The following is a 229104-nucleotide window of genomic DNA, read 5'->3' as shown; positions in this document are numbered from 1 at the left end:
GTCATTACCACAAACGTTGAACAAACGCAGGTCCTGGATCAGGAATCCGAGGCATGGGGCAGAGGCTGGAATCTCCAGGATGAGGTAGAGAGCCAGGAGCCCCACAAGGAACACGGGATGGCAAATTGGGAGTGCCCCGCAGGGGACTGGTGCAGAGCCAGGTGAGACGGACGGCGTGAGGGGCAGGCTGGGGAGCCCTGGTGCTGCCCACACCTTCCGCACTCCAGGACCACTCTCTCCTGCCCCCAAACAGTTCCAGTTCACAGGGCAGTGAAGGGAGCATGATGGACAACTAGGCCCTTCTGGGGCTGTTCTGTCTGGTCCCATGAATTCAATGCAGTTCTTAAGGTTTAAATCCTGGGGCCTTTCCTCTGCTCAGCTGGTCCCATGTGCTCGAAGAACTAACCAGCCCATCCCTCCTCTGAGCGGCCCCTCTGGACTCCCACCTGGAGCTGATCCTCCCTGGACTGACTGCAGCAGAGGACCACCGCTCTGCTCCTTCTCTGTGCCCTTTCACGTCTCCCCCATTTTACGGCCAGTCACTCCAAGGAAATGGGGGGGTGACAATAAGCAGATGCAAGCAGGTGTGGAGCGTTGTATGGTCCCTGATCGCCACCAGAACGCTGCACGGAGCTTCAAAGCAGGGCTGAGGGTCACAGACCTGCGTTGATGTCCAGCTCTGCCCAACAAGCCGGCTGATCTTGGGCAGGCTACTTCACCTTTCCTGGGCACAGATCTTCACCTAGGGGGCAGGGACAGTGGCACCAAGAGTAGCTCTGAGTCTTCGAGGGGACAATCCTAAATGCTAACCTCAAGGCATGGCCCTTGGTGGTGTTCTCATTAAGTTAGCCTCTCCAGACCCCCTTTCCAACCGGCCATTCTCACTCTGGGCCTCTTTTTGCTCACTCATCCGTCCTCTTGACAAATATGTATTGAGCACCTACTGTGCACTACGTGCTAGGGATGTTGCAGCAAGCAAAACAGAGCCGACTTCTGCCCTCTCAGAGCTGGGTTTCTTGAGAAGACACAATGTAGCAAGGGCGTGCAGGTTGTAAGTGGGCAGCACAGGGTATTACAGAAGGAAACGTGGTGTGAGCAGGGCTTTCCCAGGTGAGAAGTGCTGGTGATCAGTGCCAGCCAGGGGAACCCCTGGGGCCTCCTCTAACCCCCAGGCTGCATCTCAGGGGAAAGGGCACCCCTGCTTATTCCCTGACACCCTTCCCAGCATGTGCTTCCTCCGCACTTGTCCCTTTCCCTGTTCTCTGCCCCTCACACCCATAGGCCTCATGCTGCTCTCTCGGCCCTGGCTTCCTCTAAGCCTCTGGCCCACGAAGTGGACACAGGGCAGGGTGAAGGGGGGCGGGATGCTTGGGGGTCTGAGGAGGCTCATTGCAGCCCCTCACCTGGGGAGACACTGAATCCATCAGAAGAACTCCAATCTGCTGCCCTGGACCAGTCAACTATGGCCAGGGAAGTTGGGTCACATTGTATTAAAGGCCACAGGGCTGATCCTGCAATTGTAAAGATGAAGAGAGTGTGGGGAGAGCTGGGCCCCTGTTGGCTGCCACCTCCTAGCCTCCCTCAGGAGTTTCTTTTCCTCCACCCAACGGGGCCCGTTGTACACTTTGTAGATGAGGAAACCGAGGCTTAGGGGGGTTGGATTAGTTTCCTGGGGCTGTAACACATTAATAGAAACTTGGTGGCTTAGAACAACAGAAGCTTATTCTCTCCCAGCCTTGGAGACCAGAAGTCTGAAATCAAGGTGACGGTAGGGCCACCCTTCCTCCAGAGGCTCTGGGGGAGAATCCGCCCCTCGCCTCGCCCAGCGTCTGGTGGCTGCCAGCTTTCCTCAACTTGTGGCTGCATCACTGCAGTTTTCAAGGCCAGCATCTTCAAAGCTCTCCCTGCTCCATCTCCACAGCGCCTCCTTCTCTGCATGTGTGTCCGATCTCCCTCTGCCTCTCTCTTAGAAGGACATTTGTGATTCCTTCAGGCCACCCACATAATCCAGGATAGTCTCTCCATGTCAAGATCCTTAACTTAATCACATCTGCAAAGACCTTTCTCCAAATAAGGTAACATTTACGGGTTCCAGTGATTAGGACCTGATATCTTTGGGGGTGATTATCAGCCTACCAAGGGACATAGGTACCTTGCTCAATGTCACACAGCTGATTAAGTGGTGAAGTTGATATATGAACTATATATATATATGAAATACATAACTATATATATATGAACTATATATATATGAAATACATAACTATATATATATGAACTATATATATATGAACTATATATATATATGAACTATATATATATATGAACTATATATATATATATATATATATGAAGTGGTGAAGTTGACATATGAACCCAGGTCTGCCAGACTGAAAAACCCATGCTCTTACTCAACACATCCTTATTCCCTTGTGCCCCAGAAGTCCCTATTCAGAGGCGACCATCAGAATAATTTGTCCCCTCCTTGGCTTTCATCATCAAGCAGTCACACGAGTTGAGGGATACTGAGAAAGCTTCCCTGCCATAAGGCATTTCGCCTCCTGGGACGTCCCAGCACCCAAACCAGTAATCTAAACCCCCCAAATCAGCAATGGGAGCCATTATCACCTTCATTTACATTTTCCTCATTCCATAGGCGTTTATTGACTAGGTATCTGGAGTGTTAGGATTGACCGGAACCCCACGGGGGGCAGGTCTGGGGAAACCACGGTGAAGTTTTGGGAGAGGGAAGTACCAGGACACTGAGGCCCCAGTCTCTTCCTTCTCCTGGGTCTTTAAAACCAGAACCAGAAAAAGGAAGCAGTGTAGGATCAAATACTGAACTAATGAGTCTATTGTTGATCATCAGTTGCGGTTAGTGTCACCAAAAGAGACAACCAGACAGTGTGCGCCCCTGATGGACGAGCACAGCACCACATCACAGCCGTGCAGCCAGCAGGATCCAGGCTGCGGGAAAGCGTAAAGGGCAACTAACCTGGTTCCTTCACACATGCATGCACACGCACACAAGCACACACGCACAGAGCCGAGAAACCTGTGGGGCAGAGGAGATTTAACAGATACATCAAGCAATCTCAGCATGAACCTTATTTGAATCCTGACCCAGACAAACAAGATGTTTTTAAAAGACTTTTATGAGACAATTGGATTTTCAAACACTGGATCTTTGATGAAATTAAGAAGGTGGTGTTAATTTTCTAGATGTGATGATGGTATTATGGTTATATATTTTTAAATAAAAAGTTATATTTTTTTTACATTTAAAATATTTTTATATATTTAATATTTTATCTTTATATTATTTTTAAATATTTAAAATATTTTTATAATTTTAATACTAATATTGAATATTTAAAATATTTTATATTTATAATTTTTTCTATTTTTCATAAAAATATTTATATATTTTATTTAAAATATAGCAATATAAAAAGAAGTCAATCTTTTAGAGGTACACACTGAAATATTTACAAATGAAATAATACGATGTCAGGGATTTTCTTTAAGATAATTCAGGACAGGGGGAGTGGGTAGGAGGATAGATAAGACAGGACTGGCTGTGAGTTGAAGCAGGGTGATGGGTGCAGGGGGGTTCATCAGACTAGCCAGTCTGCTCATACATATGTTTAAACTTTTTCATGAGAAAAAGTTAAACATTTTAAAAAGACAAACGACATGGGGCCCAGTCGAGGCTATTAACCAACCACCTAAGTGAGATATTTCCTGTTCCTTTCTCTTCCTGGACCTTGCCTGCTCCCGCCAGCTCCCCACAGAGGAGCGCAGGGTCATCTTCCCACAGGGGCCGCTGGGGGGCGCTCGTCCCTTGAGCAAGGCTTGCTGAGGCAGAGCTGCAAGTAAACCCCAATCGCGAGGCCCAGGGGGTCGCTGTTCCACTTACTGAAAGGATCGCTCTAGACCGAAGGGGCCGGGAGGGCGATCAAGTCCCGCAGGCACTATCCTTCCACCAGCACACTTCGCGCCTCCCTCCCCAGCCCCCTTTGGCACCTCCGCGGTAGGATTCTTACTGTTGGAAGGGCAAGGAGCACCGGACATGAGCAGGACTCACCCTTCCCACTTCTCCCCGTCTGCGTGGACCCCCGAGACTCCAGTGGGCGCCAGCCCCCCTCCACAGATGCTTCCGAGCTTAGAAGAGGGGCCTTCCACAGATTCACCAGGAGCTTCTAAAACTGCAGAGGTTCCAGGCTCAGGAGGGAAGGTTGTGGTATCCTTAGGATGCGGGAACTGAGATGGGGGCCCTGGCTTATGGCCACACCCGGGATGGCACTTCCTCAGTCTCCTAAGCCTTCTAGAACAAGACGATGAGAAATTAAACAGAAAGCATCTGTTTGGAGACTTAAAAGCAGTCATTTCAGCAGTCCCAACGTCTAGGGAGATAGAGTATGGAGTTCAGTGCCCAGCAAGACAGAGAGAAGAAGGAAACACCCCAGGCTTCCAGCTGAGGATGCCCAAGGCCTGTGCTGCAGGAGCTGGGACAAACCAGAAACAGGCCAGCCTACACAAAGCCAGAAGCCCTTCCTTGATTGGAGGAAAGCAATTTGCCTATATTCCATCTGCCTGCCAGTAGGAAACTGGAACATAATATTATCTACAACCTCTTTTTCAAATACAGTGTCCAGAATTCAATAAAAATTACCAGGCATGTACTCAAAAAAAAAAAAAAAGAGTAAAACGTTTGAACAAACACTTGACCAAAGAAGATATATAAATGGCAAATAGCAAATAAAAAGGTGCTCATCATTAATAGTCACTAAAAAAATGCAAATTAAAATGAGATTTCTGGGCCGGCCCCGTGGCTCAGCGGTTAAGTGTGCGTGCTCTGCTGCTGGTGGCCTGAGTTCGGATCCCGGGCGCGCACCAACGCGCCGCTTCTCCGGCCATGCTGAGGCCGCGTCCCACATACAGCAACTGGAAGGACGTGCAGCTATGACATACAACTATCTACTGGGGCTTTGGGGGGAAAAAATAAATAAATAAAATTATAAAAAAAATAAATAAATAAAATAAAATGAGATTTCACTACATACCCACTGAAATAGCCAAAATCAAAAAGACTGACTGCACCGAGTGTTGGAGAAGATGTAGAGCAATTGGAGCTCTCATATGCTGCGGGTAGGGTAGCCTCTGGAACACAGCTTGGTAGTTTATTTAAAAATGAAACATACATCTACAATATGACCCATCCAGTCCTCATTTAGGTATTTGCCCAAGAGAAATGAGAAAATATGTCCATAAAAAAGACTTGTACAAGAATGTTCGTGGCAGTTTTTTTTGTGTGTGTGAGGAAGATCAGCCCTGAGCTAACATCCATGCTAATCCTCCTCTTTTTGCTGAGGAAGACCGGCTCTGAGCTAACATCTATTGCCAATCCTCCTCCTTTGTTTTCCCCAAAGCCCCAGTAGATAGTTGTATGTCATAGTTGCACATCCTTCTAGTTGCTGTATGTGGGACATGGCCTCAGCATGGCTGGAGAAGCAGTGCCTCGGTGCGCACCCGGGATCCGAACCGGGGCCGCCAGTAGAGGAGCGTACACACTTAACCACTAAGCCACGGGGCCAGCCCATAGCAGTTTTAAAAAAATAGCCCCAAACTGGAAACAACTCAAACGTTCATCAACAGGTATATGTCCACACCATGGAATACTATTCAGCAATAAAAAGGAACAAGCTATCGATACATGCAACTACATGGGTAACTCTCAAAGTATGCTGAGTAAAGAAGCCAGACCAAGAAAGAATACACACCATATGGTTTGATTTACATAAAATTCTAGAAAATGCAAACTAAAGTGGTAGATTAGTAGTTGCCTGGGGATGGGGAGAGGAGATAGGGAGGGATGGATTATCAAGAGACACAAGGAAACTTTTAGAGGTGCATTAGTCAGGGTTTTCCGGAGAAATAGAACCAATAGAATATATATATATTCTACAGTTGACAAGCTGGAGATCCAGGAGAGCCAGTGGTGCAATTCCAGTCTGAGTCCAAAGCCCTGAGAACCGGGAGAGTCTATGGTGTAAGTTCCAGTTCAAGAGCAGGAAAAGATTGATGTCCCAGCTCATACAATCAGGCAGAGAGCAAATTCTCCATTATCTTGCCTTTTGTTCTATTCAAGGCTCCAATAGTTTGGATGAGGTCCACTCACACTGGGGAGGGTGATCTGCTTTACTCAGTCTACTGGTTCAAATATTAATCTCATCCAACATGACCCTTACAGACACAGCCAGAGTAATGTTTAACCAAATATCTGGATGCCCTGAGGCCCAGTCAAGTTGACACATACAATTAACCATCAGAAGGGATGATAGATACATACATTGATTATCTTGATTGTGGTGATGGTTTCACAATAAATATACGAGTCAAAACTCATCAAATTGTATATCTTAAATGTGTGCAGTTTGTTGTATGTCAGTCATATCGCAATAAAGCTGTAATAAAATGCCAAAAACCAAGACCAAATGACAGAAAACCAAGGGAAAAAAAATAGAAAACAAAAACAAAATAACAGGTTACCTAGATATTGGAATTATTAGATGCAGACTTTAAAATAAATATGTTCAAGATGACAGAGGAAAATAAAGTAACTCTAAACAAACATTTTTAAAAAAATTAAAAAATCATATTTCAAGAAAATAGAAGGGAAAAGATGGAGAATTTTATTAGAAACCTGGGATCTAAAAAAAGAGAATTTAATAAATTCATAAATTGAAAAAAAGAATAACTGAAATTAAGAATCCATTAGATGGATTCAACAGTAGAGTACACACAGCAGATAAGTGGCTTCATTAACTAATGAAGTTAGGTCAGTAGAAAATTGAGATTGCAGGACACAGACGAGACAAATATAAGATACAGATGAGAACATGAGGGACATATGGGACCCAGTAAAACAGCTTAATATACGTGCTACTGGTGTCCCAGAAAGAGGGGAAGTAAAATGAGGCAGGAACAATATATGAGGAGATAGTGGGCAAGAATTTTCAAAAATATGATGAAATATCAATCCACAGATTTAGGAAGCCCCATGACCTCTAGTCCAAATAAGTACAAAGAAAACCATACCTAGTCCCACATAGGGAAACTGCTAAAAACTAAAGTCAAAGAGCAAATCTTAAAAACAACCCCCAAAAAAAGATATATTACCTTAAAGGCAAAATAAAGATTAAAAATAAAAAAAATAGAATTTTCACCAGCAGGCCTGCGCTAAAGAAAATAGTAAAGTGATTTGTTTGGGAAGAAGGAAAATGATACCAGATGGAAGCAGAGTAATGCAGTAAAGAGTAATGAGCCCTGGAAAGAGAAAATAGGGAGCAAAATCTAAATCCAGACCCTGTAAAGACTAGGTGCCTGTCATTGGGTTACCAAGTGACAACGGGGCATGAGCTCTTCCTCATGGACGGAGTTTATCTGATCCACCAAATCAAAATGTTGAGTGTGTGCAGCTAGCATTACATTAGTAAAAGACGATTGCATCTACAAGAATAAGCCCAAGCAGATCCAGAAGGCACAAATCAAGAGTAAGGGTCAGTGGCTCTGACTCTCATGGTACCTGTTCTGACTGCTTTGCTATCTCACCCTCAGCTCACATCTGTGGCTTCATGGGGAGCTCCCTAGCCTACTTAAGAGATAAGGAAAAATCAGTCTATCGTTTACAGAAAGCTTTCTGCAATACACTGTCATCAAACGGAGGTGCGTGACCACAGCAGCAAGTTCCACTCAGGAACGGTCCTGAAAGACAGCGGTGAAGGGGACGCCTCCCAGGTGACAAAGTTGGCCAGCCAGTGTGGTTGTCTGCTTTGCTTTGGAGGAGAGGTGGCTTGGGGGGTATGGATCTACACTGACTAACGAGTGATGGGTAATAGATTAGCTAGCTGGTCAGGAACCTTGAATGGTCAAGATCAGAAGTCTGGTGAACCGGAAGTCTGGGACAGAGATATGCAGATGGAAGTCCCAGAATGAGCACCATGTGAAGATACTAATGTATCATGTAAGTTCCTGTCAGGGGTACCCACTGCAGAGGAGGCTCCTGATAATCAGACTGATGAAATGATCACTCTGTCCTGTGAATGTGGGTCAGCCTCTTTCTCCTCTCACCTCAGTGCTTCCTCAGTAGGTACCCTTCACTAGAGCTAATATGGACATCATCTTCATTGAGTTCCCAAACTATTAAATGCTAGCAAAGACCAACACTGAATCCTTGATATTGCACTTTCTGCTGGGGGACCAGGTCCATAACTTGTACTGCTCCTTCATGGAGGGAGCCAGAAATTTGCTCTCTTAGGAATGGAGTCCTGTTCCAGATACAGACTTGCTTTCCCTACTTGCAGTGCTTCTGCCAGCATCACCACTTGAAGATTTTCATAATGCCCTATTCATTGTCATGGTAACCCACACAACATCATCTCCAACCAAGGAATTCGTTATATAGCAAACGGCGTGTGACACTAAGTTCATGCCCATGGGATTCACTGGTCTGTGCACAGTTACTGAGATGCTCAGTTGCAGCTGTTTGGATGAACTGGGCAACCGCCTACTGAAGGCTCAGTTATGGCACCAACTGGAGGACAGCACCCTGCAAGGCTGGGGTCCTCTCCTAGAGCATACATATATTACTGTTTCCCTGTAGCCAGAATACATAGGTCCTATTCTTTGACAGGGAATCCCTAGAAACTTGAATTAGTCTGGAGTGTAGCCTGGAGAGGAGATGTTTGAGATTTGAAGAGAGAGGAGAAGGCGTGACATAATCATTTAGGTTTGTGGGTGTGCAAAAGGACTAGAGTGGAGGTGGAAATGGCCTCTCTCACTATTTCATCAAACAGCTCTCTTACAGAAGGTTGGCTTCCCCCCATAACCTTGGGCTCAGTAGGTTTGGAGGTCTTAGCACACAAAATGAACAGTTTCCCCCGAAAACACAATCTTGATCCCATTAAATTGGAAACTCAAGTTTACACGTGACCACTTTGGGGCTTCTTGTGCTGCTGAACCAACAGGCATCGAAGGGGCTCACTGTCCTGGTCGGGTTGATGGATCATGGTTACCGGGAGAAATTGGGCTGCTGTGACAGAATAGGGTCAAGGAGGACTGTGTCTGAACCAAAGGATTTGCTGGAGTGCCTCACACACAGTCTTCCTCATCCAACAATAATGGCCAATGGGAAACTGTGGTGACTCAAGAAAGATGGGACCACTGAGAACTTAGATCCTGTAGGAATGAAGATTTGGGCTACACCGTGGGAAAACCCAAAGCAGTGGAAGTGCTGCCAAAAAGTAAGGGAACTCTGGACCGGGCAGCGGAATAAGGGAGCTAGGTGTATCAACTTAAATCTTGTGATCAGCAACAAGTGGGCTTTTTTTTCTTCTTTTTTTCCTGTTACTTTGAATGAAGAGCAGTGCCGGTCACTAACGCTATTCTCTTGGTTCCTATTGGAAATCTGACTGACTGACATCACCCACTGTGATCAATGGCAGATGGGACTTCGTGTTCCTCCTGGGTGGGGATTTATTCCTCTAACTAAAGGACAAAAACTCTCTCTGCCTTTCCTGATCCATTCTCCATCCTGTTCCTGCCTACTTTGTGCCCCAGGAGGCTAACCTCAACGGACTGCCTCATCCAGGCTCCCTCATCTTCTGGCTTCTAATCAGATTTGGCCAGTGGAGGCACCAGCAGGAGACTGGTGGTTTGGAGGAGAGGTAGGTCAGGGGATTTATCACGATTTTGGCAGTAGATGTGTGCCCCTACAGCCCCTGCTGGGCAGACCCTCTTCCATGGCCTTGACCCCACATGGTTCTGATGGCACCATCCCCTCTCCTTGCCTCCTGGTCTCCCTTTGGTGCTAGTGTCTGTGTGCCTTATCATCATTATTGGTTCCCTTAGCCCTGCCCACATCTTGTAAAGACGCCCTTCATCAACTTTCTTCAATTAAACCTTCTTTTTGTGCCAGGTTCCTGCTGGGAGCCTGACTGATCCTGGGACCTTTAAGTAATTCACCTTTATTGAAGCATGAAGTTCAAGGTGGGAGGAAATGGTAAGAAATGACGTTGTACAGGGAGGGTGATCAATCATGAGAAGTTTTGTACCCTGTGATAATGTCAGCTTGATGCGGCACTGGGCAAGCTCTCTAACCTCTCTGTGCCTCAGTTTCCTCATCTATAAAAGAAGGATAATGGAGTGTCACTCCAAACTTTTGGAGTGACTTCGAGGGTTAAATTGAAGAATGCATGTGAAGCACTTAAAACAGTGCCTGGCACAGCAAGTGATCAACGTTGTGAGGGACAGTGAGTCATGGCAAGGTTTCAAGCAAGGAAGTGACCAGGTCAGATTTGATAGTTCAAAAAATCATTCTGGAGCCAGCCCTGATGACCTAGAGGTTCAAGTTCGGTGCTTTCACCACTTCCGCGGCCTGGGTTCGCATCACAGTCATGGAACTACACCATCTGTCTGTCAGTTGCTATGCTGTGGCGGCGGATCACATAGAAGAACTAGAAGGACTTAAAACTAGGATATACAGCTATGCATTGGGGCTTTGGGGAGGGAAAAAAAAAAAAGGAAGACTGGCAACAGATGTTGGCTCAGGGCAAATCTTTTCCTGCAAAAAAAAAAAAAAGAAAAAAAAGTCATTCTGGAGGAAATGTGGAGAAGATGTGGGATTTGTCAGTGACCAAGTGGAGTGGAACAAGACTAGAGGCAGGAACACCAATAAGGAGACTACTACAATAGTCTTAGCAAAAAATAAATAAATAAATACATCATAAAATTATGAAGACCTACCACCCAAACAAGGAATTAAACTAAGAAAGAGTAAGATACAGGATACAAGAAACAGGAGTTCCAACACAATATCTGGGACCTTTAGGTAGTTCAGTTTTGCTGAAGCATAAAGTTCCAGGTGAGGGTGACGGTAGAGCTGCCCCTCCCCCAGCTCCACGCCTACAATGAGTGGGGTCAAGAGAGAATCCTCCCAGCTGGCTGTCACTCTCCATCACCACCTCCATCTTAATTCTTGATAACTTGAATATCCACGTACCCCGGCCACAGTTTCTTAACCTCCTCTCCTCCGATGATCCTGTCCTGCACCCTCCTCCAGCCGCTCGCTTCCATAGTTTTGCCCTAGACCTTGTCATTACCAGTGACTGCAACCCTCCCATGCCTAAATCATCATCCACACCTTCTCCTCTCCTCAAACCTCCAAGCTCTCCTCCCCCATCCTCACACTCAGTTGTGAATTTGCTCCCTATTTTCTGGGGGAAGTAGCAGCAGTCAGAAGAGAGCTTCCACAATCTCCCACAGCTACTGGGCCCACCTCCCTGCTTCTGTGCCCAAGTCCTCTTCCTTCCCACCTTTTCTCTCCCAGGTCATTCCCAGAGACCCTGACTTGAAGGGTCTGGGGTGTGGCCTGGGCATGAGGGTATTTAGATGCTCCCGATGATTCGAACAGACGTCCAGAGCTGAAAACGCTGCTGCAGATGAATGATCCATGCTCTTGCCCCTTACCTACTCAAGGAGATTGTTCCAGAAATTGTCTTCTCCCTCCCCAGCATCATCAATGTTCCCCTCTACTGGCTCGCTCTTATCAGCTTACTGGAATCCTGTTAATTCCTCCAATTAATTGTTTTTTTTGAGGAAGATTGGCCCTGAGCTAACATCTGTTGCCAATCTTCCTCCTTTTTTTCCCCTTTTTTTCTCCCCAAAGCCCCAGTAGACAGTTGTATGTCATAGTTGTACATCCTTTTAGTTGCTCTGTGTGGGAAGCCACCTCAGCATGGCTTGATGAGCCGTGCATATGTCTGTGCCCAGGATCCCACCCGGCGAACCCTGGGTCACTGAAGCAGAGCGTGTGAACCTAACTGCTAAGGAACGGGGCTGGCCCCAAGATATTCCCCCAATTAAAAGAAATTTTTTCCACCTCATTTCTCCCTCCAACTACCACCCCACTTTTCTGCTCCCCTTCACGGCAAGACTTCTCTCAAGGGCTGTCTGTACTTGCATCTGTAATTCCTCTCCTCCCACTGCTCTTCAGGGTTTGCCCCACGGACCCACCAAACTGTTGTTATCAAGTTCACCAGTGGCCTCCTCCTTGCTATAGCCCATGGCCGCTTCTCGGTCTTCAACGTTAGTGGCCATCGGCAACATCTGACACAGTCGATCACCCCCTTCTCCCAAGAACAGTTTCTCGAATTAGCTTCCAGGATACCACATTCTTCTGGTCTTCCTCCTAATTCATGATGGATCCTTCTCAGCTTCCTTTCCTGGCTTCTCCTTATATCTGACTGCTTAACACTGGAATGCCCCAGGGCTCAGGTTTTGGACCTCTTCCCTATCAGTGTTCATTACCTCGGGGCATTCATCCAGTCTCATGGCATTAATCCTATCTAAATGTTGACTCCTAAATGTATATTTCCAGCCTAAACTCCAGACTGCTACATCCTAAGGCCAACTTGATATCTCTTCTTGAATGTCTAACAAGCCTCTCAAACTTATCATGTCCAAAATGGAGCTCCTGCTCTCTTCCTCAACCATGTTCCTCCCAACATTCCCCAGGTGAGTAAAAGGCAGCTCCACCCTTCCAGCTGGGATCAGGCTCATTCCCTGTAACCACCATGACTCCTGTCTTTCTTTCACACTCATGGTCAATCTGAGAGCAAATCCCATTGGCTCTGCTTTCAAAATATACTCAGAATGCAACCATCTCTCACATCTCTATTACTATCTGTTATTTGAACCCACCACAGTCTATCTTTCACCTGAATGATGTGATAGCCCCCTCTCTACCTCCCTTACAGTCTTTCCCTTACAGTCTATGCTCAGCATGCGGCCATATTGGTCCAGTTCCACGTCAGGCAGATCATGTCTGTCCTTGCTCGAATCCCCCATCTCCTTAGAGTAAATAGCTTCCCATCTCATTCAGAGTAAAAGACATAGTCCTTACAATAGTCTCCGAGGCCCTGTGTGGTGCCTCTTCCTCGCCCCCCCACCACAAAGCAGAGGCCATTATCTCTGACCTCAGAGCCCCCAGCTACCTTGCACTCCTCCAACATACCAGGCCTGTAAACCCAGGGACTTTGCACTGGGTGTCCCCACCTCCCCCGATTAGCAACCATCTCATTTCGCTTCTCTGTGTTTTTATTATTATTATTATTAAACTTTTTATTTGTGGATAATTGTAGATTCACATGCAGTTGTAAGGAATAATACAAAGACACCCAGTACATCCTTCACCCAGTTTTCCCCAATGGCAACATCTTGCAAAACTATAGTACAGCATACAGTTGTGTTAGTTACCCGTGGCTACTGTAACAAATTATCACCAACTGGCTGGCTTAAAACAACAGAAATTCGTTCTCATGGTTCTGGAGGCCAGAAGTCCTAAAGCAAGGTGTCCGCAGGGCCGTGCTCCCTTCAGAGGCTCTAGGGGAGGACCTCTTCCTTGCCTCTTCCAGTTTCTGGTGGCTGATCCACCGCATCTTTCTCTGCTCTGTCTTCACATCACCTTCTCCTCTGTGTGTGTGCGTGTGTGTAATCTCCTTCTGCCTCTGACGCTTGTGGTGACATTTAGAGCCCACATGGATAATCCAGGATAATATCCTCATCTCAAGATCTTAATTTAATTACATCTGCAAGGACTTTTTTCCAGAGGAGGCAACATAGACAGGTTCTGGGTGTTAGGATGTGGACATATCTTTGGGAGCCATCATCAGCCTAGCACAATGGTGAAGGTGCGGAACATTTCCATCCCCACAGAATTCCTCAAGTTGCCCTTTTATAGCCATACCCACTTCCCTCCCATCCCCACCCGCTGGTTAACTCCTGGCAACCACTAATTTGTTCTCCATCTCTATAATTTTGTCATTTCAAGAATATTATACGAATGGAATCACATGGTATGTAACATTTTGAGACTGGCTTTTTTCACTCAGCATAATTATTTTGAAAGTCACCTGTGTGGTTGTGTGTATCAATACTGTGTTCCTTTTTATTGCTGAGTTGTATTCCATGGTATCGACGTACCACAGTTTGCTTAACCATTCACCCATCGAAGGACACTTGCGTTGCTTCCAGTTTTGGGCTATTATGAATAAAGCTGCTATGAACATTCGTATGCAGGTTTGGGGATGAACGTAAGTTTTCGTTTTTCTGGGATAAATGCCCAAGAGTGCAATTACTGGGTTAAGTGCATTTAGTTTTATAAGAAACTGCCAAACTGTTTTCCAGAGTGTCTGATCCAGTTTGCATTCCCACCAGCAATGGACGAATGATTCAGTTTGTCCACATCCTCACCAGCATTCCATGTTGTCACTAGTTTCTATTTCAGCCATTCCTATAGGTTTATAGTCTAATGGCTACTGATGGTGAACACCCTTTCATGGGCTCATTTGCCATCCCTGTCCCCTCTTTGGCAAAGTGTCTGTGTCTTTTCTCTTTTTTTTTTTAAATCTTGATACTCTTTTTTTTTTTCCCTAGGAGGATTGGCCCTGCACTAACATCTGTTGCCAAACCTTCCTCTTTTTCTTTTTTCTCCCCAAAGCCCAAGTACATAGTTTTATATCATAGTTGTCAAGTTGTAGCACTTCTATGTGGGATGCCACCTCAGCATGGCCTGATGAGCGGTGAGTAGGTCCGTGCCCAGGATCCGAACTGGCGAACCCCAGGCCGATGAAGCGGAATGCGCAAACTTAACTGCTACACCACCCGGCTGGCCCCTCTTTTGCTCATTTTATAATTGGATTGTTTGTTTTCTTACCTCTGAGTTTTAAGTGTTCATTGTATATTCCAAATACTAGTCATTTGTCTGATACATGGTTTACACATATTTTCTCCTATTCTGTAGCTTTAATTGTCATCCTCTTAACAGAGTCTTTCACAGAACAAATTTTTTAAAATTTTGATAAAGTCCAATTTATCAATTTTTCCTTTTATGGATTGTGCTTTTGAACTCTTCACCTACCCCTGGGTCCCAAAGATTTTCTCTTACTTTTTTCTAAGAGTTTCATAGTTTTATATTTTACATTTAAGTCTGTGATCCATTTTGAGTTAATTTTTATAAGGTGTGAGAGTTAGGTGGAGTTCATTATTTTGTTTTGTCTTTGGATGTCCGGTTGTTCCATCTGGTGAAAGGCTATCTTTCCTCCATTGAATTGCTTTTGCACTTTAGTCAAAAAAAGCTGGACATATTTGCAGGGGTCTACTGCTGGGTTCTCTGTTCTGTTCCGTTGATCGGTGTCTACCCCTCCACCAAGACCTCATTGTCTTGATGACTACAGATATATAATAAATCTTAACATGGGGGAGAGTGATTTCTCCCATTTTATTCTTTTTTTTTTCAAAAATACATTAGGTATTCTAGTTCCTTTGCCTTTCCATATACATTTCAGAACAATCTTCTCTTTGTCTACAAACATTCTTGCTGGGATTTTGGTAGGAATTGAGTTAAACCTGTATATCAATTTTGGGAAAATTGACACCTTTACTACATTGAATCTCCCAAACCATCAATATGCTATGTCTCTCCATTTATTTAGATTTTCTTTGGTTTCTTTCATCATCGTTGTGTAGTTTTCAGTGTACAAGTCCTGTACATGTTTTATTATATTTATATTAAGTATTTCCATTTTTTGAGCAATTGTAAATGGTATTATATTTTTTAATTTCACTGTACACATAGTTATTGCTAGTATGTAGGAATGCAATTGATTTTTATATCCTTTTATATCCCGTGGCCTCTCTGAACTCACTTATTAGTTCCAGGACGTTTCTTTGTAGATTTATTGGGATTTTCTATGTAGACAATCATGTCATTTGCAATTAGGGACACTTTTATTTCTTCTTCATGATCTCTATGTGTTGTCTTTCCTTGCCTTGCCTTGTTGCACTAGAATTGTTGGCTAGAAATTCCAGCAATATGTTGGATAAGAGTGGTGAGAGTGGACATCCTCGCCTGGTTCTCGATCTTAGGGGGAAAGCATTCAGTCTTTCACCATTCAGTGTGATGTTAGCTCAAGATGTTTGTAGATGCCCTTTATCAAGTTGAGGACATTTCTTCTATTCCTATTTTTCTGAGAAGTTTTTTTTTTAAAGAACATTTTTTTTTTTGCTAAGGAAGATTCACCCTGATCTAACATCTATTGCCAATCTTCCTCTTTTTTTTTGGTGAGGAAGATTAGCCCTGAGCTAACATCTGTTGCCAATCCTCCTCTTTTTGCTGAGTAAGATTGGCCCTGGGCTAACATCTGTGCCCATCTTCCTCTACTTTCTATGTGGGACACCCGCCACAGCATGGCTTGATAAGGAGTGCGTATGCCTGCACCCGGGATCTGAACCTGCAAACTCTGGGCCACCTAAGTGGAGCACACAAACTTAACCACTATGCCACCGGGCTGGCTTCTCAATCTTCCTTTTTTTTTTTTAGCTTGAGGAAGATTCGCCCTGAGCTAACATCTGTGCCAATCTTCCTCTATTTTGTATGTGCGTCACCACTACAGCATGGTTGACAAGTGGTATAGGTCTGCGCCGAGATCCTAACCTGTGAACCCCGGGCCGCCAAAGTGGAGCGTGCTGAACTTAACCACTATGCCATGGGGCCAGCTCCTCTGAGAGTTTTTTTAAAACCATGAATGGGTTTGAATTTTGTCAAATGCTTTTTCTTCATTGATTGATGTGATCATGTGATACTTCTTCTTTAGCCTGTTAATATGGCAGATTACATTATTGATTTTTAAACATTGAACCAGCCTTGCATGCCTGGAATGAACATCCCATGTGTTTTTCTTTCTTATTTTATGTCTCTCCCGTCTGAAGATAAGTTCTAAGTGGACAGAAACTTTTTGGTTCATTTTGTTCACTGCTGTAACCCAGTGTCTCAAGCAATGCCAGGCATATAGTAAGCCCTCCACACCTATTTGTTGAACGAATGAAAGAACAGTGAAGCAGTGGAGGAAATTCCAAGGTGATGGTGAAGGGAGATTCTAGGATGACAGCCGTGGGCAACCAGTCCAGACTGGAACAGATCAGACGGCTCCAGGAAAGCCTGTAGAGTCTGAAGGCCCTGAGAGGAGATTTAGATAGCTGGCAGAGACTTGGGGTTGATTTGATGATAAATACATAGAAAACTAAACAAACAAGCACTTAAAAAAAAAAGATTATCACTGTGGTACATTCATACAATGGAATATTGTTCTTAAAAGAAATGAGCTATCAAGCCACGAAAAGACACGGATAGAGGAACCTTAAATGCATATTACTAAGTGAAAGAAGCCAATCTGAAAAGGCTACATACTATATGGTTCCAACTCTATGACATTCTGGAAAAGGCAAAACTATACAGACAGTAAAAAGATCAGTGGTTTCCACAGTGTTGTGGGAGGGAGAGAGAATAGAGCACAGAGGATTTTTACGGCAGTAAAATTATTCTGGACGATACTAAAATGGTGGATATGTGTCATTATACATTTGTCCAAATCCACAGAATGTACACCACCAAGAGTGAACTGTAATGTAAACTATGGACTTTGGGTGATTACAGTGTGTCATGTAGGTTCATGGATTGTAAAAATGTACCACTCTAGTGCAGGATGTTGATAATGGGGGAGAGTGTGTGTGTGGAGGCAAGGGGTATGGGAACTCTGTCCTTTCCACTCAATTTTACTGTGAACCTAAAATTGCTCTAAAAAATAAAGTCTATTTAAAAAAAAAAAACAACTAACTATGACCTCAAAAGAAAACAAAAGTTGCACTCGCAGTTCACTATATGGCTTAGCCAGGGCCAGATCCAGGTTTTGTGGGGCCTGAAGCTTATACAATCGGGGTAGGGATGGAGGGAAGGGCTTCTTTAAGAAAAGAAAAACACTAAATCAGAAATAAATCTGATTAAATCTCAGAGCAATTTCTGGAATCTTTGTAGCTTCCCTGTCCTGATCTGTGGGCATGTTTAGGGGACAGTGAAGGGGGAGGGGGACTGATGGATCCTTAAAACCTGCAAGAACAGCCCAGGAGCCCCAGAAGGTACAGCGGCCCTTTGCTGGCGCCCACCCGGCTCAGGATGAAGCCCTAACTCCTGAGCAAGTGTTCGAGCCCGCCACACCACGCCTGCTCCTTCAGTCCACCAGGCGCCTGGTTGGTCCACGGGCAGCCTCACACGTTGACCTGCCAGGCTGCTGCTCAGGCTGCTCCTTGCCTGGTGGCCCTGTCCTCCCTTGCTGTTCACTGGTACTAGATGGCCCTGCAAGACTCAGCAGCAAGGCTGCCTCTTCCATGAAAGAGGCAGGGCAGGGAGGCCCCTGCCCTCCAGCTCCCACCCGCTTCCCCAGAGTTGCCTGCGGGGGTGGGAAGAAGCCCAGTGGAGGTGGATTTGAATTCCAGCTCTGCCACGTGCTAGTTACATGGTCTCAGACACGTCATTTAACCTCCCTGAGCTTCGTTTTTTATCTTCTGCAAATGTGAATAATAAAGTCCACCCTGCAGGGTTGTTGGGAATACCAAACACCAAATATAGTGCTGGACAGGGGGTGAGGGTGAGGAAACACTTCTTTACTTCTTTCTGCCAGCATTTAATTTTTTTTTAATTGTAGTAATAGAAATAACATAAAATTTACCATCTAAACCATTTTTAAGTACAATTCTGTGGCATTAAGTACATTCATTCACATTGCTGTGCAACCATCACCACCATCCATCTTCATCTTGCAAAACAGAAACTGCCCCCACTGAGCACTAACTCCCCATTCCTCCTCCCCCAGCCCCTGGCACCCTGCATTCTGCTTTCTGTCCCCACCAGCTTTCGCATTGGCCTCTGTGACTGCACTTCATCTCTTCCACCTGGCGTAGTGGGTTACTCACGTGTATTAATCCCCCACCCGGTCAGAGGCGTCTCATTCATCCCTGTCCCACAGAGCTGAGTACAGCGCTGGGCACCCAGTAACACAGGCTCAAGGAAGAAATGGAAAGCAAGCGAGGGAATTGAACAAAGTGTGCAGTGTGGGTTCATGGTCAAAGGCACATAGATCTGTGGTCTGATTTTACATAGTGGGTGCTCAGAATATATTGAAAGTCTAAATGTTGATATAGATGATTTTTGTAAACTTTTACTTATTTTTTGAATGGGTAAAATATTCTAAATTCAAGAGCTAGAAAAGAATACACAGTGGAAAGTAAGTCTCCCTCCACCCACTCCTGTCCTCCAGCCCCTCACCAGAGGCAACCACTGAGGCCAGTTTCCTTCTTATGCTTCCGGAAGATTGTGTGTGTGTGTGTATATGTACACACACATTAGTATGCTTTACTCACTGTTCTGCACATCTTGCTTTTTTTCACTCACCTTATCTTTGAGATCTTTCTCTATCAGTACGTAGAGAGCCTCCCCACTGTTTTTGATCAATTCGTTGAATGATGTATTTATCTTTTCACCTATTTATCCTGTCTCCTATCAGCTGTTTGCACCTCTCACACCTGTTTATTCAACCTATCACCTGTTGATGAACATCTAGGCATTTCCAAATTCTTGCTATACAAGCTGTGCTGCAGTGAACAACCTCCGGCCTCACAAATGACTACATTTCGCCCCTTACCTCCAGCCCAGTCTAACCCAGCCTCTGGCTCAGCGAAACCCCAGCGCTCCCGGGCCCCTCTGCAGCCACTGCCTGTCTGCCTGAATCCTCCTCCAAACATTTACTGAGCCTGCTCTGTGCCAGGCTTGTGCTGGCCTCTGGGGTGTCCAGGCCAACAAGCCCCAGTGCCACCATCCTGGAGCTCACAGTCCAGAGGGAGAGCTGGACAAGAGAACGGTGACTTCAAGTCAAGGCGTTACATGCTGGGATTGAGGTCTGCTGCTCCCCTTTCCCTCCCACCTGGGAAGTCGTGGAGAAGGGCTGTGGGCTTGATCTTTGATAACTTTATTCCTGATCAACTGACTGTGAGTGGGAGGAGGAGAAAGGGGGCTTCAGGGTGTGGGCACAGGGCCAGAGGAGGTGGGACTGTCCATCTGGCTCCTCTGCCTGCCCTGTCTGGGCCAGGCCTAGGCCAGCGCTGGGCCTGCCTGTCTGATGCTGCCCCGCCTTGTGTCCTGGCTGCCTGCTCTCCCTCTGGGGGCCTCATCTGACAACCCTCCCAACACACCCCGCCTCATGTCAGGACCCGGTCACTCCTCACTTTCAAAACTACTGACCTGTCCCTTCGGAAGGGCTCAATCTGCAATAGCTGGCGATGGTGGAGGGGAGAGGATAGAGGGGTAGGAGGGTGGGTACCGCCTCTACATAGACTCCTCTCGGCCCAGAGGACTGAGGCTCCAGCACTGACCTTCGGGCACCCGGGTCCAGGCCATGGGAAGCCCTTCCAGCCCCCTGAAGCCCTGTGATCTGGGCGGCTCTCCATCGCTCCCCAGGCCACTGAGCAAAGCCTTTCCCACCTCACAATATCCACTTGGCCTCTCCCTTCCCGGCATTTCCAGGAGTCCCTTGTTAAAACGTAAATGTTGCTAGGAAGGGCAGCACTAAGCTCATGAGAAGGAGCACAGGAATAAGTTTGAGTAAGGGCATTAAGTAAGCAAATTTGGGTAAAAAGGCCACAGTGGGTCCTCTGAGTAGCCAGGGTATGAGGGCGGGCTGGGGGAGGAGCTGAGCGAGTCTTCCCAGGGCTGAGAGGGAGTGAGTTTCCGTCCAGTTTAGCATCAATATGTTTTAAAAGGGTGTAAAAGCAGCATTATTCACAGCTGCCAAAAGGTGGAAGCAACCCAGTTGTCCATGGACAGATGTGCGGATAAACAAAATGTGGTATATATACATATACACGTTGTATATATACATACAATGGAATCTTATTCAGCCTTGAAAGGAAGGAGCTTCTGACACCTGCTACAGCATGGATGAACCTTGAGGACGTTATGCTGAGTGAAATAAGCCAGTCACGAAAGGGCAAATACTGTGTGATTCCATTTATATGAGGCACTAGTGTAGTCAAATTCACAGAAACAGAAAGTAGAATGGTGGATGCCAGGGGCTGGGGGAGGGGAGATATCAGGGAGTAATTGTTTAATGGGAAGTTTCAGTTTTGCAAGATGAAAAAGTTGTGGAGATTGGCTGCACAACAGTGTGAATATACTTTACAATATTGAACTGTACACTTAAAAATGGTTAAGATGGTAAATTTTATGTTATGTGTGTTTTACCACAATTAAAAATTGTTTTAAGTAAAAAAAAAAACCAACAACCAAAAAAAAGTGGGGGTGAAAAAGCCTCCGTGTCTGCCTGTGAGCCCCACTCATCTCAGGGACAGTGCAGGCCCAGGCAGCACTTGGAGCCCAGGACCCCAAAATATCCATAATGTAAGGAGAGAGGCCCCAGAAGGGAGTGGCGGGGCCTGGGGCAAAGGCGGGAACCTGAGGGGGCAGGACTCGACCTTGACCTGGGCCTCTGCCACAGCTCCCGGCTATCTGCCTGCCTCCTCCTGGGGGTGCGGGTTGGGGAGCTGCCGAGCCCCCTGACCCCAAAGCCTCTGCCTGCTGGCTCCTCCAGGTGGAAGGCTTCCATCGCTCTGGCCCCTGCCTAAGGCTCTCTGAGGCTCATCCCTTCCGGCACGTAGGAGTTGAGCCCCTACTGTGTGCCAAGCACTGAGCAACCTGTGTCTGGTGGTTTGAGGCAAAACTCCTGGGAGATCTCACCGACTGACCACAGCCAGTTCGTCTGCCTAGACATCGAGAAAGGGCTTCTCTTGCTGCCAGGGTCCTTGCTGAGACGTGAGTAAAGCTGGCTAGGGACCCAGATTAGACCACGAGTGTGCGAGTGCATAAAGGGGGGGAGGTGTCATCAGTCAGAGCCCGGCCCTGAACCTGGAATGGAACTGAAGCCCCCCAACCCTCACCCCAAGGCGTGTGTGTGTGTGTGCGCGCGCGCGCGCGTATGTGTGCGTGTGCGGTCCTGGAGTAGGTAATGTCTGCGGTCCCACAGGATGCTCTGACGGTCTGTGTGAACCTGTGGGCTCGTAGGTGCATCGACAGACCTAAGGCGCATCTGTGCACAGGCTGAAGATCACAATGGGCCTGGCCGGGCCCGCCGGGATGCTCCGAGCATGGCGATCACACATGCGGATGGATGGGGCTGCCTGCTCTGATCCCTAACTCCTTATTAAGCTCCTCGCTCTTTGCAGACGCTCCCTGCGCCTCCCCCGCTCCGGGCTGCAGCGGCGCAGGCGCCGGGCCGAGCCGAGCGCCGAGCGGTGAGCGGGCGGCCGCGCTCCGGGCCGGGGCCCCGGGGGAGCAGGTGAGCGACCCGGGCCGTGCGGCCCCCAGGCCCTTGGCAGAGACGCCGCCCGGCCGCGCTGCGCCGGCGCCCCCGCCTTCCCTGCCTGGCAGTACCCATCTTGCCTCTGTTGGCATCACCCCTCCTTCCCTTGCCTGGCAGCTCTCCTCCCCCCTGCCTGGTATCTCCTCTCCTCCCGCCTGCCTGGCATCTTCTCCTCCTTGCCTGGCAGCCCTCCTCCCCCTCCCCTGTCTGGCATCTCCCCTCCGCCCCCTGCCTGGCATTTCCTTCCTATCCCCTGTCCAGCACGTTCCTCTTACCTGGCACCCCCTTCTCCCTGCCTGGCATCTTTCTCCCCTCCTCCTTTCCTGATCTCTCCCCCACTCTTGACTCTTTCTCCCCTTCCTGGCACCTCCCCACTCTCCAGCCTGGCACCTTTTCCTCCTAGCCTCTCTCTTGCACCTCTTCCGTGACTGGCAAACTCCCATCCCACCTCCTCTCTGATACTTTCCCCTCCTCATCCTGGCCTAGCACCTCCCTTCCTTCTGTAACTGGTACCTTCTCGTCCTCCCTCCACCTGCATTTCACTCCTTCCCTTTGCCTGGCACCCTTCTGCCTGGTACCTTCCTGTCCTCCCTCATGTCTGGCACCTACTCCTCCTCCCCATTGCCTGACACCTCCCCTCTGCCTGGTACTTTCCCATCGTGCTCCTGCCTGGCATCCTCTCCCTCCTACCTACCGCTTTGACTGGCACCTCCCTTCTCCCTCTGCCTGGCATCTCCATTCCTCCCATCCTGCCTGGCACCTTCCCCCCCGACCTCTCCTCCTCTCATCCTGCCTGGCACCTCCCCTCCTTCCCCTCTGCCTGGCACCTTCTCTCCCCCACCCATACCTCCCCTCCTCCCTCTGCCTGGCATCTCCATTCCTCTCATCCTGCCTAGCACCTCCCTCCTCCCATCCTGCCTGGCATCCCCTCCTCCCACCCCCACACACCTCCTCCTCCTTTCCCCTTGCCTGGCACCTTCTCTTTCCCCATACTTCCCCTCCTCCCATCCTGCCTGGCATCTCCCCTCCTCCCTCTGCCTGGCATCTCCATTCCTGCCATCCTGCCTGGCACCTCCCCTCCTCCCATCCTGCCTGGTATCTCCCTCCCTCCCCAGCACCTGCCCTTCTTTCCCTCTGCCTGGCACCTCCCTCCCCCCACCCCTGTACCTTCCCTCCTCCCATCCTGCCTGGCATCTCCCCTCCTTCCCCCACCTGGCACCTCCCCTGTCTCCGCTTGGCATCCTCCTGCCTGGACACCCCTCTCCCATTCAGGTTGTCCTTCTGTCTCCCACCTTCCTGCAGGCACCTCCCCCCAACCCTGGGCTGGCAACCTCTCCCCTGTTGGCATCTTCCTCCTCTCATTGCCCCCCTCTCCTCCTCACCCTTCTCAGAGTCACCCCCTGGCCAACACCACCTACGTCTGACCCTGAACCGCTCTCAAGCTCTCCCATTGCTGCAGCACTGCCCTCTCCTCATTCCCCACCCCCACCTTCTGCCCAGGGACTTCAGTTCACAAGTTGGGTTCTGACCCCAGCCCACAGCCTTCCTGCTCTTGAGTGAGATGCAAGTGGGGAGTGCCAGGTGGGCTCTGGGGCAGGGGGTGAAGCCAGGAAGGCTGTGCACACAGGGAGGGGCCAGGAGATTACAGAGCAGGCTGACTCTACCTGCCTGCCACCGCTAGGATTCCCTTGGGATGCCTCTTGTCTCCAGAAGTCATCCAGGTCCCATCCCGGCCTGACGGTCATGCCCTTCCCCTCCAATGCCCAGCTCTCTCCTCCACCTATTGTCAGGTCCCCCAAACTTGCCTCCCCTGGCAGGCCCTGGGCTCTGCCTGGATCCTCTGCTCTCGTCCTTCTAGCTCTGCCTTGCAGGACTTGGTCTCCGACTGCTTCCTGCCCTCACACTGCTCCCGCCCCATGTTCTCTCTCGTGCCGCCCAGCCCAGGCTGGCCCTCGCCCGCCGCCTCAGTCCCGGTCCCTTCCTGCACACCTCCTCTCTTCCTCTGACCTCCTTGTTGGGGGGTTGGCCCACACAGCCAACGCCCTCAGGCTTCTTCACCAGCTTCCTGAGACCCATTGTGAATCTGCCTTTGGGGCTCAGGGTCTGGCTCTCCCCTCCTACTGCCCTCTCCTTTCAGATCTTCCTCAGAATGGCTCTTGGTGCTGCAGGTGCGGTGGGCTCTGGGCCCAGGCACCGAGGGGGCACTGGATGACTCCCTTGCTGCAGGACCCTGCCACCTATGACTCCAGGCCTTCAGCACCCCCCCACCGTGGTACAGGTAGGTGCTACCTCCCCTCACTGGCCCAGGAGCAGGAGCCCTGGGGCCTTACTGCAAGCTGCTGGCCCTTGGTCTCTGGTCACACCACACAGCCCCCTCTTGGCACCTCTGCCCCAGCTGGATCCATGGCACTGCCTCTTCTCATCCCCTCCCACTGCTGGAGCCTCCACCCAGACCCTGCAGACATCTCCCTCCTCCCTGGCACTACCTCTTGCTGAGTGCCCCCTCACCTCCTGGCATCCCTGGGTCCTGTCTCTCAGGCCAGGCTGAGGCAGGGACAGGCGAACCTGAAGCCAAGTTTTTGGTTCCGGTGAAAATGGTCTGGGGCTCTGGCTTATTCCACTTCCTCCCACCCACAGACACTCAAACACACACCTCCTCTCCCCTCAGCTGTGCATGTGTGCATGCACACACACACACACACACACACACCCATACGCACATGCTCTCTGCTGGCTGGGAGGAAGCTGCTGATCCCTGGCACAACTTGGGCTCTAGAAACCTAACCCCAAACATGCTGTGGCAAACCTCTAAAAGCCTTCTAGGACTGAGGCGGGGGTTTGTCCTTGGCAGGAGAGGGTGGTGGCAGCCTGTTGCATGGCCTCTGGTGGGAGCCAGCCCTGCGCTGCCACTGGGCAGGCCCTGAGCCCAGAGGTGCTCTCAGACCCATTGCACGTGAGTTGGATCCTCTTGAGCCTCCTCTTGGTAGAGTGAGAGGAGGCCAGCCTGGCTAGTCCCATCAGTCCCTCTGGTCCAGAAGGAAACACTGAGGCCCTGGCTGGAAAGGCTGCCTGCCCGAGAGCCCCACTCATCAGTGGGAAGGGGTCTCAAGCCTGCAGTCTGGTCTGAGCTCTGCCTGCCCAGCCCCTCCTGTCACTGTTCAGTGGTGGGAGTCGCCCGTCAATGGGCTGGCTGCTGTTGGGCCTTGAGGTGGGAGGGACCCAGTCCCCGCCCTCAGGACCCGCAGTCCAGTTGGGGGAGCAGATTCAGGCAATCCCACAGAAAGTGCCACAGCAAGTGACTCAGGCCTCAGGGCTCTGAGGAGGGAGACATCGGGAAAGCCCTGGACGGGGGCATTTTGCAGTGGGCTTTCGGAGAACAGGAGGGCAGGGTCGGCTGGTGCCACGGGGGCAAGGGGTGAGCAGAATGAGAGTGCCTTTCTCAGCTTCTCCTTCCTCAGAAGCAGCGGAGGAACTTGTCCTCCTGCCTGGGCTGCTCTGAAGCCCGGGGCAGCCTTGCCCCCTCTCTGCCCCCAACCCCTCTGGCTGGGTTGTACCCAGGGCAAAATGGTGCTGGCGCTGGCTGCTGGGGGTGCCTGGGGCCAGAGGAAGGAGCAGCACTGGGTGGCAGCCACAGTGAGTACAGTCACCTGGTACTGGTCACCACAGAAACAAACCAGAGAAAGTCAAGGCCCCCAAGCAAAGGTCCGCCCACTGCCCCACGACCTAACCACTGCCGTAGGTTAAGCAGGGACCTGTTCCTCAGCTTGTGGAGGGCTTGGGTTTTTAATGCAGAATCCTAAAGACAAGCTGTGAGCTAGTGTGCTAAGCACATTCTTCCTGCGTGGCTCTAAGGGTCTGGGGTATCTGAGGGTGGGGTCCAAGTCAAAGGAGGGGGCTGATGGGGAGGCAGCTGAGGTCTCTGGGAGGAGGTATGCCAGAGATGGGCCCCCACATGGTAAGTGCTCATAAATTGCGGCTGATGTGCACTGAGCTAAGCCCTAAGGGGCTCCCCAGGAGCAGTAAGGGGTGCCCTTGGCTGTAGACCTTACCTGAAGGAGGTGCTCACCCTGAAGGGGTGGGCAGTGGGGGAGGGGAGGCTTGAGAAGCTAGGGGCTGGGAGGCTCTGGGGGCAGTAGGTGCCTGCTAGCGACACCTGGTCCCCGAGTAGCTCTGGTCACAGGTGAATCAAGGGTTCATCCTGGGGTTCCTGGGGAGTCAGGAGCTCCATCCTCTCTGTGTGATGATGGTGGTGAGGGGTGAGGTGCTGGGGGAAGTTTCTGGCATTTTATTTTGGAGTCACATTAACATAAAATTGGCCTTCACTCAGCATGTGCCGTTGCTGCCGTGCAGCCGGCTCTGATGCTTGGCGGCCTGGGCACGTGCCGTCATTTGGATGCTGACAGGCCCTGTGCTAGCGTCTAGACAGCGCAGCCCGGGTGCAGCAGCTGGAGGCTGTCTTCACCGAAGCGCTGGCAGTGTGATTACAAGTGCGAGCTCATTGTTAGTGAGTGTTAAGTGGCGGAGGTAATGAGCTGGAGGTGTCACCGGAGGAGGTGTCACGGGAGGAGGCTGAGCTGCAGACACGCAGGATGAGCGAGTGGCCCTCTGTTTTGGCTGGATTCTGAGCCCTTCAAATTGCTGCACCAGAGAGGTCAGCCTGCTTCCGGTGAGCGCTTTGTGGGGGCCATGGCTGTGTCCCCTGGTGTCCCATGCTAGTGGGGGATGTGCGGACCCTCGGCAACTTATAAGGGACCCTATGGGAGAGTAGTCGCCCACTTCAGCCTGGCCCTTCTCTTGATTTGCATCCCAAGCTGTGAAACCGATTTCTTTGTGACCTGAACTTACTTCTGGGAAATTTGAGAAAATGTCTCAAGAGCACGTGCCCCAGTCATGCCTTTACTGGAATTTACAAACTTGGACCATCTCCCATGTCAACCTTCTTTCCAGACTGAAGACTATTCTGGGGTCTGCAGTGAGGAACAGAATGCTGTGAGGAAAGGGGAGAGAAGCAGAGATGAGAAGAAGCAGGAGGATGTACTTACGCTGCACCTCATTCCAAAGAGGGTTTGAGGTGGTTTGCAAAGACACAGTATAGTGAGGAGCTGGGGCCATGGGGAGCGCAGGGTAGGGAGAGTCTGCTGTAGCCAAGGATGACATTAGTGCACAAACGCCCACCCCGAGGCCTGAGGCCCCGCACCCAGCGGGGAAACAGGAGCGGTTCCGTGGTTCACACTGCCTGTAAGACAGAAATCAAACCATTGGCTCAAAAACACGATGATTTCTGACCCTGAGACCCCGAGAAGTCTCTCCCGTGTGATGACATAAAGGGGATACTGTGTGACAAAGGTAAGGAATGTCCTCAACAACACCCCAGCAGTTCCCTGGGGCTAAGGCAAGGACCAGCACAATGCTGGGCAGCCATATAAATATTGCTGATTGTGCTCAATCAAAAGATAAAATTTAGAACAACTGGAGGAATGCTTGCCTGCCTGCAGGAAATACTCTCTATGTTAATATTTACAACAACGTTTCCCCTAAATATCAGGCAGCAGGAAGGTCTATTTAAAATCAGGGATCAAGTCCAGAGTCACATTCTTGGGGTGGGGTAATATCCTCCTATGACAATAAAGACCTCGGTCAGCACGTATGCCCAACAGGTGAGTTTGGGTACAGGGAGGGACCATCACACGCCTTACCCCCAGCTCCTGAACCCACTGAGAAACAGGCTCGGATGTCAGGGATATATCAACTCTATTGTAGGGAAAGTTGGACTGAAGAAAGAGGCTTGAACCTGAGGCCAGCTGTAGAAGGCAGACCCTGCACCCTAACCTGGGTTTGCTTACCTGGGGCCTGGGAACAGGAGGAGATGTTCCCTCCTGTCAGCAGACTGCCCAAAGGGAAGGGCAAACTGTGGAGACTGAGGAGAGGAACTTGTCCAGTAGGTATCAGACCCTCACCCCCTCATCAGACCAAGCCCCTCCCAAGGGGAAGTGGGATGGGGAGAGGTGGCAGGATTATTCCTGAGTCTTCTCTCTGGGGGTATAGAGTAGAAGTTTCCTTGTGAACACATGAAGACAGAGAGCAGGGTCCCCTATGCAGTGGGGGTAGGGCCGGCCACATCACTGACAGTGACATTGAGGCTCAAGTACAGACCTGGCAGTGACCTTTGACCCTATCCCTTTCTTCTCTCTCCATCGGAACAATCACCTCATCCTTTCGTTTGATTTTTTTGTGTGTGTGAGGACGATTAGCCCTGAGCTAACATCTGTTGCCAATCCTCCTCTTTTTGCTGAGGAAGATTGGCCCTGTGCTAACATCCGTGCCCATCTTACTCTACTTTATGTGGGACGCCTGCCACATCATGGCTTGATAAGCAGTGCGTAGGTCCGCACCCAGGATCCGAACCTGTGAACCCCAGGCTGCCAAAGTGGAGTGCGTGAACTTAATCACTACACCACCAGGTCAGCCCCTCATTTGATTTTACTTCCTAGATAAATCTCAGTTACATCTGCGTATTTCCCATGTCTCTACCCTAGTCCATGCCGCTGTTGTCTTCTGCCTGGACCACTGAAGTAGCCACGTAACAGTTGGCCACACTCCATCTGGCCCCCTCCCCAAACCCCAACCCACCAGGGTAGCCAGGGTTTCCTGCAACACAGACCTGAGCCATTCTATCTTCCGTTTCCTCTTGGGCTTCGAGCTGCTGCCCTCACTCAGGGCCTTCACATATGCTGTTCCCTTTGCCTGCAACACCCTTCCAACTCCCTTCACCTCTCTGAGTACCCTCATCACTCAAGTCTTGACTTAAATGCTACTTCTTCCAGAGACACTTTCTCCACCCCATTAGGTGTAAAGTCCTACCTTCTTGTTTGTAGCATATGCCAAAAATTTAAATATTTCCTCGTAGTGCTCCTTAAAGGCACACACTCATCTGTCTTGTTCAGCACAGTACAGAAGGAACGAGCAAATGAAGGAGGCAATGAGGGGAGAAGGAGGTGGCTCTGCCAGCTGACCCTAAAATGAGCCTGGGATCCCTTTGCACTGTGGGCCCCGCCCTCTCTACAGCCCCACGACCCGAGGGTGGGCCTTCCTTGCCTGCCCACCCTGACCCGCTGACACCTGAGCTGCGCCACACAGGTGCTCTTGCCCACGCCGGGCAGTCCCTCTCCAACAGGATCTGTTCACTGTGCTCCCAGAGGCTCGTTCCACCTGCAGTGGTTCTTGTGGTGAGGGAGGCTCTTCCTCCCTGTGACCTTGGTCTTGCCCTTTGGAGTTACGAGAATAAACTTTCTGCTTCTCTCACATCTGCCCACCCGCGGACCTTTGCAGGCAGTTCTCTACATCCCTCGTGTCTGCTCTCGGGAATATCCAGCTCTGGCTTGTTCAGGTGCCCCTTAACTGGGGGCATGTGCAGGCCACTCACCACCACCTGCCCACCGGGAGAGTCGGGGGGGCGGGGCCCCCTAGTGGGGTCAGACAGGCTTTGAGCCACCCAAGCTCCATTAACAGATGAGCTCTGCCCCTTACCAGTTAGGCCGACTTGGGAAGTGGGACTTAGTTCTCTGAGCCTCAGTGTCTCATCTGTAAGATAGGGCCTGATGTCCCTTCTATGAAGATGCAGTGGGACGCTGAGTACTGAGTGCTCTGCACAAGGCCCGGAACACAGTGAATGCCGAGAACACCCCACATGGGTTAAAATGCGATGCTCAGGGGCCGGCCCCGTGGCTTAGCGGTTAAGTGCGCGCGCTCCGCTATTGGCGGCCCGGGTTCGGATCCCGGGTACGCACTGACGCACCGCTTCTCCCGCCATGCTGAGGCCGCGTCCCACATACAGCAACTAGAAGGCTGTGCAACTATGACATACAACTATCTACTGGGGCTTTGGGGGAAAAAAACAAATAAATAAAAAATTAAAAAAAAAAATGCGATGCTCAGCACTGCCCCCACTCCAGGTGGCATCTGTAGACCCTGTGACCAGGATTTCCCTTGGTTCCAGGCCCAGCTTGCTATTCTCGCTGCCATGACACCATTGGCTCATACAGGCCTGGAGTCAGGAAGAAGCCGGGGGCTTTCCTCCCACCAGCCAGGGAGTCTCGAATCTGTGAACTCGCCTTGTCAGTTTGAGCCCATCTCTCCATCCAGCCTGATGCAATCTGCATATTTGAGAGGCCTGCCTTCTTTGCCTTTAATAAAGTTTTTAGTTGGGAAAAATAAAGTGAGCCAGTGGGGCCCCGGGGAGGGCCCTGTGGTCCTCTGGCTCTGCTGGGCTGTGAACAGATTTGGTCGGGTTTCAGCAGCTGAATCAACAGCAGGCGCCCAGGTGGGTGGGCTTGAGGAGGTGCTGCGGGAGGGGGAGGGGTCTCAGTAGAGGAGGACAAGCTGGGCCCCAGCTTCAATTACAATCCCACTCCACCCTGCCCCCACCCAGCAGGACGCATCATTTTGCTTTTGCCTTTTCTTGCCTCACTTTCCCCTTTGGCCCCCTACTTTACCACCCTCACCCTCATCTTACCCTGGCCTCTTCCTTCAGGAGAAAACCCTGTCTTAGAAACCCTTTCAAAAAATGCCTGTTGGGTGGATGACAGCCCTAACTGGCAGGACTGCCCCCACCCCACCCCCACAGCGCCCTCAGCCCCACCTCACTTCCTCAGCAGCGCCTGAGACTCTAGACCAGCTACAGTGGGAAGGGAAGGAGCCAAGTAGGCCAGAGTCAGGGTAATAGCAGCCGGTGTTGATTGAGGCTTATTGTGAGTTTTAAGGACTGTTTTAAGACCTTTTCATGGTTTAGCTGATTTATCCTCACCCCAACACTATGAGGTAAATGCTGTTATTATTGTCATCACTTTAAGATGAGACACTGAGGCACAGGGAGGTTAAGTAACTTCCCAGTGGTTATAAGAGCAAGAGTCCCAGCTGGGGTCTCTCCACCACACCCTCAGAGGTGTGCAGGACCCAACCACAGTGGCCTGAAAGGGCAAAGCAGCTCCCCCTTCACCAGGTCCCAGCCATCCTCCTTTACCCCAGCACTGAGGCCCAAGGTCAAAGCCTAGTTGTCATCGTGCGCCAAGCCCACGCCACTCGTTTACATTAATAGCTGGGTCTCTGGGGCATTAGAGTTTGCAACCCTAAATAGAGAATGGGAGGCGTGGTGAATTGGAGAGCTCATGCCCCTTCAAAAAAGGACAGCCCCTCCTCAACTCCATCTGATTGTTTCCAAGTGTATTGGTGGGCTTGTGTTGCCAGATTTCCAGTTTTTTAAGAGATTCTGGAAATTTGGTTTTTTATGTGAAATCTCCCAATTTTTAAGATTTTTTAAAAACGTTTAAGACAGTGTGGGCTAAGCGAAACCTGTCCGCCTTGCCTGGTTTGCAACATGCACCTGAGCTTTCCTTACCCCATCACCCATCACCTGTCATCTTGTCTATCTCTCAGGCCCAGAACCCTAAATCAGCATGTCTCACCCCAAGAACTCGAGGGCCCCCAGGCGTCAGTGGGCCCCAGTTTGAGAAACATTGCGTTAAGAGTTGCTGTCACTTTAGGTAGTCTCTTGTCATCAATGAGTTATAGACAAAGTGCAAAGAGTATTGGCAAAAACTTGAGGATCCTTTCCCAAGTAGAGATCAAGGACCCCACTTTGAGAAGCATTGTTCATTAATCCTCAATGATGTGCTGCTAATGGGAAGGCCAGGGGCTCTCGTAGAATCCCCCTGTCGGCTTTTCTGTGTTTTAACCCAGAGCAGTGACTGCTCAGGGGGTCGGGGCACCTTGACTACCAGCGGGTAAGGGTGCAGTTGGATGAAGGGCTGAAAAGCACATTGACCTTAAAATCAGAATATGGAAGTCAGAACCCCACCTTCGACACTAGTTCACTTTCTGGCTCTGAGTCGATCATTAACCTTGTGTCCCTCGTCTTTAAAATGGGTGTAGTAACATCCAGCCCTTCAGCTTCCTGGGATGTTAAAGAACCAAATTAAATAATGCATATTGAACTGTTTTGTAGGCTACTAAGCTCCATAAAGATATATGTGTTCATTTGGAGGTGTTTGACAGAGGCTCTCCCAGTATCTTGAGAATGACACATAAATGTGGGCTGGATGCAGAGGTGTGCTGGTAAATATTTAACAACTGGCTCTTGACAGGGTGGGAAGGGAGAGCTGAAATCTAATTTGGATCATTTGCCAATTTCCATGGTATAAATACTCCTATCATGGCTGATTTTAGACTACCCACGTGACATTCCAGCACATCACTGGATGTTACTAGGATTGAGTAAATTTGCTGCCTGTTGAGGACGAAGCCCAAAGAGTGTAAATTGTCTGGAGACAGGGCTTTGTCCTGGTGCCTGTCCTTTTTCAATACGTTCAGCAAAGACTTGGATGAAGAGAGAAGGTCATGCTCACTGGATTTATGAATGATGCACAGCTGGAAAGGATGGTAAATATATTGGATAACAGAATTGAGATTCAAAAGCTCTCAAGCTAGAATAATGGGCCGGTTCTTATAAGATGAATATTAATGGGAATAAATATAAGTGTTTGTTCCTGAGTGCAGAAAGGCAACTTTATAAGTATGGCATGGGGAGACATGTTTTGGCACAATCAGAGTAGAAAGAGAATTAAGGTTTTAATTGACAGTGAGTTCCTTACAGGTCCAAAGTGGGATGCGTGGTTACCAACGAGCGGTGCCTTGATAACAGTGATGATTTTATTCAGTCCTTTGTGACTTAAAGAGAATTTTCACATATGTCCTCTCATTACTGTTTTGCTATTCACAGTAACCCAGTGAGAGGTGAGATGATGGGATACCCATTTTAAAGATGAAGAGACTGAGGCTCAGAGAGGATGACATGACTTGGCACTTTTGTGCTCCTGTCAATAGGTGGTGGAATAAAGACTCACACTCAGGTCTTCCGGCCCCAGGTTCTGCTCTGCGTTGTGCTAGTAGAGCACATTGTTCTGAGCGCCATGCTTTCAGTGGCTTCAGGCAAACCAGAGGGTGTGAGGGGAGAGGCCCGGGTGGCACACGGACTGTCAGGCAGGTCTCATGGAGACCCACATAGGAACAGTGAAGAGCGGTGTTGGGGGTGGATTCCTTTTCCTGCTGTAACAAAGTACCAGACAGGGCAGCTTAAACAACGGAAGTACACTGTCTCACAGTTCTGGAGGCTGGAAGTCCCAGATCAAGGTGTTGGGAGGACTGGTGCCTTCTGAGTGCTGTGAGGGAAGGATCTGTTCCAGCCTCTCTCCTTGGCTTGTAGATGGCCGTCATCCCCCTGTGTCTCTTCGCATCATATTCCCTCTATGCGTGTCTGTCTCTGTGTCCTAATTTGCCCTTTTTATAAGGACATCAGTCTTATTGGATTAGGGTCATCCTAATGCCCTCACTTTAACTTGATCACCTCTGTAAAGATCCTGTCTCCAAATAAGGTCACATTCTGAGGTGCTGGGGGTTAGGACTTGAACATATGAATTTGGTGGGGGTGGGGATGACACAGTTTAACTCAGAACAGAAGGACTTTGATAGCTGCCTTCAGAATTTGGAGCATGTCTTATGCAGGAGGGAGAAGATGAGCTCTAGGTGGCCAGAAGCTTCAGGAGGTGACCCTGGGTCATACCTGCCACAGGGAGAACCAAGGGCCCGAGGGACAATTTGACTCGCTGCCACTGTGGAATCCCTGGGGCCCCTTGGCTGCTGGAGCATTGGCTCCTCACCTAGCTCCAACCTTCCTCACATGGGAATGTGCAGAGCCAGAGGGAGGCCTCCAGCCCTTCTGTTCCCACGGATGTGCTGGGCATCCAGTGTGCCACTGGTGCAGCGGCTAGCCCACAGCCCGCCCCACAGCCAGCCCCACAGCCGGCTCCACTGCTGCTGCTGCTGCTCGGCCCTGGCCGGCCCCGCTGCCTCCCAGGTACTTGGGGCCCAGTTCCTAGGAACTCATGGATTGCACCATCACCCCCAGGCACAGCTGCAGCTGCTGGCTTCTCCACCACTGCCACCAAGGTGAGACACCCCACCAAGCCACAGCATCTCTGCAGAGGCAGCTGGTAGGGGGTGATTGCCTTTCTTCTCCATAAGGAAGCCCAGAGCTCTGGAATGGGATGCACTGGTCCTTCACTCTTCCCTACCTCGTGCCAGAGCTGCCGCCATCCTGGGGCAGGAGCTGACGTGAGCTTCTCACATCTCCCACCCTGTTGGTGCCTTCAACCCCATCAGTCCCTCTCTGGTCCTCAAGCTCATCGAGTCCCGAGGGCTGAGGGTGTGTCTAGCATGTGAATCAGCAGCACTTCACACAAGACAGTCACATAGTAGGTGCCCACTAAATCTGGGGAGGGGATGGGTATGGGAGGAGGCCCTGCTTCTCCTTCAGATGCCTCAGCAGCAGCTCCCAAACCTCAGCTTCCCTAGACCCAACAGGTGGCCTCACGAATTCTTAGGTTTAAGTTCAGTTGATTTGCTACTTGTGGTGGCTCCTGAGTGTCTCCCTCTCCCTCCTTTCCTGCAGCCCCTACCAAGTTTCTGGGCTGCTTGCACAGGCTTCCCACATAAGACCCACCCTGCATACTAATGCCACTGGTGGTCATTCTCTGCTCAAGGAAGCTTCCAGTGGTTTGGGTAGAACTCAGACTCCCCACGGGCTCCAGAGCCCCCATAATTAGCCGCTATGAATAATCGCCTGGCCAACCCCTCATAGGTACCCTCCATGGCATTTGGGACAGCCCCGCAGCTGAAGGCCTCTAGGGAAGTCCTATTTTCACTGCTCACCTCGCTGGGGGTTGGTTGGCAGCAGGACCACCAGGACCCAGAGGCAGGGCAGAGCAGCTGCCACCAAGCCCACAGGGTGAGGCAGCCTTAGCATCAGGAAGCTAGTGATAGCAGCAACTATTCGGTAAGTGTTTACTCTGTGCTGAATTCTGCACACACACGACCTCATCTTGATCCCCACATCCACCTGTGAGTCAGGTGTGGGGGTCCCTGTCTTGCAGATGAGGAAAATGAGGCTCAGACAGGTCAAGTAACTTGTACAAGATTATGGTCACTCAGTGGCTAAGCCGGGTGTGAACCTAAGACTGTCTGACTCTAGAGCAGTGATTCTGAACCCTGGGGCAGTTTCACCCTCCAGGGACAAAGCACAATGTCGGAAGATATTTTTGTTTGTCACGCTGGAGTTGGGGGGAGGGTGCTGGTAGAATTTTCTGGATAGAGGCCAGAGATGCTTCTAACATCATAAGGTACATGAGACAGCCCCCACAATGAAGAATGATCCAGCCCAAAATGTCAACATTGCCAAGGTTGAGAAGCCCTGTTCTGGAGTCCAAGCTCAGAGCCATCACATGATGGAGCCTGCAGAGACCTCACCCAGTGGGTTCAGGGCTGGGAGGAGTACAGGACCCCAGAAGAACTGGAGCAATGGGCAGGGCAGTCAGGCCCCATTATCATAGCCCTGGCCCAAGACAGACTCGGTTCTGATGGCCAAGGCAAGAGCCCAGATGTGGGAGCAAGGCCGTGGAGTCAGGGCAGGCTGAGGGGCTACCCAGAGGGGGCTCGTTATACAGGTGGGCGGGGGGCACCAGCCGGACTTAGTTACAAAGGTTTGCAGAATCCAGGGGCGATGCGCCCAGCAAGTCCAGGCCCTGAGACCACCCCTCCTCCCATTCCCTATCCTGCTCCACCGGGAGTCTTCATGAGGCCTCTTGGCTGTCACTGCAGTTCTTTCAGCCCAAGAGTAAAGCATGGTCTGACTTCAGGGTGTGCTGTGTGGGGACACAAGAGAGGCTGAGCTGGCTTTGACTGTGAAATCCCTGGTTATAGACGGGCCTCGCAGATCATCCTCTCTCAATCCCGCTGCTTTTGCCTGGTTCCCTGAGAAAGCTGCGGTCCTCTGGGCACAGACGGAGCCTTTTGTCTTTTGCTCAGATCATTTCTCCTACCCCTCTTAGGCCAGGTTGGACCCTCTGAGTTCTCCAGACCTATGGCTACCAAGTGGCACCAGGAAGGCAGGACAAGGTAGCACTGGGACTGCCCCAGGGCACTGTCTGCCTATGCCCTATGGCCGGGTAGCCACATGTTCCCAAAGGAAGCACGTACTGAGGTGGCTGGTGGGCGGACAGGGAGGCGTGTTGACATGGCGATCTGTGTGCCTGTTTCCCACCCAGGAGTTACAGGGACGCACAAGTGTCTGTCCACCCATAAAGCCAGGAGAAGCCACGGAACCACCCGCTGCCCCACCCACAAGAGCGAGGGGCTTGTTCAGAGTTTAACTAGGATTCATTTTTGGCTAAAGGTAATTCTTACACAGGAACTAAAGGTTCTTCCTCAAACGCACTCAAATTTATTTTAGACAAGTAGATGGCAAATTTTCTAGAATTTATATTCCCAGTGTTTGAAGCAATCTGCTTGAGTTTTTTGGGGTGTATTTTAAAAGATAATTGAAGGTAATTCAGTTTAAATGTATAGGTCTCTGGGGATCTTGATTTCCTTCTTTAAAAAGCAGGTGTTTGGGGAAGATGGAGGGGCCTGTGTGTGTGTGTGACTATTCCCAGCAGGCAGGCACTACACAAGGGGACGTCAAGAGGCAGCTTGGGGTGAAGGAGGGAACCCAGGGACCTTGAGGTTGGGAGACCCAAGTTGCAGTCCCAGCCCCACCCCATAATAGAACTTTGACTTTTGGCAAGTCACATGGTTTTTTTAGACTCTCCTTTTCCTTATCTTCAGAATGGGAATCCTAATACCCACCTGATAGGGTCTCTGTCAGGATTAGACAGGTTAATGTGCATGAAAGTGCTTGGTCAACAGTCAAGTCCAGTACGGACCTAATATGATATTATTATTAATTCTGTGATAACATGAGCTCAGACTGGAACATCCTCCAGCATTTGGCAGCCTGCTGGAAATCCTGAGTTGACTTAGAGTGGCCTCTTTCTACCTACACCTTTGAGATATTAGGGTCTCTACCACGTGCCAGATACTTGGGATTTATCTGCAAACAAGACATAAAGACCCCTGCCTTCTTGGAGCTTACATTCTAACGGGGGAAGGAGAAGTTAAACACTAACATCAGGGGCTGGCCCCATGGCACAACGGTTAAGTTTGGGACACTCCGCTTCAGCGGCCCAGGTTCATGGGTTCAGATCCCAGGCACAGACCTACACCATCATCAGCCATGCTGAGGCAGCAACCCACATACAAAATAGAGGAAGATTGGCACAGATGTTAGCTCAGGGCGAATCTTCCTCAACAACAACAAAAAAGATTAAAAAAAAAACACCAGCATCACAAGTAAGTAGATTATGTAGAATGGTGGAAGATGTGCAGTACTATGGGAGGAAATTGAGCAGAGCAAAAGAGATAAGGAGGGTGGAGGGGAGGGAGAAGGCTGCAGTTTTTATTGGGTGGATAGATTGTGCCCAGTTGAGAAGGGGACATTTGAACAAAGACTTTAGGAGGTAAGAGAGTTAGCTATGCAGACAGCTGGAGGAAGAGTCTTCCAGGTAGAGGGAACAGCAGGCTTAAAGCCCCAAGGCTGGCGAATGCCTGGAATTTCTGAAGAACCACAAGGAGGCCAGAGGCTGGGGCAGAGAGAAGAGTGAGGGAATGGCAGGAAGTGAGGGCACAGAGGGAGCAGGGAGTAGTGACGGGCCTGGGTCCTGGGACCTGTAGGACCTTGGCCCTCACTCGGAATAAGATGGGGGCATTAGGAGGGTTTTGAGCAGAGAAGTGATGTGATCTGACACCTTTTTTAAAGAACCACCCTGGGAGCCAGCCCAGTGGCGCAAGCGGTTAAGTGCGTGCGCTTCGCTGCGGCAGCCCGGGGTTCACCAGTTCAGATCCCGGGTGCACACCGCTGCACTGCTTGTGGAGCCATGCTGGGGCAGTGTCCCATATAAAGTAGAGGAAGTTGCACGGATGTTAGCCTAGGGCCAGTCTTCCTCAGAAAAAAAAAAAAACGAGGAGCACTGGCATCAGATGTTAGCTCAGGGCTGATGTGCCTCACAAAAATAAATAAAAGTAAATAAATAAAAAATAAAAAAATAAAGAACCACCTTGGTTGCCGTGTTGAGAATAGACTGTTGGGGGAAGGTTGGAAGCAAGCTATTCAGTATTCATGGATTGGACTAGGGTGGTCGCAGTGGAGAGGTGAGAAGGGGCTGGATTCTGGATCCAGAGCCAACAGGACTTGCCTGCAGATTGGATGTGGGATGTGAGAGAAACACAGGATTCTAGGATCATTCCAAGGTTGTGGGCTTGAGCAATTGGAAGGAGGGCGAAGACTGTGGGTAGAGAGCCAAGTATGAGGTGGCAGAGGAGGAGCTTCACTGGGGGCATATTAAGTTTGAGCTATCTATTAAAGATCAAAGATCCAGGTGGAAATGTTGAGTAGACAATTGGATATATGAGTCTAAGGATTAGGAGAGAAGACTGGGCCGGAGGAAAACTTCAGGAGTTGCCAACACATAGATGGTATTTAAAGCTATGAGATTGGATGATGGATGAGATCGCCAAGGAAGCAACTGTGGAGAAGTGAAGAGGACCAAGGACTGAGTCCTGAGGCGCTCCAGCACTGAGAGGGAAGGAGAGCTGAACAGCCAAGGAGACTGAGAAGGGGTAGCCAGGGATGCAAGAGGAAAACCAAGAGAGAGAGAAGTGTCCTACGAGCCAAGGGTAGAAGGTATTTCAAAGAGGAGAGGGTGAGAAACTGTGTCGAATGCTGGAGTTGGTTAAGCAAGATGATGCCCGAGAACTGATGGCTGCATTTGGCAACAGGGAGGTCACTGGTGGCCCTGACAAGAGGATTTTCAGTGGAGTAGTGGGATGTGCACCTGAAGGGACTGGGATTCAGGGAGAACTGCAGACAGCAAATGTAGACAACTCTTTTGAGAAGTTTTGTTGCAGCTGGGCAGTAACCAATGGGATAGGCGGGTTGTGAGAGTTTTTCTGAGATGGGAAAATGACAGTACTTCTTGTGCTGACGGGAGTAATCCAGTAGAGAGGGGAGAGCTGATGACTCGATGGTGTGGGAGAGAACTGCTGGAGCAATAATGTCCTTGAGGGTGTGAGAGGGGCGGGGAGCTAGTACACAAGGGGATGGCCAGCTTTAGACGGGAGCACAGATAACTCAGCTGTAGGAACCGGGAGAGGGTTGCCGGGAGGTGGGAGGATGTGATGGGAGTCTCTGGAAGTTCTTCAGAAGCTTCTGTTTTCTCAGGGAAGCGAGAAGCAAGGGCATCAGCTGGGAGTGAGGAGGGGGGAGGAAGAGTTGGAGGCTGGAGGAGGGAGAAGATGTGAAAAACTCCTGGGGAGCGAGAGCAGGAAAGGACGTCAATGGATTAGGGAAAGAATGGGACGGCTGGGCAGCTGGGGTGGGTGATGACCGTGCTCCTGAGATGGCAGTGAGACCAGCTCAGGGCGGTAGTGTGTCTTTCTCCAGCCACGTTCAGTATGGGGTGCAGGGGAGGAGTTGGCGAAGCTGGATTTAACTCTTAAGTAAGAGAGTCAAGAGTATATGCAAGAGAGGTTAAAATGGTAAATTTTATGTGATGTATAGTTTACCATAATTAAAAAAAAGAGTATATGTAAGGGTGTGGTTGTGATGAGGGGTACGGGTCAGAGAAGTGGACCAGAGGTTCCAGTGGAGTCACGGGCTTTGGAGGTCAGGGAGCTGGACAGAGTGAGCTGCAAAGAAAGAAGATGGTGGTCAGAGAGTGGGGTGCTCAAGGCTGATACTGGGAGTGGGGGCTGCAGCTGCTGGAATGACAAGGTCCAAGAGATGACCCTAGAGTGAGTGGCTGAGGGAGGGTGGAGGATCACTAGAGGAGAGGTGGCTAAGGAACCAAGAGACCAGAGGTGTGGGAAGGACTGGCCACGAGGATCCTGAAAAGCAGCAACAAGAGGACAGGAGTCGTGCTAGAGGGAGAGACATTGAGGCAGGAGCTAGAACCCTCAAGAAATGAGGTGCTGTACGTGGGGGAAGATGCAAAGCCAGGGGTCTGGAAGCAGCAGGGAGGGGCAAGGAGGGTCCCTACCCCACCTCAAGGCTCTGGGAAAAACACTGCTACCGCATGGAAGGTTTCAGGGGAAGCAGTTCCTCAGGGGGGAGCCTGGCTTCTGTGGCAAGAAGGCCAAAGGGATGTTCACAGAAGTGGCCGAGTGTACTGGCAATTTTACCTATGACAGACCACACTGTAGAAGGGTTCAGGTTGGTGGGAGATGGGAGCAGAAGAGGGGTATGCAGAGGTTTATGGAGCTGAGGCTGCAGGAGTTGAGGGGAGTCTGGGTCTTTCTGTGGCGCCTGACACAGGGAGGAAGGGCATGATGACAGTAAAGCAGGGGCACTCAAGGCAGACCTGGGCGGAGAGGCCGAGTGTCAGGTTAGGAGGGGAGAGGGTCAATGCAGAGTAGAAAGTGCCCTTTCAGATCTGTGACCAGGACTCACCCTTGACTCCTAATGGAGTTGAAGACATCTGGGAGACCAGGTCCATGTGTTGCTTCCGTGGATGTTTTATCTATACATTCTACTGCCCGCTGCCATTTGGTTTAATTTTCCAAAAAAATTCTTTAAGGAAATGCAGATGAAATTTTTCTCTATTCAATTTTCTTCACTCAGGTGACATCCTAGACCTCAGAATGTAGTGGTTGGCAGAAATCCCTCTGACCACCTGATCAGAGCAGTAACTGAAAGCTCAGAAGCTTCCTGGGCTGAGGGGCAGGACCTTAGGTCACCAGGAGATTGTCCTGACACTGGTCATGAGGGAGCACTGAGCTGTGGGAGAGAGAGGAGAGGAATCAGAGGTGTTGGGATGGGGCTCCTGTCTGCCAAGATAGAGGAAAGCCAGGGCCTGGGAGCTGTGGGGCGTGAGCAGGGCAGGAGTGATGGGTTCGGCCAGACAGGGTGTGTGGGGATAGGTGGGTTTCCCAGCCCTGGTGCCGGGCAACTAGCAGGCCATGGGGCAAGGTAGGCGCCTATGCTCTGGAAGGAGAGAGAGGCTCGCTGTGGCTTGGAATCTTGACAGCCTGTGAGTCCAGAGGCCCCAGATCCCTTTGGCTTTTGCCCCTGAATCTAGCCCCACAAGCCAGTTGGTCCAAAGGGAGATGGGTGGTAGGGGAGCAAGGATGGTTCTGTGGGACACCTACCTGCCACCCCAGCAGGCAGAGCCACACCCTGTGTTCCACCCCTAGGCCACAGGAGGGGGGCTGGGGCAGTTATAGCACCCTTCAGGATTCCCCACAAACACTGCCCCACAGACCAACCCCATCCTCCCCAAATGGGGACCAGGCCAGTGTGGCTGCTTTTTGCACAGCGCCACAAGCTGTTGGGTGTAAACTGCTACACGAGACTTAATTAGTGGCGGCCATGAGGAGAGTGAGAGAAAACTCTCTGTGAATCCCAAATGTGCCTTCCCTCTGGGCATACAGATGCTCAGAGCCCAAGGCCCAGCTCTTCCCTCTTCCTGCCACCAGCACGTTCAGCAGCCTGATGTTTGCAGTGATCATGTGTGAGGAGTATGTGAGGGGCCAGGACGGGGGTCACAGAGCGCCCGTTAGACTGAGGAAACACACGCAGGCAACGAGAGGAAGGACTGACTCATTCAGCTAACCTTTATCATGCACCTGCTTATCCTGCAGGCCTCTGGACCCCAAGGCAAGGCCCTGCCCTGCTGGCAGGAGGCTGACCGCATGGTGGTGTGGGTGACAGGGTCCAGGCTTCATTGCGGGTTGACAGCACCCCTTACTTGGTGTGGGCCTGTTTCTCTGTGTCTCTGTCTCTCTCTCCTTCCTGCCTCGTCTGTCTTGGTTCCTGTCTCTGTCTTATGGAATCTTTGGATTTCAAGGCAGGAAGGCCCTAGGAATCCTCTGACTACACCCCTCCTTTTACTCTGAGGAAGCTGAGGGGCAGGGAGGTCCAGCGAGGTGCCCAAGGTCACACAACTGTTTAGGTGTCCTACTTTTTCTTTGTTTTTTGCTTCTTTCTATCCTATTTGTCTCTCTTGTGTGCCTTTGCAAAACTGACACAGAAAGGTGAAGTCACAGAGAGACAGACCGCCCCCTCGATAGTAGCAGAGGGTGTCCCGGGCTCGGAAACATTCTTGCACAAAGAGGGAGGTACGCAGCGCTACTCTGGCCTGGGAAGAGTAGTGAGGGTAGCCAGGAGGAGGAGGAGGACTGTGCCACAAAGCCCTTGGTCTGGGCTGCCAATGTCCTGTCTGCTGGCTGGAGGAAGCCCCTCACTAGAGGTGGGGGTTAAGGTGCAGACTCCCCTCCACCCATCTCTGGTCTAGCCAGGGTTCCCTGGGGGCCTGGGACTTAGGCCAGGCAGGTAGGCTGGGTCAGAGCTGCCTCTGTGGCCCCTGGCATGCCCTGGGGTTTAGTGACCAAAGGAGAAGGTGGGGGCTGGGTTTAGGGATGGGCCAGAACATAGAAATCACTGGGTCCTCAGCCTGAGAGCTCCAGGTGGCCTCACTTGCTCTCTCTCTCTCCCTCTCTCTCTCACATACACACACACTCACACGCGATGTCTTTCTGCTAAGGAAGGCTTTATTGCTAGGGGTGTAGGGTGTAGGGAAAAGGGGCAGCGGGAAGAGGTCTCTCCCTTCAGTCTGGTTTCCTTTGTTCCTCCCTTGCCTTCCTCCCTCTCCCCTTCCAGCTTCCCTCCTCTCCTCCTAGCCGCCTTCTTCCATTCTCCCTCCCCCTCCTCCCCCCTCCCCCTGAGCCGGTCCCCGTAATGGGACCTCCACAGAAGGCGGGGAGGGTGGGACTCCGGGCTCCGGCCCCAGCCTCGGTGGCCGTCTTCCCGCAGGGAAGGAGTTAAGTCTCTTCGCTGCATCCCTCCTCCCTCCTCTGCCTCTCCCCGCCGCCTCTGAGTCCTGCAGCTAGGCCCTGGGCTGACCTTCACCGGGAGGGAGGCCGCAGTGCGCATGCCTGGGCCGGCTCGGGGCCGGCTCCCGCCGCTGTCCCGGGCCCCCGCGGGCGAGGGTGAGGGCGGGCGGTCGCGGGCCGGGACGTGCCCCCAGCGCTCGGGCGCGGTGATGGTGGGGGGAGGGGGCGCCGAGCCCATCCCGCCGGCCGCGGCTCATCTCTCCCTGCGCGGGGAGAGGCGCTTTGCCATTTGGTGCTGGTGGTGCTTCGGCGAGGGAAGAAGAGATGGGGGGACGGCAGGGGGGACTCCGGCTCCGGGCCTCCGGGCGGCCGCCCTGTGCCCGGACACGCGCACGGCCTGCCCGGAGCTCGACCTGGGCCAGTTGGCCGCGGCTAAGGGCCCGGTCTGGCCTGGAGGACAGCCCCTTGCCTGCTGGAATCGGGCTTTCCCTGGGCCTCCTTCCCACCGGCAGGAGCCAGCGGCATGGCACTGCTGAGCGCCCTTCTGGGGCTGAGACTTCGGGGTTCCTGGCCTGTGTGAGGTGGGAGTCCTGGCTGGGACATCCACACTGGCGCCTCTGCTTTCTAGTCTGAAGGGTCCCCTGTGTCCTTACACTTAGGGTTGCCCCCGTAAAAGCAGCATGCAAACCTGTCTGTTGGCGGGTGCCTTGTGAATTGGGCCTTGCAAGTGGGATGTGGAGGTGATCAGGGTGTGCCTGTGTGTGAAAATCTATGTGGCTCCTTGTCCCTTTGGCGTTTGCATTGGTGTGTGCCTCGGGGCATGTATGCACTATATATCTGTTGTCTGTGCACACATAAGAATGTCTCCCAGAAAGGGGGCTGCAGGGGTAGGCCCTGGTCTTGGGGTGGCCCTGGAGGGGGTTATCTATAGATTTGAATGACTTGTGGGCTCCTCCTCAGGTACCACCAGAGCCTTTGGTCTAACCACCTCCTGCAATCTCCTCCACCACCAAGACCAGCCCCTCACAAATGCTGGGTGTTCCCACTGCCCTTCGTGCCCTTCCCTCAAACTTTTCAGCTGCCCAGTCTGGGGTGCCCATCCACCTCCTCTGCTGTCTTCTTTTCCCAAAAGGCCTCTCCAAGAGTTGAGAACTCTGAGCTTTACACAAAGCCTAGAGGTGACTGCCCCTGCCCAGTCCCCCAGAACCTCCAAGGCCTGTGGGTTCATGTGTTCATGCTAGAAGCACCCATGGGGGGTGGGGTGCCCATGGTGACTCACATGTCCAGGTAAGTGTCAGAGCATGAGCTCGGTCCACTGGCCCACTGAGCTTTGGGTGGTTGCAAGCGTTAGCAGGCATTTGGTCATGTCAAGTCCCTGTGTCCAGGCATGAGGGGAGAGTGGGACTTAAAGACCGGTCTCTGACTTCAGGGAGCTGCAGCCTATTTGGGAAACCAAATCTAATACACATGAACCACAGGGCACATCAGACATTAGTCAGTCAAGTGCCAATTCATGGTGCAGGGTGGATGGCAATGGGCATTCGGAGAAGAGAAAGACCTGTGCATAGGAGTGGGACCAGGAAGGCTTCCTGGGGGAGGTGGGGCGAGACATGGGCTTTAAAGGATGAATGTGATCTGGACAGGCAGAGGAGCAGTAGAGGGATTCCAGGCAAAAGAATAGCTGGAGCAGAGGCTTAGAAATGGGAATGAGTGACAGGTTTTAGAGGTTAGTGGACAGACTAGAGAGATTACCTCTCCAGGTTACCAGTAGCCACCTTCATGGCCTATGGCAACTGCCCACCCATCCCCACCCCACCAGGGCCCAGTCTCGGTATGTGTGGCTCTAGGGGGAAGCCTGGGTAGAGATTTAATAGGAATGGGATCTCTAGGTCCCCTGCTAAGCCGGCCGTAGAGGAGGGGTGTCCTCGACACACGTCCTCTCTGGCCTTTCAGGGGATTGACAGTGGGCACCTAAACGGACAATGACAGCCAGGTGCACAACCAGGGCCCAAGGGAATCAGGCCGCAGGCAAGGAAGGATCCTGGAGCAGAACACTCCCTTGGTTCTTTGTCCCAACCTCTGAAGGCATTCTGAAACATTGAGGGTCAGGACTCCCCAGTGTAATGCTGGGTCTGCAGGGTTTAACTTCAAATAAGTTTTCCAACACATTCCCCCAGGCATCGCCCCATCCTCACCTAGATTCTGACAGTGCAGCCCCAGGAGGCCCATAAAGTTGACCCACTGTTGTCCCAAAGCCATGGGCCTCTCCTCCAGGAGGAGAGAGGGGTGTGGCCTTTGGAGGCATGGGCGGGGCCAGGGCTCCCAGCCTGGGGATCTCAGGATTTGCTCCTCCTGTTTCCTGTCCCTCCTGTACCCCAGGGACTGCCAGCTTCCTCTGCATTGCCCCTTCTGGGGCTCCCTCATAACCCCATAACCCTGCTTTCTTTGGGGTTTTGAGGCTGGCCCTACCATACTCAGCGGGCCCAGCTCCTCTGGTCTCCCACCACCAGCCCATTCCAAAGCCATCAGGGCCTGCTTGCCTCACTTCCTCCACCCATCCACCCAGGCACCCACCCCAGCTCCTTGTCTCCCCCATGTTTCTCTTCCTGCTCTTGCCAGCCCAATCCACCTCCCTCTTTCTGAAATACTTCCCCTGTTGCCCTCACTTTCTCACATAGAGACAAACAAAGACACATACCCAGAAATAGACTCACACGGCGCTGGAAGACACAGGCCATGTCCTGCCACACACGCACCCGCACGCGCGCGCACGCACTAGAGGCTCTCGTGGAGGGAGGCACACAGAGAAGGCATTTGTCTGTGCACGCACATAAACATCCACACCCACAGCCACCGCGCCGTGCCCACACAAGGGTGCAGACACACACGGCGGGCGAGACAAGGGCGCACACATCTGTGGACGCAGGGGGACACCGCCTCGCTGGGCACACCCACCACTGCCGGCCTGGTGCAGGAGGAAGGCCTCCTCTGGGCTCTGGCTCCCCCCGGATTCCTTCCAGAGAATGTTTCCCTACTTGGCCTGCCAGGTCTCTGGGGAAAGGGCCTCAGAAATGCAGCAGGAGCCACTTGGGGGGAAAGTTGGAACTGACTGTTCCCTGCCTGGCCCTGCCGGCGAATTCTCTAACCGAGAAACTATTTGTGGCGAGAGCCCGGGTGGCCGGCGAGCCCCCCGCCACCTCCCCTCGCGTCCCCTCCCCGCGCCGCCTCCCCGCGGCCCTCGGGCAGCCTCGGGCTGCAGTGGCGCTGCCCAGCGCCCAGGAGCCGGGCTTGCCGGCGTGCCTCGCTGCTTATCTGCGCTGTTTGGACAGCGAGGGTTGGAAAGGCAGGCTTTTCTGTCCCCGCCGAGTCAACAGGCAGACCCCGGGCCGCCGGACTATTTCTGTCTTATCAGTGCAGGAATGCGGCAGCCGCGGCGGCGGCGGCGGCGGCGGCGGCGGCGGGCGGGCGGCGGCGGCGGCGTGGGCCGTGGGCCGTCAGGGCAGCCCTGAAGGGGCCCCCTCCCCACTCCGCTCGAGTAGAAGTGTGAGAGAGCCCAGCAGGACTCAGAGGGGAGAGTTGGAGGAAAAAAAAGGCAGAAAAGGGAAAGAAAGAGGAAGAGAGAGAGAGAGTGAGAGGAGCCGCTGAGCCCACCCCGATGGCCGCGGACGAAGTTGCCGGAGGGGCGCGCAAAGCCACGAAAAGCAAACTTTTTGAGTTTCTGGTCCATGGGGTGGTGAGTGGGGGAAAGTTAGCGGGGGAGGGTGAAGAGCTGGCTCGGGCTGAATGGAGGGATGATCGGGAGGGACCGGGAGGGGGGTCCCGCTCTCCCACCCCTCTAGCTGGGGGCGCCAGGGCCCGCGGCCCAGCGCCACCACCGTGCCGGCGCCCTGGCACCCGAACACGTCGTCAGGCGGCCGGCCAGGGATGGGTGTCCGGGCAGGGAAGGGAGGCGTTTGCATGGGTTCTTGTCAGGGGATGGGGGTGGGACTTGGGGACTGCCCCCCCAAGTGGGGGTCCCCTCGGTACCAGACATGTTGTCTTCCGTTCTTTTCCTTGTGGGCCCAGGTGTTACCCTTGCCCTAGGGTGGGGGTGGGGGACATGGCATCGGCTGGGCTGGGCTGTCTGTTCATCCATTGGGACAGTGTCTCTCTGATGGTGTCTCGGGAGCAAGGAGCAGGTGACCCTGGAGGCACTGTGAGTGGGAAGCTTTCTGGCTGAACAACCTCTGCATCCTGGCAGGAGGGCTCTGGGGCTTCACTGGTGGCCTCTGCCATCAGGGTCAGAGAGAGGCCTTCTCTAGGGACAGACCCCAAGTTAAGGGATCTGAGGATCCCCTTGGCAGACTCTGCCACCAGAAGCTGATGTCCTTAATGCCTCAAAGGTGTGAAGGAAGGGCTGGAGTCAGGTACACAAGGCCTAGAGACCAAAGGGGCAGGGCAGCACGTCCTGCCATGAGCAGACTTGGAAGGCATGCAGAGAGCCGAGGGAGCCCAGGACAACCTGCGGGGATGGGAGCTTCAAGCTGAGGCAACAGGGGCCAGGTTGGCAGGGATGTGGGGGGCAGTGGAATGGGAGAGGCAGGGGCTTCGGGACTTGGGATGGGTGCTGGGGTTGGAGCCGGGTATAGAGGAAGCAGTCAGGTTTACTATGGCCAAATTTGGTTGTGACCCCAAGGAAGGCATGTTCTCAGTGAGGGAGGCCAGAGTCCCTAGAATCTTGGCCCTTCGTTGGTGGCTGGCACAGCTCTCTGGGGGCTCTGGGAGCCTCCCTCTCAGGGCCTCTTGTGCAGATCAGTGAGTATCTGTTCTTGATAAGTGGGAGAGCAGCTGGTAGGGAAAAGGGGCTTCCCTGGGGCGGCCTGTCCTCCAGCCCCGGGGATCTCTGGGGTAACTTCCCAGGGGTGCCTGTGTCGGTCAGCCAAGTTTCCAGTCCTAACCTTGCTGCTTGGGGAAGTCCCTTTAAAAAGGCCCATCTAGGAGGGAGAGCGGCTATGCACATGGATTTTTTTATTTGGCCAACTTAGAGCTTCAGTTCTTGGGTGGCTGTGAGCCCCACTGCCCCACTCCCCGTGCCCCATATGTGCTCATAGGGAGTGGCAGTGCCTGGGCTCCATTCTGGAGTGTGAGTGACAAGGTCAGGTGGGGTGGGGGAGGCCAACACGTGGGCAGGCAGGTTTCACTGTGGGAGAGATGGGCAGAGACAGCTGGCTGGCGGGGGGCGTGGGGGGGGGATTGGTTAGGGTTAGACATAGTGCAGGGCAGGAGGGACAGGAGGGAGAGTTGGCAGTTAGAAGGGATTCACCAAGCTCAGGCTCCTCCTTGTGCCTGGGGGCAGCTGCACTTCTGGGGGTGCAGTGGGTGGTGTTTAAATGATAACAGGGTTACAGGGTCTGCATCCTTTGCTCCCTAATCTCCTTCCTGCTCTCCTGTCCCAGTCCCCATCTCACCCACCCTCCACTTTATAGCCCTCTGTCCTTCCCCAATCCCTCTTCTGGAATCTGGACAAGTAAGGTTTAAGAAGGCTATGGAACACTTCACTCAATGAACTTGCATCCCAGTGGCTAGGGACTACACCTGCTTGTCTCCCTCTCCATGGCCCCCTTTGGGCCCTGCCTGGGGTGGGGGTGGGAAGTAGAGAAAGTCTGTAGGATGGGACCATCTCTGGTGATCCAGGCAGACAGGAAGAGAGAGATGGATGTAAGAGAAAATGCTGCTGCCTTTGACCTACACAAGCCCTCTGGGCAGCCCACCCCCAGCCCAGCTGTCCCTTGCCCTCCCAATCAGAGAATCCTGGCAGGGTCTGGCCTCAGCTCACTCAGGTTGCTGCCAGCCCTGCCTCCAGCCTTTACCTTGGGAACAAATTATGGGAGTGGGCTAAGTCAGCAAAGCATCTAGGTATGGAGACTTGGAATCAGCCAAAGGGGGTGGGGGTTGGGACTAAGAGGGCAAAAGCTGGGGCCCAGGGAGAAGAGTAGGTTAAGATGGGAAGGGCGAGTGCAAGGCAGGACAGTCCAGGAAGTGGACTGGGAAGCAGGGAATGGGAAGAGGGGCGGCAGGAGTCGCAACAGGGACCTCAGCCCCTAACCTAGAGGAAGCAGCGGAGGGCAAGAACCCTTGGCCCCTCGGGAAACGACTGCTCAGTGGCTGCTTTTGCCAGGAGGAGCGGTGTGACCTTGGCTAGGTCGCTTTTCTCCTTGAGCCACAGTTGCCTCATCTGTCAAGTGGAGATGGAAGGACCCACTCAGTCTGTCTTGCAGAGGAGCATGTGAATGTGCACATTCTTTGAAAAGGTTGAAAAGGCGCCGTTAAATATTCATTTTCATGGTACCTTCCTCAAATCCGAGGCTGGCAATGCCCTGTGCAGTTGCCTGGCTTCAGTTAGCTTTCTGCAGCCAGACGCAAAGCCCCCTCCGCCAAAGCTGCGCGGTTCCGGCGCTCCTGCCCCTCCCACCCCTCGCTCACGCCGGCGGCATCAGGGTCACTGGCCGGGGGGCTTGGGGTGGGGGAGACGCGGCTCGCTGCTCCTGGAGCCGGGGCCCGTGGTCTGACCCGCGGGCGCCTGTTTCTGCTTCACTCCCGCCCCCCACCCAGCGCCCCGGGATGCCGTCTGGAGCCCGGATGCCCCACCAGGGGGCGCCCATGGGCCCCCCGGGCTCCCCGTACATGGGCAGCCCCGCCGTGCGACCTGGCCTGGCCCCCGCGGGCATGGAGCCCGCCCGCAAGCGAGCAGCGCCCCCGCCCGGCCAGAGCCAGGCCCAGAGCCAGGGCCAGCCGGTGCCCACCGCCCCCGCGAGGAGCCGCAGGTGAGTGGGGCCCAGCGCGGAGGGGGCGGGCCGAAGGACCCGCAGGGACAGGGTGGGCGAGGACCGAGATTGGAAAGGGCGAGGAAGAATGATCAGCAGGGAAGAAGTCGTCCTGGGTGGGATGGGCTCTGGGGCTGTGGGTTGAGAGGGCACTGGTCTGTTTCCTTTGTGTGCCCACCATAGGGACTGAAGGCTGCGGCCGTCGCGCCCTTCTCCTGGTCACCTGCTCCGTTCCTCTCCCCACCCCTTGTCCCCAGGTTCTGGGTGATGCTTCAGGCTTTGGCGTGGGGACAGGGCTGGTAATAGGACTGAGGGCAGAGCTTTAGGACTGTGTTTCTCAAAGTGTGGTAGTCCGGTGTGCCTTCCTCAGAATCCCCCGGCTTGCCTGTTTAAAAGCCCCACTCCAGACCTAGATCCGGATCTCTGGCCAGAGGGGTGGAGCCTGGGAATTCGCCCTGTGGGTGGGTGGTCTCTGCCCCGTCATGCTCTCAGGTGATTCTTAGGCACTCAGAGGTTGAAGAGCGGCCATAATCTGTCCTCCGGACCAGGTCTGCCCCCAAGCTAACAGGAGCCAGCCCGTTTCCTTGTCAGAGCCAGCTGGTGGCACCCCAAAACCCCCTGCTGGTGCCTGGCAAGAGGGATGCCCCTCTGGGTTTCAGTATTTAGCCAAACACACAGGCTTTCCTTTGCATACCAGATGGAGTCCTATAAAAGGTGTAATATGGACTTTACCTCATTATTAAATATTTTTTACACATCAAGGAAAATTCACCATTTATAGGAATCCCATGAAAAATTCTTTTGCAAAGTGAATTGTCCATTTATACAGTATACAAGTCCCTGATTTATCTTGTATAAATGGAGAGTTTCACATAGATAATTTGTTCAAAACAAATCAGACCCTGGGCCGGCGCCATGGTTTAGCGGTTAAGTGCGTGCGCTCTGCTGCTGGCTGCTGGGGCCCAGATCCCGGGCGCACACCGACGTGCCGCTTCTCTGGCCATGCTGAGGCCGCGCCCCACATACAGCAAGGATGTGCAGCTGTGACATACAACTATCTGCTGGGGCTTTGGGGGGAAAAATAAATAAATAAATAAAATCTTAAAAAAAAAAACAAAAAACAAAAAACAAATCAGACCTTTAATGAAAACTGCTTGCCTAGCTTTAGGATCGATTTTTGGACAGGGAGAGGGCAGTGGTTGAGAACACCACACGGGGGCGGTATGGAGCCATCCTCTAGGCTGGGTTCTGATCTCAATTTGCCAAGGATTTTCTGGGGTGCTTTTGGGATAAGAAGCAGCTAGTGAGTTCAGAAGAGTCCAAGTCTCAGCTGCCAGCCCACATCCAGCCTGCAGTCATGTCCCACAGGAGAACGCACACACACACACACACACACACTCTCTCTGGATCCCTGTGGGTGTGTCCCTGGGCCATGTTGCCAGGTGGTCCAAGGGCATGAGCATCCCCTGCTTGACAGATGCCCTGTCAGCATCTCCTTCAAGCCCAGGGTGGCAGAGTGCAACCCTCACCAGCTTCACACCATCGCCTCCTGCTCCAGGGATGTGAGGGGGGTCAGCTCCCCTCCCTTTGAGCTCAGGCCACCTTGGACTGTGCATCCCTGCTTAGCAGAAAAGGAAAGTCCTCAGAATCCGTCCTCCCTCTCCTCTGTCCTCCCTTCCCCTCAGCTTTCCTCAAACCCTTCTGCAGCTCCCCCACCGCCAACCCCTCCTAAGTCTAAATTTCTCTGACCCTGAGGATGTGGTAGAGTGGAAGGGGGATCCCAGGCCAGAGAAAGACAGGGTCACCTCTGCTCCCCGCGAGAGGACAGAGTGCTGATGCCATACACCACCCCACGTAGCCCCTTGGGCAGGCAGATGAGCGGGCTGTGGGAACCCCAGCCAGGCGGGCGGAGATGTCGGGATAATTTAGCAGGTGGCCTCGTTACTCCCAGATCTGTCGCCATGGTAACCTGGTTTTTTCTTTAAAAAATGTACAGTGCCAAGAGAAGGAAGATGGCTGACAAAATCCTCCCTCAAAGGGTGAGTGTCTTTCACAGCAGCCCCCAGCCCACCCCCACCCTTTGCTGCTCCGCCCTCCTCTCCCCTCACCCCACCACCCCGTGCCGCCTCCTTTCCCCCCTCAGGATCAGAGCTTCAGCATCACAGTCACTTTCACTTTTTGTTTAAAAAGCTAATTAAGAAGTGAGGCTCCCCAGGCCAGAGGGAGGGGCTGGGGCAGAGGGAAAGAGCAGAGCCATAAGGGATAGGATACTGGGCCTGGGGTGCAGTGGACTGAATTCCAATGGTCTGAAGACATAAAGGCGTGGGACAAAGAGGGGATAAGAGTTAGGGGCCCAGAGGCTGGCAGGGAGAGTGAAGGAAACAGAAGCCGGCCAGAACACCTGGGCATCACAGTGTTACCCAGGCCGAGCTGGGTACGAGGGTAGCACCATTAAGACGTCAGTTGGAGTGACTGGGTGAGGTGCCGGGGTAGAGGCAAGCACCAACATCCTCGAACTGTTTCAGGGACCCCAGGGTCCTAGCCACTTTGCAGACATCCAAGGCAAGCCCAGAGGCCGTGTGACAAGGGAAAGGACAAGATAAAGAGGTGAAGCCCTAGCGCTTGCTGGGCTTCAGTGTTGTTATGGCCTCCCCTAGTGATGAAATGCATGGATCTCCTTAGAGGGAGAAGCGATTTTTATCCCTACACATGGAGGCTGCTACTGCGGGATACAGAGGCCTGGGGAGAGGTCCCATTTGCACACTCCGAGTCCCAGAACCTCCATGCTCTTTGTACCCTGGGACCTCGTGACATGCGTACATTCCACCTACAAGATTAGCTAAGCCCCTGGTTCGCTGCCTTGCTCCTCCTCTTCCAGATCCGGGAGCTGGTCCCTGAGTCCCAGGCTTACATGGACCTCCTAGCGTTTGAGAGGAAACTGGATCAAACCATCATGCGGAAGCGGGTGGACATCCAGGAGGCTCTGAAGAGGCCAATGAAGGTGGGGGCCAGGAAGAGGGCTCTAAGTCCTGTTCCCAGAGTGGAGAAGCAGAGTGCCTGGGTGGGAGCACAGTGTTCACTCTGTACTACACTTTTTTTTTTTTTTTTAAATTTTTTGTTTATTGCAGTAACATTGGTTTATAACATTGTAAAAATTTCAGGTTGTACTACACTCTTTATTTCTACAGCAAAAGCGGAAGCTGCGTCTTTATATCTCCAATACTTTTAACCCTGCGAAGCCTGATGCTGAGGATTCTGATGGCAGCATCGCCTCCTGGGAGCTGCGGGTGGAGGGGAAGCTCCTGGATGACGTACGTCCTGGCCCAGGTCTCTCCAGGTGTCCTGGGGTGGGTATGGGGCTGAGCTGAGGACAGAACTAGACATTTGCACTAAGGGTTAGGGAGTCAGCCCTGGCCAGGGGTGGGTGCCCTAGAAAGACATTCTGGGTGCAGAGGCCTGCTTCTAACCATGCTGTCCTACCCAACCAGCCCCACCCATTCCCAATTCATTCTGCCCCCATGGTCCCTGTTCTGCCCCCACGGTCCCTGTTCCTCTCCCACAGCCCAGCAAACAGAAGCGGAAGTTCTCTTCCTTCTTCAAGAGTTTGGTCATTGAGCTGGACAAAGACCTTTATGGCCCTGACAACCACCTAGTTGAGGTAAGACCCAGACCCCTTCTGCCCTTGAATTGCCACTCTTCCACAGACCACAGTCCCTGAAGAATCTACACCACAGTCGTTTCAGCTGCACAGATTTGGATCAGGGACCACCCTAGAGCCCCAGGCCCCACCAGCCCAGATGGGCCTGTGAGGTGACCCAGCTCTTCTCCCCTGGACAGTGGCACCGGACGCCCACAACCCAGGAGACAGATGGGTTCCAGGTGAAGAGGCCAGGGGACCTGAGTGTGCGCTGCACACTGCTCCTCATGCTGGATTACCAGGTCTGTGCTGGCCCCCTGCCCCAGAGACACCACACGAGGCCCCTGACCCCCCCACACCCTTTCTCTTAGATAGGGTGGGCCTAAGCCTCAGAGGTGCACACCCTGAGACCCCATTCTCCTCCCTACCCACCCCTTCTCCAGAAGCATGTTTCTGAGGAGCCCAATCACCGTGTCCCCCAGCCCCAAGCTGCCTGGCCCTGAGCTCTTTCCACTCCCTCTTTTATCTAATTTTCATGGTCAACTTTTCCCAGCCGCCCCAGTTCAAACTGGATCCCCGCCTAGCCCGGCTGCTGGGGTTGCACACACAGAGCCGCTCAGCCATCGTCCAGGCCCTGTGGCAGTATGTGAAGACCAATAGGCTGCAGGACTCACATGACAAGGAATACATCAATGGGGACAAATATTTCCAGCAGGTACCCTCTCTCCTGAACCCAGGGATGTGGGGAGCAGGCAGAATTACTGGTAAGGGAAGTGCCTCTACTATGGTAACACCACCTCTCCCTTCTAGATTCTCGGGTATTAGAAATGGCACAGGGGCTGGCCCCATGGCGTAGCGGTTAAGTGCACGCACTCCGCTGCTGGCAGCCTGGGTTCAGATCCCGGGCACGCACCGATGCACCGCTTGTCGGGCCATGCTGTGGCGGCGTCCCACATAAAGTGGAGGAAGATGGGCACAGATGTTAGCCCAGGGCCAGTCTTCCTCAGCAAAAAGAGGAGGATTGGCATGGATGTTAGCTCAGGGCTGATCTTCTTCACAAAAAAAAAAAAAAAAAAGAAATGGCGCATAGTCATGGTCTTGGAGCCAGAGACCAGGGTCCTAGGCTAGGCCCTTCCATGGTGTGGCTCTGTGCTGCAGCCCATCCATTTCAGCCACCCCAGGTTAGAAAGCTCTGGAACCCTACAAGGCCAACAGCTTTCAGGAGTTAGGATCCCTGGGTTCTAGTCGTGGGTCCAGACTCTGAGTAAGTTACTTAGCTGTTTTTGTGCCTTGTTCCTTATCTTTGCAATGGGGTGATAACACCTGTCCCATCTAACCCACTGGGCAGTTAGGAAAATCAAACTGCTGTGAAAGTGACTTGATAAAATTCTACCAAAGTAGAGATTATTAATAATTTTTAAATACACACAGTAGATAAACCTGAGGAGTAAAAACAACAGTTGATGTTTATTTTGAGCACTCACCATGTGCCAGGCATTGTTCCAAGCACTTTATGTGTACTGATCCATTTAATTCTCACAACAGCCCTGTGAGATAGGTACTGTTATTATCCCCATCCTAGGGATGAAGAAACTGAGGCCTGCTTGCTCAAGGTTGCATAGGAAGTGGTGAAAGCAGGATCTATTCCTAGGCCAGCCCACCCAGGGCCATGCTCTCAACTCCGGCACTGCCCCACCTCCTTGTTGGCACTCCACCACCCACAGCCTCCCCACTCCCAGCCCCATGAGCACTGAGGAATTAGACTTGCTCCTGGCTTCTTGGGGCCTTTCCAGAATAGAAGAATCCAGAACTTTAGTTATGTTCTTTTCAAGCACAGAAGAGTGATCTCTCTCTCCTACTTCAGATTTTTGATTGTCCCCGGCTGAAGTTTTCTGAGATTCCCCAGCGCCTCACAGCTCTGTTGTTGCCCCCTGACCCAATTGTCATCAACCATGTCATCAGGTGAGGCCCCAGCTTGCTCCTCAGACCAGGGAATCACTGGGGTCCTGCCCTCCCTGTCCCTCCCTCTTCCTCCCATCCCCATGCCCCCTCCCTCCCCAGGGCATCTGCCCACGGGGCCCTTGGCCTCTGCGAGGGCAGCATGGACACCAAGGTCTGGACTTCCCTGGCAGCGTGGACCCGTCGGACCAGAAGAAGACAGCATGCTATGACATTGATGTGGAGGTAGAGGAGCCACTGAAGGGGCAGATGAGCAGCTTCCTCCTGTCCACAGCCAATCAGCAGGAGATCAGCGCTCTGGACAGTAAGGTGGGGCCAGAGCCCAGAGCTGGAGTGGGACAGTAACCCAGAAATGACAAAGTACAGACACAATAGACAACAGCATGGGCCTATGGAGAGATAAAGAGGACAGGTGGCCCTTCCCTTGCTACGTGGAGCTCTGCCCATCCCCCCCTTCCCTGGGACTGCAGAGGCATCAGGGACCTGAGGAATTGCCCTTCAAAGGAACAGCAGCAAATCCCCCCCTCTACTTGCCCCCCTCCTCCTTCCCCTCCCCTCCCACATCACCGCGGCCAGGTGAAAGTGTCTGTCTTTCTACCTGTAGATCCATGAGACGATTGAGTCCATAAACCAGCTCAAGATCCAGAGGGACTTCATGCTAAGCTTCTCCAGAGACCCCAAAGGCTATATCCAAGACCTGCTCCGCTCCCAGAGCCGGGACCTCAAGGTGAAGGGGACTCAGGGAGCACTGGATGGAAGAGAAGCATATGGGGAAGACAGTAAACGTGTACACAGGGGCTGGAGGAGTCCGGGCTCAGGGCTGACCCCACTGCTCCCTCCCAGGTGATGACAGATGTGGCAGGCAACCCCGAGGAGGAGCGCCGGGCTGAGTTCTACCATCAGCCCTGGTCCCAGGAAGCCGTCAGCCGCTACTTCTACTGCAAGGTGTGGAGGGGCCCATGCACCTCAGGCCTCCCCCCTCACTCCAAGAGAAACCTCCCTTCTCAGCCTGGTCAGCAGCCCTTGCCACTCCACCATCCCCTGCACCATGTGTAGCCCTCCCTGCTCCCAGCCGCTCTTCCAGGCCGGCCGGCGGTAGGGTTGTCCTGTCACTCACCAGCAAGACCATAACCCTGCTCCTGCACTTATTTCTCTACAGATCCAGCAGCGCAGGCAGGAGCTGGAGCAGTCGCTGGTTGTGCGCAACACCTAGGAGCCCCTATGGATGAGCACCACTGTGGGCCTCTGGGCCCGCACCCTGTCCCCCAGGGCTCTGCTGTCACTCTTCTGACACCTTCTGGGTGAGGCGGGGGACTGGATTAAAAGTCATTCATCTGAGAGCAGCTGTGTGGTCACTGGCAACTGGGGAGGGAGGGAAGGGCAGGGGAAGGCAGTGGGTCCCTCTGGGAAAACTCCCACCCCCTTCCTCAGATTCTTCTCACTCCATTTTCTCTAGACCTAAAAACAGTTTGGCAGAAGACACTTTTAATAACATTTTCTTATTAAAAAAAATACAGCAACAAGCTTTCCATCTGTCCATCCATCTTGCCTTGCCTTTCCCAGGGCTGAGACAGAAAAGGGAAATATGCACCGATGCACGGCCCCGGTTGTGCTAGGTGCTGTTGGCCTGCTCCTGTTCAAACAGAGCCATGGCTAGCTGGGCGCGGCCCCCCAGCCCCTCCAGGTTGCTCAGGCGGCAGCGGTGGTAGAGTTCTTCGCTGAGCCGAGGGCTGCAGTCGCGCAGGGAGAACTTCTGCACCAGCCCTGGCTCCACGGCCCGGAAGAGGTGGAGCCCTGAGAACCGGAGGAAAACATCCATCACCTCCAGCCCCTCCAGGGCTTCCTCCTCTTCCTGGCCTGCCAGTTCACCAGCCAGCCGGGCTCGGGCCGCCAGGTAGTCAGCATTGTAGAAGCAGCCCTCCGCAGAAGCCTGTCGGTCAAACCTGCCTCCTACAGGAGCCCCCCGGGATGGGTCAGCACCAGGAGGGGACGGAGGGTCAGGGCCAGCCCCAGGGGGGCCTGGGGGAGATCTCTGTGGTGCCAGGGCAGGATTGAATTCCTGGAAATGGACTGGGAAGAAGGCCTGCCAGCCAGAGATGGCATTCATGCGGCAGCGGTTAAGGACTTCGGGTCCAGGCCTGGTCCACACGGTGGTGAGAAAGAAGAGTGTGTCCACGGGGTGCTTCTTAGAGACCACGTCCATGAGCCGCACCTGGGAAGGGGCCTCTGCTCGCACAGCGAGCCAGGCCAGTCTCGTCCCAGGGTACCGTCGCTCTAACTCAGCCGCTGCAGCCTTTACCCCAAGAAATGGGTCTGGGGCCCCTCGGCCACCTTCCCGTGGCCCATAGACCAGCAACAGGGTGAGCAACGCGTGCTCTCGTGGCTCTAGAACAGTGGCTGCAAAGGCCTCGAGGAAAGCAGGGGCCGCAGCAGCTTCGGCCACCAGGAGTGGCAGCACCAGCTGCACACGCGTGGCCTCAGTAACATAGGGCATAGGCAAGATTTCCACCCGGCTCAGCGGCCGCAGCAGGCTGACCCTGCGGGCCAGGGCCCGCCGGTGCCCACGCTGCGTCACAGCTTCCAGCAGCAGGTCTAGGGTGTACTCCATGCCCCGCGCTGGGTCAAAGCGCCGGTAGCCATTGAGCAGCCGCTGCTTCTGGAAACGCAGGCGGGGCTGATAGCGCCGATTCAGCTGCTCCAAAGCGGTCTCCACAGCGTCACCCACATCCGCCCTGCTAGCCCCTTGCAGTGGGCACTTGGGAGCCCCATCTGCACAGGAGAAGGTGTGCTGCTCTGTGAAGTAATCCCAGCCCAGCACCTCAAAACGAGAGTGTGGTGTGAAAGGGGCCGGGAGCCCAACAGGCCAGCTCAGCCCTGCCTCCCCCTCGGGGGTCAGCACGGTCAGGTTCCGGATCTGTGCCTGGGGTAGGAGGGACACACAGTTAGTGCCCATCTAGGCAGTCAGAACGTCCTGGGTTCTGAGCTGCCCTGACTCTGTCAATACTTAGTGAGGTGCCCCTTGGCTAATCATGTACTTCCCCGTGCTTTACTTTCTTTGTCTGTACAATGCAGAAGGCATATGAAGCATACCCACCCTACACAACTGCCATGAGGAGGAGGCGGCAGCGGTTAGAGCATCCTGCAACAGAGAGCTCTCCCGACCCAAAGCGCTCACACCCTCTTGGTGATGAGCCTTTGTTTTCACCTGTATCCCACCTCTGACAACCTCCACAATCCACAAGAGAATTCTTCTACCTCCTACCCTCGGGCTTTTGAAAGCCAGTGCTAGGAGGCCAGGCATTGCTGAGTTTTTGCCTCCTCAGTAGAGAGGCACTACTGGAGAGGAGCTATAACTATCCTGCCTAAGCACCCTACCGAGCCACGATCCTCTCAGTTCACCTGCAAACCCTTTTACTGCATCCAAGTCCTGCTAGGAGCTTACTGTATGATTGACCTGGACCACCAAGAGCCCCTTCTCCCAGAATTGTTTTAAATTTAGGTACAGTCAGCCTCTTTCTAAGCCGCCCAGCTTCCCCTCACTCAGCTGCCCCTCACTGTGAGCCTGGACACCCGACGCTCCCTCTACCTCCCGCCGTGGTCCCCTGGCTCACCTGCAGTTGCTCTATTTCACTGTACGCCCTCTCCAGCTCCAGAGCACTGAAGCGTTTGTGGAGCCGGTACATGAGGGTTCCCTCGGAGACAGGGTGCACTGCGAAGGCACTCAGGAAAGCCGAGCTCACCTCCTTCTCGGGGTCCCTATTTTTGGCCAGTTCAAATGAGCGATACTGCTGCCCCTACAGGGACCAATCAGACCAATCAATCCACATATGGAGGGCTGCCTGTCCCAACCACCCTTAGCCAAACTCAGCATTCACACCTAGTACTGCTGCTGCTGCAGGAGGGAGGAGGGAGTGGGAGCTCACTCCAGTCCCCTTAACCTTGGCCTTACTCTCACCACCGGATTGTGGAAAAAAGAATGTTAAGTAGGCATCTAAGGATGTCCTCTTCCCCCAAAGAACTCCACTGTCTCTCAAGGGAATGAGAGCCACGAGCCAGCAAACACTCCCAGTACTCTGGTTTGAGAGGATGAGCCCCTTCTGGGATCGTCCCCTCTTCCCCAACAAACAGGGTGGCTCTCAGGGCTAGAAAAGTGATTACCTTACTCCTCAGGGAGAATGGACATCTCTAGGACATTCCCAGTTCGTTCATGACTGTGCATGTTGGGGGAGGGGGCAGGGGGCAGATGGGAGGAGGACGGGTGAGTGAGTAGGGGCACCTTTCTGTCTTGCTCAGAGGGTCCCTGAGGAGATGCCACTTTTGACAGAAGACTGCCAGAAGTGAGCAAGGGAGAGCCAGAGGGGTGGTCAGTGGCTGGGAAGGGCAGAACGATGGCCCCAACATGCTGCTAGGAAGGAGCCAGCAGCATCCAGCCTGGAGACCAATCACTCAGTCACTACTAACTTGTTGGAGACTGAGACTGACTTGAAAGGGCTGTCACCTGGTGCTGCGAGACACAGCCGACGCCCAGCGAGTCGATGAGGCAGCGGCCAAGCCACTCATCAGGACGAGCACTGAGAATATCTCCTCGGCAGCCATCCAGATGTGGCCGCAATCGAAGCAGGAGACTCCGTGACAACAGGTAGCCAAAGCCCCCGTGGCAGTACCGGGCCTGCTCGCCTGCGCCAATGAACTCCTCTGCCCGGCCCAAGTACAGGTCTTGGTTGATGCTGAGGTGGCCAGTAAGTGCTGCCAGACGGGGGGCCTGCACATACGTGTCATCCTGCATGATGAAGAACCAGTCGTAGTCGGCCCCAAAGTGTGTATGAAGATAGCGCAGGGTTTCTGACATGAGCCAGGCCGGCCGCTCGTCCCCATGAGATACCACCTGCATCCCTGCTGGAGTCCGGGCCCCTCGCTGCCCAGTGAAGTACAGTAACCGAGGGAAGTGGTGGGCCACTGTGCGGTTCACAGCCACAGCAAGAGTGGACAGCGTGGCCCGGGAAGTCAAGACAGCCACCAGCAACCGCTCACGAGAGCCCAGCTCTGTCTGGATGTACCGAGTCCTGTGGAAAGACCAGCATGCCAGGGGTCAACCCCTTAATCTTTAGGAACCCAACTTGTCCAGCATATACATTCCCCTAGGAATATGTGAGTTGTGGTTGAGAAAAGAGAAGCGAGAGACCTTCTCATCAATATTAATGAGCTACTGGACTGAGCATCCACTGAGTAGCTGACACTGGATTGATTTGGGGAGGGGTCTACTAAGGATGGATTAGATGGGTTAGATGCAATTCTTGCCCTGTTCAAGAACATCCAACACTATCTTAACACCAATGGATGAGAATTTTTCATACCTGAGAGGGGGAAAAAATAGGGAAAAATCTGTGATGAACAACAATGCAAAGAATTGCTCTAAGGAGCCTACCACTGATTACCAGAGAAGGCAGAGGCAAGGACCTAGAGTAAACTGGATTCTGGGGACCCCACATACATAGCTCTCACCTGAGCACCTTCTTATAGGGTTTGTTTGGATCCCTGTAGTAGGGGATAATCCGGGGTTTGAAGTCTTCATCAATTTGGTCAAGCTGATTTCTTGAGTCTGGATTCTGTGGCCCTCCTGGTTCCCCCACAGCCTCTACACAGGGATCTTCTCCCTCACCTTGGATCCAGGAAACCCGCAAGAGGCTCAGGCTGCATCCCAGAGACAGCCCTAGGATGAGGGGCAGTGCTGGTCGCAGCAGAGCCAACAGGGAACTCAGTCGCATGATGGTAGGCCCTGCCATGTGCGTGTCCCAGAGGGCACAGCCTCAAGGATTGATCAGTGGGTTGATGGGCACCAGGCCAGTAGTAGGCCTGCAGCTTTAACAGGGAACCTGGGGTTAATGAGCTCAATAACAGGGCAAGGTGTGTTTGCTTCCAGGCCCAGCATCCCCAGAAGGCATCTACCCCGTCTTCAGTCACCAAGGAGTCGGATCTAACCCTTAGGCCAAACGGTAATAAATATTAGAACCCATTTCACCCACTAATGGGATTATGGTCTGTCTGCCAGTAGAAAGGGGAGGAAACAAAACTCAATCTTGCCAAACCTAACCCCAAAAGAAGGTTTACACACATCTGTAGACTGGATCTGAGTCAAGAGACAGCAAGAACTGATAAAGAAGAGGCTGGGGCAAAGCACATGCTCCACCCAAACGACAGCCCCGACTGGAGGAGCCTGCCTCAGTAGGCCTTTCCCAAAGAGTGCCTGGCTCGGGCACGTTTCTGTGCCTCGGGGCCTCTATTTCAATTTACTGAAGGGGCTGCTGACTAGCTGCTGAAGGCAGGCACAAGGGAAGAGGTCAGGGCCTCTTTCTACTCTACCCCTGGGGTGTTAAGGAAACACACAGCTAGAGTAACCCCTCCTCCTAGTCAGGAGTGGTCAGGAGCCACTGGCATGGCGCACAGAAGTTCTGCCCACCCAAATGAGGTGGACAGATATGGTGAGTCAGCACCGAGAGCCTCTCAGAGGAGCACAATGGCTGATGGAGCCACTTCGCAGGGCATTTTTCTTTGAATCCCAGCTGCTGAGAGGCTGGCGCTGCCCACCTTCCTCTGAGAAGAGACAGGAGGCAAATGACAGTAATTCGGACAGTGTAAGAGCGATTCGGCGTCTGATTTTACCAGGGACCAAGGTACCCAAACCAAACCAAACCGAGAGGGCGAGTAGCTAGAGACAACGCAGGGATCCCGGGAAGGCAAACGGAGGCTCGGCTGGTGTGACCGTTGCCAGGCCCGGCGCCCCTGCTCTACCTCTCGGCGATCAAAGATCAATTCTAGTCCTAGAAAGAAGGCCCAAAGAGAGTTTTAGCCGTTAGTCTCAAAACAGAAATAAAACCGGCTGCGTCACGGAGCTGTCGAGGAGGGTCAGGGGCCTCAGCTCGGTTTGTTCGGCTCGGGGAGCGGAGGTCGCGGCTGGGAGAGGAGGGCAAAGACCCCGTTCTCTGGCCCGTCCGCAGGGGCAAAAGCCCCGCTGGCGCCAGCGGGCGAAGACCCGAGGCCCACGGGGGTGGCCTCTGCAGAAGGGACAGGGGCGGCGGCGGCCAGATAACGGGCGGCTGGGTGCGGGAGACGCGGCCAGCGCGGTCCCGGGAAGCGGGGGCGAGGGCGTGGGGGTGGGACCTGCTCCTGTCCCCTGGAGCGGCGCCCCTGTCACCCTTGCAGGGGGAAGTTGGGGGGAAGGGAAACAGACCCCAGTGACCGGCCGAGGCGCCGGCTCCGCCGCTGCAGCCACTGCCACCTCACAGCCCAGCCCGCTCCTTCCTCTTCCGCTCGCTGTCAGTCCCCGTCTCTATGGTGACCGCATCCGGCCGCTCGCTCTGCCACCGCCCTCTCTATGGTCGCCCCGCCCCTTCTCTGCAGGGCTGACCGGCTGCGAGGTGACAAGTTCGGCCGGGCCACCCCCCTGGCCCCCAAGAACACAAGCGCATTCCACAGACGCTAATCCGAGTGGACCCACACTGGACCCAAAGGTGCCCCAAATCTGCAACCTGAACTCCATCTGCTTTGGGAAAAAATACCCTCCCCCTCAATGAATGTGCTTGTGCCTCCTAGATGACTTCTCCCAGTGGGCCTCGGAACCGTGTCCTCCATTCACTTGTTTCAGAAGTGTTTGTTGTTTGCCTACTCAGTTCTAGGCCATCGTAATGACTACTGAGTAAGCAAGCGGTAGACGAGATGGGAGCTGCGAGTTGAGGGTGATAGGCATTAAACACACACTTGTAACCCCAGGACCAGAACAGAATTTGTCACCCCAAAATATGCCTCTTTGGCATAAGCATTATTCTAGGCTGATTATTTTTAAGAAACAGCAGACACAGGGAAAAGCTCTGAAAACCTAGTAGAACTTACCCACTTATAAGGGAAATTTACATTTATAAGAGAAATCTCCATTTGCAAGAATGCCTTCCTCTCTGAGCAAGGAACGAGAGCACGACTAAATCTCTAGAAACTCTTATCAATAGAGAAGGGAATGACAAATCTACACAACAACTTTACCCTTGTTTACTGTGTTGACCTCATCTTAACAACAGAATGTTAAGGCTATTTTTTCAGGGGCAGTGAGCCAGCCAGGAGTATGGGCAGAAGAGAAAATTTTGATCTGCCAATCAAAACCCATCCTGCCAGCGCTTCGACATACCAGCCTGCCCTCCCTGATCCCTTAAACCTTACCCTATACCCTGGATTGGGGAGACAGATTTGAGAGCCCTTCTGTTTGCTTGCCAATCAACTGCGTAATAAACTCTGTTCCCTCAAAGACTGGCACACGCGTGGAGACAGCCCTCGCTTGGTATCACACTGACATAACAAAAATATAAACTTAGGTAGAAATCACAAACGGGGCCGGCCCCGTGGCTTAGCAGTTAAGTGCGCGCGCTCCGCTGCCGGTGGCCCGGGTTCGGATCCCAGGCGCACACCGACGCACCACTTCTCCTGCCATGCTGAGGCCGCGTCCCACGTACAGCAGCTAGAAGGATGTGCAACTACGACATACAACTATCTACGGGGGCTTTGGGGGGCAAAAAAAAAAGGACGAGGATTGGCAACAGATGTTAGCTCAGAGCTGGTCTTCCTCAGCAAAAAAAGAGGAGGATTAGCACGGATGTTAGCTTAGGGCTGATCTTCCCCAGAAGAAATCACAAACAGTGGTAAGTACCATTGTAGAAAAGTAGAGTCCAGTGGGAAAACATGACAGGAAGAATTAAATTAGATTGGGAATTTGAGAATGCTGAGATCCAAAGTTTCAGTAAGTTATCCAAACAAAAAGTGGAGAGTTTTCCAGGCAAAGAGCAGAGCACAGAAGGCCTGGAAGGAGGAAAGAGACTGGCCTAGAGAAGAACTAGGAAGGTGGGGTGGCTAAAGACCAGCGAGTGAGGAGAAAACAGCCCAAGGGGAGGCTGAAGGGCAGGCAGAGCCTTCTAACACCACAGCCCACAGCAGGTTCCCAACCAGCATGGCACTTCTTGAGGGCGCAATTTGGAAGTGTACGGGGCAATTTTGTTGTCAAATGGTTGAGGGAAGGAGCCAAGATGCTAGATGTCTTGCACATTGCAAGACAGTATCACAGAAGAAAAAACTGTCTGGGGGACAACCCGGTGGCGCAAGCGGTTAAATGCGCGCGCTCCGCTGCGGCGGCCCAGGGTTCACTGGTTCGGATCCCGGGCGCGCACCGACGCACTGCTTGGCAAGTCATGCTGTGGCGGCGTCCCATATAACGTGGAGGAAGATGGGCACGGATGTTAGCCCAGGGCCAGTCTTCCTCAGCAAAAAAGAGGAGGTTTGGCAGATGTTAGCCCAGGGCTGATCTCCTCACACACAAAAAAAGAAAGAACTGTCTGTCCCACATGGCTTTCAAATGTCCTACTGAACATTCACGTACGTGAAAAAATGGTTATAATCATCTGATCCTTGAGCCTATTCTGTGTTTTATATACAAAAACGAAGTAATCTTGCAGGGTTGTAATATATGCTGAATTTGCAAGGAATGTAACTATCATGTAAATGGAAGGAAGACTGTACTTTGTTTCGTTCAAGAATTTACTAAGAATTACCATTTTGAAGAACTATATGACAGACAGCAATGTCACTCATGGTGTTCTGCCTGCATTTGTATTGTCACATTCAAGGTGATCCTACACAGAGGTACAAGCAGTGGACCTATTATGTTTTCTAGCATACTGAAATAACACTTCATTAGAAAGGATTTCCTTTTCTTTCCTCTGTTATTAAGACACTATAGGGGCTGGCCCAGTGGCATAGTGGTTAAGTTTGCATGCTCTGCTTTGGCGACCCAGGGTTCACAGGTTCGGATCCCAGGCGCGGACCTACGCACCACTTATCAAGCCATGCTGTGGCAGGCGTCGCACATATGAAATAGAGGAAGATGGGCATGGATGTTAGCTCAGGGCCAATCTTCTTCAGGAAAAAAGAGGAGGATTGGCAATGGAGGTTAACTTAGGGCTAATCTTCCTCACACACACACACACAAAAGACACTATAACTTTTTGAAATTTAAGTGTGTAGTTACGTTATATCATCTATGAACTTTATTTCAAAATAGTAAAGGGGGTGTCATAAAAAAAAGTTTGTTATTAAAAGGGAACATTGGTGGGGCCAGCCAGGTGGCATAATGGTTAAGTTCACGCACTCTGCTTCAGTGGCTTGGAGTTCATGGGTTTGGATCCCAGGCATGGGCCTACACACTGCTCATCAAGCTATGCTGTGGCAGCATCCCACATACAAAACAGAGGAAGATTGGCACAGGTGTTAGCTCAGCAACAATCTTCCTCAAGCAAAAAGAGGAAGATTGGCAACAGATGTTAGCTCAGGGCCAATCTTCCTCACCAGAAAAACAAAAAGGAACATTGGGGCTGACAGAGGTAAGAACCACAGTTCTAGGAAGTATATGAGATAGAATTCACCAGCACTGTTATCCTTCACTGTGTTTTGGTCTTATCCTCAGACTGCAATTTGATCACCCCTCAGCAACTGGCACAGAATAGGTGGTAAATGAAATGACTTGTTAGAAGAGACTCTGGGAGGCAGAGTAGGGACACTCACCTGGAGGTTGGAAGATAAGGTTCCAGACCAGCATTGTCAAACAGAAATATAATGTGAGCCAGAAATGTGAGCCATATATGTAACAAAATTTTCCAGTAGCCACATTTTTTAGAAAGCAAAAATAAACAGGTGAAATTAATGTTAATATTTTATTATATTATTAAATATATCCAAAATATTATCATTTCAACACATAATCAATATAAAAATTTGATATATTTTACATTCTTTTTTTTCCACACACAATCTTTGAAATCCGATGCGTATTTTACACTCACAGCATACTTGAATTCTGACTAGCCACATTTCAAGTGCTCCATGGCCACATGCGGCTAGAGACTACTACAATGAACAGCACTGTTCCAGACCCTTCTGTTACTAAATTTCTAGGTAATTCTGGATGAGACATTTCATTCCTTGTTTCTCAGTTTCTTCATATTTTAAATGAAGAGTCTAACCCAAAAGTTCTTGCTTCCAGCACCGACCTGTGATTTTTCCTATTTAGCTCGGCTTTTCTCTCTACCCACATCTCTCTCTCCTTCACATTTCCCCATTTCTTCTCCCCTCATCCCCAGGTCTGTTCCCTGCAAAACATCTAAAGCCTGGGTGGGAACCGCAGAACTTCGAAACAGCCCACAAGTTTTCTAAGCCACTCTTGTGCTGAGGGAAACTCTGCCCAGCAACTGTTGATTCACCGGGAACTGTTGATTCCTGGAGGTGATTGGTTGCTATGCAGGTGGATTCAGAGAAGTAACTGGTTAGTCTTTCTTTCACCATGCAGGGCCATTTTACAGAGCTGGAGTTCTGAAACCAGAAGATTCCAGCCTCAAATCCTGGCACTCTCTCCTACCAGCAGTGTTGTTTTATTAACAACTCTGTGCCTTCATTTTCAACCTGTAAAATAGTACTAATGCCCACCTCAGAGTTTCTTGGGGGATTAAATGGGATGGCATAAATGAAAGAGCATAATAAATGTTAGTTCTCTGTAACGTGTAACCTGCCTGTAACTGTGCCTTTTAATGAGAGTGGGAGAGGGATGCATATTATAGACAGTGCTCTCAGGAAGCCAACTGCTTGGATGAGTGATTTTATGTGACACACAACCATATATAACTTCTTTGCTTCATAAAGAAAGGCTTTGCAGTCACTTAACTATTGTCTATGTATATTCTTTACCTAAAACAATGCTTTTGCCCATAGTAATGCTTAATATTTGTCAGATGTATTAAATTAAATATCTAGTGTATACTTACACAAGGATTCTACTAGTAGCAGAGAAGGCAAGAAGGAAGCCTAGCAGAACTCTGGCTAAGTAATAATCAGCCAATTAACAAGAACTAAACTCTAATCTTTCTAACAATCATATGAGGTAAGTACTATCATCATTCTCGTTTTACAGAGAAGAGTATGTATTTTGCTGAGGTCACACACTGTAAATGGTAGAGCTGGGGTTTGAATGCAGGCACTCTGCCCCCAGAATTCATGCTCTTAGTTATGCTATGCCAAGTGAGGTCCCCGCCTAGGTACTCCAGCAGTACACAGAAGTCACTTCTTTCATGGCACTTATCACCTGCATGTCATGGTCTGTTTACTTTTTAAATGTTTCTTCTTAATTGTGAGTTTCCTGAGGTCAGAGAATGACTTGTCACCATTGCAACTCCATCAACTAGCTCTGAGCCTAACATATAGTGGGCACTTACTTGGTGGGAGGATATTCTAGAAAAAGTTATGCTCAAAGGTATGAAGGTGTGAAATAGCGTCGCTTACTTGAAATGCAAGTAGTTAGATTCTACTGGAGCACCGTTTGAGGAGGAAAACTAGTTCTAGGAGGAGAAGAGTGAGCTTATTTTTCAAAAGTGAGGGGCACTTTTGAAGAATGTTCTCAGAGGGAGTAACAGCTTCCTTTGCTTCCCTCCAGCTGGGTCACTGACGGTGAGGCACCGCTGCTCAGGAGCCCGGAGAAATAACAGGGATCACGAAGGACCTGCTTTGTATTTAAGGCTACAGATTTGGGATTTACAATGCAGGCAATGAGAAGTCTGTTGAGAGATTTCAAACAGCAAAACTCAAAGGAAAAGAAAAGGGGAAAGTCACACAGCTAACTGATGATACAGCTAAACTCAGAAAAGGGGTTTATTTTTTATTTCAGGGATCTTCCCACCAAACTTATATGGCTAACAATTCTGGAGTGGGTAGGCTAAGCGGCCAAGGTTCAGGAATAACGTTCGACACCTTCTAAAAGTTTGGCTAACACTAGACCAGCCTCTAAAATCTCAGTTTCATGAACAAGGACGCCTTTCTTTCATGGAGGAATTCTCTTCTTCGCATCATCTTCGCAGTGATGCGCCTCTTCCCTGGCCCTCTCTCACCAGCCGCCTCACTCTTCCTCCTTCTTCTCCCTCCACCTCCCTTCTCTTCTCACCCCATTGTTTCGACCCATTACCGCCTGATGCATGTTGGGAAGTGTAGTCACTCACCCTGCCGCCAGAGCCGGTTGGTCGGCCCTGTAAACTCGGTATCTCCACATAACTCAACATATTTTCGAGAGGTCTAGTAAGGCCTGGGAGGCCCAGCCTGTTTATCCGAAGAGTAATCTAAGATTTGCAGTTTCCAGTGCCCAAAGCGGGCTGGCTAGCAGAAAGTTCTTGGACTCTAGCATCCCCAGCCTCGCGCATCCTGATGACGTCACACGGGCCCGGGAGGTCCCTGGGATACGCGGTAGTTCTCTATGAGAGGTCTCAGCCCTGCCCGCCGCGACTCGAGGACGACACTTCCCAGGAGTCTGCGCGGCGGCGCGCCGAGAGCCGCGCGAGGCCGTGATTGGCTGGTGAGCCGGCCGCACGCGGAGGAGCCCAAGGAGCAGCTCTGTTGCGACAGAGGCCGAACGGCGAGGCCCAGTGAGTTGGGGGAAGGGGCGCTGAGGGGAGGGTGCTGGCCGGTGAGGGGAGGGAGGATGACAAGAGGAAGGAGGGAGGGGGTCGGGAGGGAGGAGGAGGCGAGGGAGAAGAAAAGGCGAAGGGAGAGATGTGACGGCTTGGGGGCTGGGGGAGGTTTCAGGTGTGGCGAGTGAGGAGACCCTGAGGGGACTCACCGGGGGGAGGAGGAGGAGTGCGTCCCGGGAAGAAGCTGGGTCGTGTGGCGGGGGGCGACGGACAGGAGGCCGGAGGCAGACGGCAGGAGGAAGCCCGGGGAAGCGAGGCGGCCGGCTAGAGTGCGGAGCGCCAAGTTGTGGGGAAACCGGAGACGGGGACTTCTGCCGAGGGGCAGAACCTGGTCCCTAACTGGAGGCCCTGAAAGGAGGAGCGTCTCCAGAGTGAGGCAGTCTGTGGGGATTGGTGGACAAAGCCTGAGGGAAGAGATGTTAAGATTAGAAGAGCGGCGGAGGATCAGAATTGGCTTGAGAGACCCTGGCAAAGTTGGGAGCGACCGGGCAGGGGCGGAGCTAGGTATCGGAGGCTTGATAGGAAAATTCCGGAGCCGGATGGAGCGGGGCCCTGGCACTCTTACCGTTAAGTTTAGAATTTTGGGGTGTTTGCCTTCCTTCAGGCTCCTGGAAAGAACAGTAACCTACTCCTGTGGTTCATCACCATGCCTTCTGACCTGGCCAAGAAGAAGGCGGCCAAAAAGAAGGAAGCTGCCAAAGCACGACAGCGGCCCAGAAAGGGACATGAAGAAAACGGAGATGCTGTCACAGAACCACAGGTGGCAGAGGAGAAAAATGAGGAGGCCAATGGCCGAGAGACCACAGGTGAATTGAGGGAGAGGTGGGTTCCTGGGATGGTTGCTACGACCTAATGAATGCCCCAGCTGGAGTCAGAATCCTGCTGCTGGGGGCACTGGAGAATATATCTGGTGCCAGAAGCTTTTCATGATGAATCAAATCAGTAGAGTTGGAGCTTGTGCCATCCTGTTATTGATCAAGGAAACTGAACACGAGGTTCTCACACACTCAGTGGCAAGCAGATGTGGGAGTTGTGCTGCCTTGCTGCTCTGTCTACTAGACTTTAAGGAGGAGGTCAGTTCCCTGCCCGTTTCTTCATTTCCGTTTCTACACATGGTGGTCAGTGTGCCAGGCTCTTGACCACATTATATCCTTGTCCCCCCAAGGGTAGTGACTATACCAACAAGAGAGAAACCTATGACTTGTTTTATGGCTTTTTCCTGGGAAAGAGGTGCTTTTCTGTTACTTGTATTTGGGGAAATATTTATTGAGCACTTCTCAAGTGCTAGACAGTGGCTACATACTGAGGCACTATAAACGTAGTCTGCCCTCTGATAACTTACAGTCTAGATAGGGAAACATGGCACTGTGTGATAAAGAATATTCCAGGCCCTTGGCAGTCTATTCCCAGCCACCTTTCCCTGCCCCCTGAAAACTCCCTAAACAGGCCTTCTGCTCCATCCAGACTATTATTGTCCCTGGAATAGTCACCACGTTTCTGTCCTTTTACACGCTAAGTTCTAACACCACAATTTTTGTGCTAGCTATATTCGACATTTCTCTTAGGGCTCAGCTCAAGATAGTAAAGCCTTTCTCAGTGAAACCTGACCTCCGTAATATTTCCATTCACGATACCTCTATGCTATCTTACAGCATTACCTGTTTATGTTCTATCTTCTGTTTCTTCATCTAAATTGTTTGATCTTTGAGTGCAGGGCCTATGTCTTGGGTATTACTTTTTTGTATGACCAGCCTTGCAGATAGATACTAAGTAAATATTTGAAAAGGAGATGAGAATTACTAATGCGAATTGTGAAAGATAGGAATTCAGAGAAATGGAAGTTAAAAATGATTGAGAGGAGAGAGTTGAGTGGTAGGAATTGTCTCCAAAATAAGAATTATGAGAGAAAGCTAGTGCAATAAAGTCAGGCTGTGGGGAAGTTTTATTCCTGGCCAGAATCATGGAGGGATGGGAAGTTAAGAGTGATGGGAGTGAACAAGCAAGCACAGCTGTGATCTCTAAAGTAGAGAGATGGGGTCCCTTCTAGGCCCTCAGGAACCATGGTTAAGCAATATCTATCATCAGCTCTGTAGGTACTTTCTAGATGAATTGGGAAGGTAGAAAACTGAATCCTGCTTTGTCCACTGTTCCCATTATAAATTTCTTGTTCACCTTTCCTCCTAGGAAAATAGAATTTCCCGGGGAACCCAGCTGTAGTATCCTCATCTCAGTGATGGAGCTTTGGTTTTCACCCTGCTTCCTCAGGGAGCTGCTGTTCTGAAATGTGAAATCTGTTTTCTTTCTAACTCTGCTACAACATTTCTTAATGCCAGGGACCAGGGTCATGTCTGCTTCCTAATTAACGGAGCATCTGCTTCCTCTCCCAAGACTGGTTCCTCTCTCCTCTCTGAGTTTTGGATTACTTGATGCCGCAGGTCACCATTCTCCAACCTTTACCAATTGCCACATGGCCTTCCTTAGGTAGTAAGGTATGGAAAGATCAAGATAAATACCAAAGAAAGTGGTCTCTGACAGTCAGTTCAACCTTGTTTAGAATGTGGGACTGTTAAAGATAGGCAGTGGAGTTCAGCTGGTCCCCTTGTTTGGGGAATGAATGGAAAGGGACTTCTTATGAGGTCTACGTTATTTATTCTCTCTAATGAAATTTATTCCAGAATCCCTTTTCCATTTATTCAATGTTATTCACTTGTCTTTTGAGCCTGTTTTCCTGGATGCTGTAGGCTAGGACAGTGAGTCTGTTTAAGTCTCTTATGTTTGAAGCTCAGGAGATGACTTAGGTCATAGATTCTGTAAACTGGAAGAGATCAAGAGAAAATGATATATAGCCTTCCCTTAATTTTGATTTACCCCTTGCCTGAGCAGATGGAGATCTAGCCCGGGGATTGGCAAACTTTTTCTGTAAAGATCCAGATGGTAAATGTTTGTAGCTTTGTGGTCCATATGATCTCTGTTGCAGCTGTTCAGCTCTGCCATTGTAGTGGAAAGCAGCAATAGACAATACGTAAATGATGAGTGTGGCTGTGTTCCAATAAAACTTTATTTACAAAAATAGGCAGTTGGCCAAATCTGGCCAGCCTTTTTTTAAGCTCTCCTCCTCTTAAGCTAAGAATGGTTTTTACATATTTAAGTGGTTACATTTTAAACAGTAGTACATATACCTTTACTTACATAATAGTCTCAATTTTGCCACTTGGCCTGTAAGCCTTAAAATATTTACCATCTGTTCCTTTAAGAAAAAGTGTACCAGCTCTTGATCTAGATCATAAGCTTCTCCCTACTCCATCTTCTCAGCATCTAGGTCAAGGATTGGCACAAAGTAGGGCTGTGGGAAGCCTGGTAACTCAACCATATTGAAAGAGTCTTTTTAGATTCTTCCTTTCAGTCAAAACAAAAAATCTGATCTCCATTCAAAAAGTATACATTAAGCACTTATGTATAACATAACTGTACTGGGAGCTGAGGTAGATACGGAGATACTGCCATCCCCTGGTGGGGTGGCACCAGCACTGGTAATCTCCTGACAGGATGGTGTGTTCAGAGAGTGACCTAAGACTAACCATACCACACACCTTCTCCCCTGGAGTTGCTCTCCCCAAGCCTTCCTGTCTGAGAAGGGTACCGAGCTTTCTTCCCTCCTCTCCCCCATCTTTACTCTTCTTGAGGACAAGCACGTAGGCTTTTCTCATTTCAGGGGTTCTACTGTAAAATCACCAGGGGAACTCTGGTAAGGGTGACAAAGACTAAGAAATTAGAAAATTCTCACAATGGTGGAACCTCATGTGTGGTTTCTAACTCCTTCCTGAAAAGGTAGATAGATCATCTTATTCTCTTTTGGAAGAAGCTTACCAAGATTCCCTCCACCCCCATTTCTGTCCCACTTTCAACAATAGTTTGTGGGCACTTTCCTTTATGGAAAGGTGGTATAGTGAAATGATAAGTTCATGGGCTTTGGGGTCAGACAAACCCGGGTTCAGATTCTGGTTCTGTCACTTACTAGCCTTTTTGACCTTGGCTATGTTATTTAACCTCTTCATCTATAAAATAGAGATTGTAAGTATATATGTCATAAGGGTTATGTGGATTAAATTAGATGGGGAATGATGATGTAGGACAGTTCCAGGCACAGAGTAAACTTAATTATTAGCCAGTTTTAGTGTTAGCCATTAATATTAATAGTTCTTCCCAGCCTAATGATCTCGTCATATCTGAAAAACCACAAAGGCAGAACAGTTAGTCTCTTGTCTCATGTCAGTTTGCATCTCTGAAACCCTGCAGGCTTGGGAGCTTTTGGTTTTCCCAGCCTTGTCCCTGCCTCATCAATCCCTCTGCATTTTCTCACACTGGTCCCTTCTGGGCAGTGTAGCTTCTTGTAAGCACTGTCTAGAAGTTCTTTAAGTCATGGGATAGAAGAATTGCACCTCTCTAGTAACTACTGTCTTTTGGGCATTAGGACTAGTTCTTTTACACATACTCATGGAGGACAATTTGAAGTTCTAGCTGTGGGGGGGCCACGCATTTATGTTATTTAAGAACAAGAGAAGTTAGAATTAAAAGGACAAGTTGTGAAATAAAAAGTGTCCAAGAAAGCAGAGTATTAGGGCAGATCTGTATGCGATGTACGTGCTGTTTAAAGCTACTGAAACATCTGAGTCTGCTCAACTTGATCTTGAGCCCAGGTCCTTCAGGACATGGCTTTTCCAGCATTTGGTTCTTCGTATGATAATTGGTAACCTAAGTGGTAAAAGCCACAGGTGCCTGAACAGGTCCTTGAACGCTGGACCTTTCGGTTAAAAGTCTGATGCACTACTAACCGGGCTACACAGGGGCTCTAATACATGCCTTTTTGTGTGAGCGCTGAGTCTTACAGCCCTCTTCCCAAACTTCTTTGCTTTTCTGTCCCCAGAAGTGGATTTGCTGACCAAGGAGCTAGAGGACTTTGAGATGAAGAAAGCTGCTGCTCGAGCTGTCACTGGTGTCCTTGCCTCTCACCCCAATAGTACTGATGCCCACATTATCAACCTCTCCCTCACCTTTCATGGTCAAGAGCTGCTCAGTGACACCAAACTGGAATTAAACTCAGGCCGTCGTTATGGCCTCATTGGCTTAAATGGAATTGGTGAGGCCCTTGGAAGGCGAGGTGGGAGGTATCTCTCCTTGGTTCATCTGTCACTCAGCAAGTATTTACTTAGCATCAGCTATGTACAAAGCAAGGAGTTTACAGTATGGGTGGGAGAGCAGATATGCTCAGGGAAAAGGAACTAGCAAAACAGAGCAGTATGTGGTAAGTACCACATGAGTAGTTTCAGACACCGGGTGCTGGAGAAGTGGGCGGGAGGGGTGGAAGGTGGTGGTGCGTGAGCCCCATTGTAAATGAACAGACTTCACAAAGGAGGTGTGGGACAAGAATTGGAGGAAAGTTGGAAAGGCATTCCAAGGACGGGTAGGGGGACTAATAGCAGGATTTGAATGAATGCAAGGAAGAAAGGTACTCAAAAAAATGGTGACGTCATGGTTTGGCTGGAGTAGAGGAACCTGGTGTAGGAGAATGACAGGCAGAACTGTGCTGAGTGTCCACTTCTCCTCACCTTCTCTGCTTGCCCCTCAGGAAAGTCCATGCTGCTGTCTGCTATTGGGAAACGTGAAGTGCCCATCCCTGAGCATATCGACATCTACCACCTGACTCGGGAGATGCCCCCTAGTGATAAGACACCCTTGCAATGTGTGATGGAGGTCGACACAGAGCGAGCCATGCTGGAGAGGGAGGCTGAGCGGCTGGCTCACGAGGATGGTAGGGCTCCACACCCAGGGGCATGGGGGTGGGCTTCTTCCCAGGAAAGGCCCAGGGAGCCTCACAGGCCATGCACTGCCCACAGCGGAGTGTGAGAAGCTCTTGGAGCTCTATGAGCGACTGGAGGAGCTGGATGCTGACAAGGCAGAGATGAGAGCCTCACGGATCTTGCATGGACTGGGTTTCACACCTGCCATGCAGCGCAAGAAACTAAAAGACTTCAGTGGGGGCTGGAGAATGAGGGTTGCCCTCGCCAGGTGAGTCCCTCCCTCCTTCTCCACCTTCTGTACTCCCCATCTTTCTCAGGGTTGAATGCTCACTCCAGTGGAACTGTTTAGAACCGGGATCAGAGGTCAGTAAGGGCTAACAGGACACAGACATCGACGACAGTGTGGAAGGGGGTGGTATATGTGGGCTAAGGAGTGAGCTTCCTGACTGAAGTGATCATTGTTGGATTGCCAGCACAGAATTTAGGAATCCTAGGACCAGCCCAAGGTAAAATGGTGGAATAAGTCTGTTTCTTTTCTTTCCTCCTGACTCCCCTCCCACCCTTTTATGTGCTTCAGTCCTAAGTCTGGCTATAAAGATAAAACAGTAGATAGCTATTAGGATATCTGTCCTTCTTACCCTCTTGTGAATTGGACCCAAAACAAGTTTCTGTAGACCATCATCGTTCCCCCGGCAGTCCCTCCAGAAAGTCCCCAGTTAAATAGGTGGTTCCTTACCTCACCGTTCTCTGTCAGGTGCATTGATGAGGCTTGATATACTGCTTTAGCAAGGCTGCTTGTGTGTGTCTTAGAACATGACAGCAGTGGTTCCACATGCTAGCAAGATTTAGCCTCAGCTTCACCTAGAGAGCTTTTAAAAAAATAAATTTTTTAGGGGCCGGCCCCGTGGCTTAGCAGTTAAGTGCGCGCGCTCTGCTACTGGCGGCCCGGGTTCGGATTCCAGGCACGCACTGACGCACCGCTTCTCTGGCCGTGCTGAGGCCGTGTCCCACATACAGCAACTAGAAGGATGTGCAACTACGACATACAACTATCTATTGGGGCTTTGGGGGAAAAAATAAATAAATAAATAAATAAAATAAATTTTCTAGCCTCTCCTTCAGATCTATGCAGTCGGAATGCTAGAGTTTGATACCCAGAAATCTTAACTTCTAAAGAAGCTTTGCAGGTGTGGGAACCAGCACTACCCTTGCTTCTCCTGTCTTGAGATTCCATCTAAGAAAAAGAATATTCTAAAAAATATATATATATATTCTTTTGCCTTCTTGCCGGAATCTGACAACCCCACCAGATAGGTTTAAGCTGAATACTTTTTGCTTTAGCAATTTGTTTCCTCTGTATCCTTTTGTCTTCCCACTGGTCACCAATCTCAGTGTAAAAGACTTTTAGACTCATAAGGACTTTTACAACCTTATTTCCAAACTACATCATCCCTTTGCTTCCCAGCCCTGTTTCTGCCCTTCAATCTCTGCTCTTCAGCTCTGGTTTCTCTTGTAGTTCTCCCCTTTCCTCTAAGGTGTAGGACCTAGAATTGATTTCAGTACTCAAGCCAGACCTGACCAGAAGTGCAGGTAGCAGGCAAGGCTGTCCCCTCTTGTGTAGCACCTGTTAGACTGAAGTGGCTCTGTGTCCTGTCCTGTCCCTCAGAGCCCTCTTCATTCGGCCCTTCATGCTGCTCCTGGACGAGCCCACCAACCACCTGGACCTCGATGCTTGTGTGTGGTTGGAAGAAGAACTAAAGACGTAAGAGGGTGGGGAGAGGGGTGGGGAGTGGGCGGGCCCTGAAGAGGATGTTGAGTGAGTCCATAGGAAATGGATGCCCAGAAACCACACTGATGCTAGAGCAGTAAGGAAATGAGCTGAAGTGAGGCCAGAGTGAAGGCCAGATTGAAAAAGTGGTGAGCATCTTTAGGGCTGGCCTTTTTGTTTGATTGTTTTTGTTTAGTCTGAAATGTGTGACTTTTTTTGGTTTGTGTTTTTTTTAAACTTTTTTGGTTTTTCCCGTTATTTATTTATTTTTGTGAGGAAGATCAGCCCTGTGCTAACATCTGCCAATCCTCCTCTTTTTTTTGCTGAGGAAGACTGGCCCTGGGCTAACATACATGCCCATCTTCCTCCACTTTACATGGGACGCCGCTACAGCATGGCTTGCCAAGCGGTGCGTCGGTGTGCGCCGGGGATCCGAACCAGCGAACCCCGGGCCGCCGCAGCGGAGCGCACGTGCTTAACCGCTTGCGCCACTGGGCCGGCCCCTTTCCCGTTATTTAAAATGTAACATTTTAAAGACAATATTTTTTTCTTAACTGTATTTATATACATCGTATAAAGGGGGACTCCCATCTACAATCATGATGTAGTGACAAAGGAAAAAATAACCAATATGGCAGTGGTCTTTCTATGGCTAAAAAGCTGAATAACCTGGAATATTGTGCCAACTTTGAAAGAAGGCTTTCTGTGGTCTCTGCAGTGACTTGGGTACCTTCATTAAAAAAAAGAGCCTGGTGGTTTTTATTGCACTTGTTCCAGTTCTTCCCACCCACAGTTTTAGACACATTTATGGGTGTGTTTGTGTACATACACTTTTGTTTTTGCCATCACTGTACCATCTCCACTCCATTCTGTTGAAAATTAGAACAGAAGATTGAGGTGACTGTCTCACTACACTTGGAAAGGCATCAAAGTGTCCTTACAGGGAGATTGTGCACTGGTAGCTTAGATGCTTGCTGAGAGCGGGAACTGGCCAGTAAATCTAAAGGGTGCTCAGGTGTGAGGATGGGAAAGAATGGAGGTTTTCTGGGCCTGACTCGCAGCTCACCTGTTGTAGACTGTCTTCCATTTTGAGCACCTCCATGACTAGTTCTTTGGCTTTGCAGTTTTAAGCGCATCCTGGTCCTCGTCTCCCATTCCCAGGACTTTCTGAATGGTGTCTGTACTAACATCATTCACATGCACAACAAGAAACTGAAGTATTATACGGTGAGTGGGCCTTGGCTTCTCCACAGTAACCTCTGTGCTTACCACTTCCCTGAAGTTCTCCTTTAAAAAAAAATGACTTAGCAGCCCTTTTCTACCTATTGCTATAAAAAGATATGGACAAGGAGTCCTGCAGCCTGTTTTATTTTCGTCCCAAAGTAATTGCTTTTACGCCATAGGCCATGGATTGGCAGCCTGTGCACATGGTATATGTTTGCTGTACGGCAAAGAGGTTGACTTTTTATGGTGCCGAAGCAGGCCCTGCTGCCCGCCACCTTCTTAAATGGCTGTTTAACTCTGCTTCATGACAGTCAACACATTTACTCCTCCTTTCACGAAAAATGAGAGTCAGGATCTCAACAGCCTGCTTTTGAACCTTACCTTTTCATATTCTGTATTTCAGAAAATACATCAAATAAAAAGTGAGAAGTAGAAGTCCTCTTCATTTGTAGTTATGCTCACCAGGGCAATATTAATTGTTTCTTATTTAGCCTTCCAGAAATTTTCTGTATACTTGCAAGCATTTGTAGAAAATTTCATGTATACATATCACAGTTACAGTCTTAATAATCATTCTCTTCTATAGTTGCTTTTAAAATTTAATATTCCTTGGACTGCTTTCCATATGAATATATATGAATCAACCTTATTTTTTCAGTGACTGCATATTATTTCATTGTGCGGCTATCTTATATATTGTCAGACCCTTTTTGCTGGATATTTAGGTTGAGTCCAGTATTTTGCAGATAGAAACCTTGGCAGTCTAATTGTGCAGAGTTTTCCAGGTCCTAAATCTGATTGGTCTAATGTCTTCTCTCCTGGGGGCAGTTCTTGTAGTCAGCGTAGGGCTTCAGCCTCTATGGGTAGGGAGTAGTGGGAGGTGCTCTTGGAAGGCTGTGAGCCTCGTGATATCCCTCTGACAGTAGTTTTCAGGGCTACTCCCAATGCTGTGGATGTCTTTATGGCTAACCTGAGGATTTGATCTGGAACCCTGCTCTGGCCAGGCTAACAGTGAGAGACACAATTTGAAAGACCTCAGATTCTAGGTTAGGATATGCTTTTTCAGTGCACTTCCTCTTTCCCTACTGCACAATCTTATAGCCAGGGCCAAGTCAGATGCCATCCTGCATCCCTCTATACCCCAAATGAGAACCCAGGGCCGAGGCTAAAGCTGCCTGCCTCATCTGGTGCATTTTCTTGCAGGGTAATTATGATCAGTATGTGAAGACACGGCTGGAGCTGGAGGAGAACCAGATGAAGAGATTTCACTGGGAGCAAGATCAGATTGCACACATGAAGGTAGGGCAGTTGTAGAGCTGAGCTCACATTCTCCAGGAGAAATGGATAAGGGTATTTCGGGAGTTTGGGAGTGCTGAAGGAGGTCAGGAAGAAGTTGTCATCAGTTTTTACCCTGCATTTAAGATGAATCGTTTGGTGCCTGCCCATACTCCAAGCCCCCTTTCTGGCCTCTTTTAGAACTACATTGCTAGGTTTGGTCATGGCAGTGCCAAGCTGGCCCGGCAAGCCCAGAGCAAAGAGAAGACGCTACAGAAAATGATGGCGTCAGGACTGACAGAGAGGGTCGTGAGCGACAAGGTAGGGGTCTGATTGGGTGGAATTAGGTGACCTAAGGTGAGGTGGGTAAGAAAGGACCTAACTTGATAAATGCTCTCTCTTCTTCCTAGACACTGTCATTTTATTTTCCACCGTGTGGCAAGATCCCCCCACCTGTCATTATGGTACAAAACGTGAGCTTCAAGTATACAAAAGATGGGGTGAGTACTCATGTGGTTGGGTTGCTGGGGTGCATTTTACGAGGTGAGTGTCCACTGGGTTGGGGAGAGTCCCCTGTTTTTTGCTGACCACACCTACTAACCCATGTGGTGTGGGGGATTTTTCAGGCATGGCAGCTGAGATCCCCCAAGGACTCACTGTGGCCCCTCTTCAAGTACTTAGCGGGTCGAGGCAGTGGTTTGGGGTCTGCCGTGAGAGCAGCCTCCCTCCTCTACACTCCCACCTCTCCCAGTGGTCACTGAGACTTAGTAGGGTTGGTCTGCCAACCAGATTGATCAGTACTTTAGCCTTGTATCCATGTCTCTCTCGCACCCACCTCAGCCTTGCATCTACAACAATCTAGAATTTGGTATCGATCTTGACACACGAGTGGCTCTGGTGGGGCCCAATGGAGCAGGGAAGTCAACTCTTCTGAAGCTGCTAACTGGAGAGGTATGGTACCACGTTGGGGCTGGGGACTTCCAACAGTAGTGCTTGCTGTGTCTGAGGAAGAGGGAAGGGCTCTTGGAAGGCCTGGATGCCCTGGTGATGAGTGAGCCATCTTTTGGGATTGGGGGTGTTGTCATTGGGCAGTGCTGAGGATTGGGGCTATTTTCTCAGAGAAGAAGGGAAGGAGGAGGAGACTGTGGGTGTGTGAGTGTGAGAGAGAGAGAGTACTTGCATGTGTCTCAACACTTTTCTGTTTTCAATTAGAGCATTTAGAATATATGAACATGAGGGCATTTAGAGATGTTTTTATTTTAGAAAATGTTTGTTGTACCTATATCTGAGTCGTTTGTTATTCAGTAAAGTGCATTCTGTTGTAGACATGTAATACGTACTGAATAGATTATATTATATCTTTGCCTTCCTAAATTTTTTTTTTGTATGTGTGAGATCAGCCCTGTGCTAACATCTGCCAATCCTCCTCTTTTTTCGCTGAGGAAGACTGGCCCTGGGCTAACATCCATGCCCATCTTCTTCCACTTTATATGGGACGCCGCCACAGCATGGCTTGCCAAGCAGTGCGTTGGTGCACGCCCGGGATCCGAACCTGCAAATCCCGGGCCGCTGCGGCAGAGTGTGCGCACTTAACCACTTGCACCACTGGGTCGGCCCCCTAAGTATTTTTAAAGTGGCCAGAATAGCAGTCTGGGAGGTGGTGATGTAGATTCTGTTTAGGAAGTTGTATGAATCTTGTTCAGTGTAAACATATGTTTGTTTCCGTGCTCTGCCTTTGTCTGCTTCTGACCTGGTTTTCTTTTTTTATATGCTTATCTTTCCACTTACTACTCGTTTCTCTCTAGCTACTACCCACAGACGGGATGATCCGAAAACACTCTCATGTCAAGATAGGGCGTTACCATCAGGTACAGGCCTGGAGTTGGGGTGGACAGAGTTGCCCAAGGTGTGGGAAGGGGGCTGCATGTGACCAAATCAGCTCCTACCTGTTTCTCTTGGGATCTTGAATAGGTGCCTGGGTAAAGGTAGAGAGTTACTCAGCAGGTAACGCAGGAGGGTTCCTTTTGAAGCGGGACACCAGTCCCACCTGGGTGGGTTTTTTTCCTGTAGCATTTACAAGAGCAGCTGGACTTAGACCTCTCGCCTTTGGAGTACATGATGAAGTGCTACCCAGAGATCAAGGAGAAGGAAGAAATGAGGAAGATCATTGGGCGATACGGTCTCACTGGGAAACAGCAGGTCAGTGGAGGGGGATGTGGGAAAGAACCCCAGATAACTAGGAGACTAGCTGGATGGTTAGGGGACACTGTCCTGGCGATCCAGGTTTGAAAGCTATCCCCAAAGTCTCCTTTGATTCTAGCTCCTAAGAGAGCCACTACCTTTCCTTTATCCTAGGGTGTTATGTATTGGAGCATTCAGGTCTTTTTATGAGGGAGAAGCAGGGAGAGCATGCCAGTGTCTGCCATGCCCTTGCCTCCAGACTAGGAGGATGAGCCATAGTGTTTGAGGGCAAGAGAAACTGAAACCTAAAAAACAGGTTCCTGGATTCAGGTCTGGACTGAGGGTCTACTGGATTGCTCCAATTCATTAAGATTTAAGTGCTGCAAGAGAGTGAGAGGTATGGCCGTGGTAATGGCGAGGGCTTCAGGCTTCCAAATGTATCCCTCTCAGGCCTCGAGAGACTGGTGACCGTGCCACCATCTTGCTCTGTGATCTTGGGTCTTCTTGAGCCCCGCTTTTTGTAAAATGGCAATAATATTAATGGAGGAGCCGGGGAGACAGGTAAGTCGTGCTGTATGGAGGGGATGACACCAAGTTATATAAATGTCATGGTTCCATTCAGGTGAGCCCAATCCGGAACCTGTCTGATGGGCAGAAGTGCCGAGTGTGTCTGGCCTGGCTGGCCTGGCAGAACCCCCACATGCTCTTCCTGGATGAGCCCACCAATCACCTGGATATTGAGACCATTGATGCCCTGGCAGATGCCATCAATGAGTTTGAGGGTGGTATGATGCTGGTCAGCCATGATTTCAGACTCATTCAGCAGGTGAGGCTCCCAGCTGGGGTGGGAGGCCTGGTAGATGGCATCTAGGAGAAGGTTAGGTGGAACACAGTTGTGGCACCTGGAGGGCCCAGTCCCGTTGACGGGATTTGGTAAAATGGCTCAGGGCCTCACAGGGTGATGACCTTATAGCTCTTTGGGAAACTTAGAAAGGCTTAACAGAAATACTTCATTTCTTCATTAGCTATTTGGGGATGTTAGCCAACTTGGCATTGTTGGCCAAAATCGGGGAAGGAGTTGGGTAGAGAATGGGGTGCTTTTACTGCTGTCCCAAGATTCTTCAGCCTAGAAATTGTATTATACTAAGGAGGATTTGGATTAGACAGAGGGCTACCACCAGTCATTGGTGGAAAAGCCGCTGGTCATTTCTCTGAAGCTTTGGGGAAGCGATGAGGTGGAGAAAAGGAAGCTGAGAGTGAAGCCTCTGAATAGATCTAGGCCCTGCCAGGGAACTGGAAATAGGAATGACACGGTAGATCCCTGCTTGGAAGGCTCTGAACCTGCTGATTATGGTACACTAGAGTTAGGCCATTAGACCATCCCAAAGAACGTAGAAGATATAACCGTGAGCTGGATATGGGACAGGGTGGGCTGGGGCGGGGAGGGACGGGGAGGTTGTCAAGTTTTCTTCCTGGAATTCCCTAAGAACAGTCTTCTGGGCAGGGATGGGGAGAGTGCTGGCCAGGATTATTAAGTCTAGAATTGGCTTTCTAGGTTGCACAAGAAATCTGGGTCTGTGAGAAGCAGACAATCACCAGGTGGCCTGGAGACATCCTGGCCTATAAGGAGCACCTCAAGTCCAAGTTGGTGGGCGAGGAGCCCCAGCTCACCAGGAGGACCCACAACGTGTGAGCCCTCGCCCAGGCCTGGCCCCTGGGGCCACACTCCTGCATTGCTGCAATACTGCTCCCCAGCCCCTCCCCTGCCCCCACCTGCCTTAGCTGCACTCTGTGATCTTATCTACAGCTGGACAGTACCTGTCCGTTTCTTGTCCTTCCAGTTACTTTTGTCCATGTCTGGACTCGGCTGGCTGTTCCCGCCAGCCCCTTGCTGGTTACTGACCCTGATAGTGATGCAGCCAGAGGCACCCGAGGGTTAGCCCAAGGGCCCACACCTAGGGTTGACCCGTCAAGGAGCTTAGGATCCTCATTTTCTGGGTTTTGGTGATGTTGGAGGAATACCCCCCAGCCCACCGCCCCCATTCCTTGCCGCTTCTGGTTTGGAGCTCTGGACCAGGGCCTTGGTCCTGGTCGGTTTTTAAATAATTATTTAACTGTAACTTTTAGACCTGCGTGACATCTACAAAGCGTCCAATAAAGAAATAAGAAGCCATGGTCCCTACCTTCTTTCTCAGGTCTCTCTGGGCCCTTTGCTCCCCTCCTGCTTGCAGTGCCAACATTCACTTCCCCTCAGCAAGAGCTGGGGCGGGTTCGGTGGGATGGATGCGGACTGAAGACTAGTCTATAGGAGCTGGAAGAACTCTCTGATTTGAAATTTTGCCTTGTCTTAGGCCAGTGGTTCACAAACTTTAACATGTATCAGAATCACTTGGAGGACTCGTTAGGTCACATTGCTGGGTCTTGCCTCAGAGTTTCTGGTTCAGTAGGTCTCGGGGGAGACCAAGAAATAACATTTCTAACAAGTTTCCAGGTGATGCTGATGCTCCTGGGGTGGGGCCGCACTTTGAGAACCACTCTCCTGGAGCATGTTTTTCAGAGTGGTCTAAGGCTATCCTGCTGCCACCTGCACCACAACACTTGGGAAGCTTGTTAAAAATGCAGATTCCTGGGCTCCAGACCTATTGATTCCATTTGGTGAGATGGGAGAGATGCAGAAATGGTCAGGAGTCTGCGTTTTCATACTGAAGTTTGTGAACCACTGTTGCTAGTGGGATACAGGAAATTTTATTATTTTACCTGTCCAAAACCTTAATTAGCACTAATTTACTTCCAATCCAGGTCTCTGCATAGCCTGTCTGAACTTGAACAGCACTTCCAGCCTTTGTGCCACCAGGCACACCAGTGGCCATCCTTACCGATGTGGATTCATCACTCCACTTCTGAAACCTCAGCAGCCATCCCTGTGGGAAAACATACACAGCCATGATTTTTCAGTGTTCATTATGGTACATCTAAGACTACGTAAAACAAAAATGTCCCGGATGGTGTCTAAACCCCCAAGGAGCTCACGATCTAACAGAAAAGCTGACAAGACTAGAGAACAAGACAGAAGGGGCATATAGATCAGATGCTAAATTGTGACTTAGGTAGCAGGATACACAGCAGGATTCAAAGGGGAAGGAAGTCTCTAGTGGGTAGCTGCCCAGAAAGGTGGGGTTGGTGCTCTAACTTGAAAGATGAGTAGGATCTTCTCGGATGGCTGTAAAGTCCAAGAGCTTCCTTGGGCAGAGGGAACAGTAAGAGCATAAGGTGAGAAGCTACAGCTGAGCCTGAGCTGCCGAGGCTGGACGAGGGGCTGCGGCTCCTCTGCGCGCCAGCCACATGGGGCCTGGCTTTGCTGCTTTGTGCCTTAAGTGGGTCCCGGAGCAAAATGGCCTGTCAGTCCTGAGTATCCAGAGACTTGGTTGTGGGGAGAATGGGAACAGAGGAGAGCTCCTGCTACTTCAGCCAAGGGAGGGCCTGGGTATATTGTTAAGAACTCCCATTCAAGTCGGTTGGGGTCTCCAGGGTAGTGTGCCTGAGGTGCTAAGGGATGGGAGAGCTTCAGAACCTGGGGAATGGAAGTAAGCTAGTCAGCCTGTCCAAAAAAAAAGCCAATCAGAAATTTTAGGAATGCTTAAAAAGCCCACAAAATATGTATTGCTACAAATGCCTAAAATTAGCAGTGCCTTATTTTGGGTTAAGAACTGCCCTCCAGGTTCTCTTAAACCCAGCACGTAAGATGTGGCCAATGTTGAGAACTGGGTGGAGAGGTGAGTTGAGTGAGGTGGTTGCTCAGGCTCACTTTCCCCCAGTGACAGGTGGTGCTTGTCTTCAGTCCTCTTCCCCAGCTCTTCCTGACTGGGAAAACGCACTTTCCGCCAGCCTGTACTTTCCATGTTGCTCCAGGTTTCTTTAATCATAGCATTCAAGAACCTGAAATACTTGCTGACACATAGGTGCAAAGGGAGACAACTAACTTTCTCCATTTAACAGCTGCCTTTTTCTTCCCTTTGCTGCTGACTTCCACAGGACCCCGCGTCATCTGCTTTTATGGAGGGCATGTGTTTCTCTCCTCTGGCTTCCTCTGGTCTGCCCAAAGCCCTTCCCTATTAGACCCTCCCCCTGTGGTTTCCTGCCACCGACACTCGTCTAGGCTCAGCCTTCTGCTCCATCTTCTGCCTTCAGTCCAAGCCTCACTACTCTGCACCTGTTGATTCCACTCTGCTTTTCACACCGTTTATCTTTCTCCCATTCTTCCCAATTAAATTTTCCTCCCTTCTCCCCACTTAAATTGTACCCATCCTACAAGACCAGCTTCAAATCCCCATCTGTCCCATGAAGCCTCCTCTGGCTACTGCAGCCCTCAGTGATTTTTCTTTTGTCAACTCTGTCCCTACCACATGCTTTAGCCCTTTTACTCTGCCTTAATTGTTTGATGTGAACCAGTCTTGTCTCTTCAGCTGTATTGTAGGGCTCTGTGGGGGAAGCGTGCCTTGTGTTCCTCCTGACGCTCCCCAGCACTTTGAGCCATGCCTTGTCGAGCTGAGCCATGCTGACTGATTGCATGGCATGATTTGGTGGTGTGTGAACTCTAACAAGTGTGTAATACATTGGGAGACGATCCGGTGAAGGACGGGGCTGCTGTAGGGTTTCTTATTCCAAGACGGGAAATCACGAGGGGGAGAGGAGGGAGCAATTAGTCTCTCAAGCTTAACCCAGAGCATGTTCTGGATAGGGTTGGGCCAAGCCCCACCCCTCCTACCCCTCCATCCCAGGTGCTGGCTCCCAGCCCCACCTGGTGGGCAGCTGACTTCATAAAAGCAGCCCCAAGGAGGAGAAGGCGGCTGTTAGGAGGAGCAGGAGGATGAGCACTGAGCATGGACAGCAGCATCACCCTGGGGGCCGAAGGGGCTGTAGTCCTGGAGACAAGAAGTTCAAAAAGCGTAGCCGGCGCAAAGAAACCTACTCAATGTATATCTACAAGGTGCTGAAGCAGGTGAGCGTGGGGAGCTAGCATGTGTGTGTGTGGAATGTACTGGCAAAAGAGCCTTGAAAGAGTGCTGGACTGAGAGTTGGGATTCAGTTTAGTCCTGGCGCTGAGGCGAGTGGCCTCAGGTATGCCGTGTCCCTCTTAAGGTGGTCACACTTGATCTTGGAGGTCCCTACACCTCTCGGTATCTGTCTTGCACCTGTGACGTGCAGGAGACGTTTAAAGCATGCTCCCACAGTCCAGAGGCTTACAGGGTTTTGGACAGAAAGATGGTCATGTGGAATGCCAAGTGGGACATAATTAAGACAAGGAGGACCACAAGAAAGTGCTGGGCTGAAGGTGATCAGGTGCCAAACACATTATGGTACAAACAAGATAGTACTAGCTGGTGGCTAGAGTGAGGAGCAATTCTTGTAAACTGAAGTCTTGGGAAAGGCCTTCCAGACGAGTGGCACCCAGTCTTTCAGGAGCTAAGGGGTTGGTCTCCCTTATAGATGAAGGACCTGAAGCTCAATTATCTTGAGTTGACTGAGTCACATGACCTGACAGCAGCAGAGGTCAGGCCCCCCTCGCTGTGGGCAACCCCCTCGCAATCTTCCACCCCTGAACCCACAGGTGCTCTCTGTTCATGCAGCCTACCAGAGCACCTGTGGGAAGCATCTACTCCTGGGACTCGCACACTGACGTTTTTGGGCACTGATGGGTACCCAAAAACCAGTGTGTCTGGAGGATCCAAGGCAACCTGGCCTCAAAGTCTGTGCCCTGTCAGCAGAGCCAGGGTCAGGAGGAGGCTGGGTAGCTATGTTGCCTGCCCTGGGTCTCTCTAACCTGCCTCAGATTCTTACCCCTCCATTAGATTAGATCTCAGAGGTGGAACCTGTCTCCAGTCTGAATCCTATTAGCAGTTTTAGTGACCTGACAACGTGGGTCTCGGGAATGCATGGGTGAGGAGGGATGGATTGGCCGAAATGGCAGCACCAGAGGACAGACTCCAGTGTCCTGAAGAAAGTGGGGTGGGAGCGGGTATTAGTGAGCCCTGCAGCTTAGCCTAACTTTGGGGCTCAAAACTTGTGAGGGAAGGGTTGGACGGGACTGGACTCACAGAGGAGAGCTGCTGAGCAAGTTACCCATGCACTGCAAAACTTACTGTTTTCACCCCAACCTGAGGAGACCAGAATGCGATGACAACACAAGTTTAGGCTAAATCAGCCTCATACTGGCTCAAATTTCTTGCTGTCAGTGGTGTCCAGAGGTGGTGGGGAGAGCGTGTGGCTGGGCAGGAGGAGCCTGAGTTCTAGTTCTGTCTCCAACATTGGCTTGATATACATTGTTGGGCAGTCACTTATCTCCCACTTTACAGAGAAACAATGTCTGCCTACTCACAGTTTAGGATTGTTATCAGGTGCCTACCATTTGTTTTACTAGAGATCACCTAGTTCAAAAGCTTGTGGGCCAGAAGAGGAAACTGAGGCCCAGAGGAAAGTGCCTTATTCGAGGTCATACAGTGATTCACAGTACAGCCACAGAACCCAGGTCTCCTAACTCTTAGTCTGGTGTTGAGGTTGTGTGATATAAGTGTGCTCTCTGGAAAGAAATTTGGTAATAATCTACTAAGTTAAGTGCACAAACCCTTGACCCCTGCAGTCCCACCTCTAGGAAGAACCTTCATCATGCTTGTACAAATGTTCAAAGACGTGTATTTACTATAACACAATCTAATAGCAAAAAAACAAGCAAAAGCCGTAAATGTCCATTAAGAGAGGAATGGTGGTATACACTGATTCATCTATACAACGGAGTACTATGCAAATAAATTAAATGAAAAAGGCAAAATGCTGTGTAACTGATTCCATTTGTCAAAGATAGATGTTTATCTGTGCTTATACAAGGAACGTAATAGCATTTAGTTATTTTTTGTGGTTGGGAGAAACTTTAATTTGGATATAGTAGAAAAAACAAATCCCTCTTGCTGTCTCTTGGCCTCTGGGAAGATGCTAGTGAGGCGGCCTAGCAGTTCTGCCTCCAGCTTCCTGAAGTCCCCAACTTGGGGCTGGGGCTTGCGGCGCCAGACAGAGCCTCCTGGTTAACAGAGTGGTTCTGCTGCTTCTCCAGGTGCACCCAGACATCGGCATCTCTTCCAAGGCCATGAGTATCATGAACTCATTTGTGAATGATGTGTTTGAGCGGCTGGCCGGTGAGGCTGCCCGGCTGGCCCAGTACTCGGGCCGAACCACACTGACATCCCGGGAAGTCCAGACGGCTGTGCGTCTGCTGCTGCCTGGGGAGCTGGCCAAGCACGCCGTGTCTGAGGGCACCAAGGCCGTCACCAAGTACACCAGCTCCAAGTGACCCAGGGCCTAACATTAATAAAGGGTGAACTGCTCCCGTGCACTGTGGTGATTTGCAAAAGGGATATGTGAAGGCCAGGTGTGATGTGGGGCAAGGATATCGTCACCTTTTATGGCTACCAAGGTGGAATAATAACACATTCATACTTTTTAAAAACTGCTTTCTAGGTGTACCCCATGAAGGATACTGATAGTGCTTTGTAAACGTACAGATGTCTAATTGGTAGTGAGCTGAAGTAGGACTTGGGATCTGGGTTAGAATCTTGCATCTGCTGCCAGCTGTTTCCATCCCAGCCTCTCTGGGCCAGAAATTCCTCACGTGTGTTACTCTTCCAGCCCATGGTTTTGTGATACCATTTCTGGCAAACTATCATTTTTGTCCTGTGCTGGGCGCAGGGGCTACACAGATCTATTCTTCAAGATACAAAACGGGAAGCCCAAACCAGCTTCTAAATAACCTGCGGGGATCTAGAAGATGTTTTTATTTTCCGCCAACATTTTCTTCCCCTTAATTTCAGAACAAACTGGTGGGAATGTTTTTTAGACCTAACTTTTCTTCCCCAATTTGATTTTGAAAAATCTCAAAAACCCTCAGAAAAATTGCAAGAAAGTACAGTGACCACTTGCATGTCTTTCACCTAGATTCACCACTTAACGTTCAGCCACATTTGCGTTTTCTCTCTCATTCGGCCTCTGTTCTATCTCGTGAGCATATGACCCATAAATTCTCTCCCATGCTCTTTGAGGGTGGGGTGAAGGGGTGGGATTTAGTGAACAAATCCAGAATCCTTTATGTTCCCTTCGTAACTGCATAGACTCAGCTTGTCGCCTTCAACTTCGTGTACTGAAAAGGCTCACTGTAATAACGGCTCACACTGGGATGCAGTCCCACATACTTCCCATGCATTTTCTCATACGTCAAGCCTAACGTGGACATGCCATGAGATGAGTACTGATTATCCACGTTTTGGTCCCACAACTGGAAGGAGATCTGCCCCTGAGCCTCGGCTCTTCCCCACTCCCACTGTGTTTCATACTTGCTACTCAAGATGTGATTTGGAGACCAGCAGCATCTATATGCCTGGGAGCTTGTTAGAAATGCAAAGTCTTGGGCCCCACCTCAGACTGTGGAATCAGAATCTGCATTTTGACAAGATCCTCAGGTAATTTGCATGCACACTAAAATGCAAGAACGCCTCGTCTCTCGCTCCGCTTTGCTGCTGCCTCCCTTCTTCCGCTTTTCCTTCACCCTGTGCCTTATATATTTATTTATTCATAAGTCCTACTTAACACTGAGCCAAAAGGGTCACCCCCAGCTGACCAGAGTCAGGATGTGATGTTTTGTATTTTCTGAAGAATGGTCTCCTGAGCCTGTAGCAGTGATGGGGAAACCCACAGAAGGCTTGCAATGAGCCCCAATCACCACTGAGTCCTGTCCATTACACTCTCAAGTCATTCCTTACATGGTATAGTTCACACGAACCATGTGAACTGCCATCAGGCCCAGGGATTCAGGTCTGCTTATGCTCACTTCAAGGAATAAGTTGTGACCTCAGAGTGTGAGCCCAGGCCTTCCCACCCCAACTCCAGGCCCTTCTCCCCTCGCATCACAGCTGCCTCCAGGACAGTCGTATACAAGAGTAAAGGAGGCTGGGTCTGAATTAAGGAATACAGCATTCCTCCCACTGAGAAGTGCAGTCAGAGTAACGCCTTTAGGACCCGTGTTCACCCAGAGCCTCACAGTTACAGGGTGACTTCAGACAGAGACCATGCTTTCATTTGATCCTCACCAGAAAAGTAGCCACAGCTGACACCACACCCTGCCCTAACCTTCCAAGGCTTCCACCCTCCCTCCAGCTTGCTGCCTCCAGGATGTCCTCTGAGATGTGTCCCCAATCCTGCACCTGCAGCCCCCTCCCCTCACTGCCTTAGAACATTGGGACAAAGGGACAGAACTCTTAAAAGAGGGCTGTTCTGGATTTGGGGGGTGGAGTCAGGGTGGAATCACAGAGGTTCTGTGGAATCCACCACCAGCTCACAAAGGGCAGCGTGAGGAGTGGGCACCATGTCTGAGCGGTGAGTGAGGGGCTGGAGCGGAAACCCCAGGTCAGGGACAGCAAAGAGCAAAGTGCTTCCCTGGTGCTGTCAGGCTGGGGCCGAAGGAGGGGGAGAAGGACTGGTGGGGAGAGGGAGGTTCTGTGCTGGGCCCCAGCCATTCACACAGCCACCATGGCTGCTCCTGCCTGTGGTCAGCTTTCGCTCTTCCGACTTCCCCAGGACTATTCATTCCAGAACCAGGGCTTTGCTCTGGGGAAGGGACCTTTCTCTACAGTCATCCCTCACCCCCACTTCCCATCCACCATCCCAGACCATTGCAGCACCCCTGGGCTGCACCCTCACCCTAAAGGACCGACTGTCTGCTAACTCCAAAAGCCCTCCTTAGAGGGAGCCCCTAAAGGCCATGCCCACTCTTCATTCTTCTTGCCAATCCATCAGCAGACTACCTCCCGCCAGTGACCCCAGTCTCACACCTTCTCTAAGCCCCAGTGTGCACACTGTGACTACCATCTCATTCCCCGCCGAGGACTCCTCACTTCACTGAACTTCACTTTGACACCATGAGTAACCTTAACGTTACACTTTCTGGAACCCCAAGTTCACACTCCTCAAAAGATCAGCGTCCATCTCCCCTGTCGACTGTCCCCCCTCCTCCCAGCCTCAGAGCACCCTGGTGCACACTGCCTCTTCTCCAGGGCTTATCAACGCCTCTGGGACTCCTCCCATGTGACCCTGCAAGAGCTGCTGGACCGAGAGCAGCCCCTGCTCGACCCCGTGCCTGACCGGGAGCGGCAGTCCTTCCAGTACAGGCTCTCAGTGCTCTACCTGTACTACCTGGGGCTGCTGCGCCAGTTCGATACCCTCTACGACCAGGTGTTGCAGCCACAGAAGCGGCGGCTGCTGCGGCGCCTGCTGGACAGTGTGGCGGGCCGCGTGCTGGAGCTCAAGGATGATCTGGTGCGCGCCGACCTGTGTGAGAGCCACTGTCTGGACCACGTGCTGCAGGACCTCAAACTCACACCGGTGCGCAGGCCATGGCGTGGGGCCAAGCCCACGCCAGCTGGGGGTGGGGGTTGGCCTTGACCTCCTGTTGACACGGAGCCACGCCCCTGACAGCTGATGGAGGATGAGGGCTGACTTGGACCTCCCACCGACACCTCTGGCGTTGGGACATCTGCAAAGGAAGGAGGCCAGGGCAGATCAGGGGATGGGATTTGGTCTCAGGAGAAGGGCTTCAGGAACCTGGCGGTGCAGGCAAGTAGTTAGGAGGTGGCTGGCGAGACGCAGGAATGACTGGGGATTGGTGAAGAGAGTCCTCTATATGTTTGCTCCTCAGTGTGGTCTGTGGACCAGCAGCATCAGCATCACCTAGGAGTTGTTAGAAATGCAGAATCTCTGGCTGCACCTGAAACCCACTAATCTGCATCTGTGTTTTAACAAGACTCTCAGGTGATCTGTATGCACTGGGAAGTTCCAGAGCACAGAGCTTCTGCACTGGCCTCTACTCTGCCCTGAGGTCATGGTTCACTGCTCCATGTCCAAGACAGTCTCAAAGTTCTCCAGACCAGCTGCATCAGACTCAGCTGTAGACTTGAAAAAACAAACAGATTCTCCAGCCTCTGCCATTCTGATGTGGTAGTCTGGGGAGGGCCTAGGAGTCTGCATTTTAAGACTTCCCAGTTGACTCTGATGCACAGCCAGGTTTCAGACCACTGCCCTTTACCTACCATGATCCTCCAGAATTCAACTCTGGCCACATGGTGAGGGCAGGAGAAGAGAGGGATAGCCCTTTGGGTGATCTGCCCATAACCTGTAAATTTCCCACCCCAGGGCTCTAGGATGGAGGAAAACAGCACCAGGGTCTGCGTGAGCAGCTGAAAATGGTAATGGATCAGTCCGATGGCCCAGCTTTTGATTCCTGACCCTCCTTCCCCCATATTTCCCCAAAGGCAGACCTGGAGGTTCCAATCCCCAAATACTTCCTGCTGGAGCAGTCCAGCATTCTGAGGGAGCGAGGGCTGATGCTGGCAGAGATCCTGTCCAGAATGGAGCCAGTGTCCTCCGAGGAAGTAAGTCCAGGAGATACCTTCCCAGACTCCTCTCAGACTCTGGCTCCCAGAACAGAGTTGCCACCCTCCAGGATGCAGAGAGGCCCTGCGTTGCCCTAGACCCACCTCCGAGTGCTCTGTGGGTAATCCCTGGCCCCCTTCAAGGCTGCTCTTGTGCTCCTTTAGCCTTCCAACACCAAGGTAGGGGGACAGAGGTCGGCACCTAGATGCCCCGGGAGGATCAAGCCCCCAGCACGTCCTTTCGCGGCTGGTATCCCAGCTGCCTGCTAGGACGCAAGCCCCCTCTCATCTCCTCCTGCTCCTTTGCCCCTGCTCTGGCCAGAGATTTCCAGAAATGCACCGGACTGAGGCCGTAACCCTACTGCAAAGGGCCGAGCGGGCCAGGCAAGGCCGGCTCCGAGCCACCTTTATGCGAGAGATTCGGAGAGAGGAGGAGCGGGATCGGAAGATTTGGGAGGAGGGACGGCACAAGTTCAGTCAGGACCAAGCAGCTATCACTATACAGAAGGTAACCCCTGGCACCTAGGAGGAAGGTCAGGGTAGAGTCCCCTCCTCCGGGAAGAATGCCCAGCTCAGCAATTGACGACAGAGATGCACGTGCTTGGATTCTGTTGCCCCACAACTAGATCCTAAACTAGGGACCTTAATCAGTCAATAACCATGTGTCTTATTTGTTATTATTTATTCTACATTGCTACCCCCAAAAGGACTTGAAGTGGGATACCATAAAAACCCTAGAAACAGAAAGATCATTAAAATTAGGGGAGAAAGATCCATAATAAGGTAGCAGAACAGAGTAGATGATCATTCCAGAAACTCTTAAGACTTATTTTAACTCATGTTAAAAATGAGTCACTAAAATGGGTCCCGAGCCTCCTGACAGCTGAGGCAGAAGGAAACATGATGAACAAATAAGAGTTTGAGAACTGATGTGATCCAAGTGTCCTCAAGGTCTGTGCCATCTGGGGACATGCTTTACTTTAACGTGGAAATAACACAATCACACCCCATCCTGCCTCACTGCTCAAAACACAGCCCCATCCTGAGGTTTCCCTGTGCTTCATACTGTTCTGGTGGTCATGCCTCTTCTCTGCTCTGAACTGCCATTCCATGCCTCTGAGCCCTTCCTGGCCTCCCCAGTGTGTGGTGTGGCCTCTCTGTCACTCCCCAAGATGCTGCTAACACAGGCCCACTCCAGGCGGTAGTGGTTACCAGCTGGGTGAGACTGGAGGGTTTCTAGGAAAATTTCAGTGCAGAAAGGGAACGCTCTCCTCCTGTGACCCAATGGCCCTGCCCTGTCACAGGAAGTCTCTTGCCACCTTTTCTTTCCAGAAACAGGCCCAGAACTGCTGACATGGGGCTAAATCTTTCTTGAATCAGTCTTCTCTCCCATCTTCTCTCTCTCAAGTCCCAGTGTCTCAAAAACTTGTCTGCTAGCCCAATACAGGAAACTTAGAACCACTTCCTACCAAAAACAAAAAGCAAACCAACCAACTAACAATCATCAAGCCTGAGAAGATATATCCTCTCCAAATGGGATAGATTTTTAGATTATTAATTAGTACGCAGAGCATCCCGATCGGAGCCTCTGCATTTGGGTGACCATACCGATGTCTGGCTGCCCCACAGATGAGGAGGAGGTCCTCACCTGCAGGGCTTGCAAAAGCAAGCCTTTTGAGAAGGAAGGTTGGACCCAAAGATAGCGCCCCTCTTCCCCGTGAGAGCCAAAGCAAGTTATTTTGTCCCTGTTGCCAGACATCAAGGGTATGGAAATACTGCTGTGCAGTCTTTGAGTTCTCTGGTAGGCTAATCAAAGGAAAGAATGTGTTAACTTAGTCATTGTGTGCGTTTCCTGTGCTAGTCACAGGAGCAGGAGGACGAAGTCAGGACAAGAGGGGGGGTGGGGGGGTGCGGGTCCAGAGCCTGCTTACTGAGGCATTGTTAGGGAATGGAAAGGACCGCATAGGGTACCGGCCCTGCCTCCCTCTGCCAGAGCCCTGCTCTCCACCCCACTAATACTAGGTTGTCCACGGGCCTGAGAGTGGCCAGCCTGAGAGGGGCCTGGGAGAAGAGCACTCGGCGAGGAGTCAGGAGACCTGGCCCTTGGTCTCAGCTCTGCACTGACCAGCTCTTGGGCCTGGAAGAGGCCATGTCTTGTCGCTGGCCCAAGTTTCCTTGTGTCGAAAATGTAGGAATTAATTAGGGGAGCTCCATGGTCCTTATAGAGCTGATGTATATGTGCCTGGGTGGGATCAAGTACTTACTTACTCCAAATGCTATGGGAATTCTGAGCCACGGGAGTGGGGAGCGCCACTTGGAGAAGGTGGTACTTCCACTCTGATCTGTGCCTCCAAAGACACAGCAGGTGAGAGGGTGGAGATGAAGAGGAATTCCTGGGGGGCCCTGAGGGAACGAAGCCTGGGAACTGGACAGCTTGGGTGCTTCCCCACCCCCACTCTGTTCTGGGCTCTTCCTGCTCAGGTTGGCAGTTGCCCATGAGCTGCCCTCCTGGAGGTGCGCTCCCCAGCACTCCTCCCCCACCTCCCACCCCAAATCTCCCCTAGCCAGACCTTCCTGGCAAGAGAGGCTACTGCTCCCCCTGGGGCTGAGCCTGAGAACCACATCCCTACAAAAATGCAGTGTGGGGAGTGTCTGGGCCCATCTGTCCCCCCAGGTGTGGAAAGGTTACCTGCAGAGGAAGCGCACTCAGCAGGACCGGCAAACGGAGATGGAGTTCATTGGCATGGTGAGTCCCTTTCTGGCCACAGGTGGGGCACCAGGCTGGCCAGGGCATGAGGCCACTCCCCTCTTCTTCATCCCTCTACCCCCTCCCCAGAGTGCAGCCCTGTACAGCCCCTCACTGCCCATACTTCCCTCCACTCAGGACTGTGGTAGGCATGAGTGGAGGGGGCAAGGCCGGGGCTGGGGGACCCTGGTTGAGGGATCCTTCAGGGTTTGGTTGAGAAAGAGGGGAAAGGACCAGAAAGCCACAGCCAACTACGTCCCTTTCCACCCCTCCATCTCATAGGGCCCTTGAACGGATCGCAAATGTGGGGCGGGGTGAGGAATAGTAGCACAGAGCATCCCGGGCCCCATGTCTGTGCCCCTAGCTGGAAGGAGAGGCTGCACAGGTGGGCGCAGCAGAGGGAGGAGGCCATAAGGCCAGTGGGAGCCACCCACCCCCACCACATCAGAGCATTTTGGGCCACAGGCTCCCCAATTGCTCTGGGGGCCCCAGACTGGCTTCTCCTCTGCTGCGCAGGGAGGAGGGCTAAGTGTGAACTACATAACCTGAGTGTGAGTGTGCTCGTTGGGGAGTGTGGGTGGTAAGAGGGGCAGAGCCCCCGGAGTGTGTTTACAGGCGGGGTGAACAGGCCGGCTCCCTGCTTCTTGTCTGCCCTATACTCTCTGATGGCTCTTTCATCCCGCTAGTCTCCGCTGACTTAGGAAAGGAAGACCATGGCGGAGGGGTCAGGGTCATGATCCCTGAGAGGGCTTTGCAGTGGGGCAGAGCCTGTGGAGGCCTGGCTGATAAAGGGAAGGGGCTGGGCTGGGGGACCAGAGGGATTGGAGACAAGGGCTAGGATGGCTATACCAGAAGGCTTGGGGGGTTCAGAAGCAGGGAGTGGCCAGGGACCACTGCATGGGAGTTGGGGGCTGGAGACCTGGACCCCCAGGAGGCAAGAGCAGGCAGAGGGAGGTGGGGTCGGGCCTTGGTGGGGTGGAGGCAGGGGGGCATGGCATGGCGGTGGGTGAGGAATGAGCCTGGCCGCCCGGGCCCATCAACAGTGTGAGCTCAGCGTTTTCAGTAATTGTCTCTGCGCAGAGTGATATTTAAAATACATTTGGGAGCCAATGAGGCGGGAAAGTGGCTGCAAGAGCGGCTGCCAACACGGGCCGCCGGGGTGGGGGTGTGTGTGGGGGCTGGGGCTGGAGGCTCACAGGGGAGGGTGTGCTGGGAGGGGCGGGCAGGGGGGCCAGCCCGGATGCATCTAGCAAACTCATTATCAGAGTAATTTACACAGATGAGTTTCGGCTCCAAACACAATTTCTCCTGATGCAGGCATGCCCGCTGTTCCGTGTGGGTATGTATGTGAGGCCTCGCGTGTGCGGGTGTGTTGGGGAATGAGTGGGGGCAGGTGTGTGTGACTGAGGCCTGGGGCTGGATCCTCCCGACTCCCACTCTTGAGTCCTTCGACTTCCTCCCACTTCCCCAGCTCCCCTCGCCCAACCAGGTGGAGCGCTTGGGCATCATGTCCCAGGCCTGCCTCTGGGAGGATGTCCGGAGGCTCCGCCAGCTGGAGAAGGAGGAGGAGTTCCAGTTGGCGATGGTGAAGGCCCACGATTCTCTCAAAGAGACAGAGGGGCCCGACATGCAGGAGAAAATGAAGGAGCAAATCCGACAGTGGTTTATCGAGTGCCAGTTAGTGTCCCCAGCCTCAGCTGACCAAACCCTCAATTCCTTTCCCTCCTCACCCCAGGGTCCCCCACACCTGTTCTGTCTTCTGGTCCAGATTGGGCCCTTTTCTCCATCTACCTCCATTCCCCTGACACACAACTTAAATCTGGGGTCCCCAATCTATAGGACCATCTCCACACATGACTTCCCATTTCGCTGGCTGGAAGAGAAAATGCCAGAATAAGATGGGAAAAGCATCCGCGAATGCCCCCTGAGTAATCTGTCCTTTCTCTTCTGTAACTATCCGTTCTTTCCCTCTCTTCTTCTATCTCCCCGGCCCTTCATCTTTCCCCATTCTTCCCTCTATCCATCTATCCATCCATCTACCCATCCATCCACCCATCTGTCCATCCCTCTGTCCAGCCACCCACCTGTCCATCTATCTGATCATCTTATGTTCACTTAGTGCCCTTACTGGCCGATTCCCTGATTATCCAGATGAGTCTTTAGGTGGATCCTACCTGATCTTTGCAGACAAGACTCCAGAAGAGGTACCTTGGAGGTGGGGACAGGAGATTTTCTGTGGCAGGTGGAGTCTAAGGTTACAGAGAATATTGAGTATAAACTGAGGGTGGCATTGGGGTACAGGGAGAGGTCAGCCTCAATGGAGGCAGATGTGGCCAGAGAAATTATACATAGCTAGCAAGACTACAGGGGGAGGAGGGATACCTGTGGCTGGAGAAGGCACCCTTGGCCAGGGAAAGGAAACCTGTCTGGTGAGACTACCGTCCAGATCCCCATGGGCCAGGAGAGAGCAGCAGCTCTGATCAGAACACTCCTTCACCTGGTGTGCCTTTCTTCTTGGACCCCAGTGGGGTCTCTGGACTCTCAGCCATCTGGATCCCACTAGTGACCCTAGGCCTTGGGAGTCCTGGGTCCACCCCAGCCTCAGGCCCTGGGTTCTCTTGCTCCTATAAAATCCCCTTGATCTTCTCTAAAATGTCTTTCATCCTTGGTCACAGGTGAAAATAGAACTGGAGGCACAGGTCCAGGAGAGCAAAAAAAATGACCAAGAGAAAAATAAAGAAAAAGAAAAGGAGCAAAAAGAGAAGAAGAAAGAGAAGGAAGACAAGACCAGGAAGGGGGTAAGGCACATGTGGACCAAGTGGGCAGGGACAAAGTCTGAGGGAATTCATGCAGGAGGGCTGATCAGGTGAGAATTAGGGCCAGAGTCTGTGATAGGTGGAGGTGAGGGGGTGAAGGTCAAAGGCTGTTTCTATTCTAGGAAGCAGATACAATGCTGAAAGTGTTGCCATCCAAATTTATACCTGTGATTAACGCCGGACACGAGGAGTACATAAGTAAGAGGCGAGAAGGTTGGGAGAGAGTGTCTGGGCCTTGCAGGGGTTTGGGGTGACCCTTGGTCATGGGGAAAGTGGACATAGGCTATGTGGATCATGAGGCGGCAGTGTGGGTGTGTAAGCCAAGGGGATAATGCCAAAGGGGGAGAGGGGTGTGGGGTATGATTCTCTGGATGGGGGGCATTATGAGTTTGGGTCTGAATCCTGCAGTCACAGGCCTTGGGATCAGGCCTCTGTCTGCAGTCTGGGTAGGAGCAGTGCCAGGCAACCAGGTGAGGAGAGGGGAACCAGCCTGGGTCAGGTTCCTGGTCCACGTGCATGTGTATGCACGTGTGTGTACGAGTGTGTATGCATACACCTGGGACTCTGACCTCCACTCGTCTGTCCATCTCTCATGGTCAGATCTGTGGAAGAACAGGTCTGACAGCGTACACCCCAATCAGAGTTTTGACGCTGAGACCCTTCGGGCAGAGAAGAGGAAGGAAGTGGAGCAGGAGATCCGGATACAGGTGAGCATGCTGGCTCAGGGCTTTCCTGAAGGCTTCTTCCTCCCACCAGGGCCTCCAGCTGCTTCAGGCTCTGTCCCCTCTGTCCTCTCTCTCGTCCTCAAGCCCTCAGCCTGCCCATCCACTGTAGCATCCTCTAGGCACTGCCTTCCGTGCATAGTCCTAGCTCTGTCTCAGTCCATCTGGTCCCTGCTGTCCTCTGCATCCCCCTCTGTCTCCCTTGTCTCCCTTTCCCCTGGAGTGTGGATGCAGCCTGGTGTGAGGGAAAGGGAGGGGTGCTGAGCTGAGGTCACACCCACCATCATCCCCCGCAACCTTAAAGAGCTCCTGCAGCGTGCCCACACCCTGCTGTGCACTTTAGAAGCATTAGATCATGTGATATTTCCAACAACCCCTGAGGTAGGCAACATGATTTTCTCAATGTTACACACAAGAAAAACTGAGGCTGAGAGGTCATACAACTGCTCAAGGTCCCATAGACTTTAAAGGGTGGGTCTGGAGCTTGAACAGAAAGCCAATCGAGTCCATCCTGGGAGCCTCTCCCCACATCGAAGCCAGTTGAGGGCAAGGCTAATTCATGAGCAGGATACAGATTAGGATTGAGTGCGGCAGGGTACGGGGATGGGGGTGGGGGTGGGTGAGGAGTGGGGGGGGCAGTGGGGGGGGTGAGAGATGCAAAAGCTGAGGGTTCCAAAACAGCATGTAGGAAGGTTGGTGGCCACCCGTGCTGCCTTCACTGGGCTTGGCTCGTTCTTCTCTGATGCTCCTCTCCTCTTCTCCACCTCTGCCTTCATCCTCACCTCTCCCACCTGTCCTCCCCAGCCACTGGCTGCCCCCCACACTCCCTGTTGTCCCCCCAGGTGGATGAGCTGATGCGTCAAGAGCTGAAGAACCTGCGCCTGGCTGTGGACAGGGAGGAGGGGAGACCCTGGAAGGCTCCAAAGGCAAGATGAGGGGCTAGGGCTGGGACAGGGGAGGACACAGAGTAGGGAGGTAAGGAACAGAAGACAATTGTCTACGTGCTTGTTTTCGACCAGAAAAAGACTGGGAACAAAACTGGGAAGAAGAAGAAGGAAAAAGATCTGACCTCAAACAGGTAGCAGACCCTCCACTTTACTGAGGTGGTGGAGTAAGCGCTTGTCCAGGATAGATCTGACTTCTGGTCCTGGTTCTGTTGCTGTATATGACCTTGGGAAAGTCACTTAACCTCCCCGACTCCCTGTCCTCGTTAACCAAGTACCTGTCCTGCCAAACTCACAATATAGCTGTGAGGGTCAAATAGAAGCATATGAAAGTGCTTTGAACATGATGATGCAGAATAAGATGTGAGTGGAGTATTGTCCTCAAGGCTCCCTCCTTCCTGTTTCTCCCTCCAGCCTTTACCTTAAGCAGCTCTGTCCCCACCAAAGCCCTCTCCCCCTGGACTTTCCACTCTGGGGCATTGCAGAACTTGTCAGTGGTCCTTTTCTACTCAATTCTCTGGTGAAGCAAGTCACGATCACACTGATTTTAGCTGTGTTAATGGCCATCCCTCCCGGTAGCGTGAACATGTGAAGTGTGGTTTCTAGGACGAGGGCAATGCGTCACCTACACCACTGGGTTTCCGATGGAACTTTGGACCCTGAGCAGACTGATGGAGGGGGTGTCGCAGAGGATGCTGGTCCTTCTCACAGCCCTCCCAACCCACAGAGCACCTGCTGTGGGCAGACTGCCCTCTGGGGGCAGTGTGATGCTGGCCGTCCAGTGGCACTATCGATAATTTTGACCACAGGATGTTGAGAAAGAGGGCCCCTTATCCCCTGCTCCTTGTGCTCCTAGTGCTGCCTCACTCATCTCTGTCTCCATTTCCCTTTCTCCTTGGGGGCCCCTCTGTGCCACCCTCTGCCAGGTCCGTGGAATCTCTGTTTGAAGAGCTCATCATCTCTGGCTTTCTGAAGAAGAGCGAGACAGTGGCATTGAAAGACTATGTTGGTGAGACTCCTCCCCAGAGCCTGCTCCCAGAATGAGAAACAGTGCCCAAGGCCCTCCAGCCATAGCCTTTCCCGTGGCTGACTACCACTCTTGGCCGTGAACCTTCTCCTCAAGGGCTTCCCTCTCTTGGCCCTGCCCAAGTGGGTGCCACTCACCAGGTGGCCACCTGTCCCCCCAGGTGACTACCTCTATCTTGGATCCACTCTGAGTTTGGCCAACAAGTTGCCCGTGCCTTCCCTGTTTGACATACGACAGAACGTGGCCTTGTACGGGGTCCTCCGGCTTGGTGAGGGGCCCTGGGGAAAGGGAAGAGTGCTGGACAGGTGGCTCTTGGGAGCCTGGGTGCAGGGTAGGGTGGCTGAGGCAGGCATGTCCAGCCTGGGTCCACCCGTGGAGCCATGGACCCATATTGGACTCCTCCTGCCTTCCCCCGGCTCTGCAGGAGGTCTCACTCAGACTGGGCGACCCCAGAAGACATGTGGGCCCTTGACCTGCTGAGGAGCCCACAATTCTAGCCCCTTACTCAATCCCAAGTGACATCCCATAGTCTGTCCCGTTCCCAGAAGACAGGAATCTTTCTGAAGCGGTTGGTCACACGCCCTTTAATTCTACCCCTTCATGATCCAGGGGTGGAAGCAGATGGCATGGCAAACAGGAAGGGCGTTGGAAGGAGGTAGAAGGCTCCCTCCTCACACCCACACATGGCTCTCCATAACTGTGATTGCTAAGCCTCTCCAAGTCCTCTAGGCTGCCCCTCTCAGCAGGCAGGCCTGGGGCATTGCTCAGACAGCGGGGGAAGGCAGCGCAGCCAGGATCTGAACCTCATCCTGCCCAGCCTGGGCCTTTGGCCTCACCTTATACAACGTCTCCCCCACGGGCCTCCTGCTGGCCTACCGCCTGCCTCTGGCCCCTGTTTTCTCTCTCAGGCTCCCCAGATATACACTCCATGGCTCCCCTCATCCGTTCTATCCTCCTGGTGGGCCCTTCTGGCATGGGGAAGAAGATGCTGGTCAAGGCTGTGTGTACAGAAACCGGTGCAAATCTGTTTGACCTGTCACCTGGCAACCTGCAGGGCAAATATCCTGGCAAGACCGGGGTGCAGATGATAGTGCATATAGTCTTTAAGGTCTGGGTCCCCTGACTTTGGCATTTCTAGTTCTCAGACTGACAACAGAGCAGGGTGGGCTTTGTGCTTAGGAGGTCGCCCATCTGCCTATTTGGTGTGATTTCAGGAGCTGCTAGGTCTCCCTACCAACCCCTGCCAGGAGCTTGTGGATACCTGAAGCCCTGGTGATGGGGGAGGTGGAGGAAGTGGGGAGCATAGCAGTTTCTTTTCATGGTAGAGATGAAGCTTAACACGCAGCCCCACTGCCCAGGGAGAGCAGAGACTCTGTTCACACTGAGGTGTGATGGGTGTGCAAAGGACTGGGAGGTGGAATTGGCAGGATGTGGGAAGTGGAGGCTGGAGCTCCACAGTCCACCATTGCCCGAGGCTGGCCCTGACCCTGGGTTGGACCAGACGGGGAGGTGACCCTTGCCCAGAGATGTCTAACGTCGGGTTTCTATTCTCTGACCTGTCCAGGTGGCTCGACTCCTACAGCCCTCTGTGATCTGGATTGGAAATGCTGAGAAGAATTTCTATAAGAGGGTCCCAAAAGAAGAGCAGGAGGTAAGGGAGTGGGCAGGAAGGATGAGCCTGTTGTGTCAAGGCCGGCAGGCTTTGGCTTGTTAAAGTCACTCCAAACCTCACCTACTGTGTGGCCTTGGACAAGTCCCCTGTTTTCCTCCTGCCTTATTTCCTTATGCTTAAAGCAGGCCTGACAGCCTCTCCAGTCTGCCTCTCAGGGTCCATGTGAGGCTGAGTGTGGGCATGTGCTCTGAGAACTTGGAAGCCCGTATGATAAGTCACCATGTCCGGATCTCACTACCCGTCCCTCCCCAGTGCAGATGGACCCAAAGCGAATAAAGAAGGACCTGGCCAAGGCCTTGCGACTGCTGAATCCCGGAGACCGTGTGATGCTGATAGGGACCACCAACCGGCCGCAGCTGGCTGAGATGAAAGGGCTGTGCAGGACCTACGAGCGAATCCTCTTCATGCCACAGCCCGATTATGCTTCTCGCTTTGGTGAGGCCCAGGGTTGTGGGTACAGGCCAGAGAAGGGATCCAGGGACCACCCCTACCAAAGCCTCCCCAGCCTTCTTCCCATACCCCACTGCTGCTCTGAGCCCTCACCTCCATGGCCAGGTGTTCCGGAAGGGCTGCTAGACAAGCAGCCCAGTGGCCTGGGTCCTGGCCTGGCTCTGTGGACATGCACAGGCCACTTAGGTCCTCGGAGTCTCATTTCCCCATGTTAAGTGGGGAGGATGGTCCTTACCTTCCTGGGAGGACAGGCGCTGTTGGATGTAGAGCCGCTCTCCAGAAGCAGAGCTCGTTCCAGATACAGGCAGAGGCGCCCACTGCCTCTCCCTGCCCCATGTCCTCCCCTCATGCCTGCAGTGCTCTGGAAGCATATGATAGAGGCCCAGGGAGTCCAGGTGGCCCAAAGCCTGGACCTCAGTGCCCTGGCCAAGGTGTCTGATGGTTACACGCCCGGTCACATTCTCCAAGCCATCCGATCGGTGCTGACCGAGCGGCGGCTCCTGCAACTGTCCAAACGGCCCCTGGTGGCCTCAGAGTTCCTGGGGCATCTGGCAAAGCTGGAGCCAGTATACAGGGAAGAGGAGGAGTCCCTGAAGGTGAGGCTTCTGTGGGGGAGGGCAGGAGGGAGGGTTGTGGGCTGACATTAGCCAGGGAGTCAGCCCTCCAAAGCCCCAGGCCCACAGCACACTTTGGACCCCTCCCTCTGTTCCACCATGGAGTTCAGCTGGGAAGGAAATAAGACATCATGGGGAAGGACTAGTGGGCAGAACCAGCTCACCTGGTTTCCTCGAGGGTGGGAACCTGAAGGGGCCACGTTGTATTAGGAGCCCATGATTGGTTCTGGCACCAGCTGCCACTCACTTCCCCTACCTCTGAGTCAGTGCCCACCCCCAGGGGTGACAGGATGGCTATGGGAGCACAGGAAGAAGGGCTTCAGGGTGGGGGCAGGAGGGCTTGCCCCTGACAATGGCTGACACTGTGGGCTGGGGTATTTGGTGGGGAGCAAGGGAAACCATGGCTCCAGCAGGATGCCTGGACCCAGGAGGAGAAAAGGCTGTTGAGGACGCCCATCCACCAAACGGGAAGGGGTGAGGTCAAGAGGCAGAGCCGAGGGTCAGTTCCAACGCACTTATCCTTCCTTCTCCTCCTCCAACCCAGGAGTGGTACTTCAAGACCCCACTGGGCAAGAAGAGGATGAAACTTAGCAAGGACCAGGACGCTGAAGAGGCCAAGCTGGCAAAGGAGAAGAAGAAAAGGAAGTGATGGCTGAGGCCAGGGTGTCCGAGATTAGCGGCAGGACTGGGCAGTGCCCCATGGGTGAAGGGATCAGGGGGCAGAGGAATAAACGCCCAGATGGCTCGGGGACCAGCTCTCTTTGTCGATCTCTGTGTTTCCCGCCCCTTGCTCTGTGCCCCCTGCCTGTGCCCAGCCTCCACTTCGCACCCCACCCTCTCCTGGGCCCCGGCCCTCACCCGCTCACAGCCATCTCCACTCTGGCTCCCAGATCCCTGTCCTCTGACCCCACCCCTGTTTTTATGTCCTGTCATTTTCCTGTCCTGGCTCCTCAGCTGTCTCCTCGAGGTATGTAAGAGAGAAAAATAGGAAGAGAAGGAGAGAGGGAGAGAGGAGAGAGGGGAGAAGGCAGGTCTACGGGAAGTAGAGAAAAAGAAAAAATCAAGAGTCTGGAGGTCACAGACCCTGGTTCTAGCCCCATCCGCACTAACTCCTAGTGTGGCCTTGGCAGTCCTTTCCTGTCTCTGGTCCTCAGTTTCCTTACCTGTAAGGTGAGAAGAGGTTGGACCAGCCAATCTCCAAGGTCCCCTCTGCTCTAGGGTTGGATTTTTTCTACAAGGTATCTGGAAGTCAGGTTGGTGAGGGCTCTTGGGCAGCGGTGGGGTGGGGTGGGAGAGAGGGCTCTAGAGAGAGAGCGTGTAGGGAAAGGGAGGATTTGTGGCCAGAGCTGGGGCTGTTGGTAGACCTAGTGCCTTCTCTGAGTGGTCTTCACCTCTTTCCTCTGGAGAACCCTGCCCCCCACCTGCTCAAGCTCTGCACTCTTTCCTCTGACCCAGAGCCTGTCCCTCAGGGGGCTGAGTGAGATGCAGCCTCCTGCTCCTGGGCGGAAGTCCATCTCTGGGTCCCCCTTGGTGGGGAGAGAAGATATGGGGGGTTGATGTCAGGGAACTTGGGGAGCAGGGGGCAACCACGCCACCGAGGGCTGGGATCCCCAGGGTTCTCCTAGAAGAAGTGGTGTAAGGAGTATGTGAATAAAGGTCAAGGTTTGTGCCGGGTTGCAAAGGCAGTAAGAGCCACATGAGGTGAGACCATCGGGCTGGAGCAAGCCCAGAGCCCCGTGGTGGGCAATGGGGGCTCCACTGAGCCCAAGGGCTGGGTTTTGAGTTTCTTTTCTCCCTTTTTTCCTTTTTATTTCCCCAAATGAAAGTAGTCTCATTATCCTAATGTGCCTGAATGGGCAGAGCCACTTCCTCCTTCTCATTCTCCAGCTGAGACCCATTCTAACCATGGCAGGTAGAGATGCCATGGGACATCCAGGGGTCATCTAGGGAGATGTGGGGGTCAGCACCTAGGACTTGGGGGTGGTCAGCACCTACCTAGGATGGGCATGGGGAGGTCAGCACCTACCTAGGCTGGGCTTGGGGGGGTCAGCACCTACCTAGGCTGGGCATGGGGGGGTCAGCACCTACCTAGGCTGGGCATGGGGGGCGTCAGCACTGAGGATGGGCGTGGAGAGTTCTGTTGCTGCCTGGATGAGCCCTATTTCCCCTGGGCAGAAGCCTGTCTTCCAGAGAACCCCTGGAGGGGATGCCTCATGGAGTGGGGCTCTCTGTCATCTGTCATTACTGTGGAACCCTCCCTTCGGATTGGGAGGGGGAAGGTGCAGGGCTAAGTGGTGACATTTGGGAGGGCAGGAAAAATTATCTGGCACCACATGCCCTCCATCTGGGCTCAGAGCCCAGGACGCTGGAGGCTGGCTTGGTGAAGTACATGACAGATGAGAAAGAGTGCAAAAATGGCAGCTTGAAAGCCCCCTACCCCCACTCCCGTTCTAGTCCCGGCTCTGCAACAAGTTGTCACATCTTGGGCAAATCACTTCCCACCTCTGGGCTCCATTTTCCTTTACCTGTGAAATTGCAGATTGAACACCAACAGCTGGGTAGTTCCTTTCAACCCTGATGTATTTAGGGTGAAGCTCACAGTTGGAGGGCTCCATCCTCACTCTATTCTCCAGGCTCCTCCCTAGTTCCTACTCCCAGCCTGAGGCCTTCCTTCCCCGGGCCTGACAGCTGACCAGTTGGGGCTATTTGTGGCCTGGCCTATGTGTGCTCCCCTGCCCCGCCCACACTGGGCCTCTGCCTGGCTCAGGCCCAGCACCCGCCCGCACAGTCCACCAGCAGCATTGCCCTGACTCCTGCCTCTTTGGCTGTCTCTCCCAGAAACTGGCCATGCCTGGGAGAAGGAGCTCCCCTCCCCACTGGAGACACCATCTGGGGTGCCTCCCCTTGGCCCCTGCCTGCCGGGTCTGGGGACCCCAGTCCCACCGAGCCTGGGAGCCCCCTCGGCCATCACCGCTGCTGTGCCATGATATGGCCTTGCAGAATGCCCTGTACACGGGAGACCTGGCGAGGTTGCAGGAGCTGTTCCCCCCGCACAGCACAGCCGACCTGCTGTTGGAGAGCCGGGCTGCCGAGCCTCGCTGGAGCAGCCACCAGAGGGGTGAGAGGCAGCTGGGAGCGGGGAGCTGGGCTGACTGCATCAGGCATAGAGGTACCAAGTGCTTGAGGAAAAGGAGAAGTCCCTGGCAGTTTCTCCCCCAACCAAAGCTTGCCTAAACCTTGGCCCAGGAGTGAAGTCATGCGGAGCCCAGAATAGCTCCTGCTGAACTGTGTGGCCGGGTCAGGCTCAGCTCAGGGACACAGAGACCCTCTCCCTCGATCTGTCAGTGTTTCCCTCCTCCTTTCCCTCTCTCTGCTTTTGGCTCCTACCTCTCCTCCCCCTTGCCCTCTTTCTCACGTGCTCACACTCTCTCCTCATGAGCTGGTCCCCAGAAGAGTGCAGGGGGCAGGGAGAGCCCCCTGGTGACAGACATGCCCTCTGTGCCAGGCTGGTGGAGAAGCCCAGCAGAGGGTCTGCAGAGCGCCCAGAGTCTGGCCAGGGACCTATCATCACCTGCACGGCCTCAGGACCTGCCCTGGCCTTCTGGCAGGCAGTGCTGGCCGGGGACGTGGGCTCTGTCTCCCGTATCCTCTCGGACTCCAGCACCGGCCTGGCTCCAGATTCCGTCTTTGATACCAGCGACCCAGAGCGATGGAGGGATTTCCGCTTCAACATCCGCGCTCTGAGTATGGGCCAGGGGCACTGGGTGTCTGAGGAGGAGAGGGGAGGCTGGGGACGGAGCTCTGGGCTCCCACTTCCCAGCCTCTGCCCACCTCCCCACTTGCCTGGAAGTTCTTTACCTCCCTCCAGGGTCTGAGGCCCATGTCCGCTCTCTCCCTAGGACTCTGGTCTCTGACATATGAAGAGGAGCTGACCACCCCACTGCACGTGGCAGCCAGCCGGGGCCACACAGAAGTTCTACGGCTGCTGCTGAGGCGGCGGGCGAGGCCCGACAGTGCCCCTGGGGGCCGCACCGCCCTGCATGATGCCTGTGCTGCCGGCCACGCTGCCTGTGTCCACATGCTGCTGGTATCAGGAGCTGACCCCAACATCCCTGACCAGGATGGGAAACGTCCCTTGCACCTCTGCCGGGGGGCTGGCACCCTTGAGTGAGTGACTCCTCTCCCCAACCTCCATTCTACTCCTAGAAGAGGCAGAGATGACCTCAGGGAGTACGGGGGAACATGTCAGGGGCTGGCATGCTTGCTGGGCTGGGATGGAGGAGTCAGGGCTCAGGTGGGGAGTCAGGATGCTACTACTCCCCAAACCATCCAACCATTGGCCCCGTGAACTTTGGAATGGCCCAGACTTGGGAGAATCTCTGCTTCCCCAGAGGTGGAGGAGGGCTGCGGCAGGGGCTCAGCTGCATGGCCTACATGGGGGCACTTGTCTGGATCCATTATATGGGAGGTGGTGTACTGTAAAGTTTTAATATTTTCTGAGCTTATCCCATGTTCCAGGTACTGTGCTAAGTACAACAGCAACTAAGGTCCTGGCCTCAGGGAGCTGACTGTCCAGTGATCCACGAGGCCGCAGTGGCCCCCGTGGGCAGGGTCTGGTTCTCAACTTGGCAGGTCTATCATTTTCATATTGGCAGGCACCCTCAGATAAATGGGCTCGGGACAGAGCCCAACTAACCAAACAAGAAACTGATGGATATAACCAAATGTGACAATGTACTATTTACCACAGGGAATATTCCTTTACAGTGACCCAAATAATTATGCCCTGTGTGTAGGGAACCTTGGATGATGTGTCTCCACTTAGAATTTTTGGATGAGCATGGAATCCTGGCAAAGGGAGCCTTGGCAAATCTATGAACTAACTGTACATATGGTGGAGGCCCTCTCTCTACTGACTGCTCACCTCCCAGATTTCACATCTTGCCCTTGAATCGTGCTGAGTTTTTGAGCTTTGGGTTCCCCTTTTGTGGACATTCTCTCTCCTGTTAACCTCATCAGCCTTTAGAGAACTCCAGACTTATCATATTATGGTTGAAGATATGTTCTACAGCAGTGTGTCCAATAGAAATACAATGTGAGCCACATATGTAATTTCAAATTTTCTAGTGGCCCTATCAAAAATGAAAAAGAAACAGGTGAAATTAATTTTTTAAACAGTGGTAAAATATACATAACATAAAATTTACCATCTTAAACCATTTCTTTTTTTTTTTCTTTTGATGAGGAAGATTGGCCCTGAGCTAACATCTGTTGCCAATCTTCCTCTCTTTTTGCTTGAGGAAGATTGGCCCTGAACTAATCTTCCTCTATTTTGTATGTGGGATGCCACCACAGCATGGCTTGATGAGCAGGGTGTAGGTCCACACCCAGGATCTGAACCTGCAAACCCCAGGCTGCTGAAGCAGAGCACGCGAACTTGACCACTATGCCACTGGGCCGGCCCAGCATCTTAACCATTTCTAAGTGTACGGTTCAGTGGCACTAAGTACATTCACGTTGCTGTGCAACCATCACCACCATCCACTTCCTAAACATTTTTAATCTTGCAAAACTGAAATTCTGTACCCATTAAACAATAATTTCCCATTCCTCCCTCCCCTCAGCCTGTGACACCCCCTATTCTACTTTCTGTGTCTGTGAATCTGACTACTCTAGGTACCTCATATGAGTGGAATCACACAGTATTTGTCCTTTTGTGACTGGCTTATTTCGCTTAACATAATGTCCTCAGGGTTCATGCATGCTGTAGCAGGTGTCAGAATTTCCTTCTTTTAAAGGCTGAATAATATTTCATTGTATGTAGATGCTATATTTCATTTATCCACTCATCTATTGATGGACACTTAGATTGCTTCCATGTTTTGGCTATTGTGAATAATGCTGCTAGGGACGTGGGTGTACAAGTATCTGTGAAACAGGTGAAATTAATTTTAATAATATATTTTAACACAATATATCCAAAATGTTATCATTTCAACATGTAATCAATACAAAAACTAATGAGATATTTTACATTCTTGTTTTGCACCAAGTGATCAGAATTGGTGGTACTTTACACTTACAGCACATCTCAATTAGGACTAGCCATATTGCAAGTGCTCAGTAGCCACATGTGGCTGGTGGCTACTGTATTGGACAACACAGTTCTATACAATCCCACATTTTTACTTCTGGCCATGTTTCAGCCCAGCCTCCCTGAGGTCACACACAGTGATAATCACTCCTTCCTTTCTTGAGTAAACAAATGTATTTTAAAAATTATGATGGAGAATTTCAAACATACAGAAAGGTGAGCAGGATAATATAAGGAGCCCCCATGATCCATCACCATCTATACCACCCACTCACCCCACCAGATACTGCTGTTACGAGCTCTAATGATAACAGCCTTTCAGGCATTTTCTCAGATGCTGCTCACAACAACTCACTAGGGCTGGGTACTGGCAATTATACCCATTCTACGGATGAGGAAACTGGAGCTCATCTTAGCAGAGAGGCTAATTCTCTGAGCCTTGGGTGCACACGTTCTTACAGGCATACACACCATTCCGTGAGGGCCATCGTGGAGCAAATCTGGCTGGCCAGTTGTGGTTGTGTTGTTTGTTGTCCCACTGCCCCCATCTCCACTTGTGCCCACTGCTAGGCCCCACTCCCCACTTCCTCCTCCAGTCCCAGCACGCAGAGTCCTCCAACTGCCCTGCTGCCCCCTGGGCCTGCATGCCAGCTTCCCTCACTAGCTGTGTGAATGTGGGCAAGGTCCTCACACCCTTGGGCCTCAGTTTCCCCATCTGAACCTGCCATAGGAACGCTGTGGGGATGAAACAGGTCGATGCATGTAAAGCCCTCAGAATGCACCTGTTCTGACTGCGTAGTGGCTACTCCTGACTTTCCTGCCACAGAGGGTTTAGTGCACTCTTTCTGCAGAGAGTATGTACACTTGAAAAGAGGGCATTGTTGACCCTGCAAGATGTTGCTGGGATGACTAGTGATGGACAGGATGGAGGTGAGGGGCAGACAGGACCAGGAGCCACCCAAGGCGCCCCCCATGTTTGCTTTGCTCAGACCAGCAGGAATGCAGGGGTGTAGGTCTGTGCCCCATTTTCCTCCCCTCTGCTGTCTCGCCCTTACTAGGTGTGCAGAGCTGCTCCTGAGGTTTGGGGCAAAAGTGGATGGTCGGTCCGAGGAGGAAGAGGAGACCCCTTTGCATGTGGCTGCCCGGCTTGGCCATGTGGAGCTGGCAGACCTGCTTCTAAGACGGGGGGCATGCCCCAATGCCCGTGATACTGAAGGCTGGACCCCACTGCTGGCTGCCTGTGACACTCGCTGCACCTCCCCTGCTGATGCTGAGGCCACCACCACCCGCTGCCTCCAGCTGTGCCGCTTGCTACTCTCGGCTGGAGCAGATGCCGATGCTGCCGACCAGGACAGGCGGCGGCCCCTGCACCTGGCCTGTCGCCGGGGCCATGGGGCTGTCGTGGAGCTGCTCCTGTCCTGTGGTGTCAGTGCCAACGCCATGGATTATGGGGGACACACGGCCCTGCACTGTGCTCTGCAGGGCCCAGCTGCAGCCCTGGCCCAGAGTCCAGAGCACGCAGTGCGGGCTCTGCTCAACCACGGCGCTGTCCGAGTCTGGCCTGGGGCCCTCCCCAAGGTACAGGGCTGGAGGCAGAGGGAGGGCAATGAAGGTGAGGGGATGGGGAGACCCTGACCTGAGCTCCCACTTGCTCTAGATGCAGCCCAGGACACTTGGACACTTGATAGGTCAGTTCTTTCTGCCTTTCATTTCACAAGCAAAGCCCAGTGGGGGCAAAGGTGAGGACACAGACCAGCAGGAGGTGTATGTGTGTGTGCACGCACACGCACGCACATGTGTATACAAGTGTGTGTGTGCACTCATGTGTACACATGCTCACATGTGTGTGTGTGCGTGCACGTGTGTGTGTGTGTGTGATGAAGGTGGACTGAGGGCAGTGGGCCAGATTATAAAGGATCAGAAAGGTGTCTTGAAGGAGGAACTAGGACTGATGTGGGCAGCAGGGAGTAGTTTCATCATCAGGAGAGCAAGCTGCAAAAGAAGCATTTAGGAAGCTCTGCCTGGCAGTGGGACCTGTTCAGTGAGACACTCTGGTTACAGGAGAGGCTCCTCCAGGCAGAGTGATGAGCCTGGGTCATGAGGTTCAAGGCCTCCTGACTATCTGCAGACAGAAGTGGTCCTGGTTTCTGAGAGCTTAGCAGGACATGCATCACCCAGTCCAGCCTGCCCTGGCACCTGAGAAAAAGGCTTTCACTGTCAATTTCCAATCTGTATCTTATTTTATGTTAATTTTCCCAAAGTGGGTTCAACTTGAAGACCTGTGCTACTGATGCCCTGGCAGGGGGTCCTGTCCCATGCTGTGTCATGTCACAAAGGGCACTGGGCCTGGGGTGTGGACCCCTGTTCTCCGAGGAGCTGGGTCAGGATGAATACGGCTATGGGCAGGTACCCCTGCCCGCCTCGGGGCTTGTCTCGCCCAGGCCCGCCCCATTCTGGATGCTCCCCTGCTGTCCCCACCTCTCTCTTTCACTCACAAACCTAGCAGCATCTGTCTTGATTCCTAAGCAAGACCAAATAATTAAACAGCCCGAGAGTTCGGCAGATTGGTCTCCCCTTTGGGAAAATACAAGAAAATCAACAATTAACACTAATTAATCTCCTATTAACACCAGATAATTAGGAGACGAGCAATTCCGAGCAATTCCCTGTAATCTGACGGCGGCTCTGACAGCTAATGATTTCCCTGTCGGGGAGGGGGTGGGAGGAGGAGGCAGAGCAGCAAATGGATTTCCTGGGACCCCACTGCCCGCCCCACATCTGGGACCAAAAAGGCCGGCAGAGCAAACTGCCCTATTTGTCCCTTTGTCTGGGCACCGTGTCCCAGGTGATCAGAAAGTGCAGGAAGGAGTCCGCATCTGTATCCCATGATCTGCTCCAGGCTTGGCAGGAGTGCCTGTCCTCCAGGGAGGAACTCCTCCCTGCAAGGAAGCCACCACGGCCCATCTGTGATCACTACCACCCCAGCCAGTTCTCCAGAAGCCACCATACTGGACTGGGCGCTCAGACCTGGATCCAGGCTCTGGCTTTGATGCTTGTTTGTGTGACTATGGGCAAGTCACTGGAATTCTCTGAACCCAATTCCCTGCATGTGACACGGTCTCCACCTAACAGTGATGAAAAGCTATAGGAGCATAGTAGGTACCACGAGGAGCAAACATAGCCCTGACCACACACCAGATGCTGTTCTAAGGTGTGTGACCTGTTACATGGGTTCCCTCAGCCCTCCAACAACCTCTGAGGTAGGTGGCAACTGTGAGTGCAGGCTCTGGAGCCAGACACACTACCTGTGTGACCCTCTGCAAGTTGCTTAATCTCTCTGGGCCTCAGTTTCTTCATCTGTAAAATAAGGATATAACACTATGCCTGCTTCTTAGGGCTAGCATGAGAACTAAATGAGTTCATGCCTATAAAGCCCTTTGGACAGGGCCTAACCTAGAGGTAGTGCTCAATACCTGTTAGCTAGTGTTGTTCTAAAGCTAAATCATGTATGTGAAAGCTCTTGGAACGCTGTTAGGCATTATCCCAATGTCGGGCATCATTAGATAAGGGAGAGAGGGATGCAGGCTGGAAGAGCTGAGGCTTCCTGGAGGGGATGGGACTTGGGATGGGCAGGGTTTGAAGAGATGGAGGAGGAAGGCGCAGGCATTCCAGGCAGTGTGCAGAGGCAAGAATCAACGTGGCCTGAGAAGCATGGAGAAGCTGGCCCGAGGAACAGGTAAGAGCAGGAAAGTCTGATGTAACCAGCCTCCTCTTTCCCACCTCTAAGGAGGAGTGTGGCAAAGAGGCCTGCCCCAGGCATACGGGCTGGGACAGCTCTGGTAAGCACTGCCCAGATACATGGCCAGAAGCAGAGGGCCTCGGGTGTATGGGGTGTGTGAGATGTTTTCTCCAGAGGCCCTGTTACCTGGACAAGGCCTTCCACCTCCTCCCACTGCCCAGCAGTGCCTCGCACATGCAGCACTCCCAGCCTACCAGGTAGAAGGGTCTCCCCTCCTTGTACAGGGGTGTTAAAGCCCCTAATGTTATATGCATGTGTGTGCGGGGCCGGGGGTGGGGGGTGGTTCTGTACAGGAATGCTGCCTGGGATACAGTACTTAGCTGTTTGAAGATTTTATAAAGGGTCTGTGGCCACCGCCTGTAGCTTAAGATACAGCAAGAGATTGAGTGGATGAAGCACGAATCTGCTTATAGGTATTACACACAGGCACGGGTGGGTGTGATGGTACCTGTGTGTGTCCAGGCAAATGTGGCTGCTTTTCTGACCATATGGATAGTCCCCTGGCATGGGCTGCTCCCCTGGCATGGCTCGCCCCTCGCTGCATCAGGCCACCTCTTCAGGCCTTTTTTGATCACCCTTCTAGGATGGTACCCTCCCACCCATGCTCAGTCCCTGAGCCTACTTATTTTTCTTTGCAGCAGCGTATCTGTTAAGTGGTGATTTATGAGTTTATTGTGTTTTCCCTCTGAAATAGAAGCTCCCAGCTGACAAGGACCTGTCTGTCCTCCTGCTGGGTCCCCAGTACTTGACCCATAGTGGCCCTCAGTACATATTTGCTGAAGGAAGAAATGAAAAAATAAATCTGGCTCCAACTTGATCCCACCCCCACTCCTACATCAGGCTTCTCCTGTTCTCATCCCTTCTTCCTGAATTCCCTCCCTAATGACCTCATTTTAACCTGATCACATCTGTAAAGACCCTATTTCTAAATAGGTCACATTTATAGGTAGTGGGATTAGGACTTCAACATATCTTTTGGGGGATACAATTCAGTCCCCAACAGCTGTGCTATTGCTGTCTGGTCATCCTGCATGTACTGACCAGAGCTCTATAGTATGTGGTAACCCCGGAGCGCTGATGCATCTCTGCCTCCTCTAGGTGCTGGAGCGCTGGTGCATGTCCCCGAGGACTATCGAGGTTTTGATGAACACCTACAGTGCCATGCAACTTCCTGAGGAGGCCATGGCTCTGGTGCCTCCTGAAATTCTGCAGGTCAGATTCCAGGACCCCCAACACACAATCGCTCAGTCTGGCCCCAAGTCTCCCACCTCCTAAAGGGAAGCCCCATCAGTATCCCCACTCTGCCCCACAGAAATTACTCAGAGACTCGCTCAGACCCCAGAAGAAAACTCACAGAGTGAACACCCGAAACACTCTAACTTCTATAAGTTCCTGTAGACACCCACTGGCCACCAGCCTCCTCGATTTAGGAGGAGTGGGTGCTACTTGTCCAAGGCTGCCTTGCTGAGCCCCTCCTTCTGTCCCCAGAAGCACCACAATTTCTACTCCTCCCTCTTCGCCTTGGTGAGGCAGCCCAGATCGCTGCAGCATCTGAGCCGCTGTGCGCTCCGCGCTCACCTGGCAGCCTGCCTGCCCCATGCCCTGCCCCGCCTTCCCCTGCCACCCCGTCTGCTCCGCTACCTGCAGCTGGATTTCGAGGATGTGCTCTACTAGGTGAGTCCTGGGTTCTGTGGACAGTCTCAGCCCACTGTTTGCTGGGAGTGGGGGTGTGGGTGGGGGAGGGGTGGGAGGCAGGAGAAGATTTGGGGGCAGGGCCCTGGCCAGAATCAGCCAGCCTCCCGGACCACTGGCCCTCTCTGAATCCATATCTCTCCTTCCAGATGTCCACTGCCTTTTGAGAGAGGCTGAAAGCAGATGCCCCAGGCCCCAGGGGGCACCAGCCCACTTCTCACAGTGCTCCAAACCCAGGACTGAGTTGAACCAACTCAGGCTGAGCTGGCCCTCTCAGCAGGAGGTCCAACTCCACAGGCAGATGTGGATGCTGCCAATCCCACCAGGGAGAGGTGGACGGACCATGCAGCCAGATGATGTCTGATGGAGAGAGAGCTAGGACTCATGGCAAGTGATACACTCCTCTTGGGGGTCTCCTGAGGCCCCCCTCCGGCCTGTCCCAACCTTATATGTGCATTAAAAATCTCCAGGCTTGTGCTGTTTGGTGCTGTCTCCAACAGGCCTTCCTCTGAGCTGCCTTACTCCCAGGGGACTCAGGATGGACAGATTTGCAGGGTCCCCCTGGATCTGCCCCACAGTGCCAGCTCTGTCACCTTCCCCCTCTTGTATCCACCAGCTGTTGAGAGATCCCAGGCAGACCTGCCCCTCTGGCACATGATGTGGCAGAATGCCACCAGGTGAGATAGTGCCAGAAAAGACCTAAAGGACAGCTGGCCAGAGGATGCACCAGCGAAGAGACGGGTAGCACAGGACTGCTATGGAATGAGGCAGTGAAGACAGTAGGGTGGGGCGATAAAGGCAGCCTTGGGGTAGGGAGGTGAGGTGAGGGGCGGGAAGGCCAACGGGAGGGTGGGTGCAGGGTCATCAAGCACGGAGGGGTAACCATGGTTCATGCGAGAGTGAAACCAGGTTTAGAGAAACCAAAACACCTCTACCTTCCGCCCGTCCTGTAGGTCAGGGAGCCCCGGATGCACACCTGCTTCTTGCCTCTCTATCCGCTCCTTCCTTCAATGCAGCTTTGTGGCAGCCTGAGCCGAGCTGAGAGTTACACTCCTGGGTTTAGGCCTAACTCTGCCATTAACTTGCGGAACATAAGTCTCTTCCTCTCTTTGGGTTCAAGTTTCTGCATCTGTAAAACAAGACAGAAGGAGAGAGTTTCTGAGGGTCTTTGCAGCACCAGAATTTTTAAGAACCTGCAGGAGACCCAGCCGCCAGGAGCGACCACAGGAGGGAGGTGGAATTGACCGGCAGAGCAGCCAATCAAGTGCACCGGGATCCGTGACGTCATGGGTCGCTGGACAGATTTCCCAGGGCCCCGGAGTGCGCACGCGCCAGAGCTCCAGACTTTCCCGCCAACTGCCGGGAGCCAGGTGGCGACGGGCGGGGCGGGGAGGGCGCGAGGCGGCGCGGGGCGGAGCCTGGAGAGCCCGAGGCGGCGGGGCGGGGCAGCGCGAAGCCGGAGAGCGTGTCCCGCCAGCAGCGGAGGAGGGGCGGGGCAGAGGTGAGTGGGCCGGACTCCCACCTGGCCTCACGGGCCTTGGGCTTCCAGGTGCCGGGCGCGGCGCAAGGACGGGACCGCCTGACCGGAGGGTATGCGCCTGGAGCCCAGGCCACAGGCGGTCGGCCGGCTGAGGCCGGGCCCCTCGGCTGTGGAGACTCCAGGCGGGTCCTGACGCCACCGGCCTCACCTCACAGGGGGCAGTCGGCGCGGGGAAAGCGAGACAGGGCGTCGGGAGTTCCCCTCGCTGTTGGGGGCCTCCCCTGAAGAGCCCCGTCCTGCCCCAGGGCGAGTCCGTCCGTTGGTTCCCCCAGGGTCTGAGTGGGGTACCTTGCAGTGGGGAGGGAGGCACAAGCAGACAGGCGGGAGTGTCCGTGGTAAGCCCTCCACGGAGGGATTCAAACGGCGTTGACAGAGGGTGACTGGGAGCTGTTTGAGAGGGGGTGACAGGGAAGCCTCCTCTTTGAGGTGACGTCTAACCTGAGGCCAGCCATGTGAGTGCAGTGGGGAAGAGCAGGGGTGTGACATGAACTGATGTAGGTTTCAAGATTGCTCTGGCTGCAGAGGGGCTTGGGGGAGGGGAGGCGAGGCGAGGGAGAAGCTGAGACCATTAGTAGGCTACTGCAGCAGTCCAGGCAGAGATGGGGAAGCAGCAGGCAAGACTTGGGACCCTTTTTTGGAGACTCGATGAGACTTACTGATGGAGTGGAGGTGGCGGGCTGAAGAGAAGTGTAATCCAGGATGACTCCCAGTGTTTTGGCTGAACACTGTTTTGGATGGATGGCGGTGCTCTTTACTAAGGTGGGGAAGATGAGAAAGGGGCAGGTGGTGGAGGAATCAGAAGGTCAGTCTGGGAAATATCAAGTTGGAGCTGCCTATTAGATATCTTGGTCATTTGGATCTATGAATCTGGAATCAGGGACGCAGGCAGGTCTGGGGATATACATGTGGGATGGTTGGCATGTGAAAGATGCTTAAAGCTCTGTCCTAAAAGAATCCTGACTCTCAAGGGGATGACTTTCCTGAGAGAGTCCTGTTTATGCACTTTGATGGAAATTCTGTTTAATCCCATCCACATCATTCATTTTGTGCTTCCTGAATTCCAGGTTGTAGGCACTAGATATACAGCTGTGAATGAGATCTGTTCCTGCCCTCAGTGAATTTTCCATCTAGTCTGAGAAACAAGTGTGCGAATAACTAGTTCAAATACAAGGGGCAATGAAGTGAAAGGAAAAGACATGTAGGAGCAGAAGCTGAGGGCATGAGGAGGAAGGCAAGCAGGAGGGGCGGGACCTGGGAAGACTTCACAGAAGTGGGGTGCCTCTCCCAAAGTGATAAGAAAGGGGAAGGATTTCTGACCATAACTGGAGAGCACTGGATCCTAGTGGGATGCCTTTTAAAGGAGGGGGGCGGGGGTAAGGGAAGAAAGGCGGTGTGGCGTGCTCAATATGAGGGGCTGCTGCCCCACTTCACACCGTCTCCCCTTAGCAGGGCACTGTTAGGAAGGTCTTTTCTGGGGTTACACATCCAGACACTCTTGCAAGCCGGGGAGCTTCCTCCCCGGCCTCCTGGCTGCAGGTCTTGCGGGCCCAGAACCTCTCCCCGGTAATTGCTTTCCGTAATGTGTTTGCTCCAAACCAATTTCACGCCTCCGTGAGGACTCCGCCCTGCACTGGAGGCGCGAACATCCCCACCACCAACCTATCCGCGTGTAACGCGTGCGCACGCACAAACAGCACACATTTAACACAACAGATACACAGGGTTCAAGTACCTGGACACAACAAACATATATGAATCTACACGCGTGCATACTAGACTTTAAAACTCTCCTGTACATTCCCCCCGCCCAACCAGTGCACTCACAGTTAACTGCCCAGCGCGCTCACCCTTTGGACGACTCACCTGGTCCAGTTCCTTTGCCCTCGGCGCGTCTCCTGGACTAACGCCAGGGGGCGCTGCAGTACTCCGCACTTCTCTCGCGGTGACGCAGTTGCGCGCTGCTGCCACCAGAGGGTGCCCGTGGACAGGGCCCGACGCTGCCCAATGTGAGTGGCCTCTCTCCCGCCAATGAGTGGGGCGGAGGTATAGATCTATTGGCTTTGACTTTCGAATACTTCGTTCTTTTAGCATCCTAGGTTCGGGTTTCAAATCCGTGAAGGGGAGGCCAGATGATGGGGTCCGACATTGGCACAAGCAGAGAGAGTAGATTCAAAATAAAATTCCTCTGTAGGAGCATTTCCTCAACAGGTGGAGTAGTGAGAGTGGGACAAGTCAGGGCAAGAGTGCAATAACGAAGCACTTTAGAATTCCATTTTAGACAATGAGGGGAGGTGCTTGCCCACGATGAGCCTGTTCAGGGATTCAGTAGGAGAACCACAGAGTTTTCTCTCGGTAAAGAAAGGAGCCAGCTCTGTTCAGATTTGATAGCCACAGCTTCTGTCCTTGGTACTGATAGGAGAGGAAGAAGCAGTTTTTGGAGAGACACTGATTTGGGAGACTTCCATTCTTGACCACTCTGCTCTTCTTTGTCCATTTAGTGCAGGAAGAACTCATTTTGAAAGATATTTCCTCATATTCACTTAATCCTTGCACCGACTTTTTGACGAGGCAGCGTAGATATTAATCACTCTCTCTCACACATGGAGAAGTTAATTCAAAGAGGGCCAGGGTCATATGGCTCAGTGAGGGGTCAGAACAGGAACTTAACTCCAGGTCTTCTTACTCCAGCCAATGCTTTTTTTCCATTTACCGTGTGGCCTCAGTTCCATGGTCCATGCAAAGGCAGGGAAAGGAAATGAGCTATTCAGTTGCCACTGTGTATGTTAGGGCTTTTATCCTAGTTTAGCTACTGAATGTCAAGGACTATGCAGAAGTCACACTTCATGACCCCAGTGTGGCAAGGAAACAGATCGAGGAAATAAATGGATTATAAAATCCAGTATCTAATAAACACACACCACACCACGGCAATACAAAGCCCCTGGGGTCTCACTTGCCTCATTTCAGAGTGGTGGACCACTGGGATTTGTTGGCAACAAGCTTTAAGCCTATAGTCTCTGTGCCAGCTTGAGCAGAGAATTCCACTTTACTGAGTATAGTTCTGGGCAATAAGCTCTTGGCTTAAGCTAGATGACATACGTCTTCAAGATCAGAGCGTCTTTCACCTTGAGTCCTTGATAAAGCATTTATTTATTAAGGGATCCATTTCGTCCCACCAGAGAGTGACAGGCTTATTAAAGTGACGTTTTACTGGGGGGACTGGTGGGAGGGAGATGTTTCAATATATATATCCTTCTGAGCTTTTGGAATTTTGTGCTAAGTGATTTTATTACCTATGCAAAAAATGAATGCAATTACTTTTTAAAATGGCTGTTCCTTCATGCTTTATTTGATTAGTGTTGTTACTGCTCATACAGCTTTAATTTCAGTGATTGTAGCCCAAAGTTCCCTCAATAATTTATCAAGTCAATAAGCCTCTATTGTGTATCCAACACTCTAAAGCCATTGAACCAAGTACTGACCTCTCACTTTTTAGGTACAAGACACTTTTGAAGTCTGGTCTTCCATATTGGTACTGTGAAGTGCCTGGTTAATTTAACAAAGGGTTCTGAAAAATATCTTTAGGAGGATGTACAAGGATTATCCTAGTACTTTAGTAGTGAGTTGAGGTTCTCAGATCTAAGTTAAGGCACCTCTCCTTTCCCCATGGTGACATCTTCCCACCAGACTCATCTTTCAGAAGTTTCACTGAGTTTAATATAGAGCCCAAGACAGATCAAGACTGCACAGAAACCACACTCTTCTCCCTTTTTCTCTCTGATGAATTGTCAATCAAGCATAACCAAAGAAATCTCCCTTCTTGGGTCCCACCCTCTTCTGTCCCACTCTGGTGACAGTGTCTTTCAGGGTGCTGATTTTTAATACATCAGCCTGATATTAGCAGTGTTCACTAGGCCAAGACAACGTTCCTGACTCGAATGAATGTCACTGAGATCCAGAGTTCCCTCCTGCCCTGCTCTGTCTTGGCTTGGAAACACTGAGACTCTCTGGCGTAGGTTTTCCTCCTCCCCTAAGCCAAGCAACTTCCCCTATCTAGACTGCATCTTCCTAAACTTGCCTGGCTTTTCTAGTTTTAATTTTAACTAGCTTGGCTCTCCCTGGCCCCCCATGAATAAGTTTCCCACTGACGAAATGATCCTCATTTTAGCTGGCCAGGCTTGCTCTATGTCCTGAGCTTGGGTCACTCTTCTTCTGTTGACTTGCCTGTCTTAAGTCTTTCTTGCCCACTGACCTGAGGCTCCTATCAAGCAAAAGTGCCCATGACTTTTGCCTCTAGATTGACAACTCTACTTCTGGGAATCAGGAGGAGGGGGAGGGTAAAAGGCGCCATCATTTCTGTGTCTGAGAATGGGGGAGGTGAGCAGAGTCATCCGCAATTAGCGGATAATTAGCGCCGCTGACCCTTGGGGCTCATCATCGCTCCTGGGGCCAGCCCCCAGCAATCAGCCAGGGCAGGTCGAGAGTGTCAGGCCCGGGAATGAATAGGGCTCATCAGCAGCGCTGGAGCCAGGGAGCCAATCAGGGAAATTAATAGCAGAAGAGAGGGAGAGAGAGTGAAGGAGAGAGACGGAGAGAGACAGAAAGACAGACAAGAGATACAAATATAGGCAAGAAATGAGGGGGGAAAATAGAATAAGATGGACTGGGATAGGAATGAGAAATAGGAATAATCAAATAGGAATAGGGATAGAAACGAAGGCAGGAAAGGGAAGAGTGGGAGGAAGGAAACGAATGTAAAAGATGGGAGAAAGATGGAGGGGGAAAGATGAGAGGAATGGTAAGTACCTGGCATAGTGTGGGCCCTCGAGGAAATTAGCCACAGAGGCCAGAGTGAGTGACTAAGGGAGTCCGCGACGGAGGAGGGAATGAGGAAGAAGGGGAAGAGCCAATGCCAGGAGAAGAGAGCCCAGGGGAGGGAGTGTGAACGGCGTCGGGAAGAAACGACCGCCGAGGAGGAAAAGGGCCCCAATACGAGTGGCCCTGAGCGGCGGCGCCGGGCGGCAGAGCGCGCCCCCTGCCGTTCCCGCCTCGCCGCTCGAGGGGGCGCGGAGGTCCTGACCCGCCCGCCAAGCCGGAGTTTGCTCTTGGGGCCGCCACGTCGTCCGCCCCAGGGGCCAGGGAAGGGGCTTCGGGGGCGGGAAGACACGCCAGGGGACTGGCCTAGGGTCCGACGGAGGGCGCAGCCCCGGGCTAGGGGCGCTGTGGTCCGGCCCCGCCGCCCATCCGCCCGCCCCTCTGGGTGCGCCCTCCTTGCCTGCCGCCCTGCGCCCCGTCCACGCCCGGGCCCACGGTCCAGTCCACGCCCGGGCCGAGTGGGCCGAGTGGGGGGCGGGCTGGGTGGAGGGAGGGGCACTGGCACAGCAGCTGCCGCCGCCTTCTCATCGGCCGCAAACTTTCACAAAGCGGCGTGTCCGGCCTCATCAATCTCCATTAATAATAGTTGGTTGGGCCGCGGGGGGTAGGCGGGGGTCCCGGGCCGGCCGGCCGGGCCGCTGGGAACCGGCTCTGCGGAGGGAGCGGGAGCCGGGCGCGGCGGCGGCGGGCGGAGGGAGGAAGTGAAGCGTAATTTGAGGAAGATGGATGAGTCCGGAGGGCGACACCCCCAGCCCGCCCGCCCGCCCCCTCCCTCCTTATGAGAGAGAAGGAGAGCAGCGCCGGAGCCACACTGCGCCGAGCCCGCGCCCCGCCGCCACCTCGGCCCGGGAGCCAAGGAGCGAGCCCTGCGTGTCCGCGCGGGGCGCCCGAGCCGCGGGGCGCACGGCGGCGCCGGGAGGGGAGCGCCCCGGGGCGGCCGCAGCTCCGGGCACGATGCAGAGAGCCGGAGCCGGAGGTGGGGGCGCCCCCGGGGGCAGCAGCGGGGGCAGTGGGGGTCCGGGCACTGCCTTTTCCATCGACTCCCTCATCGGGCCGCCGCCGCCCCGCTCCGGCCACTTGCTCTACACCGGCTACCCCATGTTCATGCCCTACCGGCCGCTCGTGCTGCCGCAGGCGCTGGCCCCTGCGCCGCTGCCCGCCGGCCTCCCGCCCCTCGCCCCGCTAGCCTCCTTTGCCGGCCGCCTTACCAACACCTTCTGCGCGGGGCTGGGCCAGGCTGTGCCCTCGATGGTGGCGCTGACCACCACGCTGCCCAGCTTCGCGGAGCCGCCCGACGCCTTCTACGGGCCCCCGGAGCTCGCCGCTGCTGCTGCCGCCGCCCGAAACAATCCCGAGCCGGGCGGCCGACGCCCAGAAAGCGGGCTGGAAGCCGAGGAGCTGCTGCCGGCCCGGGAGAAAGTGGCAGAGCCCCCACCGCCCCCGCCTCCGCACTTCTCTGAGACTTTCCCAAGTCTGCCGGGTAAGTGCTGGGGCCGACCAGGGCGCCGGGCGGGAGGCAAGTTCACCTGGAAATCCCAGACAGCAGCCTGCTCAGAATCTCGGCACCTGCCTGGAGCCCTGGAATCCCAGACCCCCAGATGGCGGGTTTTGCGGAACCACCTCCAATTCCGTTCAAAACACGGCACCTCTAGATCCTAGAACCGCCGCCCTGCTCTGTCTCCAGAGTGCCTGAAGCCTCACCAGAGACTTCCCACTACTCCCCTCCAAATTAGTTCCTTCCTCCCTGCATTCGAGTCCTCAAGCCTCGACTCCCGCGTCTCCTTTTCAGAATCCCTTCATTTTTCTCCTCTGCGGGGAATAGAGAAGCTGCAACTGTGGGATTCCTGGGGACACCAGCAAGACTGCAGGGTGAGGGTACATTGGGGCAGCTGTCAATTCAATGAGGAGAGGGCACGTTCTGGCTTCTGAGGAAAAGATTGTATTGATCCCAAATGGTCTCTGAATGCAGGGGCAAAGGGAGGGTCTTAAAGCAGTAGTGACCCTGTTGGTGACCTGTCTTCACCTTAATAGTAGAGATCACTTCTGAATTGGCAGATTTAGAGCTAAGTCTTAAAGAACTGAGTAGGGGGCCTAAGGGAATATTAGCTAGCAGGGGACCTAGCACCCACTGAACCAGGGCTGACTGGGAGGCCAAGAGAGAGGCTAAAGGCTGGGCTGGGTTGGGTGTGGCCCAAAGGCTTGGAGTCAAGAATCCAGCTGATTCTAGTACCAGTGAGATTCAATTAAGAGAGAATTCAGGAACCCTGGATCCTCCATGGGAGGATGCCCTCTCCATAGAGGCAGGGTTATTACACTGAACTCTGTTTAGATTCACTCTACTTAGAGCCCTCCTAGCCTCGCTATTGATCCTTAATCCCTAGAAGCCCGAAAAGCTTTCCACTATCCAGAGGCAGATCCAGGTGCTGAGGTCCAAAGCTTGTACAATTTGGTGGACCTTATTTAAGAAAAATGGGCTGCATGCAAGTGTGGAGTTCAGGAAGCTTAAACTTCTTTAGCATCAGGATGAATCTGCCTCTGCTTAGCCATTCATCTCATCCAGCTTAGCAGGTGGAAGTGACCCCAGGAGACCTGGGGGCTGACTCTAGCAGAGACAAGGAGGAGATCCAAGAGTCCTTTTGTCCTTTGCCAGGGGAGGGCAATTCCTGATGATAGGTTTTTTGGGGCCTTCCTTGGAATTGTCCAAAGGGCTAATCACTCCTCCAGAGCCCAAGGGCTGCTGTAGGGCCTGTCTTCCTCTTCTTTTCCTCTTTAGCCCCGGGTATTTTGGCTTTGGGAATTCAGCTGTTGTGTTTTGTACCTGGTTGGACCAGGAGGATCCAGTCACTGAAGTCTGAGCAGCATCTCCTAAGGAGGATCAAAAGGAAATGATAGAGCAGCAACTGGAAGGTGGGAGGAAATGTCCACAAGATAAAAGGAACTAGAGTAGGGGGAACAGGGGAACAGCTGTCAGGATGATCCGAAGAAGAAAGGAAGAGTAGGATTTTGGGAATAGGATAGTCCTAAGGCAGAAAAGAGAGCAAGGCAGGTCATCAGAAGGATGGATCGCTTTGGAGGCAATAGGAGCTGGAGGAAGACCTAGACACATCTGGGGCAGAGACGAACTGGGGTGGGGGAGAAGGAGACACCTCCAATGGAGGAGAACTGGGGGGAATATGCCCGGACCATGCGAGAACAAGCAACTTGTCCTGCTCTTTCACATTCCCATTAGTTCTTATTTTGACCCTTTTGTATAATGAGGGCTGTTTTCTGAAGCAGATAGAATATTGATTGTAAAACCAGACATTGAGAGAGAGAGAAAGGAATAAGCAGAGAAAAGAACAGAAAAGAAATGTTGAGGAAAGAAGAACAGAGGAAGGGACCAGCAAATGAGCTGTATACTCAGATTATCCAAAGACAGCGTATGAGAAAGGAGAGGGCTATCTATCGGAAGAGATGTGTATAAGGGATTTCTGGCCTGGGCTAAATGAAAGGGAACAATATCTCTGCACCAGAAGTGTGTGTGTATGTGAAAGAGTTCTGTCTTGAGAGGATTGGGAGGGAGCCAAATAAATTACTAGTAGGAAACAGAGAAAAGTTTCAACACTACTAATAATTTTTTAAAAAGATTTTTCAATACTGGGAGTGATGGGAAACTGGAATTTATATATATAGAATGATGAAGGAAAGATCATCGGAGGAAAATGTTGGAAGCAAAAAAAAACAGACTTGCGTGGTTCTTGGAGTAAAGACAAGGAGTTTCTTTGCTAAGAATGGTGGGAAGGAGACCTCACAGAGGAAGAATTTTGAGAGGTGCTTGAGTGAAGGTAATCTCTCATATTGGGAAGAGATACACATAAGGGGTTTATAGCGGGGTTTCTGGGGCAGAGCGGTGAGGATAGATTTCAGAAGAAATATTCCAAGAGGATAATGAGTGGGAGATCTTATCTGTGACTGCCACTTCTTATCACTCTCAGTACACACTCTCCCAACTCTTCCTCGACACACCACTCACGTCTACCCGCCGAGTCTTGATATTTTTCCTAAAATAGTTGATAAAAGGCAATTATAGAATTGTTAATTTGTTAAAATCAATTTGGGAAGTGATGACACATTGGCCCATGCTGATAATGGTGGGAAAATGAATACTCCATTTGGGGAATTTAAGTATTAGAGTATTTAGCATGAAATAAGAGAGTTCTCTGCTTAAACTTGAAACCTCAACATTAGAAGAGTTTAGAGAAAGAACACTATCTTTAAAATGACAGAGGAGGGGGCCGGCCCCGTGGCTTAGCGGTTAAGTGCGCGTGCTCCGCTGCTGGCGGCCTGGTTTGGATCCCGGGCGCGCACCGACACGCCGCTTCTCCGGCCATGCTGAGGCTGCGTCCCACGTTTAGCAACTAGAAGGATGTGCATCTATGACATACAACTATCTATTGGGGCTTTGGGGGAAAAAAATAAATAAATAAAAATAAAAAATAAATAAATAAATAAAATGACAGAGGAGGAATTGCTATCCTAGTGTGAATGGGTGGCATTGCTCTGAAATTATAAATTTACATTTGTTTAGTGTTTTATAATTACTAGCGCTTTTAGATGAAATTATGGTGTAGATAGGCCAGTTTGGAAAATAATAAGTGAAGTTCTTTTTGTTGGGAATTACAAGGACTATTTTTTAAAATTTTGCTGAGAGTTAAGACAGATTCCACCCTACTAGAATTGATGAAGAAGAAAACAGAACTTTATTATGATTTGATTGCAGAGGTAGAGGCTATGTTAGCAGGCAAAAAGAAATACTATGTACAGAAATAATGGTGTAGAAAACATATTGAGAGTGATAGAATGAAAATAGCTCTCCGTTTGGAGTGTGGGGAGCAGTGGGGATAATTGGGGAAGGTGTCTTAGTAGGAGTGATAAGAGGAGAGAATTTTGAATTAGTAGGGAAGATTTAAAAGTATGAATCAACAGAAGAGCCCAGAGTAGTGCTGTCTAGCAAGCCATTTATGTAATTTAAAAATTTTTATTAGCCACATTAAAAAGTAAAAAGAAACAGGTGAAATTAATTTTAATATATTTTGTTTAACCCAATATGTCCAAAACATTATTTTAGCATTAATCAATATAAAAAAATTTAATGAGATGTTTTATATCCTCTTTTCATACCAAGTCTTTGAAATCCAGTGTGTATTCTACACTTCTAGCACATCTCAATTCAGACTAGCTATGTGGTCAGTAGCCTCATGTAGCCAGTGGTGACCATATTCAACATAACCTATCTAGAGAGTTGTGAGAACAGAGTCATATGAAAGTGATGGGGGAAAGGAGCTTTGAATTGGGGTGGATAGTGAAGTCCTTGATGTATTAGGAATAATGGAGAGAAGAGAGCAGTAAGCTCTAAATGACAGGAAAAAAGAGAATTCTGCCTTGAGTGGGATGGGCAGAGATGATTCTGTTGTGTGTGAAGGTGTGTGTGAGCCCTGAGAGTAATCCAAGTTAACTTGAGGATGTGGTGCAAATACACATCACAGAGATGACGGGTGAAGAGGATGCTATGTGCTGGGGGGAGTGATGAAAAGAGCTGTCCGTTTGGAGAAATGCAGTAGAAAACTTTAAATTGGAGGTGTCTAGAGCAATGATTCATTCAGGGAGAAAAGATTTGGATTGCCTGAAAACAAATATTTAAGTGAGGGATGGTAGATACTCCATATATAATTGTTGGATGGATGATAAAAATATAGTGAGAGATTGATATGAAAGATAATGCCAGTATTGAGCATGATGAAGAAAAAACATTTGTAGTTGAGGTGATATAGAAACGAGAATATGATGGGACAAACCTGAGAGATGGCAGTGTAGTGAACATTATTTCAACTAAACAGAAAAAGATTTGCTAGTTTCTGAATAGAGATTGGCAATAATAATGGAAATCATGCAAGGAGACTAGGGAAACTTCCTAGGAGCATGCTATTTGAGTACTGATTGCTGTAAGCTAAGCACCTGATTGTAGCTAGAGACCATTTTAGATGACCATCAATTAATTTCTGAATAGTATCCATTATGACTGTCAAGATATATTTCCTCATGAGAGGAAAACCGGAAATGATAATGTGACATGGGATCAGAGACTTCTGTTAGCAACAAGAGGGAGATTTTTCTTGGAACTGATGGAGACCCACAGTATGTTTGCCTAGAACTCTTGAGGAAGAGCATACAGTAAGAGTGATTGCTCTATTGACATTTATAGAAAGGCAAATATTGCGTTAGCTTAATTTGATTGAAGGAACATCTACTTAGGAGTCATAACATGTGGGTTCAGGTCTCAACTTGTTACTCATTAGCTGTGCAACTTTGGCAAGTCGCTTAGTTCAATTGAGGGAAAATTTATTGTGTGTCTATTACGGGCTTAGAATGTTCAGGACACTATGGGAGATTCAAAGTCTTCTTGTAACTTCTCTAGGCTTCAGTTTCCTCATCTGTAACGTAAAAATTTTGGTTCAGGGCCGGCCCCGTGGCTTAGCGGTTAAGTGCGTGCGCTCCGCTGCCGGCGGCCCGGGTTCGGATCCCGGGTGCGCACCGAGGCACCACTCCTCCAGCCATGCTGAGGCCGCGTCCCACATACAGCAACTAGAAGGATGTGCAGCTATGACAGACAACTATGTACTGGGGCTTTGGGGGAAAAATAAATAAATAAAATCTTTAAAAAAAAAAAAAAAATTTTGGTTCAGATGAATTTTAATGCTGCTTTCAATTCCATAGAATGAAAACTTATTTTTCTAGCCTCAGTGTTTAAAGTAGGGTTCTTAACATGGATTCCATGGATCACTTGTGAGGGGATCTGTTAATTATGGGTGAGAAAAAAACTACATCTTTATTTTTACTAACTTCTAACTAAAATTTGGCACTTCCTTTAATTATGAATGGAGGCCAGAAACCGTAGTAGTTTCAGCAGTACCTGAGATTTTTGTCATCAATAGAAATCACAAATATTCATATAAATTTACAGTCTTTGGAGGCATCTTGTTTAATGAATTAATAAATAAACATATATGATTATATCACAAGTTCATTTTTAAATATTTGATAACTATATTTTTATATAATTGGCTTCTAATGTAGTCCTATGTCTTTTATGTTAGACACCTAAAAGCATTATTCTGAGGAGGGGTTCATAGGCTTTATCAGACTGCCAAGGAGTTCATGGCACAAAAAGGGTTAAGAAACCCTGGTTGAGAGAGAGAGAGAGAATCTCAGAAATGATAAGAGGAGAATCTTATTAGGAGTATTGGAATGGATACTGAGATGCATTGTACCTTAGTGAAGGTAACACTTGGGAGGGTTGGAAGAGAGAAGGGATCTCTGCAGTGGCATATGTAAATATGGAGATATATATTATAAATGATTAGGAGGATAATTCTGGTACTCAGAGTGATGTGCATGAATAGTCTATACTGGGAATAATGGGAGAGAGGCAGTAATTGGAATAATGAGGGGAAAACATTTTAATTGGAAAGAAGGAGGAACATGATATGAGCAAAGTGCTTTGCATTGAAAGTGATGTTACAGTCAGAAGCTATAGACAAGAATCTTGCCTTGGAAGTAATGGGAAAAGAAGGATCTTTGCAGTGAAACTGATTGGAAGTTAGGAAATAGAAATGAGAGAAGTAATGGAGTAGATGTACAAAAAAAAGAGAAACTTAAATAGGAATGATGGGAAGGAAAAAGTTCAGTGAGAGAGAACTTTTATCTAGGGGGAATGGGGAAATGCCCCATGCTAGGGTAGGAGAGAAGAAACTCTGTATCTGAACCGGTGAAAAGTACAGAGCTCTCTATGCAGGTGGTGGTGCCCACAGCTACAGTGGTAATGATGAGAACCAAAAAGGTCTGAATTAGGGGCCAGCCCGGTGGCGCAAGCAGTTAAGTGCATGTGCTCTACTGCGGCAGCCCAGGGTTCACGGGTTCAGATCCCAGGCGCGCACCGACGCACTGCTTGTCAAGCCATGCCGTAGTGGCGTCCCATATAAGGTGGAGGAAGATGGGCATGGATGTTAGCCCACGGCCAGTCTTCCTCAGCAAAAAGAGGAGGATTGGCAGATGTTGGCTCAGGGCTGATCTTCCTCACCAAAAAAAAAAAAAAGGTCTGAATTAGGGGTAATAGAGAAGAGGTTGGGATTTTTCACTGGAAATGTGATCATGCTGGGAGAAATCTTAGAGTAATGTGGAAGGAATATTGATGTCTTAATTGGGAGAAAGAGTGACAGGGAGAAGAGATGCTTGAATTTGGTATGATAGAAGAGTGACCTACACAAGTTGAATTAAGTTGTAGTAGGAAGAGACAGCATTGTGCTGCAAGTAGTCGTGAAGCAGTATCTTCATTCCCTTCCCATTATGGAAGGGAAAGGAATAATCTTCAAGTGATGAAATAAAAAATCTGTATTAGAAGCAGAGGGGCTGCAGGGACTAACAGAGACTAGGGTTATGAGGGAAAAGCACTGTGTGAAAATGAGGATGGGAGAAACAGGAAAATACTTCTGAACTGGGGGTAGTGGGAGATGGATTTCTTGACCGTGAATTATGGAGGAAATGGTACTATAATAGAAGTAATGGGGCTGGCCCCGTGGCTTAGCGGTTAGGTGCGCACACTCCGCTGCTGGCGCCCCAGGTTCGGATCCCGGGCCTGCACCCACGCACAGCTTGTCTGGCCATGCTGAGGCCGCGTCCCACATACAGCAACTAGAAGGATGTGCAACTGTGACATACAGCTATCTACTGGGACTTTGGGGGAAAAAAATAAATAAAATTATAGAAGTAATGGAGAAGTGGAAGTCTGTATTGGGAAGAGAAATGATGCAGAACTGTACTAGGAGGGAGGAAGATGAAATCATCCTGAGAGTGAGGGTAAGAAGCACTTTGTGCTGAAATGGATGATAAATATTCTATAAATTATGTGTAGATACTAAAAGTATGTAACTGAGTGGTCTTGGCCACATCACACCTCTGTGTCTTAGCTTCCTCATCAGTAAAATAGGGGTTTGAGTTAGGTGAACTCTAAGGTTGCTTCCAGCCCTACAATTCTGTTTTGTTTTTGTTGTTGTTGTTGTTGTTGTTTGTGAGGAAGATCAGCCCTGAGCCAACATCTGATGCCAATCCTCCTCTTTTTTCCTGAGGAAGATTGGCCCTGAGCTAATATCTGTGCCCATCTTCCTCTACTTTATATGGGATGCCGCCACAGCATGGCTCGACAAGCAGTGCATTGGTGCGCACCTGGGATCTGAACCCGCGAACCCTGGGCAGCCGCAGCTGAGCGCGTGCACTTAACCGCTTGTGCCACCAGGCCAGCCCCTACAATTCTGTTTTTATCTATAACGAAACCTTCATTAATGAATTCTTTCCTTACAAAAAAAAAAGGCATCCTGAGCAGAGGGATTGTGGGAAATTCTATACATTTTAGTGTTGAGTTGTCGTGGTAGCTGACGAGGACAAGGCAGGCTGGGATATGAACATCTTGAGGTGAAATCAGGGCTGGGCTTTAGGATAGAAAAGACTTTGTCACCTGGAATCGGGGAGGTGTTACCTGAGCTGTGGCTGTGTACAGCCATCATATTAAATGAGAGAAGGAAACATTTTATGAAGGTAGAAGTAGATCTTATCTAGGCCCAAAAGATTGGGGGTCCATTGTGACTAACTTTATTTTACCTGGTGAGGAAGGAAGCAGTGCCCGTCAGGGAGTGAGAAAAAGAAAAGCTATGTTGTGGAATCAGTTCCTGGCCTTCTATATTATTTCTCCACTTGGTACAATATTTATGATCCGGTGACGTTAGAATTCACCCTTTTTTTTCCATTCAGTGTTGACAAAGAGATATGGTGTAGCGCAGAGGAACCAGCACCGGCTTTGGATACAGATTTTGGTGCCACCCTTTCTTTGTGATCTACAGCAAAATACTAACTTCTGCAGTCTGTTTCCTCGCCAGTAAAATAAGAGCAATGATACTTATCTCACAAAGTTAAGAATTAAATGAGAAGATATTTGTCCACCACCCTAAAGTAATAAGTGTGCAAGAAATTATTGGTATTGTCCTTGTACTAGAAATGGATGGGGAGCTTTCCTGGGAATTAAGCTGGGAAAGACCTCTTTACTAGGAATTGTGTGGGAATGGGTGACACTGTCTATACTGATAAGGACAGATATTTCTGGGAGTAATGATAGAAATGGCACTGTATTCTGAGAACTGTTTATATGGGGAATGCTAATCTAATAGGGGTAGATTTCAAATTTTGTCTTTGGCTCATTCTCCCTCCTTTTGCTTTCCCTGTCTCATGTTTTGGTGTCCTCTGTAGATCCCAAGGCTGCCCAAAGTCCTTCTGCTATATCCCACTGGGGGCGCTTCTTCCTTTCTCTCCATTTAAGAAAAATACCTCTCCTTCTTTTTTCATCATCAAAATTCCTATTCCCTCATAAATCTGATCTCAACTTGATGTTAGGAACAAAGCCATTGGATTAAAATAATTCACATTCAGATGGATTAAGGAGATTTTTTAAAGTTCCAATGAATTTCAAACTGGTGGAATTTTAGGTGGTGTTATTATGAATAATTTCAGGTAATGTGGAAAAATTATTTTGGTTGGGAGAGTTGTGGGAGTGAGGTGCAGAGGCTTACTTTCCCTGGAGTCATGAGATTATTGTCACTTCTAGTTACAGCATTGTATGTAGTCAGAACTCTTTGGGTCGCTAGTGACAGTAGCTCAACTCTAATTTAAGCTAAAATGGGCATTTATTGATTCATGTGACTGTGAAGTACAGGAGTGGATCCAGAAATGCAAACAGTGTTGTTAGGTCTTTTTTTCTTGCTGTCAAGCTGGCTCTTCTCTCTGTCTTGGCCTCATCCTATTCTTAAGAGAGGTATGGGAGGGTGCAAGCATAAGAAGCTCTAAATTTTTATAATCCCAGGTTGGGACCCTAGTGGATTCGAACATATATAAAATCATACAATGACTGATTAACTAGCTTGAGTCACGTCCCTAGGGGTGGAGAAATGCGATTGACTGTCCTACTGTACTGGGTGGTAGACGAGAAGCAGTGCCCAAAGGAAGGGGGTGCTGTTAGTAAACAAAAGGGGGAAGGGATGCTGGGCAGACAAAAACAAACCCCAAACAGATGTCTGCCTCAACCAGAAAGAAAGAAAAGAATGTACCTTTAACTTTCTTTCAGTATTAGGGAGGAAAGCCTTCTCCCTGGCTAGATAAGTAGTCCTAGGAGTGATAGAAGAGGTACTAGGAGTGAAGCTCTGAAGAGAGTTCTATAATGAAGAAGGTAGAGAGAGATGGAGATGGAAGAAAAATTTCTATTCCTCAATGAGGCTGATTCCTGTCCAAGAAAGAGCTGTATTTGAGGGATGAGGGAGACAGTTGTGAACTAGAAGCTAAAGAAAATTGATATTAAAACAAAACTATTTCCATAGTTTGAAAACATTATTTTTAAAATGAGAAAATACATTTCTAAATAAAAGGAATGCTGACTGGTAAGATTACATCATACAAACCAATAATGAAAGAAAATATAGGACGTTCTGGTGGGAATTTTGTCTTGGGGAATGATGGGAAAAATAGCCTGTTAAAGGACAAAGGTGACATTTGGTGAGTGAGGCCTCTCCTAGGGCAATTGTAAGAATCTCTCTGAGAATGTTAAAGGAAGATATTAATGATTAGGCTAGAGCTCTGTAGTGGTAAGTGAAAGGGATGAGGTCTAAATAAAACTGGATTTGATAGGAAGGTTATTTATCTTATGAGGCATCTGGGGAGAGGAGTTTTACTTCAAGTGGGAGGGGAGGAGAAGCCATTTTACTAGAAAGGGTAGAAAGAGCATTGATTGGAGATTTAGGAGACCAAGATTCTAGACATGGCTCTGTCCCTAGCTGTGTGACCTAGGAAAATCATTTAATTTTTCTGAAACAGTTTTTCCACCTGAACATAAGTTTACTAACCTCCTGTTACTACTAATAATAGGTCTACTCTACTTCAGTGAGTTGCTTGAAGATAAAATATTAAGTATGAAAGTGTTTTGGAAAGTTAAAATTCATACAAAGGTGCTCTTGGCAATGACACTGTTAGTATGCCATGAAGGTTAGTAGTCTGAGCTTGGACTGGTGGTGGGGAAATTGCCCTGAACTTGTGAAGGTGGGAAGGGCTCTGGATGGTAGTGATATAGAGAAAATTCTCATGTGGATTTGGAGTAAAGAATGCTGAATAGTTGTGAGAAGAGTAGAGAGAGGAAGTGAAAATGAATTTTCCCTATTGTACCTAAAATTATAGGAAGCATGAAATTAATGGAGATGAGTGAAAAATTGAAAGTGAGCTAATTGCATACTATCTCCAAAAAGAACAGAGAAATCTGTACTGGGCATGATGATGGCATGAGGATTTAGAAATGAGAGTAGTGGCAAAAATACCTCTTTTTTGAGGAATGACCTGGGTTTCTTCCCACCGTTTGACCCCATCCAAATTGGTTCTGTAGTCAGGAAGCTGAGTAGTTGACAGGGGAGGATTAGAAGGAGACTCACTGTCCTCAGAGTGGTTGGGGGAGTGTGAGGGTAGTTGTTTTTGAAGTACAGGGAAGAGAAGTCAGAATTGAATGTAATGACTTCTCTTCCTTGAATAATAAAGACTACTGATTTTATATAAGCTAGAACAGAGCAGAGTGGATGAGGGATAGCACTGGGGCTCTGTGAGTTCCCGTAGCTGGGATCTAAAGTGGTTCTCCACTCCCTGGATGGTTTTCTGCTCCATGACCCGGGACCATCATCCTTGGTGACCACAGCTTCAGGACTCTGCCTCTAGACTGTGCGAGTCTAGTGCTGTTTATTCTTTCTACTGGAGAATACCTACCATGGATTCCTTGGCCCTTGATTTTTCCCCCAGCCTGACCTGACCCATTACCAAGATGGGGTGTCTTTGGAGCTGCTTCCCTTCCTCTCAGAAGGAAGGCTCCATGCAAGTGCATCACTGGAGCCTGAATGCTGCTCTCTGGAGCGGGATTAATGCCCCTGGCACGGACTCTACAAGTAATCGTGGTTCAAACCTTGTGATTTCTGGTTCTTAGGATAATAGCATCCACCAGAAGAAGTCACATGAACTCTGGATGTTTCCTAATAACTAATCTGTCCCACAATCATTCCCCCTGAACAAACACTAAACTTTTTTTATAGAATCTAGACTTACCCATAGGGAACAAGCGGAAAACTCAATATGCTCTTCTATTACCAGTAATATCATTTTCATACACAAAGGACAGAACCTTTCTGTTTGGCCTACCTACCTAGCACAGTCAAATCATTTCCAATTTAAAATTTTTCCTTTTGCTGAAATTATTCTCATCGGAATCATTATTTCTCATGTAAAATTTTCAATGAAATCTTGTTTTGTTGATCAAGTTTTTTCGTTCATATCAACCAGTTATAGCATCTGCAATTAGAAATTTACTTTTATGGACATTATATCTACCAAGTCCAATTATTCTAAATCAAAATTTGCAAATAGAAATTTTATCGAGAAGATTTGCTTCTGTCAATTTTTAGTCAATAACATTTTTCTATGTACAGTTTTTGTTTTATTTTGTTTGATTATATTTACCACTAATATTATAAATCAGATAAAAGAAAATAGCTTGCATTTATTTTTTAGCTAATTCACAAAAAAACAGTAAGCTGTTTCAACATTGCTGTATTGTAAAAGATTGGACTACTATATTGCTCATCCATTTCTTCTGAATATGTTTCCATCACTTTTGGGTATTGCATTCTAAAGGGCTCCATCTGTTGTTGGAGCAAAGAGCAAATGGCAGGGCCAAAATGTTTGCTTTGCTCCAAATGCATCAATGTTTTGGGTAAAAAAGGAAGAGGTGTTTAAAAAAAAAAAAAAAGCTTTTTGTGCTCTTTTTTTCCCTTGATTTTTTTTTTCCTATTTTCTCTCCTTTCTCTAAACTTTTCAGCCCTTTCAGTTTCTCTGATTCATCATTTAATTCTTCTGCCACTATGTCTACCCCACTTCTCTCTTGCCCCAGTCCTCTTTCTGCCGGCTTTGGCCTTTCCTTCGTTCTCCTACACCTCGGTCTTATTCACTCTCCCAGACACTCCTGTAGCTGTATTTTCCCCTCCCAATTTCTTTCTTCCATTGCCCCACCCCCACCTCCTTCCAGGAGTTGGTTATCAGAGCCCTCAATGTCACGATTATAAAGGCTCAGAGAGAAGCTCTTGCCTCTGCCGCTCAGCATCCCACTGGGATCAAGTAACCAAGAGAGGTTGTGAACCTGTGCTCCTTGTATGGCTTTAAAAGCAGCACTGAGGGAGGCCTGCTTACGTGGGCTTGATTTTATGGAATCTGTCTGAAGACAGAGGGATGGATGATATAATCTCAGGAGGGTCCTGCCAGATCAAGGAACCTGGGAGCCTCATCTCAATCATCATCAATTTAGATTTATTGGACACCCTCTGGGTGATTGGAGCTGTGCTAAGTGATTTCATCCTTCAAGCCCTGAAACCCAGTTTCTGCCTTTTTAGCAGCTGTTTAAAATATTGTAATATTGGGCTGAGTTTTTAAAAGCTTTTGTTATTCTTTCTGTTATTATTTACTACAAACTGTGTCTTAAAAATTATAAGTTAGAGGATTGAGTAATGATGTTGGGGATTGTCCTTCATTTCTTTTAGCATAAGATCCCATAGATGCGCTCTCCGTATGGGTTCCTCTCTAGCTACTGTGAGATGAGAGGGCATCCTGAAAAGTGGGTAGGATAATATTCATGGAGAGAGTGTCTTATGGGCACCAGAGCTGGGATGGGGTGAGGTTGTGGGGAATATTTTAGGACAGCCTTGGGAAAGGAAGGACAGAGATGGGGAGAGAGAGAGTGAGAGGGTGCTTAGGAATAGTTTATTTTATTTAGTCAACAAATATTTATTGAGTGCCTACTCTGTACACGTAATTTTCTAGATGCTGAAGATACAGTAACGAAAACATATATCAAAAATCCCAGGGCCAGCCCGGTGGCATCGTGGTGAAGTTCACGCGCTCCACTTTGGTGGCCCGGGGTTCGCATGTTCGGATCCCAGGCATGGACCTATGCACTGCTCATCAAGCCATGCTGTTGAGGAAGCATACAAAATAGAGGGAGATGGGCACAGACGTTAGCTCAGGGCGAGTCTTCCTCAGAAAAAAAAAAAATCCCTACCTTCATGGAATTTATATTTTAATAGGAAGAGACAGCCAATAAAATAAATGAGTAAAGTTGGTGACATGTACTATTGCAACAAATAAAGCAGAGAAGGGAAATAGAGAGTATTGGGAGTTTTAATTTTAAAAGGATGATCAGGGAGGGTCTCATTGATAAAGTGATGACCTAAAGGAGATAGGGAATGAGCCAATGCAAAAATCTAGGTGAAGAGTATAGTATTCCAAACAGAGAGAAGAATAATCTGGGAGAGGGGCAGGAAGGGCAGAAGCAAGGAAACCAGTTGAGAGAAAATGTCAATGAACCGGGTGAGAGATGATGGTGACTTGGACTAGTTGGATGCTGAGGAGGTGGTGAGAAGAGGTCAGGGTCCGGATGTATTTTAAAGGCAGCAGCACTGCCAGGATTTGCTGGTGGATTGGGCATGGGTTGTGAGAGAGAGTGAAGGTTTGGTTTGAACAACTGGGAGGAGGGAGTTACCTTGAACTGAGATGGGAAAGACATGGGTTCAGATGAGGAAGAGCTGGCTTGGGAGAAAGATCAGGAGTTCAGTTTAGGACATGTTAAGTTTGAGTTCTATGGAAGTGGAAAATAGTGCAGGGAAGAGCCCTTAATGAAATGAAGGAGGAAACCAAGGGTGTGAATCTTGCAGAAAATAAAATGAATTTGGCTAGGGATGAGATATGGGAGAAAGTATGGGGTGAAGAGAGGTGAGTATTGTGAGGAGCACATCATCTACAGACAGTATATTTATCTGTAGGCAGTACCTGAAGCTGGGTGCTAGTGAAGCTTGGGCAAGCTGTTAAAGAGGGAACACTTGCTTTTCACTTGCTGGTGAAAAGCAACAAATAGGAGTAGCATAGGAAGGCTGGGTGAGCCTAAAGTAGGGTATGCCACATGGGTTTTGAGGTTAGATAAAGAATGAAGTATTGCAGGAAGAAAAAGCTGGGGCCAGGGAATAAAAATACCCCTGAGGTGTGAAGAAGCTGATTGAGATGGAGGTGGGTGATCTGGACATGGGCTGAGAATTCTGGCCTCTAAGGAAAATGTAAACGTGGCTCTTGAGGAGAAGAGACAGGTGTAGATTGCATCAGTGAGGATAAAGGACAACTCTGGGGATGGGAAGGGGATTGAAAGTTACTGGGCTGGTCTTGGAGGCCCTGAGAAGTTTTTGCTCATGTGCAGGCAGATGGGGAGGGGTTAGAGAAGATGTCAGGTAAACTGAGTGCTGGAAAGTGTTCTAGCCACGTACACACGAGCATACCCTTTTTCTCTTATAAAGCATTTTATCGTTCCCTGAATTTATTTTACTTTGGGTTGTATTCCCAACCTCGGAGTGTGCTTATTAGTGTACATGTGATACGTGGTGGATAGATGCACTCTCACATTTATGAAGTCCTCACCCTTTTCACAGTGAACTCTATTGGTAAGGAGCTGACTATTCAGTATACAGATTATCCATTTTCTCTTGTTCTCTTTCCTGTTGGTTGGTTTCTTTTGACTTTTTGTTGTTTCACTGCTTATTTGTCCTTTGGGCAAAAAACAAGGGATTTCGTAAAACTCAAACACTGAAAACATTTGTAGTGCATTATTTGCAGTTCTGACAAAAACGTCAGTGGATAAGAAGATTAAAACCAATGGTTAAATTAAATTTTAGAATTATGTTTGGATTAAAATGTTTATATGCCTGTGATTACAAATAATCAGTAATACACTTAAGTCAAAATTTCTTATCATTTTCCTCTCTATATTTTCCTTTGCTGCACTTCTGTTTCTTTCTCCTCCTTCTCCCATATACCCTTCAGTTCTCCCAGCGGACATCCGGCTCAGGGTCCTCAGGATTCTGAACTTGAGCAGAAAACAACTGTGCTGCTCAGCAACCTTGGCCGGGAAAGAGGGAAGGTGGGAAAGAGATGGCATCATTTTAAAATTAAGGAGAAGGACTGAAAGGGGCCTGGGGGGCTAAGTAATTGTAAGAAAAATGTGGCCACTGATAAGGTGGCATGTGGCTGGGAGGGGTCCTCATTCTGGACTGGATGGTCTGGTTAAGCAGAATTGGGAAGGGGGGGTAAGGAAACCTTCTGACTCCCAAATCTTTGGATAACATTTCTTGGACCCAGATTTGGGGGCGAGGGGTGAGGATGGGGAATCAGATGACCCTGAAGTTTCCATCTGGAAATGAGATTCTAAGATTCTAGATCTAGGGAAGAGGGAAGGTGGGGAGACAGAATAGAGGTCAACACATAGCTCTTCCCGCCAGGCCAGGTGAGGATTCTTAGGAGAATAACAAAGGCCAACAGCCCCCACCTCCCCATCTATCCTGCAAACGTAAATTCTCCTACATTACTCATTCCTCCCTATAATAACTGAAAGGGTCCTAAGCCAGGTCCCTCATTGCTTCATTCTGGCACCAGAGGCTGTGTGGTTTGGGTTTGGAGGGGTGGCAAATGAGTGAAAATTCTTGGTCTGGGTTTGGAGAAAGCTGGGAAGGTAGTGGGTAGGGAGAATGAGGTGGGTGGTGGGAAAGTTGAGGGGTCACAGTCCTAGGAATGGTGTTCCTTTGGTAGACACTTATTGGCTCCCCCACTTTGCGTAGTGAAATCTGTGCTGGTTAATACCTTTCTTCCCATTTCTTTGTCTTCCCTGATCCTCTTCCCTCCCCCTCCCCCTGGATGTGCCATCCTTGTCTCACCTCCCTCCCCATCTCATCTCCTCCATGTCTGTATCTCTTCCTGCTGTTGTTCTGTCTATGCCTGGCCATGGTTCCATGTGCCTCCTCCAACCTATCTGCCTTTTCCTTGCCTTCTCCCTCCCCGTCCGTTGGTTTTTGCTCCCCACAGCAGAGGGGAAGGTGTACAGCTCAGATGAGGAGAAGCTGGAGGCACCAGCAGGAGACCCAGCAGGCAGCGAACAGGAGGAAGAGGGCTCAGGCGGTGACAGCGAGGACGACGGTTTCCTGGACAGTTCTGCAGGGGGCCCCGGGGCTCTCCTGGGACCTAAACTGAAGCTAAAGGGAAGCCTGGGGCCTGGAACTGAGGAAGGGGCACCAGTGGCAGCAGGAGTCACAGCTCCTGGGGGCAAAAGCCGAAGGCGCCGCACAGCATTTACTAGTGAGCAGCTTTTGGAATTGGAGAAGGAGTTTCATTGCAAGAAATACCTGAGCTTGACAGAGCGGTCCCAGATTGCCCACGCCCTCAAGCTCAGTGAGGTGCAGGTCAAGATCTGGTTTCAGAATCGGCGGGCCAAGTGGAAGCGCATCAAAGCTGGCAATGTGAGCAGCCGTTCTGGGGAGCCCGTAAGAAACCCCAAGATTGTCGTGCCCATACCTGTGCATGTCAACAGGTTTGCTGTGAGGAGCCAGCACCAACAACTGGAACAGGGGGCCCGGCCTTGAAGGGGCTCCCAAGGACTTCGGAAGGCAAAGGATCTGTTCCTGAGCCTGCTCTGAGACTGGGTTAGGGTTCTGTGGACCAAAGGGGCTACTACTGTGATTCTGCCCTAGGAGAGGGCTCAGTTGGCAATTAACTTAGCTCTAGGTGTGCTCTCCTGGCAACCTGAGATGTGGGCACTTGGCCCTGAGCCTATTCCAGAGACCCTCAGGACTGGGGGCTTCAGGGTTAAAGGGGCTTGGGTTCTCATTGCTGAGGAGCTGTTGGGACTGAGGTGGACTCCTGGGGAGGGGGTGGGTTCTAAAATGCCTAGCGCCTGAAAGGTTCCTGGCTAATGCCCTGGAATCACTTCTGACAGGAGTGGGAGCAGTCCAGGGTGATACCTAGCCAAGCTGATCACACCTCCTTATTTATTTTGTGTAAAGTGTGTATATATGGAGCTATCTGCCTCTGTCTGTCTGCACCCCTGAGAGGGATTGGGAAAGGTCTATGTCCTCGATCCTCAGCCAGAGTTTAGTTCCATCTTACTGCCCGGGGTGGGTACCGTCTTGCCTGTCTGTAGTACAAGGATATGCAAAGAAATGAAATGGAACTGTCACTTGCCTCCTTAGAAGCTCTTCAGCACTAACCATCTCCTCCCATGTAAACTACCTCCACTTCTGTCGTTTCCCACTCCGGGCACTGCCCGCCATTCGCACCTCTAGACCTCCTTCTCCTGACCTGGCACTTCTTTTCTCTTTACCCATTAAACAGGCAAGCTTCTTCCTCTCTGCTTTCTTCTCTTTGGAAGAGTTGGCAGACTTACAGGATAGAGGATTCACTCCCTTTTGCACTATGGGGGGAAATGAAGTACTTGACCCTACTTTAGCTGGGGTCTTTCCAAGCCCTATCTAACTCGGTAGAGGTTACCAGTCCTGTCAGTGACTGGGGCAGGGCAGGGGCTCACCCTTATTACCTGTGAGCTCGTTAATAAATCTTTTTCTATGTAGAGGACGTACCAGCTTAGTCCATCTCTGCCACCCTTTGATGTTCCAGACGTGAGGGCCTGCAGTAAAAGACCCACTTCCAGTTCTCTGTTCTTATGGCATTAATTGTGGTCTCTCCTTCCCATCACACTGTTTACGAAGCTTGGGATACCAAATCCTCTTTTGTTATACAACGAGATGGGTTGAGAGGGCCCACTGCAAAATGGATGAGGCAAGGAATGAATCTGCTGGTTCTGGAAGTGTGTGTTCTGTAGAGGAAGCTACGGAGATAGGAATTAGAGGCTTTGGGGTTGGAATTCTATGAGCAAATTAAGGAACAGCATTAGTGGACGAAGGGAACATAGGGATATGAGGCTTCAGGGGCACTTGCAACAGAGTATAGTGTGAGGGAAACGAAACAAACTAGAGCTGTTTGCCATTTCCCCCACCGTCACAGAAGGGCTACTATCCTGTATCAGCTGCGGAGCAGGGCTGCACAGACACGCCTGCGCAGACACTGGAGAAAGAGGATTATTACAGAAACCAGCTGAAGTTGGTATCACGGTAAATAGGGCTTCTTGGGAAGAAATATGACCTGCATTGATTTGGGAGGAGAGCTAGAGTAAAGAACAGAGCCACTGAGAAGAAAAATAGGCAGGCTATGAGTGAGGCAAGGAGACTCAGGAGATGGTGGTCAGAGAGGGGAGGAAAGTACAGCTCAGTCAAATAGGTGGCTAGCTTCCTCGCCTTCCTTAGAGGGAAAATTGCTGCTATTCCTCATTGCTGGAATGGCAAAGCAGCCAATGTCTATTCACTCAGACATCTGTTGAATGCTTCTTACAATGAAACTGAGACAATCTTTCCTTGTCAGTTCGTTTCTCCTAGTTGGTTTTGGCAACCAAATAGAAAGCAACCTGGAGCTATGACTGGTCATTAACAACAGTGTCACAGTTCCCCAGCTAGGACACATGGATCCAGGGCCAGTCTTCTCTATTTGGCTAAATTTCAGCAAGGATTGAGAATTAGGCTAAAAAAAATATAGTCCAGACCAGCCCCATTCCTGATCTAGATTGAGGCTGTCTCTCTGATACCTTAGACTCACCCACATAGGGAACCTACAGGGTTAGATTCTTTTTAGGAGAGAAGCCAGGCAAAAGTCGAAGATCACAGGAGCTGTTGTCACTCTAGCTGTCAGAAATTCATGTTGACAGGTCTAGGGCTGGAGCAGAGGCGCTCTGGCTCTGTGCCCTCAGGAGGATTGGGAGGATGGGGAGGACAACCAGCCAACACCAAGGCCCTGATTTGCCATTTTTTTCTGGATTTACCTATGATGTCTCCTAAACGCTACTAGGCAGTATTCTGCCACTCAAGCAGTTGATTTTCCTTGGGAAACCTGGAGGTGATTGACTATTGCTAGTCTTTTCTGAGCCCAGGAACCCATTCTTACACTCTTGTCTCTATTCTGCCCTTATTTTGCTTAAGGCTCTTATCAGCATTGCAAAAGGGGCTGTGGACCAAGGAAATAAAATCTGGTTTCCTCTCAATAGCATTACTTGGTTATTTACCTACATGTAGGCAAGTGTCCATGCACCGAGTGCCAGCCCACACACCCAATGTATACTCAGTGTTGCAGAAAACAAGGGCCACCAGCAAAGTGGTTCTAGGAATGGGGAAGCAACAGGCTCCTTAGAGAGCAGGACTCTAACTTACTAAGTTCTCATCCTTTAAGAACAGTACAGAGGGGCTTCCTCCAGGTCTTCTTTCTAGAATAACTAGGGGAAAGCAGGGGCTCTGAATTCTGTCCCCAGCTTGGCAAGATGTTGGTGGGAGTCAAGATGACTGTTCTGCCATCAGCAGCCTTCCCTCTCCCCTTTCCTCAAAAGCAAAGCTGAGGCATGAGTCCCAAAAGAAGTGCTGCCCTAATAAATGTCTAGCCACTTATCCTATGGCATCCTTGGAATTCTCCTGTGCATTGACTTGAGAATTTCCCTGTACATCTGGCTGTGTGGGCTAGTTCCCAGACTCTCAGAAAGGGGGACTACGCTTATGCCTCTCTTTGGGTGAACTTTGGCCAGTACAAAGTGTGGCATGAGGTTAATGGATAGAATATTGATGAAAATAGAGACCAGCTAGAAAAACTTTCTAAGGGTTGCAGGGGAGAGTGTGACTGAGAAAGGTAGCAAGAAGCTTCCAGTAAGAAGCACAGAACTCAGTATCTCCTCGTCAAGGTTCACTGCTGGTGCTGCTGGCAAACTCAGGTACACCCCTGGCAAGAGAGGGCTGAGAGAAATGCAGGTAGGAAGCTGAGGGAAGCCGACCTGACCTGAGGCTGAGAGGGGAGAAAAATCCTACAGCACAGACAGCAAAAAGAAGACAGAGACAAAGAAATAGAGATGAGGGGCATTTTTGGAAGGGCAGAGATGTAAGCCAGCCCTGGTGGTCTAGTGGTTAGGATTCGGCGTTCTCACTGCCGCGACCTGGGTTTGTTTCCCGGTCATGGAACCACACCACCCATCTGTTGGTTGTCACACTGTGGCAGCTGCGTGTTGCTGTGATGCTGAAAGCTATGCCACTGGGATTTCAAATACCAGCAGGCTCTCCCATGGTGGACAGGTTTCAGCGGAGCTTCCAGACTGAGACAGACTAGGAAGAAGGACCTGGCCACCCACTTGGGAAAAAGTTGGCCACGAAAACACTATGAATAGCAATGGAGCATTGTCTAATATAGTACTGGAAGGTGAGAGGATGGCGCAAAAAGACTGGGCAGGGTTCCACTCTGCTGTGCACAGGGTCAGAATCAACTCCACGGCACTAACAAGAGATATAAATGGGGAAAACAAGGCCACACATACAGTCTCGTTTATTGGCTCATCATACACGCACACCAAATATGTACACAAACATAAATATTCCAATGTACAAATTTACATGGGACTCACAGATCACTCCCCACCACCCAACCTGTGTCTTATCCAGACATTTTAGGATGAACACTTGCAGGGGGCTGGCACTAGAAGGTAGGAATCTGGAGGAGGGAGAGGTCCTGCTCCCCTCTCCTCACAGGTACCTCCAAAGGGTCCTGTCCCTTTTCAATGGCACCATAGGGCAGAGGGCTAAATACCTCCACTCCCTCTCTGCTGCGGCTCAAATCCCAGACGTCTCCTCTGATCCCTCTGTTTCTCCCATTTGGCTCTTCTCCTTTTTGACTGTTCCTATTTTCCTTTCCTTCTTCCTTTCTATATGTCCCTGCTTCTCAGTCTCTGTGTCTTTGTTTCCCCTAGTGCCTGTAGGGAGGAGGGTTCCCCAGGCCATGGAGTCCTTCTGGCCCCTCTGCCCCCTTCCTGGGCCTTAGAGGAGGCTAGGGCTTCGGTGCAGCTCAGCAGAGGTGTTGGTGCCATTGGCAGGCTCTCTGTTGGGGGTAGGTGCTAAGCCACAGCCCTCCGCAGGGCAGCCATGCTGGATCAAGATGTCTGCACACTCCTGGCTGCCAGCCCGGCGAGCATAGGCCAGTGGAGTCAGACCCCGGGCGTCCCGGCTCCTCACATCCACCCCATACTGCAGAAGAAAGCACATTTGCACAGCTGGCATGATAATGGCAGGAAGGGTATGGGTTCTTGGGGAGAAAAAGGAGAAGTATAAAAGGGCCCGGGTAAAAAGGATGTCAGGTAGGTCAGAGGAGCCTGCAAGAGTGAGGCTGGGAAGGCAAGGAGGGAGCCCACAACTCACCCAGATGAGCAGCTGTGTGAAGACGACGTTGGCCATGGCACTGGAGAGATGCAGAGCCGTCCGCCCATCCCCGTCCCCGTAGGTCTCATTCACCTCCTCCTTGGACCCGTGTGCCAAAAGCATCACCAGCAGCCGCAGGTCATCCTCCACCACGGCCCGGAGCAGCTGCTGCCCCAGAGGCACGTCCGAGCTCGGCAGTGGGGCCAGGAAGAGCTTCTGTTCATACTTGGCCCTTATCCAGCGCTCTTTCTCCTCTCTGCAACCACAGGTTCATCAAGGCATGAGCTTAGGAAGGACCCGAGCCAATGGGCAGGGGGCCAGGGAGGGCAGTCAGGAAATGACATGAGCACCCCCAAGGGGAATAAGGAAGAAATAGTGAGAGAATGTGTCAGAGCAGTGAAGAGACAAGCCTAAGAAATCGAGGGCATACAGAGGGACAGTGGGTAATGCAAGAGTATGGAAGAAGCTGAAAGGAAGGAACACTGAAGGGAGGCCCCTCGGGGACAGCAAGGATATGGGGGGCTGAGAGGGCAGGAAGATTCCAGGCAGGGCTCATGTGGCAGCTTATCTGGCTATGCTAGAACAAAGGGGTGGGGGCCTGCACAGGGGGCCCACGCACTACCCTATCTACCACCCATTCTCCCCATCTCAGAGCTCAGGCTAGGGCTTTTGCACCACAGAGCGATAGGGCCCTGCGCATGCGCCTCCTGCTGGCCCCCTGACCTGCTGATAACGCTCAGAAAGGGCCTGTTGTTGTGAGGCGCCTGAGTGACAGGCAGGCAGGGGGAGGGGCACCCCAAGGGGCCAACTGCCAAGCAGAGCAACAGCCAGTTTTAACCCTTCTATCACTGTCACAGCCACTCAGCACCATTTCCAGTCTTCCCCATACCAGAGCACTGACGTCCCCTCCCTTTCTGGCCAGCTTCAGGGCCCCATCCACTCACCTGCAGGCGTCAGGCCCTGGCTTTGCATAACCATCCAGGGCCCCCTCCCAGACACTATTGGCCAGGGCATTGCCCATCGCGGTCATGACAGCCAGCAGCTCAGGTGGCCAGTCATCAAGGTCAAGGGAACGGACCCGGGACAGGTGAGCCCCCAGATGTCGGTGGGTCCCTGAGCACTCGATGCACATCAGGGCGCCCAGGTTCAGGCTGGCCCAGTCTGGATCTAGGTGGTGAGAAGAAGCATGATGAAGCCCACGCGCAACCTGAGTGAGACCACCAGAAAAGTCCTCCCTCTCTCCTGGCCTACTGGAAGCCTCTTGTAGAGCTTTCGCTAAGCCGCCACCAACCCTGGCCCCGCCAGCCCTGGCACTCACTGGGGGCGTCGCAGTCGATACAGAAGCTGTTGCCACGAACAGTGCGGACGGCCTGTACAGCCAGAGCTGCATTCTGATTCCCCAGTCGAGTCTGCCATGGTGAGACAGGGGACAAGTGGTGGCTGGTTAGTCACAAGGCCACCATTGGTCCCACCCCACTCGGGCCTCCATGCCAACCTTGTCCTTGGCGCTGCGGCAGCCCTGCAGGCTGGCGAGGATCTGGGCCTGCACGCTCTGTACCCACAGCTCCCGCTCCTCTGCAGTCGAGGCCTCGAAGTGCCATGTCTGCCCAGTGAGGGACACCACCACAAACTCAAACGACTCCTCCGTCTCTGTCAGGTACGGGGGCATTTAACACCATCAGTGCAGGCGCCTTGACACGTACATCCAGGGACACGCCATTGCCACAACTCCATTCGCTCCCCTGCCTTCCTGGCACTCCTCCTCTTCCCCCCACCCCAGCCTCAAGGGCCACGCTCTCCAGGGCAGCTTGCAAGGAGGAGAGAATAAACTAGCAATAGTGTGGAGCCCTCAAACCTCCTTCCTAACCACCTGTGGAGCCTGTGTGAAAAAAGATGAGATGCAAGGTTTTAGAAGCCCTAGCCTGCCAGGAATGGGTCTGGGAATCAGAGACGGCTGCTTCCTATAGAAAGGAGAGCTGAGGATCTGGGGAAGAACGTGATGGGGGGCTAGGAGGCAATGCTGGGAGAGGGTGGGGGAAGGCGGGTGTGGGCACTATCCGTACATGTCAGCTGCAGCCGCCTCATTTTGCAGCTCATTAAACCCAATATTCCTGACAGCGTCAGCGTGGGGCTCCTGGGAGCTCGGCCCCTCCCCCACTACCATGGCACAGAGAGGCAGGCAGGGCAAGTAGATGGGGAGAAGAGGAAAGGTTTTCTCCACGAACTGGGATGTGTGAGCAGATAGGGACCTGAGACATCTGCAACGACAAGCACTGTGGGCTGGACTGTGACCCAAGCAATGTGGTGAAGCTATTCCAAGCTCTGCTCCCGCAGGACCCCAGGACCCCAGAAGACAGCCACATGAATCTCATTCCCAATGGACACCATGGGTGAACAATTCCTAACAAGCAATGTGAATGTGTCAGGGGGGCTGGAGAGACAGCTCCAGTACCTGTGGGGAGGCCCAAGGGTGAGCCAGAGGCAAAGGCCTGAGCCACACATTCTGCCCAGGGAGCCTCTCACCTCAATGACACTGACATCCCCTGGAAGTCCTCCTGCTCTAAGGGCATCTGCAACTCTTAATAGAACTGCCTTCCTAGAAAAAGAAAACTGGTACCTTTTCTTTCCCCAGGCTCCACCATCCCACCTCACCTTGCTTTCAACACAACCTTTGAACTACATAATCTTGATGATTGGTGGGGGCTCAGTTTCCCTGGTACAGGTGGACCCCATGCCATGAATGCTAAGCATAACCACATCCCAGGTTGGCTGGGAAAGGTGGCTCTTTCCCATAGAGGTGATCTCCGCTCACCTACCCACATCCCTAACCCTGACAATCAGAGCAGAAACGAGCAACTTTGCGTCAACATAAAGTAAACTTATTTGGGAGCAATGAGACTCTAACCACTGAGAAGAGGGACATTTTGTGTGTGTGTGTGTGCATGAGGAAGATTAGCCCTGAGATAACATCCGTTGCCAATCCTCCTCTTTTTGCTGAGGAAGATTGGCCCTGGGCTAACATCTGTGCCCATGAGAAGAGGGACATTTTGAAGATACTTCGGGAAAAATCAGAGAAGCAGTGCTATGATTAATAAAGGATTATGAGAAAGGACCTATGGAAAACTGTTTGAGGAGCTGGAATTCCTTAGCCTACAGACGACTAAGTAGACTCAGCCGATCGAGACACACGTATTAAGCACCTATCATGTGCCCAGCACTCATTAACCTCCATGGGTGATACAAGAGACACAGAAAACACAGATCCTGCTCAAGAGTCTTGGAAGAGCGATTGGAGTAGTAGCCTGCTGTCTTTTACCTTCTATAAGAATAAAAGAAGTAAACTCACATTTTAATAGAAAGGGCTTAAGTTAAGCAGAAAAAAGCTTTTCTAAGACACTAGGTTGAGACTACCAAAAGAACTTGTGGAACTACTTTTATTGGAAATTATTAGAAAGTGCTTAATCTAATATACAAGAAAGGGTGTTACTTTTAGGGTACTATCCCCAAGTCCCACTGCCCACCTCCTGTGCCCCGGTTTCCCTCTGGGTCCCCCTAACCTTCAGTAGCACTGCTGGGGCCGTCGGGTCGGGGGGTCCCGGTGCTCTTTTTCCGCCGGTGCTTCTTCCGGTTGGAGTGGGGAGATGGGGGAGGCTCCAGCTTGGGGCTGGAACTGAGCACCTCAGCTGGGCCACTGGCTGGTGAGGGGAGAGTTGGAGAAGTGTGGGAAGAGGGGAGGGTGGTGGGCAGAGCAGTCCTGCCTAGTGCTGCTAAGAGCTCCACCCTGAACTGCAGCTAGGCCACCCTGGGAGAGCCAGTCTCATACCCTCTCTCCCCAGGGAGGGGTCTGCCCAGCCTTGGAAGGGGAGAAGGTGGAGAGAGGAGAGTGTAGGAAACTCAGGCAGAGCACGATAAAGGCCGGGAGGAAGTGTTGGCTTCTGCAGCCTGGAGGTGTGGAAGGCGGCCCAGGGAGCTCACAGGGAGCTGAACCCCCAGCAGCTCCGCACCAAATTTATCCTCAATCACACTCCCCGCTCCTCACAATTAATAGCAGAATTAGAAACAATCAGGGAGCTGCCTAATTACTGTCAATTAGAGCGCGCTAATCAAGCTCCCGTCTCCCACACCCCACCCGGTGCTCACCACTAAATGTCAAACTTCATTAGAGGCAGACACACTCCCTCCCTCCCTGCCTTCCTCCTTCCAGACTCAACAGAGGGGCCCCACCAAGGCCAGCACAGGCCTTCAGGATGGTGACCCCAGGAAGGGCCCTTAGTTCCCCTTCTCAGGCCCTCCATACTCTCTCCTCCCAGGGGGCCTTGGACTGGGGTGCGAGGTGGGACAGATTCCCTGTGCTGCGAGTGAGCGCTCAGTTCCTTCCTGCTGTCAGAGCTCAGGCTGGGGGCCTGTGAAGGGTCTTTGGGAGGCAAATCAGGCCAGGCAGTACTGCCCAGCCAGAGGAACAGTGGGAGGAGCAGGTTTGCCTGGGCTGCCACAGCCCACCTCCTGGCTTCCCAGAAGATAGTGGGTACCCTGGGAGTCTCCTCCCTCTCTTACGCCTCACTTAGGAAAGGAGAGCAGAGTTGCGCCCATATCCCTTTTAGCCTTCCAAACTGCTGATAGGATCTGTGGTGAAAGGGTTAGGATATGGGTGAGAGGAAGGAGAGAAAGAGAGAGAATAGGGGGTGGGTGGGCAGTGTGTCTGTGTGTGTGTGCGCGCACGCTCACTGAAGAGGCAGGGAGAAGAAATAAGGGGAAAAAGGTACAAAAATGGACAAAGGAGGAAGAAAATAAAGAAGAGCCAAGAAAAGTAAGAGGTGGGTGGGATGAGAGAGAGAAGGTAGAGTTTTCAACCACCTAGACAGGGTGGGGCCTCAGCCTATCCAAGGAGGCAGCATGGGTAGGAAAACTACTTTTCTGGACCACTCCCTGGATCCTGTCTGCAGGGACCCCCCCTTCTCCATGGCAAGCTGAGTTGCCACCTTCGGAACGTGTTTAAAGCCCCAAGCCTCCGACCACCCTACTCAGCCGCTTCCCTGTCCCCTCCCACGGTGAGGCTGATGAGCTGGCTGCGCAGGGGGCTGATGGGGATGCGGGAGCCGCCACCAGCTCTGCCTGGGGACAGCGGTGGGCGGGCAGAGAAGCTGCAGAGGGAGGGTCTCTAGCGCCAGTCATCTGCGAGGGCCTGGGGAAAGCAAAGGGGGAAGGGGAAAGGAAGCCGCACGTGGTGGCTGGAGAAGGAACAGAGCTCCTGCTCCATTTCCCAGATCCCAGCACTGGCCCTGCGGCACACAGTCTCTGTGATGAGCCCTGGAGGGCTCCGCTGGGCCCTTCCCCTCAGCCTGGGCACCATCCCATCACAGCTTCCCAGGACACAAACATTGCTCGCTCAGCTGCCCTCCTCTGTTGCTTAACCCGGTCCTGCATACCTGGGGGCAGGGCAGCGGCCTCACTCCACTGGTCGGCACTGGAAACGGAGCAGGAGCGCTGGTGCAGCCCCTCGGGGTGCGGGCCAGCCCAGGCTGGGCTGCTGGCCGAGTGGGGGGCACCTGGGGGGGGAAGGGTCAGACTGGGAGGGGAGGCTGGGGAAGGGGTACACACAGACTTTCCTGAAAATAGACTACAGACTAAGGTTGAGAAATTCCAGCAGGGTACTGGCCAAAAATAAGGGGATCTTGGGTTCACCAGGTACCAGGCCAGCTTATTGGAGAACTGGAGGCCTCACATGGGCCTTAGGAGGCAGCTGGTCCCAGACTTCACACCCATCTTCATGAACATAAAGGTGCACACCTCCACCCTCTCCCTGTAACCCGGGAGCCGGAACGGGGGAGTGGTAATGACGTCTGCCTATTATCCCCAGCCCCCTTCCCCTCCTGGTCAGGCCCCTGCACCCTACATTCTAGTCCACGTATGCCATTTGCTTTGCCTCAGCGTTGCTGCCATTCTGACGAGAAATAAGTGTATCAAATTCAAGTAATTATGTCTAATTAGTATTAGTAATTATCCTGTTGGGCTAGAGAAAATTAATCTTTCGTTTCCCATCAGGGAAGAACAGTAGAGCCAAGGGGAACTGAAGGCTCCAGGAGTGCCAAGGCTGGGGTAGGCAGGGCCGGTGGTGGAGGAGGCAGGGCAGTGTGTGCCCTCAGAATTCTCCTGCCTCACTCCCCAGGCACTGAGCCACTTGTGGAGAGATCGTGGGACAGGCATGGGGCCTCAGAACCCATAACACTTAAAGGGCCTGTGCCAGGATGTGGAGAGCCTACCTACGCTGCCCTCTCACCTCAGTCCGCCTATAACAGGGTGGGGACTGAGCCAGAAGGCAATGGCTGTGGGAGGTCTGAGGACAGGTGGGCCATACTCGAGGTGTTTGAAGTTAAAGCACAGGAGTTGGCCAGGTGCTGAAGGTTAGTAAGAAGGGAGAGATGGGGCCTGAAGCTGGACAAAGCCGGAGAGAGCATGCAGCAACCACGAGGCCTCACGAGACCCTGCGAGCACATGGGTCAAGTTTCCGGAAGCCTAGGTATGAAGCTCTGAGCTGAAGCCACTAGAAGGTAAAGGAACAGGCCAGACATCCCTAATGCTCTGGGGACAGTATGACACTGAAAGGCGGAGGGCAAGTTTTGTGTTTCTCTTGTATTTATCATAACACCCAAGGCAGGACCAGACACACAGTAAGTGCTTATTAAGAGACGTGTGGCGCCGAGACTGCAGGCCAGTCTGTCCGGTTTCCAGTCCCCTCAAGGCGACATGCTGATGCTTCCTCTTCAGAATCCTGCTGTGCTCCCACTCTGGCCTCACAGGTCCCTGGAAACTTAGCCTTTCTCGGGATATCCTCCCTCCCCATCAGGAAACCCTCCAGGGGAGCATACTCAGCTCCTAACTTCTCAGATACCTTGCTTCTCCCCACCCCTCTCCTGCTTCCATCCCCTCCTGGGTTCCAAATCTTATCCCCCCCTCACCCCTAGCCCCACCTAAAGACATCACAGGCTCAACTTCCTCCCCAAACCCCCCAACCCAAAACCCTGAAGGGAGGGAAAGTGCTTTCCCTTTTCTTTGTTAATTCTCCCCTCATTACGCCTGCAATCCCACAATCAGTGTGCACTGTAATTGTCGAATTTGATGCTAATGATTAATGAATTAAACATGGAGCCATCAATTAGTCCTCGGAGGATAATTCTGCATAAAGCAGCCGATAATGTAATTACAGTAACAAAGATAATGAGATGTTAACATCGCCCGGTGAGCGGGAGACATGTGTGAGTGTGCATGAGGTCGGTGTCAGCGTGCGGCAGAGGGGACGCAGGCTTGGGTAAATGCCCGTCCATGTGTTCTGGGGATGTTGGTGAGTGTCTGTGGGTGCTGGTAATTATGTGGGTGAGTGTGGTGCCTCTCCCTTCTCCACATGCCGCTTCTGCCCCCCAGGTGGAGGCTATCAGGACCCAGGAACATGACAGGACAGAATGTCTTACTGTTTCCCTCCCTTGCTACCTGCCTTCAAGGAAAGGTTCCCCTTCAGTGCCCTTACACTTCCTCCTCCTCTGGTATGATATGAGAAACCCCAAGCCAAACCAGAGGCTGCCACTGCTGTCTGCATGCAGCTCTGAGAGAGCTCTTAGGGCCCCAGCTCATCCCCAGCCCTCTGCCCCTGCATGCCAGCCATTTCCCAACAGCCCTGATCCTGCACTGAGGGCTGCACAGAGCCTACCATCTTTGCCTTTCGAGCCAGACCACTTCCCTTGTGCACCTCCACAGGAGGCTCTCAGCACCTCACTGTAATGGGTGGTTGTCTTTCTCGTCCTTAGCGTCCTCCCTTCCCTTCGTTCACTAGAGCTCTCCCCCTGCACAATTCAAGGGCCTCTTTCTGAGCTCAGGGTGGCTTGGAAGAGAGAATATAGGTTTTCAAGTCAGGCACACTTAGGTTCAAACCCCAGCCCTACCACTTACTGTGGGATTGTACAAACTAGTTCTTTAACCTCTCTGAGCCTTTGTTTCCTCATTCATAAAATGGGGATGATAATCTCAACTTCACAGAGTTGTGAAACTGGGGCCTGACAGAGTAGATCTGCTGCACCTGGCACGCTCAATCACCATTTGTCAGTGCCCTCCCTTTGCCTCTCCCAGTGCCTCCAGACTGGTTAGCAGTGGCCAAACACTGCCACAGGGCAGGGTGCCGAGTGCTCACAGCCCTTGCCTCAAACAAGGAGCACACTCAGGAGGCCTACCTTCCCTTAATCCCAGAGCTTCTCAATGTGGGCCCTATCAGCGTTGTCAGTGGGGCAATTCTTCAGGGTCTGTCCCATCCACTCCAGGGACTTAGTACCCCAGCCTCCTGTCCACTGAATGTCCACAGCAGCCTCCTATCATTGTGATAAGCAGAAACACCCCTGTGTCTCCACGTGCACTCTGGGGAAGGCAGCATACCTGTGCTGCTAAGAGCTAACTCCTGGGGCACGGACACAGTGGCAGCACCTGGGAGGACAGGACAATGTCTTACACAGCTGTTTCTGGGCCCAAGGAAAATGAGATACAATTATCTAGGACAACATTAGGCATACTGAGGTGTTGGTAGGAAGGGTCCAGAAGTCAAGGTAGATCTGGGGTGAGGGGTCTAGGTTGTGGGAGGGGCAGCCCCCCGAAGAGCAATGTGGCTTAGGAGCTGGACAGGCCTAGGGAGGCAGACAGAGCCGGGGGCGGGAAGGAGCTTAGCATCTTTGACGTGAACTCACAGCATCATCTGGAAAGGTAAGAATTGGGCAAGCAAAAGTTGCCTCGCCTCAAACTCAGATTCTCAGGCTCTAGCTCCTCCTTCAGGACTGCTAGACACGTGGCAGAGTCTGCCTGGCCTCCAGCTTCTCTAAACTCCGTCATCTCTGAGCAAAGACCCCAACTCTCACTGCAGACCTGAGGACATCTGCCAGGTTGACCCCAGGCAGCTCTGTCCTCTTCCACTTCCCTCCCTACCCACATGGCAAGCTTGGCTGAAATGATGGTGTGCCAGAGGTCCTGCCCCCACCACCAAGAGCTTCGGCTTCAGAGGTGGAGGAGAGATGGTCCCAAGACTGCTGATGCCACCTGTCAGCATGAGGCTGTCTGGCCCCATTCTGATCTCCAAATCACCTGCCGGGCTGTATGTTAGCTGCTACCTCTACTCACTCGATAAGGGCAGCACTTTGGCAAATGTGTTCGGCTGAGCTGATCCTGAAGCAGGACTCTGGGTGACAAGCGTGTTTGGAGCTCTGAGGACCCAGGCTGAGAAGGAGCAAAGCCCCATAATGCCTACCTTCCTAGGCCCCCATCGCAGCGCTCACCACTCTTCCAGAAAAAGGAGGCGATGCTCTCCACAGCCCCCCCACCTCAGCAGCCACCTCACCTGTGCCTCCACCCAGCTGTGTGTTACTCCGCTCCAAGGCCAGCCCATTGGCCCGAGGGCTGGTGCCTGGGGCTGTGGCAGGTGTGGCTCGAGGCAGGCGCTTCCCTGGCACTTTCACTGTTGTCCGCAGGAGGTCAATCTCCTTGCCGTGGATGTTCTGCATGTAATCCTAAGGGCCACGTGGATAAGAGAGATGAAGATTCATTAGGACAGGTCACTCTTCAGCACCACTTTGTCTCTGGCACTGACCCTCTCAACTCCTAGGTCTCTCCCCACTGTGCTGCCTCGAGTGGGGGAAGGAGCGGGAAAGCTCAAGCTTTAAAAAGCAGGACTGTGGGGCCGGCCCGGTGGCTTAGCGGTTAAGTGCACGCACTCCTCTACTGGCGGCCTGGGTTCAGATCCCGGGCGCGCACCGACGCACTGCTTGTCCGGCCATGCTGAGGCGGCGTCCCACATACAGCAACTAGAAGGATGTGCACCTATGACATACAACTATCTACTGGGGCTTTGGGGAGAAAAAGGGGAAAAAAAGGAGAAGGATCGGCAATAGATGTTAGCTCAGGGCCGGTCTTCCTCAGCAAAAAGAGGAGGATTGGCAGGGATGTTAGCTCAGGGCTGATCTTCCTCACACACACAAAAAAAAGCAGGACTGTGAAGCCCACAGGATATCTCCAAGTCTAGATTATACCTAGACGAACATGCTAACCACAGGCAGCTCTGGGGGCCCTCAGCCAGGAGCGGGGCAGGGGAGACAGAAGGGTCTGGAGCTCGGGGCTCCTTTAGGGAAGTTGACTCAGGAGGCAAAGGAGGCCAAGTATTGGACCAAGATGGAATTTAGGGAGAAAGGGCCAATATGACCAAGGAGAGTAACTGACAGACTCCATGGGATACAGACAACTGGGTTGCCCCAGGCTGTGGGTGGCTGGTCACCCACACTTCAGCCCTGTTTTTAGAAGCTCCCACCACCACTTGGGGCATCGAGAACCTTTAAAGCCTAGAACAGTCTCTAATCCTTAGAACGGCACCTGACAATAAATATTTGTTGAGCAGTTAAAGGGAAGCCTTGATTCTTTTTGCTGTTCTTAGAAATATACGGACAGGTCCATAGTTTCACAGATGCCAGTGGGTATCCTCTCTATCAGCAGTAATAATAATAACCATTATCATCAACACATCACCTGCCCATTCGTGTGCCAGGTAATTCATTGTACTATAGCTATATATGGTATCTATATTTCATATATTACCTCAGGTAATCTTCATAACAACCCAGGAGGGAGGTGTTACTATACCCACTTTACAGATGAAGAAACCGAGGCTTACAAAGGTTAATCTATCCAAAGTCACACCATCAGAAGGTGGTAGAGCCAGATTCATGTCCAGGCTTTTCAGATTCCCAAGGCTGTGCACTGAAGGCAGACTTCCTCAGTCCAGGAACTCACCCTGAATTCAAGTCAGCACCCAGAGGGCCCTCGGAGTGGAGTGCGGAGGGACCCAGAGAGTGGGAGCCGCTCAGCACTTTGACCCCCACCATCCCCACCTTTGCGACATCAGCCTGGGAGCCCCACGGTGGAGTGGCAGTGTGGGGGGAGGGGGCTGCAGAGCAGAGCCCTGCCCCTGCCCTTTGGCTTCCTGTTTTAAAGCTGTGCCTGGCCAGGGCCCAGCTTTCCCCACTGCTTCTGGCCTCTCCTTCCAGACGGCTGACTCCCATTTCCACAGCCCATCACCAGTGAGCTCGTCACCGGTGAGCTCCTCAGCAGTTCCCAGATAACCTCCTCGATTAAACGTGGTAAAAACTCCTTCCTGAGAGTAGAACTGGGTGGGTGATGCCGATGTAACTTTGAACTGGAATTCCATTGATCAGCCTCAGAATCGGTGCCTCTTCTCCCCACTCAGGAGCATCTCTGGGCTGTTTTGCTTCCCAAGCGGTGCCGGCTCAGACACAGCCCACAGGTCCTCAGAGACCCAGCTCTCCTACCTTTACCAGCTTTGGGCATCAAGACTTCTTGTCACCCAGGTGTTCTCCTACCTTCTCACCTCTTAGCTTCAGGGAAAAGGGACGATGTCCTCTGCTTAAAAGAGCAGATGGGGAGTGCTGCCTGTTGGGAAGCAGGGAAAGGGTAGGGGCTGGCCAGGGCTCAGGGGCTGCCCCTCACTCAGGGAATGACCAAGAGGACATCAAGTAGAAAAGGATCACCTGGCCCCAAGAGAGCCAAGAGAGCGTGTGGGTTCCCAGTTAGGAAGAGGAGCAAGAACAAGGAAACAGAGAGAGCACCCAACGCCAGCCTCCCTCCTGCATTTCTGTCATGAGGCTGGATGTCACTATGTGATGGGTCATCAGGGGACCGACGGGAGGACTGTGGGGAGGAAGGGGCGCCACTGATGCTAGCACACTGGCCTTACTTGGAGCACAAGTCCAGCTCCAGGGAAGTTGGGCAGGGTGAGTAGTCGCCCTTTATTCTCCAAGTGGCTCTGGTACCTTCACAGGCAGATGGCCCTTCAGAAGAACCAGAGGCGCCTAGCCAGCCAGGGGAAAGAAGCAGCCCCTAGAACTGTGTGTCCAAGGAGGGGCTCCCTTCCCTGCAGCTTTGGGCTGCATCTGTGCCCTCCTGCCACCACCTAGTCCTCTGTGAGGAATGGTGCCAGGTGCCGCCTCAGGCACACCCTGCTCGAAAGGTGTTTGCTTCATGTCTCAGAACGACATCACCGAGAAGTCAACAGAGCAGTCTCCGCCCATGGCAGGACCCCTCTGACACCCTCTAACTCTGACTCTGCTGAGTGCTGCCAGGGCTCTGTCCCCAGTGCGCAGCCTCACCACAGTGGCTGGGAAGGAAACAAACCCAGGACCCCTTTCGTGCCCCACCAATGTCCCTTCTATTCATCCCTTCTCTAGCAAACTCAGCCCACCCCATCCAGTCACTGTTGGCTCCCTGGTCTTGCTTTCAAACCAGCGTCCAGTATGTGACTTCACTGTCTTGGCCCTCCCCACTCAAGCCCCAACATCCCACTAAATTGGCTTCTGCATGTACCCGTCCCAGGTCCCTGCACACACTCACATCTTGGATCAGCTGCTCCAGACAACTGTCAACAGCTGGCTGGGCCAAAGGCACAGCTGCAGTCCCTCTCCTGGGGGAGGGGCTTGGCCTGCTCTAGTTCACAAGGAGGTCACAGCAGCTGCAACAGTTTTCAGGCGCCACTACAGCCCTGGGATGCCCAGGCTGGGACATCGCAGGAGAAAGTGACCCTATGCCAGGAATGGAGCTGCATGGAGGGACTCCGTTCAGGGCCAAGAAGCCAGAAACCAACGTTAAGGGGAAAGGACTGGCCCCCTTCAGCATCTCTGACCACATCAGGTAGGCGCTCGTTGTGCTGGTGCAGGCCAGCACCCACAGCTCTCCACTCCGTGCCCTATGCCAGGCCAGCTCCAGGGCCAAGCTGAGAGATGGAGCCTGGCCCTGAGGAGTGTGGTGAGAGCTCGAGGAGCAGCAGCAGGAATAGGGACTTCAGGGGCAGAGCAACAGCGTTTCCCTCCGTCAGCAGAACGAGGAGCTCGGTGGTGGCGGTGGCAGCGGCTGCTCAGGAGAGCGGTCACCACGGCTGCCTTTATTACCCACCATCAAACAGCAATTTCTTCCCCAGCCTCCTCGCTAATTACCCAGCCAGCGTTCTCATCTCGTTTTATTACTGGAATTAACAACGAGTTCAGAGCGTGGAAAGCTATTAAGATGTGTGATTAAGCCACATTCAATTAGTTTCTACAAACAATTTAATTGATGTTGCAGATAGAATTAACAGAAGGTGATTGTGTGAATGGCTCCGCTGGCTGCAAAATGGGGGAGGCTGTGGCGGGCTCTCTTGGGCCAGGCAAGGATCGGGTGTGAGGCTTGACTCCTGCCCACCAGCCTTGCCACTGCACGCCCGTCCAATTCCTCCAGCCTGACAGGCCTCCATCAGTAGGTGAGTCACCAAGACTGCTGCCCTTGGGTCTCAGGCAAGAGCCGTCCCTGGGAGGAGAGCCAGACTAGCCCAAGAGTTCTGTGTGCACCTCTGGAGTTATCAGAGGGTCATTTCTCTGCACAGCTCCCTAACAAGAGGAAGCCTCCAAGGGAAGCAGGGTGGCTCACTCAGAAGGAGGGTGCCTGCTCACTGCTGGCAACTAAGAAGCTTGCTCAGCTTGGAAAAGATGGCAAAGTGGAGATGGAGGCAGGTAAGCTAGCAACACACTAAGTGCAGCAGCAACCAAGGAAGGAAATCAAGAAGCAAGAGGGGTAGACGGAGTGAAGCAGCCTCTGCTAGGAGTAAACTCAGACCCCTGTTCGTGCAGCTGCACACAGCAGCCCTTGGCTTGGCCTCCACTCGTACTTTCATTGTTACCACCAGTTTCCAATCTGATTCACGTCTTCCGAATGAGAAGAGAAGCGTCTACACAGCAGGGATGTTGCCATCTGCATGTGCCAGTTCCTCCTGGCGTCCAGTGTCAGGGAAGGACATGCATTTTGACCTCAGAGCCAATGGGCAGCCAATGAAGAGCTGACAAATGGGGAGCCCGTGCTCTCAAAGGCGCCGTTCACTCAACCTCTTCACGACGTCCTGCTGCAAGGAGAGCAAGAGCGGGCCTGGCAGAGGCTGGGGCCTGGTGGGGGCCAAGGCCTTGGGTGCTGGGCCAGCGGAGCTACCTGCCTCTTAGACTCACCTTACAAGAAAGCAAGGACAGGCCTCGAAGTCCCTTCCACCCAGATCCTGTCCCAGGTCCCTGAACACACTAAGCTACACACAGGTCAACATGCACAGCACTGGAAGGGACTCCGGGGGAGCTCAGACACCCAGCCTGGCCCAGCCCAGGCAGGCAGCCCATTGGCTACTTCCGCCCTCTTTTACTTGACAATATGTCAGGGAAACACCTACCCTAAGGTTAACTCTCCAGTGACTTTCTCAGCCAGCCCTGAAGGGAGGTGCTCTTGGCATGTGCAGAAAAATCTGGGTAATGCTTAGACTCAAAGTCATGGGTCCAAGTCTTAACTCAGCCACTGGCTGCGTGACTTTGATGATCCAACAAACTCCACCAAGCCTCTGCTCTCCAGTTTGTTAAGTTATGTGTAAAAAACAGCACTCCCTCACACCTTTACCTTCCCTTCCTAAACCAAAACCAAAACCAAAACCAAAATCAAACACAACACCCAACACTTTCCTCCATGTCTCGAGACCCTCCTACCATCCCTCTCCTCTACCCTGGGCTTCCCCCACTCTCTGGGGCAGGGGGACAAGCAGAGGGGACAGAGCATGGCACCCAGTTAGGGCAGCACAAAGCAGAAGGAACAGGTAAGGATGCAACAAAGGGGGAGAGCTAAGGCCACCCCCACACAGGTGGGGGAAACTGGGATGCTTGAGATAGGCTAGTTCCCAGCTCACCAGGCAAGACGGTGCCTAAGCAGAGAGCACATGCATCCTGCTGAAGTACAGGGGCTCGAAAATACAACCAGCTAGGAGTTAGGAGGTGCCAGTATGTGCTCTTGGCCTCAGCCTGTGAATGGGCATGGAGGCCCCCTGGACCCTCTCAGCTGGGAAATACTGTGGTTCTGCTGTCTCTGGTACAGAGGCTCTGCACCCACAGGGTAGTCCTTGACTTGCTAAGACACTTGTGCCTCAGTGTCAGTGCTTTTCCTAGTAGCCTTGCTGCCTCTCATCATCCCATCAACTCAGCAGTGGGACCAGGTCTGTGTGCAAGGAAGAGACCAGAGTAAGGGAGAGGATGGTGCTGAGGAGCCTTCGTACTAAATACCCAAGGTCGCCTGGGTGTGGCCCCTCCTCCAAGCCCCCAGTTTCCTGGCACCAGCTCTCACCCTCTAGAGTAAGGAGGGCAGAGTCTAACTCGTGGTTTCCCCTAAGCTAAAAGGAAAGGCCAGTGCCCGAGGACTCAGATACGGAGAAACCCAGGAGGGCCAGGCTGGGCTCTGGCCTAAGCGGAAAACAGACTGCCCGTTGCTCTTCCCAAGCCAGGCCTCCTTGTGTCTTCTCAGCAGGGCTGTCTGGGCGGTGCTCTCAGGACCACGTTATGGCCAAAACTGTGGACCTAGCACCTCTTGGGTCAGGCCTCCCTGATACCTTGCGCAGATTCAAAGGCAGGCGAGGGACCCTCTGAGGCAGGCCCTGGGCCTCTGGGTTGGGGGTGGGGCTTGCCCACGTGCTGTGCTTGAGGGGCTTCACAGGAGAACTCATTAGCCCCACAGTGGGGTGGTGACAGAGATGGATTCTGGTGACAGCTGTATGCTGAAGCCACGCAGTGAGGAGAGGAGAGGAAGGAAGGGTGGGGGAGCTGCTACAGGGGCCACTCTACAATCACTGCAACCACCCCGCTGGGGCTTTGGCCATGCACCCTCCAGACCCCTATACCCACACATAATGCCACTCCCACTCTTGTCTTCCCAAGTGGACCTGTCCAAGGCCCCGAGCCATTCTCAGCAGCCCTGGCTTAACAGCCCTCTCACTCTCCATCATCGCAGGCCTGGAGCCCAGGGATCCTCCACTGGTATGGCTCCCATAGAAACAACCAGTTGGCAACATCGGCACCTCCAACTTTAGCAACTCCATGTAAATGGGCCCAATCCAGCTCTTAAAACAACTAGAATAGAGGATGTAGAGCCTGACTGCGCGCACCAGCCTGGCTAGAGGTGACTATCACCAAGGGTGAGTTTTCTCCAAAGGGCCTGGCCACAACTCAGAGCTTTAGTGTTAAGCGATCGGCCCGGGCCTGAGTCTTGGAGTCTGTGCAGTTCCCAAACCACCCAAGTGAGATGGTTTCTCAAGGGAAAGTCCATTTGAACTCACTAAGGTCCACCTCCTTCCAGTCCTGGAGTCAGCCCCCTCCGCATTCTGTTCCTCTTCCTCTGGCCCCAGCCCTGCTCAAGGTTCAGCACTCCCCCGGACTCACGTGCAGGCTGGGGTGGTAGGTGAGCAGCCCATTGTCACAGAGTGTCACGTACTTCTTCTTCCACTCCTTGTTCAGGGACTTGCCACTCCGCTTCAGCAGGATGCCCTGAGGACAGAGGCCGCATCAGAGAACAGGAGCCAGCCACATGTCAAAAAGGCACAGGGCAGGTCACAGAGTCATTAGGTAACATCGTCCTCCACCCCCCTCCTCCTGGGCCACTGTGATTACCTAAGCAGAGACCATACAGGACTAAAGCTGAACTAGGGAGAGCCAGGTAACCGAGCCTTCCACAGAACTCAGCTATCCCTGACGGTCCTCCAGGAAGCAGCCTGGAACCCACCTCTCCAGTTACCGTGGACCCCTGTCCCAGGGGGGTCTCCTTCTCCTCAGGGTGTGGAGCTGGAGGAGCTCCTCACAACAGGAGGCAGGGGTTTAGATGGCCTCCCAGCTGTGATGCTCCTGCCCGTGTCTCTCCAGGCTGGGATGAAAACTCAGGAGGACCCTTGCCTTCAACCCCCTGTGGCAGCCCCAGAATAGGGCAGAAAATCTCCTAACCATCCCCAGAATGCCCTAGACTCCCACAAGGCAGGCAGTGGGGACACCCAGCCATAAAGTTCAGCAACCAAATTTCCCATGTAAGCCGATAAGACACTCCAAGTGTGGAGCTTAGAAGAGCCTAAGGATGAACAGAGCTCCAGGAGAGCAAGGATTTTTGTGGTTTTCTTCACTGACACACCCTCAGCACTGTGACTATGCCTGGGACATAGTAGACACTCAGGAAACAGCTGGTAGATGGGCTGGGGAAAAGCCAGCCGAGACTGTGTGGCTGTCAGTGATGCTGAAAGTGGGAGGTGGGCCCCAGCTAGGAAGACGAAACATGACCATGCCCAGGAACAGCCTTTGTTGCCTCCCTCTAAAGATAATGCTTGAAGACACTCTCACCCCTCTGGCTCTCTCCCTGGAACAAGAAACAGCACAAGAGAATGGCTGAGGATAGGAGCTGGGGTCAGGGAGAGGACAAGGACTGCCACCAACGTATACAGGTGGCAGATTCCCCAGGACCAGCATCGCATCCCCAGGGGTTTCCTCCTCCCAAACTCAGGAGGGCTGAGAAGAGGCAGCTCCCAGAGATTCTTAGACAAAATTCCTACGGGGGAGAGCCACATGGGAGAGGCAGGATGGGCACTGGCTGGGAGAGAGCGGGAGAAGCACCCTGAACCCATCCCAACGGGTGTCAGAAAGGAGGAGCTGAAGGGGCTGGCCCAGTGACAAAGCAGTTAAGTTCCCGTGTGCCGCTTCGGTGGCCGGGGGTTTGCCAGTTTGGATCCTGGGCACGGAGCTACTCACCGCTCACCAAGCCATGCTGAGGCGGCGTCCCACATAGAAGAACTAGAAGGACCTGCAACTAGGATATACAACTATCCTAGGACATACATGTACTGGGGGTTTTGGGGAGAAAAAAAGAAAAAGAGGAAGATTGGCAACAGATGTTAGCTCAGGGCCAATCTTCCTCAAAACAAAACAAAAAACACAAAATAAAAAAAATGGAGGAGCTCTGAGAAATGCAGCCCTGTAATGGATTCTCCAGCCCTGCCCTATGGCAAGCAGGAAAAGAGGGATTAAGAGACTCAGGTGTGAGAAAACGGGCAGTCTCTGTCATTAGCTATGATCCTGAGGCCCAAGGGTGGGGGATAAATCCCAACTTCATTACACCTTCCCCCTCTAAGTTCTTCTGACTAGAAGGTTCAGCCCTAGAGATGAGATTAGCAAAAACAGGTGATTTAGGATTTCTGCCTGGTATCCCCCCACTAATAGGGACTAAGGTGGAGGTAAGAGAGGGCCCTACATTCCAGTCTCCTACTTTTCAACAGATGTTTCACATTCTTACTACCCCTCCTTCCTTCCTCTGTCTTTCTCCCACCACCTCCAAAAGACCAATGCTGTTGCAGGAGGTGTGCCATGTGAGATTGCAGTTGGAGTACTTGGCCATCTGAGGACACATTCCGCTCCCTGTACCCCATCAGCGTGAGAGACCCTAGCCTCACAAGGAGCTGCTGAAGACAAGTGTTAATGGGACCTTCAGTAGACAACAGGGGGGCTGGAACATTCCAGAAGGCAACTGGGCCCCTGCCTCGTGGTCTGTGAAGGAGCCTTGGCGACCTGCCTCTGGGAGTGGCATCCATCCCCTCACAGGCCAGGAACAAGGAAACAGTACAGCTGCTCCCTCTCCCCTGACTGCAGACAATGCCCCCGAGGACCAGCGGCCAGATTCTCATCCCACTCCCTCTCAGGAAGGCCTAGGAAAGCGGCTGCCTCCACTGGCTTGCCTGCTCCTCATCTCACTCCCGCCTTTTCTGTCCCCCACCCAGCCCTCACTCTCAACAGGAGATTCCACAACGGCCTCTGTTGTCAAATGCTTCAAACCTGAGCTCAGTCCTCCCTCCCCTGTCCCTTCATCTTCATCATGTTCGAGCCCTTCCCTCCCGGGTCCAGCTCCCGGTCAAGGAAAAGGGATGCCAAGCTCTGCTCTCCCTTCTGCCACCAAGCAGCCCTTAACATCCAACAAGTCATGTAACTGCCTGGGCCCTGGTTTCCTCGGATGGACTGGGGAGTGGACTCAGGTATGGAGGTCCTCCCTCCTCCAGCATGGGGTCAGGAGCCAGATGCCAAGGAGGCCGGTCTAGGAGAGAAGCCCTTTTCTACCCAGAACTCCCTCCCCCCTTCACGTGGGCCCCTCTCAGGGAGGAAGCCGAGCCGCCCACCAGTGGTAATGACACCACCAGTGGTAATGACGCTCGTTAGCCAGGGGTGTGGGAGGAGTGCCGGGCTTGGTAGAGAGGCGAGTGCAGCTGGCCAAGGACTCGACCTGCCACCCACACCCCTCTCCAGCCCACCTCTCAGCCGCCCAGCCCTGCTCTGCCCGCACAGCACCAAGACACAGGACAAGCAAAAAGCTGGGCTAACGAGAGGCCTGCCTACCCCACGCCTCCCGTTCCCTCTCACATCTTGTGTTCCAAGGAGGGAGAAACGAGCTACAGGGGTTCCTGCTCCCCTCCCTGGCCAGCCCGGCTGCGCACGGTGGAGCAGGAAGCAATCTGGGGCGGAATGGGAGCGGTGCGGAGGCGACAGCCCCCAGAGGACCTGTTCCCGCCGCCGCCTCCCTCCCAGCTCCGCCAGCCGGCTTAATTGCGGAGTCCGGATTGATTGGGAATGCAAATGGCAACTGCAATGCAATCTCCACTCCCAGCAGGAGCAGGGGGGAGGGGGAAGGAACAGAATGGGGAGACGGGGACAGGAGGGCTGGAAAGGGGTTGGACTGGCCCTGGGCAGCGGCGAGGTATCATGGGGGCAGCGCTGGGGAGGAGTGCAAGAAACCAGAGAGTGGACAGTCCACACCCTAATGGCAGGCACACCCCCAAACACTGTGTGTGATTCTGCTGCGGCACCAAAGCACAGGCCTAGGTACCTCCCTCTAGCTGGCAGCGCAGCGGACTGCACTCGGGCTCCTTCCTGGCGATGTCCATCCTACTACAGGTCCCTGAGGTTTAGGGGCCTGTCACACCAAGCGACCTAGCTGACCCTCTGGCTGGACCAGAATCCCAGGTGCAAGTTCATAGGCTTCATCCTCCACCCCACAGCTCCCCCTGCCCCTCCATGTGAGGGATTCAGAGAACAGATAAATTAGCCTGTACCCAAGACAGGAAGAAGGGCGTTTGGGGCTACACTTATCTCAAAGCACAGGCCCCGGGGGAGAGTGTTCTCTTTTATTTATTAAGTGTTTTCATGTGTGTGTACACACTCAGACAGCACCTGCCCCCAAGCAGGGAGTGACAGTCCTCTGCCCAAAGCAAATCCGCATCACTTGGCCTGGCGAGAGGCCCTGCAAGGAGGCACTCCCAGAGACAGGTGACCACACCACCAACAGGTTTGTGAAGACTGATTTTGTGTCCAGGCACACACAGGGACAAGGGGAGGAGACCGGCTGCTGTCACTCTTCTCAGCCTCTTCACCTGTCCTCCCGGTAGGCTGACCCAACTAGGGCCGTCCGTGCCAGACATCGGGGCAATGACATTTCAGGGGAGGGCTGAAGAAGAAACACAGGACGTGGAGGGACAAAGCGTTCCCCACCCTGCCCTCTGGGGCCCTGACACACTTTTCAGGCTCTCCATTCTACAGGGACCTTCCCTGCAGGGTCAGAAACCTCCAACCTTAACACAAGAATTCTGGTCACACTGCCAATGGGCCCCAGAAGCCCCAGCCTAGAGGGCCAAACCTGACCACAGGGCCCCAGCCAGGCCGAGCTCTGGTGCTCTGGCCACACCAGACTCCTCTGTGGTCAAAACCTGACAACATGGCCCCTGTAGACACGGCGTCTCTAACCACCAGCTCCCAAGATCAGCACCAAGCTCAGTATCCTGTGGATACAGCAGACTAACCACCAGGCCACTGCCCCATCCTCATCGGCACCTCGGCTAGCAGGCTCTTGCTCGAGCTCGAGAGAGACACCTCCTCACTCTACCCCCGACCAACTCAGCAGTTCCAGAACCCTGCTCAGCACACCACCCTCTGTGCACAAAGATACCCTCCATCATTCAGTGTCTTTTTCCAGCATGGGGACCCACAACAGGTGTGGGAGGATCCAAGCTTCAGGTGGCCCAGCCCTGCCAGGGAATGACTCAGAAAGGAGATGGAAGAGAGACTAGGAGGTAGCACCTCAGCTAAGTTTTTTCTTTACAAATGAACGGAGGCTCACGTGAACAAGACTGAGCCAAGGAACCCACGGGAGGACCAGTCCTCAGTACGCCCTTCAATGAATACGCCTCAGGGTACTCTCTTGCGAATTCCCTTTTCTGGGAGGAGGGGAGGTAGGCCAGAGCCCAGACTCCGCTCCAGGTCACCCAACTCCAGAACCACTGGCTGGAGAGCAGCTGAGGACGGCAGACGGCCCTCTGCTGCCCCCCCGTGGTGGTGAGGAGGAACAGGCAGAGCCCAGGGAGGAGCAGCTCCAGCCACAGGCCCAGGCCACAGCAGCCGCTCTAGCCACTCTTTTCAGAGGTCCATCCTTCTTAGCAGACTAACCTCTTCTTGTTAAGGATTCAGGCCTGGCAGGTGGGGTGCTCGCCTGTTATACCATCTCCCAAAGGCCCTGAAAAGAACCATCCCTCAGCCTTTCCCGGGCCTCATCTCAGCTCCTTTCTGGCCACAGGGAAAAGGAGTGCTGACCTGCTTAATGGGGATGGCCCGACCACTCCCGATACTGTCCACCTTGCACTCGGCGGCTTTTTTCTCCCGGTCCAAGTCAGCACCCTTTCGAGACTAGAAGAAAAAACAAGAGGCGTGTTAAAAGGGTGAAGGTCCATGGGGGACAGCTGCCCACCTGGAATCCCCAGCCCTCCCATCCTCCCTCCTCCTGGGCAGACCCTAGCAGTGGGGCAGGGCCGGGGCGGCGGGACCGGGAAGGAACTGAGACCACGAGTATTCCAATGGGTTTATTCTTACACACGGCACCATACAGAGCAGCACAGGTCACTGAGCTGGGCCCGCCCCTTACAAAAGAGCAAGGACACGAAATACCAAGGGTGTGAGGACCGCACAGCCCAGGGGGCTGGGGCGTAAGAGAAGGGAAGGGGCGAGGAGAGGTGGACGGTGGGGCTGAGGGATGGCCGGGAGCACAGGGCACGAAAACTGGGGAGAGCAAAGTCCAGAAGTTAGCGGGCAGTGGCCCGTCTGCAGCACAGACACCACACGGCACGTTGCACCGAGCATGTCGGCGTGGCCCAAGGGGCACAGTGGATGGAGAGAGAGAGGAGAGAGGCCAGAAGAGGCCCTGAGCCCCTGCCAGGCTCCTGGGGCAGAGCCCGCCCAATGCGGATCCTAGGAAACGGGGAGGCCAAGAAAGGAGAAAGGCAAGCGCGCAGCGGTGGCTGTGGCGTCCGGAGCGGAGCAGGAACGGCAGAAGTCCATGCAGGAAGGAGCAGAGGAGGGGAGGGGCAGGAAAGCTCCCCCCAGGAGCAGCTGGGCCGGGGCGGGTGCTCGGACGCCCCCGCCCCTCTGGGCCTGTCGCGCTGGCCTGGCGCCTGGCGTGGGGCCGAGCTCCCTTCTTCTCCATGCAGCGAGCCTGGCGCAGCGCGTCCAGCCGGGCCTGGTCCCCGGCAGCCCCCAGCCGCAGGCTCCAGCGTTCCTAGCCTTCCCTGGGGGTGGGGGTTAGTTACAAAGGTTCCTGTGGGTCTCTGGAGTGGGGAGCACGGCGGCCGCTTCTCATCTGAGAGCAGTCCCAGGGCCCGGCCCGCCTCCGGCCCCGCACAGGGGAGAATGTCCAGAGGTGCTGTGTGTCACCACCTGGTCTTCTAATTTGGAAGGAGTTGGAAAGGCCTTTTTGTTGATGAAAAGTTGGAAACAGTGGCACATATCTGCAAATATCGAAAGAATAAAGATTTTGGCAAGTTATACTCAAGCCCCGCACAAGTCGGTCAGCACTGGTGAGGGCAGAAACCCAGGCACCTGGGGAGAGGCAGCAGCGGATGAAGAGGAGGAGGAGGCAGCAGCGGAGGCAGTGGCCGGGCAGTCCATCTCAGCGGGGAATGTTCGCCACACGCAGCCTGGGCCCCACATCCCTCCTGTTCTCCAGGCTGCCGGGAGCCAGGGCACAGGGAAGGGGCAAAGGACTACAGCTGCAGCACAGGGGGAGCACAGCCAAAGGAGCGGGAAGAACTGGGCCAGGGGCCGCTGCCCGCAGCTGCACCATCAGCACCTGCCCCGGGCCTCTCCCGGGCGCCACAGCCTCTGCCCCTTTGGCCCAGGAAGGAGGAAGGTGGATGGGTCCGCTGACACAGGGTCCCCAGACAGAAGAGCCGGTCGGGGGGGATGGGTGCAGCCTGCCCCAGCCAGGCTGGCGAGCCAAGAGGCCTCAACCACCAGAGGATCCCTGGAGGCCCAAGGGGCACCCCCCCAGGATGGGAACCAGGGTGCGAGCAGCAACAGAACAAGTACATGAAGTCATGGGGGGACGCGGCGGCCACAAGGGCACCAGCCACAGAGCAGGAATGCTCTGCTGAGGAGGATGATGAGGCGAGGGAGTGGCCCCAATAGCGACAATGAGGGGGAGGTCCTGAGATGCACCCCTAGAGACAGACAGGTCTTGAGGCTGCCTCAGGAACAATGGCGCAAGTGAGGTCACGATGGAAACAATGGAAAGAAAAAATAAGGTCGCCACAGTGAAGATGGAGAGAACAAAAGGGCCGGAGGGAAGGCTGTGCTGTGAGCACGCACAGCAAGGAAGGCAGGCGGAGGCAGCACAGTAGCAGGCAGCAGAGCACACAGGGCTGGAAGCACGCAGGCGAAGGCACCACGGCGAAGAGGCCGTGAGCTGGGCATGGGCACTGGACAGAGGGCAGCAGAGGGAGGAGAGCGTGCCCGGGGTGTTACAGGACTAGCAGCAGAGGAAGGTGAGAGGCTAAGAATGGTGTTGAGGATGGCGACTGAGGCAGGATGTCAGGGAGTAGGTGCCAAGGGCACAGACGGCGGTCACTGCAAACACAAGCACCCAGGGCTCTACAGTAGCAGCAGTAGCAGCGGTGGCGGCGGCAGCAGCAGCAGGTGTGGGCACAAGCAGGCAGCCTGACGCTCTGTGTGTCTCAATGGGCGTGAATAGAAACAAGAAGCTGAGTCTAGCGAGGGTCGGGGCTGCGGAAGTGTGATGCACAGCAGCAGCTTGTCAGCAGAAAGAGGGTCAGTCAGCATGGACGTGGAGGGGGCGTGTGGCAGGCAGAGGGTAGATGGAGGCAGGCAGACCGGCAGAAGTGTGCTGGCGGGCAGAGGCGAGAATGAATGAGCAAGTCCTGGGGAGCACTGGCTCTGTCTGGGCAGGGTTCCTGAGAGCCTGGCCGGGGCCCGGCCTGGCCAATGGGACACAGAGTCAAGTCCTGACGCTCAGAAAGAGGCACACGGAGTGACGCAGAAAGACAGGGCGATCTGAGAATCCACATGGGTAGCTCACCCACCTGTGTCTGACCCAAGACTCCTGGAATGGTCCAGCCAATCCCAGCTGGAGGGTGAGAGTATGGGGTGGGTGCTGTGTGTCAGATGCTGGGCATGGAGAGACAGCAGGCTCAGGGCACTAAGAGCTGAGGGGCGGGGCCCCGAGCAGTGCAGGGCACACGGGACCCCGGATGTGAGGTCTGCAGGGAGGGGGAGAGGATGGGCCTGTGGGGTACCGAGGCAGGGTGGTGAGGCACAGGCTGGGAATCAGGAGATGGAGGCCTAAGCGAGACGTCTAAGCCTTCGTTAAACCAATCACTGCAATGAGTGGGAAGTGGGGTGGGGGGTGGAAAAGAGCGGGAGTGCGGACGGGGAGGCCTGGGACCTGGCTCCAGCTCTGCCAGAACCGTTCTAGTTCTAACCCTTCACACAGCCTTGGGCAAACAACCTTGGGGCCTTGGTTCACAACTGCAGAATCAAAGGTGTCGGGTGAGTTAGAGGGCGAGGTAGAGCAGATGTGTCCAAAGATCCCTCAAGCTGAAGCCCTAAGGGATCGGGGAGAGGGAGGGTGAGTGTGTGTAGCAGGGGCAGGAAGTCTGTGCGGATATGCTGAGGGCAGCCCCCGTGGGCTCAGAAGAACAGTCTGGAGGAGTCGGTGTTGATGAGGGCACCAGGAAGGAGCCTACAGAAGCTGTGTGTCTGTGTGAATGGAGAAAGAGAGACTGCAGGCAGCAGCGTCCTGACTCGAGGCTGTCCACAGCCCCATTGTCTGCAGCTCCTGCCTGCTCCCTCCTAGCTTGGGGGTGGGGGCTCGGCCCTCCCTGTTGAGTGAAGGCAGCTGGGCAGGCGGGAGGAGGACGGGGCACGGGACACGTACCGTGAAGATGTTGGAGCGCCGCTTGGATTGCTTGCGGATGGGTGTGGGGGTGGAGGAGGCAGCGATGGTCTCGATGCGCAGCTCCCGCTGGCTGATGCTGGGGGTGGAGGGGACTGAGGATGAGTAGTCGCTGAAGGCGCTGCTGCCGCCATTCGTGGCCTAAGGACAGAGAGGGCAGCTGAGGGCGGCTCAGGCGGGGTGCAGGGACAGGCAGCAGGCAGGAGCCAAGAACCCCTGTGGTACGGGGATCTGGCTTGGGGCTCATGAGGCAGCAGAGGGGCCAGTAGCTCCTAAAGATGGTACGGAGGGGAAAGACAGCACGGCCTGAAGGCCGGCAGGATCCCGTTGTCACCGCCTGGGCTGCCCCACTAGGGCCCCAGCAGGGGCAACTGTGTGCCAACCAGGTTGCTAAATCAGAGGTAAGGCTGGCAGGTCGGAGTCATGTCAGAGCAAACAAACTGTAGAGTCTTGGCTCACAGGGGGCTCTGGTACAAGGTAGCAGGTTACCCAGGATGCACTCCCCACAGTCAGTGACATACGTCAAGGATGCAGGAGCCCAGGGTGGGGCTCAGGCTGCCAGTGAGAAGGAGGTTTGCTTCTAGGCAGTGTGTGTGATAGGGGAAGGGACACGGGAAAACCGAGGCAGAGAGCAGAGCAGAGCCAAGGCTGCTATCAAAGTGGGCAGCAGCTAAGGGACAGAGGTAGGGAAGGAAGAGAAAGACAGAAAGGACCACAGGATGGAGACAGAAAGTGCACGGCAATGTCCACTCCAGGACTCAGGAGACAGTACAACAGGCCCACTCCCTAACTGCCCACGAGATGTTCACTAAGCAGAGGACGTGGCCTGCCTAGCAGCCTCCTGGAATCCTAACCTGTACAAAGGGAGCAAAACACCCAAACTGTCGCCCTTCGGCAGTCAGAGCCCCCCTCGGGCGGGGCACGCGCACATCTGCACGTGCCCTGCATTCTGTCAGCTGAGGCACAGTTGCTCAGAGACAGTAAAGAAAGACCTATTGTTTCTCCTTTTTCCCACGTGGAAACGCTTACAGGGGAATCCCTGCGGCCTTCTAAAGTGCCAAAAGGAAGGGTCTCAGGAAAAGCAACCAGACTGTCATCAGAAAGCTGGTGGCCAGGGCCGGCCCTGTGGCTTGGTGGTTAAGTGCGCGCGCTGCGATGCTGGCAGCCCGGGTTCGGATCCCGGGTGCGCATCAAGGCACCACTTCTCCGTTCATCCTGAGGCCGAGTCCCACATACAGCAACTAGAAGGATGTGCAGCTACGACACACAACTATCCACTGGGGCTTTGGGGGGAAAAAATAAAATAAATTAAAATCTTTAAAAAAAAAAAAAAAAAAAGAAAGCTGGTGGCCAGAGTGGGCCTGGGAAAGATGACGGCCCTTGGCAGAAGGAAACCAGTGACTGTCGGCCTGACCACTCAATCGAGCGCATCTGTGATGGCCCAGGGTTTTTGAGAGAGCAGAGTGGAGAAAGGCAGTTCTGGAAGGAAACACCAGCCCATGTGCCAAGGGCCAAAAAATACACAGGCAGAAGGCCAGGAAGTGGGCGGGCATCCAAGTGGTATTATGGGAGAACACCGGCAGGACTTGGCTCAGGACACCTCAACACCCCACAGGGCATGAAAGCCTTTGGTCCCAGTGGGGCAAGTGCTGCCTTCTAAATGCAAACACTGCGAGAAAGGCCAACAGGTAAGGAGGGGAGAGGCCTGCACTGCGCCCTGGTTTTGCCAGGGCTGGTCCCGAGCAGGCCAACAGGAACTCCTCTGACCCTGTGCTCCTGAGGATGGCTCCATAGGAAGCCGTTCCCGAGACAGCTCTAACAGCACTGACTGATTACATTGCCTTAGCTGATGTGGCTGCGGAGCGAGAAGACTGGCGAGCAGGGATAGGAAACTAGAGGGAAGGCAGTCACCACAAGGGTACAGATGAGGCCAGGCCAGTCGTGCAGGCTATGGGGAACTTGAGCCAGTGCTTTCAAACTGTCCGCAAGGCGGGAGATCAGACGAGGTGGGGACACGCAAGCAGACAGCATGGTGAGGCAGGGGCGCGGTGGGACAAACGCGCAATGGGAGGCAGGGAGGCTGGCCGCACCTGGTTGATGTGCACGGCCGGGATGGAGGCGGCGGACACTGCCGAGTGGCTGGGGGAGTTGGGCAGTGACTTGCAGGGCCCGATGGCCAGCTGCTGCTTCTTCCGCAAGGCCACTACCTTCTGGGCCACTGCAGGGGACAGCAGAGTCAATTACCCCTCTGGGGAGAAGGGAGAAGCCCAGCTTAGAGCCACCCCCCAGAGCACACAGCCCCGCTGGCCACAGAGCCTTCCTGAGCCCCGCTCCAGGGGAGCCGTTCCCACCCGGCGCCCGAGTTACCGTCCTGGAAGACACGCTCCACATTGAGCCCGTAGGTCGCGCACGTCTCGTAGTAGGTGCAGCGCTTCAAGTCCGTGGAGAGCTTGCGGGCCCTGCTGTCGTCGATGACCCGGGGGTTTGCGGCACTGATGGCATCTGTTGGAGGCGGGATGGTGGGGATTTACTCGACCTGCTGAGAACCTGGGGCCACTGATGGGGAGGGCCATTTGCTCAGAGGGTTGGTGGGCAAAGAGCCTGGGGCAGCGGACGACATGGAGCACAAGAAGACAGGTGTCCGGGCCTGGTTCCAGCTCTGCCACCAACTCACTGAATGGAAATGAGCCAGCTACTCTGTTCATTCCTCACAAAATACACGGTCATCAAACGGATGGCAGGATCTAGCTGGGGAAGATCCAGCGTGTATGGAGCAAGGAGGACGCACCCGTTCTGGGGCACCACGAGGACTCAGTTAGCACCGGGAGGGGAGGGGGAGCTGGGCTTTCTCACACAGGCCACCTGGGGACCCACGGCCTGCCGCACCATCCCTGCAGGCCCGCTCACCCTGCGTGCCCACCAGCACCATGGGCACCTCGCTGGCGTTGCGGAAGCTGCAGAGCCGCAGGAAGTAGTTGTACACCGTCTGGAAGCTGATTTCATCCTCCAGGCTGAACACAAACACCACTGCGTCCACCCAGGCAGCAAACTAGGGGGGACCGAGTAGAATTACCACCCTCATCTGGTCACAGGCAAACTCCATACCCCTCTCCCCACTCACTCAACCTCACCCAGTCCCAACCAGGAAGCTCGAGAACAGGGCGCCATGGGCCAGGACTGGGGCAGAAGCATCACCTGGAGCTCAGGGGGGCCTCCTTCATCTCGAATCAGCAGCAGGTAACTCTGGCCATCCACCACAATCTCCTTCTTAAACCGACCCCCTAGGACAGAGTGCATGGTCAGGCCCAAAACGGAGAGCAAGCGCCCACGGGGGCCAATGAGAAGAAATCCACAGCTTCCAAGGGAGGAGACACGAGGACTGAGAAGGACAAGGGGCTTGAGCCCCATGCACAGATGGCGGGAAGGACAGAAAGGGGGCAGAGTGGCCAGGCTCAGAGCCCAGGCCAACCCAGGACGCTCACCTTCAGGGGACTCCTCCTGGACATACGTCCCCGTGAGATAGCGGTGCACCAGGGCCGACTTCCCACTAGACAGGTTTCCCACAATGCCCTGTGGGAGAGGAAGGGGTGAGAGCGGCGGTCAGAGGGCACAAGGGAGGAGACGGGGCAGAAGAGGCAAATACCATCAGGAAGGAGAGGGCCAGCTTGAGGACGGGAAAGGAATGAGACTCAGAGGGGGAGGGAAGAGAGCCCGGAGAAGTGAAGGGCTGCAGAGAGGGGCCAAGCTGAGACAAGAAGGGGACTGGAAGTCAAGGAAGCTACATCTGGGCCCACTACGCCAGCCGGCACCCACCCAGCCCCTGGGCTGCCTGGGCCTCCCATGGGCCTCACTCACCACTTTAAGCTCCGGCACTGAGCGGCTCAGGGTCCACTCCTGGCTGTTCACAAAGGAGTCTGCGGGAGAGAAGGCCGCCCATCAGGCCCGGGGTGGCACATATCCCTCTGCTATCTGCTACCAGCTATCTCCTGCACTGCCCCTTCCTAGGCCAAGGCCAGAACACAGTACCCAACCCTCACCCCTAGTTCCCTAGGGAGCAGCAGGAAAATTCTTTCAGAGTGGAATGCAGTGATGACAGTCCTCAGGGAGAGGACTCTGAGGGGTGTGGGCTCAGTTCCCCGGGTCTGAACCTGTGTCCCTCCTCCTAATCTTACTGCTCCAGCAAGTAAGAAGTTCCTACCTTCAGCCACACCCGGCCTGGTGCGCCCGGGGCCCAGACACCAGGCCCAGGTGAGAGGCTGCTCCAGCAGGTCTCAGCCCAGACCCAAGCCAGGCTGGGCACTTGGCAGCTGGGCAGGGGGGCCAACCTCCTGCATGGAGTAGGGACAGCTCACTCTCCTGGGGTGGGGCCACCCACCACATTCCTAGCCAGAGTAAAGAGGGAGGAGACCTTACCTGGCCTTGTTCTGTGAGGGGCAGGTCGAATGGGGAGCTATCTACCCCGCCCAACTGGCCCTCCTCCCCAAGCTCCTCCTTGATGGGGAGGCCACCACCCTTTCTCTCCCAGAGACCCGCCTCTGGGCTCCCTCCTCTTCAGTCCTTTCTTAGCTGGCGCCTGACTCTGGCAGTGTCCTGGGACAGCAGATCACTGAGCTACCCAGAGCCCTCGAACGGCCAGCCCTCATCTTTATCCTCAGGGTTGTAATGGACATCCTCCAGCCAGCTCTGGGTGGCCCTGGGGCCAGCCTCCCCGGCTGGGCCATACTTGCTTCCCCTCCCCAGGCTGCTTCAAAGAGTAGTTATCACGACCGGGTCCACAAGCAATCCCTAAACTCATCTGCAGAGGCAGCTAGAGGGGAGGGCTCAAGCCCGGCCTAGAGCCGCTGTCTCAGTGAGTCTCTGTCCCTCCTGGACCTCAATTCCGCATGTGCCAAAAGTGAGGAAGGGGCGCTTCCATCCTGGTCTCACAGTCCACAGCGCTATGGGCCAGGGCTAGCACCGGGATGCAGGCGGCCCAGCTTGGACCTCCCTGGAAGTCCTCCTTTGCCACGACCACCTTCTAGACCTGTCAGCGACCCCAGAGCCTGCCTGGGCACTGATCTCACTCGGGCCAACCCCGGCCAGCCCCGGGCCCACACGGCACACCACCTCTCCCAGGTGGGTTCAAGGCGTCACACGCGCTGTCAACACAGACTCCAACCAGAGAGGACACCCAGGCCGGGTCTCTCCTTACCGCTCGGCGCGCCCAGGAGCCCGGGGTCCGCGGCCGCCCTGCGGCTCCACAGCGGCTCGGCGGGCGCGGGCTCCGGCTCCCTCCGGCGGAAGCGGCTGGTGAGCAGCCTCCAGAGGCTGGCGGCGGCGCGGGGGCGGCCGGGCTCCGGCGCGGGGCGCGGGGCCTCGGCGCCCAGCAGCAGGTCGCGGCGGCTGGGGAAGGCGCCCAGGGAGCTGGCGTCGCCGTCGCTGCGGGTGCGCACCCGAGGCAGCAGCCCCGACTCGGCGCGCCGGATCTCCTGGCCGCGGCGCAGGCGGAAGCTGAAGCTCTTCCTCAGCGCCGACAGGCCGCGCCGGGGGCCCGGGCCGCTGCGCCCACCGCCGCCGCGCAGCACCTGCCAGCGCTGGCTGCTCCACAGCGAGGCGCCCCGCAGGAAGCCCGCGCTGCCCGCGCGGCCCAGTCCCGCGCCCTCGGCCTCGGCCGCCGCCAGCTCCAGGCGGTTCACCTCCAGGAACGTCATGCTGGTGGGCCGCGGCCGCGGCGCCTGGGCCCCCGGCGGGCAGCTGCGCCGGGCAGGCGCGGGACTGGGCGCCGGGCTGCTCGCGGCCGAGCCGGGGCGCCCCGAGGGCGCAGGCCCAGGAGCCGGCGAATGCCCGTCGGTGGGGCCGCGGCGGCCGAGGCGCGGGCGCAGGAGGCCGAGCAGCAGGCTGCGGGCGCCGGAGGGCGGCCGCCCCGAGCCGCCCGAGCACACGCTCCGCGGCCGCGCCGGCTGCTCGCGCGCGGCGCACAGGGCGGCCTGCAGGGCGGCGGCGGCACGGCCGGCCGGGGCGCCGTGCACGTCCAGCGAGTCGCAGACGCTGAGGGCGCGGCGGCAGACGGCTGGCCGCTCCGGGCTGCGGCTGTCCCCCGGCGGCCAGCCCCGCTCCATACTCAGGGCCCGCGGGCGAGCTCCAGGCCCATGGCGAGGGGCGCGGGGCTGGGCCCGGGCCGGGGCCGCGGCCGGGGCGCACGGACCTCCGGCCTCCGGGCACTGGTGTCGGCCGGCCGACCGAGTCCCTCAACGCCTCCACCTCGCAGCAGCCGGCAAGCCCAGACCTGGAGAGGCCGGGAGCCAGCCCAGCAAGGAGAGGCGGCAAGCCTGGCCTGGAACACCCCGGAACGGCGGCGGTGGTGGAGGGGGAGCCAGCCTGCTGGGGCAGCCCCCGGAGGAGCCCTCAGAAAACAGGAAATTCCAGCCCAGGGCTCCTCCTCGGATTGGGGCAGGTAGGTGAGGAGCTGTCATTAAGAGCAGGCCAAATAAATAACAGTCCTCAGCACACCACTCTCTGGGCCCCGTTTTGGAGAGGAGTGGGCCATTTGCCCTTTCTTCAAAGGAAGACCAACCAGAAGGTGATACACAGGGCTGGAATTAACAAAAGCCTAAGTCAGGAGTCAGGAGTCAAGTCATATGCCGTCTCTGGGCCTCAGTCTCCTTATCTGTAAGATGGGGGGCCAGAATCAGGTGAGCCTATCTTAGGTTTTGGCTCAGACATTCTGAGATTGGGAAGATAGAGAATCACAGTTGCTGGATGCTCATTCGACTGTTCTGCTAATGACTGAAGCTGTCTTCTTCCTTGGAGATTATAAAATCGTCCGGACTGGATTAAATGTTGTCCTGCCTAAGGGCAGCGGAAAATGAAAAGGTAACTTCTGGACCTGGACCACACAGTTCTGGACGAATGACTCACTTCTCCAGTCTCCTGTCACCGGGTCTCACCTCCTGTCCAGAGGTTGTCCAGAGGTTGGCTGGCCGGGCAGAGGCAAAGCGTTGGCCTGCAGTACTGGCTGGAGCGGGAAGCTCACTCTCTCCGAGCAGAGATGCCCTTTGAATTTCATGAGTGTGGGCTGCACCAGGCACTCATTAAGTGCAGGGCTCACCCCAGACCTGGGGGGGAGTTGCCATGCTGTGCTTTCCACTGCATTTTAAATATCAGTCCTCTCCTGAGGCCCTGGAGACCAGCCAGTTTACCATAATCCACAAGGACCACGAGCAGATCAGGAGAAACCAGTTTAGGTAGTGGCAAGGATGAGGGGGCTTGCATTTCCTTTAAAGAGATAATACTCCCAGGTTTCTTCCACCCCCAGTCCAACCCAACTCCCGACGTCCCTCTCAGCTTTAGAATTCCACAGTCCTAGTCAGAAGCAAAGTACAAGATAAAAGTGGCACATTCCTGAGGGGCTGGGGTGGGGGAATGCCTGAGGAAGGCAGGGCCTCTCCATCCTAGGTGCTCCCGCAGAAAAGAGCTGGACACTCCCAAGTCCCGGGCTGGATCGCCTGGCCCGGGGAGGCCCTGGGGGTGAATTCATATTTCCTGGGACTAGTTATTAACAACGATGAGGACGGCTTCTTCCTCTCGGGATGCATATTCCCCACATAATAGATGGTTCCACAAAGGGCCTTTCCCAGGATCCTTCGGGCATGGAGACAAGAACACAACCCAGGAATCCCGACTCACATTTCCAGGTTTAAGTATCCCACCCTCAGCTTCCCTATCTGCGTATCTGCCTGTCTGTCCTCTCTCTCACACACATATGGAATTACCACTCCCGAAAGAGTGAGGCTGCTCAGGCACAAACCTCCACCGAAGCCAACGCAAGTGCCAGCAGAGGACAGGGGCCATCAGACCCCGGCTCTGGGGACTGAGGGGAGCAGGGGACAAAAGGGGATGGCTCTCTCAGTGGGAGAGGGGCAGGATGGGTTAGGAGGGGGAAAGGCCCCCAGCTATACACACACACACAGATCCCAGGGAGGGTGGGCAGCAGTGCCCGGCCCAGAGGTGAAAGAACATCTCCCGTTCCCAGAGGACACACCAGCTCCCAGCTCCCGCTGCACCTGCAGAATCAGCCCAGGTGAAAAGCTTAGCCTGGGTCCATTCCCAAACCCAGAACGGCCTCCTCTTCCTCACTTGGCAGCCTCCTTCCTATCCCTTCTTCCCAGAACCCTTTCCTGACCCGGGGAAACTAGACAGAGAAGGGCACCTGCCTACACAAATATGTCCCAGGACATCAAGCCAATCGAAGATTTCTCCTTTCTCCCAGAAAGCAGATCAGTGCAAACACACCTCTTTTCCTCACTGGCATCAGCCCCGGTCAGGGACAAGGTCTCTGTGTTCTGACAAGATTCTGCTCCAAATAGACGTGGCAAATACAACTCCACTCAACACAGCCCAGAGGAAATTAGGACAGCCCCACAAAGCTCCAGGCTGGGGCCTTGTAAACAGTACAGAAATTCCTTAAAACCAGCTCTCCTGTCAGTTCTGGTTTTTTTTTTTTTTTTTTTGCTGAGGAAGATCTGGCCCTGGGCTATCATCTGTGCCCACCTTCCTCTATTTTTTCATATGGGACGCCGCCACAGCATGGCTTGACAAGCAGTGCACGGGATCCGAAACTGTGAACCCCGGGCCGCTGAAGTGGAGCGTGCACACTTAACCACTGCGCCACAGGGCCGGCCCCAGTTCTCTGTTTCTTAAGGTCATCAGAAACACCAGGCTAAATCTGTCACTTAAAGGTGAGAGACCCCATTGAAGTTTCTGGGGGAATTAAAGATGCAATCTCTCACGATGCCTGCCGTGTGCATTCTGGGTGAGGATGGACACATACTTTCCTGGAAGCAGAGTATGCAGAAGATAAGCTCCGAGCAGCCCCTTCTGCTCTGAGTGCCGGGAAATCAGCAGTGAGAGCTGACTTGAGACGTACCCACAGCTGGGTGAGCTGGACCGGCTCCGTAGACCGGCCCAGGCCTCAGATGTTCTGCCTGAGAGAAGAGGGTGCCTGTGCGTGCACCGTGTGCCTGGGGGTGGTGGGGATATGCTAACCCACATCAGGGGAGCTAGGGTGAAAGAGGACCCCACAAAGGCGTGACATGTGAGGCACTGCACAGAGCACTGGCCATGAGGAAGAGGAAAGGGCGGGCTCTGGCCCAGGAATCCCAGAGAACCTTGTACCTAGTCTCCGCTCAAATATTTGCCGGTTGATCCATTGATAAGTGTGGGGGTGTGCCCAGCGGAGGCCGCACAGCCACAGGGAGCCTGTGGACGTCCTTCTGAGAGATGAGGCAGAGCTAGCTTTCTGCTGAAAGCCAAAAGGTGCATGTGGGTGGCTCTGAGCGAAAGGCTTCCGCTTCTTCCCGCAGCCTGGAGTGGTCCTGGAGCCACACTGGCCCTCCAACATCGCGCGGGCTCTTCTTGCCCACAAGGTGGCAGCAAAACATCTTCCTGCAGCCGGGGCCGCCAGCTGTGCGGTAGGAAACGGTGAGACCACAGCAGCAGCCCACGGTGGCCTCGCAAGCTGGGCAAGCCTTCTGGCCAGTGAGTCCAAGGGAGGTGGCCAGTGCCACATGCAGAGCTACCCGAGGCTGGATGGTCTCTAGCAAGTTCTGTTCTCTGTGCAGGTCTCTGGGTCTGAGGAGAAGAGGGCGAGACTCTGGGCTGCCCACCCCGCCCCGCGTGCCCACAGCCTCCCCAAAGAACGACCCACCACTCGTGCCAGCCTGCGGTACACAGGCCTCTTTACAAGTTTCAGGAGTTGTCCCCCGAGACAGCTCAATGCAGCAGTGGCAACAATGAACCTCCAGGGGCCGGCTCCGTGGTTTAGCGGTTGAGTGCGCGCGCTCTGATGCTGGCGGCCCGGGTTCGGATCCCGGGCGCACCCCGAGGCACCACTTCTCCGTCCAACGTGAGGCCGAGTCCCACGTACAGCAACTAGAAGGATGTGAACCTATGACATACAACTATCTGCTGGGGCTTTGGGGGGAAAAACTGAATAAATAAAATCTTTAAAAAAAAAAAAACAATGAACCTCCAGATTCCATTCCCAAACCGCTTCACCCCCAGTGGCCACCTTAACTAATGGCACAGCTAAGAACCTTCCAGGCGTGAACTTCCGTTCCCTCCTTCTTACCATTGCCCCACATCCAATCCCTGGTCAGTCCTATTGGCTCCACCTCCTCCACTGTCCCCAATCCACTTCTCACCACCTCCTTTGTCCAGCCCAAGGCGAGCCACCACCCTCCCCGCCTAAACCCCACAGCAGCTTCCTAATCTCTCCTTTCCCCCTTCCCCGCTGCCAATCCAGAAGTGACCTGGGCACTTCCCAGCCACTGCCCCCCAGTGGCTTTCCACCTGGAGTAGAATTACACCAGCCCCCTATTCTCTTCTAATGCTCATGTGCCCCTTTGACCTCATCTCCTGTAAGTCCCCCACACCCCACGTCAGTCAGTCAGCCACACAGCCCAGAAGGGGCAGGGCCTCTGCACTTGCCTGTCCTTCAGCTCATCCGGATCTCCTTCTGAGGGAGCCTTCCCTCACCATCTGAGAGCCTAGCTGCTCTCTGTCACAACAGCCATCTCACACTCATTACTCTCAGGTATTGTTCTGGTGTGTTCGATGCTCCCCCACTAGAACCTGGCCAGGCATGTGAGGTGTGCAAGGATTCTCTGTGAATGAATGAAGGAATGAATGAGTTTGCTGAGCATGAACTGCACACCCAGGCTTCTGTTCTCCTTATGGGGAGAGAGGCAGGCTTATAAGAGACAGCCCCTGGCTGGGACAGTCTGTTGAGGAGATAAATCACAGGCCAAAGAATCAGCACAGACCCCAGGTCGAGAGGCGTGGCGGTGCACTGGCAAGACGCGTACTCTGGAGTTGAGAGAACTGGGTTCGAGTTCAGCCCCTGGCACCTACTAGCTGTGTGTCCATCAACAGTCACCCTAACCTCACCGGGTCTTGGGTTTTAGTCTGTAAACTAGGGATAATCCCACCTTTCCAGCTGAAGTTGCCATGGAAACCAATGATGTGACAGTGGACGGTCCAGCACGGTGCCTGGCACATGGCAGGTGATCAACAGAAGGAGCCAGAGAGAGAGTCCTAACGGGCACAGGATGATTTAAACCAGTGCCAGCTTTCTTCACATCAGAAACCTGGCTGGAAGCCTCAGCAGCTCCACCTCAGCTCAGGACTGTCGATTACTGGTCCCTCCATCTCTTCTTCAAGAGACTGCACAGGTGGACCTGGGAGATCCCCGAGGCCCATTTGGATCACGTCTTCCCCTGAAAATCTGAGGAAAGCTGTTATGGGCTGAACTGTGTCAACCCAAAATTCATATTTTGAAGTCCTACCACCCCAGTGGACTTTAGAATGTGACCTTATTTGGAAATAGGGTGGTTGCAAATGTAATTAGCTAAGATGAGCTCACAATGGAGTAGGGTGGGCCCCTAGTCCCATATGACTGATGTCGAATCCCCATAGAAAGGGGAAATTTGGACATAGAGACGGTCACACACAGAGGGAAGATGATGTGAAGAGACCAGGGAGAAGATGGCCATGTACAAGCCAAGGAGAGAGGCTGGAACAGATCCTTCCTAGAGCCTTCAGAGAGAGTGCGGCCCTGCCCACACCTGGATTCAGGCCTCTGGCCTCCAGAACTGTGAGAGAATAATTTCTGTGGTTTTAAGCCCCCAGTTTGTGGTGCTGTGTTACAGCAGCCCTGGGAAACGTACAGAAGCTGCAGACTCCAGGAGCTCTGGCAGGTATGGCTGCACAGAAACAAGCTCCCATCCCTGGACCCTCCCAGGGCTGTTCGGAGGAGTCAGGGAATTCTGCCCCCATCTCCCAAGTTCAGGGTGTCAGCTCCTCAGGGGCTGCGTTTCCCCAAAGGGAGGAAACTTAAGACCACCCTCTGAGGGGCAGAGTCATCCCAGCCTGGAAATGGCCTTCTAGCACCAAACTAGCTACTCAGTAGTAGTTTCTTTGTTTTTCTTTCTGTCCACAAACTCTGTGCTAGGCACAATGGTGGACAGGACAAGGGTCCTCCCCTCAAAGTCTCAGTTCCGGGGCCGGCCCAGTGGCATAGTGGTTAAGTTCACCTGCTCTGCTTCAGCGGCCTGTGGTTCGCAGGTTCAGATCCCGGGCGTGGACCTACGCACCGCTCATCAAGCCATGCTGTGGCAGCGTCCCATATAAAGTAGAGGAAGATGGGCACGGATGTTAGCCCAGGGCCAGTCTTCCTCAGCAAAAAGAGGAGGATTGGCAACAGAGGTTAGCCCAGGGTCGATCTTCCTCAGCAAAAAGAGGAGGATTGGTAACAGAGGTTAGGTTAGCCCAAGGCCAATCTTCCTGACCAAAAAAAAAAAGACTCAGTCCCTCTGTACATCCCTGACCGGCCTCTGACCTTGTTCTGCCCGGCCACATTCCAAAACCCTGAGAGGGCCCTGGACATACACTGCTCCCTGTTCAGATGGAGACACGGCCACAGGGCCGCCTGAGGACCACGGGCCCTGTGAACTCTGTGCTTGGCCAAAAACTCTGATGCTTTTCAACAGCTCCTCCCCGAAGAGCAAAGGAAACAGCGTGTGCACGTCTTGTCGCCTATCATCCTCCCGATAACCTGCAGGGCGGGCGGGAGAACGCCGCACACTACCACGCTGCAGACGGGGATTCGGACTCAGAATGTAATAGCATATGTCCTCTAATGGTATTTTGCCTTTTCATCCCAATTTCGACACATTTCCTGCATTTCATATGTTTTTAAATGTTGTTCTCTTCCTTTAAAACTGAACACACGGTCCAGCTTTAGTCCCATGGGCTAAAAATCTGCTTCTTTCAGCCCCGTGGGCTTCTAAAACGCATTCCATTTATGAGATCTTTATTCCTCCGCAGCAGTATCAGCTCTCTAGTTTGCTTCCATCTTATTTTTATAAAAGTAAAATATTTTAATAAAGGGAAGATGCAATAAAGTATTCAAATAATTGGACGAATTTTGCTCTACGATGGAGAAGCTGCAGAAAGTGCCCCATTGCTGCTGCAGGGTGGTGCCCCACTCGAGCGCTCAGGTAAGGACGTGGAAGGTCAGGGTCTCGGAGAAAGGGGCTGAGGGTCTGCGTACACTATAAAAAAACAAGACTGAGAGGTCGTGTGAGAGTCTAATGGACAAAAGTTTAAAAGTGTCTGAATTCCCTTTACAGGTTTTGAAAGTGGGGCAGGTAACTTCCTGAGGGGGTGGGGCCTCCACTGAGACCCAAGGCTTTGCCCCAGACCCTAAGCCAGGCCCACCCACTGTCCCCAGCACCCTACACGCATGCCCAGACCCTGGGGGGCCTCAGGGTGGGCTCCGCATCAGAGAAGCTGCAGGCCTCTGGGGGGCCGGGCCCAGGTCGACACCAGCAAGGCCTGGACGTGGAGGCTGCCTCCCTCCGCCCCTGCCAGCTCAGTGGCAGTCAATGCTCAGCTCACGCCTGCTGCCACCATGAAGCCTGGGGGCTTCCCAGACCTCCTGGCCTCCTCTCAGCATCCCCAGCTCCTCTTGTCCCTGCCATAGAAACTAATACCAGATCTGTTCTCACCTCACTGGGGCCTGGGCTCCTGGGCACGTGCAGCACCTGCCCCTGCATCGGAGCCCACCTCTGGCTGGGGCCCCCAGGACCAGCAGAGCCACCTTTGATGCCCTGTACACCCAAGGCAGCAGCCAGCTGGGACACCACTGGTCATGTGATAATCAGAGTCACTTATCAAACACGAGAGGCCCCACTCTGAGAACTTTCCGCATATTGACCCATTTAGCCCTCACAATAACCCTTTGAGAAAGGTACTGTTAATCTACCCATTTCATAGATGAGGAATCTGAGCCATAGACGCCAAGTAACTTGCCTAAGGTCGCTAGCTAGTAGGTGGCTGAAGCTGGCATTTCAACCCAGGCCGTCTGGCTGGCCTGAGCCCTTGGGCCTCCCTGACCTGGTGAGATTTCTGCCTACACAGGGCCGACTGGCGCCCCAAGTTCATCTTGTAGGCAGCCCCTGCCTATCGTCCTCTCCTCCCACCTGGTACCCACACCTGGGCAGCTGAGCCTTACCCTTCCTAGCAGGGGCCCTCCTTCCAAAAAGACCCCTGCCCTGGGGGTTCCTACTCACCCACCTTCCAAACAAACTCCTGCCCCCAACTCCCACTCTCCCAGCCCTGGATGAGCATGAGGGGCTGATACAGGTTCTGCAGCGACCCCTCCCGGGGATCTATGGCACTCACAAAGGGGAAAGGAGGCAAAGGGGAGCTATCTGGGGCTGACGGGCCCTTGGCTCACTTCACGTTCATGCCATGTAGAAAGAGCCACAGAGGCCAGGCCAGCCTGCCGCTCAGGGAGAAGAGGATGAGTACATGAGACCACCGTCCTGGATGAAGATCCTTTCCTTCCCTGGGAGACCACAAGCTCCCTGAGCCCTTCACGAACCCGGCAATGTGCGAGGAGCAAATTCCCTACTCCGAGACACGCTCTCCCCACCCGCCCTGCAGGGTCTCCACTGCCCAACTCTGTGTACGCCCAGCGGTGGATGCCCGAGCACTGCCCTGGCCCACAGACAGAAGGAACCAGGCAGGGGCAACCGCCTGAGCTCTCTGGGGGCACAGGGCTAGCCCCAGATGCAGCCAGTTCAACCGCCAGATTTTCCTGTTAAGCAACACTCCACGTTCCCAGCCTCGCTGGTTCTCCCGCATCACAGTGACCGAGAATCAGAATCAGGACCTCAGCGCCTTCGTAGTTGGGTTTTAGACTTTCATCGGAATCCTACTCTCATCTGTCTTCAGCCCAATGACTCGCTGCCCCAGGCAGCCCATCAGCTCTCAGGCCTAGGCCCCAGGGCCACGCCATCACTGAGAAACAGTGTCAGGTGACCCTGGTGACCTTGTGGGGGCCCACGGGAGGATGTGAGGGAAGGAGCTCCGTGGCTGACCGTGGCCTTCCCCTTGCTGGGCTGCAGGGCCCTCAGCTGCAAGATGAGAAGGGCTGGGAGGTCTCTAGGCCGTCTGCAGAGCTGTTGTCCTCTGGGAACTTAGAATGCCAGCGTCAGGAGTGACCAGGAGCCCCCTGACTGGACCCCTTCCCAGAGAGCAAGGAGATCTAGGCCCCAGGTCCATCAGCAGTAGCGCTTTGCAGGCAGTCTCAGGGCCACCAGACATGGCCGGCGCACGACACACAGCGGCAGAGGTGGAGGGGTCCCTGGTACACCGTCTGCCAACGTGACCCCAGGAAGACAGGTCTCTTCCACTCTCCTCCCTCCTCACACCCCACCCTGCCCGAAGGCGCTGCTCACTCACGCCTACCTCCTCACTGAAGTCTCAGACCTTGGCATCCAACCCCCACCCCAACCGTGCAGAGCACCAAGCAGGCCGAGCCCCAACCGAGCCAAGCCCCAACCAGGCTGAGCCAGCACAACGTGAGGCCAGGGCCTAGGGGAAGCCCTCTGGCTCCGGGGGGGGTCTGCGCAGAGCGGCAGGATGACCAGAGAGGCTGTGCTGGACTGTGGGAAAGGAGGGGGCAACATGTAGCAAGCCTCATCGGATTTAAAGACAGGAGAGAAATCAAGAGACTCAACTACATAAAAATGATAAAAAAAATCCTCAACAATAAAAAATTGCAAAATCCTTCAGAAAAATACAATTAAAAAGAAATCAACACTTGGGAAAAAAAACGTGACTATGTCAATGAGTTAATTTTAATTTATACGAAGCTCACAGACGTTGCTTAATAAAACAAACATTAAATCTGGACACGAGGGTCGGCCCCGTGGCTTAGCAGTTAAGTGTGCGCGCTCCGCTACCGGCGGCCTGGGTTCGGATCCCAGGCGCGCACCGACGCACTGCTTCTCCAGCCATGTTGAGGCCGCGTCCCACATACAGCAACTAGAAGGATGTGCAACTATGACATACAACTATCTACTGGGGCTTTGGGGGGAAAAAAAAATCTGGACACAACCAAAGACAGTACACACAGCCAATACACATGGGAACCACTCACTCTCATTTCGTCCTCAAAAAAATAGAAATTAAAAATGAAATCTACTCCTCACCGACCAAAGCCCTAACAGCCGGCTTCTGTTTTAGTGAGGCCCCTGTGCCGGCAAGCATGCGTGTGAGGATGGGTCCTCTGATCCCGCTGTCGGGGACATTGCCCACTTCACGCTCATCCGGCTGGACAGCAGCTCAGCCCAGAGCACAAAGGGGAAAAAGGCCTTTTGCCCCTCGTACTAATGCCGCAGGGGCTCCTACGGAGACCATCTGACACACAGGGAAAGATTTAGGCCCAAAGACGTCCAGCACTTCCAAAAAAGTGAAGGCAACCCCAAGTGTCCAACGACACAGAAATGAGGAAGTAAAGCACCGTGTCCCAGCAGGCGGAATGTCATGCAACCATTTATTTATTTATTTTTTGATGAGGAAGATCAGCCCTGAGCTAACATCCGTGCTAATCCTCCTCTTTTTTTTTCCCCCAAAGCCCCAGTAGATAGCTGTATGTCATAGTTGCACATCCTTCTAGTTGATGTACATGGGACGCGGCCTCAGCATGGCCCGAAAAGCGGTGCAGCAGTGCGTCGGTGTGCGCCGGGATCAGAAGCGTAGCGCGCACTCAACCGCTAAGCCATGGGGCCGGCCCTCATGCAACCACTGAAACTAACGTCCACAAGGACTCTTACCTAGTATGCAGGAACACTTACAGTCGTTTTTTCTAAAAAGCAAGATACAAAACTGTACGTAACGTGGACCCACGTAAAAAATGCAGCAAAAAAGGACGTCAAAACAAGGACAGGGCTGATGGCGACGCTCAGGACCCACAGTGATTTGTTTCTGCTTCCTCTTGCTTTTCTGTGAAATGTACATTTTCTGAAATGTTTGCAGAGAGTACATTACTTTTGTCAAAAGAAAAAGAAACAGAAGACTGTTCCACGTGCAGACGAGGGCTGGATGAGGGACAGAGAGCTTGCTCGCCAGGAAAATGAATGGGCTTGCCTCTCCTGGCCGAACCCTCGGGGCCCCGAAGCCCTCAGCATCGGCAGCCGCTCTGTGGGCACCAGACATTCTAACGAGGGCTCAGGAGAGCTTTCTGACTCTGGCTCCGGGTGGGACAGGAAAGAAGAAAGTGGGCTATGACTAATATATATAATGAATGTACACTTTGCCCATTTTCTTAAAATTTTATTTTAGGGTATAAAACCGCATTCACAACACACTCAGAAAACTGCTCTTGGCCCCCTTGCTCCCTTCTCTTTCCTTCATACGGAAACTTCCAGAATGAGTGTCCACTCCCCCCACCACCTCGACAGGACACAGCCTCTCGCATTCCACCAAACTGCCCCAGCCTGGGAAGCAAGCAGCAGCTGCTTACCAAACGCTCTTGCAGCCACTCCCAGTCCATGGGGACGGTCCAGCTCACTCTTCTCTGTTAGCTTCACCATATGCGCAGTATGTATGTTCCAGCCATTACCCAGCCCCTACTGAGGGGCATTCCAGCTGCTGCCCTTTTTTTTTTTTTTAATCACTCAAGCAAGGCTGTAATCAATACCTGTGTACCTATGAGTCTTCTTTCCATGGGATATACGCCCCAAAGTAGGGCAGTTGGGTTCAAAAGCATCTGAATTTTTCACATTAACGGATAATGCCTGATTACTTTTCCAAACAGGAGGCAGCAATTCATACCCCATTCTCCCACCAGCGATGTATGAGAACGCCCGTTCTGCCACCCTGCCCAGCATCAGAAGTCATCCGTGTACTTTCTGCCACTCACACAGGGGACCGTCTCTGCTCTTGTGATCCTCGTTTCCCTGATTACTCGAGGTGACGCATCTCTTCACAGGCATCGACAATCTGCACTTCCTCTTTTCTGAATTGTCTGCCTGGTCTTATTCTTTGCTTGTGTGTCTTTGGGGTTTTAAAAACCTTTTTCTTAACAATTGGCAGGAACTCTTTGTGTAACAGGCATCTTAAACGTTTATCTGGCATATGTACACAGCAAGCAAATTCTCCTACTCTAGTCCACAAAAATGTAATTAAATCTGTTAATTTTGTAACTGATTATATTATAACATCTGAACAATAACAACAACAAAAATCCATTAGATGAGAGTGATACTAAAAAAAGGTGGGGTGAGGAGAGGCTCTTCTTGATAGAAGAATACCAGCTAAGACTCACAGAAGGTGGGCCGGCCCCGTGGCTTGGTGGTTAAGTGCGCGCGCTCCGATGCTGGTGGCCCGGGTTCGGATCCCGGGCGCGCACCGAGGCACCACTTCTCCGTCCATCCTGAGGCCGAGTCCCACATACAGCAACTAGAAGGATGTGCAGCTATGACATACAACTATCTACTGGGGCTTTGAGGGGAAAAATAAATAAATAAAATCTTTAAAAAAAAAAAAAAAAGACTCGCAGAAGGAATGTCCTGGTGAGAAGATCACCACGTGGTAACCCCCACATAACCGAGTCAGGCATGGATCACTGATGCACAGAAAACCACTGAGTGAAAGCTTGTTGGGAATCGTTTATTTCCAGCTTTGGAAGCTTCCCCCACAGATTACTTACAAATTACAAAGGGGGAGGAAATAGCCCTTCAAGATTGGGAGATCTGGTCTTAACCTCAACATCATCACTAACAGCAGGGCCTGAGGTGACACAACAGGAGGTAATCCCGTCAACAAGGTTTAACCTGGATCTCTTCAAGACCCCAGACCTCACTTCAGGTCAGCCCTCCGGGATGGAGGAAGGAGTTCAATAACCAAATCCAGAGCACAGCCCTCCTACAAGAAAGCCCGACTCTTCAAGAAACTGTGATGGATCCTGTTCCATCCTGATCCCATCCTGAGTGGGAAAAACAAAAAGGTTATATAAGACGTTTTGGGATAATTGAGGAAATTTGGTTATGGATGAGCTCTTCAATGACGTTAGAGAATTCTTGTTCATTTTCTCAGGCGCGACACTGATATTATGTTACATATAAGAATGGGCCTGTTCTTAGAAAATGCCTGCTAAAGTGCTTGGCAGGGGGAGATGACGCGGACCATCCCGTCTACAGCCACTGACCAGGACCACCACCTAAAAGAGTGTGGGAGGGAGGGAGGGAAAGTGAGCGGAGTAAAACGTTAATCTTTCAAGGTGGTCATTTTTCAAAATAAAAAGCTGGGGGAAAATTCTGTCAGTTTAAATTCTGCATTTCCTGTCTGGCTTAAGAGGATCCATCTTATCCCAAGATTAGACAATATTCTTCTAATTTCCTCCTCTATCTTAAAAAGTTTTATCTTTTTCACGGCGCAGTCGCGCATGCCAGCTCAGAGCACAGGCTCTGAGACCAGACCACCCGGGGTTCAGGTCCTGCCTCTGCCACGGATAGTGAGCAAATTCCTTTACATCTCCGTGCCTCGGTTTCCTCGTCTGCAAAATGGGGATAACACTTACCCTGTAGGGCTGTCCCGAGAATGACAAGTAAGCCCGTACAGCAGAGCCTGGCATGTAATGAGCACTAACAGAAGTTAATCTTTTTGTACCTTTCTCTCTGAGATACCAGATCTGGTCCTGCCCCCCTTAGCTTAGAACCCCGCACCGCAGCAAGAGCTGTCAATCTTGCCACATTTGCAGCACAAACACAGAGGGCTGGAGTGTGGGGTGGCACGTTTGAATAGTTTAAAAACACACTATGCCAGCAATTTTCATAATAAAATCACGACTCTGGTGACACGGTGTCTCGCAGCGTGTATTAAAGCAGCCAGGCAGCCGCAGCCTCACTCCCCCTTCCCGCCCTGGGTGGCGACCCGATTCCAGCCCCGGCCCTCGGCACACGTGCTTGCAGTCAACACGATTTTTCTTTGGTGCCAGCTCAGTGAACAGCTGAGGCCCCTCAGATATGGGAAGGTCCCGCTCAGGGCCTCACACCCACTGTCACCCATCACTCCCCCAAGCGGCAAGGGTCACACAGTTTGGGTCAGTTCACGGCTGCCTCTCGACCAGTAACTGGCTCCTCACTCACCTCTGGGGGCCTGATGGAGGGAGGCCCACTTGCACACTTCCCAGGGAAGCTTCCTCACCAGACAGGTAACCACCTTTAAGGCCCGAGCTGTTGGCCTGTCAGAAGCAAGCACCAAAAAGCAGGACACCCATGTTTTCCATGGTGTCCCAGCTCTGACCTCGCTCTGACCCCTCGAGGAGGAACGGGAACTCTGAGAGGGTGGGCAGAGATCTCGGTGCACCGCTACCCTCTTCCTGGTCACCTCGATGCCCAGCGTGTGCTGGGCACTCAACAAGCACCAGCAGCCTGGGCCTGAGCCAGACAGTGAGCCAGGCATGTCGAAGACTCAAGTGGAAGGCCCTCCCCACCTCCCACCAGAGGGAAGACACAGCCCTCAGAAAGAGAACATCCGGCCCCCACCATACACGGCCTCCCCACTTACGGCCCACGCTCCTCCGGGGGGCGGCAAAGCTCCTCCCTCAGGCTCCTGATGTCCGCAGCCCCACCTGCCATTTGCTCCTCGGGACAGTGGGGGCCCACCTGGCTGGGAAGGGGCCCCATAGGCAACATGGTAGCCCTGGAGCAGGAAAGAGCTGTGTGATACAGACAGGGGGGTGCTCCTTGAGGACCTCTGGTGCCCAGTAGGGCTCCTGGGCTGGTACAGAGCAGGGAGGCCCCTTGGTCATTGGTCTAGGTTGGTCAAGTGTTACCTGCCAGTCTGGTACTGGGCTGGGGGCCCGAAGGCCCGCCCACCACTGGCTCAGGGCTCAGGGTCCCGAGGGGAAGCAGTGAGTGAAGCAGATACCAGCTCGGACAAATGCGCCCCCGGGGGAAGAGCACTGATGGCTCTAGGCCCCATGAGGGACCAGGCCAGGGAAGGCTGGGGAGAGGGGCAGCCAAGAGACCAGGGCCTGGAACCCAAAAGGCGGGCAGGGGAGCTGGACAGAGCCAGGTTTAGATCCCAGCTTGCCCAGTGCCTCGGTGAGACTCACTCTTCTGACGGGTAAAGGGCAGTAACACCCCCCTAGGGGCTGCCGTGCAGCTCAGGGCCCACCCACAGGGTGACAAGGATCCAGGAAGGGGTGAGAGAGCCTACTGACACAGGCTCAGCATGGCATCTCCCTCCCACAGAGTGACAAGCTCTTTGAGAGCTCTAGGAGATGACCTCTGTCTTCTCTGGGTTGGCTGGAGGGCCTCAAGACATCCCATCCAAGAGGTCACAAAGGGCATGCCAAAGGCAGAGGGCTGCCCGGCCCAGCCCATCCGCAGGTTCCCCGCTGGCTCCCTGGACAAAGGTCAACAAGAGGGGGTTAGTAAAGGGAGCTGGCGTTTATTGCTGCAATATGACCCGGATGCTCCCTCCCAGGCAGGTCGAGAATCACCCCATCTCCAAGAGGGGGCAGGGGGGCAGGTCTCCCTATTTCACGGCCAGGAAGCGGGCTGAGAGGCAGAGCAGGGAAGCCAACCTAGGGCTACTGGCTAAGAGGAGCTTTCTTTGTGCCACACGTTTTCCAAGGCATAGATATATTTACGAACTTTCAACTTTTATATGTATATATGACTTAGCATAAATTAAGAATAAAACACAAACAAAAAACCTTACAAAAACAGCCCAGGATGGGGTGAGGGGACTACCGTGACATTTGCTATTGACACACCCTGGCACCACTGCTGTGGGTAATGGGGAGGCGGCTAGCAGGATGGCCCAGCCCACCTCCCCTCTGTGAGCTGGAAGGAGGTCACCATGATGCAAGAAGGCCTGGGGGCCTGACTGGGCCCTGCTCCTAATAGTGACCTTGAATCCTGGGTGGGCCACTCCCTCCCTCTCTGGCCTGCAAAGGGAGGGCTGGGCTTGTCCTTCTCAAACTCCAGCTGCACTGCTGTCTAGGCTGTGTAATCAGCACCCAATTCCCTAATTGTCTGTGCCTCACAATCCAGCACATGATCTGATCAGTGTGTAAAGCTGGCACGCAGAAGGCCAGCCAGTCCAGTGATTGTGCTGTTCGCACAAGCCCTGTCCACCCACAGGCTCTCGAGCTGGCACGTCTGTTCCTGGGTCGGGCCCACCAATACTTGAGAACTCTGGGCTGATCTGCAGCAGATGGAAGGAGCCGAGGGAACCGCCGTGGACTTTCCCTGCCTGCCTCTCTTCCCCTCACCCCAATTCAGGATTACCCTCTAGGCTGGTGACCGAGAGGGGAGGGTGCGGAGAGGACATAAGTAGGGCAGAGAAGCAGCCACATGGGATGAAACCGCCAAACTGAAATGACGTGAGCCACACTGAGGCCTGTGGCCAACCCATCCGTAACCGAGGCGCTGACTAACAGGACTCACAACATCATCCCTCAGACGTGCACACGCTCGCGCCTCTTCCTGCAGGAGCAGGCCTGGGCTCGCTCCCCGCCTTCCTCCTGTGAGTCCTGGTTCCCAAACTCGGAGCCGGAGAACCCTTGACATCAACAGGTTTTGCGGCCGACCCCGCACACCAGTAACTGTACTTTCAGGTTTTAAGAAAATACACAGTGATGAAAAGATATGGCGAATTCAGTAACACTTTGAAATGGATTTGTCTGCCATCAATCACACGGGCCTTAGCAGGTACTCAATAAATGAGTATTTGTTGAACGACTGAATCAAAATAGCAGGACATTCATGAAAGGTACGTTATTTAAAAATTTTGAAAACTTTACAAAGGTGAATCAAAAAGGATACACTTCTATATTCAATTTTTACAACAAACTGGTATTCATTGGTTCCCTTATAGGCTAAAATTAGAGCTGTTCTTCCAATACCACAGCCACCGGCCATGTGTGGGCACTGAGCACTTGCATCGCGGCCAGTCCACGTGGAGAGGTGAGGGTGTGGGATACACAGTGGAGTTTGCAGACTTAGTATGAAAAAAAGAATGTAAAATATCTAATAATTTCTTATATTGATTACATGTTGAAATGATAATATTTCGGATATATTGGATTAAATAAAACATTAAAATTAATTTCACTTTTTTTTACCTTCTTAATATGGCTGCTTGAAAATTTAAATTTACACATGACTCACATATGTCATTGGTGCTGAATGAGGGGAAATACTTTAATCTACAGGCAAACAATCAAATTAAGGCGATGCTAGGTGCCCGTGGGCACACTCCTGTGACGAGCCACGGTCTCGGGTCTGCGCCCATCAGCTGGAACTGCAGGTAATCCTGCCCCGGGGCCTGCCGGGCTATATCCCAACTTACCCCAAGCCCTGCCACTCCAGGTTCTCCTGCCCGCTCACTCAGGTTTAGGAAGCACACGGGAGGAGCCACCGCTGCGGGTGCCGTGCGAGGCACACTCACTCTCACGCCCTCACTTAGTCCTCCCCACCACCTGGCAGAGGCAGAGACCAGCACCTAGTCTAGGAATGCTGGAACAGGAACTACGACCACAAGAGAGCACTTCCAAGGGGCTGGTGCCGGTCTAAAAACTTTGCAGGCATTAACTTACTTCATTACCACACGTACACAATGAAAGGGTGCTTGTTAACCTCTTGTTAACCTCACCGTAGCAACAAGGAAGCCAAGACACAGAGAGGTTCAGGAACCCACCCAAGGTCACACAGCTACTAAGCGGTAGGTCTGGGGTTCAAATCTAGGCAGCCTGGCTCCAGAGTGGGTTTGTAAGCACTATCCGTACAGGCTCTGACAGAGGAGGACTGACACCCAGGCTTCATTCCACCACGTCACCCAATGTAAAACAGTCTAGAACAGTCTAGGAGCAATAACCAAGCAGAGGGGGGCTTTGGAGTGACTCAAAGCCGCGAAATCTTCACAGCTCTTCTCAGGCCTTCCTTTAGGCCTGTTTAACCAAAAATCCTCTGGGCAGAGAAGCGCATCAGCCCCTCTCTGGAAGAGACTCGGCAGAGGAAGGACTGGCAGCTCCCACCAGGGGCAGAGCAGGACCCCCGCGGGGTCCAGATCTGCCGCCTTCCCCAGCCACACACGCAGACACGCACAGCGCGAGGCTGTGACCGGGCTTCAATCCCACTCGACGAGCCTAGGCTCCAGGTTTGCAAGCCATCAAAACATCTAAATAAAGGCAAAAGAGACACCGTTGCAGGCGGCACATTGACAGTGGTCAGGAGGGGCGCGGACAGAGTGGGAGAAAGAAAAACACTATAAACAGGCCCCAAACCAGCAAAGGCACATCCCGCTGAGGCCACGTGGGGTGGGGTCACTTTCCTCAGCACCCAGAGGACAGCTCGTTCATCTCAGCCCACGTGCAGCCTGAGAAAGACGGCACTTCCTTTCCGGAAAACAGAAATGTACACTTTAGAAAAATCTGTATCAAGAGATTTAACTCTCTTAGCTGCAATAAGAAAAAGAGCAACTCCAGGCTGGCCCGGTGGCTTGGCGGTTGGGTGAGCGCGCTCCGCTGCTGGCGGCCTGGGTTCGGATCCCGGGTGCGCACCAACGCACCGCTTCTCTGGCCATGCTGAGGCCGCGTCCCACATACAGCAACTAGAAGGGTGTGCAGCTGTGACATACAACTATCTACTGGGGCTTTGGGCAGAAAAAAGGAGGAGGATTGGCAATAGATGTTAGCTCAGAGCCAGTCTTCCTCAGCAAAAAGAGGAGGATGGGCATGGATGTTAGCTCAGGGCTGATCTTCCTCACAAAAAAAAAAAAAAGAAAAAGAGCAACAAACCAAGAAGAAATGCAAAAATGATATGAACAGAATTAAAATATAAATGACCAAAAAAGGTTTCCTAATGTTGACTCTCATTAGCAATCAAATAAACACAAGATAAAATCATTTCATCATTTTTTTTACCCATCAAGGGGGGAAGGGGGCCAGGGAGGTGGGGCAGGAGACAGGTACTCTCTGCCCTGGAACGGGAAGGGCCTTCCTGGAGGGCAGTGCGGCGGAGCAGAGCAAAATCCTAGAAACGGGCATACCCGACAGTCTCGCTATTTTGTCCTGGGAATTTGTCCTAACAAAATAACCAGACAAGTGGACTAAGACGTACATATGGCAGCTGCACAATAAACCGTACACCCTTACACAGGGCACCGCGCAGCCTCATAAATAAGGATGAGCCTTCACTGTGTGCCTATTCCATGCCAGGCACTGCCGTGAGCAGCTCACACGCCTGACCCTGGCACGCCTCGGCACGACCCACAGGTGGGTTTTGTTATTACCCTACAGTCTCATCTGAGGAAACTGAGACACAGAAGATCTCACTCCTCCCCACAGGACCTCTTCAATGACCAGCTCTTGAAGGCGCCCAGGCGGCACGTGTTACAGCACTGCGTGCAAGAAGCAGGCTTAGAACACTGCACTGCATGGAGCCCGCACTCCTGGCCAGGGGGGACCCCAGGACAGAGAGCCAAGACTGAGATGGTCCAAACATGCGCCAGGTCACAGCGAGCTGCACAGCCGCAATTGTAGGAAGACAGGCCAGAGGGCACGTGCACGCGTGTGTGTCTGTCTGTCCATCTTGCCTCAGTTCTCAGGGCCAGTCAGCAGCAGAGCAGGAACGATAACCCAGGTACCCTGATTCCCCGTGCGGGAGCTGCCAGACGGGCGGATGAACGCAGGGTCCTTTAGTGAATCTGAGCATCTCTGGCTTCCCTTCTCCCAGCGGAGTGTTTTCCACAAAACTCCCACCTCTGTTGTGAGACGCCAGTGACATCAAATTGATCACCGAGCAGTTGACAGCAGACATGTGCAGGACAGAAAACAGACTGGAAGGACACACATCTCATAGCCAACGGTAAGCCCCTCTTCAGAGGGAGACAGAAGAGTGCAAACACTTCTACTTCCTTCCACATTTGAATTTGTTATAACAAGCATGCATTATTTTTGTCGTTTAAACACATATTTAAATTTTTAAAATGTTTAAACATTTTGCAGTGTTTCTTGATCAAGCACCTATCTACTATATGCAATATCCACATCCATGCTGCTCACAGAAGGGAGAGACACCTCCAAGAGCCACCGCTCAGCCGGTGAGTCGAGACACTTGGAAGAAAATTACAGCAGGAGAGACGACCCTAAGTCACCCTTAAGTTACAGGCACACGCTGCACAACGACATTTCAGTCAGCCAGCGATGGGCCGCGTCGACGACAGCGGTCCCATAAGATCAGTACCACATGGCCTAGTCGTGCAGTAGGCTGTATCACCTAGGTTGTGTAAGTACACGCTGTGATGTTCACACAATGATGAAATCACCTAACGACGCATTTCTCAGAACGAGTCCTGTCGGTAGGCAGCGGGTGACTGTATTCTAAGTTTCCAAAAGTTAAACTCAAGGTCAAAAGCTTCCCTGAGAGGCACCTCAGAAGGGCTGACTGGGGTCCAGCCTGGCCCACCAAAGCTCATGGAATCCATCCGTGCAAGAGGGACCTGGAGCTGGAAAACCAGGCAAAGGCCTTGGTTCAGCAGCTCCTTGTGCAGCCTCAGGGAAGTTACTCCATCTGAGTCCGAGGCTATCTCATTTGCAAAATGGAGATGATGCCTGCAGACCTAAAAAGAACCTGTGGGAAAATGACCCTGAACTGCAGAGTTGCAAAGGCCTGATGACGGTCACCCGAGGGCAGGCAGAAGAAGTGAACTGGCAGAATACTGTACAGCCCAAGGTCTACACCCTCAAAGCCAGTGTTCCAGGTCACCTTCCTTGCCAATTCCACCACCTCGGGCTCAGCTCCCTGCTCCAAAATTAGCTGCCCCTCACCCTTTGGCCTGTGTGGTGGAAGTCAGCTAGGGGTCTGGAGGAGGCGACCTGGTTAAACTAATTTTGAGTTACCTGCATATTAAAACGAGAATGAGGGCAAGCTAAAGGTTCCTGGGTGGGCGTCGAGGAGATGCTGAACAGGGACACAGGAGTTCTCAGGGCCCCCAGTCAGCCTCCCCTGGGCCTCAGCCCCCCCAAGCCAGTCCCGCTTTTCAAGAAGGGCTTCTTCACTCCCTCCGCTCCTGAGATTCGGAGGCCAGAGACTTGCTAACAGCTGGAAGGGAGGGCTCACGGGCTAAATGCACAGCGTGGACACTAAGACCTCATTAATCCAATTCTCCTCCCGCCGGTCTCCCTGTGGCTGCTGCTCCCTCTGATCCACCCGGGATAGTGCCCATACCTCTTCTGCTCCAACCCTCCCAGGACAGCCCCTCTCCTGGAGGATTAAGCACCATCTCAAATGGTCTCCTGGAACAGGGTGAGGTGTAAATAAATTAATACAGGACAAAACACTAAAAACTCCCGAACCAGTGTCCTCCTGGCTGTCCCCCGTGGACTCAACACCCCACCATGCAGACCAGCCCGCTGCTCCTTGAACATCAAGCTATACTTCACCCTGCCTTCTGCCTTTGCAAACTGGTTCCCTCTGCATGGGAGTCTCCCGCACCCCCATGCCTGGCACACACCCTTGATTAAAGAATAAATGGCAGAGGAAAGAAAGTGGTACCAGTTACCCATGGGGTACTTAGGAGCAAGGACTGTCTTATTTGTACCGTGTCTTCTACCTGGCAGAGAGCTGGAATGCAGTGAAGGAGCACTGAATGGAAGGGGGAGGAGGGCGTTTCCATCTTGCCACCGCCTGAGGTCCCACAGCCTGAGGTCAGCCTGGGTCGGGTCTTTCCATCCCTCTCCTCTGACCTTCAGGAAAGGGGTCTTAGTGAGTCTTCCCCAGTCTCTAACCTTTGCTCTGGTTTTCTCAAAACCTGGGCTTTATTCCTGCCACTCCCAGGCTCCCCTCTGGCACCTCCCACAGGCTGATCATTCACCTTCAGGGTCCAGAGTGCTGGCTCAGCCCCTTCTCTCCCCTCCTCCCTCTGTTCTTCGTTCCTGCCTTCCATTGTGCTAGATGCAACTGGGCCACACAGTAGGAGCTAAATAAATGTATGTGGAACAAATGCAGCTTTCCCTGGCCACCAGCACCCACATGAATATCCTCTCTTTCAGAATTCCTAGAGCTCTTTTGGGCAAAGTCCTAAATAAGCAACAAGCACCCCACCAGGCACTCATTCCCTAAACAAGCTCATTACGAGAATGGCCCGGGAAAGTTACAAACGCAGATCCCGGGGCCCCCATCCCAAAACTGCCAAATCTGACCCCTTGGAGGGAGCCTCAGAAATGGATACTTTAGCAAGTCCCTTAGGCGAGTATGATCACCTGGTTGGGGAATGCCAACCCTGGGGAACAGGCAGAAGGGCAAATTAGCCCAGGGGAGAGCTTCCTATCTCCAGAATGGATACAATCCTGTCTGCATCACAGGGCTGTCGCCAGGATCTAGGGACAGGACACGGGGAAACACAGGACAAATCCTAAAGCCCAGGCGACCTGCAAGGAAGAGTGTGGCTGCTGGGCGGCACCCTCCTACCCCTGAGCCCCCTCAGCCCCAACCCGGCACGCCCAGCACAGCTCAGGACCCCCTCCTCTCTCTAGCCAAGGTCTGAACCAGAGAGGAAAACGTGCACCTCTCTGCCTCAGTCCCTTTAGAAGGTTACCCAGCCCCAGCCCACCGAGGCAGATGAAGACGAGAGTGAGAACAAGCCAGCTGGGGCCTGGAATGCTCAAAGGCATTTCACTGTTTAAAAAAAAAAACCCTGGGGGAACACAAAGGGGGACAGGAACAAGTCAGCCAGTTGACAAAGCTGGGCTCCTGCACATGGTAGTGGCATACAGCACACCTGCGGCCAAGCGCCACCTCCAGGCCCTCCCTGCTTGCCTGTGGAGCCCGCCCCTGCCTGCCCTCCCCTCGGTGGACCTCCCCAGGCACACATCTACTCAGGGACAAGCCGGCCTTTCCAGGGCCCTGCTGGGACCCCAAGGGCTGCTTCTCCCAACAACTCACCCTGGCTCCCGCTCACTTGGCCCAGCGTCCCTGGGGTCCACGTACCCAAGCTGCCCCCCATCTGGACTGAGGTCCGGTTCCTCTGCAGCCCTCTTTATAGAACACAGCCAGGAGACCCTAGCAAGTCCCAGGAGCTCCTTTTCCTGCAGGGTCCTGCCTGAGGCCCCACACAATTGGCTGTATCGCTGTGGATCCCTCCCTTCTCTGAGCCTCAGTTTCCCCAACCAGGGAGGTGAGAGTGGCTTGGAGGTTCTGCACGTGGTGAGCCTTCTATCCCTCTGTCCTAGCTCTGGTTATATTTCTTGCATTCCTTAAGACCACACGGTGGACAGGTTTTATCTTTCATTGGCCTTTGGTGGGAAGGGAACTTTTAAAAACCATCTGCCTTGCCTCAAATCCTGTCCTGAAACACAGGAAAGCTGAATGTTCCTCTGCTTCCTCCTGCCCTGGCCATGGGATCAGAGGTGACTGAGAGAAGCAAGGAAAGGACTGGAGAGCAAGGTGCCATTGGGCTTCCTCAGTCCCAAACAGATCCTGACTGCGTCTCCCCGGTCACCTTCACAAAGTATTACTGGAGTGAGGTGGAAGGTTGTTACACACTAGGAAAATGTCATCCCTTCCCACTAAGAGGCTCATCCCCAGTAAACACAGATCGGCCTCCCAGGCGACCAATGTGTTTATGTAACAGCCAGGACCCAGGTCTGCTGGGCCCTGGCAGGGGGGCTCTGTCAGGCTCAGAGCAAGCGGGGAAACACTCCAAGAAGCTGCTCCCCTCCCTCCCTGAGAAAGAAGGTGGGGACACAGCTTTGTAGGACAGCAGCAATATGGTTTGGCAGATGGAGAAAGGAAGGATATAGGGCAGAAACTGGAGAAGCAGTTTTCTGGGTTTTTTTTTTTTTTTCTTTTTTGATGCCTGCCTACGGCAGAAAAGCTGGGGCGACAGAAGTGGGAAAGCAGGGGTGAGGTGGGTAATAAAGATGGGTTCCAGGAGAGAGGCCGGAAAAAGAAGGGGAGAAGGAGGAAAGAGGTGGGAGGCCTTACCGAGAGAGAGCAGGGAAGCTGGGATGGGGAGAGCTGAGAATGGATGTGTGAGGAGCAGCTGCGCCTGGTGACAATGAGACATTGGGTCCCAGGATTCACGAGGGTGATACCAAGCTTCCAGGCTAAGCAGATGGAACATGGGGTACTTCCAAACCGCAATGGGGAAGTTGGTCACGGGGGAGGGCTCTAAGGGGGGAAATTTGGCCCGTGGTGTTGAATCGAAGACGACGTGAAAAGCCAGGTGCATCCAAGGAATCACGGCCTTCACATCACAGAAGATGCCCAGCCAGAGCCCTCCTGAGCTGGGGGGTCGCCGACAAGGAAGCTGGAGCTAGGTGTGGAAGCCAGCCAATTCCTGCCTCTCCCTGCTCTGGGAAGGACTCTGTGGCAGATGTCTGCCCTCACCCTTCTGTGGCTGTCCCTCCAAGTCTCTTCACCTTCCAAAAGGGGTGGGGCTAGAAGGATCTTGTAGTTGATTTGGAACTTCTCTTACTTCCTCCAAGGACAGAGAAACTGCAGGGAATGGCGGCTCTCCCCGCCCCACCCCCTTCCGATCTAGGAGGAAAAATTGGTCATCTCCTCTCTTTGGGGCCCTGGGCTCACACAAATGCCATTTCCTGGTCCCTAGCCACAATGGTGATTCAGGCCATTTACTCAGATCCATGATAATGAGTTTTTTCTGTCACCTAATTAGTTCACAGTGAACTCAGCCCTGAGAGGAACGAGACAGAGGGCTGGGGAGAGGACAGAAAACGTCAGGCTGAAGTGATACAACAGAAGAGCAGGACCCCAGTGCTAGAGGGGCCCTCTACTCCCAAAGGACGGAATGCCCCTTCCCCAGCTCTGGGGATCTCTGAAAGCACAAAGGGGGTGTTCAGGTGAAGGAGCCCCCAGAGCCTGACACAAGGAGATAAGGATGGCAGTAGGGCCTTAACTGTGAGGCCCGAGTAGGTGACAGGCCCCTGCTCACAACTCCATGTCATCAGCAAAAGGCCTCGCACCCTCCCTGCATTTCCTCTAAGGCCAAACCCACCACCTGCTGGTGGGCGTCCCCCTTCAAATGGAGCCGGAGGAGGAAGCAGATGGCCCAAGGCGAGGCCCATCTGCCCCAGGGGTGCTCAAAGGTCACTATGCTACTGGGGTGCCTGCGGCTGTGGCCAGACCCCACCATGCCAGAGGTCGTGAGACATCTGCCAGCAACATGCACCCACTTCCTCTGCCCCTCGGCAGCCGAAGTCCAAGACCCGAGAGCACAGGGAGAGGAACGCTGGGCAGCGCAGTGGCCCGGGTTCCGGTCCCCGACGCCCGGTGCCGTGTCCCCGGAGGTCGGTCAGCGCCCGGCGGCCCCGCGCCTGCCTCCTGAGCGGCTCCCTGGAGAGCAGTGGCGGGTGCCCCGCGCGCGTGGGACCCGGCGAAGGCGCCGATGGCCCGGTCAGTGCCTCCCACGCTGTCGCGGTGACCGAACCCCGCTCCAGGCCCGGCCCGCGTCCGCCCGGCCGCGGCAGCGTGGGGGTGTGCGTCGGAAGAGGGCGCCGCGGCGAACGCCACCCTCCCGGGCCCGCGGGCGCTGGGCCCGGGAAGGCTGCCATCCACTAACGGGAGGCTCCGATCCCTCGCCCCGCAGCGGGGCAGGCCAAGAGCAGCAGCTGAGACGCCTCGCCGGCAGCAGCCCCACCTCCCGGCCCGCCGAGGCTCTCCGCCGCGCCCACCCACCCCGGCCATGCTTGACCACATCTGGCCCCAGTGCCCCAGCACCCCTGCGGCTCCGAGCGCACCCGTTCCCGAAGCGACACCACCCTCGCGCCCTGGAGCACTAAGAGCAAAAAACGTGTCCCCTGGCACGGGACCGGTCCCCAGCCCCAAAGTGTCCCCCGACGAGATATGGCGAACCCTGGACGCTGGCTCTGCAGCGCGGGCGATAGCAAACCGCGTGGCCCGGATCTCTGGCGCGCGAGGACCCCCGACGGGGAAAGCGTGGCTGGGCCAGGCCGGGCCCGCAGAGCCTCCGGCTGTCGCCGGAGAGGCCACCGCGCCCCAGCTCCCGCAGCCCCCGGCTCCGCTCACCCTCGATGGAGATGACGTGCTCCCGGATCTGGTTCTGCAGCGCCAAGTCCTCGATGCGCTCGATCAGGTCGTAGATGGCGTAGATATTGGGATGCACGGACTCGAAACGCTGGATCTCGGCCCGGATGGCCGCGGAGTTGGAGAGCGCGAACTGCTGGGGGGGCCCGCCGGCCAGCTGCTGCGAGGGGCCGCCGCCACCCCCGGCCCCCGGCCCCGCGCCGCCGAACTGCCCACCGGCCCCCGCGCCGCCGCCACCGCCGCCGCCGCCCCCAGGCGCCGCCAGGCTCGGCTGCTGCTGCGGGCTCTGCCCCCCGCCCGCCTGGAAGTTCATGGCTCCGGAGCCGCGGGGCCCGAGGCGGGCCCGGCTGGGGCCCGAGGCGGCGCTGCGGCGGCGGCGGCGGGCGGGCGCGCGGGGCTGGCGGGGCCGGGACTACGGAGCCGGCGGCGCGGGGTTAGCGCATGGGGCCGGGGTCCGGGGGCCGAGGCCGGGAGGCGACGCCGCGCACGCTGTGGCCGCCGCTGCCGGGCACTTCCCGGCGCGGCAATCCCGCTGCCTCGGAGCAGCCTCCAGCGGCAACAACAACGGGACCGGGCGCGCGCGGCCCAGGCCCTCCCCCCGCGTCATGCGCACGCACCGCCGCCCCCGCCGGCTCCAGCACACGCAGCTCAGGCCCCCCTCCCCGCCGCCCCCGCCCCTCCTGCGCGCCAGCCCCAGCGCCCCCGCCCCTCGCTCGCTCCCTGGTTCTGCAGCCTCCACCCCCGAGCCGCGCGCTCCAGCCGTGGTGCCCCGGCCCCTCCCACCTAGCCTTGGCCCTTCCGCCTCTTCTCCAGCCCCAACCCACACCCGCCGTGAGGGCCACTTGCTCTCAGGGGACGGCTGCCCTGGCCTCCTCCTGGCCCCGGCTGTCGCTTTCGCCTCCCTGTGCTGGTCTGAGTGGGGTGTCCGATCTCTCGGCAGTGCCCGAACAGTGCCCTACGCCTGAGGGTGCTGATCAACGCGGCTAATTGGCCAAGGAGGGCCGCCAGCCCAGGACCGGCTGCGCCTCACTTACGTCGTCCTGCCTTCAGTGCAGCACAAGCTCCCCTGTCCCCGGCCCCGAGGTCAACCCTAGAGACTACCCCGTCCCCTGGGGCTCTCCCTCTAGCCCTCCCCTGGACTCTCCACTGCTGGCTGCAGCACAGACTGGAAATCTGGGCTCTTGGCTTCTATTTCCAGTTCTCCCTGAGAAAGTCATCAGTGATGTCCTTGGAAATGACACTTTGAACAACAACATCCCCACTCTTAATTTCTGCTCTCTCCTAAAAGACCTTCCTGCTGGACTGAGGAGGGTTCCGTGACCGCTGATGGAACCCAATGGTACATAGAGGAAAAAAAGAGAGGAATCAAATATTATGCCTTCTTCCCCCACTCACCCCATTCAAGACACTTACCAGAGGCTCTCTTAATTGTCCTCACCCCCTTGTGCATTCTATGTTCCTGTCCACTCCTTCTGGAGCCAGGGAGCTCCTTTCAATGTCCCAGTTCCTCTGCATCCCATTGCTAAAGCTGTCTGCAGTTCTGCTAGCCACCCCTCCCCAACCTTTCTTAAAACCCACCAGAGGTGGAATGAGCAGGGCACTGACCCAGCCAATCAGCCTGCCGTGGCTGCACCCCAATGTTCTCTGGCACAGTTAACACATATCCTTTTTACACATACTTCCACTTCCCAGGCCAAGCTGGACCTTTCCCCAGCATAAAGTTGCCCCTCATTCAGCAACCCACACAACTTTGCCCCAGTACCAACCTGGTCACCATTCCTGAGTTTCTTGTACCTTCCAAAGAACTAGATGCAAGCTAATCAACACCAGGGGCCTCCCCAGCTCCTGAGAGATATGGGTTCTATTTACCTGTTTGATCTTAAGGATGTCTTGTACCCTCACTGGGCTTCATCTACAAAACAAGTGGTTGAACACAACACCTAGCTCTGATGTTCTGTAATTCTAAAAGCAGTATCTAACATCTCTTTTAGATGCTTAATTAGAATTGATGGGGCCGGCCCCGTGGCTTAGTGGTTAAGTGCACGTGCTCCGCTACTGGCGGCCGGGTTCAGATCCCGGGCACGCACCGACGCACCGCTTGTCAGGCCATGCTGAGGCGGTGTCCCACATACAGCAACTAGAAGGATGTGTAACTATGACGTACAACTATCTACTGGGGCTTTGGGGAGAAAAAGGGAAAAAAAGGAGGAGGATTGGCAATGGAAGTTAGCTCAGGGCTGATCTTTCTCAAAAAAAAAAAAATAGAATTGACAACAGGAAGTTGCACCAGGTCCCCCCCCCCCCCCCCCCCCCGGGAGAGATGCTGAAGGTAAAGAGTTCCTCAAATGTGTTGCCCCAGCAGCCAGCACACCTGTTTTAGCGCTGGTGGGCTGTCTACCTGCCTGTCTCCTCTATTAATACATGAGCCATATAAAGGCAGGGACAGGGCCTGATTCACCATTGTATTCCCAGCATCTTGCACAGTGCCCGACATATAATACACATTTAATAAATGTTTGTGGAATAAATGAATGAATGGAAGGGAAGGAACTAGAGATAACTTAGTTCTTTTTCTTTTTTTTTTTTTTGGTGAGGAAGATTGACCCCGAGCTAACATCTGCTGCCAATCTTCCTCTTTTTTTGCTAAGGAAGATTAGCCCTGAGCTAACATCCGTGCCCATCTTCCTCTATTTTGTATATGGGACGCCGCCACAGAATGGCTTGATGAGCAGTGCGTAGGTCTGTGCCTGGGATCTGAACCAGCAAACCCCAGACCGCTGAAGCAGAGCGCCCAAACTTAACCACTATGTCACCAGGCCAGCCCGAGATAAGTTAGTTCTGTACGTTATAAATCTAAATTGACTTTCCCAAGGCAACACTTGGAGTACTTACTCCCACAAGTAGGCATGTGCTATGGGAACACTAGGGTACACAACTTTTAATCAAGACTGGCCTATAAAATCCGGGATGTGAGATCTCTGTGCCTATAGGAGCCCAGAGGAAGGAGGGAAAATCCACAGAAATTAGCTGGCCCAGGCCAGGCCGAGACTCAACATCCTCTACACAGTAGCAGGCTAACGACCCAATTTCTAGGGCCAGGTTTGGGTGGAGGGAGTGTTCTAAAACTGGGTGAGCAAATATCTACTGAATGGCAGATTCCTTACATAGTTTTTGTTTTTTCTTTTTGTGAGGAAGATCAGCCCTGAGCTAACATCCGTTGCCAATCTTCCCCTTTTTGCTGAGTAAGATTAGCCCTAAGGTAACATCTGTGCCCATCTTCCTCTATTTTGTATATGGGATACTGCCACAGCATAGCTTGATGAGCCCTGCATAAGTCCATGCCCCGGTCCGAACCTGCCAACCCTGGGCCACAGAAGCAGAGGGTATGAACTTAACCACTACACCACCGGGCCAGCCCCACCTGACATAGTTTTCACACATTTAATAAACAACCTAATTTCTTCCTTACAATTGCCTTATGAGGTATGTTTTAGAAATGAAGAAGTTTAGGGGTCAAAGAAATTCAATAACGCATCCAAGGTCATATAGTTGATAAGCACGGGACAAGGGATCAGCGTTTGTGCCAGGTTCCAAAGTCCATGCTTCTTTCACAGTCTTGCAGGGGCGAGGTGGAGGAGGGGACCAGGGCAACAGGACAGCCCAAGCCACCCTGGCCAGCCCCGGGGACTGGTATCCTCAGGCATCCTGGTGGGGCAGCCCGTGGGTACTGGGTTCTGGGCTGAAGAATCCATTTAGCGGGCCCAAGGTGCCTGCTGGCGTCCACTCTTACATAAGGGTAGGCCGGGGTAGAGGCTATCTGAGCCCCCAAGAGTCTGCATCTCGAAACGGGTGCGCTGACGTGCTCTGGCTGACGTCTGTTTCTGGAGTGACAGATGCCCTGGCTGCGGGCGGGGGAGGGGGCGGATCCTGCTGCCGCCCAAACCTCTGCGCGCTAGCACAACCCCTAAACCCGCCCCCGCCGGCCTCCCAGCTACTTGCGGGAACCAGCCCGCCGAGCCCCGCACGTGGGTCTGCATGGCGGAGGGCGGGGACTGCTCACGGAGCTACACTACAAGTCCCACAATGCGCCAGGCGGAGGCGTCGGGGGCGGGGAAGGAGGGGTGTCTTCAGGTGTCTGCGACCTCGGCGCCTCCCGCCCGGAAGTGCCCGAGGGTCCGCTATGGAGCTGGCGCAGCCGGGCGGTGAGTACCCGCGCCGTGACCGCGCCCACCCCGCTGCCCCTGGCCCCCGCTCGCCCCGCTCGGGGCTCGCCCGTGTCCTCCCGCGGCTCCGGGGGGCGGGAAGATGGGAGGGGTGATGGAGGAGTTGGGGGTGGGGAGGGCGAAGTCTTGGATTCCCGGGCGTGATCTGGGGTCTGCAGAGGCTTGGGTTTGCAGAGGCTTCCAGAGGAGGCGCAGAGTCGGTCTGCCGCGGGCTGGGGCTTGAGTGGACCAGGAGGGACCCAGTTGGGTGAGGGGTAGCAACCCTTGGAGGCTCCGGATTGCCAAAAGGCAGAGTTTGACGTTTGGTGTGGGGAAGCCGTGGGAAGCAGTCCCGTGCCGCGGGTGGGATTTGGGTACATGGTAACGGGGTGGGGGTGGGGGGCATAGAGGTCCTTTTTCTTCCCCCTTGGAGAAACTTTAGCGACGGAGTAGATAACCTTTGGGGTAGATAAACTTTGGGATGAAGTGGACGGAAGAATAGGTAAGCTTTGGGTGAAGTTTGGTGGAGGTTGAATTTAGGGGAGAGGTTACTTAAAAGGTCAAGGCCCTTACCTCGGATAGGGTTTGGGTGAATTGGGGAACTGGTTAGAGACCAAGAACTCAGATTACAAAAAGTTAGGACTTGGCATTTGGTGATGGGAGAGGGCACACGAGGCAAGTTTGGGGTGACTGGGAATCAGAGCGGTCTGTGCCCCCGGGGTGGCACTTGGTAAGGGGGCGGAGGAATGAGGGCTGCAGGAGAGTTGTGGTGGGATGGCTCAGGAGCCTGCTGAAGTTGAGACAGCTCTTGGCCAGTGAGCCAGCTCCTCATGGCTTCTTTGTGCCTCTCCAGCTTGGTAGCGTGGTGGGCAAGGCGGGTGCCATGGCCCTGATTGAAGGGGTGGGTGATGAGGTGACCATCCTTTTCGCGGTGCTTGCCTGCGTTCTGGTGCTGGCTCTCGCCTGGGTCTCAACACACACCGCCGAGGGCACCGACTCGCTGCCCCAGCCGTCAGGGACCCCAACACCAGCACAACCCAGCGAAGCTATGGCAGTCACTGACAGCATCAGAGGGGAGGCCCCAGGAGCAGAGACCCCCAGCTTGAGACACAGAGGTCAGGCTGCACAGCCACAACCTGGCACGCCGCTCCCAGCAACGCCGCCACCCCCGGACTCCCCTCAGGAGCCCCTAGTACTACGGCTGAAATTCCTCAACGATTCAGAGCAGGTGGCCAGGGCCTGGCCCCACGACACCATCGGTTCCCTGAAAAGGTAAGCTGGGATGAGGACAGGAACGAAATGCTAGAGTAGGGTGGGAGTGATCACACACCTGGAAGGGCCACCAGAGCTATCTGAGACTTCCCCCTCATTTTATAGATGAGGGAACTGAAGTTCCCAAATTGCAGACTGTGTTGTTGCCCTGTAGCAGGAGGGGACCCCCTTGGAGGCCATGACCTGGGTGGTGGGAGGAGGGCAGAGATGAGGGGTGGGAGTGTTGTTCTGGGCAAGGGACTAGGATTGCCTGAGGCCTGCTCTATTACCCAGGTCCCTCTCTCCTCAGGACCCAGTTTCCCGGCCGGGAACAGCAGGTGCGGCTCATCTACCAAGGGCAGCTGCTAGGAGACGATACCCAGACCCTGGGCAGCCTTCACCTCCCTCCCAACTGCGTTCTCCACTGCCACGTGTCCACGCGGGTCGGTCCCCCACACACCCCCTGCCCACCGGGGTCAGAACCAGGCCCCTCAGGGCTGGAAATAGGCAGCCTTCTGCTGCCCCTGCTGCTGCTGCTGCTGCTGCTGCTCTGGTACTGCCAGATCCAGTACCGGCCCTTCTTTCCTCTGACCGCCACTCTGGGTCTGGCCGGCTTCACCCTGCTCCTCAGTCTCCTGGCCTTTGCCATGTACCGTCCGTAGTGCCTCCACGGGCTCTCGGCAGTGTTGCTGGCCGCTCTGGACCTTGCTCCCCACGACACGGTGGGAGCTGCTGTCTGCCCAGGCCTGCCTCTCCGGCCTGCCTCTTCCCACTACCCTGGAGCCCAGCCGTGCGCCGCAGGGCACTCCGGGGGCCGGCAGAGGCCCCTCCCTGTGACCTCCATGGCTCTGGGCCACCTCCCGGGGCTGCTGGCCCTCAGGCCTCACTGACAGTCGGCTCCTCCTCGGCGTCAGGCAGCTGCTGTCGCTGCCTTGGCCCGGGGCAGAGCCGGGCCACGCCCCTGGGCCCGTCCTAGTGTTCTGAGGACCCAACACATAGCTTCTTGGGCTGATCTGGGGACCCAAAGACTGTGGGCGGCTGGTGAAGGGTAGCTGGGAGGAGCGGAGGGGGTTCTCCGGAACATGCGCAGATTAAATAACTGTGAAGTTTTCACTCTCGGTGTGTATCTGGGTTTGTGGGCCGTGGGGGCAGGGAGCGGGGAGCCCTCGCCGACTGGGAGAAAAGGAGTGAAGGGCTGTACGGGGCTCTCGCTCCTGCACAGGCTGCCCACACCGGCCGCTGGCTTCCCCTCTCCTCTGCGCCCCAGCTTCAGCTCCCAGCCCTCTGGCTCCGCCCCGCCGACGCGCGCGCAGCTTCCCGGAAACGGGGGGAGGGGCCTCGCGGCGCCCCGGCGCGCGGGGTCTGACGGGAGCCACGTCTTTGCTGGCGGACGACTGAGCCGGGATTGGTGTCCGGGCGGCGATCCGGGGCTGCTGGGAAGATGGCGGACTCGGGGGCCCGCCGATGAGGAGGCCGCCCGGGGAGCCCGGCTCCCGGGCCCCGAGACCGACTGAGGGAGCGACCTGCGCGGGGCCTGGGGAGTCATGTAGGGGCGGCGCCTGCGGGGCGGACGCGGGAGGGCGGCGGGAGTTGGTGTTGGCGACAGTGACGACCGTCTCCTGGCGCCCCCGGGCCGGGTGGGTGTGGGGGCCCCTGACACCGCCGACTCCGCGCCGCCGCAAAGCCGCGCTCTCAGCCCCACGGGCGCTCTGCGAGGTGGGCGCCGCGTGCTCGTTTCACGGGCGAGGAGGCTTGGGCGGAGAGACGAAGCCACTTGTCCAAGGTCACGCAGCTGGTAAGTGGGAGCGCCCAGCTTGGAACCCAGGACCGTCCGGCTGCGGAGCCCGTGTTCCACCCTCCGCGCCGCCGCCGCCGCCGCCGCCGCCGCCGCCTCCTGCGGGAGGGTGAGGTGGTCGGGAGGGCGTACGCACCGGGCGAGCTGGGCTCCAGGCTTGGCGCCACCACTAACCCGATTCGTGACCTCGGGCTTAACTTAACCCCTTCGCTTCTCTGGGCCTTGGTTTCTCCACCTGGGAAATCGAGGTAATGCCAGCCCTGCCTGTCTCCTCACAGGCGTGTAGGGAAGATCAGAGGAGATAATGCATGTGGAACTGCTTTGTAAATGTCACTGCGCTGAGCACGCTGAAGGACTGTGATTGCTGCTTCAAATGAGTGGAAGGAGGCAGAGGGGCGGGGTGGGGAAGAGGACCAGAGCGGTCACAAGGAAGGGTGAACACGAGTGTAGGTTGCTCCGACCCCAGGCCTTCTGAACGGGAAGTGAGGTGAGGAGCAGATAGCAGGTCTTTCTCCCCTTTGGAGAAAACCTCACCCCCTTTTCTGGGCCACCCCTCAGGGTCTCCATCACCCAACTCCATGCTTCGAGTCCTGCTCTCTGCCCAGGCCTCTGCTGCTCGGCTGTCTGGCCTGCTGCTGCTCCCACCAGTACAGCCCTGCTATCTGGGGCCCAGCAAGTGGGGGGACCGGCCTGCTGGAGGAGGCCCCCATGCAGGCCCTGTGCAGGGGCTGCAGCGGCTTCTGGAACAGGCGAGAAGTCCAGGGGAGCTGCTGCGCTGGCTGGGCCAGAACCCTACCAAAGTGCGTGCCCACCACTACCCTGTGGCACTCCGTCGTCTGGGCCAGCTCTTGGGGTCTCGGCCACGGCCCCCTCCCGTGGAGCAGGCCACCCTGCAGGACTTGAGTCAGCTCATCATCCGAAACTGCCCCTCCTTTGACATTCACACCATCCACGTGTGTCTGCACCTTGCAGTCTTACTTGGTGAGGAGGGGTCTGGGGGGTGGGTGTTAGTGGAAGAATAGAGAGAGCAGCAGAGGCCCTGAGATCACTGTCAGAATGCACCTCTCCGGTTTTGCCAGGAATGGCACGGGCCCCGCACACTGGCTGCTGCTCCCCGGCATCCACAGCAGACACGGGGGGTCAAGCAGCATTTGTCCAGCCTCCCTAGGGCGCCACTCCAGATCCCTTGTAATCTAGTGCTCTAGGAAGCCATGACAATGTCACCATTGGCAGGAGATGAGAACTTATTTGTCCTCTTTGTATAAGGCCTTCCCCACAGGCTGTTGTGATACCTCCTGTTCACGCAACATTTCACATTTCTTCAGTGTTCCCACTTATGCTAGAGCAAACCTTCCAGCCCAGAATGTGGAGACAAGGAAGGTTGGGAATTCACTAACTAATCCCCATGACTGGAGCGGAGCAGGGCAGCTCCCTGTTAGCAGGACTGCCTTCTCTTACCCTCTCCCTCTCAGGCTTCCCGTCAGATGGGCCCCTGGTGTGTGCCCTGGAGCGGGAGCGAAGGTTCCGCCTCCCTCCGAAGCCGCCTCCCCCTCTGCAACCTGTCCTTCATGGTGGGCAAAGGTTGGAAGCTGCTCTGAGCTGCCCCCGTTTCCTGCGGTATCCACGGCAGCACCTCATCCGCAGCCTGGCAGGTGCTGGGGGAGCTAACGGCAGGTGGGGAGGGGCTGAGGAGGAGACAGGTGATGGTGTCTGGGCTAAGGTGGAATCTAGTCTGGAGGTCTGGCCTGAGGGTCCAGCGTGATGGGCTGTTCTTCGCAGAGGCCGGGCCAGAGGAACTGACCCCGCACGTGATGGTGCTACTGGCCCAGCACCTGGCCCGGCACCGGTTGCGGGAGCCCCAGCTTCTGGAAGCCATTGCCCACTTCCTGGTGGTCCAGGAAGCCCAGCTCAACAGCAAGGTGGGATTACCTCCCAACCTCCCATGCTCCTCTCCTAGTCATCCTCAGCCACCCTGTCAGGCTCAGCTGCCTGTCCAGCTTGATTGGCTGCTTCCTGCAGCAGACAACCCAGGGAGGCTCTCTGCTCGTTCCCCCGGGACTCCATCTTACTCACACCCTCGGCTTGTCCAGCTCCCCAGCACTTATGCCTGGTTCTCTGCAGTTCTCCGGGCACTCTTAGCGCTGTCCTAGCTTCATTGATCCCACTCCTGAGCCTTCAGGGCCAGACCCACAGCGATGTCTCCTCTGCTTGTGTGGATGAATCACGTGGGGCTCAAGACTGCTCATGCTGTTGAACTTCCGGTGTGTATGTCCCGGGTAGTAGGATTGTTCGATGTTATAAGCTTGCAGGCCACGCCTCCCCGGGTCCAGCTTGTAAAGGATGTTGGAGAACCGTTCTGTGCTGTGCTGGGTGACGGGCTGCTCTTTCTCCACAGGTGGTACAGAAGTTGGTCCTGCCCTTTGGGCGGCTGAACTACTTGCCCCTGGAGCAGCAGTTTATGCCCTGCCTTGAGAGGATCCTGGCTCGGGAAGCCGGGGTGGCCCCCCTGGCCACGGTCAACATCTTAATGTCCCTGTGTCAGCTGCGGTGCCTACCCTTCCGAGTCCTGCACTTTGTCTTTTCCCCGAGTTTCATCAACCACGTCAGTGGTGCGCAGCCAGGAGGGCCGCTGGGAAGGGAAAGTGGGGTCGGGAGTCTGCAGCCCAGCAAGCTTCAGTCCACTGTCCCGCAGGCACCCCTCACGCCCTGATTGTGCGGCGCTACCTCTCCCTGCTGGACACGGCCGTGGAGCTGGAGCTCCCAGGATACCAGGGTCCCCGCCTTCCCCGAAGGCAGCAAGTGCCCATCTTCCCCCAGCCGCTCATCACTGACCGTGCCCGCTCCAAGTACAGGTGGATGGGCACCTTGGGGGAGGGGGAGACGGGAGGGGCTGGCCCGCAAGAAGCACAGAGTAGAAAAGCCAGAGGGACCGTGAACTGTCCACGCTGATGCACTCTTAGCAGTCACAAAGAAAAAAAACAGCCTTGAGGCAGCAAAGGCATTTGCCTGGGGTCACGGAGCTAGGCGGACCAAGCTAGCACGAGACTCCTGAGAGCGGTGCTCCTTCTCCCTCAGTCACAAGGACATAGTTGCTGAGGGGCTGCGCCAGCTGCTGGGGGAGGAGAAATACCGCCAGGACCTGACTGTGCCTCCTGGCTACTGCACAGGTGAGCTCCAGATGCGTGGGCGGTGGCCAGCAACATGGAGCCCTAGCTAAAAGCCAGTGGCCCTTTGTCTCCCCCCCCTCCAGACTTCCTGCTGTGTGTCAGCAGCTCTGGTGCTGTGCTTCCTGTAAGGACCCAGGACCCCTTCCTACCATATCCTCCCAGGTCCTGTCCACGGGGCCAGGCTGCCTCTCAGCCCACTACCCACGACCCTGCCCAAAGGTAAGGGAAGAGGGTAGGAGACCCTCCTAGGCCTCCGTAGAGAGCAACCCTGAGCCCCCGTCTGTTCCCTCTCCAGGGTGGTGCTGATGCTGCGGGAACGCTGGCATTTCTGCCGGGATGGCAGAGTGCTGCTGGGCTCCCGGGCTCTGCGGGAGCGGCACCTGGGCCTGATGGGCTACCAGCTCCTGCCGGTGAGAGCCTCTCTGCCTCCGTCGCTCGACTCCATGTGCATCCTCACCCCACCCCCACCTTGCAGGCCCTGTGGGTTAGTAACCTGCTGCCTTCTCCCCCACAGCTACCCTTCGAGGAACTGGAGTCACAGAGAGGCCTGCCGCAGCTCAAGAGCTACCTGAGGCAGAAGCTCCAGGCCTTGGGACTCCGCTGGGGGCCCGAAGGGGGGTGAGGGGGTGCACACGGGTTCATGATGGCCCCCCTATGGGGGGTGGACAATTTGCACTTTGGTTCCCTCTGTTTTGGTTTCTCATTAAAGTCCCTTCCCTTCCCCATTGCGCATCTCGTTTCTGGGACAGGGAGTGGGCTGGGTCCCCTCATCTCTTTTCCATTCATGCCCCCCCATACAGAGACAGAAAGCCAGGGATAGGTGGTGGCCGAAGCACTTTACTGCGGGAGGAGGGGGGGAAGGGGGAGGGAAGGGGACTTTTAAATTATTCACTTAAATAAAAATGAGGAGGGAGGGGGATGGGGAGAGCACCCCCCAGCCCCTGTTCCCTCCGTCCATCCGTCCTCAGCTGTCCATCCAGGCGGCAGCTACACAGGCATGGGCATCTCATTGTACTCGTCCACACCCTCCCGCTCATCGAACACTGGCTCCGCCTCATTCGCATCCAGCTGTGGGGGAGGACAGAGTCAGAAATGTTGACCCCGACCCACAGCAGCCTTGGCAGGGACCAAGGATGGGGCTGGCAGGGCTGGGGAGGAAGGACAGGAGGCCTTACGCATTTCATCTCTCGCTCGGTGAAGATGCGGGTGAGCACTACCATGCGGAGCGGCACCGTGAGGATGAGGATGAAGGGGAAGGCCAGGGAGGCTGCTGTGGACATGACAGCCCAGAGCAGGGCCAGGCAGAGCAGCTGCAGGGCCGTGAACAGGTGCATACGGAGGGTCCGAACCTGGGAGTGGGCAGGGCCGGAAGAGACAGGTGAGCCCAGGTTTCTCCCCAACCTGAGGGCCCCGGTCCCTGGAGGGGCATCCAGAGGACAGATAACCCCTTTCCCCTCCCTGGGGTGGGGATGGAAGTAACTTCCTGGGTGCTTACCAGAGCCGGGTCTGCACAGACTGAATGGTGGCTGGCCAAAGTGGGTAGATGGGGGGCTGGAGGGTGACCCACACAGACCAGGAGGGGGCAGAGGCATGGGGCCCTTCCGAGCAGGGTCTCACCTTCTTGACATAGGTGACATCCGGGTGGTGTTTGGGCGGCATGAGCAGCAAGTGCAGCCGCTCATAGAACTGGATCCCGTTCAGGGAGGTAACTCCCATGTACAGGAAAATTCCAAAGAGCACGGCCAGGGGTATCTGCCGGAGCAGATCCCCAATAACTATGGAGAGGCCTGGGGGAGCAGGAGGAGAAACAGTTGGCCCCAGGGCTCCCCACCCCCAGTGGCCCCAAGACCCCTCTGGGAAGGGCAGGGGCAAGAGGCAAACATACCCACAAGCAGGGCAACCAGCAGCCCCGTCACCCGCTGCTCTTTGACCTCCTGGATCTTGGGCTTGTCCCCAGGCGCCACGGCCTTGCTCATGACAGTGAGCGCGTTGGCATGAGTGACGGAGCGGACAGTGGCAGCAGCCAACCAGGGCAGGCCGAAGAGGGCACAGATGCCACCCATGGCCACGATGAGCAGCAGGTCCAGGTGGAAGCCAGAGCCCTTCTGCAGCATGCGCTCCTTCTTGGAGATGATCAGCCTGAGCAGGGACAGGCGCTCACTGAGGCCCGGGCCCAGCTGGGCAGACAACTGTGTCTTTCCAGAGTGCCCAGCCAGTGGCCTCTGTCTGTTTTTGGAACCTAGTGGTCCTTGCCCATTCTGTCAGGATGAGAGTTCCATCACAGAGCTGAGCCCTATCCGTGCTGCCCTCCCTGCCCTAAGGACAACTCCCATCCCGTTCGGTGCCCATTCCAGCAAACGTCATTGAGACTTTCTGCTGCCTACGAAACAAACTCCAGCGCCCACTCTGGCATCCTGGGCTCCCCTCACCCAATGCAGCTGCGTCCCCCAGCCTGGCTGGGCCTCTGGCCCCTCCACGTACCAGGTCGTTCCTGTCTACACAGCACGCGCCTTGGCTAGGACCACTCACGTGGTGATCTGCGTCTCCATGAAAATGAGGATGAAGACCAGGATGGCGGGCAGCAGGCTGGCAACCATCATCCACACGGGGAAGGAGCTCTTCTCCCCCAGGGGGTTGATGACCCAGCCTCGCTTTTCTGGGGCTGTCACCGAGAATCCGCTGGGCACGCTCAGCTTCTGCAGGGCAGAGAGCAGGGACAGGAGCTAGTGGGCCTTGGAGGGGGAGCCTTGAGCTGCACCGAGGGCATGTGGTGGAAAAGGCCTGGTCTTTGCCCAGTCAAGAGGCAGCTCTGGGGTGGGGGGCTGGAGGGAACAGCCAGAGGCCAGTGCCAGGCAGCACCTCCTTACTGCTGCGTGTGCTCCACCTTACCTGGGTGTAGGTGTCCTCAATACTGTAATCCACAAGCACCATGATGAGGATCGCGATGGGCACCCCAAAGTCCCCAATCACCCGCCGTACCTGTGAGCAAGCACCATGCTCAGAAGCCCCTGCCTCACTTCAGCCCTAACTCCGAGTCACCCCCTTTTTGCCCCTGGCTCCCGCCTCCCTCCAGCCTTCCAGCCCACACACCCGGCCAGGGAAGAACCGGCTGTTCTTGAATTTGCGCAGGAAGAAGGCGATGAAGAAGGTGCCAGCCATGAGCACCAGCGACAGCAGGGCCGTGTTGGGCTGGCCCCGGGGCCTCCCTTGCCCAGACGGCCCAGCCGAGCTCCCATTTCCTGGCCTCAGTGTGGCTCCTGCCCCCGCCCATGTGGCGTTCTCACTGCTGTCTGCCTCGGAGCTGTTGGAGACGGAACAGCCGTGGAGGGGGTGTTCCTGGAAGATCTGGGGAGAGGACAAAGGACTCCATCAGCTAAACTGGTGAGATTTCAGGGCTCAGCTGTATGCTGAGGGGGACAGGCAGAGTCGGGGCTGGCCAGCCTGCCCTCAAGGAGATTGTCTCGTTGATTAAGAAAATGACTGAGGCAACCAGATGTCAGCACGGGGCAACTGGGGATTAAGAGAGGGGCTGTCTAACTCCGGGCAGCGGCAGAGTGCAGCTCCAGCAGGCCTGGAGGAGCAGGATGTGGCGCACAGAGGCCAATGGGGGCATGGCTTCTTCGGAGCCTGACACAGACATGGGTCTGATGCCCGGACTGTGATGTGTCTGTCACCTCGGGGGGTCTTCCCTTTTACACTTCTGGATTGTTGGCCACTTTAACAAAGCACAGCTTACCTTTGTTATTAAAAATGTGTTTTTAAGATTGACCTGAAGCCCTGGTGTGTGTGTTGGCAACAGGGAGGGTGGGGGTGGCAGGAAGAAAAACCAGCCTGCGTGTGGGCTCCGTGGACTGTGGCCCAGGGGAGCTATGGGCCAGCCTGGCCTCACACCCAGAAGATAGAGCAAGAGAGGGGCAGGATGCCCCTGGGCTCCCTCCAGTCCTGAAGCCTCGCCCCTCCCGGCCCAGTTCTCGGGGGGCCTGCCCACCTTAACCAGCTTGTAGAAGGTCTCGTAGATGAAGATAAGGGAGATGAGGAAGGCAAAGATCTCCTGAGTGAAACGGGAGACAAAGCGCACCAGGAAGCTCCCCTCCAAGGCCACCATGAGCAGGGCCAGAAGCACCAGCCAGAAGCCGATCCACACGCGGCCCACCAGGTACTCCAGGTCGTTGCTGCTGCAGAACTGGACGGGGGTGGGGAGGTGGGGGAGCACAGTCAGGTCTAGAGCCCTGGGGCTAACAGGGCAGGAGTGTTTGGGCAAGAGGAGGGGCTGCTGGAGCTGGGCAGAAAGAGCCAGCCCCCGAGGAGCCTGTGCACCCTCACCGAGAAGAAGGCCTCCTCAAAGACCAGCAAGGGCCCTGAAAAGCCGATCACCAGCAGTGGCTGGGCGCCCAGCAGGCAGAAGACCACGCCCTGGAGCGCCGTGGACATGATCAGCTCTGACACCCCGATCAGGTCCTGCGTCTTCTCTCCTGGGGTGGCAGGAACCAGCTCAGGAGCTGGCAGTGGGGCCCCGTGCACACCCCGCCCCACCCCCACCTGAAGCCTGTCCTTACCCAGCAGCCCCCCAAAGGTGATGGCAGGAGACAGGGCCGCAAAGTAGATGAAGATGACGGCGGCCAGGCACTGGGGGTCAAGTGCGTCTCGGAAGTCACTCAGGTAGTGGGGATAGCGGCGCCGCACATCTCGGATCAGCCCCCCGAAGGGCCGGCCTGTCCGCCGAAGGGGATCATCTTCCACTGCACCTGCCGCCTCTACCATCTGCAGGAGTGCTGCAACCCAGGCCTCTATCAGGGCACCTGCCACAACCCCCTTCCTGCCCACCCCGCTCTCTTCCACATACAGACAGACCACCCCCAACCTGGCCCCCCAAGCCCCTACCCCAGGCAACCCAGTCCCGGCCCCCGGCCTGCACTGGCCCGTACCCTTATCTTGGGCCGACTTGGGCTCCAGCCCAGCCCCTGTGGGCAATAGCCGGCCCTGCTCCTCCCGCTTCTTGAGCATCTGGCGCTGGAAGTGAGCGACGGATCGCAGCAGCTCCTCGCCCTGCACTTCCGAGGGCGGCAGCACCACGCTGCAGTCCAGGAAGGCGTTGATGGCGGCCAACAGGTCCTCCCGCTCGTCTGCCAGGTACGCTGCCTCATGGAATTGCTGCCAAGGTAGGACTAGAACTGGTGAGGGCAGAGGACGAGAGCCAGGGGGCCTGGAGCAGGGCTGGGTGAGATTGGGGGTTGGGAGGGCCCAGGGGGCTCTGGGGAGGGGCCAACCTTGTCCGACATGAGGGTGGAGATGGAGCGGCCGATCTCGTGGTAGTCCATGTTGGCACTGCTTGGGCCCAGCAGCAGGAAGAGGAAGCGCACGGGCACAGGCACCTCCAGCACGGCCTCCAGCTCCACTGCCTCCCGCAGCCGCACGAAGGCCATGGTGGGGCGGGAGAGGAACTCCACGCAGCCTGGGGCGGGGGGTCATCGTGGGCAAGAGCAGGGCACAGGCCACCTCCTAGGCCCCAGCCCCCAGCCCCAGGGTAGGCCCAGCACCAGGCCCCCCGCCCCCAAGACCCACCCCACATACCCACGAGGACCACCGTGGCCTCGGCATTCTCTGGGATCTTCTCCAGCAGCTTTAGCTCATGCTTGGACTTAGAGCGGGTGATGCCAGCCGGTGGAGCCGGAGGCGGCAATTCACGCTGGGGACGCAGGAAGACGGAGCTCAGCCTGGCCAGGCCCCCACCCCTGCATGTCCATGCTGGGCTTGCTTGCAGTCCCGCACCAGCTATGGTGGCCGGGACCCGACCCAGGTAGGGCCACCATCTCCCCTCACCTCTCGCTCCACCTCCAGCCGGGTCTCGGGAACACCTCCGATGAGAGGCTCGGTGACGTGGGGATCGCTCTCGGCCCCCTGGCCATGGTGATGCCCCAGCAGGGAGCCTAGGGAGCCGGCCGAGATATTGCGAGGGAAGGAGAAGTCCTTCTCGTCACTTGGATGGCTGGAGGGGCAGAGGGCGGTAAGGTAAGGAGGGTAAGGGACAGGGCTGGGGACAGGTGGGCAGGGTGCAGTGGGTAGGGCCTCACCTGTGTTTTAGCAGCAGGGCCCGCAGCACGTTGGCTCTGTCCTCGGCCTTGATCTGGTCAGAGATGACCATCTGCTCCACCACCTGGTGGGCCACCCCAGGCAGGGTCTGCTGGTCCAGGTCCAAGAGCACGGCCCCTGGAATAAGGACGGCACAGTGGGGCCCTCATCCCCAGGCCAGAAACAAGGGCTGGGGTGGAAGGAAGGAAGAGCCAGGGACGAGGGGACAGCCAGGTAAGCACAGTCCAGGGGATGAGCACCAGCCTCCAAACGTATGAGCAGGGCTCAGGGGTGACTATGGCTTGAAGGCCAAGTCCCATCGCCTCTCTGACCTGTTCCTTCCTACTCCCTCTCCCCCCAGTAATATTGTGGGGCCCAGCAGAGGCCACCCGGGCCGGGGCCTGCCCAGATGCCCCTTCCAGGGAGCACGCAGCCTCACTGGGGTGCCCCAGGCCACCCACTTGGGCTGGACTGCTCTTCACTGTTAGAAAGTTCCTCCTCCCAGTGGGCTGCATGCTGCCTCCCCTGACGTCACTCTAGAGTCCTAGTTCTGCCCTGTGGAGCACGACATAGCTGATCTGTGGCCTTGTCCACATGGCAGCCTTGAGCCATCTGGAGCTCTCTCCTCCACCCTAGGCTCCTCAACTTCCTCAAGTCCCACAGCTGCTCACAGGACACTTTCTAGACCTCTCCCCTCCCCAACTTCGGTCACTGCTCTGGAGCTGCCATTTCATATAGAAATGAAAGTCCTTTCAAAAGTCACCAGGTCATTTTTCTGTCAAGGTCAACTTTCAGAACACAGAACTAAAGAACAAACAGAACCAAAGGCCCCTGAGCAGGCAAAACAGAGATGGTGGAGCCTGGCGGTGAAGCACTCACACTGTGGCCCCTTGCCCAAAGCCGGCCAGCCTCACTGAGAGCCTCTACTCCTAGTCGGGAACAATTGTGACAGCAGGTGACTCAGTCCTCAGCTGCTCAGAAACAAGCCTTCTGACAGCAATGGGGAGTGACTCCCCAACAGGAAGGAGGAAACAAGCAAACAGCAGAAACATCACACACACAGCTTGAGAAGCTGGTGTCCGTGGTCATTTAGTGAAGTTTGCACAGCCCTACGGGTTAGAGCACATTCCCCAGAAACTCTAGAATTTCAAGAAAGCTTTCTGTCAAAATTGGTTAAAGACATTGACGCATTCAAAACATACCAGCTTCAATGATCTGAAATGTCACTTAGAGAAGCCACTTGCTGGACAGGCCAGAGAAGAGAGTAGTGTCAATCTTGCCCTGCAGTCACCCAGAGACAGAGCCCGAGGCACGGCAGGCTGCATGACATCCCGAGAGGAGGACGCGCCCTCCTGGGCTCTGGTGACATTACACACTGTGTCACTCAAGAGAAATTTGGGGGCCGTGTGGTCCTCAGAGAACAGGCTCAGGCAAAGGGAGTTTCCCGGGGCAAGGATGGCAGGGGAGGAGGGCAGGGCGGGGTACCGTGGGCCAGGGTCCGGCGGAGCTCCAGGAGGCTGCGGAAAGACAGGGAGGCCACGTGGGGCTTCCCCCAGCGCTCTGTCTCCTCCTCCACGTCCTCCTCAAACTTGATCCAGCGCGCCGTTTCCCGCCACTGGGGCTCCTGGTTTTTGTCCAGCAGCAACTCATTCAGCTCCACAAACACCTTGGGGTAAGATGAGGAGACACAGTGGGGTCAGAGCCAGAGGGCAGCCCTTGGGGCTGCTTCAGGGCAGTGTCAGGGTGGGGCATGTGACTTGATGGCATGGGGCACAGGCTCTGAGACTCACTTTCCCTCAGCTGTAAAATGGGAGCAGTAGGAGCCACCTCAAAGGGCTGGTATGGGGAGTCAGAGAAACAGCACACCAGGCACTGAGCACAGCCCGGGCTCACAGGAGTTGCCTGACGAATGTCACTCTGTATACCCACCCTCGGCTTTTGCACGACTCCATCTCCATGCATTCAGGAACTGGCACAACCAGTTAGAATGAGAGAAGAGCGGTCACCTTGGAGGGTACCGACAGGCCGAGCCATGAAGGAACTTTCGGAGTGCGGGAAATGTCCTATATCTAGGCAGGGTAGCGGGTGTTTACGTGTGCAAAGTCATTAAGCTGTACACTTAACCGAGTGCACTGTACTGCATGTCTGTTAGACTGCAATAAAAACGTTTAAAAAGTCCAGCGGAAGGGTCAGTGTTCAGGACCAGAGCCCTGGAGTCAAAGATGGGCAGCGTCCCTAAGTAACTGAGTGACCTTGGCCAATTGCTGCCCCTCATTTATGGCTGATGCCACGTGGGCCATCATCTTCACAGGTTGTGGGAGGATCAAATGAGCACAGAGATGTCTGGATTCTGAAAAATGAAGTGCACTGCTCCACAGAGCCACCTCCAGCCCAAAGGGTCCTCAAGCCCCTCGCTACCAGCTGCCAGAAAACGGCCATGATATAGAAATCAACAGTGTCCAGGATGTGCATCAGCATCGTACTGCCCCAATCAACAATGCGGAAGATGTGTACGCTGCACCTTTGTGTACAGCCTGCACAACCAGAGCTGGCAACTCTGGTGCTCGAGATTATTGCCGGTCTGAGAGGTAGGGGGAGGGAGCTGTGGGGAGAAGACGTGTAGGGAGATAGTGGAAGAGCATGAAGGGGAGAACAGTACCTCGTGGGGCTTGTGGGGGGCCCGGGGCCGGGCCCGAGGCATGGGGCCAGGCTCTCGCCCTTCCCGGCCACTCTGCACGGACCCTTTGGCATTCTTCCGCACCAAGTGCCGCCGTACCCCAGGAACGTCCTCAAACCGGTGACCTGTGGTGGGTAGGGGGACAGGGTCAGGCTCCTCCTTTCTCTCACCCCTGTTGCCACCAGCACTGGGCTCAGTCCAGGCCCAGCACTCACTCTTCATGAGGTCTAGGTCGGCCGTGGCCAGCGTCTGGGCCTCACTCTCATCTGTGGGGACGCGGGGCAGCAGTGCCTGCTCTGCCCCAGTCATGCTTCCGATGCGCCTCCTCTCCTGCAGGTTGTAGCTGCGGTGCCCAGGCTGCGCTTTGGTCAGGGGGCGCCCAGAGGCACCCCCATCATCACCTCCTGCTGTGCCGCCAGCCACCGCCATCACCTCTTCCACCAGGGCTCTGGACAGAGAGCAGCCGTCAGCCGGAGAAGACCGGCCTCCTCTCCCTTGGCCAGGAGCCATGTCAGAGGAACCCAGGAAGGGGACCCCACCGGACCCCATCCCTCCTCGCTGCCCACGCTTGACAGGTGTGGACATGAAACAGGGAGGATTTTGGAAGCAGACTGCAGCACTGAAATCCAACTCTACCCTTTATTGGCTGTGCCACCTAAGCAATCACACAAGCTACTCAGAACACAAACTCAGCAGCAAAGCAGAGCTGAGGCCAGCCTCCTGTGATGTGGGGAGAGGAGAAGTCTGGAGAAGCACCCAGCGCAGGGCCTGCTCATCACAGGTTCCCTTGCGCCTCCTCCCCCTCCCAGGCACACCCTTAACCATGGACTCAAGAGGTTCACAGGGTCCTGTGTTTCTAATCAAATGGAGCAAAGTATATGGAAATGGGCTTTTGAGTTTGTAGACAGCTCCCCCCCCCCAGTCATAAGGAGGACATGAACTCCTTGTCCGTTACAGATTCTAGCTTCTGCTCCAGTCTCCCAAACCAGTATGCATCCTTTCTCTCTGTCATCGCCAGTGCATCCTGCTCCCCGCCACATCGCTCTAAACTGCTCACAGGCATCTAGCGCCTCCCATGGCTCCAAGCCCCGTGTCCCCATGACCAGTCCCTCCTCTGCCAGGTTTTCTCTGCCTACACCCACCCTCGGTGCCCTCGGTTCTGCTCACTCCCTTGCCCACAAATCTGACCCAGTTTTCCACTGCCATGCTGTCTCTGAGGCTCCCCAGGTCCTCCCAGCCATCCAGCCACCCACAAGCCTGCACCTCCAGTGCAGAGGGCCGCTGTGGACATAGCCCCACCTGCACCACCTGTCTCCCCAGTGAGTCTGTGCTCGCCCTGGAGGGGCAATGCACCCTTCACTTCCCCACAGCCCTTTGCACTGCCTGGCACCTAGAAAACAGCAGGCCCGTGATAGTAGTGACCTTGAGACCTAGTTCAAAGTGATTTCTTCCAGGAAGCCTTCTCTGGCTAACACCCCCAAACTCCAATCACCGCTGGTACTGACACTATGCCTGAGCCAGGCCATTCGGCATAGTAAGTTGTTCTAGTGCCATTTCACAAGACGACAAACAGGTTGGACTGGCAGCTCCCCAAAAGCAAGAGGGGGTCTCCTATTCCTCTCCCAGTGCTTGATGCTGCCACAGGTGGGGGGGCTGGTGGTGATGTGGGGCGGGCAGCTTAGACTGCACATCTGTTCTGTGCCAGGCTAAATCATACTTAAACCTTAATTCACAGCGCCCTTTAATCCCTACAACCACTTTGTGAGAAAGGTTCTGTTATTCTTGGTGTACAGCTGGGGAAGCTGGGGTTCAGAGAGATTGTTACTTGCCTAAATAGCTACTGAGGGGCAGGACTGGGATTGGAACCCCAGTCTGAGGATCCCGAGGCTCCTGCTTTTCCCCCACATCACCTCACTGACACCAGAAGGGCAGGTCTCTGCTTGGGGACATTACCCAGTCTGGGCCCCTTTGGTGGCCCGAGGAGCTGCCTCCTGGTGGGGCAGTGATGGAGGGGGAGACGGACTGGTCCTTTCTGCCTTCCGGTCAGCACCTTCATCCTCCTGGAGAAAGAACTGAACAGGGACCCATGTGGGCAGGTGAGGCCAGGCCAGGGACACTGCAGACATCCCCCAGGAGCCCTGCCCCGGCTCACCTGCACCGAAGACGGTGAGGAGGCAGGGGATGGCTGGGTGGGTGCCCGGGCCCCCTCAGCCTCACTGGCCTCATCCTCGTCTTCCTCCCCCTCCTCAATGGTGGGGGTCTCCCCGGTTGGGGAGGCTCCAGGGCGCCGGCGAGACTTCCGCCCAGGGCCCTGGGGTGCCTTGCGGCGGCGGGTGTCCGGAGGCAGGTGGGTGGACAGTGGGTGATGGATGTGGTGGGAAGACTGGCGGTGGTCTGCAGAGAGGAGGGGACCTGGCTGCTGGCAGGCACAGCCTCCCTCTCCGACACACTGACCCCCACCCCGGCCCCTCCCACTAGGCCTCTAGCCCATTCCTTGCTGGACAGTCAAGCCAGAGCCCCTGCTTCCCCCCTCCCTGTCTCCCTCTCACATTCAAAGTCTTCTTCCCCATAGCTGCGGCCTGGCTCCTCCCCTCCTCGAGACCCGGCCTCCTGTAGGATCTCCTCAAACCGCTCCACGCCCAGGGTGCGGTGAAGTTCATCTTCCTCCTGCTCAGGAAACCCAGCTGTTGCAGGGCCCAAGCTCTCTGGCTCTGGCTGTGAGGAAGAAGGAAGGGGTAGAGAGAACACACAGGGGCTCACCAGGACTTGTACCCCGAAACCCCACCCTGCCCAGTGCTAGAGACCCAGTACCCTCCCAGCAGCCTATCCCCTCAAATGCTGGGGACTCAGACCCCCCAGCAGCCTTCCCTTCAAATGCCAGGGACCCAGACCCCCCCTGCAGCCTATCCCCTCAAATGCTGGGGACTCAGACCTCCCCCCTCCCCAGCAGCCTGTCCCTGGGGTTCTGGGCTATCTCGACCCTGGCTGTGCCCATTCCAGTCAGTTCTAGGGCAGATGAAAGTGTCGGCCCTGGAAGGCTCAGCAGGAATCCTGTGTCCAGCCCCAAGGTGGTGCGTGTGACCTGCGCAGTTCACAAAGCTCATGGGGAACAAACTCTCTCTGGCTGGAGGACAACTACTGAGGCCAGAAAGGAACTTCTGGAGGCACCCAAGCTAACTGACTCGGGCTGGGTCCTAGTCAAACTGAAACCCAGCCCCTGGAAGGGAAGGTAGGCTTCACCTTGTCAGGAGAGCCCCCCATTCACCTTGGCAGCACCCCACCAGCCCAGGGGCACCCCAGAAGCCCAGGTCCCCTCAGCCGGCTGCCTAGCCCCGCCCCTCCCCCACCCCCACTCCCCCCACCTGAGTCATACTGCAGGAGACGAGCAGCGGGACTGCGGTGGCGCTTTGGAGAGCTCAGTCTAGCTAAGCGGCCTGCCGCCCAGCCAGCGGCCTTGGTCCAGCCCCCCACCCACCCCCTGCTGGTCTCAGCTCCAGGCAGCTCCAGGCAGCTCCAGGCGCCGCCAAATATTTGCTCAAGAGCTTCTGGATCTGAAGGGCATTGGGATCTCCAAGGGCGGGGGTACGGAGCCCCCTTCCGCTGAGGTGCCAGAGCGGCTAGAGCAAGGAAGAGCAAGGGGAGGAGGGCTGGGAAGAAGGGCGGGTCTTGGGGAGACACTGAGGAGGGCACAGGAGCAGCTGGGGGTGGCAGGGATACTGGATACAAGAAGATGCAGGGGTCAGGGGCTTGCTTCTTCCCCGCCTATCTCCGCGGCTCTCTCCTGGCTCCCGACAAGTGGGCTCTCCACAAGCGCTGGCCCCACTCTCGCTAGAATGAGCACCCGGGAGGAAGGCCGGGAGGAAGACCGCGGAAGGTGGCTGAAGCGAGGGAGCACTGAGAGAGTGCTGGGAGCTAGGCCGGGGTGGGGGGAGGGGGTCGGGAACCCCTCACACCTGAGGCCGCAGGAGGAAGTCCATGGCCGGCAGGGGTGAACTTGGGAAGGAGGGGGAGGGGACCGTCCGCGCCCCTTCCCGGTCACGTGCCCCGCCGGGCCAAAGTGACCAATAACGGGCTGATTATGGCACTCGGGGTTAATCATTAGACTTCCCATGAAAATCGGGAGGGGGCCATGTGGGGCGGTGGCCACGTGGGGACCGGGAGGGGCAGGCCTAGGTGGCACGTGGGGCCGGGGGCGGGGCCGGGGGCGGGGCCGGGGCCGGTCTGCCCAGAACCACTGTGCAGATTGCAGCTGCCTCAAAGGCGGGGTCAGAGGAGGTCGCCAGGTTAGAGACCCAGGGTCCCCAAAGTTCCTCTCTCACTGAGGCTAAACAACCACCCGGGTCTTCAGGAAACAGCCTCAACTCCCTCCCCAAGACTGGAAGCTGCCTGACCCCCCACCAATACCCATCTCAGAACCCCCCTCTCCATGCCCCATGCAAGGCCAGGGTAGGGATGGCAGCGCCCCTCCCGAATCCATCACAGGCTCGCCTTCCTCCTGGGCCTCTTGACCCTCTACACACACACGCTGCTGTTTGACGCGGACGCCGGAGCACCTGTGGCCGTGGGGAGGGACGGAGGGGAGGCCGACCAGACCAGCGGGCGATACTCACAGTGCGGAAAGAATCTGCGCCCGAGGCGGGGCGCCGGGGGGCGCTGCTCATGGCCAAATCTTAGCCCTTTTCGCTGTCGCTGCGACTTTCAGGGCAACAAGGCGGCGGCATAACCTGGGCGGGGAAAAGACCAATCACCGCATGAGAGTGGGGCCAGGCCGGCGGAGGCGCCCCAGCATTGCGCCGCCCGGGAACCCAGCCCAGAGGAGGACAGGACTCGGGGGCTTCCCGCTGGCTGGCCACGAGGGGTCTCCCAGCTGCGCAGGATCCTCCCGGACTACGAAGGGCCTTAGAGTGGCCCGTGGAGGCGGCAAGAGCAAAGAGGAGAGTTATTTATAGGAAGCAAAGCGAAGAACAAAGAGAGACAGAGGGGAGCACTGAGGCAGAGGAGGCAAAAAAGAGCCAAGAGACTAAGCCGAGTGCGGGGGAGAGAGCAGAAGGTGGAGAGAGGCTGCAAAAAAAAAGGTGGAGCGGGCAACCAAGGAGTCAAGCCGCAGAGCTGGAGAGACAGCAGCAGAGATCAGGGAGGGGGGATATGGGGGGGAGGGAGGAAAAGGACAGCCAAGCCAGAAACAGGAGCAATGACCAAGTGGTGGCACCCGGGGGGGTGGGCTGAACCAGAGAGGGGTGTGCTGGGGAGAGTGAGACACCCCTGGAGCAGAGACTGGGGAGGAAGGAAGGGAGAGAAAGAACTCTGGAGAGAGCCCCACACCGCAGACACTAGGCCCAGGGCAGGAGGGGGAGCATGGCGGTGCCCTCTCCCCTGATGAAGGCCAGCCAGGAGGGAAGAAGGCTCCCTGGGGGAGGGGCAGGAGGCCAACTCCACTCACTCAGTCGGAGGGAGGAAGGGAGGATAGTGCTCACAGGCCGGGCAGAGCTTTATAATGGGGGAGGGGCACGTGACGAACTGAGAGGAGGGTGGGCAGAGAAACCCTGAGGCTCTGCCCTGAGGGGCAGTCCCCATCCCTCCCTTCCCCTAGCCAGGAAAATCTGAGTGGCAGGGCTGACGCCCTCCTGACCATGACTGTAGGGGTGTCTGGGGAGGCCACTGTGTGTGGTGGGGGAGCAGAAGAGCTGCGGTTAGGGAACCTGACCAGTGCAAATCAGAGTACCCATTCATAGTGGGGGTGCACCCAAGGCTCTCCAAAGGTAAAAGTACTGAAGCTCCCCAGTGTGCTGTTGGGGGGTCAGGGTTCCCCGACTTAGGGCTAACTCGGGGGTAAGACAGGTCAGTGTAGGGTCAAACAGCAATAAGTCTGGGGGGTCAGTCCAGGGCGGGGAGCCTGAAGTGATAAACTCCTGACAAGCACTCCAACTCAGCTGACCGCTCCCTTCACCTCCCCCTGGCCGGCCTTCAGCTAGGGCACGACAGGCGTGGGGGAGAGGGGCACTGGGAGAGGGACCCCAGTCAGGGGAGGAGCGTCCTGAGGCCCTGCAGGTGCCCCACTCTCACCTCCAGGCTGTGCCCTCAATGCGCTCCTCCACTTCCCCTCCTCCCTTTACCCCCGCCTCCTGAGCCCCCCTCCCCCGCTGAGCCCCCCTCCCCCACCGTCCCAGAACACAAAGCAGCTTCTGTCCGGAGCATCGGTGCCGATAATCCGGGGTGGGGGCACATTCCGGGGACCAGCCCCGACCGGCCCAGCGGATTAGCATCTCTCCCCCTGCCCAAGGGATTAGCACCCCGGACCCCCACTTGGGCATTAACCACTCCCCAAGTGAATTCGCACATTCCACGGTTCTTCGATGTGGGATTGGCGGGCGTGGGGGGCCGAGGGAGAAGGATAAAGTGGACCGTGGATTTCAGGCAGCGCCCCCCTCCGCCAGCACAGAGCTCCACACCCAGACAAGCCAGGCCCCAAGGAGTCAGATCCAACTCTCCGGACTCGTCTTTCCCATCCCAACCCAGCTTCTCCCTCTTTTGCCTGACCCCCTCTCCTGACCTGACCCGCCACCCCCTCTTTCCGGCTCCGCCTCCCAACCCGGAGGTTGGGGGCGGAGGCCCCGGGCAACCCCCAGGCTGGGCGCCCAGGACCGGCCTGAAGGATAGAGTAGGGGGTCGCAGGTGAGGGGTGTCGTCTGGAGCCCGCCCAGGAGTTGGGAGGGCCGGCGGCGCCTCCTTGAGACCACCTCCTCCTGGTGGCAGGAGACGCGGCACCCTCGCTTTAGGGAAATCTAAGAAGCAGACCCCGGATCCCGCTTCCGACCAGCACTCCGCTCGCCCCTCCATCCTTCTCCCTAAGACCTGGTTTCCCCGCGCCCCAGTCTCCACCCTTTCCTCCACTTCCACTCCCTCCCTGCTCCGAGTCCCGAGTTCCCCCCTTTCCTTCCCCCTCCCTTCCTCCCTCCGCGGCCCTGGCCCTCCCCCGCCGCCACCTCTCCGCTTACCCGCTTGCTCTGGACTTCTTGCGCCTGGGGTCTCCGGGTCCCTCCCCCTTCTCCGGCGCCCTTGCGCGCTCCTGACGACTCCCCGGTGCCCACCTCGGGGCGCGCCCCCGCCACTCCCAACTTCTCCCAACTCAACTTTCCCCCGCGCCGCGGCAAGCCAGCCCCCTGCGTGCGCGCCCCCCCGGCGCACCGTGCGCGGCCCCGCGGCAGCAAGTGGGTGGAGGGAGCGGGGGCCGAGACCCGGGGGCGGAGGCGCGCATCTAGGCACTGCTGGGCCCGGCACCTGGAGCTCTGCGCCGGGGAGGTTGCTCCCTGTCCCGCGGCCCGGCCCCGCGAGGCCGCCGTCTCGGGCTTCCCCGCAAGGGACTCGGGCGCCCCGAGGACGCCGTCTCTTGGCCCCATTAGGCATTTCTGGGCGGAAAGAAGCCCGCCTCACGCTGGGGATGCCAGGCAGGAAAATGGAGGCACAAAAATGATCAGGAAATTCGGAGCGGAGGAAGTTGAAATATAAATGCATCGGAGTCAAGATTCTTTCGCGCCCGACGCCCCCTCCCCGCCCGCAGTAATCCCCAGTGCCTCCAAGAAAGCCCCTGTCTGCCTGGGGGACGGGGCTAGTGTGGAGGCGAGAGGGGTGATGACGGCTGAGGTTGGATGCCCATTACCTTGAGTTGACCTAGACTTTCCGAACGGAGGGAACTTCTGCCTGGCAGAGATTCCCTGCAGTGACCTCCCTCCTCGAACCCTATCCCATAAGTCATCACCTGTCATTTAAAGATCTCTGTACTTCTGGTATTCTCAACTCAATTATAAATTCTTCCAG

The 229104-nt window shown here is 53.7% G+C and overlaps 11 protein-coding genes and 1 pseudogene across 30 annotated transcripts; 9 read left to right on the top strand and 3 right to left on the bottom strand.

Moving 5' to 3' along the window:
- Nucleotides 1-22188: 22188 nt before the first annotated feature.
- On the top strand, nt 22189-56852 carry SMARCD3 (SWI/SNF related BAF chromatin remodeling complex subunit D3). 2 transcript variants are annotated; one of them, XM_004430600.3, is made up of 14 exons: nt 22189-22280; nt 24442-24582; nt 49707-49918; nt 51915-51957; nt 52797-52919; nt 53107-53229; nt 53481-53576; nt 53756-53857; nt 54109-54270; nt 55420-55517; nt 55688-55823; nt 56119-56241; nt 56358-56459; nt 56674-56852. In XM_004430600.3, the coding sequence occupies exons 2-14, from the start codon at nt 24544-24546 to the stop codon at nt 56725-56727; spliced, it is 1413 nt and encodes a 470-aa protein (XP_004430657.1). In that variant the 5' UTR covers nt 22189-22280; nt 24442-24543; the 3' UTR covers nt 56728-56852. The 2 variants fall into 2 exon arrangements, with proteins under 2 accessions (XP_004430657.1, XP_004430656.1); XM_004430599.3 differs by lacking the exons at nt 22189-22280; nt 24442-24582 and adding an exon at nt 46639-46848.
- CHPF2 (chondroitin polymerizing factor 2) lies at nt 55003-62825 on the bottom strand. 3 transcript variants are annotated; one of them, XM_087433008.1, is made up of 6 exons: nt 61017-62825; nt 60013-60577; nt 59126-59308; nt 56632-58434; nt 56113-56262; nt 55003-55842 (listed from the first exon to the last, which is right to left on the bottom strand). In XM_087433008.1, exons 1-4 carry the CDS (start codon nt 61295-61297, stop codon nt 57127-57129), a joined length of 2337 nt encoding a protein of 778 aa, XP_087289134.1. In that variant the 5' UTR covers nt 61298-62825; the 3' UTR covers nt 55003-55842; nt 56113-56262; nt 56632-57126. The 3 variants fall into 3 exon arrangements, with proteins under 3 accessions (XP_087289134.1, XP_004430658.1, XP_087289136.1); XM_004430601.3 differs by having other exon boundaries at nt 56113-58434; XM_087433010.1 differs by having other exon boundaries at nt 56113-58434; nt 62743-62792.
- On the top strand, nt 62127-68930 carry LOC147918336 (uncharacterized; annotated as a pseudogene).
- On the top strand, nt 68931-83471 carry ABCF2 (ATP binding cassette subfamily F member 2). 3 transcript variants are annotated; one of them, XM_014787616.2, is made up of 15 exons: nt 68931-69007; nt 69657-69858; nt 73977-74189; nt 74679-74861; nt 74947-75118; nt 76517-76612; nt 77743-77845; nt 79046-79141; nt 79319-79438; nt 79528-79617; nt 79958-80068; nt 80923-80985; nt 81188-81316; nt 81921-82124; nt 82854-83471. In XM_014787616.2, exons 2-15 carry the CDS (start codon nt 69699-69701, stop codon nt 82989-82991), a joined length of 1878 nt encoding a protein of 625 aa, XP_014643102.1. In that variant the 5' UTR covers nt 68931-69007; nt 69657-69698; the 3' UTR covers nt 82992-83471. The 3 variants fall into 3 exon arrangements, with proteins under 3 accessions (XP_014643102.1, XP_087289213.1, XP_014643103.1); XM_014787617.2 differs by lacking the exon at nt 68931-69007 and adding an exon at nt 69312-69556; XM_087433087.1 differs by lacking the exons at nt 81921-82124; nt 82854-83471 and adding an exon at nt 81749-81871.
- Nucleotides 83472-83541: 70 nt separating this feature from the next.
- Nucleotides 83542-88772, top strand: H2BK1 (H2B.K variant histone 1). The gene is made up of 2 exons (XM_014787618.2): nt 83542-86297; nt 88404-88772. Exons 1-2 carry the CDS (start codon nt 86166-86168, stop codon nt 88638-88640), a joined length of 369 nt encoding a protein of 122 aa, XP_014643104.1. The 5' UTR covers nt 83542-86165; the 3' UTR covers nt 88641-88772.
- DRC11L (dynein regulatory complex subunit 11 like) lies at nt 88724-104406 on the top strand. The gene is made up of 20 exons (XM_014787619.2): nt 88724-88763; nt 90697-90715; nt 91393-91720; nt 92647-92766; nt 93089-93274; nt 95441-95512; nt 96984-97189; nt 97632-97716; nt 98188-98310; nt 98451-98526; nt 98929-99035; nt 99893-99976; nt 100070-100128; nt 100921-101003; nt 101182-101289; nt 101930-102129; nt 102586-102672; nt 102951-103128; nt 103501-103739; nt 104302-104406. Exons 1-20 carry the CDS (start codon nt 88724-88726, stop codon nt 104404-104406), a joined length of 2505 nt encoding a protein of 834 aa, XP_014643105.2.
- Nucleotides 104407-106604: 2198 nt separating this feature from the next.
- Nucleotides 106605-115324, top strand: ASB10 (ankyrin repeat and SOCS box containing 10). Of its 3 annotated transcripts, XM_087433208.1 has the most exons (6): nt 106605-106875; nt 107175-107501; nt 107657-107924; nt 110910-111429; nt 114749-114862; nt 115139-115324. In XM_087433208.1, exons 1-6 carry the CDS (start codon nt 106605-106607, stop codon nt 115322-115324), a joined length of 1686 nt encoding a protein of 561 aa, XP_087289334.1. The 3 variants fall into 3 exon arrangements, with proteins under 3 accessions (XP_087289334.1, XP_004430660.1, XP_014643108.1); XM_004430603.3 differs by lacking the exon at nt 107175-107501; XM_014787622.2 differs by lacking the exons at nt 106605-106875; nt 114749-114862 and having other exon boundaries at nt 107192-107501.
- A 7372-nt stretch (nt 115325-122696) lies between these two features.
- On the top strand, nt 122697-140570 carry GBX1 (gastrulation brain homeobox 1). Of its 2 annotated transcripts, none has more exons than XM_004430605.3 (2): nt 122697-123237; nt 139809-140570. In XM_004430605.3, the coding sequence occupies exons 1-2, from the start codon at nt 122712-122714 to the stop codon at nt 140360-140362; spliced, it is 1080 nt and encodes a 359-aa protein (XP_004430662.1). In that variant the 5' UTR covers nt 122697-122711; the 3' UTR covers nt 140363-140570. The 2 variants fall into 2 exon arrangements, with proteins under 2 accessions (XP_004430662.1, XP_087289315.1); XM_087433189.1 differs by having other exon boundaries at nt 122712-123237; nt 139812-140570.
- A 3595-nt stretch (nt 140571-144165) lies between these two features.
- On the bottom strand, nt 144166-202675 carry AGAP3 (ArfGAP with GTPase domain, ankyrin repeat and PH domain 3). 7 transcript variants are annotated; one of them, XM_087432990.1, is made up of 18 exons: nt 202111-202673; nt 174071-174129; nt 173698-173785; nt 173411-173496; nt 173123-173264; nt 172583-172717; nt 172306-172433; nt 170198-170356; nt 166567-166659; nt 161344-161448; nt 154416-154584; nt 150475-150594; nt 148606-148743; nt 146544-146698; nt 146367-146457; nt 145993-146215; nt 145049-145304; nt 144166-144877 (listed from the first exon to the last, which is right to left on the bottom strand). In XM_087432990.1, the coding sequence occupies exons 1-18, from the start codon at nt 202439-202441 to the stop codon at nt 144671-144673; spliced, it is 2685 nt and encodes an 894-aa protein (XP_087289116.1). In that variant the 5' UTR covers nt 202442-202673; the 3' UTR covers nt 144166-144670. The 7 variants fall into 7 exon arrangements, with proteins under 7 accessions (XP_087289116.1, XP_087289108.1, XP_087289110.1 ...); XM_087432982.1 differs by lacking the exon at nt 202111-202673 and adding an exon at nt 175407-176345; XM_087432984.1 differs by lacking the exons at nt 150475-150594; nt 202111-202673 and adding an exon at nt 175407-176345.
- Nucleotides 202676-206246: 3571 nt separating this feature from the next.
- Nucleotides 206247-208694, top strand: TMUB1 (transmembrane and ubiquitin like domain containing 1). Its single transcript, XM_004430607.3, has 3 exons — nt 206247-206330; nt 207184-207602; nt 207892-208694. The coding sequence occupies exons 2-3, from the start codon at nt 207214-207216 to the stop codon at nt 208241-208243; spliced, it is 741 nt and encodes a 246-aa protein (XP_004430664.1). The 5' UTR covers nt 206247-206330; nt 207184-207213; the 3' UTR covers nt 208244-208694.
- Nucleotides 208695-208960: 266 nt separating this feature from the next.
- On the top strand, nt 208961-213268 carry FASTK (Fas activated serine/threonine kinase). 5 transcript variants are annotated; one of them, XM_087433158.1, is made up of 11 exons: nt 208961-209133; nt 209329-209376; nt 209935-210357; nt 210849-211028; nt 211156-211295; nt 211772-211985; nt 212069-212228; nt 212452-212543; nt 212627-212762; nt 212839-212953; nt 213058-213262. In XM_087433158.1, exons 1-11 carry the CDS (start codon nt 209046-209048, stop codon nt 213163-213165), a joined length of 1704 nt encoding a protein of 567 aa, XP_087289284.1. In that variant the 5' UTR covers nt 208961-209045; the 3' UTR covers nt 213166-213262. The 5 variants fall into 5 exon arrangements, with proteins under 5 accessions (XP_087289284.1, XP_087289275.1, XP_087289263.1 ...); XM_087433137.1 differs by lacking the exon at nt 209329-209376 and having other exon boundaries at nt 208962-209127; nt 212069-212222; nt 213058-213268; XM_004430608.3 differs by lacking the exon at nt 209329-209376 and having other exon boundaries at nt 208962-209127; nt 213058-213268.
- Nucleotides 213269-213360: 92 nt separating this feature from the next.
- Nucleotides 213361-228431, bottom strand: SLC4A2 (solute carrier family 4 member 2). Of its 2 annotated transcripts, none has more exons than XM_087432968.1 (23): nt 228285-228431; nt 225900-226013; nt 223839-224004; nt 223442-223683; nt 223243-223361; nt 221505-221737; nt 221272-221414; nt 220098-220278; nt 218615-218750; nt 218364-218529; nt 218115-218229; nt 217811-217995; nt 217469-217694; nt 217100-217315; nt 216867-217015; nt 216532-216726; nt 215634-215888; nt 215433-215522; nt 215073-215239; nt 214429-214682; nt 214039-214330; nt 213719-213892; nt 213361-213611 (listed from the first exon to the last, which is right to left on the bottom strand). In XM_087432968.1, exons 2-22 carry the CDS (start codon nt 225948-225950, stop codon nt 213757-213759), a joined length of 3717 nt encoding a protein of 1238 aa, XP_087289094.1. In that variant the 5' UTR covers nt 225951-226013; nt 228285-228431; the 3' UTR covers nt 213361-213611; nt 213719-213756. The 2 variants fall into 2 exon arrangements, with proteins under 2 accessions (XP_087289094.1, XP_014643111.1); XM_014787625.2 differs by having other exon boundaries at nt 214161-214330.
- Nucleotides 228432-229104: the final 673 nt, after the last annotated feature.

This window comes from Ceratotherium simum, chromosome 1 (genome assembly GCF_057802395.1).
Source record: "Ceratotherium simum simum isolate JZ-2026a chromosome 1, ASM5780239v1, whole genome shotgun sequence".
Classification (NCBI taxonomy): Eukaryota; Metazoa; Chordata; class Mammalia; order Perissodactyla; family Rhinocerotidae; genus Ceratotherium; species Ceratotherium simum.
This window is presented reverse-complemented; position numbering and strand designations above follow the sequence as displayed.

Coding starts and splice junctions, on each gene's coding strand:
- SMARCD3 (XM_004430599.3), top strand. CDS start 46,771: ATGGCCGCGGACGAAGTTGCCGGAGGGGCGCGCAAAGCCACGAAAAGC. Junction 55,518..55,687: donor GTCATCAACCATGTCATCAG/GTGAGGCCCCAG, acceptor CTTCCCTGGCAG/CGTGGACCCGTCGGACCAGA. Junction 56,242..56,357: donor CCCAGAGCCGGGACCTCAAG/GTGAAGGGGACT, acceptor GCTCCCTCCCAG/GTGATGACAGATGTGGCAGG.
- CHPF2 (XM_004430601.3), bottom strand. CDS start 61,297: ATGGCAGGGCCTACCATCATGCGACTGAGTTCCCTGTTGGCTCTGCTG. Junction 59,309..60,012: donor GCTGTGTCTCGCAGCACCAG/GTGACAGCCCTT, acceptor TGGTCCCTGTAG/GGGCAGCAGTATCGCTCATT. Junction 58,435..59,125: donor GTGAAATAGAGCAACTGCAG/GTGAGCCAGGGG, acceptor CTCCTACCCCAG/GCACAGATCCGGAACCTGAC.
- ABCF2 (XM_014787616.2), top strand. CDS start 69,699: ATGCCTTCTGACCTGGCCAAGAAGAAGGCGGCCAAAAAGAAGGAAGCT. Junction 76,613..77,742: donor TTGGAAGAAGAACTAAAGAC/GTAAGAGGGTGG, acceptor TTGGCTTTGCAG/TTTTAAGCGCATCCTGGTCC. Junction 82,125..82,853: donor ATTTCAGACTCATTCAGCAG/GTGAGGCTCCCA, acceptor TTGGCTTTCTAG/GTTGCACAAGAAATCTGGGT.
- H2BK1 (XM_014787618.2), top strand. CDS start 86,166: ATGAGCACTGAGCATGGACAGCAGCATCACCCTGGGGGCCGAAGGGGC. Junction 86,298..88,403: donor TCTACAAGGTGCTGAAGCAG/GTGAGCGTGGGG, acceptor CTGCTTCTCCAG/GTGCACCCAGACATCGGCAT.
- DRC11L (XM_014787619.2), top strand. CDS start 88,724: ATGTGGGGCAAGGATATCGTCACCTTTTATGGCTACCAAG. Junction 95,513..96,983: donor AGATGGAGTTCATTGGCATG/GTGAGTCCCTTT, acceptor CCACTTCCCCAG/CTCCCCTCGCCCAACCAGGT. Junction 97,717..98,187: donor CAGACAAGACTCCAGAAGAG/GTACCTTGGAGG, acceptor CCTTGGTCACAG/GTGAAAATAGAACTGGAGGC.
- ASB10 (XM_087433208.1), top strand. CDS start 106,605: ATGCCTGGGAGAAGGAGCTCCCCTCCCCACTGGAGACACCATCTGGGG. Junction 107,502..107,656: donor CTTCAACATCCGCGCTCTGA/GTATGGGCCAGG, acceptor CTCTCTCCCTAG/GACTCTGGTCTCTGACATAT. Junction 111,430..114,748: donor GGCCTGGGGCCCTCCCCAAG/GTACAGGGCTGG, acceptor TGCCTCCTCTAG/GTGCTGGAGCGCTGGTGCAT.
- GBX1 (XM_004430605.3), top strand. CDS start 122,712: ATGCAGAGAGCCGGAGCCGGAGGTGGGGGCGCCCCCGGGGGCAGCAGC. Junction 123,238..139,808: donor GACTTTCCCAAGTCTGCCGG/GTAAGTGCTGGG, acceptor TGCTCCCCACAG/CAGAGGGGAAGGTGTACAGC.
- AGAP3 (XM_087432982.1), bottom strand. CDS start 176,313: ATGGAGCGGGGCTGGCCGCCGGGGGACAGCCGCAGCCCGGAGCGGCCA. Junction 146,699..148,605: donor CCCCAGCAGTGCTACTGAAG/GTTAGGGGGACC, acceptor CGTACCTGACAG/AGACGGAGGAGTCGTTTGAG. Junction 146,216..146,366: donor TATCGACTGCGACGCCCCCA/GTGAGTGCCAGG, acceptor CTCACCACCTAG/ATCCAGACTGGGCCAGCCTG.
- TMUB1 (XM_004430607.3), top strand. CDS start 207,214: ATGGCCCTGATTGAAGGGGTGGGTGATGAGGTGACCATCCTTTTCGCG. Junction 207,603..207,891: donor ACCATCGGTTCCCTGAAAAG/GTAAGCTGGGAT, acceptor CTCTCTCCTCAG/GACCCAGTTTCCCGGCCGGG.
- FASTK (XM_087433158.1), top strand. CDS start 209,046: ATGAGGAGGCCGCCCGGGGAGCCCGGCTCCCGGGCCCCGAGACCGACT. Junction 211,029..211,155: donor CCTCATCCGCAGCCTGGCAG/GTGCTGGGGGAG, acceptor TGTTCTTCGCAG/AGGCCGGGCCAGAGGAACTG. Junction 212,763..212,838: donor ACCCACGACCCTGCCCAAAG/GTAAGGGAAGAG, acceptor TTCCCTCTCCAG/GGTGGTGCTGATGCTGCGGG.
- SLC4A2 (XM_087432968.1), bottom strand. CDS start 225,950: ATGAGCAGCGCCCCCCGGCGCCCCGCCTCGGGCGCAGATTCTTTCCGC. Junction 223,684..223,838: donor TGGGGAAGAAGACTTTGAAT/GTGAGAGGGAGA, acceptor TCCTCTCTGCAG/ACCACCGCCAGTCTTCCCAC. Junction 218,530..218,614: donor GCCCTGCTGCTAAAACACAG/GTGAGGCCCTAC, acceptor CTGCCCCTCCAG/CCATCCAAGTGACGAGAAGG.